General features: G+C 43.1%; 3 protein-coding genes and 1 long non-coding RNA gene across 6 annotated transcripts in view; 1 reads left to right on the top strand and 3 right to left on the bottom strand.

Annotated features, from left to right (window-relative positions):
- Positions 1 to 6825, bottom strand: part of DDX20 (DEAD-box helicase 20) — an 8126-nt gene extending 1301 nt beyond the window's left edge. Inside the window, exons 1-10 of the mRNA XM_082227633.1 lie at positions 6608 to 6825; positions 4958 to 5052; positions 4288 to 4456; positions 3941 to 4055; positions 3688 to 3830; positions 3154 to 3292; positions 2598 to 2660; positions 2233 to 2311; positions 1265 to 1370; positions 1076 to 1177 (exon numbers count right to left, since the gene is read on the bottom strand). Of these exons, the coding sequence (XP_082083759.1) occupies positions 1076 to 1177; positions 1265 to 1370; positions 2233 to 2311; positions 2598 to 2660; positions 3154 to 3292; positions 3688 to 3830; positions 3941 to 4055; positions 4288 to 4456; positions 4958 to 5052; positions 6608 to 6797 (1201 nt within the window). The 5' untranslated portion in view covers positions 6798 to 6825. The remainder of the gene's footprint in view (positions 1 to 1075; positions 1178 to 1264; positions 1371 to 2232; positions 2312 to 2597; positions 2661 to 3153; positions 3293 to 3687; positions 3831 to 3940; positions 4056 to 4287; positions 4457 to 4957; positions 5053 to 6607) is intronic.
- A 35350-nt stretch (positions 6826 to 42175) lies between these two features.
- INKA2 (inka box actin regulator 2) lies at positions 42176 to 71867 on the top strand. The gene is made up of 2 exons (XM_082227666.1): positions 42176 to 42819; positions 69910 to 71867. The coding sequence occupies exons 1-2, from the start codon at positions 42751 to 42753 to the stop codon at positions 70954 to 70956; spliced, it is 1116 nt and encodes a 371-aa protein (XP_082083792.1). The 5' UTR covers positions 42176 to 42750; the 3' UTR covers positions 70957 to 71867.
- Positions 71868 to 128794: 56927 nt separating this feature from the next.
- RAP1A (RAP1A, member of RAS oncogene family) lies at positions 128795 to 221842 on the bottom strand. Of its 2 annotated transcripts, none has more exons than XM_082227681.1 (9): positions 221650 to 221842; positions 166772 to 166832; positions 153570 to 153653; positions 145352 to 145420; positions 143323 to 143379; positions 142134 to 142274; positions 137787 to 137930; positions 131526 to 131641; positions 128795 to 129529 (listed from the first exon to the last, which is right to left on the bottom strand). In XM_082227681.1, exons 3-8 carry the CDS (start codon positions 153624 to 153626, stop codon positions 131555 to 131557), a joined length of 555 nt encoding a protein of 184 aa, XP_082083807.1. In that variant the 5' UTR covers positions 153627 to 153653; positions 166772 to 166832; positions 221650 to 221842; the 3' UTR covers positions 128795 to 129529; positions 131526 to 131554. The 2 variants fall into 2 exon arrangements, with proteins under 2 accessions (XP_082083807.1, XP_082083806.1); XM_082227680.1 differs by having other exon boundaries at positions 166772 to 166842; positions 221659 to 221842.
- A 2803-nt stretch (positions 221843 to 224645) lies between these two features.
- On the bottom strand, positions 224646 to 267698 carry LOC309535439. 2 transcript variants are annotated; one of them, XR_014221256.1, is made up of 4 exons: positions 267573 to 267698; positions 245187 to 245266; positions 226753 to 226905; positions 224646 to 225392 (listed from the first exon to the last, which is right to left on the bottom strand). It is a non-coding gene; the product is annotated as an uncharacterized lncRNA (long non-coding RNA). The 2 variants fall into 2 exon arrangements; XR_014221255.1 differs by having other exon boundaries at positions 224646 to 226905.
- Positions 267699 to 288358: the final 20660 nt, after the last annotated feature.

Below are 288358 nucleotides of genomic sequence, written 5' to 3'. Positions count from 1 at the left end.
TATCTCTTTTCAAAGAAATTCTCCTAATCATAAATATATCTAAGTGACACCATCATAAAACATGTTTTGAATGCAAGCATTTGATTACAAGCATGTGCCAGATGTTTTTACTAGACAGTCTGTAGTTTAAAAATAAAAGAAAGATCAATACATACAAAAGTATTACTATTAGCCAAATGAAGTTACATAATGCTATAAAACAGTCAGAGCTAAAGAATAATGATCCCATAAGCCAATGACTGGGTAAGTCCATCTAAAACAGTCAAATTTCTTCTTTTGACAGCTTCCAAAAGTTAAGGTTTCACAACCTCTCTTGCTGAACTGCTCTGCCAGAAAGGAACATCTTCCTAAATCTATGTTCATCTTGTTTGGAAATATTGTTTCCTGTCCTCTTTAGAGCTCCTGTTTTTACACTGTTGAAGGTCACAAGGTTGTCATACTAAGCAGCTCCCTTATTTGACCAAATGCATTATTTATTTAGTGTCATAATTACTGGGCTATTAATTATATTGTCAATGAATCTAGCTTTACTGGATAGCTCAGGTGGTAAAGCACGAGACTCTTAACCTCAGGGTCATGGGTTTGAGCTCCATGTTGGGCAAAAAGATGACCCTTGTGGTCCCTTCCAACTCTACAATTCCATGATTCTGTGACTTTAAATGATTTAACAACTAAAAACTCTGGCACATTACTTTTCTGAAATAATTCAGTATTTCCATTCAGGAAACAATTAACTAAATATTTAAGATTCAGAATGTGCCTATGGTACAAACCTATACATAGTATAAAAAGAAACCCCACTTAATTTAATGGGAGTTGCTCCCAGGTAAGCAAGTACAAGACTGCAGCTTGACCACCTGCATCAACTCTGAAACATTTACTATAGCACCATTCAGAAGGACAGGGACAGAGAACTTGTGGCTCACCCACTGTTGTTCAACAGCAAGCAGTGAATGACCAGGTGTGATGGGAACTGTACTTCTGGAGGGCCAGTTTTCCTGTCCCCACCTTCCCCGCATAAAGACATGCTCAAATTAATGCACCATGGTCCCACATACACCAGAATCACTTGTACCTGGTAAAGGAAGCAACCGAAGGTTACATTTCTGTGCAATTTTCATCATCATGTTTTCTTCTTCCCCACGGCAGCAATATGTCACTGCTAGCCCTAAGGTTCCTGTGACAAAGCAGAGAGATAAATCAGTTGGAAAGAGTTGTAGATCCAGCACCTGTCACTGCATAGCAAACTCAAAGCAGTATTTACCAAAGCGCCCAGCTCTGCCAATCCGATGCATGTATGTTTCCCAATCCAAAGGCACATCCAAGTTGATGACTAGATTCACCTTCTCAGCATCAATTCCACGGGAAGTCTGAGAGGAAGGATGGGTGAAGTTAAAGGTGGTAGTAAGCCAAACACAACATTTAGACTTCTTCAGTTGTTCCATGGTACCATGAATAAAATACCGCAGCCTCCCAATCAATTTACACACATTAAGACACAAAACAAGCCATTTGCTCTAGTTCCGAAGGACTACTTTTATTTATTTATTTATTTATTATTTATACCCCGCCCATCTAGCTGGACTTCCCCAGCCACTCTGGGCGGCTTCTAACAAAATATTAAAATACAGTAACCCATCAAACATTAAAAGCTTCCCTAAACAGGGCTGCCTTCAGTTATCTTCTAAATGCTGCTGGGTGTGTTGCTCAAAAACAATTGCTTCAGCATAGTTTCATTACAGTAAGTGGGCACAATCCACAGAAGATCAGGAGCGTTCAAGGCTCCCTAGGATGCATTAATGTAATTTTGCAATTTAAACCATTCTAATTTCAAAGCCATCTAAATGACACGTCTCTGGGTCTTCCTCAATGAGACTACTCTGAAAATACTATGCTTTCATTTTTGCTCACAACTGTCTATACAAACCTTAAAAGAAATATGCTGGAAGTAGACTAAACTTTGGAAAGACAAGAGCATGGGGAAAATATCTTCATCAAATAGTGGTTAGTATTTTCCTCTTCTCAAGATTGATTTACAACATATTTTAGTGCAAAGAATGTACGGTTTCAAATACTATTGCATTTGTATGTACTAGCACATTTCCCAGGGACATGAGTGCACTAGCTTGGTTGGAGTTTCTACTTCCTTAAAGTCAGATATATATGAAGTACATCTATAAACCTTTACACTTTTTAAAAATTCGACATCAGGGTGGAGTGGGGGAACCTCACCAAATCAGTTGAAATCAAGACTCTGCAATGAAACTGTTTGAGTTTGGCCATAGCATCAAGTCGTTGGTTCTGATTCATACTGCCTAGAGAAAGACGAACAAATGGAGAAATGAAGACCAGACAACAAAAGTACTAGCAGAATCATTAGGGTAGTGTCTCCTCCACAGACACTTTTTTCTAATCTATCTATTGTACATACATAGTAATTCCTAGCAAGCTCAAATGGGCCTTACTCCTAAATTAATATTTATACAATTGCAACTTAAAATAACATACTTACTTACACATGTGCATGAAAACAACAAATTCCACATACAACATTGCTGAAATTAATATAAGAAAAAATCGTCAATAGGCCTGCAAACTTGCCTGAAATGCACTCAGCAGGAAAACCTTTGGAAGTGAGTAAATCTGCTAGGTGTTGAGCTCTGAAACAGTGAAAAAGAAAATACAGTAAATGTATTTATAGCATAACACTTCATGACTGCCCCACTCGCCAGCTCCTCAAAACTGTCTGACAGGAGTGTATAGCAAATATTTTAACAAACAGCTAAACTTAGCAGCATATTGTTCCTGGCATAATAAGATGCAAGCACAATTGATTTAATCTGGAATCATTTCCCCTTGATTACTTCATCCGCTGTATATATGATGAACTCTTAGTCTTTAAGTCATAAAAATATGGTGTGTGTTTTAAAGGCATGAGATTTTTAGAAATAAATCCTACTGTTTTAATTCAATTCAATACTGCATGACACACTAAACAATAGATGACCAATCTTACAGCCCTAGAGACTCACTAGCTTTACCAACTTTAATGTGCATTGGCTTTCACTTACAGAAACAGGAGCATTGCTATAAAACACCAAATAATTCATTGTTATTTTAGCTAATCTAGATTTTTTAAAAAACATAAAATACCGGCTATGTAGATTCGAGAAGACCAGGGCCTGGTTGAAAGGAATCTTGCTGAACAGCTCCTGTAAATGCTCAGCCTTCTCCTCAAAAGTCTTATGAGGTAACGGGTGAGAATTCACAACTTTGAAGTACTGCTTCAACCCTAACCAAAACAGGATGGGCTTATATATCATTTGTACAAACAAAAACTCCTTTAAGGAAAGGATACAAATGTAACAATAATAAATGGTTGTCCCAATAATTCTGGTTAAGTTGTTATATAGAGGATTAACATGGCAGACAATAAATTCAAACCACATATTTATCAAGGTGACAAAGTCTATAACTGGGGTGGTGATTGTATGGCCTTCCAGAAACTGTTGGACTCTCAACTTCCATCAGCCCCAGACAGCATGGCCAATCATCAAGGATGATGGGAATTAAAGGCCAGCAACAACTGGAAGGTCATAGGTTCCCCACTACTACTTTAGAATCAAGCATACAACTCTAAGATATTTGGAGGGTTGTGCAGAAATGCAAAGAGCACATCATACATACCAATGAGACTTGGGTCCGTGGGATTCAATCTCACAAAGGTGGGATCTCTCATGTACCTAGTCAAAGAATTAGCCAAGGATTCAGGATAGGTGGCCGACACAGCCAACATTTGCTTATTGGCTGGTAGAGAAGAATAAATCCAACTACAGAGAGAGGAGGGGGGGGAGAAAAGCACCATTTAGAACAAACACTTCAAACCAAATATGTTTCAGAAACAAAAAGATTATAATGATTACTGGTAGGCTACTCTTACTTGATTTGATCCTGGAAACTACCTTCTTCCAGAAGCTTATCTGCCTCATCAAGAATGAAGAGACGAATGCTGGCTGTATTCAGATAGTTCAGTTCTATGAGTTGCTTTATGCGCCCTGCCAACAACAAAAATTGCATTAGGATCTTAAGCATACAACACATCTAACTGAAATAAATATACTTTTGCAAAAGAATAGTAAACATAGCACCTTGCTAAATATGACTGATTAACTCTCTATGTGCTGTTTTCAAATTCTGCTCTGTAAATATGTTTGCACAGACAGCATCCACTAGTTTTTGTAGCACAATACAAGATTTGATAAACACATATCATTTTATTTGTCTCACCAGGAGAGCCAACTGCTATGTGACACTTTTTCAGCCTCATTTTATCTTGGTTTAAAGGGGTTCCTCCAATGAAGACATGACATTCCAAGCCTTCCATCTTGATCCCAATAGTTGTAATAACTGCATGAATCTGAACAGCAATCTCTCTGGTAGGGGCCAAGATCAAAATCTGAAAAAAGGTCAAGCTGTGAATAGACTAGGAGAACAAACAAAAAATGAATACATCATATTTCCTAGATTATTAACCCCTCTGCTCCCGTAACAGCTGAGGGACCAATAAGTGACACTTCTTTGATGGCATTTTTAGTCAGGTAGAAGCCAGATATCCCCTCAATAAGTGCCAATCACACTTACAAAGCATCCTTAAATATCAGCATAAATCGATATGTAACAGTTATAATAAACTGAGCTTTTGTGTGCATGCACACGAAAGCTCATACCAATAACAAACTTAGTTGGTCTCTAAGGTGCTAGTGGAAGGAATGTTTTTATTTTGTTTCGACTACGGCAGACCAACACGGCTACCTACCTATATCTAGTTATAATAAAGCTTACCTATGAGGGAGCTAGAATGAAACTCTCACTGAATAGCACTGCCCTTGTAAATAATCTTGTTATTGATTACTGACATCACTTCTCTCAAAACTTTACACAAAACTATAATGCTCACCTGCGTAAAAAGGTTTTCCAAAATAAGGGAATCAAGTGCAATAGTAGAGAAGACACAGGTTTTACCAGTGCCAGATTTTGCTTGTACAATGAGATCTGAAAAGTAAACAAATAGAAAAATGTCAAGAAGCAGCCAAAAGATCACCACCAAAAATCCAGGACAAATGACAAGTAAATTAGGCCAGTCATCAGCAACCAATTCACTTTCAATGGAACACCGCTCCAAAGCTAAAACCATCCAACAGTCATCCATCTAACAGCGAATAAATATTTACAGTACACCAATCACATTAAAATATATTAAAATAGAGATTAGATGTTTCATCAGTATTATTAGCTTCATCTTGCAACTTTGTGTCTTCCAAGTGACATCTAAACAAACAAACACATAACACAAAGCTCCTATGCTGGTACAAGCACAAATGGGCACCAGGAGTGGGTCTTCTTGCAGTAGCAATTTTCTTGAAGGCAACTTGCCCTTCACTTCTGATCTTTCTCTACAATATGCAGGTGGAAGTAAAATGCTAGGTGTTTGCTTGATTTCTCATCTCACCGCATACCAGGACATGTACAGAGTATACACCAGTTCAATCAATAATAAGATTCTCAGAACATCAATTTTAATCCAAAAGTCCTGCACAGAGCCAACTTAAATGTTTTATTGTCTGTTTTTCATAGACCATCTCCCTCCATGCCCTCTCACCATACGCCTTTTAAAAAAATTCCACAAAGACAAAAGAAGGCAATGGTTGCATCCGTGGCACATGCCACTTTAGTTTGGCCTGCAAACCTACAGCCCAGTTTTGCATATTAGCCACTTAGCTAAGGAGCCTACTGCAATATGCAAAAGGCTCATTGCCTCAGAAAGGCCTCCTTAAACACGCAAGCACAAAGCTCTGGAATAACCCTCTGAAAGGTAAAATGCCTGCTACAGTGGTACCTTGGTTCTCAAATGCCTTGGTACTCCACCAACTTGGAACCCAAACACTGCAAACCCAGAAGTGTGAGAACTTTTTTTGGAAGCCGAACATGCTCCGTTTTGAGTGTTGCGCTTCCAATTTGAGTGCCACAGTTCCATTTTGAGTGTTACGCTGAGGTCTGCCTGTTTTTGCTATTTATTTTGTGTTTTTGTGGCACTCTTTTTTTGTTTTTTTGACTGTGTGGAACCCAGTTCAGCTACTGACTGACTGATTGATTGTGTGACTGAGGTACATTGTTTATTGCTTATAGGGGTTGTTTTTAAAAGCCTGGAACGGATGAATCCATTCTGCATGACTTTCTATGGGAAAACGAGCCTTGGAACAGACTTCCGGAATGGATCAGGTTTGAGGACCAAGGTACCACTGTACCTTCTACAGCCCACATTGCTCCACTGCCTCAGCAGCATTTCCCTTCCCAACGCAAGTTCTTGGCCTGACTTCTGACATTCTCCTATCCTTTGGCACAAAGACTCTACACCCAGGGCCGGCCCAAGACATTTTTGCACCCGAAGCCAAAACCCCAATGGCAGTCCATTCCCTGCCAGGGAAGGAGTGGAGATCTACACAAGGAACAAGGGCGAGGAGAGAGAAAGATCCATATCGGGATCTGCTGATCCTGCCGCAGAAGGCGACGGCCTCACCTGCCCTCCCAATCCCTCATCCCGCCTCACCTAGGCCGCAGCGCCCCAGCGGGATGGCTTTGAGCTGCACTGGGGAAGGCCTCAGGAACCCGGCAGCTTTCAGCCCCTCCAGGACCGGGGCCGACAGCAGCAGCGACCCGAAGTCTTCGGGCCCTTCGTGCAGAAGCACGTCCCGGGTACGGAGCCAGCTCTCAGCAGGAGCCACCTCGGGAGCCGCCATCTTGGGAAAGAGGGCGGGAACCCTGGGAAAGCGTCGGGAGAAACGAGGGGCGACGAGACCTTGCGGATGTGACGACAGAGGTGCGCGCGCCGAACACACACACACACACAAAAAGATACGGCGCGGTGGGCGGGGAGAGAATCGCTTCAGAGAAGAAGCGTATTGCGGGGGGGAGATAATTGGATGGCTGAAAGAGGACCGAACCATTGAGACAGGGGTGGGGGTGGAGTGAGCGCAGGTCCTTTAGGCTGCGGGCGGAACCAAGCAGCCATTCTTTGTGGGGGGGGCTGCACCTAAGCGGGAGAAATAAAGGGCTTATCTAAAGCAGCGTCAAGACTCCAGATGGGTGGAAAGGAGGAGGAGGCGGCGATCGCGGGCTACTTCCATCTATATACTGCCTGAAGCTCGTGTTTTCATGGCAGAAGCCCCCGTTGCTGCCTCCGTTTCACTTCCTTTTCAGGCTTGTTTCCAGTGTGTCTTTTTCTCGATTGGAAGCACCTGCGGGCAGAGACCTGCTCTCTTTCTTTCTTAAGCACCTTCTACCTGAATGGGATCTAGCTTATATATATAAGCTAGTACAGGAATGCAGGTTTTGGTGTCTTCGGGTGTCTTCCCGTGTAAGAGTCGGGGTGTCTGTGCGACGTTTCGACGAGGTCTCACTCGTCATCTTCAGGCTGGTGCTTTCGGCTTCTTGTTACTGTAACAAGAAGCCGAAAGCACCAGCCTGAAGATGACGAGTGAGACCTCGTCGAAACGTCGCACAGACACCCCGACTCTTACACGGGAAGACACCCGAAGACACCAAAACCTGCATATATATATATATATATATATATATATATATATATATATATATATATATATATATATAGTTTTTTTAATTTATATATATATATAGTTTTTTAATTTTTATTTTTCTGCTGTGGTTCTTGTATTGATGTTTTCTCTTGTTCCGTTTCCGAATTTTTTGTAAGCTGAATTGGAATTTGATAATAAAGAGCGGGATCAGTGTGTTAATAAAACGAACAGTTGGCCCTCGATTAATAACAATCATAAATAAAATGCAGTGATATATATATATATATCAGCTAGAGGCTTCTACATTTTAAGCACACATAGTTTGGGAATGCTGGGTAGAAGATCCATTGAGAAGTTGGGAATTACTTCTGTGTAAAGATGAATCGGATTGGGTACCGATCCTAAAATTACTTGGGAGTAAAACCTACAAGCAAATGGGACTCATGTGTAAAGTTGTATAGGATATGATTAACTTTTGCAAGGAGTGATATACATGGTGATGATTGATCACCATTTGCTAGTAGTCAATAAGGCTCAACAGAACTCTTTGTTGACAAAATCCACGTCATAATTTTGTTTGTTCAATAACAATTGCACATGCTGTTTCTTACCAGAAGAGGGTGCACCCTGCTCAGAAACACGTCTTTTCTAAAGCTGTGCACAACAAAACTTCCCGTTCTGTATCAGTTTATGAGCAAAGAAACTGCATTCTTACTTCAAAAATCATAGAAGACTTCTCATCATGGGTGCAGGCCTGGACCAAGCAGGGGGGAGAGAGCTGGCATGTGTCCCAAGCAGCAGGTTGGGCAGTGGGGCAGCAAAATTATCAGCTTGTCGTGCCCACTCCTGTGTGTGCACAGACTCTCAACTTTGCCAGGTGGGGTGGGGCAAAGGTTTGCAAGGATGAACGTGGGGCAGACTTCCAAGTCTCCCATAACCCTCCTTTAGGCTCCACAATCAGGGTTTGAAAGGGGTGGGTGTGGGAAGTCTTGGAAAACCTACCCTGAGCTGATGTCTGTGTTGAAGGGGATTGGTGCTGAGCAGGCTTTTTGAGCCAACCCACTTTGAAGCTCTACAGTGGTACCTCGGGTTACAGACGCTTCAGGTTACAGACTCCGCTAACCCAGAAATAGAGCTTCAGGTTAAAAACTTTGCTTCAGGATGAGAACAGAAATCTGGCTCTGGCGGTGCAACAGCAGCAGGAGGCCCCATTAGCTAAAGTGGTGCTTCAGGTTAAGAACAGTTTCAGGTTATGTACAGACCTCCCGAACGAATTAAGTACTTAACCCGAGGTACCACTGTACAGGATTTCAAAGCCTCCCCACTCCTTGAAAAGCCTTCCTGGTATGAAGCCAAACCCTGAAAACTATAGTTAATTTAAACAACAACAAAAAGATTGATGATCCTGAATTGTCAAACCATAGTTTTAAATTAGGCTGCAATCCTATACCCACATACGTAGGAGCACGTCCCATTAGCTTTAATTATACTTACTTTTGTGTGCACATTATAGGATGGTGCAGTTAGTCTTTTAAACGAACTCTAGTTGTGTCACACGATGGTATGTACTGTGCAGTTTGCCCCTTGTATATGGAGGTGGTTGTTAGCAGTGGACACTTCTTCCATATTTTATTTCTTTTTCGCATTTCTTTTGATTTGGATATATTTATACAAGTGAAATTTACATAGCATAGACTATGCATTGGGCAAGCATGTCATGAACAGGGAAGAGAAAGGGTTCTTTTTGTAAGGTATACATTTTTAAAACTTATTTAAAATTAAACTTACAATTTTGTTGTGCACATTGAATATGGATGTACAGTAGATTAAAAAAACAATTTTGCTTGGTTTTTTTAATAAATATGTGCAACCTGTTTTTCCAGAGAGTGAAACACAAGTGCACTCCTAGGAAAAATCTATATAGCCTCCTTTCCCCATAAACTATCCAATCTTGTTAACAGAAAAGTTTGAAACAGCTGTTTTGGGGTTTACGCAGTTTCTTTCTCCTGTTTCACTTAATGTAATGAGCAGCCGCTCTGTGATGTCAGCTCATATTTAAAGTTATGGGTGAGCTGAGAAGTGAAGAAAGAAAATTTTTGCCAGGCACAATTCTTGTGTCCCTATATCTTTTGGTGGTGGTGGTCCTGGTGTTGGCTGTGGAGGAAAAAACTTAACAGACCTAAGTTCTTAACAATGCAATCTATACCTGTCTGTTCAATAGTAAGTCCCATTCAGAACAGCGGGGCTTAATCCCAGATAAGTGTACATATGCCTTCATGTTTTCACCTCCATGGATGGAGCTGCACAGCCCATGGAGACTGTGCAATCAATGGCTACTAGTCATAATGGCTATGTGCTAACTCTAGGATCAAAGGCCACATACCTCTGAAATAATACCAGGTGTTTTTTTTTTTTTATTAAGTTCTTTTTAGAGACAAAAACATACAGGGTGGGGGAACAAAAACATATAAGCGAACAACACAGTAAAATAAAGAAAAAAGACTAAGCAACACATCAAACAAAGAAAACAAACGAGAAACAAACCAGCATCCATTCATAACGTAACAATGCTTGACTTCCCTCCATCTCAGCTTTGGGCTATGTGACTACAGTACCTTTCTGCGGTATCATTTTACAACCTTCATCTATACGTCACAGGCTTTATGTTACACCTACTGTGATTTTAATATTCCCTAAATGTGCTTCTATGTATGTTATGAATTTGTTCCAATCGTTAATAAATTTTACACTTTTTTGATGCCTGGTTTTTTGTGTCATCTTTGCTAATTCTATATACTCGCATAATTTTATTTGCCATTCTCTAACAGTTGGGATATTAGGGGTTTTCCAATTTTTCGCTAGCAATATCCTGGCAGCTACCGTTGCGTATTGTTTGGTCTTCTTTCTTGATTTCCTCTCCGACCATTCCCAGGAGGAAGGCTTCGGGTTTTTGGGGGAAAGTATATTTCAATTTTTTTTTAATTCATCATAAATAAGTCCCCAAAACCTTTTCACTTCATCACAGGTCCACCACATGTGGTGGAAATCACCCTCTTTTGTTTTGCATTTCCAGCATGCTTTGTCTCCGGTCTTATACATTTTTTCCAATTTCACAGGCGTGATGTACCAATCATTTTTTCCATATTTTCTCGGAGTCCAACACATGCTGTGAACTTCATATCCTTGTTCCAAAGTTTCACCCACCTATCGTAATCTAGGTTGTATCCAAGATCTATGGCCCATTTGACCATAACTTCCTTTATCTCTTCATTCTTAGTATCCCAATCTAGTAAATGATTATACATTTTGGATAGGAGTTTGGAATTGCCTTCCGGCAGGACTCTAGACTGGGCAGTCCTTTGGCCTGAGCTACCAGATCCTGAAGCTGAGGCTCCAATACTTTGGCCACCTCATGAGAAGAGAAGACTCCCTGGAAAAGACCCTGATGTTGGGAAAGATGGAGGGCACAAGGAGAAGGGGACGACAGAGGACGAGATGGTTGGACAGTGTTCTTGAAGCTACCAACATGAGTTTGACCAAACTGCGGGAGGCAGTGGAAGACAGGAGTGCCTGGCGTGCTCTGGTCCATGGGGTCACGAAGAGTCGTACATGACTCAACGACTAAACAACAACAACCAGGACTTCTCTTACATTCTTATGTTAGTCTGTGCTGCTTGCAGAATTGCCTTCGTATGTGGCGTGCATGAACTACAAATCTCTTGGGCTCTGCTCTAGCTTAGCGTCACAAGTCTGTCAAAGTGCTTTTGAAATTAATAGTTGGTTTCATTTCCAGGAATAACCAACCAACCAACAAAAAACATTTGCTGCTACCAGAACATCCGTTGTTCATTCATTCATTCCTGTCAAGTTCTCAGTTTGGCATAAGATCCGTTTTTTTATGTGGAACATGAGGCGAAAGTGTTCAGAAAACATACCCTTATATTCTGCTGCATCTGCCAAAAAAGGGCGAACACATATATCCCTTCAGTAAACTACAAGGAACATTTGATTTGCAAATTTTCCTGGTCAGGAGTAACTGCAGTCATGTATGACTGGGACATAAAAGCACTCCCCTGTAATTGAAATTCCACAAATCGAGCGGGGAGGGAGAAACCCTCTCTGAGCAGCTGAAATGATTAGTTATACCTTTTAGCAAAAGGGCGTGATCCCTCAGGGTAGCGGACCCGGTTTATAGTGTTCTTTATGAAAACAACCTCTGTTCATTCTGCTCCAAGGCAATGCGATAAATAACCTTGCCTATTTGGCATACAGTGTTACATACAGCCCGATACGTAATTTAACACTGATGCAAACAGTGTTATCTGTTAGCTAGGGAAATTGTGCTATGGCTTCAAAAGCAAGGAGGTGGGTTTTAATTGACATAGTGATTCTGAAATGCAACTGCCATTCATATCAGTGATTGCAGGGAGGGGGGAACGCTTTGCTCTTGGTTAGCAGACAAGAGAAACCTGCAATAAAATGCTGCAGCATGGAGTGCACCTCTTCAGGGTGCTAGCCAGCCCATTTCCAGGGCACTCCATTGCATTTCTCCTCCCACCTTCCTGCTCCACAATAGGCACTCAGCATTGTGTGACCACAAGAGCATATTCTGTCTTCATTAGGATGTTTTGGGGTCCCTCACAGGGGTTATCCTCCCTGTTTTGTTGTGTGTCTACAAATCTTGGAGTTCATCCAAGCTTGCTAATACCTTCATCTTGCGCATGAGTGGTGCCATTTTGGCTATATATGGAGTTTTATTCTGAATAGACCCGCTGAAATGAATGAACATGACAATGTTATGTCCATTGATTTCAGTAGGTCTACTCTTAAGGTCTACTAAGTAAACTTAGTAAAAGGTAAAGGGACCCCTGACCATTAGGTCCAGTCGTGGCTGACTCTGGGGTTGCAGCGCTCATCTCCCTTTATTGGCTGAGGGAGGCGGCGTGCAGCTTCCAGGTCATGTGGCCAGCATGACTAAGCCGCTTCTGCCGAACCGGAGCAGCGCACGGAAATGCCGTTTACCTTCCCGCCAGAGCGGTACCTATTTATCTACTTGCACTTTGATGTGATTTCGAACTGCTAGGTTGGCAGGAGCAGGCACCGAGCAATGGGAGCTCACCCCATTATGGGGATTCGAACCGCCGACCTTCTGATTGGCAAGTCCTAGGATCTGTGGTTTAACCCACAGTGCCACCCACATCCCTAGTAAAACTTAGTCAGCTACCATCCAGGGAGTTATATGAGGCCAAATGTATACCAGTTATACTGTTTGTGTTTTTAAAATATTTTGATTAAAAATTTGGTAGACTTTGGCTGCTATGCAGCATATACTTACTTAGAAGTAATCAATGCATGCAAGAAGTCCTATTTTCTGTCCCTGGCATCTCCAGTGGGATTGGAGGCAACCTAAGCCATCTTTACCCATTAGACTGTTGAAAGTAACTGTTTCATATCTTCAGGCCATTCTTTCATTTCATTGTGGCATTTTATAGAATTAGCCATTCAGGGTTTCTAACTGCAAAATTAAGTATGGATTACATTAGCTTGGGATATATATATATAGTGTGTTCTGTTAAGCAGCAATAAAGATAATTGGTTCCACTTTTGCAAGTTGTCATAATAATCTGGCACTTCAAAACCGCATAAAAAGCAAATTTTGGCTTTGACTTTTGGGCGAGACTTGTTTGAGGAAATAGTTTAAAAAAATCAAACCCAGATATTTCCGCCTATGGATTTGTGTCTGCATTGGAAATAGTGACACACCAATAGAAAAGTGGCAACCAGAGCAAGCATTGGGAAAGATAATCATTCTTCTCACAGACATGTGATATTACAGCTAATTTAGTAACTGATATTCTGTTGGAGGTGTCACGGATGTCAACTTGGCAACCCTGCAAGCTTCCTAGAGGGGGTTGTTCAAGTAATTGCTTCCTCCTTAAACAGGGTTTGCCAAACCCTAACCCCTCAAACGCAGTTGACACCATTTGCATAATATGCACTCCAAGTGCCCTAATCATGCATTATGTACAAAATTAATCTGTCTGATTTGCATAACTTATTCGGACTGATTCGTTCCACTTCCACCAAATACTACAAGCTGTGAGAAAAGCAGAAGTGAAATATGCTTTAACCTGTTTTGTTGTTTAATGCCTGTTTATGCTCACAGTTGGCCTGTCAGAAATAAAACAGGGTATATTCAGCTAGGGCACATATGCATATTTCTGACCTCATAAACTGCTCCAGCAACACCAGAAGCAGTCTTTCCAGATGCTACCTCTTGTCTACCTGGCATTACTAATATCACACATGAACTGAGAGGTGTAACACAGTATCCTCTGTTACCTACTCAGGCGAATTGCTTCTCTTGGCAGTTACAACAAAAGGGAAGCAAGACAATCAGATTCAGGCTTGATGCTATTGTACAATGACTGGCAGGCTAGCCTGGGATCCAGGAGGTCCTGGGCCAACTCAGCCCTGCACCTGCGCTCGCAGTTTCCCATTTTTGCTGTTTTCACTGTTCCCACTGGCAGAGGATGCTTTGAGTGGATTCTTGCCCACTCACACATTTGGCAGCTGGCAAGAGGCCAGCTGATTTGGGAGAGCTGGGTGGTCACCTCTGCCTAATGCAACCTTCAGATCCAGTCTGGGAGGGTTGCTCTGTCCCTGTTTTATTGTTTACTGATGGACAACTGTATGGTTTTATTGTGTTTTATTTGTATTGTATTGACATTGTTCCAATACAATTGTTCCATTTTATAATGGATAGTGGATAAATAACAAATAATGGATAGATAACACACACACACACACACACACACACACACACACACACACACGTATATATGCCTTCAGCACCAACAAATCCAAGACATTCCCGAATCGTAGCATGCATCCATGATTTAATAGGAGGATGAATATGCTCCAGTAGATTTTGCCTCCATTGCTAGTATCCATGTAGCACTCATACAGGTTGATATTTGCAAACCAGCTCTGGGGATTTAAAAGCACAGGTCCCTCAACTTATGCATTCAAATCCTCTAGTAGATGGCTTTGAAATCCTTAGCCACGGTGTTTCATGTTTGAGGACTCACCAGTCTAGTTTCATAACTAATAATAATAATAATAATAAATTTTATTTATATCCCGCCCTCCCCAGCCAAAGCCGGGCTCAGGGCGGCTAACAACAATCAAATAATCAGTCAAATAATCACACAATCTAAAATATTTCATTATAAAATTAATTAAATCAAATTGATGGCAACCAATTATGCAGAATTATGTGCAGGTTGCCAGAGGAGGGAGTCAGGCTGCGCCCTGACCAAAGGCCTGGCGGAACAACTCTGTCTTGCAGGCCCTGCGGAAAGATGTCAGGTCCCGCAGGGCCCTAGTCTCTTTTGACAGAGCATTCCACCAGTTTGGAGCTGCAGCCGAGAAGGCCCTGGCTCTAGTTGAGGCCAGCCTAACCTCTCTGAGGCCTGGGACCTTGAGGATGTTATTATTTGCAGACCGTAGGTTTCTCTGTGGGGCATACCAGGAGAGGCGGTCCCGTAGGTACGAGGGTCCTAGGCCGTATAGGGCTTTAAAGGTTAAAACCAGCACCTTAAACCTGATCCTGTACTCCACCGGGAGCCAGTGCAGCTGGTATAATACCGGATGAATGTGCTCTCGCAGCGAAGACCCCATAAGGAGTCTCGCCGCGGCATTCTGCACCCGCTGGAGTTTCTGGGTCAGTCTCAAGGGCAGCCCCACGTAGAGCGAGTTACAATAATCCAGTCTGGAGGTGACCGTCGCATGGATCACAGTGGCTAGGTCAGGGCGAGAGAGATAAGGGGCCAACTGCTTAGCTTGGCGGAGATGAAAAAATGCCGCCTTTGTTATAGCTGTAATCTGCGACTCCATAGAGAGGGAGGTATCGAAGATTACACCCAAACTCTTAACGGACGGTGCTGGCACTAATTGCACCCCCGCAAGAGATGGGAGTTGCCCCCCTGATCCCATATCTTCCCGCCCCAGCCAGAGGACCTCTGTCTTCGAAGGATTTAACTTCAACCGGCTCCCACGTAACCATCCAGCCACAGCTTCCAGACATCTGGTCAGTGTGTCTGGGGCCAAGTCAGGATGGCCATCCATCAACAGATAGAGTTGGGTGTCATCAGCATACTGATGGCAACCCAGCCCAAAACTCCGGACAAGCTGGGCGAGGGGGCGCATAAAGATGTTAAAAAGCATCGGGGAGAGAATTGCACCCTGAGGCACTCCACACACCAAGGAGTGGCGTGATGACAATTCCCCCCCAAGTGCCACCCTCTGTCCCCGACCAGAGAGAAACGAGCGCAGCCATTGAAGGACTGTGCCCTGGATCCCCACGTCGGCGAGGCGGTGTCATTTAAATATCCAAGAAATCGAGACTAATTCCGTGAGGCTGTGTATCTTTAAACCCTCTTTAAGGTTTTTTGTTATTATTTTTAAAAACCACAAGGTTGAAGTGTCTTTAAAATTCTGTTCATGTAGAACAGGTGTGGGGAACTTTAGGCCTACTGGATGTTGCTGAACTACAACTCCCATCATGCCTGGCCATGAGTCATGCTTGCTGGGGCCAGTGGGAGTTGTAGTTCAGCAACATTTGAGGAGACAAAGGTTCGCCACATCCAATGTAGAACAAATCCCTAGTCTACCAGGCATACAGTATTGTGGCCAAGCCTTCATGTGGCAGCCTGGAAGTGCTGTTGGCCTCTTTGAAGCAAAGCAGAGCATCCCAGTGGAACTATAGTTACATGTTTACAGGGCCTCCTGACAGTCACCTATGATACAGCATGCAGGGAGCATACTGGAGCCTTTAACAACTGTGTATCATGCAGAAATTCTACAATTTAAGACTGGAAATGCTATTATGGGGAAAGTTCTAGCTTTTCACATTTTTTTCTGTCAGATATTTTATTATGTGCGTGGACGCTTATTTGTTATGGAACCCTCCAGTACATCTGCAAAAGAAGATACAAATTGCATATGATACAAATCCTATGCAAATCTTGTGTCCTCATTTGTGAGTGACTGAAGGACCCAATCCACATATAGTAGGCCTAGAAAATCCTGTTGGCACCCCAGAACAGAAGTAGTGATACACATCCCACTGAACGGGAGGAGGCATGTATAGTAACACAACTGTTTATTAAATTAATACTAAATATGGGTGTCAAGATGGCATCCTTATTGGCCACAATGACAGATGCCTTTGTTACACCCCATTTGGATTACTGTAATGAGCTCTACATGGGGCTGCCTTTGAAAAATGCTCAGAAAGTTCAACTGGCTCAAAGAGCTCCAGCCAGATTGTTAACCAGGGCTGGTTATAGGGAGCAGATGACTCTTGCTACAAATGCTCCACTGACTATCAGTTTCCATGCACAGTTCAAATGCGGGTTATGACCTATAAAGCCCTACATGTCTTACATCCAAGCTACCTAAAAGACTGTATTTCCTCATACAAACCTGTCCATGTTTTGAAATATTCAGGGGATTCTCTTCTCTCGCTCCCACCACCTTCACAGGCACGCTTGGTAGAGATGCAAGAGAGGGGCTTTTTGGTGGTGGCTTCTCCCAGACAACTTTGGAACTCCCTCCCTAGAGAGGCTAAACTGCCTCCCTCCTTACTGTTATTCTGCTGGCAAGTGAAGACATTCTTGTTCCAACTCTATCATTTGATGAAAGGGCTGGTACCGTGCTGTGTTTGTTGTGATTGTATGTTTTTAATACTAGATAGATAAATAGATAGATAGACAGAGAAATAGATAGATAGTTTTAATACTAACAGTGTTTATTTGTTTTTAAACAATTGTTCTTTCTATGTTTTTAGTAGTTCTTGTTCTTCTCTGTAAGTGCCCTAGAGTTCCTGTCAGGTAAAAAGGCGGAATAGAAATAGTAGATCAATAAGATACCACAGTCTCATATTTGTTGCTTCAAAGGATTGAAAAATGTACTCCTCGTTTTGTAGACCCTGCCAGTCATAATTACGCCATTTATGATTAGGGTACTCTTGAGAGATTTCATTCTCTCGTACAGAATAAAACATCTCAAACCAACTAAGATCAATCTTTCAGATTGCATGAAATCCAGGACTGTAGGGCTCTCATGTCCAAACAGACCATTTGCATTGGAGAAGAAATTCATAAGTGCATAGCCATCATGCCAGACCATTATTCTCTCTCCTCGCTACCTCCCTATGGCTCTTTTTATTGTGGATTTCTTTTATTCTGTGTAACCTAAGAATCAATCCTGAGGGTTGATGAGCCTGTTTTTGTATCTGCTTTAGAGTCTTCACCTTTTGAAAATGTTACCCTGAGACATTTTAGCCTTTAGTAGCAATTTATAATGCAATTAAATTTCTGCTCCCATTTTTTGACTATGTGCCTTTTCTTGTATGCTGCATCTCGGAATTATCCCAATTATATTTCTGTTCACAAAACATTGCATATTCTATCTCACCAATGTACTTACTGGGTTGTTGTTGGGTTTTTTTAATAAAAGAAATCTGTACAACCTCTGTAAATGGTTGCGAAGGTTGCTATTTACAGTTTCAAACCCCATTGCCCCCACCCTTCACTCTATTCCCCATCGTGTTCAAGACAGTGTGTGCTCACTGTGTACTCCTGGACCCTCTTCGATCTCCCCTTCCCTATAAATGAGGGACCCAGGCACAGTCTTCACACACTCCCTTTTGTATTGCCAAATGTTTCTTAGCAGCATCACAACCACAGCACCAGAATAACCAGAAAAATGCTGGACTACAAGGCAGTACAAAGAATGAGCCAGCAGTAAATCACACCATTCAAAGTTGGAGTTAACTCTTGATTAGCAAAAACACGGTCTCCACAGACTTGGCCTAAAGAGCACAGCAGCTCATTCCTGGTGGGTCTTTCTCCATGAAATCAGTTGCTGAGACTGAAAGTCAGTCTACTCCTCCCCAGAGTCATCTAAGTCCCCTCCTCTCCAGGGCTTTCCCCAAACAATAGGAGACTGTGCCTGTGTGCAGCCAATTTGTCCTCTGTCCTTTTCATGCCTCTCTTGGTTCTGGGGCACAGGATGGGAGATGAGCTTGTCGCAGCACATGACTCTTCACCAGCCTGACTCATCTCTGCCCCGACCTCCTTCCTCCCAGTCACCTGCTTCAGCCTCTGCATCTGATTCTGGACTTGTCTCTGCCACTGACTCTCTCAGCTCACTGAACCCTGTTATCTCTTCCGCTTCTGACACCTTCTCTTCCCCGTCTTCTCCATCTGACCACTCATCGCTGTCCCACCACCAGTCCCCCGGGCTCTGAGCCTTTTCCCTTTAGTGGTTCCCCAGCTGGTTCCTCCCACCAATAATACTCTGGTGGCAATCTGGGATAACCATAATAATAATAGAAAGCTTAAAAAGAATGAATGGCATAAACTTTATTCCACAATGGAATACAGAGTTCATATTTCTACCAAAAACACCAAGTATTTATGAATGCTGCCAAAATACTCATATTTAATGGAAATGTGCCAACCATGAGACTGTTTTGCATGCTTTTAAAATAAAATTATCAGACATGTAAACAAAGCAGAGATTCTTCTCTCTGTTCCACAGTGAAAAGGCACAGCAATGGAGTTGTTGCTGCGTCCTTGCTGATTCCCCAAGCCCATCTGTCTGATCTATGCTTACACAAATCTACATGAGCAGAGAGCTCCATTAAAGTCAATTAGGCAACATATTGACACAGGAAGGCTGCAGAAAGCATGCAGGAGCTCAGATCAGGTTACTCAACTGGACTTGTGCACACGCTGGGATGAAGGTTAGCTTTCCTGCTGCTGTCTCTCTTGTGACCTTGATCAAGCTGCTGAGGCCACTACCTTTAAAGTATGGGGAAGGGTCGTAGCCCAGGGACAGAGCATCCACTTTGAAGGCAGAAGATATCAGGTTCAATCCCTCAGATCTTCTGAATCCTTACCAGGGCAGAGCTACTTACCTGGAGAGAGATAGTGCGTCTTCCGTTATCCACATTTAAACTTCCAGTTTAATGTGTAACATGTGGAGCTACCTTTGAAGAGTTTTAAATTGCATTTAATTCAGAATTCAGCAACAAGAGGAAGATCCACAGTAATTCAGAGTAGAATCATAGAATCATAGAATCATAGAGTTGGAAGAGACCACAAGGGCCATCGAGTCCAACCCCCTGCCAAGCAGGAAACACCATCAGAGCACTCCTGACATATGGTTGTCAAGCCTCTGCTTAAAGACCTCCAAAGAAGGAGACTCCACCACACTCCTTGGCAGCAAATTCCACTGTCGAACAGCTCTTACTGTATTCCAGTAAGTATTCCAGAGTTACAGTATTCCTGTCAAGATAGGCAGGCAGCCAGTATCTGTACTTTTCAGAAACAACTGAAAACATTTTTCTTTCAACAAGCTTTCCCAGGTGTTTGGCTAGGTCGCCATCATAGGGGTCTATTTTGTATTGTTTTAAAATTTACCCGTTGTTTTTTTCTGTGTTGTTTCAAAACCATTTTAGCTCTTTTATTGCATTTTGTACACCACCTTACCTGAGACGTGTGTGCGGAAGGCAATGATAAAAATAATGCATTCTCATATATAGAGAGAGAGAGAGCAAGAGAGAGAGAGTTTCTTTCATTACAAATACATGATATAATAGTCACAGAACAAACTTTACATGTATCACTCTTACAGTGGTCTCGAAGGAAAATTAAATCAATAACCCCTCTAAAAAACCCAGCCCCCAAGTATCAAATAACCTATACTGTACCATGTTTTATCTTTTATACTACTTAAACGATATAAGGTGACAATGTTTATTTTGCCTTTCTTTTCATAAGTTATATGTAGATGGTGGGTCTCCCAGGCCATCAGCACCTTTATATATTGAATAAAACAATACTAAGTGTTGACAAAGTTGTCTGAAACTGTTTGTTTCTTTGAGTCTTTTTAAACACTGAGTGATTTCCCCTCCATTAAGGCTATATACCAGACCTTTTGCACCCAATGTTCCAAAATGAAATAAATAGCAGTTTTCCAGTGTTGACCTATGGTTTGATGTGCTAGAAAGGTGATTAGATTCCGTTAATTGTTATTTCCCCAGGCTTTTAACCCTTGCTGGATACTCACACACACTGCCTACCATATATTTTTGAAAGTGGTTTGTCTAGGACTTCCGGCGAGGCAACATGGCGGCTGCAACAGCAGAGAAGAGCTCCTGAAGCCAGCCAGAGTAAAAGGCTCTGTCTGGCCACCCCAGGTCTGCTGCCGCCAGCACCGCCAGCGGAGAGAAATTGGGGGTGCCCAGGCATCTATCCAAGGAGCCAAAACACCCCCCACGACTTAGATTGAGCCGGAAAGGCACCCGACCACCCCCCCCCAACAGCGGAGAGGAGCTCCAGAACCGGGAGGACAGTGGAGCCAACGCGGAGAGGGAGAAAGAAAGGGGGAGAGAGGAAGAAAAAGAAAGAAAAAGGAGCCCCAAACTTGCCGCTGCCGCCCCCATCTCTGCCAGGGAGAAGGCAGAGGAGAGGTACGTGAGCACGGGAAGGCAGAAAAGGCTCCGAAAAAACAACACGTGGCCGAGCCCCACCGGGAAACACAGAGAAGCCGCATAACAAAGGAGAAACTACCTCTTTTTTTTTTCCTTCCCTTTTTTTTAAACCCCTTTCCTTTTTTTAACCCCTTCCTCCCCTCCCTCCCTCCTCAATATATATATATACCTTTTTTATCCCTCCCCCCATATACCTACTTTTATCTCTTTTCCTTTTAAAAGAGGGTCCACTGCTGCTGCAGCCACCCTTCATTTGAATCTTTACCACTGATATTACTGTACTATCTCTCCCCTATTTTTCAACTCTTTCTGTCTCTCCCTCTCCCTTCTCTTTTACTCCAATCTCCCCTCTTCCCCCGCCTCCCCCCTTCTTCTTTCTCTCTTCTTCTTCCCTTTCTTCTCCCTCCACCCTTTACATATAGCCTATTTGTCTGTTTCTGAGCGCACTCCCAACCCCAACTTCCACCTTAACTGGACCCCAATACCCCTTTGGGGCATATACAACCCCCTCCTAACACATATTTCCCCTGGCCCCACCCCTCCAATCTCTTGCATCTCTACCTGCTAACCCCCCTCCCTTTATGTGAACTGTCTGTCCATTAGTCTACCCACCTCTGCTTGCCTGCCCCCCCCCGCCTCGGCGGCACCGCTGGGGCATCTGCAGAAGCCCTAAAGAAGTTCTTAAAACACAGACTAGAAGTGACACAAATGACCACCTAATCAAAACGCTCTGTAGAAGCCACCAACCAACAAAGCCTGATCAGCTCAGCAACCCAACAATACCCAGGAATCACCACTGCCACAACTCCTAACCACCACACGCCCTACCCCAAGAGGACGCCAAGCCAACCTCAAACCAAAATCAGGGAGACCAAGACGACACCAACCAGGGAGATGGCAAACAATGCTAAGACGGTAACTCCCCTTCAAGACGATGACCACCCAATAACGAAACGAGATCTGAGGGAAATGGAAGCAAGACTAGAAGAAACACTGAAAGCCACAATGGCTCCCATGCAGGCACTAATCAACAATCTAACCTCCAAAGTGGAAGCTCTAGAGAACAAGAACCAAATGCAAGAAAGAATAATAGAGCAATACCGGGAAGAGAATGCACGTGTGAACAAGAAACTGGACGAACTGGTAAACCAAATGGAAGCAGAACACAGAGAGATGAAAATTAAGCAAGCCGACCTTGAAGACCGCAATAGACGTTGTAACATCCGCTTCCGCAACTTTCCTGAAAAAACAGAGGAGAAAAGCCCAGCAGACCTAATTATACGCTGGCTGAAAAACACAGTCCCAAGCCTGAAACTTGAGGCAGATGACTTGGAGAGGGCTCACAGAGCCCTAAAACCTATGCCAAAACCCAGCGCCCCCCCAAGAGACATCATTGTATGCTTCACACGCTACAAAAAGAAGGAAGAGGTGTGGCACCACCTCAAAAACTCAACCAACCTTCGATATGGAGAAACCCCTATTCTGGCCTTACAGGACCTATCTCAGGATACCCTAAACCGGAGGAAAAGCCTGCGCCCATGCACCCAGCGTCTCCAACAAGCAGGGATCAAATACCGATGGGGCTTCCCCTTCCGCCTCATTGTAACAACCAATACAACGCAACACATGGCTACCAACATACCTGAGGCCCTGCAACTACTAAAGAACCTTGAACTCGACCTCCCACCGGAATGGCAACCGACAAACCCACCAAGTGACAGCCCCAACCACGAGGAAACAACAGCAAACAACTGGACAACGGTACAGAAGACAAAGAAACAACAGAAGCGGCACAACAACGAAAACCAATACAGGCAAGCATCATGCTCAGAACCGTCCCGCCGGCCATACGACACAAGAAACCAGACCAAGATTAACCAAACCAATTCATCGCAGATGGACAACCCTACAACAACAACAACCCCAGCTGAATGAAGCAACCAGGAAAAACCACAAACTGAAGGACTGGTGATTCCCCCCCCCTTTCCCCCCTCTCCCCCCCAAAAAAACCCATAGATTTAGTTAACACCATCAACATCCCCCCCCAGCCCCGCACCCCCACAGGAATCCCCACCCCAACACCAGTCCAGACGACCTCAACCACATTCCCCATCACCCACACCTTCAACACCCCCATACTCCATACTAGGGAAAAACAACTCCTCCAACCTTAATAACACAACCCACAATCAGGCTAAAATCTGATACCCAACCAGCACTATGGTGGCACCAGAGCGTACCAACATCCACATCCCCACCCCAACACACCAACAATGTTGCTCATAACATTGGCAACATTGCTCATGAACCTTATACCTGACAGCGACGTTACAAAGTCACTTCACACTGTCTCACTGATCACCCCCTATCGCAAACAACAGGGGGGATGGCCTGTCCTTGAACACGGCCTTCCACACCAGCTGAGACCTAGGACCAACTGGCTAAATGCCAGATGGCCTAAAATACCCCAAACAAACACCTATATGACTACATATAGGAAACTCCCTACAACCTACCCCCTACTCTTTAACCCAAATCTTACTCTAATCCCATTAGCCCCCCACCCACCACACCCTAGGTCAGCGCAACCCCACTGGTCCTTTAAACAACACGAAGAGAGAGACACAAGACAACCCGAACGGGTTGGCAGGGAATCGCCCCACATAATAGATAAGCAAGATGGCTAACCTAAAAGCAATTACATTAAACGTGAGGGGGCTGGGAAACCCCATCAAAAGGAAACGCATCACCTCATACATAAACACCATGAAACCACACATCACCTTCCTACAAGAAATACACAACCCACCCAAAGGCAGCAAACTCCTGAGCGACCCCCGCTTCAGTCAACAGTGGGTCGCACGAGGCTCAGGGAAAGCTCGTGGGGTAGCCATAATACTCAGTAGAGACCTGAACTTCACTGCCACAACAGTCCTCAAGGACAAAAAAGGCAGATTCATTTTCGCTAAAGGGACACTAGATGGCAAAATCAAACTGACAATCGGCTCCATATACGCCCCAAACACGAAACAATTGGAATTCTTCCAGAAGACACTAAACAAATTCCTCTCCTTCTCTGAAGGGGAAGCAATCCTAGGAGGGGACCTCAATCTGAATATGAAAGGTATATCTCTGAAAGATATCCACCCCACAACCCCATGGGCAACCTTCCTCCGAAGGAAACCCCCAACAACCAGGAACTCTTACAAGTTACTAAAAATGCTAAAAAACAGGGGTCTCTACGACATTTGGGGTGAGCAAAACCCAGGAGACATCAGCCATACATTCCAATCGGGACGCCATGATACAGTATCCAGACTGGACAGCATTCTACTCACACAGGGTCTAATCCCCTCAGTGGAATCAACAAACATAGGTAACATTAAAATCACAGACCACGCCCCAGTAGAAGTCATTGTTAAAATAGGAGAAGGAACACAAACCACCCCATCATGGTCCTTCAGCCCCATCCTAACTACAAACAAACAAATTAGAGAGAGTCTCACAAAAACCCTCCAAAACTACTTCAAAGAAAACGATGTAAACAATATAACAACCCCCCTCCTATGGGACGCAATGAAAGCGGTCACCAGAGGAGCTTGCATAAAAGAGAAAACATTCCTTAAAAAACAAACCTCCTCAAAAATTAGCAAAACAGAACAAGACATCATAGCCCTCTCATCACGCTACAAACAAACAGGATCTAAAAAACTCCTCAAACTTATAGAACAAAAAAGGAGAGAACTAGACTCCCTAGAAATTAACAAAACAATGATCAACATTCTATACTCTAAACAACGTTTCTACGAATATGGAGGGAAAAACTCCAGATTACTAGCAAATAGATGTAGGAAAAAAGCACTCAAAACAAGAATACACTGCATCACCAAAAAAAACGGCAACATAACATTCTCCCCCGAAGAAATAACCTCAGAATTTGCAGAATTCTACTCCAACCTATACACCTCCCATAACCCACCAGAGAAGGAAATCAGAACATTTCTAGCAGGACTAAACATGCCTACCCTAACTGATGAGGAACAGGAATTCATGGACAGCCCTATCACCCCAGAGGAAATAGATGCGGTCCTCAAAAACCTGAAACCACACAAAGCCCCAGGCCCAGACGGCTTCACAGCAGAATTCTATAAGAAATTCAAAGAACCCTTGATGCCCTACATGACCCGCCTATTCAATGACATCATAAAAGGGGGCCCCATCCCCAAAACCTGGACCCACTCCAGAATAGTCTGCATCCCAAAACCACTAAAAGACAGCCTCAAAGTAGAATCATACCGCCCAATCTCATTAATAAACCAAGACTACAAGATCTTCACATCAATCTTGGCCAACCGCCTAAAAATCTTCCTACACAAGTTAATAGCCCCAGACCAGACTGGCTTTGTCCCTGGCCGCAATATAACAGACCCCATCAGGAAACTACTGAACCTGATCGAACACAGCAAGGCAACCAAACTCCCATTGACAATTATGTCCCTAGACATCCTCAAAGCCTTTGATTGCTTGGAGTGGAAATACATACTAGCAGTACTAACTAACATGAAATTTGGCCCCAACTTCCTACAAACCCTCAAACAAATATACTCCCAAGCCTCAGCACGATGCAGAACTAACAATATGGATTCTAATACTATAGCTATCCAAAGAGGCACAAAACAAGGATGCCCACTGTCTCCCTTCTTATTTATCCTGGCTCTGGAACCCCTAGCAATCCGCATCCGAGCAGCCACAGACATCAAGGGAGTGGAAATAAAAGGCAGAACCTATAAATTAGGGCTCTTTGCAGATGACCTAATGGTCACAACACCAGACCCCATAAGCACAGCACCCTCCCTAACCAGAGAACTCAACACATTTGCAATGGTGTCAGGCCTACAGGTAAATTTTACAAAGTCAGAAGCTATGTGCTTCAACACCCCTCCGCACACCCAAAAAGAACTCACGAAGGTCACCAAAATAAAACTTTGCCACACCAAGTTCAGATACCTAGGGGTACAAATAACCAGAAACCTCAATAAATTGTACCTCCACAACTACAAGCCCCTGTGGCGACAAATTAACAAAGACCTAAAGAGATGGAACAACATGAACTTCACTCTCTCAGACAAAATAGCCCTGATCAAAATGATCACACTCCCAAAACTAACCTACCTATTCCAAACCCTCCCAATCTGGATCCCTTCAACCCAACTTCGCAGTTGGCAGAGAAAACTACACTCTTTCATCTTCTCACATAAAAAACCAAGAATAAACCCCAAATATCTGCACCTCCCCACCTCAGAAGGAGGATGGGGAATCCCCAACATAGAAACATACTACAATGCCAACCAAATACGCCATATAATCCCATATATACTAGAAGATGAGACAAAACAATGGGTACACCTAGAGAGGGACACAATTGAAAACACCTGCACCACAGCATACCCACTCCTCCCAAACAAACTAAAGAAAATTCCCACAACACTTAACAGGTACACACAGACCATGCTCAAAGCATGGAAAACACAAATAGGCAAACTATCCCCAACCCCATCCCCACTAATCCCCCTGGCGTACCACCCATTATTCCACCATGCAGCACAAAACCTCAAGATAAAAACCTGGCGAACCAAAGGCTTATATCGCCTAATAGACTTTTATAAAAATAACAAACCCTTGTCAACACAAGAAATACAAGACAAACTAGAAGACACCCAAATGCCCTGGTTAACAAAACACCAACTACATGCCCTCTTAAACAACCCAACAGTAAAATCAGCAGCAACTAGGCCCCTGACAACCTTCGAAAACCTCCTCCTAACAACAAAGGGAAACGGTAAAGGGACGGTATCCGCAATATACAAAATACTACTCCAAAATCCCGCAAATCCCCTAGACGCAATCAAAAAACAATGGGAGAATGACATAGGCTATGAGATTAACCCCACTCAGTGGACCAGAATGTGGTCTAAACCCCCCTTTAAATCCATATCAACGAAAAGAAAAGAACTCACACTGAAACTCACCTACAGGTGGTACCTAACACCAAGGAAACTAGCGCTAATACACCCAGGAACCTCACCAAAATGCTGGAGAGGGTGCACCTCCACAGGCACGTACCTCCACATGTGGTGGGAGTGTCCCAAAATCCAAGTATTCTGGACAACAACCATACAAGAAATATGTAAAATAACCAAGCAAGTAATAGACATCACCCCAGAATTGGCCCTACTTAACATCTTCCAAGACAACAATGCCCATTTACACCACAAAGAACTCATAACCCACCTACTTTCAGCAGCCAGAAACACCATAACCAGACACTGGAGAGACCTGTCAGGAGTAAGCATGGACCAATGGTACCAAATAGTATGGGAAACAGCCCTACTAGAAAAATTAACTAACAAACTGAAACTGACACGGGGACAAACAGAAGAAGACGCCTTCACCCCGGTATGGCTCCCCTTTATCACATACACAGCCCAACAGGACAGTGACAATAATCCACCAACAGCATACAAATCAATATGGCTAACCTGATCCAAAACACCCACCCACCTCACCCACACACAAAAACAAAGATCACCACAGCCAATCGCAAGCAAACAATCACACCCTAGGCCAACCCCAACCTCTCTCACCACCAAAGGAACACAAGTGAACAACACAAGCAACGCTGACACCAAACTCTACATACATTAAACATAATAGAAACACCGCCACCCGACCCCACCCCTATCCATCCTCCCTCCCTCCATCCCCTCTCTTTTTTCTTTTTTCTTTTCTTCTCCCCCTAATGCCTCAACAAATGAAATGGATTTGTAAAAATGTTACATGGGAAAAAAAAAATACGAGGCACTACACTCCTGTAAAACAAGAAAATCCTGAATAAAAAAAAAATGAGTGACAAAAAAAAAAAAGAAAGTGGTTTGTCTATCAGTCTGCCTATTTTCTATGCATTCTATGCAGATCATCACCCAGTTTGACATGATGGTTCCTGTTTTTGGAGGAGCCCATTTTTATCCATGTTTGGATGGGGTGGGCGCCATTTTGAATCTAGATGGCGGACCGAAGTGTTCCAGAATACACTGATTTTGATGCCTCTGAAGATATTGTCACCCCATGTTGAGCCACCTGAAGCTCTCCTGGGCTGTTAGGTGGGGGGCACTGGGTGGGAAGGACAGATAGGCAACCTCTGCTTTTGAACAGCCCTGCACTGCACTTTTGATGTGCTTGTTCCCAGCAAAAGAACACACACGTGTGCATTCATACTGAGCTGAATTGAACCCTCCCTTCACCAGATGGTGAGTCGAAAGTGCAATCTTGCTAGAGGCATGGGGCTGCTCTGCCAGTGTGTTGCCTGAAGTGAACGTGCTGGGGAAGCAGACTCCAGCACACACACCCTTAAAAAAATCCTGGGAACTATAGTTTGCCCTTCACAGAACTACAATTCCCAGCAGCCTTAATCTACAGCTCCCATGTTGCTGGGGGGTGCTTTAAATAAATAGAAGACATCTGAAGGCAGCCCTGTTTAGGGAAGCTTTTAATATCTGGTGAATTATTGTATTTTAATGTTTTGATGGTAGCCGCCCAGAGTGGCTGGGGAAACCCGTCAGATGGGCGGGATATAAATATATTATTATTATTATTATTATTATTATTATTATTATTATTATTATTACTACTACTACTACTACTACTACTACTATTAGTGGTGCCCACAATTGTCTTCGCTTTGAAATACATTGCTTTTGGAACTGCAGAGCTGCTGAGGGCAAGGGCCCTGGATCTTTGCCATTCCTCATCCAATATCATCCCTTTCATATGTCTTTGGTTTAGGTTATTGATAGGCATTTTTCTTTTTTAAATGAGATAATCATCTCCTACTCCCCTGAATCTTAGCTTGAAACTATTGAGTCCTCTTTGGTGTCATCTAGGATTCATTTACAGGGCAGCAGTATATAAGTGTGTGTGTTTTAATATCTCCATGGTGACTATTTTCACTTCTCCAGAATCAAAGCACTAGAATGAAAAGAGGCCATTGAGTCTGACATGAACGTGTCCTCCATATTCATCATCAAAACGAATGTCTCAGAGCATCTCTGGCATCCATTTTCTTTATGAGAAAGGCACTGTAATTTGCCCATCAGTTGACAAGGTTTTAGGGCAGCACTTAACATCCCAGTTGCTCTGACAATTGGCAAAGTGTTTCATTTTTCCCAGCAGGACTAATATAAGAAGCTGTTACAGATGATGGTATAAAAAGGGTGTAGTGCCTCCATTTGCAATGTGCCTCTTCCATTGACAGCAGGGGAAAGGGAGGGGATGAAATCTCTAGAGTGCCCAAGAATAAAGAATTTATTGGCCCAACACGTTTCAAATTAAAATTCTTCAGGGGCACTACCAATAAGAACAATGAATATTATTTATAGTGTCAATTGTCATTAACAGCCATTATACAATCTCTAGGAAACTTCAATTATCATTAAAACATCAATAATAAAGGGAAAGTACAGAAAATATCTTGTGATAATTTTGTTTATATAAATAGCTAGGGGGCGGAAAAGGTTTCATAATCCTTAAGTTTTATACACACAAGAACACACAGATAAATGTAGATAAATTGATATGATAAATAATGCCGAAAATGTTGCACATAGTTTATAAATGTCTTTATCTGGTATTCGCATAAGCTGGTATATTTGTATGGGAGTAAAGGTGTCGCCCACCCCAAACAAAATCGAATGGGGATAAGAGGTTAAGAAAAGGAGAAATGCCTTTGACCTCCCCTCTTCTGCCATCACAAGCCCAGCAGAAATTTATATTTGGTGATTCCTGCACCTCAGATTCCTCCTCTCCTGCCTGCCTCAGATTGCCCTTGCCCATGAATCTACATCACTATAGAATAAAAAGATTGTCAATGTAACACAACCAAACGGGAAGTGATGACGTTCACAACAGTAAATGCTACATTTTATAAATTATTTTTATTCACTATCTAAATTTCTTGACCCCTTTTGTCACCTATAGTGGAGCGGTTTCCAGAATTAAACTATCAGTTGTTACAAAAATACATAAAAAGCAGCCAAAAAGTACTGAGAACAGACAGTGGCCTCACAGCTTGACCCCAGATGCCTGGCACATAAGAATGTTTTGACTTTGACTTGATCTATCAGGGTCTCTGACATCTGAACTTCTGGTTTTTACTTTCCTATACTTTATTAGCCACCTTTCCAGGGAGAAATGCTGCTCACAGAAAAGTCAATAATGTATTCTTGGTCAATCCAGCAAAGGAGATCCATGAGCAGAATCAGGTTTCTGTTCACAAGGTGTGGTCTTGCAATATTAGTCTTGGTGGTCCCATAGAATTTCTGGTGTAGAGGTGGATGTGCCTACTAATTCAGGGCCTACTAATTACCTGGGACGTGGGTGGCGCTGTGGGTTAAACCACAGAGCCTAGGACTTGCTGATCAGAAGGTCGGCTGTTCGAATCCCCACGACAGGGTGAGCTCCCGTTGTTCAGTCCCAGCTCCTGCCAACCTAGCAGTTCGAAAGCACGTCAAAGTGCAAGTAAATAGCTATCGCTCCGACAGGAAGGTAAACGATGTTTCCGTGCGCTGCTCTGGTTCACCAGAAGCAGCTTAGTCATGCTGACCACATGACCCGGAAGCTGTACGCCGGCTCCCTCAGCCAATAAAGCGAGATGAGCGCCACAACCCCAGAGTCGGTCACGACTGGACCTAATGGTCAGGGGTCCCTTTACCTTTAATGGTTACATGCATGCAACAGAGTTGGATTAAGGCCATGTGGTTCCCACCAGATTACATCCTGAACATTTCTCAAAACAATTAAAGCAGAATGAATTCCGTAGTGAAAAGAACATCTTTATTTCCAAGGCAAACATCAATGAACACAATTCTTCCAAAGCAGTAAACTTCTGATGATGCTCTTTTTAAAAAAAGACTTGGTAAAATTTTTCCAAAACATTAAAGAAGGTCAACTTGTTTGCATTAACATGGTCAGCAAATCTGAACTTCAGGGTTGTTGTTGTTGTTATTCCATAGGACCATGGGAAAATGGATTCATAATTACCGGTACTCAGTTAATTAAATCACTAGTCAGATTGTGGCAGCCAAAATAGATCAGGAGACATAACACTGAACTATAGAAATTATGGTTAGTATTTTGTCACCTCTTGGTAGCTTTTCTCAGCTGCACAGCCTTAACGGTTTGGAATCTATATAGCTTCGGACCTGGGTACCTTAAGGACTACCTCACTCCTACAAGAAGCTGTGGGATCATACTCAGAGGACTTGAGTATAAGGGGTCATATTTTTCTTTACATTTCTAGTACTATTTCACTAAAACTGGGAAACCTCTGGCTGAGAGGTCCAATGTGTTCTTTGGACTCTATTAGCAAGGCTATTCCTTGCTAATCTCCTACCAGACATTTAATTAATTAATTAAGGCAATTTATATACTGCTTCATTGCAATAGTCTCCAAGAGGTGTACAACAAACTCATGCTCATCAGCAATCACTGGGACATTCTAAAAAGACTTAAATAAAGTCACCAGAGCCACAAAATCCTGCATCACATTGCTTGTCTACACTAGACATGCTGATGCTGCAGTCTGCATCCTATTAAGCCCTCCTCATGACCATAACCACAAATGCCCGGGGAAAATGTAAGAAACACTTAAATGCAACAGGCTGGCAACAACCTCAAGTGGATGCTCCCTAAAGATTGAATGAAGGATTGCAGTTCCAAGGAAAGTGGACTAGCGTGGAAGCAATTATATAAGCAAAAGCACATTGAAAGTTTTAATTTGTGTACACACGATCTATCCTGGACACACACCCAGAGTGCTGGCAACTTAACTGCTGGCAACTTAACAAATGAGAGCCCTGGGAAGGCTGTGCAATGAATCAGAAGGCACAAAAATGCAAAACAACACTTCTAGCAGCTGAGAGATGCACTTTATTCTGATAGAAATAGCTGAGTCATGCTAGGTGAAAAGAACACTTTGAAAAATGTGGCATTGTCTCCCAGGAAGAGTCATTCTCACAAATTTTAAAACTGAGATGGATAGGTTTCTGAAGAGCATTGTATAATCAGTGTTCATCTGATGACTCAGGGTCTGCTGCAGCCGAGGACACTGGAGATGTGCTAAAGGATACCAGATGAAAGGAAGTGGTGCTAAAAAGTACTACGATAATTTGGGGTTGGGGGACAGCAGCTGTTATGAATTGACACAAAGATTGCTCTTTCCCCTCTGCAGTTCTAGCAGGCGTGATCTGGGTTGAATCAACACTAGCCCCAGCGTCTGCGTCCCAAACCAAATCAAACAAAAGCAAAGGAGGAAAATGTTTTTCCTGCTCATGGATCACACAGCTCACTGGGTCTGCAAATTATGCATGAGGGCCTCAGAACGATGCTCTTGCCAGTTGCCAGGTGAAGCCATTTCCTGTGGGCATTTGTGAACATGCTGGTCAGCTTAATATTTGCTCAACGCAGATTTTAACACTTGAAAGAACACATATACTTTTTGAAGCATCTGATTTTTATTTTTAAAAAGAAGGCTGGTGTGCTTTATAAACACATTCATTGGGGCAACATAGAAGACAAGGTGGTCTCCCTCTTGCTCACTGCTAGGGTACTTTTTCTGAGCTGTGAGTCATTTTGGAAATCATACTCTCGCACTTCCTACTTGTGGTCATGGCTGATGGACCCTCAGGATACACAGAAGTCAATGATCTCTTGATGTCTTTTCCTATCCATGGACATGTGAGGGTGGTTTTGTCAGATGGGTTGGGTTGGGTTGAAGTTGCTGGACCTTGGAGAGCTCCAAGCAGATAGCTTTTTCCATTCCAGTGTGGAACACAGGGCTTATCCACACCCCTATTTGCCCCACTGCTTCCTACCCCCCCCCCCCCCGGAGAAGACCACGGTTTAGCACTGAATCAGAGCAAATGGCAGTTGGATTTTCCATGGATTGCTGTTTGTTCCAATCTAGCACTAAAGAGTGGGTTTTCTCAGAGAAAGCAGCAGAGCAAAGGCAAACAGAAAACCACTCAGACCTGAGCTTTCTAGGGATGAGTCAAGTGGAAGTGTGTATGAGCCCTCAAATGAAGCTATTTATCCCTCTTTGGACAGACTCACCCCTCCTAGGCTCCACCCCCTTTCTGAACAGTGAAGACGTTTGAAAGGGTAATCCTTTGGCTTGGAGGCTAACATTCAGTTGCCTTCAACCTTCCATGTTGGCTGCTCTGTAAAGCCTGGAACACAAACTATTAAGGTGGCGGCACTTAACAGTATCACAAAAAAAATAGGACCAAAGAGGATGTAGATATACATGAAACGTGCAAAGGCTATACAAATTTAGAAAGAATTACCATTATTTAAATGGAAACACAATGCATCTCAGCATAGTGACAGAGTGACTTTAGCTCCTTTGCTGTCCAGGTTTATGGGTAACCATGTGGCCCCTGCTAGATAGTTCTCTAGTTCTTTATCTTTAAAATGGGCTTTGACCAAATAGTCCTTCAGATATAGGGATGCCTTCAAACTGAGGTCTGTAAAATAGAACACATAGCCATGTATGCATACAAAGTCATCCTCCAACACAAAATATTGGCAGAATGGTGGGTTCAGTCTTTTTAACACTATTGGTTTCAGTCTTGGAAACCTGTACCAGAAAACAGATTTTTCCATTCATCTACTTAATATAATGTCATGATGTGTGTGCATCTTCTGAAAGCAAGTGGCTTTTCAAAGCTGCCAGGTGACATTTGATAGCCTTACAAAGCCAGGAAAATATATATCCTAATCTGTACAGTCTATAGGGAGAGTCCAGCTGGCCAAGAAGAGCAGACAGATTTCACGATAAAAGTGTGCAGTGAGGCCGTGGCTTCTTGGCTTAGATTTTTAGACAACAGTTGAGACTGGCAAATCTCCCACTTGCAAGGTGGAAGGAACCCTAGGGAACTTCATTTGTTTTTGTTTTTTTAAAAAAGATCCTTTCAGTGATATATGAAGCTTACAGCTCAGAGTTATACAAAGTCTTGTGCAATCAAGAGATTTGGTTTCTTGCCTTCTTTTTAATCAATTAAATAATGGGAATTCTAAACGAGAGAGAGAGAGAGAGAGAGAGAGAGAGAGAGAGAGAGAGAGAGAACAGCAAGAAGACTAAAAAAATAAGATAAAGGGGTGATGTGAAAATATTAGTGATGAATTAAGCAGGAGCCAAGGGGAAGTCTCACTATAAGGCTTTGGAGTTTGGACTTCATTTTAAATAGTGTCATAATAAAGGTATCAGGCCAAGTACATGTAATTGCAAGTAGGTGTCACTGAGTTCATTGGGACAACTTCCATGTTTCAGGCTGCATCTGTTCACAGAGACTAGAAAACACTGGAGCACCACTTCTTAATTAAATAGCCACTTTCCTATAATAAAGGTTTATTGCTTGAATTTAAAAACTGGTGCTTATATGTTGCTTCTTGGGCAGTTCATGAATAGCACAGTGTTGAGATTTCCTTAAAGCTCTCACCAGATTTTTATACATCACTAGCACGGAAGGTATATTTTTGGAATTAATAAATGAGAAGAAATCTGGAAGGTTAAGACAGGGCTGTCTTCCATGTGGAATATGTAACTCTTTGCTCCAAGCAAAATATAACAGCCAGAGAGAGGGGCTTCCAAGGGTTACAGACAAGATTCTTTCCCAGGCCTTCCTGGAGAACTGAACCTGGGACATTCTGCATACACTCTGCCACTGAGCTATCGTTTTTGCCAATTTAAATGTTCCCCATTCCACCAATCTGTAAGCTAACGTAACACACCAGCTACAAATATACGAATGCATTAAGTCAACCCTTTTAATATTTATATATGTGTTGCTTCCTTACTTGCAGAGCTTGTAAGCTTACACAGTATTGAACATATTCTCATGTTCAAGTTAAGAGATAAAAAGGTACAGACTCACTTATGAAAAGCATTTATAGTAACTTGTTGTTGTTGTTTAGTCGTTTAGTGGTGTCTGACTCTTTGTGACCCCATAGACCAGAGCACGCCAGGCACTTCTGTCTGGTTAAACTCATGTTTGTAGCTTCGAGAACACTGTCCAACCATCCCGTCCTCTGCCATCCCCTTCTTCTTTTTTTATAATCATATTTATTAAAATTTCCAATAATAACAGAATAAGAAAAATAGAAAAGATAAAGAAAGAAAGAAAAAGAAAGACATATTTAAACCCTTATTTTCGTAACCTTCTTTCTGGGACTCCCTCCTTCCCCACCCGATTGTATTCCCCTTTCCCTAAGTTGGTTCCACAAGCTCTCATTCCCAATTTAAACCTAGTATATTTTACTCATAAACCAATTTAAGTTTACACAATCTTAACATCAATCCTCATCTTATTAAAGAACAAGCTTTTCCCCCCAAAATCAGCTCTCATTTCCTTCCACGGGTTCCCCCTTTCTTAGAAAAAGAAAATCAAAAACATATAAGATCAAAGTTGTAAAGAATATAAAATAGAAAATATAGAAAAGTTCAAAAAGTTGGTTACATAGCCTTTGGATTCTAAGATTCCCCCTCCCTTCCCCGGTTTAGATTCCCCATGTCCATCTGTCTGTATGTTATCGGCCTGGAGATCTTAAGTCCACAGCCAAATTTTTCTCAGTCCATCTTGCCAATTTCTTTAGATTTAGTTGTTTTGATAATATTTAACTTCAAAAATCCAGTCTGGTTAGAGGCCTTTAATTTCCCTTAATCGTTTGTTGCTCCTCCCGTTGTTCTTTCCATGTCGTAGTTAGTTCTTTGCTCTTTTATTTCTTACTTTCTCAGGTTTCCATCTTGTTCAGCTGCTCAACCATTCTTGTTCCAAAGTTTAGTGTCTCTACAGAGGTTTGTTATTCAGGGACAAAGACTTACGTCCAGTTCCTTCCTTGCTTCAATAGAAAATTCTATTGTATTATGGTCACCTCTGTAGACATAATAATATTTCAGTTTTACAGCTTTCCCAGGAGATAAGACCTGTACACATCCCAGAGTAGTTTTCCACATACGACACTTGTAATGTCCCGAAACCCCTCTAGGGGGATTGCAATAACTTTGTATCCTCTAATCCAAAAGTCAAATTGTTATTTCTTTTTCCCTCGACAGTTTATATCCATATTTATATCAAATTGTAACAAAATTGACCGGCAAAATACTTGTAACAAAGTCCTCTTTATATTCTCTAGCTTTGACAGCTCTTTTGACAGCTGTCAAATTCTCTGTTTCTCTTCACCAGGCTCTCCGAATCGCCCCGGTTCCCAGGGGGGGGGGGTTTCCCTTTCCTCTCACCCTCTTCTCCTCCAGCACAAATTCTTGTAGTTTCCATCGTGGAGTTGGTAGTTTTGTCATCAATAAATTTCTGGATCGATCTTGGTTTCCCAGTCCTTGTTTTAGCATGTTTACAATCAGGGGGGGACTGACTTCCTTTTTTGGATCCCCCCCGCTCGTGCCGAATCCGAAAAAAATTCCTTTTTTTTTCTCCTTTTGTACCCGGTTACCCAATTACTCACGGGTTGTCGCCAATTGTCCAAATTTCCAAAGGAAGAAGCCAGCGCTCTCCATCGAATGGCATGCGGCTGCGCTCGGCAGGGGAAGCAGAGGACTCACAGCAACACGCCGCTCCCCGGCACCCGATCCGTAGCCTTTAAAAAGGCTCCTTCACAAGTCGGGAGGGCGCTAACGGTGCCAGCCGAGTCACCATGTCCACGGGCTCCGTGCCCGTGGTTTTTAAGAGTCCCCGCGTCGCCGGTGCGGTAGGACCCAGCCCCTGCCGAGCCGACTCCCTCCGGAGCTCGGAGGGAGTCCGCCATTCGGCGATGGCGCTAACCCGGAAGTCCTCTGCCATCCCCTTCTCCTTGTGCCCTCAATCTTTCCCAGCATCAGGGTCTTTTCCAGGGAGTCTTCTCTTCTCATGAGGTGGTCAAAGTATTGGAGCCTCAGCTTCAGGATCTGTCCTTCCAGTGAGCACTCAGGGCTGATTTCCTTAAGAATGGATGTGTTTGTTCTTCTTGCAGTCCATGTGACTCTCAAGAGTCTCCTCCAGCACCATAATTCAAAAGCATCAATTCTTTGGCGATCAGCCTTCTTTATGGTCCAGCTCTCACTTCCATACATCACTACCGGGAAAACCATGGCTTTAACTATACGGACCTTTGTTGGCAAGGTGTATAGTAACTTAATATTTTTTAAAAAAACAACAATTCACATGTATGGAGGCTAGCACACTTTTCTGCAGACTGCCCTTTCTGCGAGATATGACTTCACCCAGCACAAATTTAAACATATATTACCCGGAGGCTTGGAAATGTTACTGGTTAAAACATTTTCAGAATCTTTCAGCTCACGTCCCTTGTGTAAACATGCTATTATGGAACTTGCACGTGTAAAAATCTCACTACTCCGAAAGGTGGAAAAGTTACCCTTTTATACCATCTCTTGGTGGTATCTGTGTCAGCATTCGCTCTTATCCCCTCTATAAACTACAGAGCTGTTTCAAAGAGCAGCTGCTTCTTTGAAACGCAGTAATATTAGCAGCAACATAATCCATATGTTGGCCAGATAAAGGCAATGAAAGAAACTGCATGCCCTTGAGAAATAAAACCACGTATGAAAATTCCCAGGTGCTGCTTCTCAAAGGTAGACCTTCTCAAGAGTCGCAAATGTCTCAGCTGACCCCATTCAGACAACAGGTAGCTCAAACATGAAGCCATACTGGGTGGTTTGCTGGACTTGCGCACTTAAAGAAGTGTCTGTCATTCTAGAATGACCGCTCCCTACATCAAATGGGGGATGCTTTTTGCGCAGTCGCGCACAGCCCCGCCATCCCATGCAGCTCCCGGCAGTACAGCCTGGATACGCCCCCCCCCCGGCTGGACACCTGGAGGTAGCTGCCTACCTCTGCCAGTTACCCATTCCCAGCTGGGGGGGGGCGTTGCCAGGAGAGAGTTGGCCAGGTAAGGGGATGGATCACCCAGCCCACACAATGGTGGGTGGAACTTACCTGGAAGTTCTCAGTTGGTTTCAGAGCTTCTCCCACCCTGCCCTCCCTTAGTTAAGCCTTCTTTTGCCAGTTAACCTCTCCTTTATAGGTACGCGAGCGCTGCTACGTCAAGGTCGCTGTTGAAGGGCCGGAAAGGAATTCTCTTGCATTGGCAGGTTTGCCTTTCCCGTAGCAAAACGTTACAACTTTGGCGGTTTCAGGCCTTGGGTGGAATCCTTTAGTCTATCTTCCCTAAATGGGGGGGGGGTGAAGTGGTGACCCATGCCCCCCCCCTGTGGCGGCGATCCCAGGGTTCACAGTTAAAGGGGCTGTTTAGAGGGGAGGATTTGTCCATACGCCTAGAGGTTGTCATTGCTCTCCCCTGCGACGGTGGCGAAATGCGGGGCGGGCTCTCTGCTTGAACAGATGTTCTCCAGAACGCCAGCCCAATCCCCACATATTCTGGATAACCCTGATGTTCCCCTTGTCCCCGGCTGGGGACTGAGAGGGATAAACGCCCAATGCCTAAGCCGAGGTCTCCCCACATCTGAAGTTTTAATAAAGTTGTGGCCAAATTTTAATCCTATAACACGTTGTCTTGAGTCATTATTCCACGCGGGTGTCGCCCAGGGTCGGGGGTCTCCACCTGTCCGCGCAATGAGCTAACTCCCAGAGCAGTGCCTATTAGCTTGCCTACTAGTACTGAGCTTTTCCTTTTGTACGTTAATCATCACTGGGTTTCTTCCCATCAAAAGGAACACTGGAGAGATTTATGGGCAAAGTTAAATATTAGATTATGGCTGCAATGATTCATTTGTGTTAATTTTCACATATGGAATCTTGCATCTGGCTTGTGATGTTTTAAAACTATTTCAACAAAAAATGAAAAAAGGTTGTTTTCCACTGGATCACACGCCTTGCGATTTATGAAATTGCAACTGTACTCTTGTTCTGCCCTATCCATCTTGCAATGAACTCCATATATCAGGGGGAGGGAAAGCTTTACAGAGTACCCGAAAACAAATATTACCTTCCACTGAAGCACCAATTGAATATTGTTCAACTGTGGCAACAGTCTCTGCAGAGTATATCATGCTGTAAATCAATGAGTTATTGTTGCTGTTAAGATTTAAGAGGAAAGGGCCAAAGAGACAGCTTGGATATCAAAATCTATTTTTCCATGACCCAGGGAGAGAAGGCTTTCACTCAGCATGCTCTTGTTTGGAAGCAGCTGGTAAAGAAAACACTTGCTGGAAGGGTGGTTGGGCGGGCGGGCGGGTGTGGGGTGTGTGTGTGTTTCTCTCCCTCCCTTTACAGATCATAAAAGGCAGGCTTCTCAAAAAATGTCTCCAGCCCTTGGGGTATGTAGAGTGCAAACTTGGATAAGAGTTGCAGTGAGGGGAATGGGAAATTCCCAGAGAAAATTCTATGTTTTTAAGTAAAAATGTCTTGGTAAAATAGTACTCTGGGCTGATGTGTGATCAGCTACTGTAGATTACACAGACCTTGCACCTAATCACTTCACATTGCCTCAAACAGTGGCCTGTTTTCCTTCCTTCTGCCAGATCAACAGTGGCCTGCTCATGCATTAAGCTACAGGTGAGCAAGGGTCAAGCAATTTCCAGAAGAGTGGCCTTGTTTGTCCTTTGCAGCTTAAAAAACAAAAATATTGTGGCACCTTAAAGACTGATAAATTTATTATGACGTAAGCTTTGATGGGCTCAAATGCACTTCATCAGATCCATGAAAGGCTGATCAGCTGAGTGATGAGGAATTAAATGGTGTCCGTGCATGTCCAAACCTATTTAAATATTTTTTAAAATCAATTCTTCTAACAGGAAAAACAAAGCTTGAGAACACAAGGATGATATGTGTTGAGAGATCTCAGCTACCTAAGCAGGGCTCCCACAGCCACAGGGCTGGCATTTGCCTGTCTCCCACTGCTGTTTTACCAAGACCCGTGCTCCTATTGCCCTTTGCTCTCCCAGTCCCACGATCAAAGTGTTTGAAAACCACTTGGAAGCAGAAGGGAGGAATTTTTTATTGTTTGGCTCAAAGTTTGGAGTGCGTGTGTGTTTGTGTGCAAAGTGCATACAGCCCTGCTAATAACAAATGGAAGATAGCCACTAATTAACTCAGTCTCCCAAACAAAACCAAAATATGTTCTATCCCCTTGGTTCTGCCCTCTGATACTTTTTTTATTTTTTCCACCAATGAAGGAACACAAACACCCAAGAGTGCTCCTATTTTCAGTTCAGCTTTAAGGTGCTAGAGATTCCCTAACATGGGTAGGCCTGTCCTGAAACCTGCTTCTCCTAACACGTGCACAAGTCGTCACTTGAAGCTGCAGTGCACACCAAGTGTTGGCCCTGCCTGTGTAAGGCACCCAACCTTGTTCCATGTGGTGGACCCTCATTCTGTGGTGGCTGGCGGAATAGAGAAGCAAGTGGGCTAATAACAAAATACTGGAAGGATGAATTCATGATGCAATAATGGTGCAACTATGCTTGGAATTATGCACTAGCCGAGAAGCCCACCAAGCAAGTTCGAGCACTGAGATGGCCAAACTATGGGGGTGATTTTGTGGGCCAATGGTGTGGATTTAGTTAATGGGTGGATAGATATATGAGGCTGTGATAGCTCCCTCCATACATATGTCTCACTGTGGCAATGACCTGTTGGGGTGAAGAAGAAAAAAGCTTTAAACAGTTGTACATTGGATCCCGAACGCCTTGCGAGTTGAATGCTTTGGCTCCCGAATGCCGCAAACCTGGAAGTGAGTGTTCCGGTTTGCGAATGTTCTTTGGAACCCAAACGTTTGACGCGGCTTCCAATTGGCTGCAGGAGCTTTCTGCAGCCAATCGGAAGCCGCATCTTGGTTTTCAAACGTTTTTGAAGTTAACGGACTTCCAGAATGGATTCCATTCAACTTCCGAGGTACCACTGTACAGACATTATTCTATGATCTCTGTCAAATCTGAAAACATAATGTACTGCATGATGTACTATTATTATTTTTTAAAAAATGGGTTCCCCTCCTTCATTGGTTTGTTAAATAAATATTTTAAGTTTAACTTCCTAACGTTAAATAGCTTTTTAACAGAAAGGAAGAGCACCACAGACACACAAATCTATGGTGCAACCACATTAGGAATACTGTGTATGGTTCTGGTCATCTCACCTCAAATAGAATACCATAGAGTTGGAAAAGGTTCATAAAAAGGCCACCAAAATGATCATGGAGAGAAGAAAGAAGCTGGAGGGACTGTCACCATCCACCTCCCATTGCAGCCTCTCCCTCTCTGCAACTGAGAGGAGAATCAGCACTAGTGGCTTTTTCTCTAAACAAACAAGTTGTCTTATCTGTTTTATTGTAACTTTTTGTGTGGTTTTTTTTAAAAAAAGTGGTGCTTACTGTTGCAATAATCTTATGTAAACTAAATTGTGAGGTCTGCCTGAAAAGTAGCACGTAAATACTGTGAATAATCAAATAAACAATAAATTTCCCCATGAAGAAAGGTTGTGGCGTTCGAGGCTTTTTAGTTTAGAGAAAAGGCGATAAAGAGGTGACATGATAGAAGTTTGTAAAATTATGCTCACCGTTAGATAAAGTGAATAGAGAAAAGTTTTTCTCCCTTTCTCATAAAACTAGAATTGTGATCATCCAAGAAAGAGGGGTGATGGAAGGTTCTCGCCAGACAACGCACAGAGGAACCAATTTGGGTGGCTTCAAAAGAGCTTTAGACAAATTAATGGAGGACAAGGCTAACATCTACTAGGTGAGAGAACAGGAGAACAGGATGCTGAACTAGATAGCCCATTGCTTGGCCTGATCCAGCAGGCTCGTCTTATGTTCTGACACGCAGAGCGGGAACGCACTGGAGCCAAGCAGGCAACCCAGAGGGTCTGTGGTTGCGCTGACTTGAGAAGGCAGGCCCACCCCCTGGGGCGGGACCTCCCTACCGGTGCGCAGACAGAAGACACCCTCGCAAACTTGGGAGCCGGCTCTCTCCTTAAGCCTCGCCTCTGCCTCCTGCTGCCGAAGCGGCTCCGAGCTGCCAATCACCAGCAACGCTCGACCCGCGCGCTCCGCGCGTCGAGATCTCTCTTGCCTCTCTCTGGCTCTCAGTTTGCTGCTGCTGCTCTGCTGCTCGCGCACCGAGCACATTCTCTTGCCAGCTTCTGCAAGAGGCAACTGCGCGCGGGGCGCACGCCTGTTTGCAGCCCGTGTTTGCAGGCTTTCCGCGCGCTGCAAGCCTGAGATTCAGCGCGCGCGGCGTGCATGTGCCATTTCAACTTTTTCTCTCTTTCCTAAGGGGAGATCGGGCTTCTGGTTTTCCTTGGTGAAGTGAATAAGAGAAGGCAAACTTCCAACCTTCTACTTTTGGAGAGAGCGATATTCTTATCCAGAGTGACCAATGGGTATTTAAAGGGGCCGCTGGATTAGTTGGCGCTGGCGAGGAAAGCACCTCTCAAGATTGCCTGGCCGAACTTGGATGGTGGAAGAGCCGGAATCCCTGCAGCAGCTGAATTACTCCAGAGCTACCCGATGGACTTGGATGTTAGGATGGAAAAGAAAAACATGGATCATTACCTACGCCGTCTGAAGCAGGAGTTGGTAAGAAATGCCCGGGAAAAGAAGGGACTGGGGGACTGGGCAGGAGGAAATAGAGTCTGCATTTGGGATCTGTCTCCTGCTCCGTTTGCAACTTCCCTGCTAGGGGTTGTCAGTCAATGAATGTTGCCTCACTCCCGCTCTCCTTCCTGCACAGCGCTTATTTCCCGGGCTTTGTTTAGAGATCTCGCCGTGTCCTTCCTTTGCAGCTGTGTGGCCTCCAATTTCCCCACGGGGGATTTTTTGTTTCCTTCCAAGCCCCTGGGATGAGATGGGATAAAGAGGAAGACTCCACAGTCCTCTCCCACCCCACCCCCCACGACTCCATCACGGAAAGTGGTTTCCAAATCTGTTTGCACAGTTTAGCTTTTGCCGCTGACACGGTGGCTAAATCCCATTGACAGTAATAGGTGTTTAACCCTTCTCTCAATGTGTGTTGGTGTCTTACGCACAGCACGAAAGAAGGAACCTCTTCTCTTTTCTGGCTGGGAGCGCTGGCACCGACAGCCACCCCCCTCACCCCGCACTCCTTTGCTCTTCCTGCAAAGGCATCGCCTTCTGTTTGTTTAACTGTGACAGGGAGCGGTGAACTTTGTAATCAGTTCAGACACCGAGCCCTTTATCATGAGCCCTGAAAGGGATTATAAACTGGCATCGCATCACAACCTGTTACTGTCTTCCTTCCCCACGTTCTTGCACTGTTAGTGTGAGCATCTAACTGGATAGAAAGCTGCACACACCCACATCAAAACTGCATTCTCCCAAGACCTAACTGCGTACCTCCATTCATTTTCTCCTTCCTAACCTGGACCTGTCAGGCAGGTTTACCCTTGGGCTCCTTCCCAACGTAGCTCATCAATTTCTCTCCTCTGGTAGCCCAGCTCTGAAACATTTTTTTTTCCAGAGCACAGATGTATCATCTCTCTAGGCATTCTGGTTGCCTGCCACTTCTTTTAATTATAGGGGTGCCTACAAATCTTCAGAGGCAGACGCATACCACAAGGCAATCATTTCCCATTGGCTTTCTCTCGTAAGCTTCCGTTTTTTGTTTGGTATTGTACAGTTTTGCTAATAGCCCTGCTGGAGCGTTTTAATTTTCATGCAAAGTAGCGACATTCAGTTCTGGAAGATGCCGAACGCCACTTGTTCAGTGTCCTAAAAGGAAATGCTGAGCCTCACATCCAATTTCCATCTATAGAATGTGCGCCTGGCATTCTGGAAATATCTGAGGTCCATTACCCATCACACAGCTACACCAGATAGCTGTTGCCATTATTGTTATTCCCATTTTACAGACGGAAAACTGAGGACCCACAGCAAAGTTCGTACAATTCGAACCTGAGTCTCCCCAACTGCGCAGCTAGACCGTGTTTCCATTATACAGCCGAATCCCTCCACTACTGACACTGAAAGATTTGCATTGACCCGTATTGAATCACTCTAGCTGTGCATTCAAATAAAAAAAAACTGGAATCCTGGTAAAATTCAATGTAAAGGTGATGATGGTCAAGTGATGAGATGCAAAGAGCTTTGTCATGTTTTTCTCCCTTCTACCTTGGCAGTGGAGATCCACCACTATACCTTGCAGCACATTCTGACTCCCACCCAATCAATTCCAGTTCCTTCCCTGTCTTGTCACTGCCTGTTCCATCCACAGACACTTAATCTAATTTATGGTGCTGGAGGCAGGCCAGTCAACTAGAATTTTTTTCTACCCAGACTTTTCCCCTTAAGGACATAGCCAAGCTGCTTTGCAGAATCCTGCACATTTTCTTTAGAAATGCAAGAAGAATGTTATTTCTGCAACTCTTCTAATCTGCGTATTGTTTTACAACCCCCTTTTCTTAGCCACTTTCGCAGCTACCCTGTAAGGTAGCGCATGCGCCCCCCCCCACCAGCATATTACCATCTACAGACTAAACAAATGTTGTCACCTAGTGATAAAGTGGGGTGGAGTTGTGGCTTAAGTTCCTATCTCCCAGATCCACATATAATACCTTAATTACTAGACTGCACTGCTTCCAAAAAAGAGAAGAGATCAGAGTTGTTACCTCTCTCTTAGATGTAAATGGCCCTTTGGGCAGAGATTGACGAGTGTGATACTGAGCACCTCGCACTGACATTCTGCCCTTCCTCCACCCCACGGCTCAGGCACAAGTGTTTCTTGCCGTGACATGTTTGGGCTTGCCCACCAGCAGATGCTTCTATCTGATGCCCTAGTTTTTTGTTCTAATGGATTAGTAATGAAGCATCGGGATGTCTTTAAATAAAGCGCTGGAATTGTTCAGCAGGGCTATGAAAAGAAGAAGAAGAAAGTTCATGTCACATGTGAATAAATAATAGCAACTGCAGTTCTGAGAGAGAAAGAGAGGGAAAGGTCATGGAAGAGTCAAAATGGTATGAAGAGCTTCGGGATACAAAAGCTTTCTTTACATCCGAAAGATGACTACCACCAACACTAGTGAATAAAATCCAAGTGGGGCCAGCCCAAACTGGAATTCATAATGCGCTCCAGTGTCTTAAGACCATGATCTGCCAGGGATTTAATTCTAACTGGAACCATAAAAGCAGACCTTTTTAAGTGCCAGAATATTGCTCAAGTGTCATGCGCATGGGATTGATGCTTTAGTGGAGGTGTACAAAAGTGCCAGAGTCCCATTTACAGCCCAGTCCTAGGCATATTTACCCAAATGGAAGCCCCAATATAGGAATATAGATTACAATCCTGTTCAGTCGTACCTTGGAAGTCGAACGGAATCCGTTCCAGAAGTCTGTTTGACTTCCAAAATGTTCAAAAACCAAAGCACGGCTTCCGATTCGCTGCAGAAAGCTCCTGCAGCCAATCGGAAGAAGCAGAAGCCCCATCAGTCATTCAGCTTCCAAAAATAGTTCACAAACCAGAACAGTCAACTTCCGGGTTTGTGAGGTTTGGGAGCCAAAATGTTTGGGAACTAAGCTGTTCGACTTCCAAGGTACAACTGTACTCGCACAAGCACTGAAGATGCACTGCCAGCAGAAGGCTGCTGCATCCAGTGTGTGCTCAGCTTGGTCAAGGAGGAGAAAACTGCAGGCAGAAAATACAAATATGGTGTAAAATGACAGACATGCCCACAGTGTTGCTGAGAACGCAGCCCACCAATCAGGGAATGTGCCAAGGATGGTGTCTGTGAGGCAGCCAATGAACTCGTGGCCATGCCTCAGAAATCATCACATGCACAACTTGCCCCCCTGTTCTATCTACCCCAGTGACACAGCCAACAATGGTCCTGCTTCCAGACCCTTGGGTGTCCTTCCATGCGTGGGTTTGAATCACCTTGCACACAATCCACCTAAAGGGGAGAAGGCCCACAACACAGCACTCACATATCTCCTTGGGGCAGGATACATACAAGCAGGTTGCACAGTCCTCTTCTTGGATGGGATCCAGAGCCACCCATGGGACAAGCAGTCCAGAAGATGGGCAGGAATATGCAACGAAAGTGGCCGCAGGATAGGAGCCTCTGTGGCCTCCAAGCAAAGGGCAAGGGGTTAGGAAGCAGGAGATTGGAGACCAAGGCTCACCAGGGGGAAGGGGAGAAATACAGCCTGACTCTCCCCTCGCATGCCTGGCAAGAAATATGTCAGGGTCAAAAGAGAAAGGGCTCCCAGGACTTGACGCTCTATAGAGCAGTTTCCTGACCACTTAGCCACAACATTGGACAGGAATCTGCCCCACTGCCTTAAGACCCGTTTATATGGGTTGCAGCAGGAAACTTAGCCAGATAGAACAATTCATTCTATATATGCAGGGGGACCCAGGTTTGAATCCACGGTACAATCCCACATTAGAATAGGTGGCAAATGGCACTCTACATGTAGGCACACCCTAGCCAATCAGAAGGAGGGCAGCATGGACCAATAGTATGGCCCCTGCATGGACCAAACAGTCCTTTTGATCTGGCTCCTCATCCTGAAAGCCCATGGTGTTCTGCCAGTGTGTTTTTGTGCTATATCTTGCCTTCCATCAGCATATTGGGCTTCTGCTAAACCCTACAGGCCCTCAGGCACCACTGCCCCAGACCTCCTGGGTCTTGAAACTCTTCACTTTAGGATTGTGCCTTTGTAAGCAGACTCTGAAATATAGATTCCCTCCACCACCACCAAAAGTATTAATTCCAAGCAGTTTCAGAACTGCTTATATTTTATTCACTTAGATTTTCAAAGTTCTATCTGTTATTTGGCACATGGTGCATAACAACCATCCAAAGTATAAATAATGCAAAACAAACACACACAAACAGTCAAGTGTATAAGAATCTTATAGATACACTTGATCTATAAGAATCTTATAGATACACTTGAACTTGAGTACTCTTGCAAGTACCTTGCAGGTACAGCTGTAGTTGGAGAGAGTTGTTCCAAACATCAGGATCGGGAAGGATGACATAGATGTTACTATTGTAAAGAACAATTGGCAGGGGAGTTAATTGGTACATCAGTGAGTTTCAGGTTGCTGCTCACTTTAGAGTAGGAATGGGGGAGAAATTTGATTGAGTTTGCATTTAAAGGTCAGCCTACCTAGTTGCGGGACGCGGGTGGCGCTGTGGGTAAAACCTCAGTGCCTAGCACTTGCTGATCGTAAGGTCGGCGGTTCGAATCCTGGCGGCGGGGGTGAGCTCCCGTCGTTCGGTCCCAGCTCCTGCCCACCTAGCAGTTTGAAAGCACCCCTAAGTGCAAGTAGATAAATAGGTACCACTTTATAGCGGGAAGGTAAACGGCGTTTCCGTGTGCTGCGCTGGTGCAGGCTCGCCAGATGCAGCTTTGTCACGCTGGCCACGTGACCCGGAAGTGTCTCTGGACAGCGCTGGCTCCCAGCCTCTTGAGCGAGATGTGCACGCAACCCTAGAGTCGGTTACGACTGGCCCGTACGAGCAGGGGTACCTTTACCTTTACCTTTACTACCTAGTTTGCAATTTCTGACACATTATGAGAACTGAAGCACAGCCTTCCTTCAGAATCCACCCTGCTCTGAATTTTGCAATGGAGTTCTCCAGCCAAGGGATGTGTACAAAAACACATACACTAGTGTAAAGCACCCATAAGAATACATATATAAGTGAAAATGATATACAAGAATGCATTATTTTATGGAAAATTGCTTTGCAAAAATGTTTATATTAGGCAAAAATTGCATACAAATAGTGTCTCATGGGAGAAATTCACACTCAAATGCTGGTGGATTTTCATGAGGTTGTTATTTATTAGTCATTCATTTAATTTTATTTTTTGTGAACTGTTGGGGAAATGTGGATAACTGAATTTGAGAATGGAAAACTGAGGGGATGAGAAAAAACTTAAGTGACAGATTCACCCCATCTGTGCTCTATAGCAGTTCAGTTGATTTTAGTAAATCTACCTTGGATAACCTGTGAATAGCTCCTCTGTTGAGTACAGTGTACTCCTTCATATGATTCCAGTAGTAGATAGGTAGCCGTGTTGGTCTGCCATAGTCAAAACCAAAAAATAAATAAATCCTTCCAGTAGCACCTTAAAGACCAACTAAGTTAGTTCTTGGTATGAGCTTTCGTGTGCATGCACACTTCTTCAGATACGGTATCTGAAGTAGTGTGCATGCACACGAAAGCTCATACCAAGAACTAACTTAGTTGGTCTTTAAGGTGCTACTGGAAGGAATTTTTTTTATTCCTTCATATGAGCAAGCCATGCAAGTAGACAACAGCCACTGCTGACTTCAAGGGAGTCAGATGGACAAAGGCTCTGTATTCCACATCATGGGAGAAGAGAAAGGTGGGAGGGGCTCAGCTGTACCCAATGAGACTCCCAGTTGCTTTGTATTGGCCAGGCTGAGATTACATCTCTAGAAAGAAGATGCATTTCTATATAACGTGTCTTTTGACTTGCTAGACGACATTATGCTGTTGTCCCCACTTCCAAAATTTCTTCTGTGGTCATGATGTCAGATCCCCTTTCTAAACAGAAAGCTGATATTCTCAGAGTTTTATTCATGATCTGTTAGTTTATATGATTTGAAGAGAAACCTGAGTGTTTTTTTCCAGAATGGCCTCCTGGAAGTACACAGCACAATACAGCCCAGAACAAAAGAAGCTGCCATTTACGGAGTCAGAGCATTGGTCCATCTAGTTCTGTATTGCCGACACTGAGTTTCAGCAGCTCAGCTGGGGCTCAGGCAAGGGGCAGTCCCAGTCCTCCAGGGATTGAACTCCAGAACTTTGGCATGTGCAGCCTGTGCTCTAGCCCACAGCCACAACACTTCCCTTGAACACATTTATATGGAACATGGGAAGATCCCTGATATCAGGTTGGATTATTGGTCCATTTGGCCTAGTATTGTCAACACTGACTGTCAGCAGCTCTTCAGGGTTTCAGGCAGGTCTTGCCCATCTCTACCTGGAATTGCTGGGGATAATAATATTTATATACAGTTGTACCTTGGTTGTCGAACGCCCTGGAACTTGGACGTATTGGCTCCCGAACGCCGCAAACCCCGAAGTGATTGTTCCAGTTTGCGAACGTTCTTTCGGAACCCGAATGTCCGACAGAGCTTCTGCGGCTTCTGATTCTGCAGGAGTTTCCTGCAGCCAATCAGAAGCCACAATTTGGTTTTCAAACATTTTGGACGTCGAACGGATTCTGTTCGACTTCCAAGGTATGACTGTAATGCCCTTTGTCCGCAGATCTCATGGTAGTTCACAAGATAAAAAAACAAGATAAAAGCACAAATAAATAGTTAGAACGAAACAATAACCCCCCTGCCTCACGCTGTATATTAATAAACATATAGAGCATGTTTTCAAAGTATAAATAGTTATCCAACAACTCAAGGAAAGTAAATAGCGTCTTTCTTTTTTTTGGAAAATGAAACAGACCCTTCTCTTCACAATTAATTCTGGCGTTTTCCCATGGATTTTATCAGGATTTAAATAAGATTCTGAAGCGGCTTGTGGATACTTGCTCAGGTTCTGTCTGTGCTTATGTTCAATTTCCCTGTGATTGACGGGAGAAAAATGTGTGCCCGTTTGAAAAGATAAAATCTTCTGCAATATAACTGTCTGGCAGCACCACACCCCACCCTGAGGCCTTGGCCCCAAAGTGCAAGAACATGAGCCGTGGGAGCCTGGCATGGTTCAGAGGGCGCAGGTTGGAGTCATATCCTCATGCGTCCATTAAGCACAGGCGCACAGAAGTACTCAAGTGTGGCAGATGTGGCCTGGAGAATGTGATTACCAATACAGTAGTGCCTCGCAAGACGAAATTAATCCGTTCTGCGAGCCTCTTCGTCTAGCGGTTTTTTCGTCTTGCGAAGCAACCCTATTAGCGGATTAGCGCTATTAGCGGTTTAGCGGCTATTAAAGTCTTAGTGGATTAGCGGCTAAAAGGCTATTAGCGGCTTAGCGCCTTAGAAAAAGGGGGGAGCGAAAAAAAATCGGAACACTTGCAAGACGTTTTCGTCTTGCAAAGCAAGCCCATAGGGAAAATCGTCTTGCGAAGCAGCTCAAAAACGGAAAACCCTTTCGTCTAGCGGGTTTTCCGTCTTGCATTCGTCTTGCAGGGCACCACTGTATTATAAGGCTAGACAGGTAGGGCTAGACAAGAAGCACGGAGATGCAGTGATTAAAAAAAAGCTTCCCTAACTGACTTTGTACCTGTTACGCAATGCAAAAATTGTACCCAGTACTGCCAGGAAAGAAAAGGAAAAAAATTGGCAGCCTTGCATAGAGTGCAAGCCAGAATCATTACATTCCGTGGGAGTTTTGCCATAGCTTTAATGGAAACTGAATGACACTCTTACCACAGAATCAAAAGCACATTGACTTGGAAGTAATTTTTTTGAGAACTGGATTGATTTTCAAAAGTGCAAGATCAATCCCTGAGCATCAGGGTTAATCAGCATATGATTTTGCAGGCTCCAGCTCCAAAACAGCCCCCCCCCTATAAAAAGTCATCTCCCCACTTACATGGGGGTTATGTTCCGGGCTACTGCGTGCATAAGTGAAATCACATACAGTGGGGAGCCTCTAAATGCCTATTTTTCCAGCTCTCTCTCCTGCTTTCTTCCCAATTCAGTCCAAAATATCTGCAGTTGAAGCTCTGGGGCCAGATGGAGGATGGAAGATGCATGGGAAAGTGGCAGCAGCCGAGCTACCCCACATGTTAGCTACTATGCGGGGAGGCTGAGCAGCCTAAACAAAGCCCCACTGTGCCTCTGGCCTCTTCAGGGCTTCCTCTGCCCTTGCTGACGTCTTCTTTGGGCTCTGGGGAGGGTCTTCTCACGAGTCACAAGGACTCTTCATCTCCTGCAGAGGTTGGATGGCCATCTGTCATGGATGCTTTCGCTGAGATCCCTATATTGCAGGGGGTTGGACTAGTTGACACTTGTGATCTCTTCCAACTCTGCAATTCAATTATTCTATTTCTTGATATGAATCTGTTTATTTCTTTATTTCCCAGTGCCTCATGAATAGGCAGTCACATGTAAGGAGAACACATGTAAGCTGGGAGGATGCTATTTAAATATACTTATGGCATAAACTTGACAAAGTCTTGCTCTCCGGTGTAGCCAGAGCTCTGGAAGTCTGACCCAGCCATGTGCTATACTTTGAGCATCCTGATGAAGGCTTGCGGATGTATTCTCCAGCCTTAGCACATGTGTAAATGGTTTTAGATTTGGTCTTTGATTTAGGTGCTGCATTGATTTGGGCTCACATCTTTATGATCTCATATACCATTTAGCTGAGCAATAAAGTAAATTTGCTGGGACAAGAGAACTACCCTAACAGAAGCCATCCTACATTCTCCTGATGTGAAATATTTCAAATCAATACTCTCTTGAATTAAAACAGATGAAATTTCATTTTTCCGAAAGGCAAGCAATTTAACAGATAGCTAGAACCATCTGGACGCATTGGGGCTGGGAAGTGAATCTGTTGACCCTGACTTTTTCCACCACTTAGTTCATTACCAGCCAGGTTATGACTTGAGTTATTAATGCAGCAGAACCAAAAGGAGCCTTTCTTATATCCCCAGATAAGGACAATAAACATGGTATTCTTCACAGTTTAAGTAGGAGTTCATTTTTACGCTCCCAGTTTGCATTGAGTAAAATGCTGATCTGCAGTATGCAGACACAACAAGCGCTTGTTTTCTGTGTCAAGAGCAGCAGAATAAATGTCAGACTGCAGCGAGGTCTTGTAAGGCTGGCCCACTTAAGGAAGCAAATCTTGTTAATGGTTGGTAATGTAAGGGAGGGGAAAGATAATGACAGCCAGCAGGATAGGAACTTAGCTTGGCTTTGTTTGATGACTGTTTCAACCTATTGCTTTATAGATGCTGGTAATCGTGACAACGTACATTGTTAGGGCTTAATGTGAGAAATTAATTCTGTCAAAAAGCTCACTTTAGTGCCAGCCTCAGCTTAAGGTTTTCTTCCTTCCTTTTTCTTGTTGGGTTCACCATAGTATGGGGAACTGTTTTGGGCTAGGATCAGGGAGATTGGAGTTTAGATCACCACTAAGCGATGTGAAGCACGCTGGATGGTTTGGGGACCATCGCTGTCTCACAGACTAATGTACCTTGACATGGTTGCTGTGAGGAAAAGTTTCAGAGGAGGAGATTCATGAACTTGAGCTCCTTGGAAGAAAGATGGGATATAGATGAAATAATACAGGGGTGGACTTGAGTAATCTGTTGTAATATGGCGGCATGTGTGAGGCCAAAATTTGGTGCCCCAAAATGGATCTTCTCAGTTCTGGATCTTCTCAATTTTGCACCCCCATGACTCAGTGCCTTTGCAGGGGAACTGCCCACACTGCCCTAAATCTGGTGCTGAATAATATATGAACAAATTTAAATATAAAAAGAAGAAACAAAAAAAGAAATAGGCTTTCCGCATCCAAACTAGAACTGGCACATGGTTCTTTTCCCCCAAAGTACTCTTTTTGAGGTGCAAACCAAACCCTGGACATATATATAAGCAGACACAGATCACAAATTGTTGCTCCATAACATGCTGGTGATGGTTTAGAACTTCTGATCTCTAAGCACCCTGTAGAACAGACTTCTTATTCCAGGTGCAAGCTTTTATATATGCAATTGTTTTACCTGTTTTTATATACTGTATGTAACTTTTATATATCTTGTTGTATTGTAAATCACTTTGGAGGGTGCCTCATAAGAAGTGATTCATTAGCAAAATGAAATAAATATAAACACCATCATAACAACAACAGCTCACACCCTGTGAGGAATTGCTGGTATGGAGCACAGAGTTATGTACAGGAAACAACTGATTAACGCATGTCTGAATGATATGTGATTGTGCTTGGTGCCGAACCCAGAAGTGACCTGAAAACATCACTAAACACATCAGTAAAAGGGGTGGAATGGGGGGAAGCGTACTTATATGTGCTCCACTGATGCACATGGAGGCTAGGAACAGCTATCCTATTGAGTGAGACATGCTAAGTGTAAAACAGGCCTTCCGTATCTCAAATGCTGGACTATGTTCTTACCACCAACTGTATAAACATGCTATGAAACTTACATGCATCTTGGTACCTGTTCGCTGCCCATGCAAGAATTCCCATGCATAAGAAAGCATGCAGAAACATAGCTCATGATCTAGCCGTAAGCACTTTCCACGAATGCGGTAACTCCAGAAGTGCTGCCACAACCATAGGAATTGTTCCTGAGCATCTATGCTACTGGTTCACACATTGTGTTTTGCCCACGTGATCACATACCTGTGGCTTTTGGGAAGCAGTGCTCTGGAGTAGCAAACTGCAGGTGTGAGTGTCCCTAAGCTTACTCCACATTTGCTGTAGCTGTTCTTGAGCAACATAATTACCTGAACAAAGCCTGGTACATTTCGGTCTGACATCCTTGCAATGCGTTCAGCATCTCTGAGTGTCCCCTGAGCAGTAATTGTCTATGCAGATCAGTGGCTGAGAGGCAGCATCTGTTGATACACAGTTTTGCCAACATGTGCTGAGCTGTGTGAAATATTGCTTGTATAAATACACTCTGAATATAAATATGCTGGAACTGGGCTTCCCATCAACTCACAGTCAAAGCCTGGCCAAACGTCTGCATGATCACAGCTACCCTAAAATAAATGTGAACTGAATGAATGGAATACCTTTTCGTGTCCGGGTAGGGGGTTTTCCCATGGAAGCTGATAACCGCTGGTGCACTCAGATTTCTTTCCAGATGGCTTTCATTCAGATAATTTGAATTATCCAAATACAAGCGCTTGAAACTTGTGATCCTCTCAGCTGGCACCTTCATTCATTAGAAAGGGCACAGCTAGATCGACAGCAGTCCAGTGGATGGACAACCAGTCCATTTTAGCCACTGCACCAGGTTCCCAAAAGTGACTTTCCATTGGCAATCCTGCAGTCTCCCAACTGGATCCTGTATTCTTCCTGGGGCAGGAGGAGGCGCAGACAGAATAACACTGCTGCAGATTAATAGCTGTGCTACTGTTTGCCGCATTCAAAAAAATCTGGCTCAGTGTTTGCTTGGAGATAGACTAATGAGGGAGTGTTGATTACATAAGTTTTTAAAAAATTAAAAAAATTATTTTCACAGGCGTATTCGCAAGTAATTCTGCACGCTGCTGTGAGTTCCTTCGGACAGATAGTCTTGCAAAAAAATAAAATAAGACCTATCATGTGGAGTTGGATGTGTATTTATCACCGATAGCAGGCAACATGGTGGGGTAGCAACACTCACCTGACACCTGACACCTGGGGTGCTGCTGCTTACTGGGAGGGGAGGGGTGATGCAAACACACTGGCAAAGTCAGTCTGGCACTCCTACTGGTGCATTTGCACTGCTCTGACCTCCCCACTATCTTGCCCCCCCTCCCTTGCTAGTAAGCAGCACTGACTGTTGTTGGGAGGTCAGGTGAGTGCCGTACGCTGCTGTCTTTATGACTATGAGATTTATGGGAGGTTTTGCCCTTGCCACCCATTTTATTATTGCTTGGAATTGTCTCTATCTGTTCTTCTGTAAGTCACCTCAAGTAAGCATTAATCATAAACACTTCCTATAAGTATTTTAAAATAATAATAACAAATAAAACCAAAATACTGAAAAGCAGAATAAAAGGGGGAAGGAGGAGTAAAAACAGCTACCCAAGCTACTTTCGTTAAGATAGCTTTAAGCAGGTTAAAAACCAGTTATAAGGTTGCAAGCCTATACAGTCGTACCTTGGAAGTCAAACGGAATCTGTTCCGGAAGTCCGTTCGACTTCCAAAATGTTTGAAAACCAAAGCGCGGCTTCTGATTCTGCAGGAAGCTCCTGCAGCCAATCGGAAAGCATGGAAGCCCCGTCAGACGTTCGGCTTCCAAAAGAATGTTCGAAAACCGGAACAGTCACTTCCGGGTTTCGATCATTCGGGAGCCAAAACATTCGAGAACTAGGCTGCTCAACTTCTAAGGTAAGACTGTACTTGCTTACTTGGGAGTCAGTCCCTTTGAACTCCGTGGGGCTTAGTTCTGAGTAGACATGTATAGGATGGCCCAAGGGAAAAATCCAGAATGCTTATAGCCCAAAGGCCTTTGGAACCAACTAGCAGGTTGTGGGGCAGAAGCGTTCTTTTGATCAGAAATGGTGTGATCTGGATCAGGGGCCATACCTCTAAATTGTATATTAAAAGCAGATAAACTGCAGAATAGATTATCTCCAGGTAAACATGTTGTTTATTAAGGACCTAGATTGGAGAGCTAAAAAAGTAATTTTTTCACACAGTGATATACTTTATTAATGGGCTCACAAAATGACAGGCAATCTGTTATGGGGAGATAACTGTGCTGTTCTTCAATATGGTTCCATTCTGCCTATTTTTTGCGAGAATTGAGCATATAAAGGGGTGGAAGCTGGGGAAAGAGGGCTCTGAAGCAAAGGGCAGGAAGGGGCAACGTGGGACACCTCCCTCCCAAGATGTTTGACCCCACTTCCCGCCATGCCTGATCATTGACTATGCTGGTCATTGGAGTTGGGAGTCCAACAACATCTACAATCACTTGGTTGCAATTCTGCTGGTTATATTTTTATATTGGTTTAAATTGCTTTATGTGCACCACTTAAGGATTATTTGATTAACTGGAGGATACAGTATTTTCTAAATAAAAATAATAAAAATGGACATAATAAACATCTGAAGAGCCACAGACCCTCCATCCCTGCCCTAACCCATTGCACTAGTGCCAAAATAACATGCACTCACTTAATATAAGAATCCCATTTGAAACTCACCCGACAGCAGCACCATGGCAGAGCTGTGTATAGTCAGACATAAAATCCTGCTCATCTAATTTCCGGCTCATAAATTTTGCCATGGATTTAAAATCTCTGAAGGGAATAAATCGCTCTTCAGCCTTAGAGATAAAGAAAACAAATGACCAGGAGGGAGCTGGAGACAGTATCTTTCCAATTTCCTGTTCATCAGTTCAACTGAAGTGGCAAAGACCTACATCAGCACAGGCCTGGGGAGACACAGGCACCCATGGATGCATAACCCAGAGCAGCTTTTGCAAATAGTAATATTTTGTGATTTTGACGCGGCATGAGAGCTGTTAGCCTGCCAGCATCCTCAGACACAGCTGGGCGTTGATATAAATCTACGGGCTCTGAAAAAGATGGTATCACTTACTTGCAAGGAGCCTGCATAAAAAATGATCTTTCAGAGACAAAAGGCTGTTCATGCAAGGGAAAGGTTTGGAATATGCCACACGCATAGTGCTATCTCCTGTGTATTCCTTTTACTGAAGGCACATCTCTTCCAGGTGAAGGAAAGGCATGGAAATGCAATGATTATCTTTCTGAACTAGGTCAAGCACTCAGACACAGGTAGCCTCTATCTTGTGCTTATTGCTATTCTTGGTCACAGGTGTAGGGATAGACAGATCACTCTGTTTCTAATCCAAGTCAGTTCCCCAGGTATTCATTCAAAGTGTTCTGCAGCCATTTCCACATCAATTGGATTCCACCCCACTTCAAACCACACCAAAATTAGAAGTATTTCCCCTTCACAAATAGGCACTGAGAAACCTAAAGTATTCCTGGTTATACGTTATCCTAAACTATGCATTTCTTGGACATGATTTTTATATATACTTTTGGTTATGACTTGTAGAAGTCGGTTAGCCTATAACCTGTTGGCCCACCATCTGTTGTTGATACAATACCGCAGAGCAGGAATAAGGTGCAATCTGGACATCAACAGCCTAGGAGTCCCTTCTGAAAATTGTAGCCAAAAACAAGGCCAATGTCTCTAGTTGTGGTGTTAATAAATGAGAAGGAGTGGTCTAGTGGAAGATTAGACGGGAGCAAGTGTGGGTGGTGGAAGTGGTAGGCAGAATCCCAGGATGGAAGTCAACATCACTCTTCTTCTGAACATTATATCTGTGCATGTATTGCAGCTTCAGAGATGGAATAATACCCCCCTGTGTTTTGTTCTGGTGATTCTCCACTCCCACTCATGCCAAGCGAATTTTGAGGGAGGAGAGGAAACTCCATGGTACAATTGGAAGTCCTTGCACAGCACAGGGCTGGTTCGGGCAATCCAGCCCATGGAGAAAGTAAGGCAAGGGAAGGGGACTTCAGGCCTAGGGACTCAATGTGACCCTCCAAATCACACTATCTGGCCCTCAAATCTCTCCCCAGGCCTCACACCCTTCCCGGTCACACCCTTCACTAACCCTGCTTTGAACACTCCTTGAAAGTTTTGGCCTGGCTGAAATGTATCCATGAACGTCAATAATGCATCTTGCTTCCCTAAATGAAGGATAGAGAGGTTTGTGTAGAAGCTAGCCTTGGTATGCAAAAGTGAAATTGCTTTGTTCACTATTATCTCTGGCACCACCCACGTGTCACATGTCACGTGGCCCCCAGAAGGTTGTCTAGAAGGGAATGTGGCCCTCAAGTCTGAAAACCTTTCCTCACCCTTGTCCTAAGCACAGCAAAGTATGCTGTTGCCTCTGCGATGGGCTGTAGATAGCCCAGAATCATTCATACCCAGAAGTGACTGTTCACTTGCCTTAGGTGAAGCCATTCAAGGTGCCAGCAGTGCCACATCAGAGCCCTTGTGCCAGATCAAATCTACAATTAGAGCGAGGTAATGAAAACATGCAGCAGGCTGTGTGCGTGTGTGCATGTTTAAAATCACCCCCTCTACAAAACATTGGAGAGTGAGGATTTGTCCTTCTCACCCAGAGTTGTATTTAGCTCAAATTTTGCATCCAAATAAACAGTGATGGAAGGTGTGAGACTGAAAATCCAAGGTTTTTTTAAGCGAGCAACTAATTAGCATTATTTTGCCATAGGTATTGGATATAAAGCACATGACAATAAGTTTGGATTGAGCTGTGTTCCTATCAGGGTGTCAAAGATTCATTGTGTGACCCTGGAGGGGTCTTTAGATCTGAGCTTCAGTTTCCCATCCTTAAAATGAGAGTAGAAGAAACCTGCTTCACAGTGATGTTGCAGGGTTAGGCAATTAAAAACAAAACGTTGAAGCAGTTTTCAAATTGAAATTTCTGATCTTCCTAGAGCAGAGTTTTTCAAGTGTTGTCTGCATAGGAAGAGCCTCAGTAGGAGAGCATGTTCTTTGTATGCATATAGTCCCAGGTTCATTCTTCATCCTCCTCTGTTTGAAAACCTGGAGAGATGCTGCCCCTGCCAGTCAGTACAGACCAGGGGTGCAGAGTGGGCTTTCCGTCTTCATCACCCCAGTATAATTGTCCTCTTTAACCATGAACTGTAGCCAAGAGCAAATGTCGGCCAAGATTCTACTAAGTTTCTATCTCTCCTCCCCGCCATGTGCCCCCTAAGTCTGCTCTAGAGGGTTGAAGAAAACCCCATACAGTGCAGGGTGGAGCAAAGGAAGGAAAGTCTTGAATGAATGAATCTGTTATTTCAGTCACAGACCAGTTCCAGCTCACATACAAAATCAGGGAAGTCATGAAACACAACTTGCATTTCGGTATAACAGGGACAGCACAGATAGAGCAGCAATTAAAATATATAAATTAGATCTTACTAAAATATAACCTGGAGTTGTGGAAGGAAAGTCTTGTTGCGCAAGGGGACCTCATCCCACTCGCTCATGCCCCGTTGAACGCTAATTGAATTCCATCCATTGGCTACAGCTCATGGTTAAGGGGGAAGAAGCTTAAGCACAACCCCAGGTTCTGGCAATAACCCCAAGCCAAACCTTGACCTAGCTGCTGTACTGCACTGAGGTGAAAGGACCAGGGATGAACAAAGGGGCTGTAATGTCATTATCTCCTCATATTCATGCATTGTGGGGCATTAGACTAGATGACTCTTGGGGTTCCTTCCAACTCTACAATTCTTTTATTCCTCTTTGGGATCCCACACGTTTACGTATTTATACTAAGCCACTGTTCAGGTGGCGTCTTTAGTTTAGAGCATGTGCCTTTTTTTCTTTTGCCAAAAAGTTGATCTGAGTGAGTGTGAATTCTTTTGCAAAGCATCTTTAGTGATTTAGCTCATGTGGTTCCAAAGGACACAAAGGGAATTGTAGAGTTGAAAGGAACGCCCCAAGAGTCATATAGTCCAATTCCCTGCAATGCACCAATGCAGGAATCTCAATTAAAGCATCTGAGACAGGAATGGGTTGGTGCTACACATGGTGATGGGAATTTGAGACCAGTTCCTTTCTGAAGTGGAGTGTGGTATACAGGGGAGGGGGAAAGCTTTGCTAAGCACCAGGCTATTATCCCTCACATTTTGGGGGAGAGGACAGGTTAACTTATCTCCAAGAACTGCCAAGAACATGAGTTTGGCAGTGTTCTGCCCACCCCTCCCTGTACATCACAGTACAACAGAACATTCCTTGTGATGGAGAAAGCGTAGCTCCTTTATTTATATGCCAGCTGCCTCCTCCTGGCTTCTGTGACACTCACTGGCTTCCATGTAGCAATTTGTACGTACACTTCACATGCTCGAAAAATACACTTCCTGAGGAGAGGCAGTCTGGGTGGCGTTCCAGTAAGATTTAGATGTTAACTCAATTAGCCACCAAGGCAATAGTGTGTAAATGCAGCTATAGTAATGTGCATTATCCTATTGACCTCCCATTACCGTCGCTGCCTCTGCTGGCAGAATTCACAGCTGAAGAGCAATTGGGTTCACAAGTTGACAGCCCAGAATGGGATCAGTGAGAGGCAATGGCTTCTTTCCTTGTGGATGCAGCCTCACATAACACGCACAAAGACCTTTGCTCTTGAAAACACTTGGATTTATGTCTCTCAGCAAGAAATGGTTTGCTACTGTTCATAAATGCGCCATTGCTTATTTTTATGCTTGGGTGGTGTTAGATTATGAAGCGGCACATCAGAAATGTTTGTTGGACCATCTCTAGAGACCCCCTAGGGATGTTTTGGCCATATAGAGATTTGCTCAGATCACGAGGGAGTGGGGATTATTCCGAGCACCCAAAACTGTGTCTGGTTTAATTTCAGCTTTTACATTTTTATATGGTTTGCCATTGTTTTATTTCTGTTTTCAATTGTATTGTGTGAATGTTGTGTATGTTATTGGGATTTGCATGGCCAAGGAAGGTTCAGTCCAAGCTCTCAGGCAGAATTCTCAGCCATTGCCCACAACCTGATTCTTTAAACTGTATGATCAGCATTCTTCTACCTTGGGGAGATGTTGGGGCTCCCAGCACCCCAGCTCTCTGTTCTAGGCCACCAACCTTGTAAAGTTGCCTCTTTCTCCCTCACAGTTGACTCTCCTTTATTGGCATCCTATATGTTGTTGTTGTTTAGTCATTTAGTTGTGTCCGAATCTTTGTGACCCCATGGACCAGAGCACGCCAGGCACTCCTGTCTTCCACTGCTTCCCACAGTTTAGTCAAACTCATGCTGGCAGCTTCGAGAACACTATCCAACCATCTCGTCCTCTGTCGTCCCCTTCTCCTTGTGCCCTCCATCTTTCACAACATCAGGGTCTTTTCCAGGGAGTCTTCTCGTCTCATGAGGTGGCCAAAGTATTGGAGCCTCAGCTTCAGAATCTGTCCTTCCAGTGAGCACTCAGGGCTGATTTCCTTAAGAATGGATACGTTTGGTCTTCTTGCAGTCCATGGGACTCTCAAGAGTCTCCTCCAGCACCATAATTCAAAAGCATAAATTCTTTGGCGATCAGCCTTCTTTATGGTCCAGCTCTCACTTCCATACATCACTACTAGGAAAACCATAGCTTTAACTATACGGACCTTTGTTGGCAAGGTGATGTCTCTGCTTTTTTAAGATGCTGGCATCCTGTATACTAACAGAGAATTCATTCGCCAAATGTGGCCAAATATGTAGCCAAAATGCCACCATCGGCTCACAAGAGAAACTGATCAGCAGACCCAGGTTTGTGGAAGTAGACCCACCACGACATACCCAAAATACCTTCAGGAACACCAGCGGGGAGGTTAGGAGAAGGTGTCAATGCAGCTTACGAACTAAGCATTCTCAGTTGTATGGAATGCGGACTGCTTTGGATGGAATGAAAAACTGATGGGGAGAGGAAATGGAATGAAGGATACTGGAAAGGGCATGGCTACCTGAAACTCTTAACAGGAGTACTCCACACTACTTTTTATTCATAAAATTCACATAGCCTTGTGCTGATACTCCTCCTCTTCTGAGGCAACCCTGGAAAGAGAGACAGGGAGGGGAATGCAGTATCATACTGGAAACCATGAACAGGAAACCTAGACAAGTTGATAATTGTTGCTTGTTAGTGTGTGCTTAGGGGCAATTGTATCAGACATTGTGAAGGGTTGATAGGGAGTAGCTTTGCATACTTAGTCAGATAAGGCCTGGATAAGGCCAGGAAGAAAGCTGAGTCAGCTACCCTGCCTTCGCCATTCCTCCTTAGGTCATGGAAATGCAGCTTGTAGTTTATCCATGTGGCGCCAACCTTAAACTACCTTTGACTCATATGACTAAAAGGTAAAAGCTCTGGTGGATTACCATGCAGGGAAATGGGATTAGCACCCTTTGGCTAAATTCCCTTTGGTCTGTTACAAAGCTACAGAGAATTACCCAAGGCACACTTAGTCTCAAACAGTTTGAAACTAGTTGTTAGCTCTGAGTCACTCGAGAGACGCACATTAAAGAAATAGCTTTTCTGTTGACACGCCGCAAATCATGCAAGATATAACTTCTCAGTAAATCCACGCCAGGGGAAATGTAAAACTGGGACTGCATAGAGCTGCATCACAATTTTTTAGCTTAATTGTAGGATTAATTTAGGTGAGAGGGGGGAAAGTTCTGACTTTCTAGCACTAGTGCAGCCCAGAAGCAACTCATCAGTTTAATCACACATAATGAGGAGGTACCCTTGCTGCAGAGTGAGAGCATCACTGACTTCAACACCTCCGGATAGCTGCAGATCTGAGTGTAAGTGTGCATGTTTGCCTTGTAAAAGGTTTAGAAATTAACTAAAATATATAGTTGCAGCACTTCATCAGTTAGTTCAATAAATCACTTTCAATTGATAAAAATGTGCATCAGGAATCATACTTTTTTATTTTTAAAATGTGTACAGTTTTCAATGCAGGTTATTCTAAAACCCTAATAGGGTGGTCATTCCTATTGTATAAAGACAGTCCTCAATTTTTAGGGCTGTCTGGTCCAATTCTGACCTGGAGCCAAATTAATCATAGATTAATCAAAGATTGCCTTATTTAAATGCAACTACAAGCTATAGCTATAACAATCCAGGAAGTGAGAGGGAATCCAAACACGTGTGGGGAAGGAGGATGTGAGTGGGTCCATAGCATAGTCACAATGGTCAAAGCATAGTTTGTCCATGACATCTAGAATGAACCCGTGTGGTGGACTAGGCTAATAGATGATGAGTGGGTCAGAGTTGAGAACACCCAGCTTCAAGTCTGATGTTTTTGTTGATCTTGCATTTGCACTTACAATGCACCAAACCAGTGCAGAGAGTGGGTAGGCTCATCATCAAGGTGGTCCTCAGACATGTTTCTCTTCGTTTTTTCGTTTCAAAGGGGCTGACACAGAAATACGTCTCAGTGGATTGTGCATTTTGTTTTCTTAATTTTTGTCTTCTAGTAACAAATTCCAATATACATACTTCTCCACTGGAAGATTTGCTTGAATGCAGCACCTGCATCAATTACTTTATCCATGCAGCAGCAGCACCCCGCCACTGCCAAGAAACATCACCCCCATGGAATTGATGTCATTTCTGTAAAATCCTTTTGTGCTGATTATAGCATCCTTTTCGAATAATCCAAATATTGTTCGTCGAGGGTTCTGTTTCCTCCCCCTCTTTATTAAAAGCTGCCATGGCAATCCCCCTTTTCCTGTTCCCAGGGTTTCACTTAACAATAACTTCCTCTCACAACACCTCTTTCATCCAGGGGCTGGACATCTGTCTTCCTTCCAATTATGAGAAGCTTCTTCTGGCTTCTAGTTCAGCTGGGCCGTGTTATCCCTCTTTTCCTCCATCTGTACCAAAATATTACCACGGTCCCGGGCAGCACAGATGTGGTGACAAGCTGGAAACAAAAACAAATTTGTCTCAAGGGGATCGACTGACACTGAATTCCAGGGAAGCATTGCAAACGCTGGCTCTCTTACAAAAACAAATAGATCGGCAGAGAGATAAGATACCAAGTGTTTCAAATGAGGTTCTCTTTTATGCTCATTTCCAAAGACTTGAATTGGTTGGTTAAGGTGGGGAAAGACAATTGAAATGGACCAAGATGTTAACCTTAGTTGTGTTTATGTCTTCAGAAAGGACATGTTTTGTTTTGTTTAAATAAATATTACATTGAGATTAATAGAAGCCCACCTGGTTCTGGAGGCATGGGATAGTATCTGCATATTCAAGTGCAGGCTTTGCCGGGGTACCCAACCTGGTGTCTTCCATATGTTGTTTGACTTCAACACCCATCAGCCCCAGCAAGTATGGCTGATCTTCATGGATGATGGGAGCTGTCCAACAACATTTGAAGGGCACTGTATTGGCTACCTCTGCCATCTAATTCCATTATGACATCCTCTTGAGCTCTTCCCTTTTTATTTCCTTTGCATTTCCTGCCTTTCCCATTTCTTGTGAAGTTAGGTTGCACAAAGCAGAATTCATTGCTACAGTCATGCAAAAGCACAATTGCTTTGGATACAGCCTATTTGATTTGTAAGTATACATAGCATAAAATTCATGGAATTAATTTGCAAAGCAGTTCAGATACAGCCATTTATCGTGAGAACCTCCAAACCAGAGCCTGAATTCATCTCAGCCTATAACTTGTTTATACAGTTGTAAGGTGAATCAAAAGCTGAAGCAGTAAACAGTTACAACACTGAGTGCTGCCAAGCAAACAAAAAAAACTTATGGTAAGCTATTAAAAAAAAAAAGCTTAGCATATTTGTGTGCCTTTTCTCTGGTTTTTAGCTGAAAGTAAACCAAAACCAATAAAGCTAACAACAGGTAAGGAAAGTGTTTTGGGTGTGTTTTTTTTTGTCAACTGAAAAACAACTTTTAAGTAGAAACTACTTTCTTCCTATATACACAAAAATCTAAGTCCATTGCCATTCTGCAGTTTGTGTAGCCTCAGGTCTCATCCTCAGAAAATTACCCAACTGGGAACAAAATGAGAACAAAATGGGCCAGGACTCGCCTAAAACTAGCATAGACCTTAGGAGTATAGAACTGAATATTCTTCTCCTTTGCTTTTATAACTCTGTTTTGTTGCTGCAAAAGATATTTAGCTAGCATATGGAATATGGGGTTCTTACATTTCCCATGTGTAAGATTTTCAGAGCAAGTAGCAGAGGAAAATTCCTTTAGTTAAGTAAATCCGTTAAATTTTTCAGGAGATGCCACTCTATATACCTGTCAGTTGGCTTGATGGGAAGTTTATCTTCAGGGCACTTTATGTAACTATTGTGTCTGATTATATAAAGCTCACCTAAATAAAAAATGCCAGCTCTTCAATTAATTATGACCTTTGCATTCAGGCCTGGGCTGCAGAAGTTAGTGGTGAGAACAACACAAGTATGGATTCTTCTCTTCTCTGCCTTAGATGACCACTAAGATGTTGTAGAAGAAACGGTCCCAGGGCTTTCAGTTTCTGTCTGCACCCCAATGTCTTTGGATCTCACTGTCAGGCTGTGCAATAGGGTCAGATCAGGGCAGCAAGGGGCAAATCAAGATAGGAAAAAGACCACGGACTGTTTCTAGCATCCAAATCCCAACTCTCAAACAAAAAACAACACTTGGACTCAATCTTCTCAAGGCTGCATTCACACTGTGCACAGGCTTCCCAAAGGTATTTGGTTGGTCTCTGTGAAAACAGGTTTCGTGTCAAGGACCCCCAAGACACCCCTGAATAAAAACACGGTTCACACATCATTTTTGTTTTGGGTTTTGGCATAATTTGGGCCACAACTTTATTGAATTACAGTATATGAGTGGTTGCTTAGGCATTGGATAGCAACTATCTGTTCCCACTTGGAGGTAGGAACAGAACTGACAACCACATCTGTGTGGAAGTCAGTAAGGGTAAACAATTTTGGGGAGAGAATAAAGCTGGGTGCCAGGCTCACACCTCTCCCCAAATGCTCCCTGGGGCTCTTGCGTGGTCCTAGCCCTTTGTCAGGGATACAGACAAAAGCATGGCAAGCCTCTGGAGTCCTTTAACGGAATACCCTTGCAGCAGCAGCATTGAAGGGGCAGGCACAGCCAACCTCATCCCCTCCACCAACCAAAAAATTAACCAATGCCTAACCGCAACTTATAAGTTGTGACGATTTGCTACGCAGTAGGCAAAACCCAAATGGCACCAGCCAATCAGCCAAATGGTAAAATTCCTACCAGGCCCCTGCTCCAAAGCAAACGACCCCATGACAGGCATAGCAAGGTCAGCGCAAACAAACCCTAATTAAAGGGAAGGTGGGCGGGTAATCCAATGTGTGCAGCGAAAAGAGGAAGCTCAACGCTGCGCACAGGGACCTATATAGCACCCCCATCAATCAAATAAAATTGCAACCATCAATTTTCCCCAGCAACATTGGGGGTGCCCAATCAAATTTGTGGCCATCCAAACTAACCCGCCCAGCAACAGGGCATGTCATGGTTGCTCCCACTGCAACACGTGCTCTCCATGAAGGAGAACCCGCTTTGATGGACTAGATGGGCCACTGGCCTGTTCCAGCCGGCTCTTCTGAACTTATTAGGGTTTTTGTTTCAAAAAATCCAGACACTGATGTTGGCATGTGGGGAACTGAACTCAAGATGGGGGAAAATGAGAAACGGAAAGAAGCTGAAGGGGACAGATTTGCAAATAAGCAGTGAGAAGAGCGAGGAAAAGGAGCAGTAACTTCCGCATTGCTTGGGCTTTATGAGATGGTGAGAAGCAGGGATGATTGTGGCAAAGAGATAAGCCTCCAAATCTTGGTCCTAAATGTCTCATCTTAACAGCTGGAAGCAATTACTCCTGGAGTCAGCTAGTTAAAAGTGCATAACAATGAATAAGACATGTTTAGGGACCCGTTGTTAATTAGCCATTATTTTGAGTTCCCTTGCAGCTTTAACTGAGATGCTTTAGCTCACTTCACAGCACACCCTGCCTCAAAATGGCACACAGAATCTCTAGTGCTTTAAGACATTCTGCTGCGGGATGCCTTATGTAACAAGCCTTGCATAACTTCTGCTAAAAGCACCTCCAGCAGCATCAGGCTCGCTCTCTGAGGTTTTATGCCAAAATGCAAGTGAAGTTTGAAGTTAGTTTTTTAAGAATAATAAAATATCATAACATCAGAGTGGAACTATAAAGCTGGCATCCGTCTGTCCCGGGAGACAATAAAGGATTGCGCCTTTGGGGGGTGAAGTCAAACTGTGGGAGGGTTATAGCACCTGCTGAGGCTGTAGAGACCGATACAGGAGAGGCATGTTTTGTTGCAGCTGGAGCCGATGTAGGCATCCAGTTGTCCTGCTGCAGGTGCACCACGGCGTGTCTTCTCTCTGAGCATCCTTAGCACAGTTACCCAAAAACTATGCACTTCGTTTGCAAGGGTGTGTGTGAAAATATTTGCAAAACTGAGTGCCCCCTTTTGGCACTGCTAGATCCAGTCTAGCGTGTGTGCGCGCGCACACACACACACACACACACACACACACTGTGCCCCCCCCCTAGAAAAATAGGTGCTGGTACTCACCATGAAGTTGTCATAGTAAGTACCACACTTTTTAACAATGAAAAACAGGTGCCGGTACTGCATACCCTTGAGAACCCCCTGGAAAAAAACACTGTGTGTGTGTATCCATCTCAGTGCCCATAAAAGAAAATCAAATAGTTCTTGGACAAGTTTGGATTTGATATCCCGTTCTTTCTACTGAGCCCAGTCAGTCGTCAGTCATGCTCAGAACCATTTGACGTGATTGACAATGGTTGCCCAAGACCTCCAATGAAAGGCCTTGTTCCCAGCCTGGTTATTTAAGATATTTTAGCTGAATGGGGTAGAAGTAAAATTTGGGTATATATTCTGCCACTGGAATTTGGAAAAAATTGAAAGGAGAGAAATGTTTCCTGGCTAGGAATTAAGCTCAGGCCATAGCAGGGAGAGTGCCAAATCTGGACCATTGGACTCAAACCCTTATGCTCCTTTGTTATCATCTCCCTCTCTTGAGACAGATGCTGGGAATGAGCGCGCCTGAAATATTAATAATTCCTAATAGGTCCTTGTCACATGAGGCGTGCTTTGTGACTATACCCCTCCTTCCTCCCCCCTCCAAAAAACGGGGGAGTTAATTGAATCAATGAAGTGAACAGCACAGCCATCCAGCATATGCCGGCTTCCCCTGTCAGCCCCAGTCATTACTGCAGGACCCATTGTCACTCCTCGTTGCTTGATTACACCACTTGGCCTGCGAGGGGATTTGATGGGAAGTGTCCAATGAGGGGCCAAGCTGTTTCCAAAGTCAGCTTTGCAAAGCCCCAGATAAAAGGGGGCTTCCCTTAATAAGGCAGGAAAAGGTTAGGACGAGAGGCATTACAGCAAATCTGGAAAGAGGTAAGGTGATAGTTTTCTCTGAGGCTTAGAGAACAGATGGGCTCCCAGGAGGTTCTGCATGTGGGTAACAGAAGAGCTGTTTCTTTTCTAGGAACACGCTTATCACTTGTGTAGAAAATCGGCAGAGCTTTTTGCAGCTTTGGCTACGAGCTAGCCAAGAAGGAGAGGGCTTTTAAAATTTAATCAGAAGTTAGGAGCAGCATCCTCTCTTTCAGCCTGGCAGCTCCTTGCTCTGATATTCTGGCAGGCAGCTGGGTTTCTTGCTTCTTCTTCAGCTGCCTCTCTAGGTCCAGTTTTGAGCCTTAGTTATTGGAGAGGCACTTGCATGCTTCTGGGTGCGTTTAGCGGTTTCAGCACGGTACGAGCCTCTCTGATCCTGACGAGATCTTGCATTCTCTGCTCCCAAGGAAACAGCCGAACTGACAGGCAGCAGAGCTAATGTAGTGAAATGATGGCAGATAATGCCTGGCAATGGAGCTGCCAGCCTTGCGCATGGGTGTTAAAGGGGCAGCTGCAGAGCAAGAGACGCTCCCCCCAAACCCTCACTTAAAGAGAATGCAGTGAGTTTTTGAACAACGCATGGTGATAACAGACATGTAGTTGCAGGCTCAGCTGTGAAACGGGTTGAAAAGCCCATCAAAGAGTTCCAGCTTCTCTCCTGCAGCTCTGTGCAAGAGAGAAAAAGAGGGTATAGTGGCAGGCAGCTGTTAGGAAGTATGGCCCGTTTGTTTTATGATGCCGCGTTGGGAATCAGATCTGGTTCCTCTGTAAGGGGAAGCGTGCAGTGAAAGGGCAGAGTGGAGAATTTAGAAGCTGCAGAAAATAGCCGGCGTGTTTAGCATGGCAGGAAGGTAGCAAGAAATCCGAGCTAATGATAGGTCTAGTCTGGAAGCAACCCAGGAGAGGGCGGGGGGGGGACCCCCTCCCCTCTTTTTTTGTTTAAGTTTATAAACTTGTGTGCATATTTAAAGCAATAATCCCCTTTACTGGTGATGATTATCATAATAATCACTGTCACTGATAATATATTTTTGTCATTTCTTAGAAGTATATGGATCTATGACTTGCATTTCTGCAAACAGCAGATAAGGTGGTAAGTCTGTATCTGGACTGCACCATTTCACATTTATGGTACAGGCTCAGATCACTGAATGTTCTCCCATACAAAAACATTCGCTTCAGATGCAGAACTTTGCACATCATGTCTTCCTCCTGACATACTAGGCTTCTTTGTGCATATATTTTTTTTTGCATGAAGTGTATAATCATGGGAGCCCCTGCCCATAGTTTGAAATGGTACTGCCCATAGCCAGGTTTGCCACTTCATCTGCTGTTTGTAAGAACTAGGCCACTTTCTCAGGGTAATAGGGTTAATTTTTTATAAGGAATCTTGATGCTTGATTGCATGCATGATATGAAAAAAAAGTTTTTTAAAAAACAACAACCCTGAATTTATATCCTGCACTTCTTCCGAAAGGAGCCTGGGGCAGCCTAGAAAACGAAAGATCACAGTTCTGCAAAAAAAATTATGGGTATACAATACCTCTGTGGAGGACTATGTGCTACTTACTCAATATCTGGGAATTGCCCAGGGAGCTGACTTGTAATACTGAAGTAGTTTGTCGTGCACACTGAAGAAGAATGAAACTGATGAAATTCAATCAAATGCTGGTTGGCTGAAACATAGGAGATGATAGATAGATAGATAGATAGATAGATAGATAGATAGATAGATAGATGATAGAATAAAAACTGTACCAATGACCACATCAGATTACAGTATACAGCTTTCAAATTCTTTGCAGTTCTGTATCCTGCTGAAAACATAGAAAGAATCCAGCCTAGTAATGCATGATATTTATAGATCTCTATATAAGGCCAGACAAGTGGAAGAGAACAGAGTTCACTTCTCTTTCTCTGTTGTCTCAGTGAGACCTGCTGTTGTCATTTGGCTTCTTCTGCACTAATCTGAAATCCTCTTTTTCTCCCCCCCTCTCCTAACAGCTTTCCATGAAGGAGGTTGGGGACGGGCTACATGAACAGATGAACTGCATGATGGGTGCTCTGCAGGAGCTGAAACTCCTCCAGGTCCAGACAGCTTTGGAACAGCTGGAGATCTCAAGCAATCCAAGCCAGGTTCCAGGAATTGGCCAGCACCAATATTGTCAAAACAATAAGGAGGCACCAAGAGCAAGGTGTGAAGCCAGCAGACAGGGCGAGAAGCTGCTGGGAAGAAGCTACTTGCAGGACTGCAGTTCCTCAGCCTTTTCGTGCTCTACTCAGGGGTCACAATCCGCCAGCCCGCTTCACCGCATTACTTTGCCAGACAGTAGCTATGGATACATGGCTTCTTCCCTTAACAGCATAAGCAGTGAGGACTACTATCATGCGAGCGGACATTCATCAACAGTGAGCACGGCAGAGTACCATTCTCCGAGGACGTTTGAGTCGTCCAATGAGCACATGACGAGAAGCTGGTTTTCCCAAGACACAAACAGCTGGTCTGAGAGTAGATCGGGGTGCAGGGAATGTCAGTTCTCTGATGAGACCAATGACTGGACTTCTTCGCTAATGTCTCAGAGCAGGAATCGACAGCCTCTCATCTTGGGCGACAACATCTTTGCTGATTTGGTTGGAAACTGGTTGGATTTGCCTGAGATAGACAAAAAGGTGGAGAAGAATGAGACAACCCTGTCAAGCAGCAGGTCCCAGGAGTTTTGCAGAAAGTTCTCTCTCACAGCCAATATCTTTAAGAAGTTCTTAAGGAGCGTCCGGCCAGATCGAGACAGGCTGCTGAAGGAGAAGCCTTGCTGGCTGCCGACAGAAGACAAAGAGGCCGAAATCTTAAAGAGGCCCAAAAAGGCAAGCAAACAGAAGGGAACCTTTTACTTCCCGGTCCATGGGAACCTAGCAAACTCACACGACAAAGCAGAAAGGTGCCAAAAGAAGGAAACAGGCAAGGCCAAGGCCAAACATTGCACCAAGAAGATCCACAACACAATAGAACACACTCAGTCAGGGTTTGATTTTAACACAGCTGTATGGGTCTGAACTCCCAGAACTTGTTATCTCCTTTGCCTCCACTGTTCTGCCCCAATCAGGAGATAAAACAGTGAGAAAGGTGGAAGAAAAAGAGATCTGGCATGCAAGGACTGGGATGAGGAAAGGGAGAAGGAGTTGATCTCCATACATTGACACAAATCACTTCCCAACTAACATCTATTGGATAAAGGGAGTCAGTTTGTATGCAGAAACTCCCCACACTAATGCTTAAGAGAATCTTTCACAGTTTGGAGAAGGAGGGGGCACAGCAGCGTCTTAATTAGCTGTTCCTCTAGACTCCCACTTTCATAGGCTTCAAGGCTGCCAAACATTTTCAGTTCATCTCTGATTCAGGTAGCAAGAGAATGTTACGTCTCAGTATGTGTGTGTGTGTGCAAGCTGGTGTGTGTGTGTGTTTACAATTTAACTCTGCTTTTTTCCTGTGTGCACTAAGTCCTGGATCACACTCCGGGCAAATGAATAAGCACTTGATAATTAAATTAAGAGTGAGGGTTGGATTTGTAAGAAGAAGAAGAAGAGAGGCTGTGGGAAATGATTTGAGTGAAGTTTGTACAACCACATTGCGTTTTGACTGTTCTTTCTCTAAAGCGTTTTTTTCTGGCTCACCCCTCATGATCTGTACTGTACTAGAATGTGTCTAAGGAGTGCTATGTAGTGAGTAGCCAACCCATCGCTGCAACTTTAGGGTTACCAAACACGCTTCACCTCTTCATTTTGCCCTCAAAGCCTTAAACTCTGATGCCACACTGAGGTCCCAAGTTGCAATAGACCTTTCCTTGACTTTATTGTTTCATTTTGCATTTCTTACCCTGTACGAGTTTAGTCTTGTGAGAAATTAGTTCTCCGGCGGTCAGCTCTCCCAAGAGTTTGTTATTAATAAAGCGATGTTCCTCTCTCCACGTATGGCTTGGTGGGGCTGTTTGTGCATCGTGAGAAACTTGTGGAACAATTCTCATTATGCCTTGGTTCTGTAGGCAGAGAAGAAGCCGCATGTCACATGTTTCTGATGGCAGGAAGTTGAGGGTTCAGAAAGAAAACTGGAAAAGTGACAATAGGTGGTAAGTCTGTGGTGATGGTTTCACTGGATGTTGGGACTGGCCCTGAATTCCCAAACTCCACTGCTTAACACTTGGCCGATTCTCTTGGGCCCTGCATTCTCTATCTGTAAAATGAAGAGCAGATGACTTAAACAGAACACAGGTTTGTGACACTTTAGGAAAAAAAGAATGAAGGCATAACACCCTGGCAAACTGAATGGGTGTACCAAAGTTTCTTTTCATTCTAAGATTATAATAGGGGTCAGTTTGACTCATACAACCTGGAAGTTTGTGCCAGAACTTACACCTACATTTTGAGTTGTTCCAATCTAGATTTTATTTTAACCAAACAGTACTATGCAGTTAATGTACTCCTTTAAACTTTGCTAAGCAATGGGAGGGCCAGAAACGTGTTTTGTTTCTTTAAAAAAATGTCAGTGCTGTCTAATAAAATTATGTTCCTGTTTCAGTTCCCCTAAGACAAACAGTCAAGTTGGAGGAGCCACCAGGATACTATAACTGAGAGCCCTCCTCCTCCCCCCGCTTACAAATGAATTAAACATAGGCACAAGGCAAAAGCACTATTTCTTTGCCCTTACAAGGAATCAAAAGCTGGTGAAGGATCTACTATGGGCACACAGGCATGATACACTTTCCATTTTTCCAACAACTGCAACCCTTTCCCATTCTTTGCTTTCCTGAATTAATGGACATCATTCTATGCCCCAAATAGTTAATAACCATATGCTGATAATAACTGGCTACCTACTGTCTTCTTACTACGTACAAGTACTTCATAAGAAAATGCCCAGCTGCATTAAGGTTAATATAAGTGGATGTCTGCTAGCTCAGGCACAACATGCATTTCTCGCAGAAGTCCCATGATTCTTTTTTCCACTCTGTCCTCAGCCCAAAGCAGGCTGAACTGGCTGCAGGTCTGAATAGGAGAAGGGAAGACAAGAAGTTTGCTGAACTTTGTCTCCTCTGGTCATTTTCCCATTCAAACTCATCAACCTGTGTTTTCATCCATGGGGAGAAGACACAGGGAGTCCTGTGAGGTGGAGGGAGCAGCCCAGTCTTTTTGTTTTTGTTTTTGAACCCTAAACTATGGCAGAAAGAATCACAGAAATCTGCATGGTGCCTAATTTGAGTGTTACGGCTTTAAGTAAAGATTATATAAGGTCAGGGTGTATATAATCGGGAGCGTATGAGCTGTTAGGGGAGGGGGTAGTACCTCTGGTGGGGGACATATTGTGCTCCTTCTGGGGTAGTTTGTCCACCTTTGGTCCCCACCTTGTCCTCAGCTCTCTCCTGTGTCTCCTAGAAACTGTCCATGCGACACCAGCCACACTCCAGAAACAGCTTTGACTAGCTAATGGATTTCAAACCCTTGGTGAGTTAGGAAGTTCCCCTGCATGCAAAGACAGACTCCGGTGGATTGAGAGGATGAGACCAATAGTGGGTCCAGTGGTCAAGAAGGTGGTTTCTGCATGTGCTGTAGAGGGAAGTGAGGGGCAGATGGGGCTCATCAACCTGGGAAGGTAGCCCATGTAGGGGAAGGAAAACTCTGATCCTAAATCTCCACTACCTTGTGGGATATCTTCAGGAGAAGAAAAGGCTCAGGAGTAAACCCTACACAAATCTGAAGTAGGAGTCCCAAAGACAACTGGATACCACCTTGTACGCCTCCTTGCAGCAACTTGCAGTCAAGCTGGTGCTAAATGTATTGCTTTGCTTTCCCTTGGACCACATCCGCAAGGCCGGGTGGAGGGGAGGTGGTCCTGTCATCTGGGCAGGCAGGGCCTCCATACACACTGCCCAGAATTGCACCCCGGGGAGGCTATTACTGTGCTTTCACAGTGGTTTGTCTCTTGAGACAGGTGGATGCCAGCAACGACAATATAAATCAATGGAGCACTGGTGAACTCTGTGTCCCATGCCATCTTAAAATCATTTTAAAATTGGATGAGAAGAGACACAATAATTCAGAAGTAGATCTATTGAAACATGGAGTATATAAATGTCCTCAGCTGCTTTTTAAAGGCTAGGAAGGAAGGACAAAAGTAGACGTGTCAAGGGTGCAAATCCTGACTGCCAAGCCTGTCCCAGTAAAAAACCAATATGCAGGCATAATGGTGAAATAAATTAAAAAATGGTGGCCTTTGTGAAATTCCAGGAGATTCAAGTAGTTGGACCCTGCAAGCTGTTTAGAGAGCAGAGACAGGGAACCTATGGCTCTGTAGATGTTCCTGGACTCCCAACTCAAAGCAGTCTCAGCCGACATAACTAAAAGTCAGTGATGGGAGTTGTAATCCAACAGCCTCGAGGGGGGGGGGGCTATTGGTTCCCCATCCCTGATATAAAGTGAGCAGGAAAGATACTTAACAGTTGGAGGCTGTTGGACTTTGAGAGACATACTGAAGCAACCTTCCCCAGGCTGGTGCCCTTCGGATGATGTTGAAATACAGCTTCCATCATAGGCAGTCGTGGGTGGAACTGATGGGTGCTGGAGTCCATCAGCTGACCAGAGGACACCATGTTAGGGAAATCTGCTGTAAGCAACGTTTATGGACAAAGGGTCCTTGTATATAAGAGGATGAAACCTCCAGAGCATTACACGGAACAGGAAGAAAATGGGGAACCACTCCCATGGTATGTAAAACAGCTTTCCGTCATTGTCTCTCATGGTTTTAAACTCCACTGCCTGGCCTGCTTGCTCACACACAGCCAACAGAACTCCACGCAGGCCCTGCGACTCCAGGGTTTATAAATAAGGTAATGTGAGCCGATTTTGCCGTGCCACGTGGTTCCTCGCAAATGGCAAAAGCCCCCATAACAACAGCTGTCAGCAAGCACTGTTTCCCTCCTGTCTGACAAGGAAGCCAACTGGAACTCCTCCTGAGAAAGAGACCTTTGGCCTCTCCTGCCTTTCCCTGACAGCTGCACGGAAAGCATCAGAACACTCTCCCTTTTATGTGATATTGGTGGGGCCACGGGAGGGGGGAAATATAAGAGAGAGAAAAGATTGCCAATGGAAACTCTACCCTGCGCCAGGTTGCAGTTGAGAGACCCTCAGACAGCCATATTGATTACATTTCCCCTGGTTATGGGAAGATATTAAAAGCTTGTGAGGGAAGAAGTTCACAAGCGTCCCGCAGGTCGGCTCCAACGCTGCACAGAACGTCTGTTCCCTTGATACTGTACAGTTCCTGCAGCTGTTGACTGGGTAACTCCTATTAACCAGGACTGTCTGAAGTTTGTTGGTGGTCTGCTTTAATCTGATGGGACTCGAGGCTCACTGTGGTCTAGACTAGAGTCATAATTTTCTGAGGTGTGCGCTCGCCTGTGTATTGTGCCCATTCTAGTATTCTACCCAAGACCTTGCGCCATGAACATCATACACAACACAATCCTTGAGTGAAGCATTTCCCCCCTACTAGTTCTCAAGGGACAGCTGGCGACAGCGCCTGCCCTAACATTAGGTAAAATGAGGCAGCTGCCTCAGGCAGCAGGTGTGGGGGAAAATGAGGGCAGTGGCAGCAGTCCCCCTGGCCATTCCTCCAGAGCTCCCTGGCTGCTTCTTTCTGTCAGAAGCTAGAATTTAGTACACCATGTGTCCTGCCATGCACGACCTGTGGCCATCGGGTACAGTGGAGAATGTTGTCTGTTCACCAGTACTGAGGTAAGATCCAGCTGCCAGCCAAGTTGTGTTCTGTACTTGGAATGGGGAGAGGCATGATCTTGTACTTCTCTTCAGGAAGCAACGTATCTTGGGCTGGTCTTGGATAGTGACACAATGAAGGGAAGGTGGAAGGGTATTGCACAGAATTTAGGACAGTAGTAAGTAGCCAATTCCAGAAGTCACTTTTACCTGAGCACAGCACTCCTCTTAACTGGCCAACTTACAGCCAATTCTCATGAACCCCAAAGCAAAGTGCGACTTCACAGCACATCATAGATGGTCGTGAACCGAAGCAGCCATCTGTCTGCTACACTACAGGACCAAGAAAAGTCTGTTATAAGGATTTAAATAATTTCCCCCTCTGGCCTCATCCCACATAGAAAATTGAACTGGCTGGAATCGGAGATGGGCTGCTGTAACACTCTTTAAATTTGCCACATGCTCAAGTCCAATTTTGGGGTCACAAAAATCAAGCCTGAAATTGATGGGATCCACAATTTGAGATGGAATCTAATAACTCAAGCTAAAAGAAGGGCTAAACACTGCTGAAATAAATGGAGCTTATACTGGAGGAATTATTTGTGAGTCACAGCTATAGTTTTTGGCAGAGTCTGGGTCAGACAGTTGGCAGAAGCCTTGCAAGAGGGGAGTCAGTACTGACAATGTTGTGCAGACTGAGAGACAAACGAGGAAGGGAACAATGTGTAAGCACAGGCTTGGCTGCAAATTCCATCTAATCTCAACTCACAGACCGTCTTGATCGATTTCGGCTGGGGGCCCCCTATTTAATATTTTGAAGGCATCATTAATTGCTGTCTCACTGCCTTCGTGACTTTCCCTGAAATAATAATAAAGGGCTTTTCCCTTGCCTGATGCTATTTCCATAAAATGATTTTGCATTGTTGGGGAAGGGACGTGCCTAATTAGCCTGACAGAAGTATTTAATGAGGCACCATCAGATTCCTGCATCTTGGTTAGGATTTGTAAATGCAAAGCACACGACACAATAGCACCATTACCTCTCACCCCACCCCGTTAATTACAGCACATTCCCCCACCCCTGGCTTATTTCACGCAGTTTATGTGAGGAATAATAAATGAACCTCAGGCCTCCGGGTGTATTAGAATCCCCCCCATTTTTGCTGCCACAGGAACAAATGATAAAAAGAGCTTGAACATCCCTTTAGTATTGATGGTGCCCACCCAAATAAAATTCTAGGATCGCAGGATTACACGGGCCCAGAGAAACATTATGAACCTCTCCCAAAACTGGCACCCCCTGCCACACAATACAGTAGTGCCCCGCAAGACGAATGCCTCACAAGACGGAAAACTCGCTAGACGAAAGAGTTTTCCGTTTTGGAGGTGCTTCGCAAAACGAATTTCATATGGGCTTGCTTCGCAAGACGAAAATGTCTTGTGAGTTCATGCGGTTTTTTTCTCCTTCCCCCCCTTTTTCTAAGCCACTAAGCCGCTTATCAGCTGATCCAATAAGCCGCTAAAAGCCGCTAATAGCGCTAATCCGCTAATCCGTCAATGGGCTTGCTTCGCAAGACGAAAAAACCGCTAGACGAAGAGACTCTCAGAACGGATTCTTTTCGTCTTGCGAGGCACCACTGTAGCTGCCTTCAAATGAACACATATAATCCCAAGCACAGTGTGCCACAATCAGACTGCAAGAGTAAACAAGGCACGCTTCGCAGAGGTGCCTGCAGACCAAATGATGCTTAAGCAGATAGATCTAGGAATTTCTAAACATTTTCTCCACATGTGATCTGGTTGTGTAAATGGGTTCAGAATACTCTGGTCAGGAAGCAATCATTCAGAGGACTTCTTGCCCCTTTTCTATCACACCAGGGTCATTTCATCTTTTATAGTGCCATAGTATAAAGACCAGAGTTCAAATCCCCACTCACTTGGGGGCCTTGGGCCAGTTATTGCCTCTCATCCTAGCCCACTTCACAGTGTTATTGTGAACATAAACTGAAAGGGGGGAGAACCATGAATGACATCTTAACCTCCTTGGGTCAAGGTGGGATAGATATTTAGAAAAGGATGGGTATACATTTATATAAATGCCAGGAGTAATCCATCCACATGGCCTGGAATTGTCCTAGCATAGTGACTGTGACATCACCAGCTTTCTGTCCTATCAACTCTGCAGTCAGAGGAACACAATATTAATCAATCGGCCCGGGCTATCTATTTTATCCTGAGGCAGGCAGCGGAGGGTGGGGGGAGCATTGGATTTGAATTCAGTCTCTGGGAGCTTCTAATGAAATACAGTACTATCTCTTTTCATCAAAATTCACCCCTTTCGTTCTAGACTGTCATTTCTTGTCATCGTATTCCATCCATCAGAAATCCAGAGCCAGCTGCTGTGGTTTTGACTCGTCAATTGACTTTTAGGATGGACCAGTCATTGGTAGGCACATATCTTTCCAGTTCTTATCTTATTTCTCCTCACAACAACTCTGCAAGATAACTTAGACTTAAGAGACAGTGATTTACCCAACCTTGGATGCACCAGTGGAGATTTGTACCTGGGTTTATTTGAACCTAACATTGTAAGCTAAAGTGCATGGCAGAAGTAAGTATTTCTTCTCCTTTCTTCAGCTGTATCAGCCATGGAGAAACATCAGTGCTGGGAGTTGCCTTGGAAGCAGTCCTAATATAGTAACTCTATGGGCAGCTTCCTTAGGCCTTCCCTATGGATTATGCCTCAAGGAACAGCAGCTCTGCTGTGACTCAGTCTCAAGATAGCAAGAAGGAGGCTTCGCAGCTGGCGACTAGAACGTCAATAGTCAGGTTCCCCAGATATATAAAGCCCTAGGAATTTTTTTTTGCAGGGGGTAGAGAGAAGAGTGCTGCCATTTTACTTGTGCAAAAGTGAGACTCTATGTGACAATGATAAATATAGTGCTTCGCAGATATTGCTAAATAGAGGCAACGTATGGCCCATGAGCACCTCTCATTAATTTAATTTATATCTCCTTGTAGGATTGCCAGCTGGCCATAGTTTTACAAGCCCATCATTTTACTCTCATAGCCTCTCGCCAGAATTAGAAGATGCAAATCAGAATAAATGCCATCAAAGCCATTTCTGCTGTTCATGACGAAATGATGCATCTGCTGTCCTAGAACACATGTGAGCATTAAGGTGCCAGACAGGAGTGGTGGCTGCATTTGCAGTGAATTTTGCACACAGGAGTAATGCAGTGCAACTACAGCTGTAATGCTATTCAATTTGGTTTCAAATGGAAACAAAAGGTCCAGCAAATATATGCTGAACAATGCTCTGCTCCAGGAACAGACAACATGCTGAATTATAGACAAAGTGATGTGAGGGTGATGGAGAAATCAGTCATATAAAACTTTATATCTTTCATTATAGTGAAAACTGTGGTGCTCTTTTACACACACTTTAATGTGATGCAATAGCTGCTGTTGCATGAGTCTGCTAAGCCCATGTAATCTTCATCATCATCATTTATAATAATAATGTTATCCATAATAATGGATATCCATAATAATGTTAACCACTCTTCCAACAGAATATTAAAATACAATAGTCTATTAATCATTAAAAGCTTCCCTTAACAGGGCTGCCCACTGGGGGCCAGAGCATAATGTGGGTGATAATGGGGCTGATAATATAGATTGAACTCACAGAAATGCCTCTTCAGTATAGGACTGATTTTAAGGGAAGAAAGAGCAAACAAGAAATATCTACTTCTCTCCATTCAAATACATGATACTAATATGGATTTATAATTTTTCATTTGTCTAATGTATTACCCTAATATGGATTATGAAGGAAAGTGATTCCCATTGCTCCCTCTGCTCACCCCAAAAAGCTCATCAGCTTGCAATTTTGTAGGCTTAATCCACTCTGAAAGGTCTCCCATGCCTGCAAATTTCAGCTACTTCTAGCAAAAGCTATAACTGTTTTTATTCCCCATAAGCGTGAGTGTAGGGTGTGGGGTGGGAACAAGACTTCATTTTATACAGAGTGGCTCAGAACCCAAATCACAGATTAAAGCGGACAGAGCCCAGAGGGTCTCAGAATCAGATCAGATTCCACCCCCCAAAAAAAAAAAAATACCGGCTACAAGGCAAATCTTGGAACCTGTCCATATCACTAGCTCTTACACAGCTGGAGGTATTTCAAATTGAGGATTGGGGAAGAAATGTAATATGCTTATTACCACATGGCATTTCTTCCCAGCTTAGCTACTTAACTGCACAGCGCTGGCCACTGAATTGAACGGCACAATGTGCCTGGGAGACTTGTGAATGCAAATGGCTTCTCTTGGCAATTGCAATGTGGGCATGATAGAGCTAATCAGAAAAAGAGAGAGCAGGTCTGCCTTTCTGCCTCACTCAAGTATAGGGGGAAAGGAGGAGGCAGGTGGGTTCAGCTGGCATATCCCATGTTCCACACACAAGGTCTGAAAGAATGTGTTTCTTACAGGGCATGTTGGATCAATTGGACACATAAAAGTCTCTTTATTTTCATACCAATCCCAATGAAGCTAAAGACTCCTCCAACATCCAGAATCTGATGTTAAGACAGATGGTCTCCTAAAGACTTGGAATTATAACATTTTTTTAAAAAAAAAGAATAGTAATCTGCAAATCAATTTCACATAAAATTCTTTTTCTTGCACTGTAATGGAACTCCTCAAGCAAACTCTGGCTGAAGGAAAGGGAAAGTTGTGCTTTCTCTTGCTTGCTCAATTTTTATGGGTGACATTGTGAGACAACGGAAGCCTCATTCAATCAGACCTTTTTATCCTTTTTTCAAGTCAATAAAATGCAGTAATTACCAGCCTGGCATAGCTTCCTGCTTTTCCTTCACAGGTCACACAAGGCCAGCACTTTGCTTTTACGCAATGCTGCATTGACTTTAATGGTTAGTCGGAGGCACTTAAGCAAACTGAGAGATCTTCTCAGGTGACAGTGCCCTCTCGGGGATTTCCCCTTGAGCCAAAGGCTAGCAAAATGTGAACTTAAAAGGCTCAGCAGTTCTGTCCTGATTTGCCTTTTTGCCTTATTAACTCTGACACCTTCCCATTTACTCTTGAGGCAAATTATCAGCCTCTGGATCGGAAGGAGCTACATTCTGTTACAGAGGCAATGGCAGAACTGGTCATCAGCAACAGCGAACAAAGAAGGAGAAAAACTCACCCAATTCAACAGGCACACGTGGGTTTAATGGTAAAATGTCCTTTCTGGCAAGACAAAATGATAGGGTTGCTGAGGGCTGGCTGAATGCAGCTGCCACAGTACTGTCTAGTACTTCCATACCCCTCAACCGGGACATCCTGTTTCTTCATGCAAGAGCATGGTAGTTATTTTGGGTGCCGCAATCCCACACTGAAAAAGCACTTTGCGGGGGGGGCAATCTTGTGTGGTGTCCCAAAGTGCGCATTTTGGGGCACCCTGCTCTCACATTAGAGCACTGCTCACCCCCGCCCCCCAAAAGTGCTTCCTTTGGGTGGAAGATAGAGAGGGGTGTGCAACTATGTGTGTACGAACGACAGTGTCTGCATTAGCAGGCAATATTACTTTATTATTTATTTAATTAGCTGATAGATGACTTAAAATTAAAACATGAAGCTGCTTGTGAAGTAATAATAATAATAATAATAATAATAATAATAATAATAATAATAATAATAATAATAATAATATATTATTTATACTCAGCCCATCTAGCTGAGTTTCCCCAGCCACTCTGGGCGGCTCCCAATCGAGTGTTAAAAACAATACAGCATTAAATATTAAAAGCTTCCCTAAACAGGGCTGCCTTCAGATGTCTTTTAAAGATAAGATAGCTGCTTATTTCCTTCACATCTGAAGGGAGGGCATTCCACAGGGCGGGCACCACTACTGAGAAGGCCCTCTGCCTGGTTCCCTGTAACCTCACTTCTCGCAATGAGGGAACCGCCAGAAGGCCCTCGGCGCTGGATCTCAGTGTCCAGGCAGAATGATGGGGGTGGAGACGCTCCTTCAGGACCGAGGCCATTTAGGGTTTTAAAGGTCAGCACCAACACTCTGAATTGTGCTCGGAAACGTACTGGGAGCCAATGCAGATCTCTCAGAACCAGTGTTATGTGGTCCTGGCGGCCATTCACAGTCACCAGTCTTGTTGCCGCATTCTGGATTAATTGCAGTTTCCAGGTCACCTTCAAAGGTAGCCCCACGTAGAGCGCGTTGCAGTAGTCCAAGCGGGAGATAACTAGAGCATGCACCACTCTGGCGAGGCAGTCCGCAGGCAGATAGGGTCTCAGCCTGCGTACCAGGTGGAGCTGGTAGACAGCCGCCCTGGACACAGAATTAACCTGCATATACCTGCAATTATAAAAAGCAAATAAACAAAATACACACTGCCGATATCACAGTAAAAATCCAGAAACCAAAATTCTGAGCAGTGCAATTGAAACATTAAGATATTTGAATGAAGAAACAAGTGGTCTTTTTTAAAAAGCATCTAAAACATGTCACAGTTGATGCCTCTTGGACTGCACAGGATAGGGTGTTCGAGAGAGTCGGTGCCACTGTGGAAAAGGCCCGCTTCTGAGTTATTTTTAGATAGTAATCTGCCAGACACAGTACAACCACATGGGCCTTCTCCAATGGTCATAAAGATTGACTGGTTCTGTACAAAGAAAAGCAGCCTAACATCTATCCTGATCCTAACTTGTTCTAGGCTATATATTTTGGTAACAGAACCTTGAACACTATTCAGTAGCTAGTAGGCAGCCAGGTGGTTCTGTACATTAACCACACCTGGCACAGGACAAGATGCTTAAGTACCAAACCAATACTACTGCCATACTCCTGTTCTTTGGTCAAAATCCAGGATTGCCTGCATTACATTAAACTCATTTTTAAGAAGCCAGCAAATTGCAAGATGGAGATTTTTAACGCTTCTGTGGCTTTTTACTTCTTTGGGCTCCATTATCTCCATCGGCATCTGCACAAACACAGGAACACTAAAAGGTTTGGTTTTGTTTCTTTTATTTATTTATTCTTCTTCTTTTAGTTCTTGCTCTGGAGCAAGCTCATGCTCATGAGTTCTCAAATGTCTTTTTAGGATCAGTAAAGCACAGCCCATCCCCTCTGGCACGCCATGTACTATGCTCTACTTTTTATTTTTTACTTTATGCATTAGCGGAGAATGGATTCATGCACTACACCAGACTGAGCAATTCCATTAATTTGCTTTGCATGCTCTCTGGCATATAAAGAAGTAGGACTTCATCAGAGTTTAACTCTTGCCATAGCGAGTTCCTTGCTTCTTTTCACTGCTCTCCATCCTGCATTCCAGTTGACTTCTGCTTACATGGTGGGAATGCCAGCAGTCTCATTCAGCATCAATGCTTGTGGCAATACTTTAAAAAACTCCATTCTGGGTCATGACATATTATTATTATTAGCATTAGCATTACCATTTCAACCCAGAAGGAGACCAGGGCATCAAAAAACAAAAAAAAATGCAACTAAAAATTAGAAATTTTAAATATATTTGTATTTTACTTAAAAACCTAAAATATTAAACACATCATAAAAAAAATAGACACATAACCTCATGGCTAATAATTTCAAGGTTGCCAGGAACATTGTCATTCAGCCACCAAATGCGTGGGTGAACAGCAATGCTTAATTCCCCCCCAAATGTTTGTAATGAAACAGACATATCTCATCAGGGAGCATTCCATAACCAGGGAACCACCACCAAGTAGGCCCTGTTATGGGTCACCACCAACCAGGCAGCACCCAGTTGTGGTACCACCGATAGATGCTCAACTAGAGCCAGGGCTTCTTCGGCTGTGGCTCCGATCTGGTGGAACACTCTGTCACAAGAGACTAGGGCCCTGCGGGACTTGACATCTTTCCGCAGGGCCTGAAAGACAGAGCTGTTCCACCAGGCCTTTGGCCAGAGCACAGCCTGACTCCCTCCCTCAGCAATCTTCGCGGAGCTCTGGCCCAATGGTTGCCAGTGGCTTCATTTGAATTAATTTTATAATGAATGATTTTAGAGTGTTGTTTGTGCTGTACTTTTGTACTGTTTTATTGTTGTTAGCCGCCCTGAGCCCGGCTTCGGCTGGGGAGGGCGGGATATAAATAAAATTTATTATTATTATTACCCCTGCTGATCGTGGAACCCAAAATTGTTGATATTGAGGGATTTGCACCTTAAGGTGCTTGGATTGAAAGTCATTTATGTCTTTATATGCTACTACTAATGTCTTGAACTGAGCCTCACTGAGAGAGGTCCCCATAACCTAGTTGTCAGGGCAAAGGTGAAGGGGCAAAAAAGAGGTACAGGAGGAAAGAAAGGATTCACACTAAGGAAGAAACTTCTTAGGGCCTTAATGCTTAGGATCTCCGAAGTCTGCACTTTGAGCAAAGCAGAGTGGAAACAGCTGAGGTAAAGGAGATTATGAAAGTAGAGAAACCCATTGCCACTAGATGTGGCAATGCTAGCTTGCATGACTTTAAAAGAGGAATTAGATAGCTTAATGTTAAAACACAGTTTTGTCTTTGTGGGGAGGGAGGCTGCTTTGATACTCTGCTTGTATATTTCCCAAAGCATCTGTCTGTCCACTGTTGGAAATATAATGCTGGTCTAAACGTATCCTTGGTGTGGCCCAGCAAAGCTCCTTTTACATTACTAGAAGTAGCTGTTCCCGAAGGCAGTGTTATGACTTATAAAACCTGAAAGCATTGGGCAGGAGGACAGGCAGCCTGGTAGTCATCATGCGAGGTTTGTGTACGGCTGAGTTTTCCTCTAGTAGCATGTAGGGCAAGGACTGCTTCTCCTTGCTTCCAACCCAATAATTCTTTACGCCGCTTTGAGCTGCAGACGACAGCTTGTGCCAGCTAACATGTTTGCTCCCAAGGAACAAGATTGTAATGGGCTGTACATTCTGCCAGCGTAACATTTCATGTAAAGCTGCACATCACTGTGCTTTGATCACTAAAGCAGAAAAACCACCGAGTCTCGGCAGAAAAGGGAGTTCAAAATAGTTTATGTATAAATACGCAGGTAACGTTGAACTGACCATTTGGCAAAGCTGGCTACGAAAGAAGGATTTCAAGCAAATGCAGGAGAATTGGAGCTTATCCTCACGTAGCCTTCTGAGGGTCTACATGTAATGCTGAGTGTTTCACTGGCAATCACGTTTTGTCTGTTTAATAATAAGAGGACACATTTCATTGGTTTTCGTTTCACTGCAGTACACAAGGAAGGAAAGTTTAACCCAGAGCTGTCCTGACTTGGGCTGATGGAGCCTGGAAAGCAACATGTTGGGTACTTCCCTCGTCCCCCCAATACAGTGGTACCTCAGGTTACAGATGCTTCAGGTTACAGATGCTTCAGGTTACAGATTCCGCTAACCCAGAAATAGTACTTCGGGTTAAGAGCTTCAGGATGAGAACAGAAATCGCATGGCGGCAGCACGGCGGCAGCAGGAGGCCCCATTAGCTAAAGTGGTACCTCAGGTTAAGAACAGTTTCAGGTTAAGAATGGACCTCTGGAACGAATTAAGTACTTAACCCGAGGTACCACTGTAGTAGAATGGGTGGTTTATTTGGAAACAGTTCATGGACGATCTGATTTGTAGCAAGTTATATTTTTACATAGAAAAAACATGTTTTTGTTTTATGTTTTGAGTTTTTTCTTTTTCCAACTATCTTCCTGGCTCTCTGAGGTCATTCCCACCTGCTCCCTTAAGAGCCCCTAGAGCACTGACACTCCTTCCCCTTCCACATCCTCAATATATGTATCTCTTCCACCTCCTCTGTCGCTTATTTTCCCACACACAGCTGAACGTTATTCACGCAGTGAAGTCAAGCAAGAAAGCATACTTTGTCTCGACGGGAGCAGCCGCACGGCAGCACCCACGAGAATATTTTAGAATCCCACATGAGTCAGTGGGAGAAAAGTTCCTGTGAAGTGGAAGAATAAACAAATACCATGGCTATGAGCAAACATTTGACTTGCAGAAAGTCCTGAAGCTGGTATTTCAGGAGCATCTGTATGCCATCAACATTTTACAGATGAAAATTGGGACACAAAAATGACACCCATAAAACTTTTCTCATCAGTCCAAAGAGCATAAACCACCGAGCCTCTTGGGCTTGCCGATCAGTAGGTCGGCGGTTCGAATCCCCGTGACGGGGTGAGCTCCCATTGCTTGGTCCCAACTCCTGCCAACCTAGTAGTTTGAAAGCACACCAAAAAGTGCAAGTAGATAAATAGATACCACTCCAGCAGGAAGATAAATGGCGTTTCCGTGCGCTGCTCTGGTTTCGTCAGAAGCGGCTTAGTCATGCTGGCCACATGATCCAGAAAAACTGTCTGCGGATAAACGTTGGCTCCCTCGGCCTGTAAAGCAAGATGAGCACCACAACCCCAGAGTCGTTTGCGACTGGACTTAACTTTACCTTTTACCACCATACCACCTGCAACACTGACCTACAATGCTGAGCAATCTCTACTTACCGGATGCTGCAGTTAATTTGCAATAGCCTTGGTTACAAATTCTGGTAGTTACTACTTTTAAAGCCCTAAACCATCAATGACCCTACAGATATTGTTGGGCTTCAAGCTCCCATCAGTTCCAAATAGTTCTCTTCTGCCTCATGTAGATGTTTCTGTTTTGGCAGACATTTGACCTGCCAAACTGTAGAAGTTCTAAATTTTCCTGGTTTTTTAAATAGTTTTTATATGCTGCCACTTGTCGCCATTATGACTGTTGTCTTGGGCTGCATACAAAGCATACATTTAAGGCACATAGCTTCCCAAAATGAATCCTGGGAGCTGTCGTTTACACCTCACAGAACTGCAGTTCTCGGCACCTTAACAAACCACAGTTTCCTGGATACTCTGGGGGAAGCCAGGCACTTTAAATGTGCCACAAATGTATGGCAGCCCTGTTTAGGGAAGTTTTTAATGTTTGATGTTGATGTTTTATCGCATTATTATTATTATTATTATTATTATTATTATTATTATTATTATATTGGGAGCCACCCAGAGGCTGGGGAAACCCAGCCAGATGGGTGGGGTATAAATTATTATTATTATTAGTAGTAGTAGTAGTAGTAGTAGTACATGGAGTCTTATTTTGTGCCAGAACCACCTGGGGCATTTTAATGGAAATGTCTTCTTCTTCTTTGGTGATCACTCATAGCCAAGTAAGATTGTCTTCCATTTAACAACGAGTCTGTAAGTGACTGTGGAGGCCAATTCTAGATCCACACGTCCTTCCACCAAGGGACATTGGTTTCTGGACGGGAATTGATCATGGTGTGGATTTGCCAAGTGTGCCTTCCTCTTAGCATGTTTCTCCCTTGCGTCCTGAGTTCAAGTGTCTTCAAAGCCTATGGCACCTTTGGTAAAGGCTGTTCTCCAACTGGAGCGCTCGCAGGCTAGTGTTTCCCAGTTGTCTGTGTTTAGAGTACATTTGTTTAGATTTGCCTTGAGACAGTCTTTAAACCTCTTTTGTTGACCACCACCATTACGCTTTCCATTTTTAAGTTCAGAATAGAGTAGTTGCTTAGGAAATGTAGAGTGTGTGTAAAAGATATAAGCAAAGGTTTGGATCATAAGTTGTCACAAGTGCAACTCCACCGAACCACCGTAGGTTGCTCTTGCAAGAGTGTTGTTGAGCATTCCATAGTTGCTTGTCTTGGATCCTCCCTGTTCTCACCCAGCAAAAGTCTCAGGTGGGTTTTGCTCCCACAATGAGTCTTGTCAGGGCAGTCTGCACATTTTCTGTACAGCTTTATTCCCGAGGCAATTATCTGGAGCTGCTTCTGTACCACCTGTTTTCCCTTTCCTTGTGCAATCAAAATGGTAATTATGAGCAATCTGCATGTGTGAGTGATAGAAGGGAACTCAACCTCCTGTGAGCAAGGGTGCCTAGAGGCTCACAGTTGTTAGATTCTTTCTGCTTGCACCACAGGGGCTCACATAGCAGAGGGCACTGCAGTGCCTCTGGCAGACTGCTTCTGTCCTGTGTGAGGCAGGCTTGTGCCCAGTGGCCCTTGCCTTCATGGATGTATTGGCTCCATCCATACCTGGCTGAGGTGGGAATGTTATTGAGATGTAGTTCCATAAAAGGTGGTAACAGTGGTGTTGCAATGGGGTGGTTGCCTGGAGTGTGGTTTCTTGCCATTGTTTTCAAAGTTTTCCTTTTCTTTGGAACTTTTGTGCGAGGGGTACATAGGATCCCATTGCTACGTTGGGATGACAAAAGCTGGTTGCTGGCTTGCTTGGACCATAGGATTGCCCGGCCAGTTGTTTTTGCTGCTATATTGCATTGTTATATCACTTCTATAAGTTTTGTTAGCCACCTCAGGTATTTTTTTTTTAAAAAAGAAAATATTTTAATTGAAATATATTATTATTTCTTATTTCCACTTTTTATATTTCACCTCTCTTCCTGGTGGGAGCATCTCATTCTCCAGTGTGTTAACTTTATTTTCCCCCTCCTGGTCTGAGTTCCACAAAACAGGATCAAATGTGGGTATTTTGATTCACTTGTCATTGTTTTGAAGATGCTGATTCATTGCCAAGCTGAGTCACATCCAATTAGCCTTGTGACATCAAGTCACAGTTTAAAATAAATCCGTAGTAGCAACAGCCTTGCTGGGAACATAACCCCCACCAAGGGTGATAGAGAATTTCCCTATATCTGCTGGAGTGTTCAGAAAGGAAGACATAAGATCTGTTTGTACAAGAACTGGTGTGTGTGTGTGTGTGTCGTAGGGAGCAAATGACATATTACTGGCCTTAGGCATTTTGGTGCCATTGGTAAAATGTTGAAATTGAACCATCTCAAGTTCTCCTTTGTTTCCTCTTTCTTGCTCAAAGAAACTACCTTGTCCCTATGTTCCACTTTCAGGTCAACTTTCAGGCCATTTGTGTCTCAAGTTTGTGTGTCAAGTGCCTCTAGGTATAATGCCTGTGGCTTCCCCATAACTATGGGATATTCTTCTCCCAGAAAGGCTCCAAAACCTGCATTGATTGAGATGTACAGCAGTAACTCATGGGGATTCTGGTTGCTTCCACTTAGGGGCCTGCACTGCTGTCCGGAAATTGGTTCTCCACAATTGGCTGAGAGTGGTGGTTCTAAACAGCAGCTAGTAAGTGCTTTATTATCCAGCAAAAAAACACTCCCATTGTTAATGTCCTTCTATTTTGTTTACTTAGAAGTAATTCCAGCTTAGTAAAGGTCCCCTGTAGTGCTTTTTAGTAATAATAAATAATAAAATTTTATTTATATCCTGGCCTCCCCAGCCGAAGGTGGGCTCAGAGCTGCTAAGAACAATAAAAGTAACACAGTTTACATAAAATCACAATCAATTAATTGAAATACATTCTAAAATCAATTCATTCTAAAATCAATTCAGAATCAAATTAATGGCAACCATTGGGCTAGAGTTCTGTGAGGATTACCAAAGGAGGGGGTCAGACTGTGCCTTGGCCAAAGGCCTGGTGGAACTGCTCTGTCTTGCAGGCCCTGAGGAAAGATGTCAAATCCCACAGGGCCCTAGTCTCTTGTGACAGAGCATTCCACCAGATTGGGGCCACAGCCGAAAAAGCCCTGGCTCTGGTTGAGACCAGCCTAACCTCCCTGTGGCCTGGGACCTCCAAGATGTTTTGTTTCTCTCTTGCAGGTTCTGCTGGTTTATTACTTCCTGCTCAGAGCAATAACAGCCCCATCAGAAATTCCCTCTATGTGTTCCCAGACAGATGGAGTATACTGGGGGGAGGGGTACACATGCTGAACCCCCATTCCCAATGCTGGCATCCCCATTGATTCTGTACTCTTGGCTTCCCCACATTTATGAGAAAGTTTGAAATAAGAACTATGCATGTTCGGCTGTAAGAGGCTTGGATTTTGTCTTAATGCCCATTACACGTGGAAGGAAGAAGCTCTGATTCCTTCTCTTCTCTTCTCTTCTCTTCTCTTCTCTTCTCTTCCTTTTCTTTGCCTTTGCCTTTGCCTTTGCCTATTCCTTTTCTTTTAAGATAATGCTATTTCACTATTGATTGGGATGAAATCAGTACAGTGGTGTCCTGCAAGACGAATGCCTCGCAAGACGAAAAAATCGCTAGACAAAAGGGTTTTGTGTTTTTTGAGCTGCTTCGCAAGATGAATTTCCCTATGGGCTTGCTTCGCAAGACGAAAACGTCTTGCAAGTTTGTTTCCTTTTTCTTAACACCGTTAATACAGTTGTGACTTAACTTCGAGGAGCAACTCATAGAATACGGTGTGGTAGCCTTTTTTGAGGTTTTTGAAGACTTTGGTGATTTTTGAAGCTTTTCCAAAACTTTCCCGACACCGTGCTTCGCAAGACAAAAAATTCGCTAGACGAAAAAACTCGCGGAACGAATTAATTTCGTCTTGCAAGGCACCACTGTAATTAAAGCACTTCCTTCTCCAGTGGAGAAGGAGAGAACAAAAACTGAGTAATTAATGTACACACGGAAGGCTATCCACCAGTACTACTGCAGTTGTGCTGAACAGGAAGCAATAACAGTGCAAAAACTGACACTGGACAAGCTGGCATTATAAACTGGATTATAAACCATTGTTGAAAAAAGACGGGGAGGGCACAGAGAAGATACTGATATGAAACAGGTTGGCAACAACTTCTGTAAAAAGTGAGTGAACAAATTATGGCAATGCAAATGAAACAAGTAATGTGGAAGCAAACCTTGGCTTTTGCTCCTTAAGAAATTATTATGAGTAGCTGTGAAAATATTTTTTCATGAAAATCATGATACAGAAACTCCTTATTGTCTGCAAAGTATCTGACAGCCTCCTTGATTATATACAATACTGAACTCGGAAAAGTAGTTCAAGAAGGGTGTAAACAATGAGATAGAACTGCAAAAACGACATCAGTCTTTCAGAATTCGCATACAGTATACCTGTATACCTGACGCACATGCTATGAGAAGCTATGAGAAAGCAGCACAACTGAAGAGGGTCAATTTAAAAAAACAGCTACTCTCGGAGATGCAAGGGAAGTAGCAAAATGCATTACATAAATCTCTAGTGGACAGTAGCCTTGCCTAATGGAGTGGACAGGCTGATAATAGGATTTGCATGCTCAGCTTCATTGCTCTCTCTGCTTCAGGGGATGGTTTTTCTGTGACTAAAATGGTCAAAAGATAGTAAATCCAAGGTAGGTTAGGACAACAAATGGTGATCAGCACACAATCACCATTTGCGGATTCCTCCCTTGAAAGCTTATTCTGTGGAAGACCACAGTATGTTTCATAAGTCTGAAGACCAAGTATCCAGTCAATAGTAATTAATTCTTAGTGGAGAGACCGTATGGTAATGGAAAGAGCAGAAATACATATCATGAACATGCTTTTAATGAAAGGGCTGGTGTCAGGCTGTTTTTATTGTAATTATCGGTATACTGTAATCTATTTTTTATAAATGTTTATTTTTTTCTGTGTTTTTATCAGTTTATTTTTATCTGTAAGTTGCCCTAAGTCCCATCAGAGAAAAAAGTGGGGTTTGTATAAACAAACAAATAAACTGAACAGCAACATTACAAAGCTCACCTCTAAAGCAAGTAAGACAATAGTGCTAAATCAGTTCATAGGTTAAAGGTTTGGACTTTTGGGGCTTGAAGTTGCAAAAAATAATAATACAAAGAAGTAGGGTGTTTTTTGGGGGGGAAAACACAGCATAATAACTGAGGGAAACAATAATGCAATATTTAGTGTGGTGGTGGGGCACTGTGTGTGTGTGTGTGTGTGTGTGTGTGTGTGTGTGAGAGAGAGAGAGAGAGAGAGAGAGAGAGAGAGAGAGAGAGAGAGATGTTGTGGAGCCTCAGGAATAAAATAGTGAGCAAATGGTGTCAATACCAGGGGAAAGTTGGTGTGAGGGCACACTATGAGTCAATAAATGTTGAGAATGAAACAAGATTGGAGAAGATATTTGGAGAACATATTTGTGGCAAAAATGGAAATTATTCCATATTCATTTTTTTATGCAAGCCTATTCCCCTTTCATGGCTACTTGTCCTATTTTATGCCATTTGCTTTTATAAAAATAAATGACAAGGCTGCTCTTCTTTTAAGCCTGGGCTAGCGAGGATTTTAGATTGATCACCGACAAATGATACAACACGCTGCATTTCTGTTAGGAAATACTCTGGAGCAAACAAAACAAAAGCCTAATTAAGCAAGACAGATTGTCATGTTAGTTACCCTTTGGTTCCAGATGTTGCATTAGTGATGTTGATCTGATGTCACATGTGCATCAAAGCCTTATGGCAATGTCCAACAGGACCTGCTTGCTCATGTAGATAATGTGACTTGCATAGAGCACTCTCACCTTCGTTTCTCCAGCAGTGGGGTGATTGTAGGACCTACCTACAATCAGGTGATGCTACATGCGTCACTGACGATCACATCCATGTTTATTGTTTATTTAGCAGCAAGGGAGGAGAGGATGGATTTTCATCAAGACCATAATGTGCAGATAGGGGAGGTTTATCCCTTCCCTCACCAGTCACACTGCCATGGAAAATGGCAATGAGCAATTGGGAAAGCTCCCACTGTTGTCAATTGCAGTACAGTGGTACCTCGGGTTAAGAACTTAATTCGTTCTGGAGGTCCATTCTTAAATCCCATGAGAGGGTGTCCTCCACCCTGCTTCTACAATATAGTTAACTGAGCAAGGAGAGAGAAATAATTGCAGTGCCTTTTTGTTGTTGCCATTGCCTGAAGTTCATTGCAACTCTTTGTGTTTATCCAAGCTCTATGAAAAGCTACAGAAAATTCAAGATGTGGGCTTCGCTTGATTCCTTTCCCGCCGCCCCCCTTGAATTAGTCACACACAAAAAACCCATTACAGTGGTACCTCGGGTTACATACACTTCAGGTTACAGACTCCACTAACCCAGAAATAGTACCTCGGGTTAAGAACTTTGCTTCAGGTTGAGAACAGAAATCGTGCTCTGGCGGCACAGCAGCAGGAGGAGGCCCCATTTGAGATGCACTTTTCAGTAGATCCCTATGATACCAATGATCAACGAGGTTTGAGAAACATGAGGAGTGTTTTGATTGGCCCTGAGTGACTCAAACTGTCCAATAGACTATTGTGACTAATTTCCATTTCCTGCTTTGGGGAGAATTTCCTTCTATTCATCAAGGTTCAAAACTAAAGATGGCTTTTCACTTTATTCACCAAACCTGAAATGATTTGCTTGTATTTTAAGCATATCATTAGTGTACTGAACATGTCTGTCAGGGGTTCAGAGACAGAGGCACAGGTGAGGGAGGAGACGGAGAGCGACGAGGAAGAATCCCAGGACAGTGAGGAAGAGGATGACAATGACTCGAGATCTTCCATGAGTCTCTCAAGTGAATCGGAGGATTCTCAGGAGGGGGCGCCCCTAGTCAGGACAAGGGGGGTCACAGGGGGGACCTGCCAGGAGCAGGGAAGCAGCAGGGAAACCCCGAGCGGGAGTGGGAGATCGGGGCCGGCTTCCCAGCAGGAACGAAGGGAAGAGAGGGGGGTTCCCAGTGTGACACACGGAGCAGAGCAGGAAAGAGACAGGGGAAGGAGATCTGGGGAGAACGTCCTGCCGGAAGAGGCGGAGAGTAGTACAGGGAGTAGTGTAAGTGTCAAAAGGAAGGTCAGGGGTAGCGAGCGCGCGCCAAGTTCAAATGTGGAGGCGCGCGGAAATGGAGAAAGCCCGGAGGAGGAGCCCAGCCCCAAAGCACGAAGGAGGGGGGAACAGGCATCTCAGGAATCCGCTTCAGGAGAGAGCAGGAGGGAAGGAACCCAGGGGGGCAGAAAGACCCTGCGGAAAAGGAAAGACAGGAAGCGGTGGTCTAGCACAAGCCTCTTAAGTTGGTGCAGGGGCGGGACTGATTCAGAGGGGACTTCAAATGTCTGACGTTACAGACTAGAGGCTGCGCGCCTCGGTTGTGGAACCAATAATGAACTGCAATAAACATCCTTGTATATAAGAAGAGCTCGGCGTTGGTCTTTTGTGAGCTGAGACCTGAGGCAGCCTCTGACAATGTCCTTTGTTCTTTTCTTTGTTGTTTACAGGGGTGTTGTTTTTTACAGTGATTGTCTTAAATTTGATGAATGTTGAGCATCGTGGATAAATTGCATAAAGGTGAGGAAATTCAGAAATGCAGGGATGACTATCACACTGAGATTATTGACATTCACTTGCATATGTCTGAAAAGGAGGCAAATGTGTATCTCTTTGCAGGAATTCACAAAGGTTTTCCGAAATGCACAGCATTCCCATATAAATATCAGCATTAGCCAGATTTTGGACATTCACTCTAATATAACATGGTGGGGAACACCATCCTTCAACTTCATGGACTTCTGGGGCAGAAACTATGCAAGGAAAGCTACCAGGGCATAACTCTTCTTTCATGGGAAGAAACTCTGTAGGAGAAAGTTCAGCCCATAGGTGAAGAACCAATGGAGACAATGGTTTATTTATTTATTTGCTAGTTTTCCTATCACCCTTCAACAATGTCTCTAGGGCAGTTTACAAAGAGTACAAATAAATCAATGAAAACATGAAATCTGATCTTCAAACAGCATTACAACACCAATTGAAAACAACATTAAATTAGTTAAAATGGTTTTAAAAGCTTGGGAGAATAGAAAGGGTGCAAATGTCTGGTACAAATAATCATATATATATTTTTAATGTTATTGGTGCCAGCCATGCCTCTTTTGGGAGATATCTCCACAGATGGATTCTGTCTCCCCAATTGCCACCCCCACCTCACCTAACGTGGCGAGAGGCACCCAGATTTCACCCGGTCTGCCTGAAAACTGCAACCCTCTATATAGGAAACTCTTCCCTCAATTCTCTGTAGCCCTGTTGATGCCGAGTCCCGCACATGAATAGAATCAGATGGGACCATCATGCCTGAGGATCACTTGTTTGCACAGCTGATTCAAAGAGAGAAAATGCACTTGGCATATGCTCAGAGGCACTAGACTTTCCTAGTGGCTTAGACCTTGTGGTGTGGAGCCCTGCAGATCCTTTGTTCATATTAAGCCTTGGAGGCAAGTTAAATTACACTGTGGGATTTAAATCCAGTGGGGAACTGGAAGCTATTTCCCACACTGAAATTTAACATACTATTCCTCTGGACTGCACACACACTAAGGTTAGGCAGCCACATTGGAGGAACTGGAGACAATGTTTATAGCGCCTGCCTAACCTCCTGACACAGGGAGGCATGAATATCTCATCCCTAATGTAGCACCATAAGGCGAGATGAGACTTCCTCACTAACCTACTATTACGGGATGGGCTCACCTCCCAGCTGCTATCGTTCTGATTGTCATTCCTAGTATGAATATATATACTCATCTGTCTCTTTTCACATCCCTTTGTCTTCTCCTCCTCCCTCCCTCCTTCCACAGCAGCTGCCAGCTAATTGGCCCTTTGATACCATCCGTGGGTTTTTGCCAAAGATATCAAACTGAAAGGTGGGGGGAGAAAAGCAGGCAACCATTTGGACCCTCAAATTAAGACTCCCTATTTCTCTCTCTTGTTCCCCCTCCTTCACCCAAAACCACATTCCTCAAAGCCCAGGCAGTATCTCCAGTGGATGAAGGTTGAGCGTGTGCACACTCAAACAACTTTGATTTCTTTTCTCAAGCTATCACAAGCTGACTTTGCAAATGTGGAATTCTCCTTCTCCCTCCCCCCCAATACTCGCTTTGTTTCCTTCTGAAGCTTTCGCGAGCTCCCGATTTAATTAGGATGCAAACAATCCCCAAGGAATGTTTAATTAATATTAAACGGGAAAATGGGATGATTAAGCTGCAAAAGCAGGGCGGACGGGGGATAGATGCTATTATTTATACAATGGAGCTGGCAGCCATTTGTTGAGGCAAGAAAAGTTACACCAGGGTGAAATCCTTCTTAGTGGGAAGTTATTCCCCCCCCACCCTAATTTTCTGCTTGGGCCTTCTCTTAAATTTCTTTGGGGTTTTTTGGATCCGATCAAGCAAAGGTTTTAAGTTCACTGTCACTTGTGTCCTCTTCATTATAAGCATTTGAGGCCACAAGGCCTAAAAATAACCAAGAAGATGTCAATTGAGAAGTTGGCTGCGTAGGAAACAACCTTCGAGAGAACACCACCACCAACAGGAGAATCCAAGGAACATTTGCTATACTAAAGGGCATAATTGGGCTGACCTAATAAATTTTGCTGCCTGAAATAAAGTACAAGATGGCATCCCTTGCACTCCCCAATCCATATACAGAAGTTGACTAGATTGGCAACTGTTTCTTACGAACCAGCAACATACAACACAACCAAGAGCAGTAGATCTTAGGCAGTAAAGGGTAGACCACATGCTGCATACCAATACATGGCCGCCATTTCTGCCTCCCACGGCCCAGCATTGGCTGCCTGAGGCAGTTATCTTGCTCTGCCTAATGGTAGGACCGGTCCTGAAATTACTTTTCTGAATGATGCCCTTCAGTCTCAGCTGGGTTTGGGGTGGGGTTGAAGGTTTGAATGTGCCCCCACATAATAATTACACAGATAACTAGTGTGTCAAGTATGGAGGAATTATGTTATTTTCTCTAACAAATGGATTCTGTGTATTATGTTGCTTTATTTCCCCCCTCCCCAACAATGGATAGCACATTTAAAATGTGCCTTCACATCTGCAGCCTGAAATGATGTCATCCAACACAAGCTTTATCATTTAATTCTGTTGGATGTAAAGCAGAAACTGGCCCTTGCATGCGACCCCCCCCCCCAGACACATACAGCCAGAAGCAATATTGCTTGATCTGACATGTGGCACTGCTGTCTAACACTTCCTTATTAACTCCTCTGTCTTACTTCTGTGTCCCGAATGGTCCCTTGTGGAATCTCATTCACCGGCACACCAGGAAAAGTCTTCCCTGCCCCCCTTCTTCACTTTCTCTTTTTCTTTAAGCAAGAAGTGGTGAAAAATGGAAGCTCTTTGAAGGCTGCTTTGATGCACAGATCACAGAATTGTATCAGCAAAAGAGAGCAAAACCTCATTTACTCAAATACCGAGCTGTAGGAAGAGCAGAGACAACATTTCAGAGTGTTCCTCAAAATGTTGGGATTTGAATGCAGGACTCTGAAGTACAAGCATGTCAGATTCCCCTTTTGAAGAAATCCAGTTTTTTTTTAAAAAAATACATTTTTGAAGGAATAAAGACATCCTGTTGATGGAGCATCAATAAGGTAATAATGACAAACACAGCACAGCACTATCACACCTTGTTTCCAGATTCCCTTAAATTATCAACAGATGTAACTGGAGAAATTGGAGAAACATTTCATTCTAGAATCAAAGAATAATAGAACTGTAGAGTTGGTCATCTAGTCTAGCCCCCTGCAATGCAGGAACCTTTGGCCCAACATGGGCTCAAACCCATTACCCTGAGATTAAGTGTCTTGGACTCTACCAGCTGAGCTATCATATGGAGATCTATTGCATCCCCCCCCCTCTGAAAATAGCTTCTTGAGAAGCTGGTTCAATTCCAAAAGTAAGAGTTCATGTAGATTGGAGGTTTTTAAGCAGAGATTGGGTGGCCATCTGGCATGGATGCTTTAACTGGGATTTCTGCATAGCAGGGAGTGGGACTAGATGCCCTCGGGGTCCAACTCTACAATTCTCTTCTATTATTTTACTATTGATCCTGCATTACCATGAAATGTGTCCATCTGAAAGCAGATGTAGTCAGTCCCGGCAATGGGGGTGTTTCACAGAGGTGTGTGCCAAATGGCATTGTGGCCGGGCATATATGAAGATTGCAATCCCCACTTCCTTCTTCATTCATCTTGGGCAGGAGCAGGGAGAGAAATGCACAGATAACTGAAGGTTTTCAGTGTCCTCGGGGTTGCTGTCATGGCGTCTTTGCCAGGAGCAATTCTTGCCAGCCGAGAAAGCCCCAGTGTTTCAGAAGTGCTGTGCTGTACACCTGTGATGCCAGCTGACCTTCAGAGGAGCTTAGTTGCTTGCATTGGCCCTGTGAAAAATGCTGCCCAAGAAGGATGAAGAAAGAGAGTGTGTAGGAGCCCCCTCACCCTTTTAGTTCTCTAGCAGTAAGAACAACAGCCAGTAAACTGGCAGCTCAGCTTCCAGGGTTGTCAGTGCCTGTTTGGAAAAATCACAGAGATGAGCAGCTTGGAGAGACAACAGCTGTTTAATGCTAGCATGGTTCTGGGCAATGGGCTGCACAGCCACAGCAAGAAGCCTAAACTACAAATTAAGTCTTTGTGCCATCCTCAAGGCCAGCCCTGCAGTTTACTTTTCTTTCTCCAAATGCCCATAATGTCACAGTGAGGAATCTTTATGATTTCAGAACCTGATATCTATCTATCTATCTATCTATCTATCTATCTATCTATCTATCTATCATCTATCTATCTATCCATTCATCCATCCAGGGGTGAGCCCTGTGAGTTACTATGGGCTATAGTTGAAATGCCAACTTTGAAATGCTTCAAAAAACCAACAACAAAACCTGTCAGGGAACTGACATCGGAGCCAGAGGCGGAGGGAAGGCTCTCAAGTGATGCTGGAGAAGGACCCAGCAGGGAGAGAGGTAGCTCATCAGCGGGGGAAGGAAATCAGCACAACACCAGGGATAAAGGGGGGCCGATGGGGGAATCGGCGAGAGGGCTCCAGGACTCTTTGCTGGACACCAGCGGGGAGAGCACGGGTCCTCCGCTACCCACACCCTCCCTGCGCAGAAGACTTCCGCGCAGGGAGAGTAGGAGGAGACTTGGCATCAAACAGCTTTTATGCTGGAAAAGGTTTAAGAAACGCCCACTGACGGATTCTGCTAGCGACTGAGGCAGCCACGAAGTGAAGGGCTGACCAGACAGAAAAGGTTTAACAAGGCAACATAGCCAGGAGTGGCGGCAACTTACGCACGAGCAACCCCTATATTCATTACAAAACCTATTACCACTGATGTTATCTTAATAGTGTGTCGATAAAGAGGAACAAAATATATTCCAGATCTGCTTCCAGATGTGGATGATTAAGCTGTACCCAGTTGCTTCTGGCCTGCATAAAGCTGGGAGCAGATTAGCAATTCATGACACAAACTTCTAACACTCCTTAGTGTGGTTGGCAGTCCCCCTTTTCCCAAACCCCCAAGTGTTGGGAGATGTGTCCATCGTGTAGCGGAAACAGTTAAATACACACATGATTGCAGTCTCCATGCATCAATATGGCAGGGGAAAAAGAAAGATGCTTCATGGAAACACAAGATGAAAGTGCCAGAGGTCCCATACACCCCAAACATTTAAAGTGCACTTATACTACTGTAAAGCTCCTGGCTTTTTCAAAATAATCCTGGGAACCATACTTTGCTAAAGGTGCTTGGAGTTCTTGGAAGACCCATCCCAGAGCAATAATTACCACATATAACAAACTAATGTTCCATGGATTCTTTGGGCAGAGGGAGCCATGACTGTAAAAGTGTAATAAGAGTGCTTTAAATGTATGGTGTGGATGGGATTCCTAGAGAGGAGAGATTTACTTACACAGAAGAACATGGCTAGAGAAATCTCAGACATGTTCTCTACAGCACATTGGAAAGAGTTTAATCCAGGATGAGCAAACAGGCTCATAGTGCATCTTCTGTGGGAGTGGGAGAAGAGGCCGCTGCTATGATCTGAGGTATTCACATACCTCTCAAAGATTTTGCAAAGACAATGGTGACTTCACCATGCGGCAGCTATCAAAATTAAGCAGAAATAGGAAGCTTTGAGAATTCCTTGTCATATATGGCTCAGACTCCCTGGTAAACAAATCCACAGGCTCACTCTATGAATGTTTCAGAGCCTTCAAGCCAGTGTGTTCTGCTACCAAGTCCATTTGAATCGAACAGTCCTGACGCTGACAGGCACAATCTCTGTAATAAACGGAGAGAATGACTTTTGCAGCATGCAGCTTGTGTGCTTGAGCTCTCTGTGAAGGAAGGGACATTCATAGGCCTGTAATACCCATTATTAGGACCAACTAAAATGTTACAAATGTATATTCAATGGGATTTATTCCTGAGAAAGGACTACGACCGTCCTTCCTCTCATGAGTGTAGTTAATAGGTTTATGGTGCGATACATCCCTATTGAAACTTACTAAAGTTTTGCAGTTGATTTCAATTATTTCAACTGCACTCTTTGTCTTGTGTCTTCCCTTCCCTTTTATACATTTTGCAAGGAATAAAACTGATGAACACTGGAAAAAAAGAAGGGAGATTTGTCATAGAATAGACAAAAAGGACACTTTATTAACAGATAACAGCTTTAAAACGAATTTACAAAATAATACATTATGCCCCAAATAAATCACTTGAAATGAAAATTCTCTAAAATGCCGTAGCCTCAAGAGACCCTCTTCAGAGTCGCATCTGCTCCCTTGCAATTTGAAGATATCTATAGTCTAGTTGAAGGGACGGGGGTGGCGCTGTGGTCTAAACCACTGAGCCTCTTGGGCTTGCCAATCAGAAGGTCGGTGGTTCGAACCCCCGCGATGGGGTGAGCTTCCGTTGCTCAGTCCCAGCTCCTGCCAACTTAGCAGTTCGAAAGCACGCCCAAAAAGTGCAAGTAGATAAATAGGCACCGCTCCGGCGGGAAGGTAAACGGCATTTCCGTGCACTGCTCTGGTTTCGTCAGAAGCGGCTTAGTCATGCTGGCCACATGACCCAGGGAAACTGTCTTGGCCTATAAAGCGAGATGAGCTCCGCAACCCCAGAGTCATCTACGACTGGACTTAACTGTCAAGAGTCCTTTACTTTTTATAGTCCAGTTGGGAAAAGAGTGATGCAAAACAAACTTTAGAAGAATGAATGGTTGTTGTTGTTGTTTTGAGGTGGCAAATTCTCCTTTGCTTCATCATCAAAAATGGACCCCCAAGTTCCTTCATGCCATTCCTGCATGAATAATGTCTAATCGTTTAATTCCATTTGTAGGGTATGCCTAATCTGAACAATGTCCATTGCATCTGGGAACTCTTGCTGTCTGCATTTATTACTAATCCTTTAAGAACAGTTGCAGGTCTTTGCCAATTAAAAGTAACAGAAGGAGCAGAAAGAGAATGAATGTGGGGTTTTTTTGTTTTTGTGGTTTTTTAAAGAAAACTTCCCATTCCCTGTCTAGCCTATCACAATATTCAATGCATCTATATTCACAATAGCTCTGGAAGCAGGAAGGAGGATTTTATTATGTGCCATTTATGCACACATCCTACAAAAGCACGAGCAGTTGGATCTTCAAGGTGCTCATATTAGCAGGATGAGCCTCGTGGCATAAAATGAAGTGCAGAGGTCCATGGTCTATATTGCATGACCCCAAAAGCCTGTAGCACAGGCCTTAAACTGCAAACAGTCAATGGAAGTGATGATATTCCAGCTGAACTACTTAAAATTTTAAAAGATTATGCTGTTAAGGTGCTACACTCAATATGCCGGCAAGTTTGGAAAACTCAGCAGTGGCCAGAGGATTGGAGAAGATCAGTCTATATCCCAATCCCAAAGAAGGGCAGTGCCAAAGAATGCTCCAACTACCGCACAATTGCACTCATTTCACACGCTAGCAAGGTTATGCTTAAAATTCTACAAGGAAGGCTCAAGCAGTATATGGACCGAGAACTCCCAGAAGTGCAAGCTGGATTTAGAAGAGGCAGAGGAACCAGAGACCAAATTGCAAACATGCGCTGGATTATGGAGAAAGCTAGAGAGTTCCAGAATGACATCTACTTTTGCTTCATTGACTATGCAAAAGCCTTTGACTGTGTCGACCACAGCAAACTATGGCAATTTCTTAAAGAAATGGGAGTGCCTGATCACCTCATCTGTCTCCTGAGAAATCTCTATGTGGGACAAGAAGCTACAGTTAGAACTGGATATGGAACAACTGATTGGTTCAAAATTGGGAAAGGAGTATAGCAAGGCTGTATATTGTCTCCCTGCTTATTTAACTTATATGCAGAATTCATCATGCGAAAGGCTGGGCTGGAAGAATCCCAAAACGGAATTAAGATTGCCGGAAGAAATATCAACAACCTCAGATATGCAGATGACACAACCTTGATGGCAGAAAGTGAGGAGGAATTAAAGAACCTTTTAATGGTGGTGAAAGAGGAGAGCGCAAAATATAGTCTGAAGCTCAACATCAAAAAAACGAAGATCATGGCCACTGGGCCCATCACCTCCTGGCAAATAGAAGGGGAAGAAATGGAGGCAGTGAGAGATTTTACTTTCTTGGGCTCCATGATCACTGCAGATGGTGACAGCAGTCACGAAATTAAAAGACGCCTGCTCCTTGGGAGAAAGGCGATGGCAAACCTAGACAGCATCTTAAAAAGCAGAGACATCACCTTGCCAACAAAGGTCCGTATAGTTAAAGCCATGGTTTTCCTAGTAGTGATGTATGGAAGTGAGAGCTGGACCATAAAGAAGGCTGATTGCGGACTTCCGGGGTGGCGCCTCCAGTGATGGCGGACTCCCTCTGAACTGGAGGGACAAGCTCTGCAAGAAACGGGTCTTTTCCGCTGCGGCGTAGCGGGGACCCTTCTGAAAATCACAGGCGGAAGAAGCCTGTGACCGTGGGACTCGGTGGGCACCTTTAGCGCCCCCCCAACCCACTAAGGAACCCAGAAACGGGCTCTTTTTCCTGCGACAATTTGGCATTGAAAATAACTAACCGTGAGTACTGGAATGCTAAATACCTGGATTTTAAACAAGAATTGGCGAAATAAAAGGAACTTGGACTCTAAAATTTACCCTAATTTGGTACTGAAACGGAAAGGGCTAAAAGGAAATATGTTTCTAAACAACACATGGAGCATAGTCTGGACTGTGAGAAAGGGGCTGATTTGCTGAAAAGGGTCAAAAACACTATTAAGCTGGAGTTCCCGCGAGTGAACTCCACCTTCCGTTCTTTTGTAGTTATAACAAAGCAAAGACAACGTAAACTAGAGCCTTAAAAATCACTTTTAAAGGATTGTCTCTCATCATTCAAAATTGTGGAACCCCCCTTCGGAAGCAGCAGAAGAAGGGGGACGTTTACTGAGTTGTTTAAACCTGCGGAAACAAAGTTAAAGTAAAGTAATTTTCCACTGTCCTGACCCTGGAGCGGGGTGTCAGATTTGATGACTGAAGCTCATTGACCAGAAAGAAACGTTTTGACAGATAGTTAAAAGGAGGGAAACACTGTGACTCCATTGTTTCCTTTCGTTTATCGACAAAATATCTTAAAGAAGAAGAAACTTTGTCGCTATTGTTTTCAAGGAAAAGGATAATCTGAAGTTTTTCCCCCTAGAGGGGAACTATGGAACTGTAACTAAGTCCTGGGAACTTGCAGCTGTTACTGATAACAACTGTGGGAAAGAACTCTGTGACCTTGTAGGACAATGCCTTCAGAAGCACTGTTGGGTGCTTTCTGTAAAATAAGTGCCCTATTGGATCAGTTAAGTCAGAAGATGGACTTTCTGACTAATGCGGTCAGAACCTTTGAACAGGTAGTGGTAAATTATATGGAGCCCACCGAGGAACCAAAACAGGAGCATGCCATGACAGAACAACTGAAAGAAGAGGATCTTGCTGAATCTGGGACGCCTGGGATGGAGGGACTTTTGGCCCAGCAGGAAAATGAGCCTTTGGATCTTATAATTGAACTTGGAAAAAACCAGATTTGGAAAGATAAAGTTTGGATTGAACTGGAAATGGGAGTTGGACTGGCCCCCCTTTGCAGGGATGGTTGGACTTTCCGTGTCTGGTAATGGGCCATCAGAGGTTTGGAGTTGTTGGGACTTTTAATCTTGGAGGGAATTTGAAATATGTTTCTAAACAACACATGGAGCATAGTCTGGACTGTGAGAAAGGGGCTGATTTGCTGAAAAGGGTCAAAAACACTATTAAGCTGGAGTTCCCACGAGTGAAAGGAAAATATGAAGAAGAGCTGCGAAAGGGGCATGGAAGAGATTTAAAGGCCTCGGATATAAGAGCACCAGGTTAATGTGCCACATTAATGGACAAGAAAAGACTGACAATCCTGGGACCGGGGGGAGGGGACGCTGGAAGAAGATTGGATTGCTTTTATTTTATTGTATCTTTTCTATATTATTATTACTAGAAATGTTTTATGAATTTGGAGAAAATGTTGAGATGAAATTACTTGGCTCTTGTAAAAATGTTTAAAGAATCTGGCAAAAAGGTAATGGTTAAGAGAAGTTGGCAAAAAAAAAGATTTAAGTTTTAAGCTCTAAGGTCGTTTTTATAAGATAAGATGACAATAGAGCAAGGTAACGTAAGGATAAAATATCATGTATTATGGAAAGGATTTGCTGTGACAATTATTAACTAAGATACAAGAGATGGGAGGAGGAGGAGGTCATGGAAAGAAGGTAATGGAAATTGGAGAATTTGAAAGTGATGGTTTTATTTTCTCTTTTTCTTTTTGTGTTTTTGTGTTTTTCTCTTTTTTTGTAATGTTGTTTCTTTTTCTGTGTAATTTTAATTTTTTTTGTGTTTCAATAAATATTACTTATAAAAAAAAACATAAAGAAGGCTGATTGCTGAAGAATTGATGCTTTTGAATTATGGTGGTGGAGGAGACTCTTGAGAGTCCCATGGACTGCAAGAAGATCAAATGCATCCATTCTTAAGGAAATTAGCCCTGAGTGCTCACTGGAAGGACAGATCCTGAAGCTGAGGCTCCAATACTTTGGCCACCTCATGAGAAGAGAAGACTCCCTGGAAAAGACCCTGATGCTGGGAAAGATTGAAGGCACAAGAAGAAGGGGACGACAGAGGACGAGATGGTTGGACAGTGTTCTCGAAGCTAGAAATATGAGTCTGACCAAACTGCGGGAGGCAGTGGAAGACAGGCGTGCCTGGCGTGCTCTGGTCAATGGGGTCACGAAGAGTCGGACACGACTGAACGACTAAACAACAACAACAAGTTTGTCTGTTGGCTTAGCCAATTCTCCATAGTTCATCAACTTTTCTTGCCATTGTTCCTTTGATGGTATTTCTTCCGTCTTCCAATATTGCGCAATCAAGATTCTTGCCACTGTTGTAGCATACATAAATGATGTCCATTTTTCTTTTGGTAGCTCTTCTTTTGGAAGTTTTTAATGTTAGATGTTTTATTTTATTTTTAATATTCTGTTGGGAGCTGCCCAGAGTGCCTGGGGAAACACAACCAGATGGGTGGGGTATAAATAATAAATGATGATGATGATGCAGAGTCCACAAACCACAAAATACTGAGTCCACATTATTAGAAACCTTCAGCTTTAACTTTGCTACTGAATAATTGTTCAGAATAATTTTAATACAGCAGAGAATATTGGGTAAGGGAGATGGGAGGTGAGTATGGGAAGGGGCATGGGCTATTGTAATTGTCTTCCAAACAATAGAAGTGCTGCCTCTTTGGAAAAGCAGATTTTCGACTTTCGTGGGTTATTTTTGAGCGTACTAATGAACAAAGACAGACAAGAAGTGGCAGGTCCTTCTAGGCTAATTCATTGACCTCCTTCACACTGGATACTCTAAGCCAGCCTGCTCTCCATTTCATTTTAAATTATCTTCAGCCATTACACTTCTAATCAGAGCAGCAAACATTTTCCAGCTCATCTTTGACCTTGGGGTATCAGGGTTAGGTGGCTAGAAGACCAAACCAGCCTGTGGCTCCACCTTGACTTATTATTCAAGATGCCTTGTGGAAAGCCAATGGACTCCATAAAGCCACGTGCCTAGGAATCTCCGTTTGTTGGGTTGTGCCACATATATACATGGCTCTCCATAAGGTCAAGATCAAGGCAACTCAGCAGTCAGCATGGGAGGTATCACAGCAAGGGGCTGTAGTTGCTTTCTAGATAAAGATAACTGTTGACATTCCAGGCTCTCTAAAAGGTCAGCAGCATCTCCTTATTGCAAAGGAATCAGCTTTCAAACCAAGACATCAAATGAGCTGGATGACTGGGCTTTTCCAGAGACATAAAACAAACAATAGTTATGGTGGCCTTGCACTAGCAGAATGTTTTGTATGTTGTGGGGGTGGGCAATTATTAACTTAAGACTCCAGCTAGTTTAGCAAAGATGTGACCAGAGCAGAAAGCAAAGCAGGGTCACAGTAGAACAAACAGCAAAATGGAGTGGGATAAGGGTTAAAGAACCTCATTGCAACTAGATCCCTAATCTGTTCCAGACACTAATGCAGGTGTGTGGAACATGAGGCCCTACAGAAGTTGTTGAACTACACCTCCCATCACTCTTTGCTCATGTATGCTAGAACTGGTGAGAGTTGCAATTTAGCATCATCTGGAGGACCAAAACTTTCCTACTTCTGCTCTAATGTCTTCTGGAGTTACTCCATAGTTTAAGGAATTTAATTCCATAACAACTGGCTCAACTCAAGCAGTTCAGCTTAAATGGTTTGTGGAGTGCAACCTTGCTTTGCCTCTATACTTCCATATCCCAAAGATCATAAAAATGACAGATACGTCTTCTATTTACAGATAAATCTATGAGAACTATTTTTCTGCTTGTAGCAGCTCTGTCTGAATGGGGATAGTATTGCTGTCTTGTTAGATGATCATGAATACGGGGTTCTGGGTTACGTATGATGTTTACTATGTGATTTTTTGCTACTAGAACTCACAGCACTTATCTATACTAATAGCAAATTCATTCTTCGAGTGCTTATTTTTATGCATCCAAAAGAGAACTGACAAAGGAGGAGGTGGTTTCAGCATGCTTGGGGTTCAAAGAAGCACAAAAACGATTTAAGAATCACCCTAAAACAACTCAGTAGGATTCAGCATGCTCAGTGAGCACAGGATGAGGCCTCTCAGTTTCTCTTGGGGGAATAAGATGGAAAAGTAAAAGGGGGTTATGAAATGGAATATCCAGAAAAGGACATGGCTGGTTGGATGGAATTATGAACAGGAGCATTCCACCCTGCAACATTTTGTTACAGCTACCATTTCTCAGCTATAGCATTTCCAGATTCACCGTGAATGCTTAATAAATAATTTTCCCCACTTGCAGTAGTGAAAGTTTGCCCTGGCAGCAGGGGTGCTCTATTAATTGAAGCCTGTTTCTGTTCAGTGACTGCTTTCTCGTGCCATTTGCTGTTTGGCAGTTCCTAATGGCTTACAGCCCTGGGCAAAATGTTTACTTGCTTGGATTGCTGTTGTTTTAAAAAAGTATTAATAAGGAATTAGTTCTAAAAATAAGCATCACATTTTCCTTTCCACTGAATATTTAAAACAAAAAAACCAAAGGAACTGGAAAATGGGGAAGCAATGAACTGAAGGTATCACCATTGCTTACTGAATCCCATTATAAGTCAGCACAATGCAACTGAACACAAATGAATGATTTCAAGCGGGATAAAACAGTTTATAGAGGTGGGATGTAATCATGTCATGTAGATTTCAGCCTACAAAGTCTTGTATGCATCTGGCCAGCTTCCTCTTGTTAAATGTGGATTTTTGTCTTTACTCTATGACTGCATGCATACTAAGCTGTTTGTAGCACAAAAATGTCATTTTTCTCAATGCAGAATCATTCAGTCTCATCCTTATCATGTTGCTTTCAATTTGGATTAGTTCCAGATCCTACTTTCCAGAAAGATGTGTGTAGTTACTTTAGGTGCATTTGAATCCCTTGATTTCTCCCAGCAAGTGAATGATGAAGGAAGTGGTGACTTCAATCTTGCTATACTATACCATTTCATCTTAACTACCGGTAACTGAACAATTCTGTCACAGATAACTCGATTCTGCCCCCCCACACATAAAGCCTGCCCCCCCCAATAAATCCTGGCTATGCCCATACCCACATTGCCTGGACCACCTAAACCATTTTCAAATGGACACACTGTAAGCTTGTCATGCAGAATCAATCTGCAATGAGCTTTCATTTTCAAAATGAAACCAGTCTCTCAAGAAGCATTTTTCCGAATCAGAATGAACAGAAAACTCAGCAACTATTTTCTTTGGCAGATCATGCCTACAACTGCTTAAGAGTCTGTTTATGCAGATACAGGTCTCATTCCTGTGTCTTTATACAAAACAGAAGCATTATGCAGTATTCAGAAGCATTCCCACCACAGAGGCAGAGTACAGTCACCACAGTAAAAATTCCCATAAGAATTATATTGGAAATAATAAAATATGGATCATATTTTTTTTCCTTAGATCCACAAAGACATTGACATTCTAGACAAGGGGTCACTGCCTGTTAGCAGAACAGGCATTAGGGCATTGAATGTCCAATGTATAGTAAGTTTGAGGAGCACTTCATTGCCCTGAATGAATCGGTTTGCAACTGCTGCATTTCCTTCCAGTATCATCACACCTGTACGCTTGAGCTGCAAAGGCACAGTAGTCCTTGTTGGTCAATGTAAAAATGCAGGGTCTTTTTTTAGATAACCAGAGATTTCTATTTATTTATTTATTATTTTTAAAAATGCATTTTTCTCTCTCCATAAGGTCCATAAGATAGATGTCAGCCTCCCCGCTGTTCCTCCTGAGACATGGCGACTCAAGAAGCTTAGCAGGGATTATTCCATAGGAATCTGCAACTACTGAGGAAAGTAACAGCAGAAAGAGTCACTATAAATCAGAGCTGAAGTAGCCACTGTGTATGGCTGCACTCTGACACACTTATTTCTTCTCGCAGTACATCAGGGTCCCTAATGGATTTTGTGTCAGAGCAGAATCAATGGGTGCAGGTTGAGAACTAGTGCTGAGGCTAGCCGGAGTATTCATTATACCATGGTCCATTAGAACCTGTCATGTTCAGGATGGATGTGTGCATAAGTATGTCCCGCTCTTAATCACAGAGGAAGCCAGGGACTTCTTTGTTCTAGCCACACCCTGGAACAATGCTGCTCATATATGGCAGGAGACAAGGAGAGATCTACACTCAGAAACTAGGGCTGGCTTTGCAGTTCAGTAGCACTTACTTGCAGTTCTGAGCTCAATGGTGTCAGAGTAGTTAAAAGTGTTGGGCTAGGACCTTGGAGGCACAGAGACTCCAAGAAAAACTGCAGGACCCTTTGGAAGCTCAACAAATCTTATGCACCCACAGCCATACCTCAACTGTGCTGGAGCTCTCACTTACTTGAGACTCCCATTTTACTTCTCAGATTCCTGCCGCTGCTGGAGAAACCACTACAAACAAAAATGGCAGAGGTCTCTTGAGGCCCAAAAAGTATTAGAAGGCCACATCCAGCCAATAATGTTGAGCAAACAGATATGGTGGGGTTGTGGGGGGGGGGTGCCATTGTGCTCAGCTTCTGCTTATGGGCTTCCTATAAGCATTTGGTTGGCCACTATAAGAACAGGAAGATGGACTAGATGGGCCATTGATCTGATCCAGCAAGCCCCTACTATGTTCTTTCCATGTTTTTATGTGAAGAGCACGACCAAACTGGGAGGAACCCAACAATGGCAATGACAAAACGCTAAGCGACCATGACCAAAGCCCAAGTACAGTGGTATCTTGGTTGTCAAACTCAATCCTTTCTGGGAGTCTGTTCAACTCCCAGAACCATTTGAAAACCAAGACACAGCTTCCAATTGGCTGCAGGAGCTTCCTGCACTCAATCAGAAGCCACAGAAGCCGCGTTGAACGTTTGGCTTCCAAAAAACGTTCACAAACTGGAACACTAGCTTCCAGGTTTGTGGCATTTGGGAGCTGATTTGTTCGGGAGCCAAGCTGTTCAACAACCAAGGTACCACTGTACTAATATTGACACTTTCCCATCAGGTTTACATAAAATCTTCTCAATTATTTGTAAAGATTCCTTGAAACAACCCCAGCATGAGCAAGAAGGATGTTCACTATTCCTTTGCCTGGGAACTACATGAATGAGCACACAGGAAGTTTTTCCAATTACAATTGTTTCACTACCATCTGGGGTCTGAAGCTCCTTGAATAAGGTAAACATGAGACTCCCCAACATCAAGTTAGCAATGGTACTTTTTAAAATTATCACTTGTGTGATCATACAAACCTATAAAGAACCACAAAGTTCAACAGCAAAATGACATTGCATCTTTCTGTGCTTTGTTACAAAGACAAAAGGAGAAGAACCTTTTCCAAGAACTGCAAATGATAATGCTGATATTACAAGTATCCATTTATACATCAACCCCAATCTTGGGGAAGGACTACAGCTCAGTGATATATCAGAATGCAGACGGTCCAAGGTTCAGTCTCTGACATCTCTAGGTAGGGCTGGGAGAGATCCTAGTCTTGAAAGCCTGGAGAGCTACTACCTGTCAGTGTAGGCCACGCTTCCTCAAACTTGGCCCTCCAGATGTTTTGAGACTACGGTTCCCATCATCCCTGACCACTGGTCCTGCTAGCTAGGGATCATGGGAGTTGTAGGCCAAAAACATCTGGAGGGCCGAGTTTGAGGAAGCCGGATGTAGGCACTACTGAGCTAGAGGACCAATGGTCAAACTTAGTATACATTCCTAATCTTCGTCATACCTACTTATGGCCTTGCCTGCTATTCATTTTTCCAAACTGAAACATATTTTTAGGAAATCATCTTGTATTAGCTTTCATAGCATAAGGAAGATAGCCATTCCAGGCAGCAAGGTATGTTTCTGGTTTCACTAGCCCTTTGATCGCATGTATCTGATGGCCAGCTCGGCTTCTCTGCTACTGCTGTCTTCCAAGGCTTACTGTACCAAAAATCTATGGGCAACTCTATTGAAACATTCCAATTTTGTACAATAACAAGCATAGCCACAACCAACATAAAGCATACAAGCTCTTTTTTCTTATGGTGGCCCACAATATCTCCTGCCTATCTCTTTGCTTGTCTGCAAGCACACAGTTTTGCACTATGTGGAAAACAGCACCCTACCAAACATTGTTAGGTCACCCAGGCATTAAAAAATCCCATGGCTTGCCATAATGCGAGATGTTCCTGCACCTTGTATGTTTGTAATCTCGTAGTACATCTCACGCTTCAGTTATACTCAGCGATTAGGTGACTCCCTGCTTTGGCACAGCCTGGCCTTCGCCCTCTGCCCTAGATATGCCCGATCTTGTAATTTCTTTTGCAGATTAATAGTTGGTAGTGACACAGACAGTTATAAAGGGATAGCCCTCATATCAAATATTCATTCAGAGGAGAGATTATCCTGCAGGGGATCCCTGTGCTGTCATTTTCAATAGGCCATTCAGGATAAAAACCCCAGCGAGTTTGCCTCAGAGCTTAGTTAGCCACACTGACATAGCAGCTTGACGTTTCTTGCTTGAAAGGCTAAGCAAATCAAAGCAGAATGTTGTGTTTCTCTTACTCCCGAAGGACCCCCGAGCACTTTCCTCTCTGTTAATCATTATTTGTTGTACAACAGGGCTTAAGGGTTTCAGCTGAGATCAGGGTCACGCTGCTGATGTGCGCTGGATGAATTTGGTTCCTACCTCCAAGTAAGCCGAGAGACCTTACGAGGGTTTAGGAGAGAGAGAGAGAGAGAGAGAGAGAGAGAGAAAAGGCTTGCCCAATTTTAGAAAGCATGTTGGTCCATAAGTGGTAGATCTCACCAGTCTGTTCACATATGCATATTCAGTTTCATTCTTTGATGGCTGTAAGAGTGAGGGATGATTTGCAATTGAACAACAGTTCTGACAGTATTTTCATAGTGTCTTATATCACCACAAGCACCATTTGTTTATTCATTTTTCTTACAATTATACCTCACTTTTCTTCCTTCACTGAACCCAAGGTGGCCTCTGGCTTCCAGGTGGTCACCCATCCAGTCACTGCTTGGATCAAGACCTGCTTAGTTTCAGCCTGGTGTACCTTCAGACCATACCTTGAAAGAACGGTGTCTGCTTATGATCTTGGGGTGGCCCACATAATCATCAGCTGATACCTTGCAAGCCTGGCTCCAGATTTCAGGGGACTCTTGGCAAGATGACTTCTGGTGGGCTTCTCCTCCCCCATGCCAACAAGGCATGCCTGCCATCTCAATTTCCCACAGAGCTGCCATTTTATTTACCCACAACGCCCAGGAGTGACACTACACTGGAGGCACTGGGTAATTAAAATGACAGCTCCCCAAACCCAACCATTCATCAGTGACCAGAAAGCCTAGGCCAGTTGTCAGTGTGTGAGAGAGAACAAAACAAGCTATACAGTTTTCTCAGGAATGTGATCTTTGGTACCTATTTTTAGGATGCAATAGCCTTATTTTTTTCAGGTAAAAAAAAATAAACCTAGCCTCCTCCTTCAGAAATCAATTCTCCTTAATGAATTTTTAAAAAGAAATAGAAGCTTAAATTGTGCCCCCTCTTTTCCATCTCTAAATCTGTTCATTTTACAGCAGGAGGTACAAAAGCAAAGGAGAAGGTGCACATTCAGGGCAACAAGGAAGCAGTACCTCTGACAATGCAATTCTGTGGAGTTCATGAGCAATGCTCCTAGTCCCAGAGCAACAGAAGTGCTCTCACACACAACAGAAAATGCTGCAGGCCATTTAGAATGTCTGTCCTTAGACTATTCAAAGTGCAGTGAGTAATGTTGTTCTGATCTGGTCTTCCTACTAAGGGCCAAGCTAGAACAGATGCTAGGTGTGTGTGGTTGGATTTCCCAGGCTTGGTTGATTTCTAGGTCAAAGCAGATATGGCAACCCATAGTAGCAGTGGGAGAAAAGAGGTTTAACCCTTTTCTCCTAGGCCATCTTCCCAATCTAAATTTTCCCCAAGCTTCTATTTGCCAAGGAACAGTTTTCACCTGCAGGTCAAATAACAACTGGGGAGTGAGGGCATTATTTATATTGGAAAACCAGTTCAGGAGTTGTTGGACTCCATCAGGCATAGGCAAATTTGGCCCTCCAGATGTTTTGGGAGTACAATTCCCATGATCCCTAGCTAACAGGACGAGTGGTCAGGGATGATAGGAACTGAAGTCCCAAAACATCAGGAGGGCCGAGTTTGCCTGTGTCTGGACTCCATCATCCCTGACCATTAGCCATGCTTGCTGAAGACCAATCACATCTGGAGGGCCCTACCTTAGGGCTTCACACCTTTCTTCACCTCCATCATGCAGCCTGTGTAAACAGCTGGGAGCAAATAGAATTGTTGGGGAAACACATTTCGGGTTCCGGAGGATACTCTTCCTACATATGTGAGCAAAAGGGACACAGATATTTGCTTGCATAGGCACACCAACTTTATATTTCTAACACCAACTTTGTCCTTTGGCGGAGTAGGCAAAGGTTTATGGACTCCTGTGAGTTTGCTTCAAGGAGAAGTCAGTGGCGCAGAACAGTTGCACAAAAGGAGATTGTGCATTGAGCTTTAGCGCATTTTCCTCCCCCTGAAATGCAATCCTTCGCTTTTAATGAAAAAGGCAAAGCATCTTGTAAAGAACTGCTACCATTTAAACAGTTTGCATGAAGTAGGAACCCATCAAAGAAAAGGAAGGATATATCTAGTGCTTACTGGATTATTTTCCTCATTCTTTGCTTCCGCTGTGCTAATCCATCCAAACAAACTCAAAAGCCTCATTAACACCTCACTCGCAGGAGCACCTAACTCATCCAGTAGATGACAGCACTGGTCCTGCTCTGAAAAACGGTCTCAGTGTTGCTCTCCAAGGCATTGCTGCTCTATTCTCCCACTGCTGGATGAAAGGCTTGGGAATGAATATGGGCATATGGAAGCGAATAACTACCAACACTTGCCCACATGTAGGTATAAGCCCACCCTTTTAGCCATGCACATTTTCCAGCATGACATTTCACTGGCTTGAAGTACTTTGAATCTACAGTACATTTTACTTGCATTGCAAGCTCTTTAAGAGGTACACATTTGAATTAGAATGAAGTAGCTATTTTGGTGGCTTGGTCCTGTCATATCAAAATGCAAACCAGTCCAAAGACTGATTTCATAAATATTGAATACTGTGCTTAAGTTCAGTCCAAAGCTTTCTGGAAGGTGCAGAAGCCCTGCCTCTCAACTTGATTGTGTGGGAGTCTCTTGTCATTCCCCAGTGGTGAGTTACATGCTCAGAGATACTATTTTATATAACAGTCATTCACATGTCTCAGGCCTGAGAGAGCTTGAGCAACAAATATAGATTCTTGGGCTGAACTCTGACTCACACTGAACCCTAATGCCACAGTTATCCTAAATATTTAATATGTTTTTACTATCCAACATATTATCTAGAGTAGCCCGAGGATCATTGTCAGCAAGGCTGCATGACATAGTCCACACAAATGAATTCTCAAATTGGATTTACTAATTTGACAGCTTCTCATAATTTCTGCCTTAATTCATTTCTCTTGTTCTGCGCTTCTTTCCAATGGGCTAAGATTAGCTTTGACATCTTGTCGGTTTGGAGCAGCTAATTACCAAACTCTAGTTGATTTTGTTCCCATCATGCCAAAAAGTACACATGGCAAAGTCATTGCCTAGAGAAGGTGATGATTTTTGGCACTGAAACAATGCAACAGAATTTACAGCCAGATGTTTTGAGCTCCCCTTCCCTTGATAGATGGATTTCTACGTCAGCAGACTGCAAAGAAATTTCCCTGATTTTCCTATCAATCATACACTAAAGGCTCCTTTCCACTCAGCCTTGAATGTCAGGCTGAATACTTTATGGTGTAAAAGACTGACTTTCTATTCATCTGTTATTATGCATTGAACAAGTAGATGTCATTTGCAGATTTAAAGCATTAACCACTATTACTGGAGTTCACAGTGCTTCCGCATTTTGACAGTAAAGGACTGAATATTTTAAACCATTAAAAATGGTTTAATGGCAAAATGAATGAATTGTTTTAGAATTATAAAATATTTTCCAAATGGAAAAAAAGATTGTTTGCAAGATTTTTCTTGCTGCTGCCCATGTCTTTAATTTTCAAACCAAGTGAACATTAAAAGACTGGGGGTTTTAAAGGGTTATATATGGCGCACAGTCTTGCTGGGTTAAAAACCCCCACATAGGGATAAGAAATGCAACTCACCTAGGCCTATTGTCTTGATACACACCAGTGCTTGATTCTTCTATAAATAACAGAACTCTTATTTGGCATACCTTGCCAATTGGCACCAATTTTCACAGAGCCCACAGGTACTTTGCTTTCCTCCCTCAACAGACTAAAACTAGACCTTATGACCCCTCTTTTAAATGCTGGTGAGTTCCTATCACACAGAAAGCACTGAATGAGGCCTGCTTGTAAGAGCAAAAGGGTGAGAAGCACTGAACCCTCTTCTCCTGCTGCAGCTTATCTCCTCACCCATTTTCTCCCAGCTGAACACACTCCTTCTATCTGATCCTAAGAGTAAAGTGGTTGGGGAGACCTAGAAACACAGGAATCTGTCAGACCATTAGTCCAACAAGAGATGGGTCAATTTGTTTCAGTCCAGTCTTTATCAATTCTTGACAGGTTTGCTTCAGGGTTTGTAAAGTCAGTCAAACTCCCAGCTTCAACAGCATTAACTAGTTCAGAACATCATTGTTGGAACTCAGAAGGAAACAGGTGCCATGGCAAAACTAGCTTTGGGACTTCATGAAGACAGCAGGCGGGAATTTGCTGTTGAACTTATCAGTTATGTAACAGGGGGATGGAATAACACTCCACACTACTTTCTAGGGCAGACAAAGTACCAGTAAATCTCTCTGGCTCAGTAGGCCAGATCTTTATCTTCCCCACCCTGGTGCACCAATATGGCAGGTGATTGACACCTGAGTCTTTAGACACAATCCTGGGCTAGACAGACCATGGTACATCTGGGATATTTTATATTGCTAAGGAGGAAAGTAGTTGAAAGGATGGGAGACTGGTGATCATTTCAACATTACAAAACAACAAGCGCAGCTAAACAAGACAGTCTTCTTTTTTAAAAAAAGAAGAATAGCAACTGAGCAGTATGGTAAATATCCCATTTCCTAAAACTCTTAAGACAACAAGAAGACATTTTTTTGCTAAGACTTTGAAGTACTGTAGAGGAATTTAAATATAAAATAAAAAGTGCCAACAGAATGCAGGTGGCTTTCTATTCATCCAGCCTCCATGATGCTTGTGATCAACAAAACTGGCTCCTTTGTAATTTAGGGCTAGTTCACACAACCAAAGAGTAGAAATATGAAACATGTGGTCACCCACCCAACACAGGCCCATCTGTACACCGTTACTGTCAAAATCTCAATTGAAGAGGAGAGTCATCCTGCCTCTTCAGATGTCAAGTCCATTTCTGTTTTATGAAATTTTCAAGAAAAGCTTGAAAATGGCCAGCACAATATCCCTCCTTTGGAGAAGAAATGGTTTTTGGTGCAAATGCTAGAGTGTAGGAGGTGCCATCTGGCTCCTGGACCCACAATACAGGCTGTGTGCTCAGGTTACAAGCACCCCACTGTCCGCCCATGAAGTTATCCTTTGTGGTTGCAGCTTCAGCTGCTGCAGTGGAAAGGACCGGTTTGGTGCTGCATAACTGAGTGCATTGCTTATAGGGCACACAATGGCTGGAGCTCAGCCAAGGCTCGGATGGTTTGAGGGCTGGCTGCCACCCGACTTTGCTTCCTGATTGCTTTTAAACATAGCAGTGTTGTTAGAAGCGTGGGGTTCAGTGACTGGGGGCTCCACCTTCCGATCAAGATTCCACACGTGGAACTGTTCTGCAAAGAGTTGCCATTAGAACACCAGCCTTCTGTTGAGAATTTAAGCTCTAAAGAGAAGCACCAAAGAGAAGCAGCGACTCACATTTCATGGAAGGACGGAGGGTGATTTTGTGCTAGCAAATTAGCTGCCAACAGCAGAACCCTATTCAAGTCCACTCAGATGTAAGATCCACTGAGTTTAGTGAGGCTTATTCCTTATCATCATCATCATCATCATCATCATCATCATTATTATTATTCCTTTTCCCCAGAACCACGACTCAAGGTGGCTTAAACTTTTTTTAAAAAGTTTTTTCAGTTGTACAAAATAAAGTGAAAAAAGAAGGCGAAAGTGCAATATATGCTATATATATGATTCTTATATATGCCAATACACCTGTGCCAGCCAGAAATGGATGTAGTCCCTTCCTGAGCTCTGAGATAGTTAGCAGAGCCAAAAGCAAAGTGGAAAGTTTAGGATTGCAGTGGGGGATGATGTGGGCTGGGGGCAGGGGAGGGGAATAGTTGCAGCAATCTGGAGAGAGGCTGAGCCTTGGCTGGAGTCTTTTTGAATCCAAGGCTGATGTGACTATAGGAGAAGCAAGACCCCTTTTGGGGTATCAGTGCTATGAGCCCCTCCATTGTAGGTTCAGGTTGTATATATGTGTAAATAAACCATATTTCATAAAGGCACCACGGTCTCTGCTGTGCCTCATTTCCAAAGGAAACACGAACTCTGAGTAAGTAGCTGGACCTGTGCAATCTTGCACCGCTTAGAGATTGGGGTGGTGTGCAATAGTGTACTCTACCATGGAGCTATGGCCTATGGTTTGCCAAGCAAGACCCTCAAACCTAATGAGTTTCTTCTATAGGAACTGCCTGATGGTGAAAATGCTGGAATATGAGGAGGCTTCTCCGTTTCTTAAAGCCCATCTGCCATTTCCGAGTTTTGTTTTTTGTTTTGTTTTGTTTGGGTGAGGATAATGAGTGTGCTCTTCCCCTCAGCAAGGACAGATGGAGGAATCCTTAGAGCTTTGTGCCCTCAATCAGAAATGTTCTGCATTGCATCCTTGCCTCAGCGCAGCTCATAATAAAGAGCTGGGCAGAAAAACAATCACTATTTTAAGCATTCCCTAAGGGGGAGAAATGTAAATACATGGGGCCTAATTGGGGGGGGGGAGCCATTCTACAGAATGTCCACTGTGGGTTTTACTATGTTGAAAGTCATGAAAAAGCACATGGGAACTGATATTATGAAATATTTCATGTAGAAAGGACCCAGCACTCAACTAATCAGTATGAAAAATTGCATCTTCATTGGCATACTCTAGTGGGACGTCTAAGCCAGGCATCCCCAAACTCGGCCCTCCAGATGTTTTGGAACTACAATTCCCATCATCTCTGACCACTGGTCCTGTTAGCTAGGGATGATGGGAGTTGTAGTCCCAAAACATCTGGAGGGCCGAGTTTGGGGGTGCCTGAGCCTTGTACCCAAACATCTTAGGCCTAGGAATGCATCTGCTCTTTCAACTGAGTCACCCTGACCCCACCTCCATCTGCTACTGTATACAAAAGCGGGCAGCAGCAGAACCAACACAGGGCCTGCATTTTGTTTGGCTGCACATATGAATCCTCTCAGGGAACTTCTCCTAATCTACTAGCGTAAATAAAGCACTAAAGCAGGAGCAAGATAACTTCTGGTTCAGATGCACACGCAGTATTTCCTCCCTTAGGGTGCAGTATTATAACTCCCAGGAGCGCCTTTTCTCTACATCAAAGAGGGACAGCCAATATTCCAGCTTCCAACACTGCCAGTATCTCCATAGCCCTGACTTGGCTTGATGTTGCAGTTCCAAAATGAAGAAGGCTTAATTTAATTAGTTGTTTTCAGGCAACCAGGAAACTGCCCTTTCCAGGGGAAGGAGGGACAGCTGGGAAATCTGGAAGGCATGCAATCTGGTAGAGAAATGAGACAAAGAGACGATGACAACGAGAAGTTTAAAAAAGTGTGGGAATTGTTTATGTTTATGTGCAAAAATACTGTCAACAAGTTGGCTATGTTGGCAGGATTTTAAATAAATGCTTGCAACTAGCAGAAAACGAGATAAAATTAAGGGAAATAATAATTGGAAAGGTATAATTATGGAAATGCAGAAGAACTTGGTTAATATAAGGAATCAGGAGATGGTATGGAGGGAAGTCCAGAGATTTAAATAATCTCAAAGAGAAAGTTTGTGTAAAGGTACTTGTATAAATTTAGATTTGGTAGAAATGTGAGTTAATTACTGTTTTTGTCTGTGAAAATGTAACTGTGAAAAAATAATAAAAAATTATTTACAAAAAAAGATTCTACAAAGATTCTCTGACATTCAGCATCTGCATGGATATTTCACAGGTATTCTCCCCAGCTGTGTTGTTTAGCAGCTCCCCTTTCTTAAATGATCCTCCACGCACAGCAGATGAAATATTGCTACAGCTAAAAATCCCAAAGGCTCCATTGCTTCCACTCAGTGCCTTGCAAACTTAACTGGAGATTAAATGTTGGATTTTGCTGTTATGGGATGAGATGAAGGGAAAGCAAAATGCTTGTTATTTATTTCATTGTTGATTTACTTCAAATAAGGGATCCCAAATCAATTTGCAATGCAATGAAAACTTATATAAGGAACAACTGCATATATATATATATATAAAAGTTAAAAATAAATATGCATATAAAACAAACAATAGCAGACACACACATATATAAAATAGTTTGAAATCCAGTAAAGATACCAACTGGGGTATGTCTATTTTTCTGTTTTCATACCCAGATTTCCTCTCCTCCCTCCCTTACTTGTGTCCTCATATAAAAGCAACATTTGGGGACAAATTTAATAATTTGTTATTACTACTGCTATAATTTATCACCCATGCTTCACCTCAAGGTCACAGTCTGTTTATCTTACAGTGTCTTGGTTCTAACTTTCCTTCCATGAATGCAACTGACGCTTACATGAATAGAGGAGCAATTTGCGATTCAAGCTAATCCCAAGTGAGTGAATATGGGACATCCGGTCTCAACTCTGATTGTTCTGTGCATTTAATGATAGAAACTGGTTTTATTTTATTTTATTTTGAAGAAGCAGCAGCAGCAGCTGGATAGACCAAAACGAAAATTTTAGCGACATCCTTGCGCAGGTACCATAAATTTTCCAGAATACAGTGAGTCACCCTGCTTACATCACAATTTGAGCAAGATCCAGGGCTGGAGACTGCGACTGTGCTCCCCCCCCCCCCCATGGCTTATAATCAGATATTCTGCCCTCCAGTGAGATACTTGTGGACCACTCTTCCACATGACAGTTTTAAACCTGGAATATTATTTAGCTCCCAAACCAAACAAGCCTTCAGTTCTGTCTCTTCTAGCAATCCAGTGGGTGATTCTGCCCTACTAGACTAAACCAAGCCATTAGTGAGGGTTACTATTAGTCTCCATAGATATATGTCATCTATGTGAAAGCTAAAGGTTCCTGTTGTGTCCAGCTATTCTGGCTTTCACCTATGAATAATGAAATCTGAGCATTGCTCCTCGGAAGCACAGCAGGGGCTAAACAGACAGTAGAAAGGCAGAGTCATTAAAACAGCAAATTCCCATTCCAGCAAGAAAAAAACCCCTGACCCCTCTAGTTCTAGCATAAGAGAAGGCATTCTGGGAGGTAATTTAAAATGATGAATTTTCAGATCTTAATAACCTTTAACACAGACTCCTTAAGGGTTTTCCACTACATAAGCAGAATACTTGGGGACAGTGCTGTGGACAGTATATTCATTTCCCCCTTGCTCACACCAGATTCTCCAAACTCTTTCATCTCATTAAACTCTCCAGTCCACACACAACTCAGGAAGCCAGCGGCCTTGAAAATAAATAGTGGGCAGAGATGCTGTCAATGGGCCTCAGTCAAAGATGTGAGATGGAACACGTTGTCTATCCATAAACTCTTCCCATAGGTTAGAAGTATGAAGGGCCTAGCTGAAATAGCTCTCAGCCTCAATGTAAAAGCCTCAGAGACCAGACCATAGGCTTAGCCAAAGATGCATTGGGTTCAATCCAAAGAATGCATTAGGCTGCCAGCCTGAAAGACAGAGCTGCTGTTTTCCCAAGACTCATGAGCATGCTTACAATAACTAGCACATATAGGTAAATAAGACCAGTATTCCTTGTTGATGGTACTTTAACAGGTATAAAGAACAGGCCTGACACCAATGTGTTTTGGGGGTCTAGGACAGGCAAAGACAAACTCGGTAACTCCAGATGTTTTGGGACTCCCTAGCTAACAGAACCAGTGATCAGGATGATGGGAGTTGTAGTCCCAAAACTTCTGGAGGGCCAAGTTTGCCTGTGTCTGGTCTAGGACATGAAAATCAGAGACTTTCTCATTCCAACCTTCCTTTTGGGTAGTAGCTGGTCATCAGAAAAGAGTCACCAAACATACAAGACGGAACTGTAAGTGAACTTAGAACTGGGGCAAGGCTTTTAAGGTCCCTGGAATCTGGGGGCATCTTATCCACGCAGAGAGGGCTTTTCCGCAGCCCTCTGCAGTAAATGTTTCCAGTCCTCCTCACTTCCTGTCTTGGTGTTTCTTATCGGTGGAAGTTGCACGGCGTGCTCATTAGTGCTTGAGAAGCCAGATGGGCCATATCTCATTTTATCATGTTAAAAACAAAAATAAAATAAGAACAATTCCTTTCAGAGAGTGAGAGAGAAAACCATTATGCAAACTCTCTTTATCCAGAAAAAATATTTCATTTGCTAAAAAGCAGTTTTATTGTATTATTTGTGATTTCTTTTTTTTTTTTAAATAGCCACCTTGGTTTTGTCTGGAAGCAAAGGCAGGACACAAATCTCTTCATAATACATGACTGTCCACAGCGGGGGTGTTTTTTTTTGGGGGGGGGGCAAGGTTTGGAAGTAAGTACAGATGATGTAACCCATAAGTGCTGGAACAAATTGGAGGAAGTCACATCAGACTTGTCTCTTGTAGATCAGTCTCCTCTCTGTCATCAGCTGCTCACTGAGACAGAATACTAACAGCCTGTGTAACTTACTTGTCTGAGATAAGTGTGGCTGCACACAGTTATCTTATTCAGTACTACCAATTCAGTCTGCTGCACCAGCTGTAGAAGCCATGAAAAGAGGTGAGGCCAGCCATTATTGCTGCTTCTGTCGGTAAACTGACCCATTTTCAGCCACCCTTGGGAAGACCAACTCTCAGATCATGTTGGCATGAACCTGAGGCTGGGGCTCTCTGGGGCTTGGTTCTCAAGTTTGCAAAGCGGATGTCTATACTTTTTTTAAAGCTACCACAGCTGCAAGGTCAAACTTTTACAACACACCAAAAGCCATTGATGACACAGCACACTTTGCAGCCTTTTATTTTTCTCCATGCATGCCTTGCATACAAGCAGAACCTTAAAAAGATAACTTCCTGCAGCTGCTTCAATTTTGCTACCTTCTTTTGGGTGCAATGAATTGTTCTGGCTCAGACACTTTTACCGTTGCCAGGGGCTTATTTCAGACTCTGTCTGAAATCCTGGAGGCCAGAGGGATCCAGCGAACGGACGGAAGTTGCTGCGGCTGCTGCTCTTTTGAACGGCTTGGAATCCTTCCAAGCTGAAGCCCCACATTGCCTTACATGTAGAGACAGAGATCTGGCTTACGATATCAGCTTTATGTCCATGCAAACATTCCCTGCCTTCCTTGGAAATGCACATGCAGGAACAGGTGCAAGATGTCAGTCAGGTGAGCAGAGTTATGCCCAGTTGCAGTTCCTGAAAAATTAATTTCCTGCTGACACCTATCGCCTGTAGCTTAAGGCACACCCAAATCCCCGGACTTCCCTCCACCCCCTCTTCTGGTTCTTTAAATAAACCAAATCATCTGACATTCCAGATCCCTTTACCCAATTTTCCAGCTACTAAACAATTAAACTTGTGGTATACAGCACAGATATTTTAAACATTCAGACCACTTTATACATTACACATCTATGCTTTCATACTATTTCTCCTTCTAAAATTATCATTACTGTTGCTTTTTGCAGGCATTTAATCCATATCTGCTGATGTCCCAATTTATTTACAACTGCTGGCCCCTAAATAAAAACCATTTTCCAGACTGTTACCCATTCTTTTTTCTTACTTTGGCATATTTAAAGCTCCTCCGAAAGAGGCTTCCCATTAGGATAATTCCCCATTTCAGCCCCCCCTTCCTTCCAAATTTCTCTCTGTCTCCACTGTTGTGTTTCACCCAAATTTATCTATTTTCTGTCTGTACTCATATCTGAAGCTCCTCAAGAAGCTGCTACCAATTAAGGCCATTTCCAGTTTCAGCTCCTCTTGTCTTAACATTGGTGATTTTACCAATGCTTCCTCAAATATTTTCTGTGTATGCTGCCTTTCAGATTCCCCTGCTCTTTCCTTTTGGATTTTCTTCATGACAGTTAGCCATTCCCCCCTTACAAACTTTCCCTCCTGTCTCTGCCCGGGAGTCTCCCCTGCGTCTATTCTTCTTGTTTCCGGTTCTTCTGCTGTGTTGTTATATTGATCTAATCTAGTACTGATGGTCTCTATTATCTTAGCCATATCTTTTCCTGGTCTGTTCCAGAAAACTGGGGGAAAGGCAGCTACCTTCTGGTTGAAGGTAGTGGGACTGCATATTTGAATATGCCCTGATAGTTGTCCCCTGTGTTACGGAGATCCAGCTGGCCTCAGCTTGAAGTCAGGCATTTGGTGTCACCAGTCTCATGCCGTGGAAGACTCTTCCAGCAAAGATTCCTCGCTTTTGATTTCCAGGTGTTTCTTGAAGACCTTTTTATGCTGAGAGTCCCATGCATTGATTTAGCCAGTCACTTTAATGATTATTTGTATTGTTTTAAATGGTCTTTTATGTTTTAGTGTTGTACACCACCCTTATATTTTATGATACAGCTGTATAAATACTTTTGAAGATTTATTTATAAATAAAAAAATGTTTCAGTTTAGGCCAGGCTTCCTGAACCTCGGCCCTCCAGATGTTTTGATACTACAATTCCCATCATCCCTGGCCACTGGTCCTGCTACCTAGGGATCATGGGAGTTGTAGGCCAAAAACATCTGGAGGGCCAAGGTTGAGGAAGCCTGGTTTGGGCTTTTCCTACTATTCCATGTGCAAGGATTTTTTCATAATGCAAAATTCCAACTCATCCACCCACTACAGAGCATATTCCACAAACAGCTTTACGGCTTGGCTCTGATGAATTCATAAACCAGCCCTAAACTGGCGTAACATCATCATCAACAACAAAAGGCGTATGCCCAGGTTGGAATTTAGTTAACTTTGTCAATGGAGATATTTAATGTGATAAATCCTGCACTTGACTGCTTCCTGCTAAGTCTTTACAGTGGTACCTCAGGTTACAAACACTTTGGGTTACAAACTCCACTAACCTGGAAGTAGTATGTTGGGTTGAGAACTTTGCCCCAGGATGAGAATGGGAATCGGGCACCAGCAGCAGCAGCAGGCCCCATTAGCGAAAGAGCGCCTCAGGTTAAGAATGGTTTTAAGAACGGACCTCTGGAACGAATTAAGTTCGTAACCCGAGGTACCACCATATTTGCCAAATTACCAGCAGACACAGAGATCCATTTGAAAGTCAGACCCACACTACCTAAGAATGATAGGCTTGCTGGATTCCTGCTCCTGTACATAGACTCATCTCCTTATTCAAATTAGCTTTTCAGGATTTCAGCCCCAGAGAATGCTCAATCACAGCCCAAGTCCTCACTTAAAACCATTTAGCTGTGACTGGAAATTAGCATAATAATGCTTCAACTTGAGCGGGTGGGCATTGGTGGGAAGCAGTGGAAAATACCCGCCCTTTCCTGTCCCTGTATTAGGGAGCATAAATTATGGATCTAGCAGACATTAGCAGGGGGTATGCATATGGGGATTCAAGTTCAGCCATGCATCTGACAGTGTGGGCTCCAGTCCACGAATGTTTCCGCCGTAATAAATCCATTAGTATTTAAGGTGCCACAGGACTCTGCTGCTGCTTTGGCTGCAAGAGACTAACACAGCTCTGCTTTGGGGTGTGGGAGAAAGTTCAGCCATGGTGATTTAATAATGAAGCCTTTATAAGGTACCTTTCATGAATTAACAATTATGAGCTAAGAGTCACAGCTGCTGGAAAGCAGAGTGATAAGACCATTTAAGGTTTTGTTGCTTAGACGTGTCATGCAGATGGTGTTCACAATAGCAACGGGTTGTATTTTGCAGGACTTTGCGGTCCTTGCATTCAGTACCTTAGGTTATTGCAGCCTGCTTGGAAGCTTCAACTAGCTCACAGTCCATCTCTGAAAACGAGTTATAAACTGTAAAAAATGTTGCCCAATTCCCCAATCCAAATACAATTACAATAACTCAGGTTTAAATCTGGGTTGTGCTTTTTAAAATTGACACCTATCAGTTGACACCAGCTCTTTGGTGTCCTCTTCCAGCAAACTTCCCCTGATACAACTCTGTGTATATATGCCTCTCACACGGCATATCCATGATAGTGATTTATTTAGCCCATTTAAGGTCAGCCATCACAAGATAACGGCAGTGGACCTCATTGCTAACTATCTTCCTTGGGGGTGGGGGAGGAGAGAAAAGAAAGACCTATCTGATAGTTCTTCTTCATTGTCAGAAGTATTATCAAAGTGCCATCTACTGGCATATTAGATATTAAATTTCAGCTGCTGAGCACTCATTCTGTTGTGCGCTTTGAAATAATTGCAGCAAGTCTTGCTGGGAGTGATGAGTCTTGATGTGACATTGCTCTCAGGGGAAATTTTTATGCATTTTGCATGCAATCCCCAAGTGCAAAATGCATGTAAAATAAAGCGTACACAAAATTTCCACTGAGAGCAATGGCATGACGTCAAGACTCATCGCTCCCAGAGGACTTGCTACATCCATTTCTATAAGAGCTAGACAACCACCCTTATGCAACTGAAATTACTTTTCAAAGGCGGCAGGCACCCCTTGGTCCACATTGTATGCAAATCTGTAGGAGTTTGAATCTGGCAATGGCTGGACTCCAGAGCCGCACTCCGCTTCATAATATCAGCTCACCAGATTCCTCCCCCATCCTTAGTGGCAAACAAAAAGCAATATTTTTGTCTCACTTTCATGTGTCTGTTACCAACCGAGTCAACAGGATTGGTTTTTTAAATGATTGCCAATTTGCCTCTGTAACATTTTTGCAAGAACATGCCTGTCTCCTAAAGTAATCCTCCAGACCTATATCCCAGGGTATAGATAGATATTCCGAAACACTGGTTCCCAAATTGAGCAGTGGGGTTAATAGGAGTGGGGTAGGGGGTTGCACTAAGAGGCAGATGGGCAAGAGGAGGAGAAGGAGGGGTAAATGACAATCACTGGATTAAGTTCATCAGTTTTGTTGAATTAATTAAACTAAATAGTTTCCATTGGATTTTGAATATGTGCTATTAATTGTTCCTGTTTTGAATTTTATTTTATCTTCCTTAGTGCTATTCTGAATAATGCTTTACATGGGGTAAGTTAGGGGCATGAACTTATTGAACAAGGAGGCAGTGGCCTGAGAAGGTTTGGGAGCCACTGTATTAAAGCATCACGTTCTGAAGCATATAAAACAGTTGTCTTTCATTGCCCTTGCAGGTGTATACCAAATAATAGTTCCCTATGAAGCTCCCTACATATCTTGGAATCAGTACAGAGCATTGCCTCTTCATCTCTTTTCTGGGCCTATTTATGTTCTAATGCTGCCATCACACTGTTTTTCCTTCTGGCAGGAACATGTAACATTTAATTTAACTCCTATAGTAGCCCCGCATGCTGATTAGAACTGAAAATATAGAAAAACAAATCTGTTGGCTTGTTCAGAAAAATCTGCTGTGCATTCATGTTTAGTCAATATTTCTAAAAAAAACCACCCTGCATTTTAAGAATACTGAACAATATTGTAGTTTGCTCCAGTCAAGCAGTCTTCACATGCCACCTGGTGGACACAAAGAATTATGCCATAAAGCGCATCACAATTTTTCCCCTGCTGCGAAACACTTTGCAAGGCAAATAATATTAGGACTTTATGCACACAAAATTGGCCTGTTCTGTCATTTGCCCAATGCAATGCTATTCCACAGCCCTAATAAATCTAAAATTGGGCACGGTATGCAACTAATTTGTCCCACCTGTGCATCCCCTAAATCTGTACTGCAGATTCGTTCAACGCTCGGAGCAGATTTGAGAAGACTCTGGGGGTTTGTGTAGGGAGAGGAGAAAATCTATTGCACAAGAAGTTGGTTGGCTACCACCCACAGTCCCAAACTTATTTAGTCTGTGATCAACTGTCAAACTTCCAGTTTAAACAGGTGGTTTAAACATATTTAATTCTGTGCAACTGCTTTGCTGTTTAACTAATACATTTTCTGCTCTGCAATACACAACTGCATCAAACTAAGGTTGCCAACTCCTCATGCTCAGGTTAGGAGAACCAGTGTGGTGTAGTGGTTAGAGTGACAGACTTTGGCCCAGGAGATCAGAGTTCAAATCCCCACTCAGCCATGAAGCCCCCCTGGGGTGATCCTGAGACAGCTGGCATATCAGCCTAACCCACCACTCTGAGAATAATGTATGGTATGATGGCACACAAACGTTAAAACAACTTAATTGGGAGTAGTGCCTCCCAATTACATGACTGCACCGCTTTCTGTCGGTGGAATAATACTAGTTTTTAACAAGCAGGCAACTGTCCAGATTGCAAGAGCTGCAACTAAAAAATGCCATATTGGAACCAAAGCACATAAAAATAACAACTGCAATCTCTGTTGAGGTCAGGGAAAGTGGCAACCTCACAACACAGGCAATGATAGCAAAATGGTTTTTTAAAGCCCCAATGTGTTTTTAATGTGTTGACAGAGCACAGAGCATTTCTTACTGAGAAGGCTGTTGTATTTTCCATCCACTAGATGGCATGTGAAAACTGGCTACTGGAACCATCTTAAGCATGGCTCCAACAACCCTATGATCACACCCAGACCTAAAATGTTCATGAAAATAACTCTCTCCACCACCACCACCACCGCAACCCACTGCATTTATAGCCACCTGCCAAGACTTCACCCTGCCAGAGATTCTTTTTTAAGGCTCAGTTGGACTAAAGTATTGCAAAACAAATTGGGGGGAGGGAATCAGTTCGTAATTACAATCCACTGTTGTGTCATATCTATTAGAGATACATTATTTGCTACTTCATAATTGAGCCGGATCCAGTCTGGCTTTTCCGTTCACAGAAGGGCTACTTCCTTTTGCAGAAGGAACCGAGATCTAGTGGACGATCTTGGTGGAAGAAAGCAAGGGAGGCCATTTTCACTGGTTAGCTGCTACATCCCACACTTCCAGAGGTTCCCCTGCAACCGTCCAGAGAAGGCTTGGGGGAGGTACAAAGGAAAATCAGTGGGGGGAAAGGTCTTTGTTCTCTTCCTCCAGAAATGCCACCTAATGAGGCAGCAGACACTCTTCAGTTGGCTAAGCCGGCTTGCCTGTGCATCAACTCAGATCTTGGTTTGTTATCATTTCTACTGAATGAGCTCTATGAAGCCTCAAAGTGTACAAAGCCCAGCCAATCAAAACCAATGCAATGAAGTTATAACTTGACCATTCTGGCCACAATGCATGCTTTTCCCTACTCAAGCATGTCCGCCAGCCAGTATGGTGTAGTGCAGGGGTCTGCAACCCGCGGCTCCGGAGCCGCATGTGGCTCTTTTACACCTTTGCCGCGGCTCCGGAGCGGATACTAGCGAGGGGAGGAGGCGCATTGTTCGTCCTGACACTCCCCACTGTGGCGGGCGCTGTACTGGCTGTGACGTCGCATGGGGGCGGTGCGTGTGTTAATCCCGACGTCACCTTCCCGCCCACTGTCAGATCGCGGCTCTGGAGATACATTTGTTTTAAATGTCGCAATGGTTTTATGGCTCCCAGGTTTTTTTTCCTTCGGAAACGGGTCCAAGTGGCTCTTTTTGTCTTAAAGGTTGCAGACCCCTGGTGTAGTGGTTAGTGTGTCAGACTAGGACCTTGTAGTCCAGGGTTCAAATCTCCAATTGACCGTGAAGCTCACTGGGTGACTTTGGGTCAGTCAACTGCCTCTTAGCCTAACTTGCCTCACAGGGTTGTTTGCAAGGATAAAATCATGAGGAGAACCACGTATGCCTCCTTGAAGAAAAGGTGGGAAAGAAAGTAATGATCAACAAGTAAGTGGGAGTTGTGAAAGGCATTTCAACAGCATTCACTGCTACAGGTTTCATCACCCTTTCAGCGAAAACCTCAGACCTGAAATCCAGAACAGAAACACTCAAACAAAATGAAAATGTACTAAAATTTAATCATTCATAAAAGCTGTAATTTAATCTGTGACAGTAAAACACAAGAAGCAATATTAGAGTTGGTTTAGTATATTATATATTTTAGCTTTCAAAGCCATAGAAATCAGTTATCCCAGTTTTTTTTCCTATAAAAGACCCATTTTTTCCAAAGCATTATGCACAATTTTAATTAGAATATAATGGCAGAATGAAAATAATGATATTCCATAACTTTTTAAATATAAAATGAAGTCAATGACTTGGAAAGTTATTTGCTGCCATGAGTTCAAAGGGTAAAATTTGTATAATCGTATCTATCATGATAGATATAAAGTATTACTGGCTGACCATTTTTAGTGCTGGATGGGAGAAGAATTATGGTAAGAGGTCAATATGAAATTATAGTAGCAATATCTAACATCTGAAATGCATCCATGCTCTTTTGTATAATCATACAACTAGAGTCAATTATATTTATTATCACATCTGTTAACTGCTATTGCAAAGGAGAAGTACTATTGTCTTTAATTCCCAAGAGATATACACAAAGCAATTTTATTTTATTTCCTCCCCCCCAAGGGACCTTTGTGCAAACCATTATAAGATCTAAATTCTTCACATAATATATAAAAACAGAAGCCTCTTCGGATATGTTATTAATTTGTGGTGTAGTTATCTGAAGTCTGGAATGGTGGCACTTTCCAAATTAGGCAACAGTTCTTCATTCCTGTAATCCTGAGCAGAAGAAGAGACAGACAATGAAGAGTCAGCATCCAACTTAGAAACAGCCTCTGCAAACAAGAGAGTACTTTAAAAAAAAAAATACACACAGGATTGAAGGTACCTTCTTTAAAAATTCTTAAAAACAAATACGCAGCACATGTTCAGAAAGGAGGACTTGTTTAAGACCCAAGGAACAAAGGTCAGAGCACTCGTCTATCTGGCTCAGTATTGTTTACACCAGGGATGGGGAACCTGTGGCCCTCCAGATGCTGGTAGACTCCCACCAGCCTCATCCCAATGGTCAGGGATGATGGTACCTGTAGCCTGGACACTGAGGTCCAGTCTGAGGGCTTTCTGGAGGTTCCCTCACTGCATGACGTGAAGTTACAGAGAAACAGGCAGATGTTCTCCTTGGTAGTGGCACCTTCCCTGTGGAAAGGCCTCCACTCAGATGTCAAAGAGATAAACCACCATATGACTTTTAGAAGGCAACTGAAGGCAGCCCTGTTTCAGGAAGCTTTTAATGTTTGGTGTTTTGTGGTGTTTTTATATTTTGCTGGAAGCCACCCTGAGTGGCTGGGGCAACACAATAAGATGGGCAGCATATAAATAATAAAATAATTGTTGTTGTTGTTGTTAGTCCAGCAATATCTGGAGGCCCACAAGTTCTCCATCCTTGGTCTACACCAGGGATCAGCAAGGTTTATCTTGCCTGGGCTGGATCGGTTCCACAGAGATCCCTCAGTGGGCTGGATCTCTCAGGTGAATGAGCGTGCGTGCGATTTTTGGCATCTACATCTGTGCAGATGTGATTTTCGGCATCTGCGCATGTGCAGATGCTATTTCCAGCACTGCAAAAGCGAGTCCCCGCGCTGCGCCGGTTTAGTGCAGCGCGTGAGCAGGCAGCTTGATTTGGGGGTGGCTTGGGGGCTGCTCAAATTACCTCCGGGGGCCACTTCCGGCCCATGGGGCTTAGGTTGCTGACCCCTGGTCTACACTGATTGGCAGCAGTTCCCCAGGGTCTCAGGGATTTAGAATTTAGTTGCCTACAACCCTCTGAATCATTTTTAAATTCCTTTCTCTCTCTCTCTAAGAGATGACTGAAAACTGGATTGCTGGGACAGTATGGGAGTTCGCTATGCTGACATGTGTATGTATGCGAAAAAGGAAGAGAATGTTGCAGCACCTCTTGCATAGCAAACCAGTGTTTATGGGTGTGCTCTCTCTTTCTCTTTCTCTCACACAGACACATGCAGTAAGGATCGGAAACAAGAGAGTTAAAACTAGATGTCAAAAGCAAATGAGTCAGCAGGTGGCACTTCAACCCAAAAAGAAATAGCGTGTGCAGGCCCTAGTATGCATACTGATGACATAGCCGCTGTTCTGCTCCAAGTCCACTTCTGTATTATAGGAAAGGGGGGGCATGGCTCACCAAACCACTCAAAGGCTGATCCCCCTCCCCAGGTAAACAATGTGCCTCTTCGCAGAATGCATTTTTAAATGCTATAAAAACTCCAGAATCACATATAATTGAACCTCCCATTAAAAGCCAAAGAAAACATATATTTTAAAATTTCCCATAAAATCTGAACCGATAGAGCCAGCGGTGTAATTTTTGAAAAGGAAGCACAGGGTAGTGCCTGTCTGCCTAGCTGATCTTAAAAGTATTTTAAGCATCCTTTATAAAAGGAATGGGGAGCCTGTGACCCTGCAGACTTTGCTGAACTGAAACTCCCATGGTCCCCCAACCACTGGCTGCACTGGCCAGGGTGGATGGGAGTTGGAAAGTAACAACACCTGGAGGGCCACAGGTTCTCTACCTCTGCTATATAGCACATACCCCAAATGTTAGTATTTGGCAGATTATCATTCCTTTGCCAAAGGAATGCAGGTGGCCTTCAGCCCAGCCTGCAACCATTCCAGCATCATGTAGTAGCTGCTGCAGCAAAGAGAGTCAGTGCCACGAACATGTTCCAGGAAGGTCATTAAGATTTCACCATTTGCTCACCTGGCTCAGAGCTGCTGCATGCTGTGGGTCTAGAGCAGCAGACATGATTTCTTTTTAGGCTTCTTCTTTTCCACTGGTGTTTTTCTATTTATCTGTCTGACGAGATCATAAAAGATCTGTGAGAGAGAGAGGAAGAGAGCAAAATAAGGTGAGAAATCAAGAGATACAGGTGCCGCAGAATGGCAAACTCATGTTACAATCCTGGCCTTAAAAGCTTTCGGCTAAATCAAGTGAGAAGGTGAGAAATAAATGGGGTGGGAGGCAGTGCAAAGAGAGCTGAACTTCTTGATTTTAGCATGAGAGAAACAGGGCAATTTATCTAAGCTCCCGAAGGTTTTTGCTTGCTCTTGGGGCTCCCCTAATTGTGGTCTAGCCACTTCCACTTTCCTCCGGCCACATCACAAAGCAAGAAGAGAAGGGGGGGGGGACCTCTACACTGTTCCAATTGAAAATCACATCACAATCAGGACAACCTCACACAGACCAGAAGTACAGGTACAAAGACGATGATAACCCAACAGAAAAAATCTAGCATTTGAAGAAGCAGCTACCAGTTTAGCAATTATTAGCAACTCTCCATATACGAATGTGCATATACTGTAGCAACAAGGTGCCAGCATATTAAATAAAGGAGTTTGCTGTTTGTATTTCTCTATCTTCCCATTTGTCTTGTGGTAGAGTTACCATTTCTGAACTCGTATAATACATATATAGAATACTTGCTAAGAAAAGTTGAAAGAGGCCTGGCTATCAAGCATGCAAGCCATTAAGGTGTAAGAGTTTCTTTTGCAAAATGCAAATTCCTAATCTCCATTTTATTTATATGTAAGGCTGCCATACAAACAAAGAAGATGTCTTATAGTCAGTGGTGTAGATATGGCTTGGGGTGTGTGTGTGTGTGTGTGTGTGTGTGTGTGTGTGTGTGTAAATGCCATGGACTCATCCACTCTGTCTCTTATGTACTGTAGCATCAAACCTGCAGATGAAAGCTGCATACGTCTTTGTCTTTGGTAAAGTCAACTGCGTAGCAATGCAGCTACAGTATTCAGCCTCCTGGAAAAGCTCACTTAACTCACTTCCTCCCCACAACCCTGTGTGATTTCTAACAAGCTTAAAGTCTACAGTACTTTGCTTGTGAACTGCAAAACCTAGAAATTGGATACTGCCTTGATATTATCTATTTTTTAAACACACACACACAAGCACAGCCAAGCACTTTCTGAAAGCATGATAAAGCCACCATCTCTTTCACTCTGTACGATAATACTCTATAACAGCATTTAGGTTTCTCACACTCCCTCCCCACCGGGTTTACAGTTACATGGTTTGATGCTGTCAGCCTAAGGCAAAACACATCAGTTTGTACTCTAGTAAGGTCAACCTGGCTTCTTCCTCAATGCTCAACAGAGCTTGGAAGTCGAAGATTGCATTGGAAAGAAGTGAGAAAAGGTTTAGGGAGGGTCCCGGAGGAGAAGAGCACAGGAAGGAGGAATCTACCATATCTCCTGATGAAAGATTATTCAAACCCTCGCACCTTATTGCCAGTCATTTCTTATCACTTACAGATCTCCTAAGTGCCTTTGTGTCAATCCAGCATAGCAGCATAAAGCAGGGAACTATGAGAGGCCTGGTCTACACTGCCCTTACTTAAGGAAAACAGACGAACTGTGTTAGTCTATTAAGTATATTAACAGGGTCATTTGGCTTTCCTCCTCCACCCTCCTTTCCCAGGGATCCAGAACACTGAAAGGGTATCTGGGGAAGGATTGTAGCATAGTGTTAAGAGTAGCTACTTTGCAGGCAGATGCCCAATCTCTGGCACAGCCAGGAAGGACTGGGAGAGAGCCCCAAACCTTGCAGAGGCACTACGAGTCAGTGTGGATCTGGGTTTCCCAAACTTGGGTCTCCATCTGTTTTTGGACTACAATACCAACCTTCCCTGACCGCTGGGTCCTGCTACTTAGGGATGATGGGAGTTGTAGTCCAAAAACAGCTGGAGACCCAAATTTGGGGAACCCTGGTGTGGGCTGAGTTGCATGGACCAATGATCTGACTTGGTACAAGGCACCTTCCTATGTTCCTATGGCCAGCAGGGGCAGTGCAGTCCCCACATGCATGCTTGTCATGAGAACACATACCTTATACCACCTCTAAAACAGTAACTGTCTCTTTGAAGGGCACGATCCATATTTTTGTACACAATGTGATTCTCCCCTTGGTAAGGGAAACAGGGAGGATTACAGTCCACATTGAAAGTGCCCAAGTGGCAGCTGCTGTCATTTTAAAATGGAGGTATTTTAAAATGGAGGTATTTTCTCTTGGCAAGTGTTTGGCCAAGGGGATTTGTGGGGAAGAGGCAGCACCATTCCCTCAGAGAACATTTTGGACCCCCCCCCCACAGGTCCTCTTTCACTACAAAAGGGGGGAAAAATACCCCCACCCCAAATATCAATGCCTCCCTATTAAAACCATGCTAAGTAAGAGCAATTGTAGATAACTTTTCTTCTAACCATCTCAAGTCAATAATTAGAGGTGGGCTCAAATCTTCATTGAAAGTGTGACAAGGAATGGGTGTATATGTTTCATTCAAATGGAATAGCTGCCACGTTAAATGCAACAAGAAAGAGAGGCTAAAATGTTAAATCAGTATAGCACAGGCCTAGTTCAATGGTGTTTACTCCCAGTTATAGGACTGCCACCGTCTCAGACAGAATAAGGCATGCTAAGCTTTCAGATTTCTGTCTCATTAAAGGCTACTGTAAGGCACAAAGGCCTGCATACGTAGTGTGTTCCTCCTCTCCTTTGATTCCCCTCAGTTTCCAAAGATTGGCAAACCATTGCTTTCTGTATTGGCTCTTGTTCAAAAAAATCAAAACAAGCGTGACAGCAAATTCTTTTGGATGAGAACGGTTTTTGGATTTTAAAAAATGGAAATTACAAGTGGAAGTCATCTGTTGCTTCCAAAACACAAAGTAACGAGGCAACTCTTCATAACTGAGGAATTACGAACTTGGCAAAGTCACAAGAATATCAGCGAATAAGCCAGAAACTCAGTTCCCCAAAACTAAAATCAAAAGAATAAACTAACAAAACTGACATACAGACCCTCTTCAAAACTTTTGAAATAAAGATGTGTCCAGCCTTGAAAACACAAGTCACCAGCTGAGCATGATGATGTAATTTGTGGGTGGCTGTACCAGATACAGCTGCCCATAAACAAATGAAGGTATCCCATCTTCCTCTCCTGGCAGAGTTTACCAACACTGATCAGATGTTTTGGAAAACCTAACTTTAAATTTCTTGAGTGGTCAGGACTTCCTTCACAAAATGAACACAGCCTAGTTAGCTCAGTTATCTGAAAGAGGTAATGGTGGTTAGAGAAAACCAGGCTCTGTGTGTTTTGGGATAAGCAGGCAGGGAATGATGGGAACTGTAGTTCTGCAACTTCCAGGAATCCAAAGTGGAAGAGCATTGGCCTATAGCAGCCTTCCCCAACCTGGGGGTCTGCAGATGTTTTGGACTACAACTCCCATCTTCTCCAACAATCCATCAGGGATTACTGCAGTTGTAGGGACCAGGTTAAGGAAGCCTGGCCTATAGTGATAATGTTTTATTATTATTTCACACATTTCTTTAATGGCATTCACCCTAGCTGGGGCAGAAGAGGGTCTAGCCCCCCCCCCGCCCCACAACTACTATTTCATCTGGTAACAGCTAACTAAGCTGTGTTCCCTTCTTAAAGTGCCTTCGTGAAGCAGCTCTGCTGCCCAGGGCAGTTCTCAGTCATTTTGACTATGCTACCACTCAGTGGATTTGTAACTGGCTGGCTGACCGAACCCAAAGGGTGCTCATCAATGGTTCCTCTTCATCCTGGAGAAGAGTGACTAGTGGGGTGCCACAGGGTTCTGTCTTGGGCCCGGTCTTATTCAACATCTTTATCAACGACTTGGATGATGGACTCAAGGGCATCCTGATCAAATTTGCAGATGACACCAAACTGGGAGGGGTGGCTAACACCCCAGAGGACAGGATCACACTTCAAAACGACCTTGACAGATTAGAGAACTGGGCAAAAATAAACAAGATGAATTTTAACAGGGAGAAATGTAAAGTATTGCACTTGGGCAAAAAAAAATGAGAGGCACAAATACAAGATGGGTGACACCTGGCTTGAGAGCAGTACATGTGAAAAGGATCTAGGAGTCTTGGTTGACCACAAACTTGACATGAGCCAATGCAATTCTGGGCTGCATCAATAGGAGTATAGCATCTAGATCAAGGGAAGTAATAGTGCCACTGTATTCTGCTCTGGTCAGACCACACCTGGAGTACTGTGTCCAGTTCTGGGCACCACAATTCAAGAAGGACACTGACAAACTGGAACGTGTCCAGAGGAGGGCAACCAAAATGGTCAAAGGCCTGGAAACGTTGCCTTATGAGGAACGGCTAAGGGAGCTGGGCATGTTTAGCCTGGAGAAGAGGAGGTTAAGGGGTGATATGATAGCCATGTTCAAATATATAAAAGGATGTCACATGGAGGAGGGAGAAAGGTTGTTTTCTGCTGCTCCGGAGAAGCGGACACGGAGCAATGGATCCAAACTACAAGAAAGAAGATTCCACCTAAACATTAGGAAGAACTTCCTGACAGTGAGAGCTGTTCGACAGTGGAATTTGCTGCCAAGGAGTGTGGTGGAGTCTCCTACTTTGGAGGTCTTTAAGCAGAGGCTTGACAACCATATGTCAGGAGTGCTCTGATGGTGTTTCCTGCTTGGCAGGGGGTTGGACTCGATGGCCCTTGTGGTCTCTTCCAACTCTATGATTCTATGATTCTATGATTCTATGATTCTATGATTTGGAAGCAGATGATACGTACTGTCAAATGAAGCACCCAGTCAGCCATCAACTTCAGTGCTGTTGCCCTTCTCATATAAACTATATAAAACAAAGTGTCTCTTGTGGCACCTTGAAGACTTGTTCAACAGTTCCTCTGGAAATTGTTTTATATATGATACGTACTTGAACGTATCACAAGAGCTCATGTGATTCACAGCTTGTTCCGAAGGTTTCATCACCGGGGAGGGGGAGAATCACTCCAGTGGATGCTTGTAGGGCTGCATTAAATGATCTCCCACTTGTACTTTGGGGCTAAAAATATCAAGAGCAGGAAAGCAGGGCAAAGAAAATATCCCCACTCCACACCAAACGCACAATGGCCAGCTTTTTATACCTGTTCACTGCTGTTTCCTCACTGTCACCCTGTTTGGGCAACATGGAAGGGGGAGGCAGGAGGAGAAGAGTGTCTCTCCACCCAACATGAGCCCATACAATCAGAGACCATGTAGTGAATGCGATGGGGACACGACTCAGCTGATCGAGACATGAGTGTGGGGCAATGCTAATGCAGGCAAACAGAACCAATCCAAAACATGATGCTTTCTTCATTGGTCATGGGCGCAATCCCTGCCAATCGATTCACTAACTGCCCTTGCTCCGAAGACACAAGACATTCAGATCACCTGCTCTAAAAGAGACTTGAAATGGGGAACAATTTTCACTGCTACCAAACATATTAGCGCTACAAGCATTCCTCATTCCAATCAGTGCCGCTATGGCTTTTTTGCTCTTTTATGCCTTGCTTTTTGCAGAGATTCATCTGCCCTACAGTGCTTACCTAACAGAAACCACGCGGTCTGCCTTTCATTTAGGCGCATTGAGCTTGCATAAAGCACTTTTCTAAGCGACACGGCTCTAGTTTGAACTCTGGGTCTTGCGAGATTAAAATGTAGTGCGTGGCACACCTATTTGCACAGGTGCTCAGCATGCAAACATGACCACTCACGCACCACATTTAGTTCCACAGTAAAGCAGCGTTCGGAATAATTGAGGAAGAGCTCTCAGCTAAGGGATTAGTTTTCTCTAAGGTAACACAATAGCAGAGTGAATCACTTATTGACAGATCAGAAAAGCGAACACCGACACCCTGCAGATTTTGGCTCAGGTTTTGCACTAGGCATCTCGCTCTGCACAAATGCACTTCAGTCACCAAAACAGCACAACAGCGGGGATGCAAAAACAGTATCTTTTATGTGAGCCTTCAGAAAGGATCCACCGAAACGTAGGCTTTCGATTTGCGCAAATGTTCAGTCCAAGAGGACTATAGGAATATTTACACGAGGGGATGGTGTACATACATATATACACAAACCCAAGCCTATAAAAAGGGGTTGTGTGCTGCCTTGTGAAAGATTAACCAAGAGTTACCTCGTTAACATTGATTTTCGACTTTGCAGATGACTCTAGAAAGGCACAGTTACACCACTGTCTTGCTAAGTTCTGTCCCTGTTCTTTGCCAACTACACGTTCATCTTCCAGGTCACATTTATTGCCAACCAGAATCATGGGAACCTGCGCAGAAAGAATAAGAGAGTTATTAATAGATGGCATTCAAAGCTGTGTGCTTAGTCTGAGCAGACCTGCAAAAATACTCGCTGACCAACGTTAGCAGTCTCTAGAACGAAGGAGGAGTCCTGTCCCGTCCCCCCCAGTTACATCTGGAGCAATTTTCTACTCTTAGTTTTTCATGCTTTTGCTTAACAGATTGAATACACATTATCGCTTGCTACTGATAACATGTTTCAAGAAACAAAAATGTGAGAAATTTATGAATACATTTAAAAAGGAGTTTCATCATATTGAAAAGTAAGGCAGAATCTGAACTTTTCAAAAACTGTCTAACACCAGCAACAGGGAACCTTCCATGGTTGTTCTCCAAAAGCCATGTCCATCTGCCTCACACCTGACACCCTATGAGTCATCAAGGGTGGGACAGATACTATTGCTGTGACAAAGAAACAATTGGGAACTTAAAGTGAGGTCTCAATTGTTCTTTTGTAAATTGAGCTCCCTTGTCAGCCATGAACAGCTGATCGGCGCCAAGAGGAAGCTCCACTCAAATTGACACACCGAGGTGGGTCATTGTCTCAGTTTGAAGCAGTCTGCTTTCAAATGACTTCCTAAAATGAAGCTTTCTTCCTCTGCAAAGGGTGGAAAAGGTTTGATTTGAGGAATCAGAACTAGCCCCTCTGAAGGCGCATTCCCAGTTGCAATCAGTGTACCTTTAAAGGAGGGTTTAGATCAGTGGTTACAGTGATCCCCTTTGAACTTCAACAGAAGTCAATCTCCTGACATCATTATGATAATAGGAGATTGACAGGCGGCTGAACCTACCCACTTGTCAGAGTTGGCCTGTGAAGGGTGGGGAAATTGGGGATCAGGCTAGTGCCCCACCACTGAATACAATATATATATATTAGAACTGTGCCATAAATCTGTATTATTTGGACACAAAACCCCTATATTCCTTGCAAATGTATCCTTGAGGATAAATGACTGAATTATGCATTAGGTACCTGCAAGAAAGTAAGCAAACAAACTATTTTGTACCTGTCTTTACCATGGCTACATCACACTGATAATTAAACCGTCTCATGGCAACTATCAAAGAAATGGAGATACCACAGTCTGGAAGGTTCATTGACACACAATCTATTTCCACAAGCACTTACCTTAATGTCAGTTTCTACAACAACACAGAGTTGACATTTCAAACCCTCAGATAGGCAGTAGCTACTTTTCAATTCAACATAATTTATACAACAGGATGTACATCACTTCCCAAGAAATACTCTGTATGTATTGGCCCCAGTGATTTGTCCTGCTTAGGCAATAAATGCCTTCTCAACTCCAGAAATGGGGCCTCAGAGTCATGAAATGCAAAGACAGCTATGCAATCCTTATGTTCTTATTTTGAACTGTTTGGCAGCATGCTGGACATTAAAACTTTAATTGCAAACACTGAACACACACGCACAGAGACACATCCTGTTTCGCCTGAGCTATCAAAAAGCGCTACACACAAAAAACTGCTGATAATGGGTGTGCACACCATTCTGTTTCCTTAAGTATTTAAAACACACACCCGCACAGCAAAGTTTGCACTTTCCAGAAGGAAAGTACCTCATATACTTCTCGTTTATAAATAATTAGCAACAGTTCTAATATTTGCTAAATTTCTGAGCACACTCTCTTATTCATGGATGATCAGTTCCAGGTAAAAAGAAACACATTTCTTGTGATTTTCCCCCCAACAGGTGTAGTTAAATCCGCTACTATACAAGCTACTATCCTGATAAAAGAAATGAAATCCATACTTCATTTAAAAAAGGAAAGAAAAACATTTAGCATATTAAAATCTGGAAGCTATCACTTAACACAAAAAGTTTTTTTTAAAATAGTAACTACAGTGTAGTTAGAATGAGGGGTATAATTTATCTGACCTCAAACAGGGTACATGTGTAACCTCAAACAGTGTAAGTTGCTGCATATCACAGTGTTTTGACTTAAATGCTAAGAAAGGAATCAGCTTCTAAGATGAACATAATCCCTCATCTAAAAGATCGTTCGTTTTAATTTTTTTAAAAAACCGTAACCAAGATTTGTGTATCAAAGAGGGTTTCAAAAATATTATGGGAAAAGAGAAAAATAAAGCCAGAGATAATGATCAGCAAAGATGTGAAAACTGAAGAATAAAAATATGTGGCTAAACTACTTTTAAACACAGTTAAGATCTTCCTATCCACATGCATTGGATAGTAGCTACCTATTCATCTATGGAGAGATCTTTCATGAATAACTATCTGAATACAATGGGTTGGACAGACATACCAATTCTGTCCACTGATTTTCTGGACTAACAAAGAGCCCAAATCAAAAGAGTAAGCTAGAGCTGATGCTAAAGTAACACTTCCTGGTTAGGACAATAATATGCTAGGTCACAGGTTTTACAGTGCGAATGGATGTTATGAACTTCTGTGACAGCATTTGCTGCTACTGATTCAGACAAAATAGTCTCCCTACCCACCCCCACCCCCCAAAATAATGGTCTTCCATTTCCAAGGGCAACCTCAGAGGTTAAATCATGAGTTTTCTTACTGTCTATTGTTTTCTGTTTTTTAATGTACAACTATCCCATTAGAGAAATATAGAATTTTTTTTAAATAAATAGATGGCATTTAAAAACTCAAGTCATTTAAAAACTCAAATATCGCAGGACACATAATGGGAGGAGTACAGTATTGCACTAATACAAGTGTTCCCTCGGTCCAAGATTTCTGCTTACCTGATGAAACAGTCTCCCCTCTACTCCCCTCATGTGCTGTTCTGGGGGTTCTCCTAACCCTCTTAGAGCCAACTGGGGTGTGTGGGCAAAAGACCCATTGCACTAATGGGGGCCTTGCGCTGGCTCCTGCTAGCAGAACTACTTAGCTGAATCCAACCCATTGTGCAGTTCCACCCTGCACATTCACTCATTGCATTATATGGGCTGAGACTTACTTCCTAGAAAGTCTATTAGGAATTGCAGCCTTAAGAAACAGAAAGCTGGACTAGGTGGACATTTGGTAGGATCCTGATTAAACAGGGCTGCTCTTAACATATGTGGTGGTGATGGTGGTATCTGTAAACAATGGAAACATCCATGCGCAACATCAGCATGATGCCTACAGCATGATGCCATGGAACTGGAAGCATAATGCAAAGCCCATCAGCTTGAATTGCATAGCCACTTAACAGCTGTGCAATAGTAATTGACAGCAAAGTCATCCAGGTATAGATCTCCTGCATGACTACTGATGGAAGCCCTGCTTAAAAGGTGATAAACCATATAGGAAGTCAGCTGCCTGAGTTGGCGCTCAGTCCAGCCAACTGAAAGTCTTTCACATATTACAGTAAAAGATGAACCTAGGCCAAGGTGGCTAACCTGTGCCCTGTTCCCTTGTGTTCCCAAACAAACTTGCATCACCCCTGACTATTGACCATCCTGGCTGGTGCTGATGAGAGATGCAGACCAACAACAGCAGGAGGGTCACAGGTTAGTCACTTTAAAATATGCACAAGTTAAAATACTAAAACATTTACATTACCTCCACTTTCTAGGCATCTAAGCACGTTTAAGCTATCATGCGGCAAAGGAAGTTTTGTAGTACTAAGATTTTTAGTCTACTAATTAAGTTTGTAATATTTTCTTTAGGGAAAAAACAGTGTGGACTTTTGAGCACAGCTATTTTGATTAGCCAGATTATCACACAACTAGAAAACTGTGTTCCTCCACCTGATGGCAGACAGAAACAAAATCTCTACCAAAGAGCCACAAAACCCATTTTAAACAGCAAGTCATAATGGGAGTTACTGAGCCTTCTAAAAACCTGGCACCATATGTAGCCATTTCAGTGACAAAAGGTTGAGCGGGAGGAATTGGGCTTGTACACTGGCATATTCTACTAAAAAGCCGCTTCTTATGGGACTTGAACTTTTCCAGAGTTCAATCCCAGTTTGGGATACAGAGCATTTCTGACTAACCGTCCAGTAATGTCCATATGAATAGTCTCCAAAATATCTAAATAGAGAAATTTATGATATCATACAAAACATTCTAGAACAGTGTTCTTCAGTCATCTTATTAACTGTGCAAAAAACAGATGCTGGCTTGTTTAGTTTGGGGGGGGGGAGAGAGATTCCAATGGTTCAAAAAGCAATAACCCATTTACTTACGTCTTCCGTGTCCTTGACCCGTAAGATCTGCTCCCTCAGGTCCTGCAAGTCATTGAACGTGGACTGTGCTGTAATAGAATATACTAGTGCAAACCCCTGACCGTTCTTCATATAGAGATCCCTCATTGCTGTAAATTGCTCCTGTAATCAAATTTTTTTTTAAAAAAAATATGAATTAGCTGTTTAGTTTAATTAGCTGTTTAACATACACACATTAAGAAGTTCAGGTTTAAACAGGGATAAAAAGGTCATAGGCAACTGGAAATTTCCAGTCTTTGCTCTTGCAGAAATCCAGTGAAAAAAATAAACTTAATTTTAAAAGGAACCGGCTTTCTCAAATATCCTTCTTTCAATTTTAGAAATTTAAAACAAGGGCTTCGAAGTGTTTAGGGCGGCTTCACACCTTACAACCAAATATCTGCTTCTATTGCGAAAGGCAGCTATGTATTTTAACACATACCCCTCCCCTCTCACCTTCCCCGCCATCTCTCTCTCTCTCTCATACACCCAGAGCTCACTTGAAACATGCATCAGCAGCCTGGGCCAACACAGTGTACTCAGGATGAAAAAACTATATAGCCAGCCCAGATCGCATATTTCAGCCTGCGGAGGATAATACTAAATGCACAGTGATAAATAAAACACACTTCTATTGTAAGATGTGAAGCAGTCTTTAGATTCAGAAGGATTTCAGGAAATCTTTTCAGAACATCAAGAACCACTATAAGCTTTAAAGGACGGACGCCCAAGAAAGCCAGGCAGATAGGCAGTCTCTCTTAAAGGCAGCAATTGTAGCGGTACATGTGTTTTACAAGTTGTTTAGCAGCGTGCACACTTTATCTGTCAGCTTTAACTGCCATAATGTTTTAATTTGTTGTTGTTTTCAACAATAGAGAAGTTCAACAAGAGGGTTTTTCGTTACAACTTCAAAGTGCTGAAAATCTGAAAATGTTTTTAAATTTTATGAAGTTCTAATGAAAAACTTTCAAGACTATGTTTCAGTTTGTTCCCAATATACTGTGCAAGGAGCTACTTGGAATAATAGAAAAGGCAAGAAATGCTGGTTTATTTATAGCCACATAACATAAGCAAGAAAGAGATGGACATCCACCCCCCTTAAAAGCCATGTCTTGCATCACTCTTAGTGTTCCCTTCAAATATTAAGCATTTCAGGATAGATCTCACTTACTGTCCCTGCTGTATCGAGGATTTCAAGCATACATTGTTGACAGTCTACTTCCACTTGCTGAAAGACAAATAAAGGACAGATACCATTATAGCCTTAAGGGACAGGAGGAAGAGACTCAATTAATGCTTGCTCATAACCTCCTGGCAATAGGGGCATTTAAGCATTACAAACAACTAGTGCACCACCTGTGTACACAAACAGTTAAGCTGCAGAGTTATGCACAAGTTACAGTCCATGAATTTATGAAAGTGTTGTGTACACAACTGTTGAGCCGTACAAATCAGCAGGATTTAGAAAAACCAACAAGAGTGTACACACAAACACTTGTACATGTGTGCAGACAGCTTGTACTTGTGTACAGTGTACATGTGAACAAGCCTTACTGTGAGCTTTTCCACTGCTTTCTGAGTGTACACATGGGGTTGCATTCAAAAGGATGGAACGTGGCAGGCAGGAGATAAAATACCCAAAGAGCAAGAAGACCTTTCACTAGCAGTCTCCAAGTGCTGCCTGCCTGTATCCATTGTATGCCATTAGGAACGCAGGAAGCTACTGAGTTAGAGCACTGGTCCACTTAACTCAGTATTGCATATGACTGTCAGAGGCTCTTCCAAGATTTCAGGCAGAAATATCTCCTAACCCTATCTATCGGGAGATGCCCGAGAGTGAAACTGTGACCTTCTATATGTGCTCTGCCGCTGAACTATAATACCTAAATGGATGTCAAGCAAGTATTTAATTTTTAATAGAACAACGCTGACATGTAATATGATCAAGGAAATATTTGTGTAGGTGTGCTTGTAATCTAGGAACACAGGAAGCTGCCTTATACTGAACCAGATCTTTGCTTCACCTAGCTCACTTTATCTATTGTGACTGGCAGGGCCTTCCAAAAAAGCTTTAGACAAGAGTCTTTTCCATCTGTACAAGAGGTGATTGAACTTGGAATCTTTTGCATGCAAATATTATGGTTAAGTTAAAAGTATCCACAATGAAACTGCAGGGCAACAACAATAAAGTAATAATAAAAACACTACTTCATAGGGTTATCCAAAACGTTTGGCTTCTGATTTATATCCTGTTATGAAATCGGAGTGAAGAGTTGAGTTGAACGCTGTTGTTCTTGTTTTTTTAATGGAATTTAAGCAAAAAAACTTGGGGCTTTTCTCCAAAACTTATAAAATCCACAAATGCCAAGGAATTGCAAACGCTGACTTAAAATACTTAGTTATTATTTATTAAACTTAGTATGTTGCTTTTTTTAACAGCAAGTAGCTTAAAATCGACTTACATTTAGTTTGGCATTGTGAAATAAGGCTGCATGGCATTAGACCCGATTACCTAGAATGCTTTGGATGGTGTATCAGGCCCAGACTCAACTGGTGCTGGCCACGTTTCTCTGTCCTGGACTTAGTGATTGTGCTTTTTTAAAATAAACAAATAAAAAGGAAATGCAACCACAGGGAGGCCCTCTCTGAATTGGGAATGTAGCATTCAGGGAGCAGGGGAAGATTCATCTTTCCCATGCTGCTTTCCCAACCCACGACCACCATAGAAACCATTTGACCCTGAAGGTACCAATTTTGGGGGAAACCAGCAATTTCTGGAGTAATTCTTGGTAGGAAAAAGACATAGGGAAAGGGCTGTCCCCAATTTACCATGCCACAGTCCACATCCAGATTTGGCCCTCTCTATATCAAAGACAAAACAAGCCCAAGATAAACCAGGGGTAGAGAGTCTGTGGTCCTCCATATGCTGTTGGACTACAACTGTTGTTGGCCATGCTGGCGTGGCCTGATATAAATTGGAGTCCAACAACATCTGGAGGGCCCTGGGATAGACAATCATGTAATGATTCTCTTGGGAAGAATTAGCAACACACTATTAGGAATATGATCCTAATAATAGACTGATCGTATTGTGGGAGGAGGCCATGAATTCTACACCAAGAGGGGGAAAACTGGGCGAGGGGAGTTTTAAAGTTACTGATCTGAGAGTGGGTGGAGAAAATCACAGCTTCATACTTTACCTTTCTGTAGGAGTCTTCTATTGTGGGGTCATATTTTTCAACAAAAATTCCCTGAACAAACTGTACAGTCTGGAAAGAAAAACAAGAAAGGGAAAAGAACACACAGAGAGGGTCAGCCAGCTGCCTCCAACTGAAGTTATTCAACGGGCTAATCGCGTAAAGCGTTTGCAAAGAACAGACATTTTGCTTGGTTCTCCCAATCTTATTCTCAAGCTGATGCCTAGTTAGTGAAACAGGAAAATCAATGCAGGTAAAAGTACAGGTTTAAAAGGTACAGTATAAGTCTCCTTCAAGTGCTTAATCCATAACTGATACTCAAACCCCATTTCAACAAATTTATGCAGATTTCAGGGTGAAAATGTCTCTTCTCCAGCTACTTATGAGAATGGTTTAAAGAAAAAGCTTCATTAAGCTAACTCTCTATAGGTTGGGGCAATCTGCATTATTTACCACAGTTTACATGGTAGTGCTAAACTGTGAAGTACCACACATCCCTGACCTGTTGCCTGGGGGTTGTCATTTGTCTCACTCATGGATAACTGCTACAGTCCACCACTATTCCTCTCGCACTGAGCATATGCAGTAATATTAAACACCACAGAAACTTACAGGGGATGCTATTTTTTAAAGGCTTTGCATTAAAATCAGTATGTGCACATATTTAAATGAAACAGGGCTAGTGCAGCAAAAGGAAGCAGAAAGTGTAGATTTTGCTCCCCAAACCTACTGGAAGAGCACTGAAAGAGGCATGTAACAGGTCAATTTCACAAGGAAGCCACCAACTGAAGAAAAAGGCTCCCCTTGGCTGGCCTTGGTAGGTAGCCTAACCTAATTGCTTACAACTGTCCCTAACTTAGGTAAGGATCCCCAATGTTATGCCGGCGCTCCGGTGACACTAGGAAAGTCTTGGGAAGTCTCCAAAGGGCAGTAACATCCGGACGAACAAACCAGAAGAGAAAAGCAAACCAGAAGTTAAGGCCGAAGGGCAATGAGATACTGCAGGGGCATGACAGAATTTAGGAAGACCTTGTTGCTCAACTGGAATAGCTAGTTCTCTTATATTCCTGCCTGTCCTAGCCAGAAGGTTCTTCTCTGAGAAGTTGCCGCCTGCAGTTCAGTGGCCCACCAGCAACTCATTCCAAAAGGCTTACAAACCAGGACCTGATTCTTACATGTGAACCAGGCTATATAAAGTTGGTTCTAAACTAAAACCCAGCTACATGACTGAACATGGGTAACAATTTCTGTGCTTCAGATTCACAACCTGTTTAATTATATTTAAACATATGTAGCACTGTCGGGGGGGGGGGAGAGAGAGGGATGAGATTCTAAACCAACTAACACCTGCGAGGCATTTAGCAAGACCAATGATGTAAATTGCATCGGCCTTTTGCTAAAAGTGTTTTATTGTAACAATCCCTATTCCACACACCCACACACCCCCGGAAGTCCACTAGGAGGTGAGCCATATGCTTTGCAGATTTGCCCAAGACCAGCATGCACACACAGGGTCTCAAACAAAGGTTTCCCAAGACCATTTTTGACTCCTGAATGGGCTTTATTAATTCTCAAGAATATTCTGCCCTTCTGTGGAATTTGATCAATTTTTGCAGTGTGTACACGTGTACCTGCAGGTATCAAGTAGTTCCCTTTAAAAAATGTAACAGCCACCTTTTCTGCAGTGACTCGTGCAAATGTCTTTTCCAGCTACTGGCTCTAAGAAATCGCAAACAGCCTTTAAACAACAGCCTGTTTTGTTCAGGGTCAAAGCTGGGATTTTTCTCATGATGACAAGAAACACAAGCACTATAGCTCCTAATAAGTGGTTTCAGATTTTGAAAGGCCAGTTATCTGCAAAAGGCATCATTGTATTTGTGGGGTGGGGGAGTGCTGAATGCTCCAATGATTTCTTAACAAGGGAGAAAACAATTTTCTAGCTTTCATGTTCAATGGAGGAAGGGAGGCACCATTCAAAAGTCATTCTTTCAGCCTAGCACAACCTACACACTGCCTCCTAGAAAAAAGATCAAGGCATCTACTAATGCACAAAGCAATGAAAAGTCCATATATAAAGGTACCCCAGGATGATATTATTGATCCCAAACCTTTCGAACTGCAAAGGAGGTCAGGAGGGTGATGATTAGACCAAAATATGGTATGGAGACCTGATAGCTTTGCCTAAAGCCTATAATCTAAGGGCTTATCCAAATTTACCTTTATTCCACTCTTTCTAGACAAAGTATACTAGTTAAAGCTCCATGTATGAGCGCCCCCTTTTTTGCTCTGCAGCTTTCTCTGCGAAAACCCGCTCTTTAAAGCTCAATCAGAGCAAAAGTCAATCCGCAAAAATCCCAAAAGTCATTTATTGACAACACAACACAGATTTCATTATTCTTGTTTCTTATATTCATTTCTCATTTTTTAACAAAATGTTTCAAAAGAGACCAACAGATTTTAATCTCATTTGCAAATGGTTAAAAAGCCACAGAGATCTCACTTACGTTTTAAACACAGGAAGCTGCTAGGCTATATGTACAAAGACGGCCCTCCCTCAGTCTGCTAAATAAGAGTACATTATTTAACTACTCAGAACATTCTGTATTTCACATGCCCTTTAGGAGCAAACAAGTAATTTATCAATCACATCAGGTCTTTCAGATACTAAGGCAAAATAAAAATGCATATGAGAAAATACAAAGAGCCCCGAAGTACTTTAAACATTAGCTTATTGTAGCATAAGCATCTGGAAGCAGGAATTTGTTATTTATACAGCACCATCAGCATGAATGGTGATTTACAGAGTGGAAGAAACATTGGTCTCCCACCTCAAGGAGCTTGCAATTTTAAAAAATTGGCAGAGGGAAACAAAAAAGGGAACGGAAGGTGTGAACAAGGAGACAATATATGATTACTTCAGTTTTACATACGTAGGGTTGTAGTCAACTAATTTGTGGCAATAAAAACCAGCGCAAGGAATCCTGTTAATGCAATGGGACTTAATTCTGTCTCCTCCCACCACACCCTCCCCAAATCTGCTCCAGAAGGTCAGAAGAACCCCCAGAACTGTGTGCAGGGGGAGAAGAGGAAATATTGTTCTTCCAGGCATGCAGAAAACCTTGCCCAGAGAGAACAATCTCATTAGCGTTAGAATGAATGCAACCCATAGTTCAGTTGCATGCAGCTACTTCAAATGTATGTATAGGAACCAGGGATAACAGGAAGCTAATTGTCAGTCAAGATCTTCTCCAATCACCCCTGGCCCTCAGAGGTTACATAGGGGCAGACTGAAGACAGGGTCTTCAAGGTGGCAGTGCCCAAATTATGGGACTGCTTGCTCTTAAGTTTTCAACCAGTGCCTTCTTTGTTATAAGTTTATTCTTTTATATCAAGACTTACTTGTTTGTCCTAATGTAGAAAACAGGAAGGCATTGCTGGCAGATGATAGAAGCCTATTATCATCAAGAATATATGGGCATAAACACGACCTCAGAAATGCCAATACTCAGGAAATGGGCAGAGAATAATTTAACCTCTCAGGTCTCACTATTGTTCACCTGAACTTAGAGACATTATTGAACGAGGGTATACCTGCCTACTTCAGAATGAAAATGCTGAATTGCAAAATGTCAATAAGTTCATTTTTGTCATCTCTGGCATGGACAGGTGTTAAAAAAACAAGCATCCTGACATTGGGGATGTCATTATCAGCTACTGGTGTTGTGAATGGTTAGACTATTTAATATTTAATGGCACTGTGTTTTGCATTGCTCTGCATTTCCCACTCACCTGACCATTTACATTTTCTCTCTATGTCTATGTGCATATGTACCTGCCAACTGAGAATAGCACTTTAAGCAACTGACGAAGTAGTCCCTGGTCTATGGAAGCTTATGCTGTAATAAACGTTAGGCTTCTAAAGGATTCTTTGTGGGTTGGCGGCAACAGACCAACATGGCTACTGGAATGTGCACAGAATGTCTTCCTGAATTAAAATAAATGACAAGATATGTAAAGCTTGCCCAGCAAAACATTCTATTCCCCTGAAGATTAAGCAAAACCTACCACTAATAAAGGATGTCCTTATTCAGAATACTAATCAAAGCAACTATCAAGTCAGCTTCTCATTAAGAAGCTTGATATCACAGCGCAGGATTCCAACCTTGGCTGCAGAAAAACCAAGGACACTTGTCAGCCATGGTGAATGACACAACCAGAAGCAACAAAAACTTGCAGGTAAATAATCAAGTGTAGCTTTAAGGCAGAGCGTCTGTGATTAAGTAACTTTTTATGCAAAATACTCAACTTGAGTACACAGCGCTTTGCCACAGCAGTGGAAACAGTGAACACTGAACACCATAAGCATCTGCCTTATCCTGGCCAACACATCTGCACTGTACAGATACGTACAGATAGGGAAGAAATTCCGTTTGGACCACAGACAAAAACACAGCCTTAAAAAAAAATGTTAAAATGCACTTTTCCAAATTTTGTAGTGTAATTGTTCAGCAAAGTAATGTGTACAAAAATGCATGCAATGGGGGCAAAGTGTGCTTTAAAATGCATACATTAGTGAAAATTTACAAAAATGCATTATATAAGGGAAATCGCTTTGCAAAAATGTATATATTAGGCAAAACTGCATAGAAAATGGGCATATTCATAAAGACTTTCATTTTAATTGCAAACTGATGTGGAAATGTGGGGAACTGAACATTTGGAGATATGAGAGACTGAGAGAAACCAAAATCTTCTACGAATTGACAGCTACACAAACATAAGCTGTTGTCAATTACTGGTTTCCCAATACCTTCCTACCAGGTAAGCTGTTGTCATAGCAACCTTCACCTCATTTAACTGGTTCTTAGTCCTGACTGCCTTAACCTCCACTGCCCTCAGTTCAGTTGGAGACAGTCATAATGATTTCTTATTTTCTATATCCAATAATTACTCATCCCAACAGGAAGAAGATATTGTTGGCAGGCGAAGGCTTATAATCATATTGGAATATGCAATTGCGAATGAGCCCCTGATGTTATGGCTAGCATTATTAGGTCTTATTCCAACATTGCCAAAACAGATTTCAGCAAAATCCAACTACTGCAGGACAGGCAGAGCAAAGAAAGAGACAGAACATCACTTGTCAACTACAGTTTACAGAATTGTAGAGTTGGAAGGGACCAAGAAGAGCATATAGTCCAACCCCCTGCAGTACAGGAATATTTCACCCAACATAGGGCTTGAACCCATAACCCTGAGATTAAGAGTCTCACCAACTGAGCTATCCAGTTGCCAGATAAAGGCATTCCAACCTATCAATGGATGGCAGCCCATTTGGGCAAATCGAATCATATTATAGGACTTAGATGGTACAACTGTATTTCCTTACCAACAACCCCTACTCAATCTAAACTAGCCACTCACCAGCATCAACTGACCACCCAGGGGCAAACCCTGGGTTTCAGCTCTGTCATCACAAAGAGCTCCGTTACCCATCATTCTCATGTATCCACTTTAAAGCATCAACTACCAACTACAGTGGTACCTCGGGTTACATACGCTTCAGGTTACATACGCTTTAGGTTACAGACTACGCTAACTCAGAAATAGTGCTTCAGGTTAAGAACTTTGCTTCAGGATGAGAACAGAAATCGTGCTCTGGCGGTGCGGCAGCAGCAGGAGGCCCCATTAGCTAAAGTGGTGCTTCAGGTTAAGAACAGTTTCAGGTTAAGGACGGACCTCCGGAACGAATTAAGTACTTAACCCGAGATACTACTGTATACCCTTCTTCTGTTTAGAACAACCTTCTATCTCTCCAAATTAGTAAATAAATGATTACAATCAGGCATTGCCATTTTTAATGCTCATAAACCAGTTAGTGAAAGTCAGGATACACTGAAGCTGACCACAAAGAGACTATCTTTCAGAAAATATCTTAGAGGCAGGCTGGTGCACAGAAATGTGATAGACTTAATGCTACTCTTTGCACTGTTTTGTTTAGACTCCCCCTATACATTTAGTGTGTATGCCTATATAGGCACACACAGGTTCTGTAACTTGATGCTTCTATTGTGATGACCTTTTCATAGTAGGTGTTTTGTGTAAGATTATATTTGACAGGCACATATGTGACAACTGAGGAGAAGCACTTCAGACATCAGATGAAGAGGGTTTTAATTCAGAGGAGCTTATTATTTATTCAAAAGACACTTTCAAATTGAATCGTACTCATTTTATGTTTGGGAAAGTGCACAGACAGGAATGTGGGTTTCAAACTGCGGTTGACAACTCGGGAATGGACTTTTGGTTCACTACATTTGCTATCCCATATAGGAAGTGCAATAAATCAAACTCCTTTTCTAAGTCAGCAACCACAGTTCCACATTCCTGTCAGAACTTTCCAGGAGCACCTTGAATTTCTATTTGTTGCCTATGGATTCTGCATGAAATGCTTGACCAAGAGTAATGTGAAAACACAAACGAATCATCCTCCCACCAACTCAGTTAGCCAGGAGTGCTGCAACATTCCAAAGATTATCAAAGACCTTTATTCCTATTGCTTTACAGTTTGAATTTTGCTGTTAAGAGTACAGAGGGAAGTGTTGTACAATTTTAAGTATTTCTGTCCATCATCTCACTATTACCTGCCTCCACAAAAATAGCAAAGGAGAACATCTTGCTCCAGAGCCACCAAGCAAGTCCACAGCTAGTAAGTGGCCAAATTGGCTTTGCTCACTTGCTTTGTCACCACGGCATAAGCCCTTTTGGGGAAAGATGTATGTGCTCATTAGGTGTAAGTTGTTCTCTCATTCTGGTTTTATTATTTTAAAGCATATTGTGGGCATCCACTGAAAATGGTATCCCCATCCTGGCATGGCAGTTTTTAGTCTGCATGTCTACTTCAATGTCACAGAGAATGGCAAACCATCAGCCACAGAATGCTACAAGAACCTACACCACATAGAATTCATTGCCTCTCTGAAGCCCCGCTCCCCACACGTCTCACTTTATTTAAGGCTGCTTAAAAACAGGAGAAGAGCAAACACGGAGGAACAGTAATTTGAAGGCGTCTAATTTAAAATAGCCAGCGATGTTTACCAGCATCTAAAAATGTGGTATTTTTAAACTTTCTACAATAGTTCAGCTCCAGCAATTCAGACACAGTTAGCCAGAGCACAAGTTGCAAAGTCTAGAAAGTTACAGGGCTGTGACTACACTACAAAGCTAAAAAAGAAAAGAAAAGTGTATTCCAAGTGAAACTCATAACCTCTCCAGAATCCTAGAGATCAGCACTTAATCAGAATCTGTTTTCCACTACGTTGTTTAATAAAAAGGAGCCTGAGCAGCATGCCCAGTTGTTCAACAAGCTCTCAGCAGAAGTCCTAATCCTTTCTTGTGCAACACAGTCAAGGCCCATCCCTATTCCAAAGATGACTGTTTTACAAAGCCCAACACTGTACGTTTTGTGGAATAACATATAGCGAAACGTGCACATTTTACCAAAAAAATGCATACATAGACAAACTGACCTAAACTAGGGTTAGCCAACTGGTTTCTTTTGGGCCAGTTGCAAGCCACAGCCCAATTTTATTTGGTCCTGATGCCCCTCCCTGATTTTAATCAAGGCCTGCTTAGAGGTTTGTATAAAATTTCACTTGTGAGGAAAAGAAGTAAAATCTCAACTTTCAAGGCATTGTAGATATCCCTTGGATGCTATATGCGTTATCTACATCTATATGCGTTTGTAATGCTATATCTGAACATATGTACATCATAATTTAGATGTCATTGCTGCTAGACAACACAAAATATTTATGGAGGCAATCTCATGAGGGTATCAGCTTGTACAGAACAACACACGTTTTAGTTCCCCAGAGCACTTTAGAGAATAAAGTAGCCCCCTAGTAAACAGAAGTTGGAAATCCCTCACCTAAATAGTCTAATCACAGATTGCAGGCTTTTCTGGCTGCAGAATTCAAAGAAACCCTCCCAGTCACCGCCACCCTTCTCTAGAATTCCCCAACATCAAGCTCAGGCCAGCTTTTTCCTCCTACACTTACACCTATTAAAAGTCATTGATTTATTTGGTTTGTACGCCAAATGCAAATTATTAATTATGGCATTAACACCCAGGGTCGAGCATTTCAAGACTGCGTTTTCGATAATATTATTTGTATGATTATGGTCATGACGATTTAAAAAAAATCAAGACCCAACTCACCAAAGCAGACTTCCCAACGCCACCTGAGCCAAGGACCACTAGCTTGTACTCACGCATGATGTGGTCTATTCAAATACTGACAGTCTGGAAAGAAAAGAAAAGAAATAATGGAGTTAAGGTCATCATGTGAAATAATGCACAAGGGATAGTAATGAACCAAACTGCTTCTGAATCTTCACATTCAGGCCTATTAACAGAGGTATATAGTGGCCAATGATAGACAAGTGTGATGTGGCTATTCCTTCTGCCAAACTTGATAACTCCTAAGAGACTCAATGAGGTCCACAAGTCTAGACTGGACCTGGTAGCCAGTCTTTATTCTTTATGGGTGCCCCACTGCCATCTCTCACCTGTTTCCTAACTGACATAGAAGATTCAGTATGGGTGGAGGGCTACCTGTGTCTGAATCGCTGGGGTTGGGGAGTTGGCAAGGATAGTTTTTTACCTTCTGCAAGGCTCTGTAGATGTGAGAGGCCTAAAGAAAGGCTCTCCACCCAGGTACAAAGAGTGAGGTAGCCTTCTCTCCTCTGAGCTTTCTTGATTCGATGAGAACTAATAAATAGGAGGAGTGGCTTCTATCTCACAAACATTCACCAGAAGCAACTTATGACTACAGCTGTGAATCTGTAGATGTGTAGAGAGCTAGCAGTATGAACACTCACAGGTTTTAAACTCCAAGCTGTTGGTGTTGGGAGCCAAATGGGTCAAACCCTGGCTTCTCTAAGAACATCATAGATCTTTATCTTACCCCTCAAGAACAGACGGAGGCATTAACAAAACGAAACTCATTTTAAAAGCAAACACACAGCAGGATGACTGAAAAATGTGTTGCAGTTTCCAGGCACAGTAAATATTGTATGGCAATGAAAAAAAAAAACCCCCCAAAAAACACCACCACCATTCTCATGTAATACTGTTGTTTTAGTCGATACGTTCACTTTGAAAGATGTTATTTTATGAGCAAATATTACGATAGTAAATATTAAATAAACATAGTAAAAAGAGACTTCAGAAGCAGAGAATCTGATAAAGGATCGCCTGTATATTCTACAATTCTTTGTCTAATCACTTTGAAAAGCTAAGTTCACAAGCCTTTGGCAGTTGCATCAACTTGCTTAGTAGAATACTTAATTCCTTGTTCCAAGTATTTTATTACTTTTTGTGTAAGTAAAAACATGTAACAGGCTTATACAACACACATAAAATAACCCAGGTTTCCGCCCGTACAGCTGGTTTATGAACATACAGCTGGTTTATAACAATCAAACGAGACAAAGTCAAAGAAACGAAGGAGGAAAAAATGGAGTAAAAATCTAAGAAAAATATAATGCCTCCCACCTGTGGTCCACTGTGCCACATTTAATGAAAGGGTAGGGGAAGAAGGGGGGAGAGAGGGAGAGAGGGAGAGAGGGAGAGAGGGAGAGAGGGAGAGAGAGAGAGAGAGAGAGAGAGAGAGAGAGAGCATGTATGTATGTATGTATGTATGTACAGTGGATGCTTGGGTTGCAAATGTGATCCGTGCGGGAGGCACATTCACAACCCACAGCACAGCATCTGCGCATGCGTGGGTCATGATTTGGCCCTTCTGCACATGCGTGAGTGCCGAAACCCGGAAGTAATCCAGTCTGGTATTTCTAGGTTTGGCGTGGTGCGCAACCCGGAAAAGTGCAATCTGAAACATCTATAACCCAAGGTATGACTGTAATCTGGGGCACCCTGAAAGGAGCAGTTTGATATATATGGTAGAAAGTAAGTTTTACAATTTTTTAATATTATTATTACTATTTTATAAACTATAACTTAGTGGCAAAATTATTTCAAAACTTCATTGAATAAATGAAACAGACTGAACAACTAATGATAGGTGAAGCACACATTCTCCAGCTCAATTTAGAACTGAACTTGACAAAATTAAGCAATTTTCATATTCCATTCATATGAAAAATCTCATCTGTTTCTGAGATTAATTATGCATTCATTTGTGGTCCTACCAAGTGCGCAATGCCACGGTGAGTGTGATGGAACAATTCCCTCCAAGTCCAGCACCCTCATTTTATCTGGCTGCTGTGGCAAAGTTTTCTGCCAAGCAACACAATATGCAAGGGGGTCCCACCCCGGTTCCTAGTGTGTGGGGGTCAGTGCTGGAGGTAGACCTGCCTGCTGTCTCTGACAGGGAAGGGAAGGGAAAAGGAAAGGAAAGGCCAATCAAGTATAGGTGGATGAACAAGTTACAAATTGCTGGTATTTATATCAGGATTTGGCCAAAACCAATTTAATGAGACCAAATTTAAATATTTTTTTCTATTGATTAGAAGCTTTTAACTGTTCCCCTCCCCCAGAAGTTTTAATTGTATTGTTTTAGTGTTTATATTTTTTTCCCTGGTTCCTTTGGAAGAAGATTGTTACTATTTATTTATTAGATTTATATACCACACTTCATCACAAGATCACAGTGTGGTTCACAGAAGATGTGCGATATAAATATAATGAGACTGAAAGGAGATATGATAGCCATCTTCAAATATCTATAGGGCTGTCACACGGAAGACGGAGCAAGCTTGTTTCTCCTGCTGTGGAGGATAGGACATGATCCAATGGATTTAAGTTCAAGAAAGGAGATTCCAACACAAAACTGGAAATAACTTTCTGTCGGTAAGAGCTGTTCGACAGTGGAACAGACTCCCATGAGAGGTGGTGGCCATCTGTTGAGATGCTTTCGTTCAGATTCCTGCATTGCAGGGGGTTGGACTAGATAACCCTTGGTGTCCCTTCCAACTCTACAATTCTATGATTCTATAAGTAAATAAATAAATCTGAGCTTGGGAGAGAAATGGGCAGTACAAAGCACAGAGGCTGTGAAAGGAACTAAACTAAGAAAACTGCTCTGTCCTCTGATACTCCTGAGCTTCATTAAGCCACACAGAGCACTAATGCAAAAATTATCTTTTCCCTCTTAGATGATGTCAAATATTATCAAACTCAATTCTGGTGGGTGGGTTAAACTTTGTAACAGTGACAAATAAGGCTGCTAGATGCATATATGAACTCTGGCAAACAAGACCCTCCTTAAAATTCCACTAAACGCATTAATACTTGCTTATGCAATTTATCTTTTCACACTCAGCTGCACAGAAGTATGTACAATTAAGCAAGAAAATTATAGTGGCAAGTTGCAAGAGACTGAGATTGCTTTCCCATCCCCGATAGGGAATGATTTAGGTCAATATTTTCTCCCTGTAAAAGGTCAGGCCTCACTTGCCATTGCCAACTGAGAAACCTTTCTGCTCCTCAAAAGCAATGTCTGTGCCTTTTTATGGAAATCTCTCCAGTCACTAAGCTGCACCAGAAAACCTTTCATTCTCTTCAAGATTACTCGACAAATAAGGAAAATGACAAAACCAACGATAAACATTTTAACAGTGTTTACATTATAAACCAGCCTTCGCTGCCCCAACAACTGAGCCCAGCCAAGCCATGACATCACTTTCTCATTCTTTTTTTCCAGTCCTCCCCAAGATAGCCCTGCTCCCAAGTAAGGATTCAGAAAAGCAAAAGCTATGGGATCACAGCAGCCTAATTCTTTTGGAGAAATCACAATCCAACTTTGCCATTAGATTTATGAGTTTCCCCAACCATAACTCTTACTCTTGCTGTTATCCTCAGAAGTACAACACGGGAGGAAAATGATCTAGTTGACTATATAAGTAAGAAAATTGTATAGTTATGTGCACAAGACCATTTTTGACTGTTGTGATGCTAATCTGCTCTGTTTAAGTTCCATCAGAGGTAGCTGTGTGCTCATGTGAAACAGTAAAGGTAAAGGGACCCCTGACCATTAGGTCCAGTCGTGGACAACTCTGGGGTTGCGGCGCTCATCTCGCTTTATTGGCCGAGGGAGCCAGCGTACAGCTTCCGGGTCATGTGGCCAGCATGACTAAGCTGCTTCTGGCGAACCAGAGCAGCACACGGAAACACCGTTTACCTTCCCACCAGAGCAGTTCCTATTTATCTACTTGCACTTTGACGTGCTTTCGAACTGCTAGGTTGGCAGGAATGTGAAATAGTAGCCAATAGCAATGGTAGAAGACCAAGCAGTTATTACCACAGGCAGCAAAAAGCCAAGGTGTTTAGGCTTTTAGCAGGAGTAACGGGACATCCTTCCTTCCAGCACTGGTACCTAAGCATGGGTATTTCTGTTTGGGGAGGGGACAAATACGACACTGTGTGTTTCTATAGCCAACAAGAAAATAATCACTACTACAGCTTCCCTATATAAGGCTGCACATCTGAACCAGCTATTATCCCAAGATGCATTTGGTTGAAATTGAATGAAGGCAAGAGCTGGAATGTACTCAGTGCCCCTCAGTCACATGCCTATCTTCAATGAGGAAGGTCTTAAGTGGGGAGACTGTTCTACATATGTTGGCTCCCTGACTATGCAGGGTTCTAAATCCTCACACCTCGAAGATGCTACCTGCTTCAGGGCTCCCAAACCACCACCACCACCACCATTAGTAGAGGGTACTAGGGCTGGACACCATTTTGTGCAACACCATTTTGCCTGCTCATATGAGTGAATGCCTAAATACCACTAGTGTATTTGCACCAGTAGTGATCCAGGTCTGGAAATTTTATGCACTCAAGGAAAGGAGTATCTCTTCATTAATCCTTAGTGATTTCCACCATTAAGCTAAGTCTGGAATACTCCATACAACAGGTACACTTTCTGGATATGTTGGTACAATGGTGGGAGGGATGCTTCACTGGGCATTGCACAGCATACTTTTATGTTTCCAGCTTACCACCCGGAGCCTGCCACTGTCTGCAGCGAAGCCCTGCAATGCATTTGCCCAGTTTTGGACAGTGATCCTACTCTCAGCACAAGCCTTGGGCAGCAGGCTTAACTTTGCTTACTGCCTCCCAATGTGAAGCAGAGACTCACCAGCAACACCTAATGGGAAACGCAAAGCGCTCGGCTGGTAAGAATTTCAGAACAGGAGGGGTCAGAATCCATTTTTGCTAAGTAAATCTGGCAAGTCTCCCTCTAATCCAGGTGTCATATATACAAACCAGCAATTCCTTAGTTACAGCTCCACAGCCACTCTACCCATTTACCTGCCATCTTACCCTACATTTTCCCCCAAGGTATCTTGTGGGACCATGATCTCCATAGGCAAGGAAACAGGATGAAGAGCAGTCAGAGGACACCAACTTCCAGTCACCAGAGAAACCAAGTCACATCCGCTTTGCAAAGGGAATATGCTCCTCACTTGCTCAGAGGCACTCAGCTCTAGCTATCACAAATGTGCAAATTCACCCTCTATGACTGCACCATTAATTGTGGTAGAATAGACAGGTATTCTTTTGTCAAAAACACACAACCTTTCAAAACAACATTCACTATTATGTTAGATATATGTTTCACTCCACTACAATTAGTGCCTTTCTTGGGTGCAGGAAGATGAGTCTTGCAGAGAAAGTTAAGACAAATCATTAGGTTTTTTTAACGCTGTTTTTCCATGGAAAATCATGCCCAAAGCGGCTCACAAAATTGGGAAAGTTCACATGAGAAAAACAGCAATGTTTTAAGGTAATTCACTAATCAAAAGGGTACATCTTCAAATTTTGAGCAAAATAGTTATACAATTATGAGGCCAATCAAAACATCTTGTATTAATAAATATACATTGCAATTAAGCAACAAATCAAACCATTTTTAATAAGATCTAAGAGGAATGTAAAACCAAAATCCAGCTAGCAGCAAAGGTATAGATAGGACTGAGTATTATGGCGGCATAGTATCTAGCATGCACCAGGTGGTGTTCAAAGCAGCCCATAATAAGCATGTATGATGAAGGTGAATCTGGCCTCAAGTGAGAGCAGATGATCTAAGGTCTCTAGAAACATTTGTGGCAACGGGTGGCTTTCTCCTCCTGGTTTTCTTAATCTACACCCATGTGCTGCTATTGCAATAGTGGGGTTTCTTCAAAGAAAAAGCTTGATGCCTGAGCTAGGCAACCCAGCTACCAAATTCTAGGAGGTCAAATCCAATCTATTCCTGGTAACTGTTCGCTGTGGTTGTTCCTATAGATGTGTGCAGACTAATAATGGCCACAAATGAAATCACTCAAGTGTTTCACTGGTGTTCTAGTATGTGTGTCATTTAGTTAGTAGGTCAGGAGGAGGATAACAATTCTCTTCTTGTGCAGGCATTTGAGTCAACTGTTCTGCCAATTACTCTGCTGGCTGGCAGCTATGGAAAGAGTGCTGAAGTTCTGAACAATGACCACATTGGTTTTTCTTGAAAGAATGGGTTGCAAAGGAATCTTCTGAATAGCTGTCTGTCTAGTTTGACACTCTGGTGTACAAGATATAGTATTGGGGGACGGGAAATTGGGGAGGGCCCACTCCAGACCAGCAATATACTAAGGTGAAATTGTGTCACGCATCTATTAATTCAGTCTGATCCTTGGCTTTTTTGTTTTTTAAATGAGACAAATACCCAAGCAGATATTTATTGAAAAGAATTATGCTACTATTTATGGGTGACTTTTACTGCTATACTAGCCTAGCCATTTTTCTTTCCTTTTCAGCAAACTGCCACATTTGCTCACTAATAAAGAGTTTTGATGCAAGCTTTGCTGTAAAAATCTATGTGACACAACACATCTGCAGAAATCAGAGGAGCCAACAGCAATTTACTAAATAGGAATGAGAAGAGCTCCCAAACATTAGATTGCCAAAGGCTGACTAGAGGGCAAGGCGGAGGACAGGGCCCAAACAAGTCTGAAACTAGTTCTGTGTACCCAGAGGTTTTTGCCTTGAGTGTTTCTCAGTTAGAAGTCCCCCGCCTCTAGCACTCTAACATGTTGCACCACCCAAAAAAAACTGATCTTGAAAGCAGGGAGCATTTCAAAAGCCAATTATGATGCAGCATAGGAGCTCAAGGAAAGTTTTTTGAAAAAAATTGAACAGGCACTATTGGTTGTACAAGCTTTTCATTTCCGGAGGAATAGGAAAGAAACATGCTATGAAGATATGACCTTCACACAGCATTATGTAAACAGCTTCCTGCAGACGACATGGACACCATACTAAACCAACCAGCAACTTGGGAGTTGAGCACTTCTTACGCACTCGCAGCTCTCAGCTTCATTCTCCCCATGTGTAAAATGCCAGCACCTGGCCTCATTTCCTCATAGGGATGTTGGGAAGTTTAATTAGGTAATTGCCATAAAGCTTTTGGCAGGAATGACAAACATCATTACAAGAGCAGGTGCAGAATGCTCAAGCATATCCATAGTATTCAGGCAGAACTGCCAGAGGCCAGGCCTAGGCACTGCACAGCATCATCTCACTGGTTTTAGAAGGTTTTTCTGAGTCCCACAAGGCCGGCTGCCCCTTCTCTTGTTTACTCTCAGGAGAGCCTCCGGCACCCAACTGCAAATGTTTCCCAGGTGTAGCTGGACCACATTAGCATAGGGTTTATATATGGGACAAAGCTCAATATTTAAGGCCTCATCATTCAGGCCCTTGCATGTGGGACTTTTCAGGGAGGGTAGCAAAGCATAGCTTTCTCTTTATCCAATGTCCCTCCTTTCTCAATAGCAGCAGAATACTTGAATGTACACTTTTGGGAAAAGCTGTAATACAGGATCTGCACCTCATTATATCTCAGAGTGCTCAGAGTAGTTCCCATAAATCTGTATAACTACATAACACTATCCAAACAGGAAATATTAGAGTTATGTGGACAAAGGGTCAAAGGGCTTGGCAATTTGAAGGGAGGGAAAAAATTGCTAAGGAAGGACACCAAAACAGCAAAGTGCTTTTTCAGTTCCGAAGCCCTAAAGAACTTGAAAGTTACAAGTGTTTTCAGAGTAGAAAGCTATGGCAAACCATGGCACGAAAATGTCCTGAGGGCTAGTCAAGGTAGTTTGTAGGAGAAGTCTTGTGGTATCTTAAAGACTAGCAAAAATACTGATCAATTTGTTTGCAACATGTTAAGAGATTCCACTTCCGTTGTAAATGAACCAAGACTCTACAGCAAGGGTGGGGAACCTGTAACCCTACATTTGTTGTTGAACTCTAGCCGCCATCATCACTAATCATTGTCCATGCTGGCAAGAGTAGAAGTCCAACAATATCAAGAGGGTCACAGGTTTATCATTTGTACTTTAGGATGACAATGCATTCAATACCCTGGCCATGTTTGCACAGTCAGATCCTGACTTAATAATCTTGGATATGCAAGGACTGCATGCACCTGTATACAGCCCCACTGCTGCTGCTTGCATTCTTCCGCATGCACAAGCAGTGAAACAAACCAGAAAGCCAGAGTTAGCCATAGTTTCCTGTCATGTGCAAACTGGAAACTATTGCTAATGGCTTCCAAGCATTGGCATGGAACATTTGGCAAGCCAAATTTAACCCAGGATTGAAAGCTTTCTTTCAAACCCTGGCCAGTTTGGAAGCTGCTAATCAAAGTTTCCAGGAAGCTATGGTTGACTGCAACTTTCTGGTTTGCTTGACCCACTTCCACAGAGGGAGGTGTGATGTGGTAGCACAGGAGTTGTGTGTAGCTGCACACAGTTTGTACGTATCTAGTTTCTCAAGCCAGGATTTGATTGGGTGGCTGCGGGAAGTGTGTTAAAATTCGCTACACACACCAGAGTCCAGTGTAAACACATTAAGTGCAGAAGATAAAAGTTATGGGAAATGGTAGACCAATCTGCAATGATCAATAAAAGCTTAAGGCAGAACAACTAGGCTCTCTCACTTATGGGGCGGGGGCAGAATACAATTCTAGGCAACATGCTGAGCTTCTCAAAAATGCCTCCCACTTTATATAGTAAAAATTTCTAGGTTTCATGCTGGTATCACATGACAGGCAGTAAATCTGAGACAGGCAGTAAATCTGAGACTGCCATCCTATTGTCATAGACTGGTTGGATGCAGAGGAATGGTGGCTGGAATCCGCTGGGGAACCACCAATGGAAGAAGTCTCAGAGGTCAGGGTGCGGCGGTGGAACAACAATCAGTAGTCACAGGGGAAAAGAGGGAGAAGACTGAGAAGGAGAAGCTGAAGGGGTAACAGGGCTTAGTAAGCTGGGAGAGTCTGTGGCAGACAGAAATCCAGAATCAGAGGCAAAAGCTGAAGCATGGAAGGAGGGAGTCAAGAGGCAGAGATGAGTCAGACTGGTGAAGAGTGGAGAATCACTGGTGTCTCTTGCTGCGACATCCCTGGTGACCATTAGTTTAGAAGCAAGAGATGCCTATAACTTTACAACAATGAAAACTCTCACAGTTAGTATTCAGTGCCTTTTCCTGTACAGCTGCCCTGGATGTACACAAATAAGCAACCGTATTTGCACACTAAAGGTGGCAAAGCACTTCAGTCATCATTATCTGCATCTTGTCTTCTACTTCAAAATTTCCCTAAGCAGCAAATTTCACTTTCTTCATTTTACAAGACTGCTGTTTTGTACTGAGAAGAGGGGAAGTTGTAATTTTGGAAAGTACCGAAATCGGTAACACCAGAAAAGAAGCTTTATGTTCAAGCTTTAAGAGAAGCTAAAAATTTAAAGAAAAATAGAAAATAAGGTTCAATTTATTCATACACTTTTCTACAGGCAACTTTTTTAAAAAAACAATGCAATCAAATAATGAAATCTATATTAAGCTGGGACCCTAACCCTTATCTTAGAGACATAGATATATGCACATGGCTGCCTTAATTTTTGCACATCCGTCTGGGGCCTTCTTTCACCCAGAACAGTATATTACTCTGATTTAGGATTAACTGTATATGAGGTACATAAAGAAGTACCCATTTATTCAGAATATGGACTTTGAAATATAGGATGTGGACAGACACCCACACCCTAAAGCAGCAGTCAGCAAACTTTTTTGGGAGGGGGCCAGTTCACTGTCCCACAGACCTTGTGGTGGGCCGGACTGCATGCATGCACGTGGCGGAGGGGACTTCTCTCTCTCCCCCTCTCTCCCTTCCCCCTGCCTATCTATGGTGCTGCCCGCGCAAGTGCGGGCTGGCTCCAGAGAGGCGCTGTGCTCTGCCAACCATGGCTCCTGTGCCTGCCCTTGCTTTCAGGCTGCTCATCCCTCTGCCGCTTGCAAGGGCAGGCACAGGAGCCGTGGTTGGCAGAGCACAGTGAAGCGTCTTTCCAGACCCAACCAGCCCTTTTGGCAAGGCGTTGCACTGAACTCTGCCAACTGCGGCTCCTGTGCCTGCTCTTGCGAGTGGCAGAGGCTGGCGGCGGCAGCAATGGTGAGAAGAGCTGCCCCAAAGGGCTGGCTGGCTCTGGAGAGGCGCTGCCCAAAGTGGTACTCAGCCAGCTCAGCCCAGCCCCATTCCTCCTCTACAAAGGGCAGGGAGAAGCCAGGAGGAGGGAGGGAGGAGGCACTGCAGTGTGTGAGAGGGAGGGGGGGAAATGGCATCCCCCAAAAATGGTGCAGGAAAAAAATTAACGAACAGAATCCACACAATCCATGGACCATCCACGGACCAGATCCTGAGGGCTGGATCTGGCCCATGGACCATAGCTTGCCGCCCCCTGCCCTAAAGACTACTGCCATAGGCTCAAGACTACTGCCAGAGGCTTCATGGTTAAGAATACTTAGCCATAGTTTGATGGTGTGATGCTTAAAACCGACAAACTATAGTATAAAATGAACCAGCGAGCTAGAATTAGGAACCATATTTTGTGCTAACCATGGTAGAACATGATATCTAAATTGACAAACTACAGTTATGATTGTTCCTCCTCCTTAATGAATTACTGCACCTAGAGACTGAAGTGCTGAGCTGATGGAAAAAGAAAGCAGAGAAGCACTGTTTGCACTTGCATATTTTGGAAGCTCAAGCCATGCTTGGCACAAACCATGGCTTGGTATGTTATCTAAATGGATCCTTGCAGACTGTATCCAGATTCTCATGTCTCAGCTTAATAAGCTAAGATGTGTGTAAGCCTCTCAACCTATGTCACCCCTTCGCTTATTTGGGGGCTGCAATAAGCTGGGAAGTCTTCAGTTAAGCATAGCAATTAATTAACCACAGCTTCCCATTATGTCTGCACCAGGGAACTATGGTTAACAGGTTCACAAATAGATAGGACATTAAACAGTTTGAAGTTGATTAAGATCCTAGCTTGTTCCAAACCTTGTAACCCTAGTTTTGTGACTGTGGTGGGAAACCATGGTTAACTGAAAATGTCTGGAGCACAATGGGAAGGGAAGGGTGCATGCACACAGACACCAGCTTAAGAAGCCAATATATGTTCATCCACGCCTAGCCATGGTGCTCTTCCCAGACTATCATTTGAAATGTTATATTTCAACCAGGAGCCAGGGATAAACATATCAACCTAGGAGTAGTCACAGGTCAGGCAGTAAAATTTGCTCATTCATATTGTAGAAAATACAGGAGCTAGGTCTCTCATTTGATATAAGACTTTTATCTCTTGCTGGTTACATCATGCCTCTTATTGGTTAGTCAGCAGATACCTGGGCCAGACTCTATGCCAGTTTTAAACAACCTCATTTTAGATGGATTGCACACTTTCTGTAAATACAAAGACCCGCCACAAATATTTAAGCTGGAAAAACCTGGCCAAACCAAAATGCATTGTATTATGGACCCTGTACATTATAATTATGTAGTAGTTGAATAACTCCAAACATCCTCAGAGCACTCAGTCAATTGCCAGCCTTGGGATATAGGTCAGTGATACTTTTTGATATTAAATAAATATATGCAGAAAAAGATGGGTGGATGTGCTGAAAGAGCTAGCACTCAAACTTCAGTAATGGACTAGTTAGCAAGAGCCACGATGGTCCAGAAAAAATATTGTTTAACTGATCAGGGAGACCTGGGTTCAAATTCTGCCTGACCCATGTAGAAGTGCCTTCTACAGTCCACTTTCAACTCTCAGTTCAACAGGCACAAAATGGGGCAGTGATTTTCTGCAGTGTTTGCAGAGAAGTCTTTAAAGTGATATAATAAATGGTGCATCCAAGAAAGGCTAAAGGAGTAAGACAGGGATGCACTGGTAGAGCTTTAGGTGGTCCGCAGTAGATCCTGCCAGGGTTTTGAACTTCCAGCTGCTTAACAATAACTATCACAAAGTAAACTTTTTCCACTTAAATTAGGAGGTTGAAATTTAATTTTATTTAATTTTTAGAAGCAAACCAGAAGTGGACTATTTTTTTGAAAGGATAGTGAACTCAGTTCAGTTCTGGTACAAAAAAATGAAATTCCTAGGCTCAGAAAGCACTCAGAATTTCCCTGCTCATTATTTTTTTAACGTGTGTCTTTTGTACCTGGCTAGTAAATCTTGGGGTTCTAATAAAAAAAAAACACACACACACACACACACACACACAATTCAACAAGCCTGAAGACTACTCACCCTTGTTGTAAGTGTCATGACTCCTGTGGATACATCTTGGTGGGACTGGTCAGAGGGGAATGGGACAAGGGCAGGGAACTGGAGGAATCCGTGGGATTGGCCCAGAGGGTTGGGGAATGCCAGTCTGGACCCAGTGGAGTGGCCTGGCAGACTGTCAAAAGAAAATCCCACCTCCGTGCCACTGGACACCCCAAGGGACACCCTGAAATTCTTTCCCCTGTCATCCTCATACTTGGGTACATGCATAATGTAGTATGAACTGCGTAAAGGCAATTTGATTTGCCTGTGCCCATATTCTTGACCTTTCACTCACTGTTAATTTAGGAATAAGCTGTGTTAGATGCAAAAGTGCACCCAAATATGCAGAGGATGCAAGCTGATGTGCTAAAACATCAGGAAATATCCATTCCGCCCACCCACATTTAAACAGGAGGATGTCAAAATATTGAGGCATAGCAACAATCTAAGCAAAGAACGGGATGTAGTAATGCTTTTGTGGAAGGATAGTTTGTGTTAACTTTTGATAATGGCAGAAAGCACATTGTTTAAAAACATACTGCAGGGGGTGGAGAGAACAGAAATTTTGAAATGCATGGGGCTCTCTCTTGCTTCCTCAATGCATGCAATGTCATCATTTAAGAGGTTTCATAGTTCAAAGACAGAGACCATGCCCTGCATGCAGAAGTCACAGGTTCAATTCAAGACACCTCCGGTCAGAGCAGATGTAGATATTATTATTATTATTATTTAAAAACAAAACAAAACACTCCATACCTTGGCATATAAGATCTCTCATCAGTATTGACAGCACCTGCTAGAGGTCTTCCCAATCTCCCTCCAAGGGACTAAAAAAGAAAAGAACACTGCAGTTAATTACTTTTAACCAATTTAAAAACAGAATAAGCAAGATCAAATTCTTATTTTACAGGGTTTGTCTGCCAAGCCTTACTCAACAGACTTTAAAGACACTTCTCTCTTCTCCCCATTCAATGAAGTAATGCTTCCCAGTGCACATGATTTCAGAGAGATGAATTCATCTATTAACAAGTCAGGCTATCTGGAACATTTCAAGTGAATGTAAATTTTGGAATCTCGCATTTGTGTGACCTTATAAAACCCAGCAAACAAAAGTTTACAAAAGTCTGAAGTAATACAAACTGAATCGACAAGATTCAAAAGGGCAATACCACTATATAATTTCGTGACAAAATGCCTCTGTGTGCCCTGAACATGAACTACGATCATCTGAATATTTGCAGGCTCAACATTCTCCAGCCTATAAAATTGTGGTACCCAAAGCCCAAGTCTAGTTTTCTCCTCACAAACACACCACACTTCCTAAGTTCATGAAGCAAAATAATGGCATAGTTAGCTTAAACAATTTAATGCTAACCATAGGAGCCTCCCACTGTACATTCTTACATTATATTATGCTAACTGCTGAACAACCCAGCATTGTCTAAAAACTGCCGTGCTAAACTGAATGGCTAGTACTAGAAGAGAGAACTTTTGCATGAGCAGTTTGATGAATTTTCTATGAATTCCCTAAACATTTTTGAAGCATTTGTACTTTTACTTTATCTACTATTGCTTTGTGGGGACCCACAAGGGCTATAGAAAATATTATGACACTCAATCACTAGTTTGCTCCCCCCTCCCCTAGAAAAACTAGCTATTAACACATACAACCTAAAGAAAAAACAAATAGAGGACTCATAAAAAAGCAAAACTTCCTGAGGCTCTACAACAGCTCAATGCAACTTCTCATTAAAGCAAAGCTACAGTACAAGCTTGCAGTCACATGCCTTTACATGGAATACCCTGCTTACACAAAGGATATACTACGTAGTTATTTCTGTTGAGGGGACATAAGGTACCAAGCAGTACCTTTTATACAAATTCCCTTGTGATGCTTGGAATTACAGCAGTGTGGTTCATGCAGTACCGTCCCACAGTTTCACTAATACTTAAATAGCTTCACTAATGTTTAAAAGTCTTTTTGGAGTAAAAGAGGACACAGCTGTGTCATTTATTGCCACGTTCTTTTTTCTTGGCCTAGCCTTTGCTTCCATCTTTCTTCTACAGTTATCTCAGTTGCAAAATATATCTTTATTGTAGCCTGTTGATGATAAGTGAAGTCTTGCGAGAAAGATTTCTCTCCAGACAATTGGCTAATTATTTGCTTGCTTCTAAAACTATCTCCCATTTTAAAAGCAACGGATCGTATTCTCCTGCGCAGAGACAAAGAGGTAACTAGTGTTTTAGCATTCTTTCTTAGTCCACGAGATCACTGAAGCGCTTATGAGCTAAAATTAGTAGGTTTTACACACAGCCTGAAAGCCAGCACAGAATGTCTCCATTGAGAGATGACAGCCCATTAGAGGAACAGTGAAGGGCCTGGCTTCAGGCCCAAGGGAGTCTTTCAGGGACAAGGTTGGGAAGAGAGAGATCATCCCAAGTGGGCTTTTGTCTCAGGCAGCCACAGGCCAGCTGGCTTTGTCTTGGGCAAAACAGGAAGGACTACAGACCACTCACCAGAACGTGTTCTATTGAAAATACAACAATTCATTCTCTGGGCAATTTCTGGAGTTGAATGTGGCACTTCCAAAAGCAGGCCAGGCCCTAAAGGTTACCTGAATATATAAGCACAAAGACCATGTCCCTGTTCTATAGGGATCTGCTCAGTGTTAGCTGTGAAACACTTAACAGTGTGTGGGGTGCCATACAAATATGGCATGGCCACAGAACAAGAGAAGGTGACAAGAGATGAAACAGACGGTGTTTGGATAATCAGTCATATGGAGTATTACAGTAAGCATGGGGGCAGGTTTGATTATCACTCCCTGTCTTGTTTTCCATGTCTCCCTCTCTGCTATTACTTGTGAGAAGAAGGAAGGGCTTTGTCACCTTTGGTAAAGCATAACAGCCTTGCCTCAAAATTTGCTGACTTCACCTTGCTAGCAATTCCAGTGTGCAGGTCAGCCTGGTGCCATTCATTCTGCTCAGATAAGCAGCAAATGTTTGTCACTAGCAAAAATGTAAGGCACAGAATAATTGCATTTCACAGTGCCAATGGGCTCCTTGGTTACCTAAGGATACAGTCTAGAAGAGCTTCTTTGGGGAAGGGGGAAGAAGCAGCAGCAGCTATGCTTTGTATTGCATTTTGCAACAAATTCCATCAAGCTTGTTTGACTCTAAGGGAGTCCATCCTTCACACACACACACACACACACACACACACACACCCTACCATCAGAAACCAAGTTACTCTTGTGCAGAGACTACTATGTACGCAGAAGAAAGGGGAATCGGTACTTAGCAATAAGACACACTATCTCACCACATCCAACAAATCAATGTACTTAAAAAGGATCCTTCTTTGGTATGTTTTCTATTTTTGAAATAGAATTAAATTCCAAGTATACAAGGCATGGCCAAGAGCTACACATAAGCATCATTCCATGTACTCAGGCTGTAAGCCAATGGCCTAAAATATGCACGTCCCACTGAAAGAAACAGCTTGGGAACAACGGTGCCTTGACTGTAAAAATCCTGGGTAGACCAAGGTTTGCCACTACATTAAACATAAGCTAAAATTATTATGTACTATTACAACTATAATGTACACCAAGGTCATTAGTGCAGAAACCCTCATTTGAAGGTCTAATAATGTCAACTAGACAGCCAGTGTGGTTCAAGTGTCAGACTAAGACCTGGAAGACCAAGATTCAAATCCTCATTCATCCACAAAGCTCAATGGGTGATTTTGGGCCAGGCTCCATCCCTCAGCCCAACCTATTTCAGAGGGCTGTAGTTAGGAGAAAATACTGAAGAAAGTGGGGGAATTTGTATGCCATGAATTCTTTGGAGGACAGGTGATATACAAAATGTAGTAGAAAAACAGACTACAGTGGTATCTTGGTTTACAAACTTAATCCGTTCCAAAAGTCCATTCTTAAACCAAAGTGTTCTTAAACCAAGGCGTGCTTTCCCATAGCAGCAGGGGACTCAATTTACAAATGGAACACACTCAACAGGAAGCAGAACATGTTCTTATTCCAAGGCAAAGTTCACAAACCAAAACACCTACTTCCCGGTTTGCAGTGTTCTTAATCCAAGTTGTTCATAAACTAAGCTGTTCTTAAACCAAGGTACCACTGTAATGGTATTGAAAAGTCTCTTTTTCTTTCAGGAATCTTGACATATTTATTTCAAGGCTTTCCTTGGGTTTGCTATTTTGGTTGTTTATGAAGTGTGAGAGAAAGGCAGCTCAGATTCCTGCAAAAATTGAAAAGGGTGATTCAGGTGCTCGAAGCCATAGTAAGTCAGGTAGAAGAGACGATATATGAAAACATTTTGCCTACATTTTACCTGCTCTATGTAGCTCTCAAAATTTGGTAGGAAATATTTTGAACCTCTTTACAAAGTGTGGGAGCTGATGGATAAACAGCTCTACAAAACTTTTGAAGGCTGCAAGGCCTAGTGCCCCCTCTCTCTTACAGTACTGGATGCAATAAAAAGTACATTTATATTAAAATAAAGTGTTTGTGGGTTTAGCAAAGTGATTTTAGGCAGCAAAACAATAGGGCAACTAAGCTTGCAAAAAAGATAACAAAAAGGGGGGGGGGGAATCAGTTTCTACCAGTGTTTTCCTCAGCAGTTCATAGCACAGTCCTGTCGAATTAACAATTGAAACTCTTTTACACAGCACAGCCTTACTGTGCACCAAAGTCTCATGTGACAATCCAAACTGTCTAATGCAGGGATGGGGGGGGGGCTGTGGGGCTCCAGTTATTATTGGACTCCTGCTACCTCCTGCCAGGATGGTCAACAACACTTGGAAATTCACAAGTTCTCCATACCTGGTTTAACAGATGGCAGGCCTAGTGCTTTGAAGGCCAAACTAGAAGCTACGGCACCAGTTCAATGTGTCTAAAACATGGAACCATCCCAGCAATATAGAAAAAGTGGGCCTGGCGGTCCAATTTTAACAGCAAAAGGTGTGAGACTAGCTGATGAGTGTAGAATCCTCCTTGCTAGCAACCAACCTCACCAACGTCACCCCAGCACCCCAAACACTGAAAAGCAATGTTTCCTTAGCTGAACTCATGTACTGAAGCTACCTTAGCTAGGTGAAAACATTTGGGAAGTTGTGGGGAGGTAAGGAGGAGTGCAGGAAGGACTGGGGAATAAAACCAGAAGTTCCGTATTTGTCTATGCAGTTCACATTTGAAAACACTGGCCTGCTGCCATTATGTCCAGTTTTGCCTTATGTCAAAGTAGCTTGGCATTTGCCATAGTAGTAGTAGTAGTAGTAGTAGTAATAATAATAATAATAATAATAATAATAATAATAATAATAATAATTATTATTATTATTATTTATTTCTACCCCACCCATCTGGCTGGGTTCCCCCAGCCATTAACAAGACTCAAGTGACTATTTTATTGTTGGGCTGTTTAAAGAGATCATTTTACTGCATATTTTAATCATGGACGTCTATATTTTAATGTTTCAATGGGATTGTTTTGTTGTGCATTGTAATAATTGGTTTTTTATGTTTTATTCTTCACTCAGATGCCATCTTGGCATTAAGCAGTATTTTTCATTTAATTTCATTTTCAGGCATTCCTATCAAGGTAGAAATATCCGGATTTCACTCTACCAAGGCACCAATTCACAGATCATCCTTCAAGCGGGATTCTAAACGTTTCACTGCCAGTGTGAAGTTATTCAATCCATTTGCTTAAAAGATCTGCAGGTGTTATTTTCCTTTCACTATCATTTTCTGGCCATTTTACCAAGCTCAGAGTAACAGAAATAAATTTAGATTATGGGGTAAGTGTTAGTACTGTCTTACAGGGCAACATCTCCCTGTGAATTCCATTCCAAAATAAAAGTATAGTGCATCAGCTTTCTCCTTTAAGACACATGCGAGTGACAAAGGGAAGAAGAATCAGGCCCCCACATGTATTTTAAAGAGGGAAACAGCAACTATTCTCTCTTCCCACGCATCATTGCAAGATTAAAGCCTAAATGGATTGCCGGCTCCTCCTCTGCTATTCAGTTATTCTGGGCCCAAAGAGGAGGATGCATCCGTTCTCTGCCTCTTTTAATATGTACGTTTACCCCAGCAGTCAGACAGCTCTCTTTCTTTACAATCATCTGCCCTTCTAGAGTAGAATCATCATGTTTTCCCTTCTATCAGATGCTGCACTTCTTTAAGCCTCCCCTGGTTGTGCTTGCTCCTTTAATATGCCGTGGTTCTGCTTTAGCATGATTCAAAGACCAAGTTCGCAATGATGGAGATAGAGAGATATCACAAGGTTAGTTTGCAAACCGTTTACATAAAGGACTATACATATACACTTTACTGGGCAAGTGTAACTATGCTTTACATTTACCACATTTTTTGCTCTATAAGACTCACCTTTTCCCTCCTAAAAAGTAAGGGGAAATGTGTGTGCGTCTTATGGAGCGAATGCAGGCTGCGCAGCTATCCCAGAAGCCAGAACAGCAAGAGGGATTGCTGCTTTCACTGTGCAGCGATCCCTCTTGCTGTTCTGGCTTCTGAGATTCAGAATTTATTTTTTTCTTGTTTTCCTCCTCCAAAAACTAGGTACGTCTCGTGGTCTGGTGCGTCTTATAGAGCGAAAAATACAGTACATTTTAACTCTGTTTGCTTCTTTTCCTAGTGAAGGTAGAAAATCCCAAGCAGCGGAGCAAAAAACACATTTAAAGCCCACCATAGTGGAGAGCAAAGTGCTGAAGTCCACCCTACCACACCACTACAGGAATATCCATCATGAACCACAGGTGTCGTGCAACAATGGGAAATAATAAGAATGAACAGAGACAGGTCACTGCCCATTCCGGCAGAAAGTTGCTCCCACCTTAGGGAGAGGAGAGAATGCAGAGATAGACATGACAGCCCAATTAACACTGCCTGCAATGCATGCAATGGTGCACAGATGAGGATAAAAGGTAATTCTCACCTTATTACTTCTGAGGAGCAAAGTGCTTCTTTAAGAAGATAGAATACAATAGAATTTGTTTTGTATTTTATCTCTTGACAAGGGGTGGGGTTAGACATTACAAAAGACACGTGACTGTTATGAAACAGAGCAAAATCATCTAGCCCCAGCCTCTATTGACGTTGCAAATTGATAAGATACAGTTTTATGTTGTGTGCTTTGGAGTTGCTCTGAAGTTCAAACTTGCTGGGCTCACATTTCACAAACAGCAATTGATTTGAGAGTACTTAGACATTTATGCATTTGAACATTTGTGGCTGAGACGGGTTCGAAGCAATTTGTTTAGCACTCTGTCCACAAATTCCCACAGCCTCTCTCTCTCTCTCTCTCTCTCTCCATATATGACTGCACTCTGAACGTCCCTTTCCTTGGTCCATTTCAAGGGGTGCCATTTATAGAGGCAGGGGGGAAAGCGCAGAGGTGTCACTTCATCATTTTGCTTAAAAGACATTACAGGGGCCACATATGGAGGGCAAGTGTATTTTGTGTATCTCTAATTTCACCCTAGATGTGCATACTGAGTAAATGCATTTGCTGTGCAAGATACTGTCAGTTCACAAAATTAACACTTAACAGAGGGATTAGCAATATGCCGCAATAATATAGCCATACAAGTAAAGGCCAAAAGCCACTTCTTGGTAAAGTTTACTGTTATTACTACTATTATTTCACTCAGAATTTGCCAGGAACAGGACCTAGCTAAAAGGCTATTCTGACTTCACCCAGTGATAGCTGCTAGAGAAAGGTATTCACCAATGACAGATTTCTTACCTGCAACTAGTGATCTTCATGGAGTCACCAGCACACAGTTCTGAGTGTGCAAAAGCCCAGATCCCATTGGCGTCACTGTACAGAGACTATGGAGGAGGATTTTCCAATTCTCCAACTTTGTTTAAAACCTGTATGCATTTGGCTGCATAAAAGTTCCATCTTTCTAGTTTGTCTTGCAGATGTACAATCAGTATCTTACTCAGATGAGAAACAACGCAGTTCTCATGAATTCTACTCAAAGCTAGTCCTACTGAATTCAATGCAAGTGATTCCCAGGCAAAAATGAATTAAGTGTATTTAAAAAAAAACAGATAAATAAGCAGCTAGAACATGTACAGAAAGGCTGTTTCTGATCAGATGGGTCTGCAAGGAATGCAACGTCTGACAAACAGCTCTGCCAGTGATAATGGTAAATGCCAGGATTTTCATTTGTTAATTAATTCTTGCAGCTCATGCTGAGCTGTGGCTGGCAGAGTTACTGTTTGGGGAAACATGCACAATTAAAAAGAAGAGGTTGGTAGATTTTCATAAACTCTTTGTTGGCAATGAAATCAATTTTGCACCATTTATTTCATTTTGTGTTTCAAGTGTTTAGATCAAGTAGGTTCAGGGATCAAAAAGCCATGCATGGCAGATTCAAGTGCTTCATTGGGTGTCTGTTGTTTCCAGCTTCCTGGGGGACAGAATGAAGCATAATGAATCTGCTTCTTTCTACTCAAATAGCAAAAAAAGTGCGGGGGGGGGGTTAGTGACAGAATAGCTGCATTCACACTTTATGGTAAGCCACAGTTAATGGTTTACTATAAATGTGCAGATGGCTCCCAATGCACTCCTCCCCAGCTTGAACATGAGCAACAAACCATGATCCCTGGCTTAGCATCATGTCTGAACTGAATATTGTTGTTTGTACTGAAGTGATCTTTTTCTTAACTATTAACTATGCCAAAAATGAAGTAATTTATTAAAGAAAAACTTATGGGAAAAGCTAATTTTTGGCTTTTGATCCTGCAGTAGTAGCTCCACTCTCTTCTGTTGTAGGCCTCATCCTTTCCCTAAAAATGTGCTTTAGAACCAAAGGAAACTATGTGCTAAAAATTAAGTAAAAAACCATCTATATGAAAATCACACACAAACACACACACACATATCACATGGGACCTCAGTAGCAACTATCCCTAGAGTGAAACTTGTCCAGTGTCACTTAGATTTCAGCAAGAATATAACTCAGGACTTGCTATTTATAAAACATACACACACACACACACACGGCAGAAAATGTGAGGAATCAACACTCTTAATGGCCATGAGACTACACCATGTTCCATTCATAGGGAAAGCTAACAGAAGAGAAAAGGCAACTACTGAAACTCTTCGTTCCAAAGGCATCTGCTACTCATTCCCCAACAAACAGCAAATTGCATGGCTGTTGAAACTATAATGAAATTACCAATGAATCACCCCCATTTCAAAGCGACTTGTGATTTTTAGCAAAAACAATGCAAACGTGGCAAAGCTAAGAGACCACAGCATTATCTGGACTTCCAACATTCCAGGTGGCCTTGGTGGTTAGAAGTGTCTATTTTCAACCAGGGCTGGTTTGCCAGCTACAGCCCCTTTTGGAAAGAGATGACTTAGCCATGGTACTCCATGCTCAGGTAACTTCCGGATCAGATTATTGCAATGTGCTCTACATGGGGCTGCCCTTGAAGACAACTCAGAAACTTCAACTGGTACAAAATTCAGCAGCCACATTACTGGCTGAGGTTTCCTATGGAACTCATATAAACCATATACAAAACAGCTGCATTGGCTGCCAGCTCGTTTCCAAGCAAGTGTGTGAAGCCCTAAATGGCTTAGCCCCAAATATCTGAAAGGCTGCCCTAGACCCTCTCAGAAGTTAAGATGAGTAGAGGGCTTTCTTGGTAGTTCCACCTTCCTCAGAGGTTTGGGTGGTGGTGGTATGGGACAAGGCATTCTTATTTTTATTTTTTAATTTTATTTATAAGCTTTTACAATATATAAAATAAAAATAAATTTAAATCACAGATAATCATTCTCTTATTTTGACTCCCCTCACTCTCTTTCTGCGGCTCCTTGTTTATATTTTAATTTACTGCATATCCAAATTATACCAATTTGTTATTTACCCTCTATGTTACTTATATGTTGTTGTTGTTTTTCTTACTGCACGTTGTTTGCTTTAACCCTGCTAATGTCTTAATTTGTTTACAATAACTTTGTAAATATACTATAAATGAGTTCCATTCGTTCTTAAAAACTTGATCATCTTGATTTCTTATTCTTCCAGTGAGTTTTGTCCTTTTCTGAATAGTCCATTAATTTCTTGAACCAGTCTTCTTTTGTTGGGACATTTTCTTCTTTTGATCTTTGGGCATATACCGTAATATTCTAGTGGCAGCAGTCACAATACATAAATGCATTCTCTTAGGGGCATTCTCTGTGGCAGCCCCTAAGTTGTGGAATTCCCTCCCCACAGAGGTGTTTCCAGCTTCTTTACTACACAACTTTTTGAGAATGCTGGCCTTTGGCAGGGTCCACCCTATTCCTGAGACTGTAACCTGTTTCATCTGTTTTTATTTCTGAATTTTAAACTATTTTAACTCACCTTGGGATCTGCTAGTGAAGGGTGGTAATAAATTTAATTATCATGATGATTCATTGAGCTGCCTTCTGAGCCAAGGAAGAACAAAGTTTACCCTGTCCAAGTGTAACTATTGGTTTGCCTGCATTGTGTATCAATATTAGCTACAAAGTAGCAGATTTCACCAACAGGTGAGCTGCTGCCATGCTCATTTTATCCTGTTACTTTGCTTCATGAAATTCTGGATGTTACTACACAGTTTCTCTATGAAGTTCTCTGCAAGATAACCGAACAAGGACAACTAATGAAGGTTGCTGACTTGCAAGGTGATGAACAACAGAAAGAAATGCAACCCAGGAAAAACCTTTTGTGGTATCTAGGGCATAGATCAAAGGTCAGCAACCTTTTTCAGCCGTGGGACGGTCCATCATCCCTCAGACCATGTGGTGGGACGGACTATATTTTTTTTTGGGGGGGGGGATGAACGAATTCCTATGCCCCACAAATAACCCAGAGATAAATTTTAAATAAAAGGGCACATTCTACTCATGTAAAAACACACTGATTCCCAGACTGTCCATGGGCTGGGTTTAGAAGGCGATTGGGCCGCATCCGGCCCATGGGACTTAGGTTGCCTACCCCTGGCATAGATCATCAGAAACGAGGCGGTACAAACCCCACAGATCTATTCCACAGAAGTGTGGAAAGTTCACAAACATATTGGTCACTCGGTGGTGACCAAGGAAAGTGAAGAGATTAATTGCCTGGAGGGTCCTCAGAAAACTTTATATTTCAGAGATACAGATTAACTGCACAAGATCAAGAAAGTAGTGGCAGCAGAGCCAGTTAACTTGTGTGTGCATGAGGTCATGCTGAACTCACTTCAAGGCAAAGAATGAGAACACCCCTTCCTAACTCAATCAAGAGAAAACAAAGCTGAGCTGAGATCAGTCTATTTTATCAAGCTATTCTGATCTTTTAACTGGAAAGCCAAATACCATTCAAAAATGTCATCAGGTTTTCCAAGCTAACACCCTTGCTTCCCCAATTCTGCTTTTATTCCATTTATTGATTCCCACCCACCCACCGCTATTTCAGCCAAGGCAACTTAAGTGGTCAACAAAATAATTCAACAAAACTCATATCACATCATAAAACAATCCATCAAACACAACACAGAGCAAGAGCATTTACTTGCATCATCCTTGAGGTTCTCTGGAGCCTTTTTCAGCCCAGTAGAGAGATATCAAGGATGGAACCTGGGACTTTTGGCCTGAAAAGTATATGCTCTGCTCCTGGGATTCAAAGGGGAAACATGGGACATTTTGCAAGCTAAAGAATCTCGTTTCATATGCAAAAATCACAATGTGGGGAAAATCATGAAGATAGCCAATGCCTCTACATAGCTCTGTTCTTATTTCAGACATGATATTTTAGCTGATGATATATCAGAATGTTAAAAACCAGATATCGCCCAGCCCTAACACAGAGATTTCAGCGTGGATTAATTTCTCATAGACTGTTTACACTGAAAGCTTGACATGTAGCAAGAGTTGGGGAGGGGCACCCACTACACATAGGGCTGAAGTGCCCACCTGATCTCTGAACGATGAAGATTAGCAATAAATGGATACTGTATTGACAACTAAATGTGTAGCTTAAGCTGTTATGGACTGATCAATCTACAGACATTGTTTGATTCTCCCTTCAAGGTTATGCATAATAGGTTAACAAATTAACCGGAATAGCTCAAGGTTGAATAGAAAGTCACTTCCACATTTAGCTTTAAAATGTACCTATGATAAGGCAAAACAAGTACTATCACAAAAGTCAACACCCAGTACACAGTAATTATTAGGATGAGTCACCAAAGAGAACCATGGTAATATTTTATCACCTCACTGCAAACGAGTCAAATGCATTTAAAGACTCCCTGTATAAAACATCTGCCTTCAGTAAAAACAGCTATTTACTTTGAAATTGTATGCTTCCCCATTCAAAAAGCTAGAAAAGGAACAGTTTTAAAGTTAGAAATGATGCAAAATAGCCAGTAAACAAGTAAATTAAAATCATTTATGGCTTAAACCCTGGCTATTAAATGTAAACCTAAAGAGAGTTTTGATGAACTGCCAAAAAAAAAATCAGGACCAGAGAACAGGTAGAGAGCCGCCCTGGCATCTTTCTTGATGAAAAGACTTTACAGGTTGCCCACTGCAATCATAGAAAATGAGCCAGTATTTAAGCTTGTAGGTGCTAGTGATGCAATATGTCAAGGTACACAAGGACTCTCCAACATAGTTAAACTTATGAAGTAGCTAGCACAATTATACAGAATCTGCAAAGTGGGTTCTAAACCTCTGGTATTAGCAACAAACCTTCTATCTTCAGTTCAGATTATAATTAGGTACTGGACACCTTCTATGTTAAGATGGTAACTCATCCTGATCTTGGCAACAAGATCAGCTACATCATCTATATAAATCTCATCTAACAATATTATAGATAATGAATGGCAGTCCTTTAACTATGGGCTCAAACCAGACAGCCTTTTTGTGTTTGAGCAATTTTTTGCGTTTTTTGTCCCGGTGGGAAAACCCACGTTTACTACTGAATTGGCATAAGCAGCAACTGAGTTTCTGGCAAATTACTGTTTGCTCCAGTTCAGTGGACCTGGATCTGTAAAGCGTGGAGCAAAAGGAAGCCTGGATGTGCCCCTACAGTAAACAGCAACAGTGAATATATCAGGAGCACTGTTTGCCTCAGTCTTCAGAAATAAAGCTCTCTCGCCGTGTGCTCGCATACTGCCTTGCTCGAAGCAAGCTTCTGATCACGTAGCTATAAAAACCGAGGGCTAAAAGGTGTTTGAAGGTCACCAAGCTTGGTTTCAACAATTCAGCACTCTCCATTCTCAGACACCCTTATCAGATTATCCCATATCAATTAAGCCATTGTGCTATATGCAGAGAGCAACGTGAGCCAGGTACATTATGTCGGAATTGCCCATAGTTGCACACCATAAGTGCATAGCACGCCTATGTGGCTTAAGTAACCTATTCTACACATTATGAAAATCAAGGTTCCCTTGATCCTAAAATATTAATACCAGGTTATGTGAAACTGCTAGCTTTAGGCATGGATTCGGAAACGGTCAACTTCTTGACAGCTGCAAGAACCTACAAAACAGGACTCAAGCCATAGCTGATTAGTTTGACAAGATATGGACCATCATAACAATGATTAAACTGACATACTACAGAAGACAATGGGCAGTCAAGTACATTTATGGAAAGATGGTCCCTTTTGTGATGTATTGGAACATACTGACAATAAAATGCCCAAGTCATAGAAGACCTTCACTTTATTGCAAAGATATAGCTAATGATTCATGCTTGTACAAAGTCCATGTGAATACTGAACTCGGTATCATAATTTAAAAACCAAGGTTATCTGTCAATCTAACTAGAAAGGTGATGTCATCTCAATTCTCTAAATGGTTAATGTCTTACTTGTTGTTGTTTTTTAAAAGCAGTTTTGTCAAATCAATCCCAAAGCAAAAGAAAAGCAAAAGCAAAAGCCTTATCTGTTTGACTCTTGAACTTCCTTTCTCATACAGCAAACAGCAGCAGCTGGGCAACCCACTCAAAATCCTTTGATTAATGTGGTCAAGAATAGTATCTCAAGGGATGATGGCCCAGAATTCTTTCAACTGATACGTGTATATGCATTTGGGGGCGAAAAGGCAGAGAGAAGATGTCATTGACCACAAAAACAAACAATCTCTTATTTCTCTCTTATTTCTTATTGCATAGTCTCTATCTCATCTCAGACCAACACCTTCTCTAGACTTGCCATGGGAGGTGTTGTAAGCTCAGCCAAAAGTAAACAGGGAGCTGGAAGATATTATGCTGAAGATAAGCAGCTATATAATTGTGAAGAGCTGTTGTCATCCAGGAACTCAAAATAGCTTCCCTCTTATGAAACATTTGGGGACAATGCTTGAGAAGGCCAGTGATATAAACCTACCTGAGATATAGCACAGCGATGGAAGCTGTGATTGAAAAAATGTTTCTAATTCAAATATTTAGCAGGATAAGTTGTTGCACCACCTGAGATATGAATGTGGGTAGGATTGCATGTCTGAATGTTCTCCCCCTGCCTCACACCTCTCTGCCTATGCAAACTAGCACATTCTTTCTGAAGTTACATGCACACCATACATTTAAATCATCTGGCTTCCCCCAAAGTATCCTGGGAACTGTAGTCTATTAAGGGTGCTGGGAAATATAGCTCTGTTGGGGCGAAACTACAGTTCCCATGATTCTTTGGGGAAAGCCATGTGCTTTAAGAGTATGGTGTGGGTGGAACCAGAGTCTTTGCTCTGATCTGCTAACTTTGCATAATTAGAGAAATATCAGGAGGTGGGGATTCAGAAGAGTTATTGTATGAGAAATTTCAGCAGCCCAGTAATATGCAAGCCACCAACAGAAGCAAGTTGTTCCTATATTGCACAACCTGGCAATGTCCTACAAAGGATTTTCCAGATAATTATTCTGAAAATAAAATAAGAAAGAGGGAGGGAGGGAGGAACTGTTCTGCAACAACCTCCAATTAGGGTTCTATCAGATGTCACATCCACACAGTACATTTAAAGCACTCTTATACCACTTTAGCAAACACGCCCCCCCCCAAGGAGTCCTGGGAACTGTGGCTTGTTAAGTGTGCTGGGAATTGTAGCACTATGAGGGCTCTCCTAGTAACTCTCAGCACCCTTAAACTAGAGTTTCCCAAGATTCTTTGGGAAAAGCAATAACTGCTAAAGTGGTATAAGGCGGCTTTAAATTTATGGGGTGGATGTGACCAGAGTTTTCAAATGCAGAGGATGAGTGTCTATTCCAGCTGAAAGTATGGAACAGGAGAGAGGAAATATCCATAATAGGCACTCAATACATGCTTTCCATGAGCCACTAATATTTCCCCTCCCCTTCGTCTTATTTGTAAGCCTGTTTGAAACCCACACTGGTCTAGAGATAAGTTAAAAGTAACCTCATAGAGAACATTTTGAAAAAGTCCACTAATGGGAAGCTCTGCAGCTTTTCACTTAGCTAATGCATTTTTCGGCAAGTTTTTAGTCAGCGATACTGAGTCATATGCAAAGAGTCCAAAAGTGGGGGGTGGGGGGTGGAGTGGGGCTGGAAGAAACTCCTCATACCAAAACTCCTACTTACTGAATGAATCTTTTCAATTTGCTTTAGTATTAACTTGATAAGATAGCCCAAGCAAAAATGCTGGCCAGGGCACTGAATAATGCTTCCTCGAACAGACAGCAATCTCATATAAATCAAGTTAGAAAACTGAGCTGCTTCTGTCGATAAGAATTTTTCAAGCAAATACGCAGGCTCCCAGAAAATATTTGTTACAAATTGGTCCTTGTGCAAACAGAACCAGACATACATATAATTTTCGCTCCCCTTTTCCAAGGCTTAAATGACAAACACCACAAAGCTCTTGATCCTCCCTTAAGGTTCAGCCTTTGGATTTTTTAAATGTATTGTGAATTAAGCTTCAAGTGTTATCTAAAGAAACCATAAATATAAGTTTTGGGTTACTCAAAAATTGAAGGGAAAGCAATTTATTTTTTTCTAGACTCTTTTTAAACAGGAATATGATCAAGTATTACTCTCAAAAACATTTGAACATGTGTTGTATTTAGAAACCATGTTGAAGTAATCATGACATCCATGAAATGAAATATACAGTATAGTTTAACCTGTTAACGTTTTAAAAACTAATAACCTAGCCAAAGCAGAGTTAAGAGACTGAAGTCGGGAGTCAGAGTCAGGAAATGTCAAGAATTCAAAGTGTGCACAATGCTGGCTTGTGCACAAAGAGATCAAGACAGTAGGCAGGAAGGGAAGTGGAGCTTGTGATGGCCCAGACAGGAAAATGAAGCAGAATATTAATATTGAGAAGCATACCCACCAAGGAAGAACTGACTGGATAGCTTCCTGTAGATACCCTGGCAAAAAGGAGGAAACCGTATGCACCTCAATACACAACAAATGTTTGCCGAGAAATCATCAGTGGCATGATACAGAAGTCACTGGTAAAACAGATCTGGACTCCACAATGCTGGCGGCTTTTAATTCATATAAAGACTCTTGAAGATAGCAGAAAGTCTTCAGGCTCATCCTCAAGTTACTCCAAGAGAAGGGATGGTGTTGCAACATGACAGACTTCATTTTTGTTAAACTGCTAACAAACTGCAACTAACTGCTGCAGAAGATTTTCCAGTTTGGGAATGCCCTCCCTAGTGAGATGCGCCCGCCTCCATCATTATTAACTTTCAGGAGGAATCTGAGAACATTCTTGTTTATCCAGGCATTCGGTGACTGAAGAATACTGTTCCTGGCAACCCTGGGATCACTGGATGGAAGAGTGGTTTTAACCTCAACTGCTTTTAGAATGTTCTAATAGTCTTTCAACTCTTTTAAATGGATTTGCTATCTTTGCTTTGTGTTTGTTTATGCTTTGTGTTTGTTTCTAAATTGTGGATTTGTTTGCCACCCTGGGCTCCTTTGGAAGGGTGGGATATAAATTCAATCAATAATAATAATTTGACAGTAACTGCAGAGGCCATTTCCACAGCTCATGTTGCTGTGCAAAGAGGTCAAATAAGGCCACAGTCACCATCCCTGCTGGCCTCAAAAACTATGATCACAAGGGACGTCAGACACTGGCCTCGAGATATCATTAACTTTTGTTTTCAGTTGCTGCAGCTTGTAGGTTTCTAAGAAAAGCTATAATTAGGTGGCTTATTAATGAAACAGCTTTAATATTGGTAACTCGGGGACAATTATTTAGAGTGGACAATGCAGAACATGCTGTGCATTATTTTCAACTATTTAATTGCATGCAGAAAAATATTGCTGAGCAATTCCACGGTTCACAAAAATGCAACAGTGGAGAATGGTGAAGCTTTGTCCATTGTTTTTTTTTTTTTTTTTTTTTAAGGATAATAGTCAACACACTTGAAAATTGTTGTACCTTTACATGTTAACCACCAAAACATGCTGTAGCAACATGCTGATACATATGTATCGTAAGACAGAAACCAGTATAAGCACAGACGGTCTGGGATCTTGCAAATAATCCAGTGGAAATAGAACACTGCTGTTACTGTTCTTGGAATGTCCTATGGTGGGGGTTTTTATTGTTAATGTTCTGTTTGAACTCCTGGCAAAATGAAACTTCATGAAATGCAAAAGCTCGCTCTGTTTTTCCCTTATTGCAGCAGTGGTGAATCTCTTGCCCACTGGCCAAATAAGGCCTGGCACAAATCCCAGTCCTGCCTGTTCCACACCCACCTGAATGACCTCACGTCTCACAGAGAATTGTGAAAGTCATTATCTTCTAGTTCATGTGACCTCCAGAGCATCTGAAGTTAAATTATCCTCTGTGTCAAAGAAACAAAGCAAATGAATTGTCCTTCCTCAGGTTTGAAACATGTGAACAGGCATTAGTTTGAGGAACCTCACTAAAATTCAGAACACACATATACTCCACAGGTCACCATTTTTACCCTGATTCTCTACTTTGTGGTTTATCTTTCCTGAAAATGGAAGTTGAATATAACAAAAAAGAAATCCATCAGAGATTCTGAAAATGTGCCGTTTAAATCTTTACAGGAGATAAGAATTTGACAGCACATGTTGGCTCCTTGCTGCCAATTGTACTGTCAAGAATTCCTAGACAGAAACTAAGATGCGTGATTAATACTTGGCATACTGTGGTTCCGTTTCTGCAACAGATTTTATCCACACTGCTGTTTCCAATACGACAAAACAATAATCTGCCTAGGCTAGCATGCAAAATTATTAACATTAGTCAGCTGCCAAGGTGCTGTCAATAGATTTCAAATAAAACCTCAGTTATTGATAACTGAAAAGTTCCTGATCTAACTTTACTAAACAGGGCACCAACAAACACCAGCATCTGAATTTAAAGACTGCTTTGTACACGTCTCCATGCTCTCACAGGACAGCAGCTTAAGAAGATCAGCAGTAGCATAAAAGCTTCCCTGCATCACAGCTCATCCTCCAAGACTTCTCTTCCCTTTCAATGTGCCACTACAGGAGGGCACTGTTGCAGGTTGAACTCTCAGTTCATGGGGGGGGGGGGTTAGTGATGAGGCAAGTGCCCTACATGAACTTAGCACCTGTCTCAGAACCTTCTGCAACCTGCTGATCTTCAGCAAGGGACTCAATGGGGTCCCTGAATGCAGAACATTTGGAACACCACCACGATAAAATGTATAAAAGGTGACAGTCTCATATATACTGGATTCAATCCACTGAGCTTCTAATAAGGTGAGCTTCCTGCTATGAATAGAAAATATATAGGAAAAACTATTCCAAAATGATGAGGGTAACATGCAGGGATGGAGCAGAATTTCTTTTTAAGCAAACGGATGTAATTCCACACCTCTTAAACCAATATATGGCTCAGAACACTTCTGACTTTTGCAACGAATTTCAAGCTAAAAGAGTACCAGAATGCATACATTATTTGGGACTTCAGATTGGGCTTCTGTAATACTTGTGTTTGGAATTTCTGGTTTTACTGGACTGAGTGCTGCTTTAGTGCTCAATCTGGCTACACTACAGCTATTTATTACTTTGATTGTTATCACCTGGGTTTTTTGGTTTTCTTTTAAATTAAGATTTTTAAAAAATATACAGTATTGTTTAGGGAAGCTTTTAATGTTTAATAGACTATTGTATTTTAATATTCTGTTGGAAGCCACCCAGAGTGGTTGGGGAAACCCAGCCAGATGGACGGGGTATAAATAATAAATTATTATTATTAAATTTGCTTGTAATAAATATATCATTATCTGTTGCCTTGTAAAATCCTCCCCCTCCAAGGGTAGGATATAAATCAATTCAATACTATTAAATAAAGTAGTTAACTTTAATCAGTTACATTATTTTGGGGAAAGAGCTCAAGCTCCGACCTAGCTCCTGCCCGCCCTGTTCCTTTAACTTCCCTTCCTTCTGTCAGAGGGGGTGGAGATATCCCACACAGGACTTCAAAATGCATATACGCTCAAAACTCCTTCCTGTTATCTACTTCCTGTGCCTCAGAACCAAAGCCAGCCTTCTCTTCTTCTAAATGTTCCTTAATAGCCTGCTGTCATGGCTCATCTTATGCTGGTTCTTAAAGGCTGCGTAATCCACATCTATTTACTGCATCTTTATTTATCAGAGAGACAAGTACCCTGCCCTAAGGAAACTGCACTCTGCTTTTGTGAAGCTCTCTGTACATTCTGGGTTAAAATATACAAAGCCTTTGGAAGCGTACCAAATATCCAAACCCTCACTTGAAGTCAAGTGTGTGGCAGCATGAGCTATTTCTAATTCTTGATTCTATCTGCACAGTCAGCCTTTTCCCTCTTCATGATACACTACTGCTTTTCTCTTCGATATTTACAGAAACAAGTGCCTTAGAAATTCTCTTTATGGCTGTAAAGGCCTTTGAGCTGAAATTATGCCACTATCTAGAGTGCAGTTATAGTTTAGTAAAAGATTCCTTTGCAAACCAGACTCTCCATCTATGCATTTATAATTGAAGGACTGAAACCCCTTGGCTGATTGCTGCATAGTGTATGTTTGTCACTCTTAATTGCACACAAATAGGCGATAGAAACTGCAAAGGAAAGAAGAATTCAGTCACCTTGGCTGTTGAGTCCCGGAAGACCTGCTCCCTGCCTTGCAGGCCTATTTGTGCCAGGCCTGGGAGGGGCACTGACTGACTGCAATGGCTGAGGCTGGTAACAGTCTTGGGCTGGGTGGGTGTGATTTGGGGGGAGGGGGCTGTTGCTGTATTTTTGTTTTTTACCATCTTTATTTTAGATCTTGTGATAAATGTGGAAATTTCCCATTTGGTTGTGTATTTTTTAATGTCTTATTGTTTATGGCTACTCTTGTTATTATGTAGTTATGCATTTGTTCCATGTTGTAAGCCACCTTGAGCATGGTTTGAACTGTAGAAAGGTGGCATACAAATAAAATTATGTATACATAATAGCAGGGATGGGTGGGTGGATAAAATATACTACTACTTTAAAAACAAAACAAAAAACCCCTCTTTTTGCACCTTCTTAGGCCTACATGTTTTCATAACAAGTTTCCCAGAAATCCAGGTAACTATTGTGGAAACTTCAAACCACCACTTGCTGTTACTCTTGTATCAAAGCAGTGAATTCCTGCATTGTTAGGGGCACCAGGCTTGCTTCTGACATTACTTTCAAAGACATGCTCTTGCATAAATGTAACATTAAAAGTGTATTACACTTGAATGATCATCGTAGTACCTAGGAAAAGTTTCTGACGATTTACCTAAATTCCATACTGCCTAGGGAAGGGAAGAATCTGCATGCAGTATTCCATCCATCTCTAAGAATTATACTGAATGCATCTCCCAGCATTCTGAATTTCAAAGCTCTTAATTTCAGTACTTTGTTTCAAAGAATGTATGTGACAGACGAGTGACAGGTTCAATTATCAATGCTGCAGCACCAACAATTTTATTTGTAACCTATGATCAATCCGAAGAAACCAACACTACGGAGTTATCCCATGAAATCCAAACCAGAAAAACATCGTTCAAGAGCTACCTGCAAACTAGGATTTCTGCAGTGCAGATCAAACTGTGGCTTGTGGGGCATGCTTGAACCACAGTTACCCAGTTTGGACATTATAGGAAACAAAATTAGCAAACCAGGACGTCTCTTCTCTAGTCAGCCTTGTTTTAAGAAGGAAGGGGAAGGCATGAGGACTACTGATACCCTGTGCCCAACAGCCCCCAGAAATTTGAAACTAGCCCTGGGCATATGCTTACCAGATCTAACATCAAAAATGTTAACACACACATGCTGTTTGCAACACACACACATTACATTATGTCAAAGTATTAAGGAATTACATTGCTAGGCTTTTAGGACTTGACAAGAGATGTACATTTTAAAGTGACTGTTTGCACATTAAGCAACACTTCCATTAAATTGCCAGGGCTACGAAAAACACCCCACAACAAATAGACATTTTCTCAGTTTCCCTCAGAGACAAAGGCAGATTCTTGAAGCATTACAACACACCTCATTCTGTATATTTTTAACTTTGGAGTTCATCACAAGAATAACCAAACTAAGTTAAACAAATCTTTAATCCTCAGCAAGTAAATGCCCTGCATTCCAGATCCAGAAGTTACCATGACCCATTTCCTGAAATACGAATTCTCCTATTACACAACAATACTAATCCACTTACTACGAACAGACTGTCATTTTCAAGGCAAACATTCACTTTGAGCCATTGTTACAAAAAGCTTCTCCCACAACTCCACAGTATTTATTTACTGATAAATCAGGGTCTTGTGGAAGAACTCCTTGACACAATAAAATGGCAGGCAGCAAATCAGTCTAATGATATCCCATCACCACCCTTTTGAACTGCAAGTGTCCATTTAATCACCAATAAGGAGAATGCAACAGCACTGATTGGGATCAAAGTGCTCATGTGTCTTTGAAAGTTGCATGGCAGGGATAGATTCTAAGCCCAGAATACTGGGGAAATGAGCAGCTGCATCTGTCAAAGCAGCTGCTAAAAGTCTAGAAGCTCCGTCCGCACCACAAACTAGCAATCCTATTAAGGGCTACCCTTTAAATACAGGTAGTTATAAACAACCTCATCCTATGCAGCCAAGCTGGTGCCAAATGTATTGCTCTGCTTTCTTTGGACTACATCAGTGAGGCCAAGAGGGGGGTCTTGTTGTCTAGGAAGCCCAGGACCTCCATACACCCCAAAGGTGTTGCCCAGGCTTGCACCCCAAAGAGGTCACTTCAGTGGTGTTAATGCAGCAAAAGCAACAGAGGAGGCAGCAGGTACGAGTTACCAGTGTCTGCAGCCACAGCAGGTGCTGTGATTCTCCACTGCTTTGACCTCACCCCCAAAGGCACGCACTATTATCTCTGAAGACAGATGGATGCCTACCTCATCCTATGCCTCATGTTAGCTGCTGCAGGACAAGCTGCAGAGGTGAGTGAGGCAGAAGTAAGCAATCTGAACCCCTCTTAAAAATATATATATTGCCAGCAGCAATATTTGCTTTTGCTGGTGTGCTTCTGCAATGATCCTGTTGAGTTTGGCCTCTCCGACTGCTTTATGATGTTGCAAACAGAGCTGCTGGGTGGCTCCTAAATGTTACTTCTTTCCCTAACAGTAGCCGCAGTGTAAGAGAAAGAACTTTTTTGTGGGTACAGCACAAGTCTGCAACACACTGAGACACGATCAAACAGGCATAGGGAAATCGGGGAGTTGATTTGTACACCGTCACAGTAAGCAGCAAGACTAATTATAAAACTGCTATGAGTTAACAGCTCTTTTCATAACAGCCTCGTAAAGCCACGTGCTATTCATATAGCCACATTACAACCACATTAACGTTTTACTTTCAGGGTTGACTTTCTTCTATAAACCTGCTAGCGGGAAGTGTTCAGCCCTGTCCGGGAATTCGAAGGACAAGAAAAAAGAGTTTTTTATATTTGTTGAGTTGTAGGACACATGCAACAACCCAAGCCTCCACGTAGGGAACCTTGTGCCAAGTTTGTTACAGTACATCAAGAGGCATCCAAATTGGTGCAGGCTGGAACTGTCACACCAAATTTGGCAAAGAGTCACCAAAAGCGGTGGTATCTTCAGAAGTGTCCAAATTGGCATAGCTTGGACCTGTCAAAAAATAGGCAAAGTCACATCAAAGTGACATTTCGGTATTCATAAAGACTACCACCTCTGCACCGAGAACCCTCATGCAAAGTTTGGCAACAGTATCTTGAGAGGTGACCAAACCCATAGAGAACAGGCAGATAAACAAACTACTTTCCAAAATACATAGTAGATACACTGTGCCTATATATTATAACCACTAAACCATTTAGTTGCAGAGAGACTTTAAAGTGCTATACTTCAAATTCTTCAGGTCAGAGTTTACAAAAGCTTTCAAAACCACGAATTCAAAACAGCTCCTTGACATTCCTAAGTTTTTATTGTGAAAGATATCCTTGAAAACAGAAGGGCACACCTTTATGGGAACTGCTCCCAGTTGGGCATTTAAACACCAAACCAGGAATTTGTGAATTGAGCACCATTTGATTGTTATACAAAGTCACATAGAAATGTTCTAATCAATGGTAATGGAATAAAACCTGATATTGCTGCAGTGCTTAAAATAATTCAATAATGAAGCTGTAAAGCAAGACAGTCCATTCATTTACTCTTAAGAGAGCTTTTCCTTCTTTCTAAGAAACCTTTCATTGCAAATTTATTAGATACATGTATAAATAAATGTATGAGTGTATTATGAACATTCTAAGCTACTGAATCAGTACATGTTCCGTTTATTACCTAATTCATACAACCAACATAACAGCCAAACAGACAGTCAAAATGATTTTCATATTAATTACCACAATGGGTGAATATAAATTACCATTCCACCTGCCAGACATCTACACCCAAATCTCTGATGAAATCCTTATCATCACCTGGCAGAAGGATACAGAACATCAACCCTAGGATGAGTGATAAAATGCAACTACTAAATTATAACTACTACTAATATCTAAGGACCAATTTGAAGGCTTAAGGCTTGTGATTATGCCCTGCCACATGCTAAGCTGCAGGTCAAATTCCAAGGACCTGGAAGCATCAAGCGACTCATGCACAATATGCTAGCTAGCCAGTTTCTATGCTACTTCCATCTGCCAATAGGCAGGGAAGGGAGAAGAAACTCACACACATCTCATGCTTCCTATGTTCAGTGGCATACATGAATGTTCCAAGTATGAGCCTTGCCGCATACAAGATACATGACCTCTGAACATTTAATTCACCCCTGAAGTTATCCCACATTGAAATATAACCAAATTGTTTCCTCAACATGGGATTATTTAATCCTCAACCATAATCCTTCTGTGATAACAAACAAATCCTAAAATAGGCATAACACCAGACAGCAAGTTTCCAAATTCTGGCTTTAGGCACTCCCAACATAAAATGTTTGCCTTTTCTTTTAAGCAGCAGGCTCTGCGTGTCATATTACCTTTTGAAATTGTGCTCATTCCCAAAATTTCCTTTCAAATAAGGTATGCCCTTCGAAAGCACTCCTTTGAGCAAGAACAGACAAAAACACTGGAAACTGACTTATAGAGTATCATATTGTTGGTCTATCTAGATCAGTAATGCTTCTCTGTGCTGACTGGCAAGAGCTCTCTAGGGATCCAGACATGCCATTTCCCAGCGTTCTTGGAGGTGCCAGGGACTGAGCCTGGCACATTCTGCATGCAAAACAGGTGCCCTGCCAGAGTTATGGCTCCTCTTTGGATCCAGCCCAGTGCCTCTTTAATACTACAGTAATCAACCACCAGCTCTCAGAAGCAGCAATGCTGTTTCAAGCCTGGTGACAAAACGTCATAGAGCTTCTATGCCAACACAAATATTCCCACAAAACAATCACTTCAACAGGAGAATCCTACTCTCTGAACCATTGCCAACGGAGTTGTTTTTGCCAACATGCTTTTGACCCCAACCAAGCAGCACTCTGCCACAGGATGATGCTACATATAGTTGGAAGATTCACAAACAAGACTCTTGTGCCACATCCTATGCTAGAATCAAGAATTTGTGCATACCCTGCCTCCTATACACACACACACACACACACACACACACACACCCCTGCGTAAGGAGACACCCCTTTTTTCCCCTCCAACTATTCATCTGTGGGGGAAAGAAAGAGAAGGAGTGAGGTAGCCAACTTGATGGCTCTCCAACAAGATCTGGAGGATGCTGCATTGGAGAAAGGGATGGGGTGCCAAAGAAACCTACATCACATTACTAGCGCCAACCCCATTCAGCAGCAGCAGCAGCAGCAGCAGCAGCAGCAGCAGCAGCAGAATATCCTCTTCCCTCTCTCACCTTGCAAAAGGACGAAAATAAGGTAGCTCCAGCTGCATGACAGCCACTTTAAAAAAGCTATTTCCTTACATTGAAAAACGTAAATTACAATAACATACAGCTTTGTTTTATTTTTAATGACACATCTTAATTAAATTATTACACATTTTAAAAATAGTATTTGTGCACATCCAGGAAAGACTTCTAGATTGAAAGAAAGGCGGAGGCAAGAAAAAAGGAAACCAGATGAATTTTCAGGGCACTCATAACCTTCCCCATGTTGTTGGCTGAGGGGTGGGGGCACACAGGTGTCTCCCCAAGCAGTAAAGAGCAGCAGTGCTGTGGCAAGTGTGTGTCTTTCACCACTGTGGGGGTTCAAGCTTCACCCTGGTGGGTAGGAAGCTGTTTCTGGCCATAGCCGGGGGAGAGCCCCCAAATGGGTGGGGTATAAATAAATTGTTGTTGTTGTTGTTGTTGTTGTTGTTGTTGTTGTTATTTGAGTCCAGAGGAGCTGGTGAAGGATAAAGGCACAGGAAAGCTTCCTCACCTTCTGGCTTGCCTGGCACCAGTGGCAGAGCTTTGGATGTTGCAGTCGATTGTCCCCCCACACACACACACACAACTTTTGGTCAGGAGCTTGCATTTTTTTAAACACACACACGCACACGTATTAAGGCAATGGGCTGAAAATGCCAATGCCATCCATTTTAGGGCATGGGCATGCAAATGGCTCCACACTCCTTCCCAGATTTCAACTGCCATCGTTTTGTGATTTACATCAAGCAACACTTTTTCCAGGGTCTCATGAGCGCAGACATAGGGATGGGGGTCACTTAACCCAACTGCAGTGCCAATTCAGCTTACCAGAAGGGCGAGTTTGTCTTCCATGTGATTACAGTAAGCCTGACCTCTTACCTATTAGAACAGGCCAAGATTGTTTTGGCACCCAAACCTCCAAGTTGTTGGGCTTTACATGACCATCCCTCCCACTTCAGGCATTCAGTGGGAGAGAAGGAATGGCTGACATTCACCATAAGCACACCTCAGTGGGCACGCATGATCCTCACATTATTATAGCCCATCTAACGCTCTAAATTGCAAGAAACACGCAATGTGGTCAGTGACAAAACACTGCTGTTGGAAGGCTGGCAACTACATACTGTAGTTAGTACCTGAGCATTTACTCCCCACCCCCGCTGCTGCTGCTGCTGCTACCACCACTACAAAGTCACTTGCCTGGGAAGGCCCATGTTTTGAATCCTATTTATTACTTCAAGGACTACATAGCATTGGGCTCCTCTTGCAAAACATTTCAGGAAGTAGCCCCAGGTCTTTTGCCTGCATGCAGTTACCAGGCAGAGGACTTCTAGTGTTCGGCCACATAGGATTTCATTTTTATCCTGCTAGTCTACATTTACAGGAACTTTAAGGCTCATGTGCCAAAACAGACAGAAGAGAAGCCAGAGGCAGGGCTAGGAAACAGCACGTTATACCCGTTGCTCAGTAGAACAAAGCGCAAGTTCATTGGTGGCAGTGTCTCCTCTAAATGGACTGAGGTTATTGGTGCTGACTTCAACATGGCTGTGGGACAGGAAGGATAGCTGCCTACCTAAGTCATGCTTCCTTTCTTTTTCTTGGAAAGGAAACTGGTGGTAGAGAGGGGTAGTGGTGGAGGAGAGACAACATTCTTTTGCTGTGCTGATTAAGGAAAAAACGCACAATAGAGCTACCTTGACATAAAGGAAGGACTGCTTACGAACACTGTGGAAACAGGAGGTCACAAGAAATCACACCGGTCAGAGAGAACAACCGCACATGACTAAATGTCACCCTCAGCTGCCAAAATATATAGTTTAACACACAGCTTCTCATAGTACAGACCTGCAAAGTTTTCAACACAGGATGCATTACAAGGTGGAAAAATTCCCAGTAGCCTTTTCCTCTTCCACTCCTTTGGGGCGAAGAAGGGCCAGATCTTTCATTTTTCCTTCCTACAGTGCAAACACAAGCTGCAAGAGCGTAAACACTAGATCCTATATGAAGTCCATAGTCCTAATTACAGAGTGGCAGGCATGGAGCCTTCTGGTGAAATATCATGCTACGATGCTTCATAGATGCTACAATGGAGAGAATAAGGACAAAATAAATAAATAAATAAATCTGTTTGTTTTATTATAGTATCAATCTGTATCCAATGTAGCACTGTCCCATCTTCCCAATGAGACTCGCTCTCCAAATCTGTTCTGGGGGATTTGGGGGGGGGGAGGGCAAAACAGATTTAGGGAGCACATAGAGGAAGGGGGGGAGAGAGTCCCATTGCACAAGCAGAAATCCTTGTTCTGACAGCAAGATAGATACTTAGTGCTACACTGAATGCAAGCCTTTGTTTTCAGTCAGTAATGAATTGTAATTGTTGTTAAACTGTGTTGATGGCTAGTTTAGTATTGCAAGCTGCTTTGTGGAGGCTTTTTGCTGCTTTGAAAAGCAAAGTACACATTCCTCAATAAATATATTAAATATATTCCACTATGAATCTCCTTTTCCATCCACTGTAATGCCAGGTCTGCATATATCCTGCCACAGACCATATGGAGAAGTACTAAATTTGTCACCTTTCAAAAATGATTATTTTTAGTCAAGAAGGGAACAAACAAAAATTAATGCATTTTTATCTCTTAACTGTGTTGGCAGAGGATGAAGAGAGTTATAGTCCAAAACATCTGGAGCACAAACATCAGGTTGACACAGGCTGACTTAAGATTTTCCACTACTTAGTTACTGCTCACAGGCTGTTTGTCATTTTGCTGATTACAATTTGTGATTTATGTTATTGGAATCGTTTTTATTTATTATGGCTTGAATCTTAACTGGGCTTCTGCAAACATAAGTGCTCCTTCCTCCCATTCATGGATGGAGCTGAGGTCACATCTACACCTCACGTTTAAAGCATTCTTATACCAAGAGTTGTTATGAGACCCCCTCACAATAATTCCCAGTACCCTTAATGCAGTGGAGTCAACTGCTGTAGAGATATGATGCTAACACACTATAAACACATAAAATGTGGACATGTTCTGGTATTTGAAAACTCACATTTCAGCAACTGGGAACTCTGATTGGAACAGTATAATGCTAGACATTAGTGAAGCATCATTACGCTGGTCCATTCAGTACCCAATACATTTTGAAAGATGAGCAGGCACCAAATTTCAAGGTGGCTTTCTCCTTCTTCAGCTTGTGTGTAAGATCAAGACAGCAAAGAAAGGCCATGCTACAGCCCCCTCCGTCTTCGCTTCAAATTTTCGGCACCACTCACCCACACCCGCCACAGTCACTTACAACGGGAGATATTACCTAGCAGCCTCCACTTACAGATATGAACACATATCAACTGCCGAGATAGGGATGTTTCTGATCTTGGTGGCCCAATTGATGGAGTTGTCACTAAAATTCTTAGTCCACCACAGCTGACAGAAAGCTACTTTAAAATCAAGTGGAAATGCTATTCAGAGGATGACAAGGGTGCATTTGACAATGGGGGGGGGCTGGAGGGATCTGAAGAGTCCTTGACAGGCTGCTGCCTCTAACTGAAGCGAGTGGGTTGCGAAAGAGTGAGAGTGAGAGCCTAATATTAGGTATATAGATTTGTTAAGCTGAGCATCAGACAGCTGCAAAAAGCGATTCCGTTGAGTGTGTGCAATACTCCACTCCTAAGAAACAATTGTCAAGAGCTGATGAGTCAAGTTTCCTTGCTTTGAGCCTCACATGAACCCAATGAGCTTACAGCAGCCTTCCTCAACCTGGTGCCCTCCAGATGTTTTGGCTACAACCAGTGGCGTAGCGTGGGGGGTGCAGGGGGGGCCGGCCGCACCGGGCGCAACATCTGGGGTTAGGGTTAGGGGGCGCAAATCCACGGGTTAGGGGGCGCAAATCCACAGGTTAGGGGGCGCAAATTACTTGCCTTGCCCCGGGTGCTGACAACCCACGCTACGCCACTGGCTACAACTCCCATTATCCCCAATTATTGGCTGTGCTAGCTCTAGCTGATAGCAGTTGTAATCCAAACCATCTTGAAGGCTGGTTCACAGTTTAGGCTTTCATGTGATCTGCTTTTGTCTGACCTATTACTTTCAACAAACTACATTACAAGCATTGCATGTTTAAAACTAATACAGATCTGTCTTGATCAAGTAAGAGTTATCCAAATACAGAAAACAGGCTACTCAAGTAGCTCAAAATCCCCAAGCACTGAAGCCAAGCCTATGCCCATATAGAGGCAAAAGCAAGGCTCTTAACTACTGCATATCATTAACTATCTGCCTAGAGCATTTCCCTGTGTGTGTTTTATATATTTCTACTTCACATCGGCAGGTAACTTTTGTCCTCGTCTCCAATTACGAGTTCTCCAGAACTCGAAAGCTTGCACACAATTTTGTGCCATTTTGGGTGGCATAGGAAAGGTACGATTTTTCTTCTTATGATTCAACACAGCTTTCTTTGCTTTTTGTAATCTTTGCTTTGGAAAACTTTGGGGCTGAGATGTCTTGAATGTGGCCCTTAAGGTCTTGAATGTGCAGGCTGAGATGTCTTGAATGTGGGGCTGAGATGTCTTGAATGTGGCCCTTAAGGTCTTGAATGTGCAGACCTTAAGTACCTAAGTAACTATACTTAATGACACACAGTCCTTGGCATGGGAGGGGGAGAGCATTGCTGGATGACTAAGAGGAAATGGAGAGCTCCTTCCTGGTTGCTGATTTAAACTCCTGGAGCTACTGACAGAAGAATCACTATGCTAAAAAGTGAATTTTGTCAGGGGAAACTGAGGCTAATTTCAGGGCAGCAAACAGGACAAGAGGAAAGGTCTGCCATGCACTTGACAATCATGGAGTCTTCAGCAAGACATGTCTAACATGCAACTATAATAATAATAATATTTATTTATTTATACCCCAGCCACTCTGGGTGGCCTCCAACAAAATATTAAAATACAATAGTCTGTTAAACGTTAAAAGCTTCCCTAAACAGGGAAAGCCTGGGTCCCATTTTCTCCACCCCAATCTATATATATATATTGATACGTAGGGACTCTGTTAAACCCTTAAGAAAGTGAGGACAACTTATTGCCTTCTGTGTTCTTAACTGACCTGTTAAACCACAAAATGAAGCACTGGTTTCAATTTAAGAAGCATGCTGTTGCTCTGGTCATCCCACAGTGCTTGCCTCCAGCCCTTCATCTTGGGCTTAAAGAAAGGGACAAAATCAATTGACAGAACTTTTGCATGTTTAAAAGGGCAATGTGGGTCTTCAGGGAAGACATAGCAAGTTGACCATCAGATTGTCAGAAGAAGCTGAGCAAACAGCCTGCAGAGAAGGCAGGCAACTGAAGTGGAGCTGTGTCTTTGCTACAAGAAGAAATCCTGAAATCATGAGCCCACAGCAGTTTCAAAAGCTCCAGATTATAATCCTGGACTGTGCTCTCAAGCATGTTCCAGATGGCTGACCCCACTACTTGGAGGGTAAGAACACCCAGGCTGATGAATTACCACCTGAATTGCTGCAGCTACTCAGTTGCAAAGCATATAGCAGACTCTGGGACACACAGGGGTGGGGCAGAATGGTTTTGCACTATTCCAGTGTGGTTTCAAACAATTTTACTTACTGTGCTGAAGTAAATATATTATTCAGGCTCATTCCAGCTCTTGAATATAGCACTAAGCCTGGAAGCTATGGCCCTCCAGAGGCTATTGGACTCTAAATTCCATCATTCCTGATCATTGGCTATGCAGGCTGGGGCTGACCGGAGTTTGAGTCCAGCAACATCTAGAGCACCACACCCCATTCCTGAGCTATATCATTTTGTTAAGGCAAATCTGGTTCCCACTCCTCCCCACAAAAAAGCTGCCCACTACTCTCAGCAAAAGAAGGTCTGTTTTCCCCAGAGGGGAAAGTCCTATAATCGTATCCTGCTCCACAGACCCCAATATTCATGATACATAACAAAGCAGTGCAACCTCTTGAATAAAGAACCTCTTTCACAACCTTATTCTATACATCCTTGACATTGGGGAAGGGCTGTAGCTCAGTGCTAGAGCATCTGCTTTGCATGCAGAATATCCCAGGTTCAATTCTTGACATCTCCAGGTAGGGCTGGGAGAAAACCCGGCCTGATCCAGCATCCTCTGCTCCTGTTTCATGAAAACACAAGTCATGGAAAAGCAACTGAATGCCCAAGACCATATGGTCCAAAAATTCCTCCACATTACAGAGTCAATTTTATACTTGGATCAATAGGAGGGCCCCAACAAAGCTTTGAAAAAGGCAGTTATCCTTATCCTGTCCTAAGTACACATTAAGAGGCCTATTGAATCAAACCAGAAGTGTATCTAGTCAAGTATTGTGTTCTCACTGTAGCTAACCAGCCAAGACTGGCTCAAGACATTGGGCTGCCCGAGTCCAAGAACAAGATGCCCTTCCCCATTCCACATACAGAAGGTGGCCTGACTAGTACAGTGGTACCTCAGGTTACATACGCTTCAGGTTACATATGCTTCAGGTTACAGACTCCGCTAACCCAGAAATAGTGCTTCAGGATGAGAACAGAAATCGTGCTCCAGTGGCGTGGCGGCGGCAGGAGGCCCCATTAGCTAAAATGGTGCTTCAGGTTAAGAACAGTTTCAGGTTAAGAACAGACCTCCAGAACGAATTAAGTACTTAACCCGAGGTACCACTGTCGTTGAATCATATTTCAACAGTGGCGATGGGAGAGTGTTCTCCACAACAACAACTTGGGGCAGCAAGCATGCTTAAGGGAGTGCTGGGCAGGCGACATGGAATATACAGCTCTGACCTCCAGAATATTGCTCCCATTTCCTGCTCCCCAACATCTGCTGTCTAAGGCAGCTGCCTCAAAACGGTAGGGATAGTCCTGCAACCGGATGCTTAGGGGAAACCCACAAGGAGGGCATGAGCACACTTCAGCTTTTGATGCCTCTAACTGGCATTCAGAGCCATACTGCCTCTGACACTGGAAGTAAGATAGCCATCATGATTATTAGCCACCGACAGACGTACTCATGTAGGATGAGGATAATTCCCCTTTTAAATCTGTTAAATTGGCAGCCAACGTGGTACCATTTGCTCTGCTACCCTAGAAATGCCACAGGAAAAGTTGTAGCTGATGCTAGATTCTGGTGCCACCATTTTCACTCGGTTTTGTCTAAGCACTCTTAGGTGCACCCAACCAGGTGGTAGATTCACCTACCAATACAGAAACCTGGCAATCACATGGAGTTCACCACCACCCCTTCTAATATATATGTACCTCACATATAACCTTGGATTCCTGTGCTTTTTACAGCACTGGCATTCAGAGCTGCACTGCCTGATGATTTCCAAGGAACTTTCTTCAAAAGGAGGAACATGACTAAACTCCCAGCTATCTGACATAAAAAAAGAACCTACAAAAACACACACAAAAAGAACTATTTGCTGGCACAGTCTGTAAGGCATTCTATTTTGAACATCCTTTAAACAAAGGAAATAAATGCTAAGAAACAGGGGACTGAACTCCTGGCTTTCATTTCACCTTTCTTGGCAGCGTTATCCACCCATCAACTTACACATATCACACTGACTTACTTTTTGTTTTACGTTATTTTTAATAAGTCATACTTTGTCTAGGTAGCCACCAAGGTGCTGTTGACAACTGCTTTCAAAACCTCCCACCCATCTGTACAGGCTGAGCCATTTCCTATGGCTAGTGGCTGATGCAAATAAAGATTCTTCTGATCTGCTGAACCATTCCTCCTTGTTCCGTGCTCTTTCATTTAAATATCTCTCTAAAGTTCAACACTATCCAATAAAAGAAAGATGAAACAGTCTAGGGAGAGATAAACAGAAAGCAGAAGGTACGAAATTTCAGTAACTGGCCTTTGCATTCAGAAAGGTCATTATACATGCTTCCAGAGAGATTTTATTCAGTAATCCTAAAATGTAACATCAAAAGGCTTCAACCAAATCTCTCTTAAATATCAATATTTAAAGTTTTAAGAATGACAGAGACAAGAGAGAAGGAAAACTCAGTGTTATCATCTTCAAGTAGATGGCTCTGAACCACAATGGTAGACAAACACCCCAGAATTTTGTAAGAAAAACTAAGAATGTCAGGTTATCATGCAACACCAGAAGCTTATAAGTAAGATAGTATGATATGATAAATTCATAAACCTGGTGATATTGCAACTTACATAGTTCAGTGAAACACCTGCCACAGCAATGACAGGGATGTGAAAATGCAACAGAGGGCTGTTCTATGATTTATGGTCCAGCCTAGGAGCAGAACTTTTCCTATGCATTTGAGGCTCAGATACTACAAATCAAGTGTCATTACAGCTCACCCTTGTACTCCGTCTCAACTGAGTTCCTTACCAATTTAGTAGCTTCTTGGCTGAACATCAACTCCCAAAGTCACTCTCAATGACCACATGTCAGTGGCGGGTGAGGCCAGAGGCAAACAAGGATAGAACAAGTTTACATCCATACCTCTATCCTCCATCCCGACAAACCTGAGTTCAAAGATACATTCAAGTGAAGCAAAACATTCAAGGAGGGTGTGTAACAAGGCTGGAGAGCACCCCAAGGGACAGAGAAAGAAGGTCTGAGACTGGCCACCAAGTCTGAGGTTCTCCACCCATGACTTAAGACTGCCAACATCAGGAATGGGAACCTACGGCCCTCCAGATATCGTAGGACTACAACTCCCATCGTTCCTGGCCATGAACCATGCTGGCTGGAGCTGATGGTACTTGGATTCCACCAACATCTGGAGAGCCACAAGTTCCCCATCCCTGATCTACACATACTGAAGAGGCGAAAGTCATATTCATGTAGTACTGTGCCTAAGTGCTCATACTGCTCCAGTATTCTGATCACATGGGGCTGACAAGATTGCATAGGCTACTGCCCCTTCCCTTCTGAGCTGCTGACACTGCCAAACATAATCTCTGTAATCCTGGCAACATTGTGACATCCAAAGACTACAGTAGCAGGATGGTAGCCAGTCACAGCAAGCAGCAACTACACCTCTTTGGTAATACAGGAATCCAACCTAAACAGATCTGTCAGGGGAATTATCAAGCCATTGCTAATAGACTAGGGTTGGGTGGGGAATAACTTCAATTGAAAATAAGCAGGACTGAAAATAAGCAGCTTTCATTTTCCCATTCAAAAACCTTGAGAAAAAGTCACATTTCTATTTTTATTGGTTGGGTCATTTGTGCCAAGCTCTTTAAGTCTATATTTAAAGAAAATATTTCAGAGTGAGTAATAAAATAAAAGACTAAAATCTGGCCAGGACTTTTTTCCTATTTGAAGTTTTTGTCTTTTATCAACTTTGACACTATAGCAACAACAACCCTATCCGAAGAAGACAGAATTGCTCAAGTTATCTGTGCTTTGCTAGCCTGCTGTTTGGATTACGGCAACGCATTATATGTGTGGCTGGCTGCCTTTGAAAGTGGTCAATGTCCATATTATGCCAGTGAATGTCATCTGCACTGGCTTCCAGTTCCTTTCTAGGCCTGATTCAAAATGTTGGTGTTAACCTTTGAAGTCCTAAATGACTTGGCACTATCTCACCTGAAGGATAGCCTCCTCGCATATATACCTTCCGAGACCTTAACATCCTCTTCAGAGGCCCTTGCCATGCGGCCTCATCAAGTTAGATGAGGCAACTGGCTACAAAAGAGGACCTTTCCAGTAGTGGAACCCTAGTTCATGAATTCCCTCCCCAGAGAATACCTTGCCAACCATTTCTAATCTTAATATCTTTTTGTGCTTTTTGAATACCCTACTGTAATCTTTTAGTTATTATTTTGGTTCTAAACTGCTGTTTTTATTATGTTTTAGACTTCCTTTTTGCATTTCATTTGTCTTTTTGTTTTAGATGGTTACTGTAAATTATCTGAAAAACCTTGGTTATTGGGTGGTGTGATATTTTATAAACACATACCTAAATAAAAATACTCATTGTATATGCACAAACTTTTTACTGGCCTAGTCTGCGAACAGAAAAGATATATTGTGATATCCTAATTTAGTCTCTTGTGGACAAACTCTAGTAATGTTTCTGTCTTAGAACAGGCTGTCAAAGGTCTGGCAATAACTGCGCAAGTATACTTGAAACCAGAAGGCTCAAATTCATTTTTGCTTGCAATCTAAACTTTACATCCATCTTCAAACAGCAATAAGAACTTGGGAAGTTCCAATCAGAGTCTCGCTCTTTACACAATACAGTACAAGCCAACAACCTTCCAGGTAGGCAATTTTTACTTTACACTCCTCAGCTAGACTGGAATCAGAGACACATGAAATGTAATGGGAATAGATGTGCTAAATTGTTTATACCAAACAACCCTCTCCCTGTCCCCCCACCACATAGACATACACACACCCCAACATGCCCAAGAGTTACAGGCAACACCCTTCAGCAAAGTAGTTGCTGCTTCAAAGCAAAAGGCATACTTTAGTCCTTAAGTTAAAATACAGTGTTCTGCATAAACAGACCAGATGGGCTGCATGCTTAATGATGGTGGAAAGGCAGATAGTTTACTGCAGCTTTCATAGAATCATAGAATCATAGAATCATAGAATCACAGAGTTGGAAGAGACCACAAGGGCCATCGAGTCCAACCCCCTGCCAAGCAGGAAACACCATCAGAGCACTCCTGACATATGGTTGTCAAGCCTCTGCTTAAAGACCTCCAAAGTAGGAGACTCCACCACACTCCTTGGCAGCAAATTCCACTGTCGAACAGCTCTTACTGTCAGGAAGTTCTTCCTAATGTTTAGGTGGAATCTTCTTTCTTGTAGTTTGGATCCATTGCTCCGTGTCCGCTTCTCTGGAGCAGCAGAAAACAACCTTTCTCCCTCCTCTATGTGACATCCTTTTATATATTTGAACATGGCTATCATATCACCCCTTAACCTCCTCTTCTGCAGGCTAAACATGCCCAGCTCCCTTAGCCGTTCCTCATAAGGCATCGTTTCCAGGCCTTTGACCATTTTGGTTGCCCTCCTCTGGACACGTTCCAGTTTGTCAGTGTCCCTCTTGAATTGTGGTGCCCAGAACTGGACACAGTACTCCAGGTGTGGTCTGACCAGAGCAGAATACAGTGGCACTATTACTTCCCTTGATCTAGATGCTATACTCCTATTGATGCAGCCCAGAATTGCATTGGCTTTTTTAGCTGCTGCGTCACACTGTTGGCTCATGTCAAGTTTGTGGTCAACCAAGACTCCTAGATCCTTTTCACATGTACTGCTCTCAAGCCAGGTGTCACCCATCTTGTATTTGTGCCTCTCATTTTTTTTGCCCAAGTGCAATACTTTACATTTCTCCCTGTTAAAATTCATCTTGTTTATTTTTGCCCAGTTCTCTAATCTGTCAAGGTCATTTTGAAGTGTGATCCTGTCCTCTGGGGTGTTAGCCACCCCTCCCAGTTTGGTGTCATCTGCAAATTTGATCAGGATGCCCTTGAGTCCATCATCCAAGTCGTTGATAAAGATGTTGAATAAGACCGGGCCCAAGACAGAACCCTGTGGCACCCCACTAGTCACTCTTCTCCAGGATGAAGAGGAACCATTGATGAGCACCCTTTGGGTTCGGTCAGTCAGCCAGTTACAAATCCACTGAGTGGTAGCATAGTCAAGACCGCATTTTACCAGCTTCTTTACAAGAATATCATGGGGCACCTTGTCAAATGCCTTGCTGAAATCAAGGTAGGCTACATCCACTGCGTTCCCTTCATCTACCAGGCTTGTAATTCTGTCAAAAAACGAGATCAGGTTAGTCTGACATGACTTATTTTTCAGAAATCCATGCTGACTATTGGTGATCACAGCATTCCTTTCTAGGTGCTCACAGACTGTTTGCTTAATGATCTGCTCCAGAATCTTCCCTGGTATTGATGTCAGACTGACTGGGCGGTAATTATTTGGGTCCTCTCTTTTCCCCTTTTTGAAAATAGGGACAACATTTGCCCTCCTCCAGTCTGCCGGGACTTCGCCTGTTCTCCAGGAATTCTCAAAGATGACTGCCAGTGGTTCTGAGATCACATCTGCCAGTTCTTTTAATACTCTTGGATGCAGTTCATCTGGCCCTGGAGACTTGAATACATCTAAACTAGCCAAATATTCTTGTACTATCTCCTTAGTTATTCTGGGCTGTGTTTCCTTTGCTGAATCATTTGCTCCAAATTCTTCAGGTCGGGCATTGATTTCTTTATCGGAGAAGACTGAGGCAAAGAAGGCATTGAGTAGTTCAGCCCTTTCTGTGTCCCCTGTTTGCATTTCACCATCTTCTCCTCTGAGTGACCCCACAGTTTCTTTGTTCTTCCTTTTGCTACGAACATACCCATAAAAGCCTTTTTTGTTGCTTTTAACCTCTCTAGCAAGCCTGAGTTCATTCTGTGCTTTAGCTTTTCTGACTTTGTGTCTACACGTGCTGGCTATTTGTTTGAATTCCTCTTTGGTGGTTTCCCCCCTTTTCCATTTTTTGTACACATCCTTTTTTAATCTTAATTCAGTTAAAAGTTCTTTAGATAGCCACCCTGGCTTCTTTAGGCACCTTCCATGTTTCCGTCTCATTGGTATTGCCTGACGTTGTGCTTTTACTATCTCCCTCTTAACAAACTCCCAGCCATCATGAACTCCCTTTCCTTTAAGTATTGCTGTCCATGGGATCTCACCCAGCACGTCCCTAAGTTTTATGAAGTCGGCTTTCTTAAAGTCAAGAAATTGAGTCCTAGTATGCTTGGCTGCTCCTTTCCGCTGTATAGTAAACTTCAGAAGAGCATGATCACTCGCGCCTAATGATCCTTCCACTTCTACCCCACTAACCAGGTCATCAACATTGGTTAGGACCAGATCTAAAATGGCTGTTCCTCTTGTTGCTTCTCCCACTTTCTGGACAATGAAGTTGTCTGCAAGGCCAGTGAGGAATCTGTTTGACCTTATGCTCTTGGCTGAGTTTGACGTCCAACAAATATCCGGGTAATTGAAGTCCCCCATTACTACTATCTCCCTTCCTTTTGCATGCTTGGCCATCTGTTCCAGGAAGGCATCATCTATGTCCTCCGTTTGGCTTGGGGATCTATAGTAAACTCCCACAATGAGGTCTCTGTTATTCTTCTCTCCCTTAATTTTGACCCAAATGCTCTCACTTTGGCTTTGAGGTTCTAAATCTTGGATCTCTTCACAGGTATACACATCCCTGACATATAACGCCACTCCTCCTCCTTTCTTGTCTGGTCTGTTTCTCTGAAATAGATTGTATCCCCCCATTATTACATTCCAATCGTGGGACTTATCCCACCAGGTTTCAGTGATGCCTATTATGTCATATTTAGTTTGCTGTACCAAGAGCTCAAGCTCATCTTGTTTATTTCCCATGCTTTGCGCATTAGTGTACAGACATTGAAGTCCATTAATCATTCCCCCGTGGCTCTTATTTAAGGATTTTTTCCTCCCACCACTAGGTCCGCGTGCTGTTTGCTCCATTTGGTCTATGACATTTGGATGATCATCTTCATTAATTGATAGACTCCTACCTTCAGGAGCATTGTCTCCCTCCCCCACATTAGTCAGTTTAAAGCCCTCCTGATGAGGTTTCTGAGATTTTTGGCAAAAACATTTCTCCCAACTGTTGTGAGGTGCAGCCCATCGCTTGCCAGAAGTCCATCTTCAAGAAACTGCAGTCCGTGATCTAAGTTTGTAGTTTGTTCATATATGCGCTGCAAAAAATGTATGAACAAATGGCGTGCTGTGACAAGTCTACCAGGCACTTTGAGAGGGGAAAATCACTTGCCTTCATGTGGATCTTGATGCCACGGTTAACAGAGTCTCTGGGGAGGTGTCCAGAGTTTGTGTCCACAGTGATTCATGTGCTGGTAACTTCACGTTTAGACAACTATAATATGCTCTTTGTGGAGCTTCCCTTAAGGCTGGCTCAGAGGCTGCAGCTGGTGCAGAATGCTACAGTTCAGGTACCAAGTGGCGCTCCTTCCCAGTCAAATATCATGGCAGCGCTGCAAGATCTGAACTGGCTGCCTATTAGTGACTGAGCCAGTTTTGAAGCTTTGTTACCTGAATCTACAGTGGTGCCCCGCAAGACGAATGCCTCGCAAGACGAAAAACCCGCTAGACGAAAGGGTTTTCCGTTTTTGCGTTGCTTCGCTAGACGAATTTCCCTATGGGCTTGCTTCGCAAGACGAAAACGTCTTGCGCTCTTTTTTTAAAGCCGCTTAAAGAGGCGCAGTTGCGACGGACCGTGCTTCGCAAGACGAAAAACATCGCAAGACGAAAAGACTCGCGGAATGAATTCTTTTCGTCTTGCGAGGCACCACTGTAAAGCCCTAATCAACTCTGGGCAAGGTTACCTGAAATACCAACTTCATCTCTGCAGCCTTGTAATGGCATTAAGAAGGCTGGCAATTAGCCTTGCCATAGCCTGATGATTATCAGCTCATAGTAATTCAGAGGTGAGCTTTTTCAATCATTGCACCAATGTTATGGAATGCCCTTCCAATTTAAATGCAAGAGGCCCCATCTGTAGTGGCGTTCCAATGACTTTTGAAGATGCACCTATTTACACAGGAATACCCATGAATTCTTGCTTTGGATCTGCCTCTTTGAAATTGCTGGATTGTTTTAATGGGTGGGTTTTATTGTGCATTTTAACTGTGGATATTTGTATCTTAATGGTTCTGCTCAGTCTGTTTTTTATATTCTTTAAACTGTTTAGATATTTACTCTAATGAAGCTTTGCATTGGTAGATGACACTATAAGCCATGCAAGAAGAAGCTCCTTTCCTCCCTCATTCCCTAGCACACACTCCCTGCGAGACAGAAGCAAAGGTACTCAGTATTATTTTTTGCATCAGTCCGTAGCGCTTTATTATCAGCAAGACCTTCACAGTAGCAAACTAGGAACCAGGAGGCAGGAGTTCATGTCTTGTACCAAACAAAAAAATGGTTTACATGCTACCCAAGGAGTATTTGAAAACAAAAGTCTGCAATGTTTTCTGAACATTGCAACATGGCACTTTCCCACACTCTCTTAAAATTGCAAATCTTAAATTACTTGCTTAAATTACAAGTGGCTCTCTTTGCAGCTTGACAGGTTGGTCCCCTGTCTTTGCTCAGCAAGCTCCTGCAATCCTCACCCACACATGGCTTTTGGAGGATTGAAAGGAGGAATCAGATGTCATTTAAAGTTTGCACAGACTGAGGCTGGGCCTACACCTCCAGCACAATTAGGTGATAAAATGGCATGGACTGTATGTACTTCAGATGAAAGATACCAGTTTTGAATATTCCCTGCTCTTCCAAACACCCCCTCCCAGCTAGATACAGTGGTACCTCAGGTTACAGACGTTTCAGGTTATAGACACTTCAGGTTACAGACTCTGCTAACCCAGAAATAGTACCTCGGGTTAAGAACTTTGCTTCAGGATGAGAACAGAAATCACGTGGCGGCGGCATGGCGGCAGCGGGAGGCCCCATTAGCTAAAGTGGTACCTCAGGTTACGAACAGTTTCAGATTAAGAACGGACCTCCAGAATGAATTACCGGTAAGTTCTTAACCTGAGGTACCACTGTATTGGGGAGGGGGGGTTAAAGGGCAAACGAAACTCAAACAAGCACAAGTCTGTGAAACTAGCACATGCAGAGAAAAGGTTCTCTCCCAGCCCTCTGTCTGCAGTGCTGATGTTTTATTTGCAGCCAGTTTCCCCACATCTGTGGTCTGAAGTGGTGAAGCTCATCTGCATCTGCAGTATCTGTAACTGAGGGTTGGAAGTACAGCAAGGTAAGAACAGGCTCTTTGCTCCTATGTCCCACTAACCTAGTAGCTGAAATATTTTCTTCGACTTTTGAGAATGGCAGTTCACTGCACAGAAGCTTCCAAAACATACCTCAGGGGCCCATCACCATGAGTTTATGTAACTTTTGCCAAACTTGCTGAAAGAGCTGGGTTGAAGCTGCCTGGGATAAATGGACAGGGTGACTTTGGCAGCCCACCCTTAAACCTGTTAGGGAAATTAATCTGGCACCTCATCTTCAAACGAAAAAGAGAAGAGTGTGCATTATAATAAGGCCTCTTACAGCACAGAATAGTAAAACACAAAGAGTTCTTCTAAAGGATGCAGACACAGGAATGCTTTACTCAGCTCCATGGCAATCCAAAATATGAGCCTTAAATACTGCTTGCTGAATGGGAATTTTAGCAATTCAACACTACATTCGCCACTTGATGGTGGCAGCATCCATTTATGACTTCCATTATCTGAAACAGATCAAACATAATAAAAAGTATTTATATTATTATCATCACCCACCACCTGGTAGCTGCAATACAATACTGCCCAATAAAGGTGCTTCACACATTCTCTTGAGAGTCAGAGCAACAAGACTTAAGAGTATTGCCTTGTAGTGAACTATATGCATGTGTGAATCAGATCTTAGATACACTGGAATAGAGGTGAACAGAATATTTCAACTCCCACTGGAACATGCATCATGCTAAAATTACTGGATAAACTTGAAAAGGAAATAGGAAAAAATTATTACTATCTATCGCAACACAAGGCCTCCTGTTACTGATTCTTGAGTGGAAACAGATAACTATTCATGCCATGGTGACTGCTATAAAGCATACCCTGGCAACAGAAAGCCAATTTCCCCCTCTTACAAGTTAACAGCCCATCATTTGGGAATCCCCATTTTTCAAACCTGACAATTTATGAAATTTCTTATTTGTACATCCAAGAGATCAAAATGTTGGAGGAAGGAAAATTAAGAGCCACCCAGTTCCACTCCTTCTGCAAGCCAGTTTAATAATTATAGGCTAGCTACCTCTTCCTCATCACATTCCAATTTTGTTCCATATTACGTTTTACATAAATTATAAGTGGTGACACTACCCAAGCCAGATAATTCTGTCCATCTGACAAAGATCAGAACAGTGGTTTATGACGGATGCTATGGTAGCGATCTCTAATGACTCAATATCACACATTCCAGTCTCTTGTGCATTTTAAAACTGCTGATGTCTTAAGAACCAGAGTTTTAAAAAAGCTCTTCATCATATACTTCTGTTAATTCTTCTCCTGAAATTTTGTCATGTGTCAAGTCAGCGGTCTTCCTCTTTTGAGCTATATTTCTCCCTTCAATTTCATTTTTTTAAGTACATTTTTCTGAGCTACGGGGTTAGCAAAAACAATGCAAAACAAGGAAGTACCACCAAACAGCTGCTATTATGAGCAGTGAAAAAGATGGTGGAAAATCTTTCCACTTTGCCAGAGTTGCATAGGAACAAAGACATGCTTTTTTCCAAAGACCTGTCTGACAGAAAGTTAACAAAACATTTAGAAAGTATCATATCAAAGTCAAAACGATTCTTGCCCGTATCGTACCATTTTATATCTTACTGTCTTTGTAGTTGACTATCTACGCAAATGAAAGAAGTGTGCATGCACACGAAAGCTTATACCCAGAACAAACTTAGTTGGTCTCTAGGGTGCTACTGGACAATTATTTTCTTTCTCGACTGCATCAGACCAACACAGCTACCTACCTGAATCTAGTATCTACACAAATATCATACTAATGAATTCGTATGGATTAGTTGGATTTGTTTCAAAGTCTAAGTAGATATAACAGCATAAGCCATTGAAAAAACACAAAAGGCTTGAACAACAAATTAGTAAATTACCATATATGTTATTCAAGGGCCTATGGGCACCACCCTCTCTTCCTACCCCCTAGAGCACTGCCCTCATATGCAAGAAATAGAGGAAGTACATGCATATTTCACTTTTCCAAGAGTACCAAGTAAAAGTCAGGCACGGTAGACTGTGCCTTGGAAAGCACAGAAAGCTGACAAAGGAAGTGGGAAAGAGTGTGTCTTTCTTAACTTTATCTTTCTGCACTATGTACTTTCCAAAGGAGAAAGGCGTCACCAGTCCTCAAGACCATGGTGGGAGTAAGGGGGAATCTCAGAGGCTTAATTAGTGCCAGGGGAAGACCTCATAATTTAACATGTGAACACTTCAAAGAACCCATTTTCCGTCGATGGTTAAAATATATCATGAGAAGGGACAGACCTTCAACACAGATCTATTAGTTATATTCCCCTGTAATGTTTGCATTGAGGAATCAGTCCTCCAATTCCCACATAGAAAAATAAGCTAAACATACCTGCTTCAGTCATTCTACACAAAATTCTACCCTTCCCCCACAAAAAACCCAACATGACATTTTGTTAGTATGGCACTCTGGTAACAAGACCACTTTAGTTAAACGGGAAGATGCCTGCAATATTGACAGAGTGAGATCATAATTCTCATAGCCTGAACAAGACACTTAGGTAAATATTTCACCCTGTCACATGTCTCAAGAAAGGTACTTGAAAACCAACAAATTACTGGTATCCAACATAACTAGATTACGATAACATAAAATGCTTGGAACAGAGCAAATATGTCTGAAGAAGGTGAATTTAAATCCTGCTTGTTAGCAAAGACCAATGCCAAAGGAACAGTGCACATTCAGGAACCATATCTATGAACACAGTTTAAGTATCATCACAAAACTATCAGGGTAATTTAATTTAGACCACAACTTATCTCAAGTCTTCAAGTCAATCGAGAATTAAGCGAGGCAAAAGCCAGTCTCCAACACCTCTGTTCTTTAACGGTGACATATTATCAAAGCCGCACCAGCAAAATAAATGATTATTGCTTCAAGCAGCAGCAAGCAGCATTAAGCGCAGAGAAGGAATAAGCTAGCGTCAAGGCATTGTAGTGGTACACCTGTGCTCCTGGGTGCCACTTTAAAACGAAGATCCTCAAAGCAATTTACAAAACGCTGCTTTGAACTGCACTTGTGAGAAAAGTGCATTAAAATTACATGGCAGTTAATAAGGTGCCACTGAAGGGCTGCTTTATTATGCTGAATAGTTTCCACATTTAGCTAACTAAAATAATTTTAGTGAAGGTTTAATTTAACACATAGGAGGTGACAAACTAAATGTACCTAGCTAATAAAGCAGCAAACAAAACAAATGCTGCTAAAGCACCCTGAACTACACTGTACCCAACGTAAGGCCACTTTCTTTAGTTATCAGGTTAATACATAATGCAAATTTTCACACCAAGAAATTGCACACAAGAAACGGGAGCCAAATCACCGGATTTCAGATTAGAATTGAAACTAACATGTAAGTGGGAGTAACTTCACTGAAGCCACAAAACGTGAAAGCAGAATTACTACTAAAGAACCACTTGTTAAAAGGCAATGGTGGAGGGGCAGAAAGAATAATGATTATGATTAAATATGAAAGGGTTGCATTCACCAACATTTTATTCAGAGCAGCCCCACTGAAATTATTCAGTAGGTCTACTAGGAGTCTCACGCACGCTGGATACAACCCATAGTATTCTGACTTCTCACCTGCAAAAATCTCAAACCACTGGTATCTTTTTAAATGGGCATTCTTATAACCAAACCAGAATTTTCTATAAACAGACTGCAATTCTGCCAGTTATGAATATACAGCTGAAGTGATCTGCTAACTCATAACTCATGCACAATGCACAATCTGCTAGGCCAACAAGCTCGTATTGCACACAGATTATGGATTCTGAAACCATCAACCAAAGTGAAGCTGCAAGAAAACCAGGCCCAATCCATTTCAAATTGTTAAGACTGAAAAGTCTTGCAAATATATGCTTACAAAAGTTACTGGCTCACAAAACATTTTACGAGTTGGCTTGTTAGTCATTTGTGGTAGCACATCAGTGGCCTAAGGAGCCAACTCTCTTGTCATTTACAGGGAAATAAGTCCTACCCGTTATTCTTACCAGCTGCAGGTATCTTGGGGAGTGGATGCTTAAAGCCCGACTTAGAAAAAAAAACACACCACGTTCACTGAATGAGGTGAAAGCAGCATAGAATACATACATGCTTGTCAGCTTTATTTTAACTGCTTAGCATTTATTGATTAATTTATATCCTGCTCTGCCACTGCAAGTAGTCAGAGAAGCATACAACCCAGGCAGAAAAGGGAAGCATGAGATTCCTGTTGTATATAACTAGCACCACAAGCCCCATCTAATAAGGTTCCCACTGATAACTGAGCATTCAACAGACACTGCCTGTTCCCTTATTACATTTCGCTATGTCATCAAAAGGATAAAAAGGATAACAAGTTACTTTCATTTCTTAAATAAAGTTCTCAAGAAGCAAAAGTACAGTGGGTACAATTCTACATGATATGCAAACATTTCATTTAGCCAGGGAAGGTTCACAATGCTCCGTGGCATCACAAACTGCTCCTGTTCAGTGTACAATCCCATTTCCGCACCGGCATGATTTTTCATTCCCTATCAAACATAGTCAATTCAGAGTTATGTGGCCACCCAATCCGCCAACCCAATGCCGTGGGGGGGAGTGTTCCACTTTCATCTCTGAACTTCGAAATAGAGGCAATTATTTGGGGGAGATATTTTGCACACCTAGAGTTTCCAAACGTTTGCAAAATTGGCTTCAACCATTCAGATTGTATTTTTAATCAGTATTCCTGCAGCCCGGGGGGCTGGACTAGATCAGGGGTCAGCAACCTAAGACCCATGGGCCACAAGCAGCCCACAGGGTTTGTTTAACCAGCCCATGAGCCACCCCCGAACCAAGCTGCCTGCTCGGCGAATCCCCGCACGCTGTGCTAAACCGGCTCAGCGCAGCGACTCACTTCCCCAGCGCCAGAAATCACAGAGGGCTCTCCGCTGGAGTGAACTGGCCCAGACAAGGTAAACCTTCCGACCCCTGGACTAGATAGTCCGTTGGGTCCCTACCAATTCTGTGGTTCTATGGTTTTCCCCTCCTTTAATTTTTTTTTTTTTTACTGTATTATTATTATTGCATCTGTATCCTGCCCCTGCACAGTGGATCACACCAATGAAAAGAGAAATGTTCAAAATGAAGCTTCACAGGTAGAAGGGATTATAACAAGCCATGCTTGGATTTGAAATGTTGTTTCCCATCTATGCTCAAGTCAATGCTTGGAGAAAATAAGTTACTAGCTATGCTCCTTGAAAACAACACATTTCATTTGACCTTTGAGGATTCTCTGTTGTGGGCTGCTTAGACATTTATTAGGAAAAGCAAGATCAAATCAATTCAGAACATATTCAACTGGGGTCTGAGAGCTTAGATTAAAACCCTTTAATCTCATAGCAGAGAATTCTCTATGAAGTGGAATTGAGACAACATGATTTATACCATAACCAGGTTTTATCCTTGGAGCCTTATATTGTAAGAACAAATAATACTTTCTGAACTAGTAAAAATGACAGCTTCAACATGGCAGTCATAGAACAGCACATTTTGCAGCTGGTTGCAATGTTCACAAGAGTGCACAATGTTTCATAGAATGCATAAGCATCCAGAACCAAGCCCATAACTAAAAAAAATTAAAGGACATCCGGGCGGGGGGGGGAGGCGGAGAGAGAGAGGACAGAATAGTGTTTTCCTATATAATACTTTATTTTTGAAACATTAATCATGCTGCAGGTTGCAAGGTCACTTATAGAGGAAGAGGGACATTGGGGGCAAAACAGAGTAGGGGACATAGGACTACAAAAGATTGAAAGGATCAGGGCAGGGCATGCTTTGCCCCACTCATCTGTCATGGCCACAGAGGTCCCCCACCCCTGGTCTGAGTTAGGGGGGATGTGAAGTGTTTGGCAATGTCTGGGAGTTTGGGTGAGTTATGGGTGACAGATGCAGCTGGTAAGCAGGGGAATAGCTCCCAGTAACTATTTTAAAATATTTGTATTCGTAGGGTTCCAATAAGTAATACAGAAATCAGGCTTAGATTAATTCCATTCTCTCCAGCTAATTGAACTTAATATAAATGGGAACAAACTCTTGTCTTGTTGCTTACGCAGAAGATTTGTGTATATGGGTTCTCTAGACAAGAACAGAAAACTAAAAGATACAAGTTTCCAGATGAGCCCTTTACCCAGCATTAGTGATGTGAAGACTGTCCACGGAAGTCTTCCCTATCTTGGTGCCCTCCAGATGATGTCGGGGCTCCCATATGCCCCAGCCAGCCTGATCAACAAGCAAGGATGATGGGAGCTGTAATTCGACAACATCTTGAGGTTGCAACTGACAAAGGAGGCTATCATAGGGCATGACAACTGGTCCTGATGTAATGCAAAGGTGGTCACCTATAGGAATGTACATGCTTACAGAGCATTTCATGAGTCCCCCCCCCCTTTAAATTACCAAAATATGTAACATTAAAGTTGAAGCCAAACAACAGGCCATCTTTAGAGCAACTTGCATTTGCGCTAAATGTTTTGGGATGGAAAGTGAACACAGTACGAATGTGCAAACTTGACAGTCTTCAACTCAAATGCATATACCATGCCAGCAGATCTAACAGCTGAATAATAAGGTTTCCTTCAGCCCTAAAAAAAGATACTTGGTAGTTTCCTGTGTCTGACGGACGCAATAATCTTTCCCTCTCAGCTGGATTTTGGAGTTTATTTAATGTGCTGCCACTGTGCCAGGCACATGAAGAAAACAGAGACACATGCCAGCAGAGGCACAACGTCCTTTGATGACATCCTGACTAGGCCACAAAACGGATCGCAACCTCGCCCACACTTTAGGTTCTACCTAAAACAAAAAACAAAACATCAGGCAGGTTTTAAGTTAAGGGTTTGAGAAAGAGATCAAAGTTGTGTCAAACATGGAAGGATGTATTGACTGAAATGGAGAGAGTCACATACATTTGTTTCTCTGGTGCAATCACTGAATGTGCTATCTTGCTTCTTCCTCTTTGCCTAAAGCCCTTTATTTCCCTTAATCTTTGCCTATTCTTCATTTGGCTTCTTGGCTATGTCTCGATCCTGATTGATTTCGCTCTCCTCATCCCACCCCATGGTTGGCCTCCAAAGCTATGCTAAGCCAGGGCTTACGAGGAGGCATGTGATGCAAGCCCCAGTAGTGCCATTCTCAAAATCCAGAGTGCAAACACTCCCACTTACTGCACGCGCACTGTGATTCCAGTGCTGGATTTTTAATCTGTGTCCACACCAAGTGATCTCTACGGCATATGTATCCTGCACTTTGTTATAAGACACTAGTTTGGTGTGCTGTTTCTCAAACCAGCTTCACACAAACTGGCATCCTTAAGTTGCTCCTAACTAGTTTCCACTCAAGGTGTGTGTGAACACCTCTGCATGGTGGCAAATGAATCACAGAAACAAACTGAAGCCATGCTAATGTGAACACTGTGTGAGGGGGGAAGAGACCTGTAAACACACACACACACACACACACACACACACAACCCCACTTCACTGCACAATAAGACAGTAAAGGGAACACACCCTAAGACGGAACCAAGAATAATCACTTGCTGCTAAGTTTTCTGTCCTCACAGAGGGAGAGGGGAGAAAGAAGGGCTACTTTGAGGAAGTCAAGCATTCTTAAAATGATATATATCATGTTTGTCTATCAGCCATTCTAGTCAGAAGTCATGGACATTTTGGCCCTAATTTATTCATAACATAACTGATTGTGTAACCAATGTGCACTTTAGAACTTTATGCTCCATTGCACACTTTTTCACTAAATGGAACATAAGATAGATTGTATTTGCAATCCTACCCAATTACTGTAAAAAGCTGATTAAACTGTGTTTTTCTCATGAGAATGTTATGCAAGAAGACTTTTTTTCCCCCTGCTGAAAGAAGGAAAGGAACATACAGGAAAGGAACTCACCTCAGTTATTAATGCTAGGATTAAGACTGCATTGCCACAGTTCTGATACTTCAGCAGTAAACACAAATAGTGCTCAGCTGCTAAGGTATAGCCAGAAAAAAGGAGTATTCCTGTATGCAATTTCGTATTATGTTCCATTTCCAAACAAGGAAGCTGGGCAGATTCAGTCCTGGTTTATTTTGCAATCCATGGGGATTTCTAAAATCCAGGAGCTTTGGCCGCATATTTACATCTGGTAATTTTAGAAGTAGTCAACTACTGGAAACTACAAGGCTCACCAGAACTGTGCTTTATTTCCTTCCTATCACTTATTTAATGGAAAGGAAACATTTTACTTTATTCACTCCCAAGCTGGGCATCAAAACCTTAGCCGGTACCCTACGAACCCTCAACTGTTACGTGGGTATGTGAATGAACAGATTGAAAACCATTATACATTTCCCCAAATTCCCAATGGTTACTTATTCTATGAGGATTTAGGTATTTGGCCTTTCAGAGGAATCCTAAGACCTCTGAATTCAGAGCAAAGTCAATAGTCACAAGAGATAACCTGGTATTGAAAGAAGATTAAAGAGCAACTTCTCTCTCTTCTTCCGTGACTGAATCAAGTTGGCTATCACAATCACACTCTAAAAAGATAACCAGTTCTAATCCTTAGGAAGGGCAGATATGATTGCTGCAGATTCACTGGCATTAGGCTACACTGCTGTTTCCTGAAGCAGTGTACAAGCCCTGTGTATGTAAATGGCAGCAGACACATGTTGGGGAGCCCTAAGGCCAATCAGATATCAGCTTCCCCAGGAACACGTGCATACATGTATAAAGACACAGACTATATATATATATATATATATATATATATATATATATATATACACACACACACTTTTAAATAACTGTGTCAAACACCAGGGTACACACAGCAATCACATGGAGCAATCACCCAGAGTACTGCTGAGTAGCAAATTCACAAGAGCAAAAAATCAAAGAATACTGTGATATTATATATCCATGGTCTTCTGAGAAGGGTTGCTAATGGTTCTTTACTTTAAGAGAGTGTATGCCATGACAAAACACTGCAGTTTCATAAGCAAGCCCCCTATTTCAGAGCATCACAGCTCTACGACAGTCTAAATAATTTACACCAGAATTCTAAAATATTCCTCATTTTTTACATTCTGATCTGGAAATCTGCTACATGCTTAAGCATCTCTCCCGCTGAAATGAAAGGGACTAGTGTACCATGATCTTTTTAAGTTTTACATGAAACGAAATGTTATGTTATACAAGGTAGGTACTCCACCATTTTGCTGCAAGTCTTCACAGTGTTTCCTTACATCATCACTCTCACACACATGAAGCTCACACTTCACTGTGGGTATTCTGCTGCAAGTAAACATTTATAAGGCTGGTAAAGAAAGCCACAAGTTGAGGCCCAATTGCAACTCAACCACAGCTTCTACAGTGCAAAACCAATCAAGTCGTTTAGAAATAAGCAATTCTGTACCAGCACACATTTATAAAGGCTCAGTTAAACAAAGATTTGGTTGTTGTTGTTGTTTGTGCACTATAGCTGCCAAGCTCAATTCTACTTTATGCCAACAATGCCCTCCTGAGTGTGGGAGGGGGCATGAAATCTATAGCATTTGGCACATCAGAGCACACACTCGCTCTGTGTGTGGCTTCAACTGTGAACTGTTCTGATAGTCTTTATGCAACTGCTTCAAAGAAAAGTATTAGCACACAAAACTGTAAATGTTCTGCACTAAAACTCAGCTCCAACAGTTACTGCTGAAACTGAGGTTGTAAAGGACGCTTACAATGGAATAAGTTCAACTGAACCATGTGGAACTTACTTCTGAGTCAGTATGCATAGGAGAATGATGTTACTGTAATCTTGCGCATATTTACTTGGGAATAAGGGGGAGTTCCAAGAATCACTAGCACTGCATGGTGTTTCCAGCAGCAGACCCAGGAAGTTGTATTAACATGGATACACAGGTAATGCACAGAGCTGCCCTTAGTCTAATGTCAACAGGGCTTAGTTCCATGTTAGGCATGCATAGATTTGACAAGTTAAAGGTCCAATCAAACCTACTGAAACTCTAGCCAAAACGTACAATTATTTTGCCCCTAATGTGAGCCCTGCATTTAATTGCCCTTCAAGGACCTAATATTATTTCCTTGATGGTATCGATCAAGGTTAAAGAGACCGGGGGAGAGGTGAGGAGAGCCAAACATTCATAAAATACAATATAGATATTAAAAGAGAAGAACTCATAATCTATCCTGAATATTTAAGTCTTGTGGCCTTTTGAAACAATAGCAGTTTCTCTGAAGTGTTGTTTTGATGAAAATACTGTGCTTGAAAATATATTTATAGAAACAGAAGAACACAGGACTTCCTGTTTTTAGCTCAGCTCCACCTTAAAAGCTATACTTTTTTTCTCCTGCCGATTTATACTGCAGTTAAATGCACTTCTTTGCAATTGCCAAATAAAAACAGTTGCATTTTATTCATTTGCTGTTGTGAATATATATATAGCAAGGGGAAACACTCAACTTTTCCACTGTAATAGGATGCAAAGAATGGCCTTGTCAAAATCACTATAACAGGATCATAACAATGTCAGAAAAATCATAATATGATAGTCTCCAAAATCCACTCCTGCAAAGATTAAAAACTTATTTAACAAAGATTAAAAACAATCCACTCAGCACCTTTCTTGCACAAATCCCATTAAAATAAGTATAACTACACAAGAAATCTGTGTTTTCATACTACCATCATTCATTTCAATGGCATCTGCACTGGAGAGGCTCCCAGAGGCATATAACTTAGATATTTCATGTCCTTAAAAAATAGATTGTAACAGTTGAGATCAAACACATTTCTGAGAATTATATTTAAAATCCTTCTATGCTTGCATAGAGGAGTTACAATCTATATCTATAAGAAGTATTAGTCAGGCCAGTTCCCCCCCATTCTGTGAAGTGTCCCTTTAGAGGGGGGCCACAGGAGGAATGATGTGGCCAAAATCAATGTCATATAAGTTGTATTAAACCCTTTTAAAAATAATTAAACCAGAGACACTGTGTATTCAGTTACAAATCCCGACATACAGATATAGCTAATTGCTGCTATAGTTATACCAAATGGCAAATGGAATATGATAGTAAATTTCATGTCAGCTTCAATTTCCCCATCCAGTTGGCAACATCAGTGTTAAAAATATCTCAGATCTGAGGTACAGGAGTGTTTTTATTTCAGTTTTAAACAATGCCACAGTAATTCTATCAAGATGAGCTACTGCTTATATAGGTTTTTTGAAAACACATACAGAAGACTCCACTTATTTCATGCCAGTTTCTCATTGATACCACAGCTCTGATTATAGACATCTCAACTGCATCTGGAAATTTTCCACACTCTTTCTAGCAAGCAAGCTAACATCTAATGGTGCATGAATAATACCTCAGGGATTACTAATGTAGTAAGCCAACTGTTTTGAAAGTTTTGCAGTCACACATAATATAACGCAGACATTGCAAAATGTATGTAGGATGGTTAGATATTCAGAAATTGAAACACAATACGCCAAGTAATCTACATGCCAAAATTATCTATAATAACTTAAAGTCCTTTTAAAATTCACACAAGTGAATTCACACAACCACCACCAAGGACTCTTTAAATGCACGCAGGCTTGGATGGCATGAGCCTACCATTCAGGAAGGAAGTGATGTATATAGAACAAAATTGCTCACTCCACACTACATTGAAATAGAAGACTGGCACCAAAAGGAGACAACATGACCACTCTCACTTCCTCACACCCCACCCGTGACATTTTGCAAATAGTAACAATATATCCCAAAAGGAAACACAATATACTCTTTCAAAATAGGAAGTACTACAGACAGACAACTGCATTAATGACAGAAGAGGCTCATCCGCCCCCCAAAAGAAACCTTGCTCACTGATGTCACCCTAGGGGGAGAAAACAGCACAAGACCAGTCTGTTGCAACACTGCCAAGTTTGATAATTCAGTAGTACTGCCAACTACAGAAGCCACCGGCAACTCAAAACTTTAATACGTGGGTCAGAGCAGCCTGCAAAGTTGCCTCAAGTTCCCCACTAATCTTTCACCCTTCAAATGTAAGTGCTATGGAGGGAGAAAAAGAGATTTAGTCAGCTTTTGAAAACAACAAAATACACACTGTCCTCACAATGATTCTACTCCACACCAGGATGCTAAGGTGAGATGGCGTTCCAGTCACTGCATCTACAATACTAAGACTGTGGTGCCATGACTAAACTGGGCAGACAAAGTCACCTTAGGAAGCATTGTGGAAAGAAACACTATTAACCAGCAGCCCAAGTTCCTGGAAAACAGAAATTCCTACTCCAAATGATTTCTAATGACCCCACTTATTACTCTCACTATGCAGAAGGAGGCCAGGCATGCTCTGATGATACCTTTTGGATGGTGCCAGTGGCAACAACACAAGGCATCGCAAGTCCCTCCCTGCGCCATTTTGAATTACCCGTCCACCAAAAAGACTTTCCTGCCAGTGCTTGGCCACTTTTTAATTTCCAAGGCTATGCTTTGCAACTTGCAGTGTTCCCAGCACAAACTTGAAACCAAGTTTCATTTTAAAAATCAAAAATCGCTGGGACAGAGGGGTGGGGGAGAGAGAGAGAGAGAATGGCTACTGCTAGCAAAAAAGAGGGGTGACACTTTTTTAAAAAATAACATTAATCTGGAAGCAGCCAAAAGCATTGTCATAAAATCAAAGGATGTATTTTGACCCAAACTGGGACCCTCAGCAAAAACACAATTACACAGCAGAAGACAAGACCTACCTCCTCAGGAGCTCAGCAGCAGAGTGGCAGCAACAGGATGAACCCTGCAAGCAGTACAGAGAAGCCAAGCTGCCGGGGATCTTCCCGCTAACCACAACAACCCAAAACAGAGAAGTACAGTGTCTCTGGCACCGTTTCTTTTCCTGATATCCTGTTGCATGGGAAACTGTGGGGAAATCCTGTATTTTACTTCCCTATTACTGGCACAAGCAAGAAACTTAAGTCCAAGTGGAGTGTGGTGGGGAGGGGGAGCAACACCAGCCACAAGTTAACAATGTGCCATTCTAGGCGTTGCCTGCCAATGATTTGCCTTTCCCCAATGCAGAGTGCACCAAAGCAACCTTGTGGGAGGGTCACCAAGATGTTAGTTTTGGAGACACAGGTTAAGAAGCATGTTCCGCTTATTATACTGGGGGTGGAAGTGAAGAGCAGGTCCCAGAGTTCAGATCCTATTGGTTAAACTCCCTTATATCGCCTCTCTCCTCCCCCAGAAAATGTTGTTATACACCACAAGAGGTTCTGTGAACAGAAGGAGTGACCACCATGTCCAGCCAAAGACATCAAAATAGTAACCAGAAGGCGTAAGGAACATTTGCCTGCCTGGCAGCCACTCCCAACAGAGATGCCTTAGAAGAAAGGAAGGATTCCAGTTTATGTACGCCCTACAAAGAAAAACCCCACCATTCAACTAGCCCTGGTAGAGGAAGGAAGCCCCCCCCCCACTCTCATCACATACATGCATCCACATCAACCATAATAGGAGCTCCTAGCACAACACACCCCTTTCTCGATGGAGCGGTCTGGGTTCTCCTGCTTCCAGGATGCAGTTGGGACACCCTCCCCCGCCTAAATAGCAGCTATCCTTCATTAACCGACGGGCAGAGCAACCCAATCATACAAAGGGGGGGGGGAATTCCTCCAGAGGCAAGTCTTAAAAAACTGCGCAGGGGAGAGGGTGTCAAAGAAGAAACGTGTCTCTGTACTGTCAAAATCGCACAAAACCACCCCCCTCCCACCCTCAACATACAATCTGGGGTCCTGACTCCTGTCCCGCTTTGACACCCTGCGGGGGTCAGGAACCCCCCCCCCACTCTGCAATCTCTCCCCCCCCCCGCCTCGCCCAGCACACACACGTCCCCTGCCTGCACTCCGGCCAGGCACTTCTCTGGCCGGGCTCCAGCCTGGCTGTCAAGGCTCCTCTCCTTTTCCTGGCCGGGTGCAAGACCCCGCCACCCGCTTCCCCGTCCCCTCCAACCTTCCTGGGGGGGGGGTGAAGCGGGGAGACGCTTCGGCTGCTTTCCTTACCCCGGAGGGAGCACACCCTGACCCCTCCCTGCCGGGCCCTGAGCCAAGGGGAAGCAGCAGGGCCCCTCGGCCTGGCGGCGGGAGGGAGGGAGGCGAGCCGGCCCCGCACTGGGCCGGGAGGGAGGGAGGGACCGGGAGACCGAGCGAGCCGCCGCCTCTGCGGCCGCAGCAGCAGCAGCGGCGCCCCGGCTGCCCCTTCCTGCGCACCTTACTCACCCCGTCGCCGCTGCCTGCCGGGGCGAGCCAAGCCGGCCGCCCGCTCGCTCGCTTCCGTCCTTCTTTCCTTCCTTCCTCCGGCTCTCCACTCGCTGCTTGCTTGCCTGCCTTCCTTGCTGGGCTTGAGGCGCGGCAGCTCCAGTGCGCGGCGGCGGCGGCAGCGGCGGCAGCTCATCCGCTCCGCCCCCCTTCCCTCCCTTCGCTTCCCTCCTCGGGCTCGGGAGGAGCCGCCGCGCCGGCGGAGGAGGAGCGAAAGCGGCGGAGGGGCGGAGCAGCGCGCTCGGCCCGGGCAGGAGGGGTCAAAGCGCCCGCGCGAACGTTGCGCCACTTTCGTTTTGGAGGGGAGGCGAGGGGCGCGAGTGATGAAGTCTCCAAGACTAGAGGAGATTCAGTGCCGGATTTACTATAAGCTAAACAAGCTATAGCTTAGGGTGGGCCCCCAACAAATTTAAAGGGGGAAAAAAACCTGGATGTACATTTCCAAAATAAAAGATAAAAAACAAATAAAACCTACATACAGCAGCAGTGTTGTGTGTTGTGTAGGCCCCCAATCATTTTAAGTTGGAGCTTGATAATTATTTCACTATTAATATACTTATTAATTGTATTTCACTATTAATATACTTCCTTTTAATTGTATTTCAGCTCAACAATTACTTTGCTAAAATACATATTTTGTTCCGTGCAAATGGCTTTAGATACCTATTAGGTCCATAAATTACCATATAGCATATATTCAACACAAAAAAGAGCGACAGTTTGTTGTTGACAAAGGACAGCTGGACGTATAAAGGGCTCCATTACCTTCAGTAGCTTAGGGCCTCATCAAACCAAAATCTGGCCCTGATAGAGATATAGATATTTATATAGATATAATACATGCACATGCCCTTATGAAAGAGGGGAGGGGGCTGCTAGTTTTAAATGCTTCATACCAGTAAGTAATAAATAGTTGAAGATAGAAAATTAGCATAGCAGGAAGAGGGCTAGGTTAGGGGGGTGGGGAAATATTCCTGTATGCTTAAAGAGTTAAAAAAAGAAGACAGCATTCAAGAAAGGGGTGATGTGGTCACCATGTAGATGTTGCTTCTGTACTATTTATTTATTTCTGACTACATTTTATTAGGATTTATAAAGATATAAAGCTTATCTATCATATGTCTTTTTTGTCCAAAACTATAAAAAAAGATCAAAATACAATAAAAATGGGAAAAGAGAGAAAAAGAAAAGCAGGAAAAATAGAGGGAAAAGATTAAGAAGAAGAAATTGGCAAGAGATTTTAAGAGAGTGAGAGAAAGTATTCTGTACTATTTACACAATCATTTAGGGTTTGCCCAACCTGTAACAAGCTAAGCATTCGCTGTCTATGTTACAGGGGAGCAGAAGTCACAACACACAATACCAAGGCTTGGGTTCACCCCGATGCAAAGCCAAAATAGGCCTCTCACACACCATGTGCAGGACTGAGCATAGATCAACTGCTTGTGAGCATCACAGCTGACTGGGAACCAGAGCTGAAACGCTTGTGTGAAACTCAATGAGCCTACCTTTCCCCAAGCCAGAGTGAGCGATTCCTGGCCTCTTCTCCACTGTAAATTTGTGAGTCATCCTAAGACTGTACATGCTATACCTTTTAAAGCACATCTGAAGCACATTCTTTCCCTCAAAGAATTCTGAGCACTGTAGTTTACCCCTTGCAGAGTTACATTTTCCAGCACCCCTTAGCAAACTACAATGCCCAGAATTCTTTGAGGGAAAGAATGTGCTTTAAAGGTACAGTGTGTCCACAAGCCTTGGTGTGATGTTTGTCACATGGTTTGTCCTTGCAGGATTTGTTTTCCTGCGGGGGGGGGGGGAGCGCCAGATTGGGGCTGACAGAGTAGGGTGGGAACATTAACACTTTCCCCAGCCTTAGAAGAAAGTATTATATTGATGCCAATGGGATCTCTTCTCTAATTGCAAACAGACTCTGTGCTGGAAGGTGTGAGATTATTCTGATTGTGACCATTGACCCCCCTCCCCCCCCCACGGTCTGGCTCACCCCACCCATGTGTGCCAGCAATTTGTTTAAAAAAGATTTATGTCTACTTTGGTCCTCTAGAACAGGCAAGCTTCAGTGAAATGTTGAGCTTTGTTTTAAACTGAGGGCTGTTTGATTATTATTTTTTGTCAGTTAAACATAATTTCTTCCACGACTTGCAATATTATTAAATGTGTTCTTATTGCTTAGGATTCCAGCTACCAAAACTGTCAAAGTCAGTTCCACAATACATAACAGGCAGCCTTCCAAACTGCATCCTGAATTTGAACTGCAGGCTTACATAATAATTGCAACGGACAGATAAATGTGATCAGGCCAATGTACATGGAGAAATATAACCTGTAACCATGAGACTTGTGTTTCTCATTGGAAATGTCTGACACATGCATTATACAGACAATTTTTTTGATGCAGACAGTATCTGTCAATGTACACTTATTTATTTTTAATAAATAATTTTAATTGCCCCAATAAGTACTTTTAGTATGCACACGTTAAAAAGTCATGTGAAGTATACATTTAGTATAAAGTTTCATATAAAATAACCTAATCATTACACAGCCAGAGTCCATCTTGGCTGAGAGTCCTGGAAGACCTGCTCCCTGCTTTGCAGACCTTTTTCTACCTGGCTTGGGAGGGTGGGGCCCTGACTGACTCCAGCTACAAAATCTGAGGCTACTGAACAGAATCTTGGGCTGGAATCCTTGTTTAGGGAGTTTTGCTGCAAGGGACTATTGTTGATGTAATTTTTTGTATATTTTGTATCTTATGATTTATGTGGGAAACATTCAGTTTGGTTGTGCACTTTTTGATGTTTTGTTTATTTTTTATAACTACATTCTTTATGTTTGTGGTTATGCAATTTTTTCATGTTGTAAGCTGATAGCATGGTTTTAACTTTGGTAAGGCAGCATAGAAATAAAACAACCGATTAATCATCACTTGTGCAGAGCAGTTTTCATACATGTTTAATTGCAGCCAGATAGGGGTGAATTTCAACAGAAAACTGGTTCTGTAGAGTGCTGAACCAGAAGAGAAGCATGTTCTAGACTTGGGGCCCATAGCCACTTCCTCTCCAAAACGAAAGCCAGGTTAAGCACACTCATTTAAGCATGTGACACAGGTCACTTATTGTTCAGTCCTTTATGACGTTCAATGAAAGTTACTCCATGTGTGCTTAGAATGGTAGCCTTAGTGCTAACAATGTTTTAGCCCTCAATAAACAAAAGGAAGGCTGTTGTATTTGTTTTTCACACATTTGCGCACAACTTCCAAAACTCTTCTGGTTAAAAATCACTCTAAAATAAAATTAAAAAGTGAGTCCTGTGTCTTTGAAGGGAAATCAGGGTTGACGTTTTGCTGGCTGTGGTTTACATACTTCTCATCCCACTGCATTCCACATACAGTGGTACCTCAGGTTACATACGCTTCAGGTTACAGACTCCGCTAACCCAGAAATAGTGCTTCAGGTTAAGAACTTTGCTTCAGAATGAGAACAGAAATCATGCTCCGGAGGCACGGCGACGGCAGGAGGCCCCATTATGTAAAGTGGTGCTTCAGGTTAAGAACAGTTTCAGGTTAAGTACGGACCTCTGGAACAAATTAAGTACTTAACCTAAGGTACCACTGTATAGAAGCTGACTGGACTGGCAAATGAATCCTGCTTCAGTGATGACACCAATATAGTGCCCATCTATACACTGAAACAAAGAGAAGGACATGAAAAGTATTAGGATGATGCACAGTAGATGTGTGCACAATAGAGAGAGCCAGTGTGGTGTAGTGGTTAAGAGCGGTAGATTCGTAATCTGGGGAACTGGGTTCGCATCTCCGCTCCTCCACATGCAGCTGCTGGGTGACCTTGGGCCAGTCACACTTCTCTCAAGTCTCTCAGCCCCACTCACCTCACAGAGTGTTTGTTGTGGGGGAGGAAGGGAAAGGAGAATGTTAGCCACTTTGAGACTCCTTCGGGTAGTGATAAAGCGGGATATCAAATCCAAACTCTTCTTCTTCATCATCTTCTCTAAAGAATTCACATCAGGCATAGCAAAATGTAGTGCTTTACATGAAATCAGCAATAAGACATGGGTCACCTATATGCCAGCAACCTAGGATACCGTTGTAAGTCCTGTTGTTAAGCCCTTGGTGGAATTTATGCCGGCAGTAGGTAGGATTCCAAAGAGGATATTCATCCTAACCAAGTATTCAAACACTTCCTTAGAATTCCTCCAACTGTCTTTGTGAATATGGATCTTTAGAAAGAGCAACATATGCTTCTCTTAGCCCTTGCCACTTCCAGACCTCACACCAAGAATTTTGTTTAGGACCACATTATACAAATGTAAACAGCACTGTGGATTAAAGTTTTTTGGAGTAAGGATCATTTGCGATGGCTTGGATAACAGAGGAACAAACCATGCCAAAGCAGAGAGCAAGCAATTAAGTAGATAACTTTTTTCTCCTTATCAGAATAGAAAAATGTGTGGTTAACTGTTAACAGCACAATGAAGAGCACGACTGGTGCAATGTACAAGGAAACCAAATTATATGGATGTCGCTTGCTTTGTTTCTAGTGCAAGGCTAGCTCATTTTGAATTATTTCCGGATTAAACAGTTAGCCTGTCTCCTACTATATAAAATGCAGCTTTAGTTTCTTCACGGTCTTTTTGGCCCTTGAACATCTACAGTTGACCATGAAATCCCTGTTGGTGGACTGCGTCTTCACTTTAGAACATGCTCTTTAACATCTCTCGTTGCCGTAAGTATTCATTGTGTTGTCATGAAAAGCTTTTATTGCAAAACTCATAAAACTAGTTAAAGACATGTCCTGTGGTAGATGACAAATGGCCATAAAGTTATTCAAATGTTGCTGCAGGACTGTAAAACTTCCTTGATCATGGAAAAAGACACTGCAGTTGTTGGAAACCCTTGAATTAAAAATAAATAAATAGCTGAGGGAACAGATGAGAAACTATGCATCTTGCTCAATGTTTCACAGAATATAAAATAAGAGTAATCTGCGTGAATATCAAGAGAATTAAATATGCTCTGACCCTTGATGGTTTTACCTTCCGTTTTCCCTCCTTCAGTGTTGGCTTTGGATTTGAAGGTCAATCTTGCAAAGTTCGTCCTGGTAGGCTCTCTCCAACATTAGTGCCCCCTCAGGCAGTTTATCAGCTGGTGATGGCAGCAAGCAACAAGTAGCCCTGTAATCAGTGCAAGGCAGCTGTGAGCAACCCACCATTTTCATTACTATTGCTCTTGTTATTTATTCGATATATTACCCGCCCTTCACCTTCAGCTCCCAGGACAGGTTACAACAATTGAAAGGTCAATTTTAAAAAAAATCAAATTACCCACAGTGCTTCTCACATAGCTCCAGTGGGGCTACCATTTTAATGTTCAACATTGGCCTGGAATGGCATTATATCAGAAGCATTATGGGTAATTTAAATGGCAGGTGACCCAGGGGCACATATCCCAGCAGCTGCTCAAGCATACTGGCACCCACCCCTCCCCTTCTTTCACATATGCCACATTTTGCTTCCTGGAAAGAGTAATAAATAATATAAGTAGAAACAGAGTTGAAGTACCGGTAGTTCAGCAAAATGACTCTTCACTTCATTGTGTGTCTCCAGGAGATAAAGATTTTTCCCATTTTCAATGGTGATGAAAGAGGATTCCATTTAAAATTAATTTATACATGGAATCTGCCAGTTCTGACCCAATCAAGCTTTACCTGCGCTATTCCAGCAAGTTGCTCATACATTATTGGTTGTTTTGTTTTTAAGTCCAACTATATATATATATATATATATATATATATATATATATGCAGGTTTTGGTGTCTTCGGGTGTCTTCCCGTGTAAGAGTCGGGGTGTCTGTGCGACGTTTCGACGAGGTCTCACTCGTCATCTTCAGGCTGGTGCTTTCGGCTTCTTGTTACTGGAACAGAGCAGAATCTGGTGTTTGAGTTCCTATAAATACTGTTGAGGGGTGTGGTGTATAGCCTCCAACGTTCTGGGCAGAGAGGAAGTTCCTAGATTAGTGTGCCTTTTCTTCTTTTGTTCCTTAATTACTTGGGGGATATCTTGAGTGATTTCATGAGTGATATTCTGAATATCACTGGGTGGGTCATTAAGTGTAGATTAGTTGCTAAAGCTTTTGTGTCTTGACCTCTTGAGCTTGTGAAGAGTTTTTCTGAGAAGATGGCTGTGCTGCATTTAGTTGTGCTCTGGCTTGGCTTCGTGTATAGGGGCGAGCTGTGGTTTTGTGCCTTGTGCCAGCCAGATCTGTGTAGGGATTGCAGGGGGGTGCAGCATCCGGAGGTGCCACTATAGTTTGGCTACTGGATGGAGTCTGTAATATGTCTGTGGAGAGGGTCTGGGTTTGGGTCTGGTGTGGTTGATTGGTGACGGCGTTCTGTGTGCCTCTGGTTCTGGTGTCGGTTTTTGTGGGGAGGGCTAATTTCCAGATGTCTGGCAGGCGGGACGTGTCGTCACGCTTGTTCATGTTGTGAGGGTGTTTCTCTATCTCGATGGCTTCCATGATTATTCTCTTGTGGTGATGTTCCATGTTAAAGAGCAATTTGGAATCTGCAAAATTAATTTCGTGTCCTGTTTCTTTCATGTGTTGGAAAAGAGAGGAAGTTTTTTCTTCTTTTTTGACGGCATTCTTGTGTTCTGCGATACGTGCATTTATTCGTCTGTTTGTTTGTCCAATGTACGTGGCTGGGCAGACTTTGCAGGGTATTTCATAGACCCCTTGGTTTTCCAGCTGGATTTTGTCTTTTGGGTTTCTGAGGATATTGGCTATTTTTTGGTTGGTGCAGAAGGCTGTTTTGATATTGTGTTTATGGAGGATTTTGCTGATTTTGTCTGTAGTGCCCTTGATATAAGGAAGGAGGGCCATGCCATTGTTTTCTTCTGTGTCTTGGTTTTTGGGGGGTGTTTCTTTTTGGATTAGCTTCGTAACCCTGTTTTTCTGGTATCCATTGGCGATTAACACATTTGAGAGATTCTGTAACTCAGTTGTCAAGTGGTCTTTGTCAGCCAGGCGTTTGGTTCTGGAGATGAGAGTCTTGGCTACGGAGTTTATTTGTGCAGGGTGGTGGTGTGATTGTGCATGTAAGTAGCGGTTGGTGTGTGTTTTTTTCCGGTAGATAGTGTGTCCTAGGGAGCCATCAGGTTTTTTGTAGATTAGGACGTCAAGAAAGGGCAGTTGGTTGTTGTCTTCTATTTCCATAGTGAATTGTATTTTGGGGTGTAGGCTGTTGAGATGTGTGAGGAAGCTATCTAGTTTTTCTTTCCCGTGTGGCCAAATTACAAAGGTGTCGTCAACATATCTGAGCCAAAGTTTGGGTTTGTGTTCTGACTTGTCTAAAGCATTGGTTTCAAAGTGTTCCATGTACAAATTTGCGATGACCGGTGAGAGGGGTGATCCCATAGGTGCTCCTTCTATCTGTTTGTATCTTTGTCCATTGTGGATGAAGTACGTGTTGGTTAGGCAGTGGTTGGTCAGGTCCAGGATGTATTTGGGGGGGTTGTATTTGTTTTGAATGGCTGTCAAGGCTTCATTAATGGGCACTTGAGTGAAGAGAGATACAACATCGAAGCTCACAAGTAGGTCATCGGGATGTAGGTATTGCTTCTTTATTGTTTCAATGAACTGGAAGGAGTTAGTAACTCCTTCTTGACGTCCTAATCTACAAAAAACCTGATGGCTCCCTAGGACACACTATCTACCGGAAAAAAACACACACCAACCGCTACTTACATGCACAATCACACCACCACCCTGCACAAATAAACTCCGTAGCCAAGACTCTCATCTCCAGAACCAAACGCCTGGCTGACAAAGACCACTTGACAACTGAGTTACAGAATCTCTCAAATGTGTTAATCGCCAATGGATACCAGAAAAACAGGGTTACGAAGCTAATCCAAAAAGAAACACCCCCCAAAAACCAAGACACAGAAGAAAACAATGGCATGGCCCTCCTTCCTTATATCAAGGGCACTACAGACAAAATCAGCAAAATCCTCCATAAACACAATATCAAAACAGCCTTCTGCACCAACCAAAAAATAGCCAATATCCTCAGAAACCCAAAAGACAAAATCCAGCTGGAAAACCAAGGGGTCTATGAAATACCCTGCAAAGTCTGCCCAGCCACGTACATTGGACAAACAAACAGACGAATAAATGCACGTATCGCAGAACACAAGAATGCCGTCAAAAAAGAAGAAAAAACTTCCTCTCTTTTCCAACACATGAAAGAAACAGGACACGAAATTAATTTTGCAGATTCCAAATTGCTCTTTAACATGGAACATCACCACAAGAGAATAATCATGGAAGCCATCGAGATAGAGAAACACCCTCACAACATGAACAAGCGTGACGACACGTCCCGCCTGCCAGACATCTGGAAATTAGCCCTCCCCACAAAAACCGACACCAGAACCAGAGGCACACAGAACGCCGTCACCAATCAACCACACCAGACCCAAACCCAGACCCTCTCCACAGACATATTACAGACTCCATCCAGTAGCCAAACTATAGTGGCACCTCCGGATGCTGCACCCCCCTGCAATCCCTACACAGATCTGGCTGGCACAAGGCACAAAACCACAGCTCGCCCCTATACACGAAGCCAAGCCAGAGCACAACTAAATGCAGCACAGCCATCTTCTCAGAAAAACTCTTCACAAGCTCAAGAGGTCAAGACACAAAAGCTTTAGCAACTAATCTACACTTAATGACCCACCCAGTGATATTCAGAATATCACTCATGAAATCACTCAAGATATCCCCCAAGTAATTAAGGAACAAAAGAAGAAAAGGCACACTAATCTAGGAACTTCCTCTCTGCCCAGAACGTTGGAGGCTATACACCACACCCCTCAACAGTATTTATAGGAACTCAAACACCAGATTCTGCTCTGTTCCAGTAACAAGAAGCCGAAAGCACCAGCCTGAAGATGACGAGTGAGACCTCGTCGAAACGTCGCACAGACACCCCGACTCTTACACGGGAAGACACCCGAAGACACCAAAACCTGCATTCCTGTACCCGTGAAAATCTACGAAAGCAAATATCTCACCTCTACGGGGAGGAAACCTTCCAGCTGACAAGAACCTACGAGAAACTAGAAATCCGAAGAGCCACCATCTTATGTGATCTCCTGTTCCTACGCAACTGCCGAGACAACAACTTAACTCCCACATGCTTCCAACTTAAATTCCACTCTAAAACCCCAGCTACCGAAAGGATCCTGAAACGAACTGAACTATCCCTAATCAGAAACGAAATACATAAGAAAAGATACCTACTAAACCAAACCAACAAAGAGCTGCTCACTCTTCACCTCAAACTATGTAACAAAATCCACCCTGCACTCTGGGACAAATGCAAACAACTAGCCGTCTGGAGAGCTGAAACTGAGACCTCACATAAGACAGACAGACACACCAACAAACTCTACAAACTAGAGAAACGCCAGAAACCCAGCCACCCTCCACAACAACCCATGAAACAAACAGTACATAACATATCAGACAGGATCCTCACCCCAACTGAAACCAAAGTACTCTCCAAAGGTTTCAACTTTGCAGTCGCCCCGAGACGCATCCCCACGGAAAACATCATATGCGGAGTCGAAGCTAGCCTGACCAAAATCGACCCAGATGAAGCCAATAAAATCAGACTTGAAGTCACCAACATCCTCTGCTCCAGCAAACCACCCAGAAGCAATTTACACAAAGAAGAACAGAAAGCACTCACCAACCTGAGGAAAGACAACAACATAATCATTCTCCCAGCAGACAAAGGCAACGCCACTGTTGTGATGAACACATCGGACTACCAAGCAAAACTATCAAATCTACTCCAAGACCCTACCTACCAACCTATAAAAACAGATCCCACCACCTATCTGGAAAAAAAACACCAAATCCAATATAAAAGCCTCTCCTATCAGTGAAGAAATCCAGCTAAGAATCATCCCCAGAGAAAAATCTTCCAGATGCCCCAAACTCTACGGTCTCCCCAAGATACACAAAGAAGGAACACCACTCAGACCAATAGTCAGCTCCATAGGCTCACCTCTACAAAATCTCGCAAAATTTCTCGCTAAGCAACTTCAGCCCTATGCAGAATCCATCGCTTCACACGTTACTAACTCCTTCCAGTTCATTGAAACAATAAAGAAGCAATACCTACATCCCGATGACCTACTTGTGAGCTTCGATGTTGTATCTCTCTTCACTCAAGTGCCCATTAATGAAGCCTTGACAGCCATTCAAAACAAATACAACCCCCCCAAATACATCCTGGACCTGACCAACCACTGCCTAACCAACACGTACTTCATCCACAATGGACAAAGATACAAACAGATAGAAGGAGCACCTATGGGATCACCCCTCTCACCGGTCATCGCAAATTTGTACATGGAACACTTTGAAACCAATGCTTTAGACAAGTCAGAACACAAACCCAAACTTTGGCTCAGATATGTTGACGACACCTTTGTAATTTGGCCACACGGGAAAGAAAAACTAGATAGCTTCCTCACACATCTCAACAGCCTACACCCCAAAATACAATTCACTATGGAAATAGAAGACAACAACCAACTGCCCTTTCTTGACGTCCTAATCTACAAAAAACCTGATGGCTCCCTAGGACACACTATCTACCGGAAAAAAACACACACCAACCGCTACTTACATGCACAATCACACCACCACCCTGCACAAATAAACTCCGTAGCCAAGACTCTCATCTCCAGAACCAAACGCCTGGCTGACAAAGACCACTTGACAACTGAGTTACAGAATCTCTCAAATGTGTTAATCGCCAATGGATACCAGAAAAACAGGGTTACGAAGCTAATCCAAAAAGAAACACCCCCCAAAAACCAAGACACAGAAGAAAACAATGGCATGGCCCTCCTTCCTTATATCAAGGGCACTACAGACAAAATCAGCAAAATCCTCCATAAACACAATATCAAAACAGCCTTCTGCACCAACCAAAAAATAGCCAATATCCTCAGAAACCCAAAAGACAAAATCCAGCTGGAAAACCAAGGGGTCTATGAAATACCCTGCAAAGTCTGCCCAGCCACGTACATTGGACAAACAAACAGACGAATAAATGCACGTATCGCAGAACACAAGAATGCCGTCAAAAAAGAAGAAAAAACTTCCTCTCTTTTCCAACACATGAAAGAAACAGGACACGAAATTAATTTTGCAGATTCCAAATTGCTCTTTAACATGGAACATCACCACAAGAGAATAATCATGGAAGCCATCGAGATAGAGAAACACCCTCACAACATGAACAAGCGTGACGACACGTCCCGCCTGCCAGACATCTGGAAATTAGCCCTCCCCACAAAAACCGACACCAGAACCAGAGGCACACAGAACGCCGTCACCAATCAACCACACCAGACCCAAACCCAGACCCTCTCCACAGACATATTACAGACTCCATCCAGTAGCCAAACTATAGTGGCACCTCCGGATGCTGCACCCCCCTGCAATCCCTACACAGATCTGGCTGGCACAAGGCACAAAACCACAGCTCGCCCCTATACACGAAGCCAAGCCAGAGCACAACTAAATGCAGCACAGCCATCTTCTCAGAAAAACTCTTCACAAGCTCAAGAGGTCAAGACACAAAAGCTTTAGCAACTAATCTACACTTAATGACCCACCCAGTGATATTCAGAATATCACTCATGAAATCACTCAAGATATCCCCCAAGTAATTAAGGAACAAAAGAAGAAAAGGCACACTAATCTAGGAACTTCCTCTCTGCCCAGAACGTTGGAGGCTATACACCACACCCCTCAACAGTATTTATAGGAACTCAAACACCAGATTCTACTCTGTTCCAGTAACAAGAAGCCGAAAGCACCAGCCTGAAGATGACGAGTGAGACCTCGTCGAAACGTCGCACAGACACCCCGACTCTTACACGGGAAGACACCCGAAGACACCAAAACCTGCATTCCTGTACCCGTGAAAATCTACGAAAGCAAATATATATATATATATATATATATGGACGCAGGTGGCGCTGTGGGTTAAAGCCTCAGCGCCTAGGGCTTGCCGATCGAAAGGTCGGCGGTTCGAATCCCTGCGGCGGGGTGCGCTCCCGTCGTTCGGTCCCAGCGCCTGCCAACCTAGCAGTTCGAAAGCACCCCCGGGTGCAAGTAGATAAATAGGGACCGCTTACAAGCGGGAAGGTAAACGGCGTTTCCGTGTGCAGCTCTGGTTCGCCAGAGCAGCGATGTCACGCTGGCCACGTGACCCGGAAGTGTCTTCGGACAGCGCTGGCCCCCGGCCTCTTGAGTGAGATGGGCGCACAACCCTAGAGTCTGGCAAGACTGGCCCGTTACGGGCAGGGGTACCTTTACCTTTACCTATATATATATATATATATATATATATATATATATATATACACACACACACACACACACACCGGTATATATATCTCACAACAAAAGAGACAAGGCCCATGTGGTACTATATTTCTACAACCTTTTTTATAAGCATTTTACACATTTATATGCACTTTTGTTTATCTCTTTTTGTGCTGGAGTGTATATGCATATAATACTATATGTGCATATAATATTTTAAATGGAGACCTTAAAAAACTCACTTCTCATTGAGATCAAGAATAAGGAAAAACAAACATGCAAATGAGTTCAATGTCAAAATTATCAGAAAATTTCATCCCTAATTGTAGATATTATGGAGCAATGCAGTAGATAGCTTGTTGCATACTCAAGAAGATCACTGAATGTCACCTAATGAAATGTCCCTTCTAGTCAAATCAGCAGCACCAATTGAGGCATGAATACTTTCCAGCTATGGTCTGCAGCAGGAATTTTAGTAATCATACTGATCACCCATTGTTCATCATGCATTGACAAGGGTGCAGAGCAAGTTCAAAGAGCAAGTTGTATTCATATAAGCAGGCCACTCTATTTCACCAATTTTTGAGTTATTGACATACGAGATTGCGAGGAAGACCACCTGAAGGCCAGGCACCAAATCTGCCTATATGTGATGGTTTGTGCAGTGCTTGGTTTTCCTCAAACACTATAGAAGATATTGCTGCTGGAAATCAGTACAAATTTACTAAGAAGCCCATAAAAAGTTTTTATTGCCAGATAAAACCATTTCTGTGTGCATAGTGAATAGATGCTTTTAATTCTCAAATGGCACAGTGAGAGACTCCAAAGATTATGCCCTTACTTAGGTCCTGCGACAAATCAGCATTTTCCAAGAATCCATTAAGAACGATGGGATTACTAGAACTGTAACACTGACCCAAGACTGTCCATAATTTACCGTATGACTTATTTATTCCATTACCATTTTCCCAAGTAGCTCAAGTTAGCATATATGTGTTTAAAATGGGGTTTTAGAATTTTTAGGGGTTTTTTAATGTTTTATTTAGTTTTGTGGTAGTTTTATGTAGTTTTATGTAGTTTTTCAATTTCATTGTTCCGCAAGGGACAATGACAATAAAGATATCTTATCGTATCGTATCACAAACACACACACACCAGCTTTACAACCACAACAACCCCATGGTTGTGCATTTCAGTCGTTGGGAGCTATTAACCAAACAATTTCTCTTCTGCCTTTCTACATCTGAAAGCTTCATATGGCAATCAGAAAGAATCTTTCTCTGAGAACAAGATTTACACACACACAAACGTGTTTACGGGCCTGAAACATCAAATGCATTTAAATGTTAATGGAATGATGTCCACTTTGATGCATTAAGTTATCCTTTTTATTTATTTAGATTACTTACCCACCCTTTAACATAAGATCCTAGTAATGATTACCAAAAATAAAAATATAAAAAACCAGTTATAAAATAAAGAAAACTGTTACAGCCATAAAAAAGGAAAATGTAAAAGCACTTAGAAACAGTTTCATCTGTAAAACAATTCTACATATGAAAACAATACGAACACTTTAAAACAATTCTGCATATAAAAACAGTTAAGGTTTTTAAAAATCCAAAACAGATGCAGACTGAGACCTTACAACTTTGTCTTCCTCACCTACATTTCCCATGATTCCTCAGAACATTTCCATGTCTACTCCGCTGAGAACAACACATGTCTACGTGGAAGGTATGCGAGTTTCCCTTGGTTCTCTTGTTTCCTTTCCTCAACTTCTTGTCTGCTTCCATTGAGGTCCTTGCCTCTCACCCCTGGGCATTCTTAATTCTCTTCAGCTCATTCCACTTCATTCAGTTACCCTGCCTGCTAGTCCTGCCATCATTGGTCTCCCAGTTCCTGGTTTCTCTTCTTACCCAGCTTCCAAAACTTCATGAAACTCTTTTCTGCCTCTGGGGTCAAAGAATATGCACTATTTACACTGGTTACTGGGCCTTTGGCCACGCTAGAGAGGTCTATGGACATTCTGTGACATCACAGCAGCTCAGTCTATGGCAAGGAGGTATTGCACACAAGTATTTGGTGGGTTTTCACCTTATTAAAATATGTTGCATGATAAAAGCCCATTGTTCCTTACAACTTAAAAATAAAATAAAAATACCTTTCAGCCAAAGTCCTTTAATTTCCCTCTAGGGGGAAAAAGGGGGAGGGGGGACATTAAAAATGTCTCAAACTAGTGTAAATAGCTGAAATGTTTTATGCCTCACATGAGTTTTACTTTAAAGCCAAAAGAGAGAGAGGACATTTATCTGCAGGCACAGCAACATAATCAGTTACCAAGGGGACATAACAAGGACTATTCAGCTGCCTCCATTTCTAGAGATAGTCAAGGTTAGACTAGACTAGACAAAGGACTCTTGGGATACTCCAAGAGATGAATTTATGCTTCCCTGCAGCAGACCTTGCAAGAGGACAAAACTGAATCACACATGGTTTGTGCCTTGCAGATCCTAAATGCTGATGAATTGAAATCAATGAGAGTTTGCCAGAACATAGAAAAAGAGCAATACTTTGCCAGTCACTGTCCTTCATGACACTGTAGTATATTAGTGAACATAACTGATTTCAATGGGGAAATTAGGATACATTGACATTCCAACCAGGTTTACTATAATTAACTGCCATTAATTTCAATAGGACTTGTTTTGCATGCTTAGGACTGTGGCCTGAAGCAGACAGTGGTTACCTTTCATTGGGAGTGGGAAACCTTTAGCCCTCCAGATGTAGGTGGCTGGGTTACCATTTTCATCATCCCTCATCATTGGCCGTGCTAGCTCGGGGCTGATGGGAATTGCTTTACATGCAACTGAGATGCAGGAGGACACAGTTCAGGCTGCTAGAGTCAAGGTCTCTCTCTCTCTCTCTCTCTCTCTCTCTCTCTCTCTCTCTCTCTCAGCTCTTAACCAAAGTATCAGGAACCTCATGCAGAGGATTGTCTTGCTTTGGGAAGGATAGGAATAAATGGACACCGAATGAAGGTAGACTCCGTGGTAAGGGAGCTCCTTGGGACTTTTTACAGCAGCTCTCTGGTCCAGTACTGTGATGTGTGTAGCTATTTCTTGACTAATTTCCTCTCTAGAAGATCATATTGGTTTGTGTAGCATTAATGACTAGGTCACATATCATCACTGCCCACCTGTCAGAGATATGGACCAGATCCTAGGCTGGTGTAGATTAAAATAGCTCCTTTGATTTCAGAGCTCAGCAAAAACTAGCTCAGCACATCACTTGCAAATGGTGCTCAATTAAGTAATTGTAATTACAATAACAACAAAAATGGTGCTCTCCCCGGCACAGTGCAATTGAAACAGAAGCTACAACTCATTGCCTTTCAGCTCCCTGTTTTATGGATTGTATATTAGCTCATTTTGAGATATTCCCTTTTGCTTCTGAGATAGTCCAAGGGGCTATGATTGGCTGGGCAGATTAAAATTTAAAAGAGACTTTGACTCTCCTATTCCAAGTAAAGGAGTCCCAAAGACTTTCTTGTTTTGTACAAGGCTAAGGTCATTTATTAATTCTTATTGCTTATTATATAAATGCACACCCTGTCTTTCCACACTAGGCTCTCAAAGCTGCTTTCCCCATGGTTTTTGCATGGGTCAGCTGATCATCCTGGATTAAGACAGGAACTTGCCTGCTTGAATTTGCAATTCTGTGTCAGTTTAACTTCACTAATTTAGAGAATTAGCATAATCAACCTGCACTGGGACTAAGAGTGACTTGTTCCATCTTCTAGGCCCAATTCAAAGTGCTGGTCCCTTTGAGTTAGCCTCTGAAGCTTCAATATGTGGGATGGGGAACAGACCTGTAGCCTTCTGGAAGCTGTTAGACGCCCAACTCCTGTCAGTCCCAGCCAGCATAGCTAGTGCCACATCTTAGAAGCCCACATTGTGCTAGGGGCCAGCGGGGCTGCAACATTTAGCCACTCTACTGGTTGGATTTATCAGCTGAAAACCCTACTGGATTATTAAAAAGGAGCACCTGATTAATTAGACAGCAGCACTTTTTAAAAAGAGATAAATGGTTTTTATAAAGAAGTACTTGGAAAAAGTGAGTGTGGCAGGTGCTATTTCGGAAGAAGCCTCTTTCCTTCTCTTCCAACATGGGACAATCCCTCTAAGATGGTGGCAGGTGTAGCAAAAATTATGCATCATCTAAAAACCAACAAAACACTTTTTCTGTCAAGACTCTGTTTTTCATTCATATGCAAATATATGCAGATGATGTATTAAATGGTTAGAAGCTATACAATGAATTGACTGAAGATTATCTTCTGTTGGAAGACAGCACTAATGCCAAGTAATGCCTTTCAGCAACACCATCTGTTGAGACACTTGTAGGCCTTTCTTCTTCTGCCTGCTCAAGTTCTTAGAAGAGTCATCCCGCTCTCTGAAACACTGAGGAAAGGACACTTTCAAGATGGCCACCATTCAGCAGCTCAGGCTAAGAGTAGCAGAGTGCACCACTACATTTGTTTATGCTCACTGCCACCAGAGGCACTGGTGTAAATAGCAGGGTGGTTTATGGACCTAGTACCACACATTCCTCCTCCTCTGTTGTCATCAAATATGCTTATGCTGGATCAGCCCTGCAGGTAAAGGAACAAGACATATCCAACCACCTCCACAGACCTGTGAGTCTGCCAGCCGCTTGCAAAAGAGGGGTCTAAGCTGCTCACTCAGATGTATGAACTACTCACTCAGAAGTCTGAGCTAGACAGACATGTAGTTCATCCTGATCAACCCTACCCAGACTTCTGTAGGTCTCACGGGCTTCTGCTTTGTTTACTGTATTTATACTCCACATTTCTGTCGATAACAACCAAAGCAACTTACCAAACAATAAAAGAACAACTTGCGGCTGAGGTCAGACACCCACATTTTCTCAGCAACGTTCTGGAACAACTGGATGAGTTTTATAGGAGGACTGGGCAGTCATTAGCCTACCCCCATCCTCTGAGTGTTGCTACCTAGCCAGTTGAAGGGTCAGTGCCTTCTGCAGCCATTGGCTCCTTCTGGGCAATATTTCCACTTCTGGAGATCTCTCTTGATACCCCAAGGTGTCTGTGGACTGGCCATCAGAGCCAGGTAGCAAAGGTGTCTCCTCAAGGCTCAGGGAAAGTGGGCTATGGTGCCCATGGATATCTGAAAGACAGCTTTTATCCCCTTAGCAATCTTACTTGGCAAAGTACAGTGGCAGGAGATTGCTGGGCATGTTCCAGCACACAATCTCAGTCTGTTTGGGGTAGGTGGGCATGATAAAGAAGTTCAACAGGACCTTCTGGTGCCCAATGCAAGCAGAGAGGGCATCCCAGATTGGGCCCCACCAGAGACCAAGGCACACAGGAGTTTTCTGGCAGACAAATTATTGGGTAAAGTATTCCCTTGAGGGAGGAGGTCTGAAAAAATATCTAAGGCACAAGAACAGCTATCTAATTTTTAGATGTTTTAAAAATTCTAACTCTGTTTTGTGAATTAAAGTGCAATCCACACACACACACACACACACACACACACATAGTGTTCAAGACAAAGGGGATGGGTAGGATTCAGCATAGGCTCCTCTTTGCCATGGGATTCCACCATTGAGGCTCCATTTTCACCTAAGTGGGCAATAAGCTACCACCAATGGTTGTCCCACCAACAGCTGCAGACAGTAGTCACCAAAAAAAGAGAATGGTGGGTGGCAGCAGAATGGTTGACAGTTTTGGATCTGCTGAATGCAAAGCCCATGGGATCCCCCTTCAGAATGGGGATGGGGGCATCTTAGACCTGAGGGCTAGATGCAGCTATCCAGGACTCTGTGTTGCCCTTGGGACTCCTCCCATGCCACACAACCTCCCATGCCACACCTCTCACCAGCCCTGCTCTGCTCTCCTCCCAAGAGCTTTGCTAGGCATGATTGCATCTGATAATGCCTTTTGCTTGCATTGATGGAGGTGAGGAGTATGTGAAGAGGCTAGCCTACTACTGCACAAACATAAAATTCACATTTATCGCTCTCTGCTCACTTTTGCTTCTGGCCTTGCCTGTGGCTTACATTTGACCCCTGAAAGTTTCCTGGAGCAGAATGTGGCCCTCAGACTGAAAAATGTTCCTCACCCCTGCTTTACGGGGCCCAGTCTTCAGGCCTGTCAACTTCAGTGGCCTGGAACAGTTGTAGCAAAAACCACCATGGCCGGGGCAAGCCAGCAGCAGGGGATCCACCACCACTGTCCTTCTGGGCCCCTTGTTAGGCTTGTTCTTCCAGCACAATTTTTATTCTGGGTTTTATTGTTGGTCATTGTTTATAGAAAGGCAGAGTGTAAATATAAATAAACCCTACTGGTGGTGTGTATCGAATAAACAGCCTCACTTCTGCATAAATATAGCTTCAGTTTCTAAAAAGTATACTTGATACTCTACCACTGAAGCATCACAGATAATTTCTCCTGCTTTAGAAAGGGTCATGTGCAAGGCCAGTGTGCCTTCCAAATCCCTCTAAAGGGCTTAATACTGGTGTAGCACAGAGTTTATGCTCTCTCCCAGGGCAGACATGAGTGTGAGCCTGCATTTAAAACTAAAATAAAGCTTTCCCCTACTATCTATCATCTGCATCTTTCCCCACTCAGCACTCTGCTCTTTTATTGTGACCAATGACTCATGGCACTCTTATCTCTTCAATACCTAACAGTCGTGGAGATCACATTGTCCATTTCTAAATAGGGGCCCAGCACAGTGACCCCCATTCTCTTCTGTTCTGCTTGAGCGACAGGTTTTTGCAGCAAGGTGCAAAAGTCGGTCCAATTTATTGCAGAGTCAAAGTTTGTGACTACCTGTAACCAGATCAAATGTACGATAAACTTTTGCTGTTAGAGGGAATATTCCCTTTAATTTGCATGTTAGTGATATGAAATTGCAAATTGTGAAATGAGTTTGTTCGTTTTTATAAAAACAATAACAACAGATGAACAATAAAGGCAAGGGAATATTTAAAAGTGGGGTAGGGGAGAAGAAAGTTTTACTAGTGAAATGGAACATCTCAGGTGCAGTATTCAATTCCTCATCTAGCATAATCCTTAAGCAGGAAAGTAGTGAATGTGTGTCAGATAGTCAGTTGTCCGCAGCTGTAGTCCAGGGTGTTGAATGCCCCCTCCCTTAGGAATGCATGTATTTATATTAATCAAAGATGAGGTGCCAGTAAAAAAACAACAACACACAGGTAAAGGACCCCTGGACAGTTAAGTTCAGTCAGAGGTGACTATGGGGTGTGGCGCTCATCTCACTACAAGCCAAGGGAGCTGCCATTTGTCCACAGACAGCTTTCCGGCTCATGTGGCCAGCATGACTAAACTGCTTCTGGCACAACAGGACACTGTGACGAGTGCCAGAGCACACAGAAATGCTATTTATCTTCCTGCCGCAGTGGTCCCTATTTATGTGCTTGCACTGGTGTGTTTTCGAACTGCTAGGTTGACAGAAGCTGGGACAGAGCAATGGGAGCTCACCACCATCGTGGGGATTCGAACCGCTGACCTTCCGATCGGCAAGTATACTTAGGCTTCTACATAAAGGTTGACAAGGTGGGCCAACAGACCTGGCAGTCTTAGTTAGGCTCACGCTCTAGAGTCCCAGTTTAAAACAACTCTCAGCTTGTCTAATATGAGGCCAATGCCACAATCCCTCCCCCCTCCTCAGTGTTAAGAGGATGAATGCGTTCAGGATCATGAAGTGTTCTATCCCTATGTTCCATTTAAAAGAACAACAAAATTCAACACACTCTAGATTTCCTAAACTAACAGAGCTGCTGTACATCGTCTGTGGTTCCCTACTATAGGGAGATGAAAATGACTCATAATCCTCATGAGATCGTTTTCAGATTCAAAACTGCAACTGCCCAATTGGATAAATTATCACAGCTCAAGCTGACGCAAATGCCTTGCTAATACCCATTTGTCAACTTAATGAAATTCAGAAACAAGTTGCATGCTCATAATGAGCACAGATGCCTTCATGATGGGATCACAACCTAGAACAAGAGGAAAGCCAAGCTCGGAACAACAGATCAGTGCTCATTTAAATGAAAATGCATTCATGACTCTTACATATAGGCCATGGGTATCATGAAGCACAGAAGGCACTGATATTATTTGGATCATGTTCAAAAGGTGGCCTACTTTTTAAATTGCAGGTGAGCAGGATTTCTTCCTTTCTCCTGCCTGAAAAATCTCATAGTTTTCAAAAATAAAGCCAGGGAACAAACACTGGTAAAAGGCTTGCTGTAATAAAGTAGCCACAAGAACCTCTGAAATATAAACATAAAGATCATTCTGCGAAATACTTACTCTGTTCTTTCACTAGACTCAATTAGCATTAATAAGGCATAACAATAGCTGTAACACTTTGATTGCATTAGAGGAGCTTGTTGTGCAAGGTATGTGAGTGCAAGAATCACTCATTTCTTGAAGACTCGTCACAGAGCTATGCAGCAATTTGATGCAATGCACCAAATAATCAAAACAGGAAAAAACCCTCATCTCACTCTACATCCAGAATTAAGACCGTATACTTTTTTTTCCTACATGCACAGGTATTTCTTCACGGAACTTGTAGACAGTTGAAATGCACCACGGCAGTGACAGTGATGGGGTCAGATGGGCTCCTTCACTCTGAACATCTTTATGTCCCTCAAGAGGAGTCTGCCTGGTGTTCTCTACTGTGCTGTCAGTCTAAGCAACTCAAAGAAGCAAATTGTTATTCCCCACACTTGGAAAGACAGAAGGTCCTGAGTGTCTGGATCTAGGATGATTTCCTGGCCAAAGGTTTGTGAATAACGTAACCCATAAGAATCATATTTATTCAGTGAACTCATATATAACCAAAACAGCACCATTCCTGCACAAGAAGAAGCTATCATCAGGATTTGGGGGGGACCCCAACATTGTAGGGGAGAATTAGGGGAGAAACCCTCCCCGTTCCCAAAAGAAAAAACTCAAAGAGGACTGAACATAGTAACTGTGGAATGCTGGTTTATGATTGGATAGAGAAGGGGATGGTAAATTGAAGAGTGTAGAGGGGAATGGAATATCCTGGCTGGAATCAGCTTGTAAATCTTCTCATTGGTTGAGTGGTGTTTTCAGGTTTCAGTATGCTTCACGTGTATTATCAAGCTGTAAGCTTTTCAACACTGCTGTAAAGCAGGGCCGGGGTATGTTTTTCAGCTGCATTGACTTATGATCAATTCTAGGGACCACATGCAAGTGCTGGATGGGGCCAGAGGCAAAAGTAGGTGGAGCAACAGGTGTGACTTTTCCCTTTGCAGAAGAGGCTACATTCCAGCTGTGCAAAAATATCTCTCTATCCCAGCAAACAAAAGGCATTTTCTCAGTTTAAGGACACTTCCCACTAGGCAAAAGCACTCAAGGAGGGCATGGAGCAGGAACACTGAGAGGTGTGGCCTGGGAAGAGACCTGAGGGCTAGACAGAGAATCCCAGATGGCCACATTTGGTCCCTGGGCCTAAGGTTTCCGACCCCTGCTATAAAAGTTTAATCAGTAGTATTATTCCCCGCACTGCAGATGACAGGACTGAGTCACAGAATGTGTAGCTTGCTTAAGGTCACCTTGTGAATCAAGGTAGAAGCAAGATTCAGACCTGAGACTTTCCGATTTAAAGTTCAGATCCCATAGCCATTCTACTCAACCAAATCTAGCAACTATTTTTTTTGCAAAACTCTTAGCAAAGTAAAACTGCATTTTGCTTCATGTCGTATCTATCCTATGAGGTAGATCATGTCCGCATGAAAGCTGAGAGAAAGCACACATGGACTGCACATCAAGATGAGAGAATTATGCTCATTCTTAGAAATTAGAACAAAAAGTAAGTTCTATATCATGGGTGTATACACACACACACACACACACACACACACAACTTTAGGGAAGAGTATTACTTTCTATACCCAGCTCCCAACTGAATTAAGTTTTTTTTTGCATCAAGAGACCCATTCTGTGCTCAGAATGCACTGCTTGCATATTATTTCCATCATGTATTGTAGTAGCAGAATCTGGAATAATATTGAATTCCAGGTGACCACGTTGTAACTTACCACAGCTTGAATATAACCACAGTGAATGTGGGTGAGCCAGTTGCTTTTATCATCCTGCCAAGTGGTGAGGAGAGTTTTATTGCATATTGTGTGTGGAATGTATGTTGAAAAGTAATCTCTATATATTCTTTCAAACAGTGGGTAGCTAAAGTTACAGTAAAAACAGGGAAACAATAGATGGATTCAGACTAGGCATTTCCACTGCTTCAGGAGGCTAAAAACGCTTAATTGCTTGAAAACATGATGGTCACAAAACCATCAGAACCTTTCAAATGACCCTGTAGGGTGATCTCACAAGTATGTAAATTGCTGCAGGAATATGCAGTATACACTTGCTTGAAATAATAATACAGTGGTACCTTGGGTTACAGATGCTTCAGGTTACAGACGCTTCAGGTTACAGACTCCGCTAACCCAGAAATAGTACCTCGGGTTAAGAACTTTGCTTCAGAATGAGAACAGAAATTGCGCGGTGGCAGCATGGCGGCAGCGGGAGGCCCCATTAGCTAAAGTGGTACTTCAGGTTAAAAACAGTTTCAGGTTAAGAACAGACCTCCAGAACAAATTAAGTTCTTAACCCGAGGTACCACTGTAAGCATGACTTGGGAGAGTACAGCAATTTACACATGTTCACAGCTGTGTGATTATACGCGTATATAGCATTTGCAGAAGTAGTTTCACTGAAAAGAAAAACCGAAGCAGCCATACAATCATAGAATTGTAGCTTGGAAGATACCACAAGGGTTATCTAGTCGAGCCCCCTGCAATGCCTAAAGTGTACCTGGCAGAGGGCTATCCATCCATCCAGCAGTCCTTTGTTACAAATCTTGGAGCCACATGTAGTAAACAATAATGGGTGGAGACATTGTGTGAATGGATGCTCACCAAAGGAAGGAATGACTCAAGTATCCAATAGGTTCAAGTTAATTTATCCATTGCTGTCTCTGTCCAATGGCTCTGTCTCCCTAGAGCAGGAAACAAAAACAATACGATACGATAATCTTTATTGTCATTGTCCCACACAGAACAACGAAATTGAAAAAATCTACATCAGACATTCAAAAACCAACAAGCTTGCTATCCGAGCTATCCTAGCCTGGTTAACCCCCTAAAAACTTGAGCAGTGCTTCAAGAGAATCATATTGTGATCACAACCTTATACTGTATGCATCTTTGTTTATTAGAATTCTATCCTTCCATTCCTTCCAAAGGAAGTATGAACACAGTGGTATTTATGGGGTTTACACCTTGACAAACTGCAGCCTGAGTTTCCTGTTCCAATTTAGCTTCTTGACGAATGTGAAAAGTTGGTCCTCAGGTCTCTGCTTGGCATCCTTTCTTGGAGTCTTTGTATGGGCAGCTGATGCATTGAGCCCTCCCCCCCATTTTAAGTCAGTGACTGCATCCTCTAAACTAATTTCCCACCAGCCAGCAAAGCTGGTTGGCAAGAGCTGCCTAGAGGAGGCCTCCTGCTGCTTGGGCCTGGCAAAAGCCTGCTCATTAGCACAGATGGGGGTTCTCATCTTTTAGGCTAATAGGAGCTTAATGGACTGGTTTTATTATCTGCCTGCTCCGGGCAAAAGCTTCACTGCCCACAGTGCTCTGAAGTTGTTGGGGATTTATTTTATTTTAATTTTTGACTGCCAGAATGTGTTACTGGCTGAAGGGTGACCCCGGACCAGCACTGAGATAAACAAAGGAGGACTCTTAACTCTTGTGTCACTTCTCTGCTGTTTAATCATGACCCTGGTTCTTATTTCATTTCTATATTTGCAGTCGTTTTTCCTGGCAGCCTTAACTGGTCACCCCTCCTGCACTCATTTATTCAGAGAGAGAATTCCTTCCAGAGTGTTTATTTATGGACAGTGCAAGGAGTTTTGCACTTTGCAGGGGAGCTACCCTAGAGGGAGCGAATCTTCACTGGCTGGCATATTATGCATTCATAGTTACCTGAGCAATATAAATGCAGAGTGAATGAGAAGCCATAATTGGGTGGCATTGTGTTCCTGGCCCTCTGGTGACATCATGCTGATTCAAAAAAAAGAAAAAAAAGGAGAAAAAAAGAAAGAAAAGAAAAGAAAAGAAAAGAAAAAACAAACCTCTAGCATGTGGAAGAGGTCACATCGTATGCATCACCATCACCTGCATTTTTGGCAATAAAAGGCACAGTTGCATTATTGGGGTGCTTTCACCTCACCGTGTCACCATTCCTAAATAGAAATGTTGAATATGAACTAAAGCAGAAGACAAAATTACAATCAACACAAGGTTAGAATGATGCTGGGGCTCCAGGAGCCCTAAAATCTATTTCATTCCGAATATTTAAAAATAAGAGTGAGGATTCACTTAAGGGATAGAGCTTCCCTGCTTTCCTCCTACAGTATGCCCTCTGAAATTGGCTTGGGGAGGAGTCAGGAGATCCCTCCAGCACATGGGGGAGGAGAGGGGAGGTTGTTCCTTCTGGCAAGCTGGAATGCTTGTGCAGATGGAGAAGTTGGAAGAGCACAATTGTTTTCTGCTGGCCTCTGTTTGGCCATTGTGTGAACAGAATCCTGAACTAGATGGGCCACTGGCCTGATACAGAAGGCTGTTCTTATGTTCCTATGTCCTTATCATGTTGAATTTAATCAAAGAGCTCTTTTGCTGCACTCTTTAGACCTTCCTCTAATTTCCTTTAATTGATTGCAACTTTCTTCCCCGTGCCCTCTCTCTTACATATAACAAACTCGGACATTCTCACAAGATGCAGCAAATGATGCTTACACTGGCTCCCCATGACATTATAAGGACCCTTTGGAGTTTTTTACTATTAACAGCAGCTTTGCAATCAGCTAAAAGCAGGTCTATCACTGTGGTTCCACACAGCACTTAATGTGGTGTTAAATTCTTCATTACACTCTGTCAGGGAACTGACATCGGAGGAAAGGGAAGTGGTAGGGCTCCCAGAGACTGGGAGAGAGTCAACAGCCAAAGCAGGGACCAGCAGGGGGAGCGCGGGGTCTCTGGAGGAGGATCTCAGTAATGCTGAGAGAGACGCAGCAGCCCAGGCAGGAAGCAGCAGGGGAGAGAAAGGGGTGAGAGACACTTCGAGCGAAAATAGCGGGGAGGTGTCAGAAGCAACTGCAGGGAGACCTATGCTTCGCCGGAAGCTGTCACGTCGTGAGTCCAGGAGACGCGTTTCCGTTAAGGAACTTCTTTGCTGGAAGCGCTTCCGCAGACAGCCACTGTCGGACTCTACAAGTGACTAGAGCAGACATGTCTGAGGAGCTCTGTCACACACAGAGGTTTGTGGGGTCGCACAAACTCTGAAGGGGCACTATTTTAAGCACAAGCAGCTAATCATCCCCTGATAGCAGTCCGACAGTCTCTGTACGCTGCCTGTGCAGGAGAAAGCATCATGAGCGACCCAGCAGGAGCCGGAGCCGCAGGGGGTGGAGCTGGTCCAAGCTTGGAAGACAGATACCGAGCATTGGAGGTCCAACTTGCGCTGCAGACGGCGAGGCTCGAGGAGAGGAGGGCTCAAGATGCAGACAAGAAGGGGAGAACCACTCAGTTCCCCAGAAAGGTACCAGGATTAGTGCAGAAGTTTGGGGGGGACCCCAAGGATTACCATGCCTTTAGGACTGAAATGCAATATGCCCTGAATGTGCAGTTTGATGAGTTCCCTGATGAGGAATCCCGAGTTGCTTTCGTAATTGGGCATCTTGAGAAGGGGGCGCGAGATTGGGTTCGACCCCTGATGGCAACGCACAACGATATCCTGAAGGACACTATGAAATTCTTTCGTGCAATGGATATCATGTTTTCCAGCGATATTGAGGAAGGGGTGGTGCGCAGACAGCTAATGGCTTGCAAGCAGGGAAGCAGATCTGTCCGTGAGTACTGGACTGAATTTACCATGCTGATTCACAGATTGGGGTGGGATTTATCGGCAGCACCCATTCAGATGCTATTTGAAGAAGGTCTTTCTTCAGCTGTGAAAGACGAGCTGGCCAGGAGCCCCAGGGCGGTGTCTATGGATCAGCTGACCAAATCTGCGCTGACCATTGGAGCGCGCCAGGAGGCAAGAGCCTTGGAGAGGCGGGAAGGGAGAGGGGAACGTTGGAAGGAGTTACGCATTCCAGACATTCCTGAGCCAGCTTTCCCGCCGGCAGAGCCGATGGAAATCGGAACAGCCCGCGCGCGCGCAGTTTCAAAGCCCAGTGAGGGGGCGAAGAAGGAGGGAAAGGGAGCCCGGAAATGCTATCTCTGCCAACAGCCAGGCCACTTTGCCAGAGTCTGCCCCCAGAGGAAGGAATGGCAAGGGATGGTGGGAACTGTTGAGGGGGAAGAGCAGGGAGAAACGGAGCAGGTAAAAGCCAACGCCTGGTTGCCAGCAGGGCACTGCAGCCAGGCCAAAGAGCAGTGAAAGTGCCCCTTCCCCAAGTGCCAGTGCCAGAAGCTCCTCGACCTGCTCTAGTGATTGAAGTGTCGCTAGAGTTGCAAAATGGACACCCCCTAAAAATAAAGGCGCTGTTGGACTCAGGCAGCTCCTGCAATTTCATGAGCAAGGAGTTTGCTGCTGAACACCAGATACAGACTATCCCCTTAAGCAACCCCCTGCAGGTGACCACGATCGATGGCAGGGAACTGTTGGGAGGAGGCGTCAGCTTGCAGACCATCCCAATGATAATGAGGGTGGCAAGGCACACAGAACTGATAGCGTTTAATGTGGCCACCTTGGGAGGCGCTCCCATTATTTTGGGAATGAGCTGGCTAGCCCTACATGATCCGCTGGTGGGCTGGCATCAAAGAGTGGTTTCCTTCGGTTCCGCACATTGCTTAGAACACTGCAGGGGGGAAAAGGGGTCAGCAGGGGCCCAAGCCACCTTAGCAGGGACGGAAGTGATGGAGAAGGGGAAGGTGCCATCACAGTATGCTGATCTCAGCGACGTGTTCAGCGAGAAGGAAGCTGACCAACTACCCCCGCATAGGCCCTTTGATTGCCAGATCAATTTACTCCCTGGAGCACAGCTTCCTGTAGGCAGGTTGTATGCCATGTCAGACAGGGAGATGCAGGAGTTGCGAGCGTTCATTGACAAGAACCTGAAGAGAGGCTTCATCAGAGAGTCCAAGGCAGCGGGGGGTAGCCCAGTGTTTTTTGTGGATAAAAAAAACACGGACAAGCCGAGGCTGGTATGTGACTTTCGGGCCCTAAATGCAGTGACAGAGCCGGTGGCTTTTCCTATGCCCAGGATTGATGATATTTTGACCAGGGTGCGAAAAGGAAAGATTTTTACAAAGCTGGACCTAAGGGGGGCGTACAACCTGATACGTATAAGGAAAGGGGATGAATGGAAGACCACCATGTTCACCCCTTTGGGGGCATTTGAATATCTCGTTATGCCTTTTGGATTACAAGCAGGCTCCGCGTGTTTTCAAGCCTTTATGAACCATGTACTGGGGCCTTTGCTCTACAAGAATTGCGTGGCCTTCTTAGATGACGTGTTGGTGTATTCGGAGAATGAGGAGCAACATGTGAGAGACGTCAGAGAAGTGTTGAGCAGGCTGCAAGCCAACAGACTGTGGGTGAAACTGGAGAAGTGTCAGTTTCATACCAAGGAGGTGGAATTCCTGGGGTACCGCTTGTCAGACAAGGGGTTGGCCATGGACCCCGGCAAGGTTCAAGCGGTGCTGGAATGGAAAACACCCAAGACTAAGAAGGATGTGCAGAGGTTCCTAGGGTTTGGAAACTTTTATCGTAAGTTCATCCGAAACTTCGCTCACCTGACGGCGCCCATCACGGACTGTCTCAGCAGCAAAAAGAAGTTTGTTTGGACGGGGGAGGCGGAGCGAGCGTTTGAGGAACTGAAAAGGGCCTTCGCCTCTGACGAACAACTTCTACATGTGGATTTACAAAAAAAGCTGAGGGTCGAAACAGACGCTTCTGACAGAGCCATAGGGGCGGTGCTTCTTCTGCAGCCGGGGAAGGAGGGGTCCGAGTGGCGACCGTGTGCCTTCTTTTCGCGAAAGCTGAACAAATCTGAGAGAAACTACACGGTGTACGACCGGGAACTTCTTGCGATTTATGAGGCCTTCCGGAGATGGAGGCACCTACTAATTGGTGCACAACAGAAGGTGCAAGTGCGCACGGACCATAAGAATCTAGAGTATTGGAGAACTGCGCGAGTGCTCAACCAACGGCAGTTGAGATGGGCCCAGGAGTTCTCCAAATTTAACTTTGAGATTTGTTACGTACCAGGTCCGGAGAACGTTAGGGCGGACGCTCTCTCACGCAAACCTGAATATTTGGAGGGAGAGGGTGCACCCGAAGAGACCCATGTCATTCCCGAGGACCGCTGGGTGTGTGGGGCGGCATTGGTGGGGCTAAGGGAACTGATAGAGGGAACGGTGCAGGATGAATATGCCCAGGACAAACTCAGGGGTCTCAGGAGGGAGGGAGACAAACTCGGGGGTTTTGAGGAGAGAAACGGGGCGTTGTACTACAAGGGAGCGTTATACGTACCTGAAGGGGAATTGAGGGAAAAGGTACTCAAGCAACTGCACGATAGCCCCACAGCAGGGCATTTTGGGCAACACAAAACTATGTGGCTGGTTACCAGGGAATTCTGGTGGCCCAAGGTCAGGGAAGATGTGCGGGAGTATGTGAGAGGGTGTGACCGATGTCAACGAGCCAAGGGGGAGAGGCGGGCACCGGCAGGTTTATTAGAACCACTACCCACGCCGGAAAGACCATGGGAGGCAGTGGCAATAGATTTTATGACTGATCTGCCCAGGTCCAAAGGGAAGACAGCCATTATGGTTGTGGTAGACCTGTTAACCAAGATGGCCCACTTTATAGCCTGCTCACATGCGGTCACAGCAGAAGAAACCGCTAAATTGTTTGTGGAAAATGTGTTTAGATTGCATGGTGCCCCCTTGAGGGTGGTTTCGGACCGAGGGAAACAATTTACTTCCAGGTTCTGGAGGAAGCTCATGAGCTTATTGCATGTAGAGGTGAATTTTTCCACTGCCCGCCATCCAGAAACCAACGGGCAGGCGGAAAGAGCTAATGGTGTCCTCCAGCAATATTTGAGGTGTTATGTGAATGACAGAGAGAATGATTGGGTGGAGAAGCTGGCGTTGGCAGAATTTGCCTATAACAATGCAGAGAACGTGTCCACGGGAATGAGCCCTTTTTTGGCCAATCACGGGTGTCATCCCCGAGCCTTCCCAGGGGGGGAGGGGGAGAACTGGAGCGTTCCAGCCGCAGAACAGTTCGTTGAAGAAATGGAAGCGATCCATCGCCAGCTCCAACTTAATTTAAACAGGGCGAAGGAGGAATATAAGAGGCAGGCAGACAAAACCAGAAGGGAAGGAGAAAGCATTAGGGTGGGGGACCAGGTGTGGTTGTCCACCCAAGGGTTACCATTTAAAGGAGGTTGTAAGAAGTTAAGGCCCAAAAGGCTGGGCCCATTTGAAGTCACGCAACAGGTCAACCCAGTGGCTTTCAGACTCCGGTTACCGAACCACATGAAGTTGCACCCAGTGTTCCACAGATCATTGCTGTCACCGTATATAGGGGACAGAGAGGGGAGGGTCAATAGGGGACCAGCTATGGAGGAAAAAGAACACAGCTACCATGTAGCGGAGATTCTCGATTCCAGGTGGAGGGGAGAGCAAGTAGAGTATTTGGTAATGTGGGAAGGGGAGCCGGAGTCGGAAAACACCTGGGTCAGGGCAGAGGATGTAGATGACGAGGTTTTGATTGAAACTTTTCATCAGAGATTCCCTCGGAAACCCCAGCCAGTGGCGAGGTTCCGGAGGGAATACTTCGCCACCACCGACGAAGAAGAAGAGTTGGAGGGGTTCGCTGATTCCGAGGTGGAGGAGGATTCAGCGAGTCGGAACGAAGACCGATGGAGGGAAATGTTCGAGACGTCTGAAGATGAAGAGGATTCTTTTAGGGGTTTCAGCTCCTCACCGCCCAGAGGAGAGAGTAGGGGCGGGGGAGAGGGGGGCCCTGGAGGGGAGGTGGATGTCAGGGAACTGACATCGGAGGAAAGGGAAGTGGTAGGGCTCCCAGAGACTGGGAGAGAGTCAACAGCCAAAGCAGGGACCAGCAGGGGGAGCGCGGGGTCTCTGGAGGAGGATCTCAGTAATGCTGAGAGAGACGCAGCAGCCCAGGCAGGAAGCAGCAGGGGAGAGAAAGGGGTGAGAGACACTTCGAGCGAAAATAGCGGGGAGGTGTCAGAAGCAACTGCAGGGAGACCTATGCTTCGCCGGAAGCTGTCACGTCGTGAGTCCAGGAGACGCGTTTCCGTTAAGGAACTTCTTTGCTGGAAGCGCTTCCGCAGACAGCCACTGTCGGACTCTACAAGTGACTAGAGCAGACATGTCTGAGGAGCTCTGTCACACACAGAGGTTTGTGGGGTCGCACAAACTCTGAAGGGGCACTATTTTAAGCACAAGCAGCTAATCATCCCCTGATACACTCCTGCAATGCCCATCCTCATATCAAGGGCAAAAAATCAACAGCATGTTAGAGTGCCAGCCACAACAGTACCAAACCCCCTAAACTGTCAACATTATTTTTAAATGTTTTGTTCATTAATATACTATTGGGTCAATACTCCAAAAACATACCGAAAATTTAAAAAGGCAAATGCATTCTCTTGCTATGTAATGACAGTGATGTGAACAGTTCATACACTTTATAGGTACACTTGCAAAAATGTAGTGCAAATGCCCTTTTTAAAAAAAAACACGCTGACTTATTTAGCACTAAACATTTCCTACAGATTCCTTCCTATTTAATCCCACAAATCCACATTTCTTGTTCTGCCATTGAGGATGGAGAAGAATCAGTGGACAGAAGATGAGATTCCTCCTCCTCAAGCTCAGAAATATTGCCTGCAAAATACCCAAGGAATTTACATGGGTAGATAATGACCAAAATCCAGCCCACAGCTAAGCAGGCTTAAGCATATTAACTCCTTTTTTGGTTAGAGGCCAATGTCTTTCACGTGTGCTCCTCCAGACATATTTTTCCATTGGGGGGTGGGGGTGGAGGAATGCCAATGTGGAATGGACATTTTCCATCCTCTCTCGGCCCCGAAGCAAGAAACCAAGTATTTCTGATGGTGGGAGTTTGAGTCCCATCAAAATATCATAGGATAAATTATTTTACATGTGCAAAACTTAACACAGGATCTGTTCAGAACTGAGTCTAACCAAGCAAATGTTGTTTCCTTTTGGTTGCATGAGCAAACTGTGCTTGCTGATTCAGTGATTAGAAGCCACCTGCAGCCTCACACATAAGTTTCTTCCCTTTACCCACTTCCTGTTACATATTACCCCAGCTCCTAACTTTCATTAGATCAGCACTAATTTGAGATCTTTGGCCCAGCAGTTGTTTTCTTTTTTCTTCCCTTGAAATAGAAACTAGTGTTGAGCCAATTCCTCAACGTGAATTGATGAATTCTTTCTCCCTGTCTAAACAGCACAGATATTTCCTTTTTATATATACCGTATTTTTTGCTCTATAAGATTCACATTTTCACTCCTAAAAAGTAGGGGGGAATGTGTGTGCATCTTATGGAGCGAATGCAGGCTGCGCAGCTATCCCAGAAGCCAGAACAGCAAGAGGGATTGCTGCTTTCACTGCGCAGCGATCCTTCTTGCTTTTCTGGCTTCTGAAATTCAGAATATTTTTTTTTCTTGTTTTCCTCCTCCAAAAACTAGGTGCGTCTTGTGGTCTGGTGTGTCTTATAGAGCGAAAAATACGGTAACTGCTAGGGGCTGCTAAAACCAGGGTGTAAGAGGAGTATGGCTGTAGGATGAAGGGAAACCCCAGTACACTAACAGATCATTTTATTTGAAGTACTACCACAACTTAAGTTTCATGGTTCGCAGCAGTAGAAATAACAGCACCAATTTGTCTTGCCCACGCTTCTCACAGGATTGTTTTGGCAAATACAAGTTTCACTGCCCCTCCACCAAGGCAACCTCTCTTTTAGGTAGCATGTGTTGATCACAAGTCTGCAATGTTCCCTGTTCTGACTAATTGCCCTACTTCTCACAAATGCTTTTCAATGAAACTGCAAAAGTAAAAAGCAACATGAGTGTGTTGTCTCCTTGAAATTACGGCCAAGATCTGCTTCTCCCAAGGGTCGTTTTCTGGTTGTTTACACAGCAAATTAAAATGACAATAATTACGTAGACATATTGGGTGAGTATGTCTCATCACGAGTGATGGTCACTTGATTGGACAATGCCAGTGACATGACGATCCCTCAGTCAAGTTCTGAAAGCAGCCTCAATACCAACAGGAGTGAGGTCCGGACCATTTACTTCCTGTGAATTTGGGTTTCTAAGCAATGGTGGCACAATTTGGAGAAGTGTGACTAAATAGATACAGGGATCCGTTGATTTCTCAGAATAATCTTCTTTAGCAATCACTTGTAGCTGAGTAAGATTGTCTTCCATGAACACGGCCTTAACAGTGTGTCCATAGGTGACTGTGGAGGCCAATTCTGGATCCACACACCCTTTCACAGTGGGGACATAGGTTTCCAGGCGGGAGTTGATCATGGTGAGTGTTTGCCAAACGTGCCTTCCTCTTAGCAAGTTTCTCCCTTTTGTCCTAAGTTTGAGCATCTTCAAAGTCCATGACACCTTTGGTAAAGGCTGTTCTCCAATTGGAGCGCTCACAGGTCAGTGTTTCCCAGTTGTCAGTATTTACATTTTTTTAGATTTGCCTTGAGAGAGTCTTTAAACTTTTTGTTGACCACCAGCTTTATGCTTTCCATTTTTAAATTTGGAATGGAGTAGTTGCTTTGGAAGTACTTGGATAATCAGGTATCCAAACAACATGAACAGTCCAACAAAGTTGATGTTGACAAATCATTGCTTTGATACTGATGATTTTTGCTTCTTCCAGTACACTGACATTAGTTTGCCTATATTTCCAAGTGATATGTACAATTTTTTGGAGACACCAAGGTGTTGTAGATGGCGTTTATAAGTATTCCATGTTTCAGAAGCCTACAGTAAGGTTGGTAGTACAATAGCTTTGTAAACAAGCATTTTGGTTTCCCTGTGAATGTACCGGTCCTCAAACACTCTACGCTTCAATCAAGATAAAGCTGCACTCGTAGAGCTCAGGCAATGCTAGATTTCAGCATCAGTGTCAGCCCTTGTGGAAAGAGAACTGCCCAGGTAGAAGTGATCAACATTTTCCAACACCATTGAGTTGGATTTGTGGTGCTGCAGAGGGGTTGTTTTGTGCATGTTGGTGCAGCACTTTTGGTTTTTGTGATGTTGAGCGATAGGCCAAGCTTTTTGTAAGCTTCTGCAAATATATTTAGGGTAGCTTAGAGGTAATCCTCTGAGTGCACGCACACTACGTTGTCATAAGCATACTGAAGCTCTGTGATGGAAGTTATGGTAACTTACTCTTTGCTTTCTGCCTACTCAAATTAAAGAGCTTTCCATCTGTTCGATATATGATTTCTACATCAGTGGGGAGTTTCCCGTCAACAATGTGTAGGATCATGGCAATGAAGATAATAAATAGAGTTGGGGTGATAACATAACCCTGTTTAACACCTGATCCCACTGTGAATGGTTTACTTTAGAGCCATTGTTATCTGTGATTGTTGCTGTCATATCACGGAGGAGCCAAACGATGCTCACAAATTTATCTGGGCAGCCAATTTTCAGAAGGACAGTCCACAGGGCATTGCAATTTACAGTGTCGAAGGCCTTAGTCAGGTCAATAAACGCCGTATACAGAGGTTGGTTTTGAGCTCTGCATTTTTCTTGAAGCTGTTGAGCAGTGAAAATCATGTCCACTGTTCCCCTAGAAGGTCAAAAACTGTTTTGGGATTCAGGAAGGGTAGCCTCGGATATAGTTAGGAGACAGTTTGCTAAGATCCTTGCAAGAATTTTGCTAGCTGCAGCTAATAAAGAGATGCCTTGATAGTTTCCGTAATCCGTTCCATCTCCTTCTTTTAAAAAGGTTAATGATTTTGGCATTCCTATAGTCGGCAGGGATCTTTTTTCTCTCCCAAAATTTTTCGATGAGCTTGTGAAGTTGTTGTGTAAGTTCAGTTCTGCCCACTTTGAAGACTTCAGCAGGTATCCCATCAGGTCCACTGACTTTGTTGTTTTTCATTTGGTTACTAGTTGTACACAACTCTCCCAGATTTGGAGATACTGCAAGCTCGTCTCTAATTTGTCTTTGCGCTATTTATGAAAGGACCTCAGCAGCTATGGGGGAGTTGCAGTTAAAGAAATGCTGGTAATGTTATTTCCAGTGCAATGCAATAGCTTCTTTATCTTTTAGAAGCGTGGTACCATCTGTTGAGCATAGGGATCATATGCCATGATTTATTGGCCCATAGATGGTCTTTGTGGCTTTAAAGAAACTCTGTGCATCATGAGTGTTGGCTAAGTGCTGGATCTCTTGATTTTTTTTTTCCACCAGGTGTTCTTTACTTCTCTGGTTCTTCTTTAAACCTCAGCCTTAGTGTTGGCATAGTGTTTTTTCCCCTAGTGGTGCAGTTTCTATCTCTTTGCCAGGTCTGAAAGGCCTTCCTTTTCTTGTCAATAATGCGTTCAATCTCACTATCATTCTCATCAAACTAGTCCTGGTGATTCTTGGTCTGGTATCCAATAGTTCACAGGCTACAATAATGGATGTTTTTAGCTTGGTCTAGTGTTCCTCAATGTTATCAGGGAACTCCAAAAGCAGATGGTCCTTAAGAGTCATTTGGAAGCAATCCCGCTCAATAGGATCTTGAAGGGCTTGAGGGTTCATTTTGCACCTTGGTTTCCTTCCTTGAAGCCTTTGTTGAGTTATAATCTTGATAGCCATCATGGAATGTATTAATCAGTGATCTGTCCAGCATTGGCACTTGCCATATCTCTGGTAAGGAGCACTTTGCAGCAATATTCAGCTCGCAAAATTACATAGTCTAAGAGGTGCCAGTGGTTCGACTAAGAGTGCCTCCATGATGTTTTTAATTTATTTTGTTGAAAGAGTGTGTTGGTAATATCAAGGTTGTGCACTGCACATATAGTCAAAAGTAAGATTCCGTTCTGGTTGCTGTTGCCAATTCCTTCTTTCCCAATAGTCCCAGGCCACAGATTGAAATCCTGCCCAGTTCTTGCATTAAAATTACCCACTCATCACAACAAGGTGATGTTCCAGTGAGTGAGGGAAAATAATAGCTGTACACTGACAAGATGGTATAAGCAGTGGGGTGGATGTATAGTTGTGTCACTGATCACTAGTGAGATCACAGGCACTGTCCAGTAAGTACTGTTGATGATGCACTGCGATGTTCTACATGCATCTCAATGGCAACAATTACACATTTGCCCAGGAACAAAGTATTCTCTTTTGAGGACAGAAACATAGGATGCTATTCAACCAAGCTTTATCCAGAGTAGCCCTATTTAAATTAAAAGACCTAACTTAGTCATGTTAATTCATTCATTTCTTTTTTTTTTTGCAAGTAAATTTTTATTCAGAATTTGTAAAAGAAAAAAGAAAAAAGGACAAACAAATACAAAAATAAACATTTTGACATAAATTATTCATCCTATTTTCATGCTATACAAAAAGTAAGCGTACAATCATACAAAAAAATAATATAAACATTAGGCTCTACTTAGCCTTTGACTTCCCTTCACCCTTCTGGTAAGTATCAAATAAATCCCGGGTTGCGTAATTAGTTTGTTAAAGTTTATAATTATTAGCTGATAAGGTTTTTCTAATACCGCCAGTTCCTCCTATATATCCGTTCCAATATATTTCCAAAATTTACTCCAATTTTTTTGAAATTTCTGGTCGTCTTGGTCTCATATTCTGCCTGTTCATCTATCTAGCTCGGCATAGTTAATCATTTTGACCTGCCAGTCACTTACGTTAGGTATAGTTTCTGTTTTCCAGTTTTGTGCCAGCATAATTCTTGCGGCTGTGGTGGCATAGAGAAATATTTTTTTATCTTCATTTTTTATTTCCTTACCCATAATTCCCAGCAAAAAGGCCTCAGGTCTTTTGGGAAAAGTATATTTAAAAACTTTTTTAAGTTCATTATAAATTGCTTCCCAAAAAACCTTCACCTTGTTGCATTGCCACCACATATGGTAGAGGTCTCCCTCCACTTCACCACATTTCCAGCATGTCTTATTTTCTGATCTATAGATTTTAGCCAATTTTGCCATTCATTTCTATGGATCTACCATCGCTCCATGCATCAGCACTGGTGATCACATGCTTGAGGTGGTAGACAATTTTGTCTACCTGTGTTCTACCATGTCCAGTCACCTCTCCACTGATGCTGAACATAATTTAGTAATTATGACTAAATTTGCATCTATGCACATAATTCCCATATACATATTTTATGCAAATCTGCCCCCACTTTGTTTTGCCATGTGTACATTGTCATCCATTTACTAGAAATTTTAGAATTTTAGAATTTCTAGAATTTTACTAGAAAAAGACATGCCAGAACTCACCATGAACACCTCCCTTGTTCTCTTAGAATGGCAATGGAGAGGTGCCAGAACCTACCTGCGGTTCTGGAACTTAGTTCTGGAAAGTTCCAGCTGGAAAAAAGCCCTGATCTAGCCCAATATTGTGTTATTCTGACAGGCAACAGATCTAATGGATCTCAGGCAGTGAGCTTTCCCATCATCTGCCACCACCTTTAAACACACACACACACACACACACACACACACACACAACCTGGAGATAACAGGAATTGAACCTGGGCTATTTTCACCATGCAAATCATGTGCTTTACCACTGAGATATGGTCCCTTCCATATACACAGAAGCACCAGCCTGATGGAAGACATTTGAACCCCAGACAACAAAATCCCAGGCACACCTGTATGGGGAAAAAAAGAATGTGGAAGGGTACACAATGCTCAAGCAAAGTGAAAATAGAGCATGCAGCTTTGATTGAGGAAGCACATAATACTGAGTGAAAAGGTCAGGTTCTGGTGTTTCTATGAAGGAGTCTTCATCTCTCTTGATTCATAATTGGTACATTCCAGTGCAAACAGACAGCTTTCAAGAGGAAAGAGGGCCTGAGCATTACTTCTTCCTTTTAAACATTGAAGAAACAAGAGAACTTGGATAAGTTAAGAAAGGAGCAGGGGTCATCTTGGGACAAGAGCAGCAGCCAACTACCTGGCTAAATGGGCTTGTCAGAAAGGATGGTGGAGTGACTATGCATGAGGAGAGAACTCTCTCACTCAATTGATGTGGTGCTTTCCAACCAAATTATTCAGCCCATGACCTTGATGGCCACCTGGCAAGCGGCTGCGGTGTCTACCTTCTTTCACTATTGCAGGTGCAGTTAGCAACAGTGGGATCTCCTGCTTGGGTGAGTTTACTTCTCAGCTTTATAACAAAATTAAATCACACAAGGAACATTTATAACACTATGTACTCTCCAAGTGGCTTGCAGACAGCAAGCACATAGTAAGGGCTCTTCCACTTCCTTCTGCTCAGCCACTAGGTTTGCATAGTATTTTTTTCCCCTTGGAACAAAAATTCTTACAAATTGTGAAGTCAGCTGTGTGGACTGCCCAGGGCAAGCACTTGAACTCAGTGGACCAGTGGGAGTCATTATAAGTTAGAACACCCACAAGACTAAGTGGAAATCCTTGCACTGATGGGATACATTACTCAACGTTCCTTTGGATGCAATCCAAGGAAACCAACAATTAAAGCTTCCTTCTCTCCACCCCTTGTGAGAAAGGAATCCATCTGACACTGGGGCAATAAACAGAAGCTGTTCAAAGGGTAGAAATTATCATGGCTTTTGGCCAACACAATTCATTACAGCTCCAGCTCCACCCTCCTCTACCTTTCAGACCAACCACCACGTAACTAATTGGTGCCATTCTGCTGCTATTTGTTAGAGTGCAGAAAGGGGAAATATCACAAACAAAAAAGCATGCCAAATCTCACAGCTTGCGTTGTCTTTATTACATTACCTTACATTCAGAGCTTATGCTGATTAGAATAAAGCAAGCCACTGATGATGACCCATGATGATTCAAGACCTGCACCCCACTGACCTGGCTGCTTCCCTGGCTTCATCTGTTTAAAGCCACGTAAGCTGTTCTTCTATCTTCTTGTTGCTAAGGCTTATCCCAGCGGGATCCTGCTCCTCGTAAATCTTTCTCTGTAAAGTCACTCAAACTCTGGCATTCCAAGAGACCAAGAAACAGAACTGCAAGGAAAAACCTAACTGTATTCACAGGAGGGCACAAAGTGCTAGAAGTAAAACCTAAACAGAAGCCAGGCCGAACCTTCATTTCTCCTGGTCTACAAAAGGCAAAAAATAAATAAATGGGGGGGGGTATCTTCTGTGAAACCCAAATCAGATCACAACAAAAAATATTTTTCTCATATCGGTTCATGGTGAGGGTGTGAACAACAACAACAACAAAATGATACAGTAGTACCATCTGTCACCATCCCTAACAGAGTGAATCACAAGTGCATAACACAAGAGCTTCAGTGCTTAGCTGTTTAACTGATGTCTTGTTTGGTCCAACAGAATGACAAATTGGGAGATAATCATTTTTCTCCATAACGCTCAGGGGTCTAATTAAGGCTAAAGACCCAATAAACAAAAGTATCCCAACAATGAAGGACGGAGGCAGGTGATGCAATGATTTTAATGATTTCAACTGATGCATTTTAGCTTCTGGATGATTTGATACTTTTAAGCCCTTACCACGCGGAGGAATATTTATGTTCAGCAGCCAGTGGACATATTACTTCTTGCCCTTTCTCCTGTCCTCTTCCCCCAAGGTATTTCACACTGCAGTATTTCTTGGGAAATGGGATGGGGACAAATGGACAGCCACAGCAGGTCACAGCACAGTTGTATAGAAGGGAGACTTCAGGAGACTTAGGAGGGCCATATGATCAGAGTGTCTTTGAGACATTCCTCTGCTGGGCGCATGCACACCCCACATACACAGCATGCGCCAGGGACACAACTACCTCTCCAAAAGGCTGCCCTTCATTTCCATGCTTCGTATGTGGATACCTTGCCTATGCAAAAACAAGTGCACATTTTAAAAGGGAAAACAATCTACTTGGCATATTGGCCGCTTAACGCTGCAGGAAGCAGCAGTTGCAGCCTGCCGCAGACCACAGCTGCAGGCGCCCGTCTGGTATCTGGGCAGCCAAAGGATGGCATCATTTCCTCTTCCACCAGCCGCTCAGGATTCTAGGGTGTGCCTGTGATTTTGACTAATCATGGTCAAAGCCTGGAGGTGTGACCTGGGGACGCAGAGAAGATGGATGACTTCTGTCTAGTCTGCTCCTTGGACATAAAAAAAAGCCATGCTGGGGTTCCTCTTGCAGTTGGAACTCAGGCTCCCCACTCGCCACCTGTAGCTCTATGTGTGGGTCTGCCTGTCTTAGACCTTGCTATGAAAGTATTCAGTCACTGTATTTGGAGCCAGGGAAGAATTTGCCTTCAGAGAAACTGGGCCTGTATGGGGGTTTTGCCTACCTCACAGCAATCATTACAACTTGATGGTGGATAAGGCACTGGGGTTTATCCTTAGTCTGGTTGGACAGCAGGTCAGAACCTCCACCACCAGCAGCTGGTCCAGGGAAACAGGGTATCCCCTTAAAGGATTGTGGAGATGCTTCTGCCCAAATGCCCAGATGGAGGTGAGCAAGCCATAGATCCACCCAGGTGATCTCGGGCAGGGTCACCCTGATTTGGTTAAACCTGCCAATATAATCAACCAGGATACACTCCCAATGCCTGGACCAAAACCTGTTGACACAGCTTCAACTTTCTTGAAGTTGTAGTCTATTTAAATCCCAAATGGTAGCCCTGTGTTTACTGCAATTCTGCCAGCTATAGAGCCCACAACTTCTGGCTTCACTGTGGCTGAGGCCCATCATAGCTTTTACCACATTGCTCAGGCTTTGCGTGGAGGTATCTGTTTGTTTAAATGAGACTGGGTGGGTTTTAAAATAGCCTGGTGTTTAGCAATAGAAGGAAGTTATGATAAAAACAGCAGAGTATGATACGAGAAGTGTAACAGATGGCCTTCCTCTATGTAGCTAGCTTCCCCCAGTTTTCTGTTTCAGGGCATTGAAATTGCAGACTTGCAAACAGTCACAGATCAGAAGAGATCAAGCCAAACACAGGCCTTGCAGGGTCACTGTTGGGAACAGGATGCTGCACTGGATAGACTCTAATAGACTGCAATCTTTTGCACACTTTTCTGGGAAGAAGGCCTACTGAACAGCATGGGACTTACTTCGAAGTAAACATGCATAGGATTGTGCTGCTAGTCTATTTTGGCAGGCTGTGCTAGATGATAGACAAGCAGACCAACGAAATTAAAACTACAAGGTTGAAAACCAAAAATAATGAATACTTCAGAACTGTGATGTCTCAAAAAAAGAGAAAGAGCAATATTTTTCAAACCTAGATAAAACTGACGCACAAATCCCTTCTAAACTTGAGCTTCAATAGCATAGCCACACAGAGCCTATGGCTCCTGCTCGACTTTTTCTGCCTGTGACCAAACCCCCCACACAAACTTCATGGCCACTTTGCCTTCCTGACTTTTGCACATGCACAATATTATGCCAGTTATACATATTTATAGTGACTTCAATACAGTCATGATCTTTGCTTTGTAACTAAACCTGCATTGGCTGTATATAGACCTAAAAAAGGTAAAGGTAAAGGACACCTGACAGTTAAGTCCAGTCGCAGACGACTTGGGTTGCGGCGCTCATCTCGCTTTGCAGGCCAAGGGAGCCAACGTACAGCTTCTGGGTCATGTGGCCAGCATGACTAAGCCGCTTCTGGTGAAACCAGAGCAGCGCATGGAAACACCGTTTACCTTCCCGCTGGAGCGGTACCTATTTATCTACTTGTACTGGCATGCTTTCGAACTGCTAGGTTGGCAGGAGCTCGGACCAAGCGACAGGAGCTCACCCTATCGCGGAGATTCGAACCGCCAGCCTTCTGATCGGCAAGCCCAAGAGGCTCAGTGGTTTAGACCACAGCGCCAACAAATGCAAAAAATGATTCCCCCTCCCACTGCAACGCTTGGAGAAATACTAAATGAGGGGCAACGAACTGTAAACAAGGGGTCTCACTGTTCTAGGATGAGCTTCCAGTACAGAAGAGAAAGTGTGTCAAAAAGCATGTTCACAAGGAGAGGTGGGGGTGAGACAGGGTCCTTTGGCAACTGGCTTCCAAGATTCTGAACTAATCAGCTTTAGCTGCGGCTTGGAAAGAAAAATGCTGCAGAAATCAACAGTTTCACTGAATGAGCACATCATAAAATCAGCATTAAGGAGGGGGGGGGACCAGAATTCTGATAGCGAAGGGTAAGGAATGAAGCACCAACTATGTGGGACTGTCATTCATTGGAAAGCTTGTCTGTCTTAAAAGGAGGTGATTCAGAACACAAGTGGGGCACAAAAGAGGAGCAAGAAGTCAGCAGGCTGCTCTTCTCGCCCCTCATGGGTTTTAAGTAGCAAAATTCATGGGGGAAAACAGCCAGTCTGGTCATGTTCTAAGAGGGCCGTGTTCCACACTTCTTGGTGATACAGCACATGCCTCGCCTGCAGAAGGCTCCAGGTTCAGACTCTGGCACCTCCAACTAAAAGGATCTCAGGTAGTAAGTGATGGGGAAGGCTTCCATCAGAGACCCTGGAGAGCTACTGCCAGCCAGCAGAGACCATGAGGAGCTAGATGGACCAAAAGGGATGGGGAGAACGTTGGTTCAGTTCACATTTTAATGCGAACCTGCCTAAATGGGCACTTTCTGAACCAACACACAAACCAAAACACAGCTATCCTTCAAAATGCACACTCCTCTGACTTGTGTGACACAGTCCTTCAAACAAAAAACTTATATTATGAGCCATTGGGAGAAATGTGCACTAAGACACTTGTGAATTTTCATGAGGAGCATTTTTAAAAAATCACAAACTGGGAATGTGGTAAACTCAACTTAAGACTGGGAAAATGAGAGAACTCGGTATCAACAGATTTGTCTATCCCTAGTCTGGCCTGATATAAGGCAATAAGAAAATAAGAGTTTAATGACTTTCCTAGGAAAGTGAAGTCTTGATCAGGGATATCATACTACCTAAGACTAGCTAGCCCTCCCATCCAAGATGGAATGGCAACTTCTCTCAGTTCTCTAGAAAAGAACTAATGCAGCCTTACCTGTTTCTCTTGTGTGCTAGTGGCCCCTTCATAATTCAATTACCAGTGATTTATTCTGTCTCTACAACTGTGAACGCATACTTTATTTCCCCTCTGGCTTTGCAGGAGAAGAGGACAGCATGCCAAAACCTCGTGCAGCAGATATACTCAATTCCTGCTTTGGGAAATGCTCGGGTTTTCATCCACCAGAGCTGCAGTTGTTGAAAAAGGAAAGCCGAGTGCATTTTTTCCATTTCACAGGAGTAACAAAGTATTCATCATAAACACTGGTCTAGGTTGCAGGCTATAAAACATGGAGTTCAGCTGACAGAATGCCTCATAAACTTCCCAGTGCTGAGATATAGAAGACATTTGATTTACTCCGTGTATCTGAACTGAGACAAGCTGCAGCACACGGCACATTTCGCCCTCTCTGCCTCTGGATTCTTTCAATGACGCCGAGACAACCCTCTTCCCCACCCCCTTGGCAGAGCAATTTTTTAATTATTAATTCCTACGGTGGTGCTGAGCCGTTTCCTTTGTCCGGCAATAACCGTGCCCTGGTCTCAGAGTCTCTCTGTGGTGAATGAGTTTTGATGTGGAATGTGATTTGCAGAGAAAGGTAAATTTCCTACCATGTGACTCTCCATGTGGAAACTGACACGGAACAACTGGTTGGGAAGACTGCATCAATGCAGTGGTTGAGTATTTGAATGAGTCCCCCTGCCTACCTGACATTTGAGGCTGGGAAATGTGACCTGCCTTCCTGACTCTTTTCTGCCAGGTAAACCTCTAAGTAGGGACACGGGTGGCGCTGTGGGTTAAACCACAGAGCCTAGGACTTGCTGATCAGAAGGTTGGCGGTTCAAATCCCCGTGATGGGGTGAGCTCCCGTTGCTCCTGCTCCTGCCCACCTAGCAGTTCGAAAGCACGTCAAAGTGCAAATAGAGAAATAGGTAGCGCTCCGGCGGAAAGGTATACGGCGTTTCCATGCGCTGCTCTGGTTCACCAGAAGCGGCTTAGGCATGCTGGCCACATGACCCGGAAGCCAATAAAGCGAGATGAGCGCCGCAACCCCAGAATCGGCCATGAGTGGACCTAATGGTCAGGGGTCCCTTTACCTTTTTATACCTCTCAGTTATGGAAGACTTAATCCCACATCACTGTATTTCTAATGCATTACATTGCTATCTCATCCTCCTTCCACGGAGTCCTAATTTTGTACCCAGTGAGCACAAATTTCAAAAATGTGTGGCCTGCTCTCTATTGCAGCAGGGTAAGTTCCATCCCTGCCTGGCATCTTCAACTGAAAAAGACATGGTGGCATATGATAGGAAAACTGTCTCTTCCTGGGACACTGGAGAACTGTTGCCAGTCAGAGTAGAAAACACCTGGTATAAGGCTGCCTCCTGTGTTACTATGAGAGAGCTGTTCTGTCTTCCATGATCTGCATTTATGCAATGATACCAGGTTGCTGCAGACTTGCAATAGAAGGGAGCAACACTCTAGGAAGGAAAATGAGGGGAGGAAACACTAGGAACAACATTTTTTATAAAATTGGACCATTTCCATAAAACATTCAGGCTTGTGAAAATGTCCTCTTTCGATTTAAATAATAGTATCAGTCCTCCCTTGCCACATGAATAAGCACTCTCAGTGCACGTGTAGCACAGCTAAATTTTGAGTTATACCTGCTGCTGTTCACCCAAATTGCCAGTCATGTGCAATTTGAGGCTTTACCAGCAACGGATAGTTTGAGATGAAGGGTTGGAGTAAGATAGCTCCATCCAAACCACCAACATGTTCAAGCGCAACTTGTGATCTGTTGCAGCTTGATGTGCTGTCATATTTCATCACCGGAACAACATTTCTAAAACTTAGTAATCTTGTTAGTGAGATGTTCAGTTTGTTTGTGATCTGTGCTGATTCATCTCCAGACCAGGCAGTCCTTCCTTCCTGCTATCTGGCACGCATCGTTCTCAGCCTGAGGAACGCATCTGCATGGCTCCTGAGAACCACTGGCAGGTCCCCTCTCACCACTAAGAAATGTGCCTCAATCCCCTTGCACTGAGCTATTGTGGTACGTATTGTTGTACTAATCCTCTCATTCTGACTTCTCAGCGCATTAATCCACTGTGGCATGTGTCCACAGACACCTTATGTAATGAGCCAAAAATAACTATCTTCTGTCAAGCTAAATTTCCCAGGCCTGGTGCATCCCACAAGCTAGGATCCTCATTCTAGGCTCTCCTCCTCCTAACCACTAGACCTCCAAACCACAAACAGTGTCATGTGCCGTATAAGGCTGCCTGTAGGCTTTTCTGTCTTGAGAGTCTTTGCAGAACTTAAAAATGAAATCTCTCATGATGGTGAAGATGCATTAGAAAAAAGTGTAACCGGAATGCAAATAAAAAGAAGGCAAATGTGGTTTTTCAAATTTCATTATTTTTATGCCCATTACATTGTTTTGCATGAAGGCTAATTCCAGCATTGGAACGTGAACCTGTGCTCAGACCTAAAATAGGTGATGTAATGACAAAAATAAAAAGGCTATCTGAAATTGCAAATTGCCCAGCCCCGTGGGGCTTCAAGAACTTCATGAAATTTTTAAGCAGTTTTTTCATATAACATGACTGTTCAAAGCAACAATAATCCACCTGGGAGGCAGGGGCAGCTTGCAAACCCTTGGGGTTATCTGAGTTTCAAAGGTGATTTCCAGACATGCTTGAATCCAGCCCCCTCCTTTTTTTGGAACCTAAGAGCACAGGTGTGAGTAATAATTCCCTACTTCTTTCTATTTCACGCACGCCTCCATTCATCAGATTAGCACCAGACCCCAACCAGTCACCATCGTCATGTAAATTCTGTGGACTGCCTGCTTATAAACCATGTAAAGCCACAATTGCTCTTGACTCATGGAGCATTTCCAGTGTGTGAGGTCTGACTTCAAATGGCTTTCTCAACCCGACAGTCAATCCCAGTTTCCTCCCTGAGTCAGAAGCTGAAGAAACACTGTCTGGAGGTTCCTCGTTAGCCCATCTCTACTCACTCCAGTCCTGTTAGGCATGGTTTCAGTCTGCTCCTCCAGCCTTACTCATGAACCAAGTTCCTGGCTTGTGCATTCAGGAAATGTACTAGGCAGGAAATAGACTGGAAGCCATTTCCTTTACTGTGGGGGAGGGAGGTGATGATGAGCCTACAGAGAAGGTGGAGCCGCACATTAACACAGCTGGAATATAGAGAGCTGCATGGTGCAAGGATGTTATTCTTGGGTCGTGGGAGGAGAACGATTGCCAGCAAGGAGGCTCCAGTGCCTTGGGCAACAGCACAGCCAGCCACTCCCTTGGAAGAGAGTCATTGTTTCCTATTTTTGCATAGCAATGAAGCAGCCACTTTCAAAGATCAGCCCAACAAGAAGACAGGATTTGATCTGAGAGCTCTCCAATCCAGAGACCTCAGTTTCTGAATAGCGATGAACATGAGTGGGTGGGAATGTAGCGGTGACCTACATTTCCAGGCTACTTGGTTATGAAGAGACACAGTGGGGAAAAGGATGGAGGTGATTTGTGTGTGTGCCTGTTCCCTGGGCTCTCCCGTGTCTCCTTTGGCTGGCAATGACACGGGGCTCAAGCTCCTGGAATTTTATTGCAGATCTTATCAGTCTAACAACTCACTGATTCCAGTGAGCTGAAGGACAACAAGAGCATGCAGTCCTTTCTTTTTTAAAAAAAAACAAAACAAAACACAACTCCGATTAAATTGTAAACAAGTGATGGTTATTAACACTAAACCAGTTTAATTCCACTCAGCAAATGACAGCCAAATCAAGAAAGCAGAGATGGCCGATGTTTTATGTGTCTTTTTTAAAAGAGCATTCTATTGATCTTTTAGTAAAATAGCATTGATCAAGTCCAACAAAACCTCTAGAGTGTTACATGCTTATATCAGTCCAATATAAGAAGGAGAAAAATGAGCGAGGGCACTGTCAAATTACTGGCTCATTGAATATATTGCCAAGGCTTTAACTATCTGTGACACAGCCTCTCCATAAGTAAGCAAGAGTGGCTGGAGGTCTTACATCAGCGTCACTTCTGCTTACATAATTGATACGTGGGGGATCAGGCCAGTGGCCCATCTAGTCCACTGTGGACAACTGGGTGCCTGTGGGAAACCCCCAAGCAGGATTTGAGCAGAAGAGCACACACACACCCCTTTCCCCTGGTTGCCTGCCACTTCTATTCAAAAGCACTGCTGCCTCCGACTGTGGAGGCAAAACATAGCCATCTTGGCTACTCGCCATTGATAGCCCTCCTGTCTAACCCCATTTTAAAGTATTTTTGCATTCCTGCACTGCCCCATTGTGGACTTATAACATTTAAAAATTTTAAATTTTAATTGCCTCACTTGATCTGCATGGTTTTTTGCATTAAAAAAGAAGGTTCACTATACACACTAAACAACAACCTGTCATTGCAATAATGGCTGCAATCCTAAGCACATTTACCCCAAAGCATACTGAATTCAATGTGGCTTTCTTTAGAGTATATATGTTCTGTGTTCTTCACTGTTGGATAGAAGAAGGTGCTCCTTGCCAAGCAGGGGTAAGAATCTTCTGAAATTTCCCCTGCTAACCTGTCCTTCCCCTTTCTTTTTGGCCTCTGGCTTCCCTAGAGGGCAAAGGTGGGAAACCTGTGGTCCTCTGGGAGTTGCATGACCTCCCATGAGGCACCCACAACAAAGTCAGTGGTCAGAGATCATGAGTGTTGCAGTCACAAGTTCCCTTCCCTGTCTTAGTGATAGTGAGTTGCCCAAGGGTAGATTTCTGAATGCTCATTCATTACCCTATGACTACAGTACGCAAGTGAGGACTTGCATGCAGAGAAGAGACGTCACAGGTTTGACAGAGCTAGCATACCCTTAAATATAGGACTTCATTTATTTTAATCATTTGCATGCTCACCTGGTAGTCGAGTGATAACAAGAGGCATACCATCATGTATGGATCAGCCATAAGACCATGCAAAAAATATCCATAGCTGAGATAAGCGTGCAAAAACCAGTTCTAACAACAACTACAACAAGGCGCATTTTGTTTCAGGACCTACTAGCATCAATGGCTGGGGCAACCCATTCACATGGACAAAATGCAAATAAAATTAACAACAACTAGATATGACATCACAGATCAGATCTCTCAGTGTCTTTTTCTTTAATTAAATTATTTTTCACCGCCCTTCATCGTAAGATCTCAGGATGGTTAACAGAATAAAATACAGGATAAACAAGTATATACCGTATTTTTCGCTCTATAACACACACCCAACCATAACACGCATGTAGTTTTTAGAGGAGGAAAATCTGTAGGCATGCCACCCATAGGCATTTCCTCCATAACACGCACAGACATTTCCCCTTACTTTCTAGGAGGAAAAAAGTGAGTGTTATGGTGCAAAAAAATACGGTAATTTATTATTAAAAGCAAGTGGGGGAAATCTGATTTTGAACATGGTGCTTTTGCCCCTGCATTTTCACAGCAGAGGAACCAGCAGAGGAGGAGGAGGAGGAGGAATCTTGCACATGCTGGTGTATTTGCATAGACACAAATAATTACTATACTATAAATAGGAATACAATACATCTAACCACTGCAGGAAAGACTTTGACCCAGGTGCATACTTAGCTTGCTATTCAGGTGGCAAGTGTTGATGGGCAGATTCAGGGCCCCTGCTCTCCCCTCGTATGATTATTTGCCTTTAAGTTAGACTTGGGTCAGATGGCCCTTCCAGTAGAGGACACCTTCTAACAGAGAACTCTTCCTCCAACATCCCTTCGAATATAGGACTAGCCTCTATAAAGTCAGACATATGGCCTCCCTACCCTGTACTGTTTTCCAGCCCCAACCAACGGCAGGGCAATGATATTAGCCACCAAGGGGACAAAGGCAAGTACCCATATTTCAGCTGGGGATGGGAAAATCTGTCGATCTCAGTTTCTCTCGGTTTCTCATTGTTCCAATCTTAGTTCAGTTATTCATATTTATCCTTCAGTTTGTGAATTTTTACAGAAAGTCCAAATGCAAATTTCAGCAAATTTCTCTCCATGTGGATATTTATACAAATACATATTGCCTACATATTACACATTTTTGCAAAGCAATTTGCCCTAATATAAAGCATGTTATTTTCACTAAGATATGCACTTCTATATTATCCCAGTATATATGTGTATTCTTTCACACATTATCTAGCTGGAGAACTGCACTGCAAAATTCAGAGAAGTGTGAATTTTGAAGGATTGCTGTGTTTCAGTGTATTGTTTCAAAAAGTACAAATTAGATTGGTTTGTCATTCAATTAGAACTGAATTGAATTGCTCCCCCTCCCTAACTGAAGCTTGTTTTTGTGCCTCTGTAGCCAATACAGCATGGGGGGGGGCAATTTTCCAAGGAAAAATGGGATGAGAAGAATTAAACCTCCCTACCACCACCAGTGCTGTAGCCCCAATCCAAACTGCCTTATCAACAAAACAAAGGACATTGGACCTCCCACATCACATTAACCTCAGCCCTGAAGATGTGTGGAACTTGTGAATTGCATGACCTGGGTCATACAAACTCCCCGAACATGTTCAACACACCTTCGGGAGGATGATTGGCAAACTGGAGTCTGTGGAGTTCAAAAGACACAGATCAACTACCTTTGCTTTTCACCCACTTTATGATGTTCAGCTTAAGATACAGATCAGAAATACTGAAGTACAAGGTGCCACTATCCAGTGTCTTAAGCAAATGCTCTTGGGAATTGTATTTTTGCAAGATACTGCGGAAAAAAGTTGTATAAAAAAGTTGTATAAGAACCACATTAGGAAACCACGTTAGGAAACCATTAATCTTGTAATTTTGAAACTGGCACAACTTGTGATAAAATCCTGACTGTTTCTTGCTAAATAATAGCAGCTGTCACCATTTTTTTTTAAAAAAATGCATTTTTCAAATCACATTATCCCAAAAGCAGATATTACATGATTCACCACAACATATTTATTAGTGTTGGAAGGCAACCTTGCCTTCCAATAATTGATAAATTTCACAGGAATCTGCAATAACAATGAAAAAACGTTACGCCTTTGTTCAAGAAAACCACATCATTTATTCAAATCAGAGTACCACAGAAGTCTCTTTGGTACAGTGATTTAATAGACATTGTGCACATGAACAGCAAGTCCTGTTCATATGTCAACCTATCATTTCCCTACAGTTACTAATGTATTCTAAACAGAGGTGGCTCCATGTCTTGGGGGCGCACTTGGAGAAGATTCCTGCAGGGAGCCACCCTTCTTGAATAGCCTAAACTTCTACTCCCCCTGTGGCTGCTGCCCATTTGCTCAATTTGTCCTTCTGAACCCAATCTGTTATGCTGACCAGAGGGAGAGGCCAAGACCTGTAGAGGAAGCCAAGGCAGCTTCTCCTGTTGCTGCTCTGAAGTACCACTAGCAAGCAGGGTCACAGGACTCAGGGGGAGGGTGTGGCAGGAGGGATGTCAGAGAATTCCAAGGAAAACAGAAATCACTGGTGTTTGCTTATTTGTTCTATGTTCAGAATGGAAGTCAATCCAGTGAATATGATCTGTGTTCACTATTGTTGCTTTCAGTCTACAAAAAATGCGTACAGTGGTACCTCAGGTTAAGTACTTAATTCGTTCTGGAGGTCCGTACTTAACCTGAAACTGTTCTTAACCTGAAGCACCACTTTAGCTAATGGGGCCTCCTGCTGCTGCCACGCCGCCGGAGCACAATTTCTGTTCTCATCCTGAAGCAAAGTTCTTAACCTGAAGCACTATTTCTGGGCTAGCGGAGTCTGTAACCTGAAGTGTATATAACCTGAAGCATATGTAAGCCGAGGTACCACTGTAATTGATTATGTTTCTTGGCTGTGCACATTGTGTTCCCTCTGCATTAAAATGAACGGGGTGGAATACTGTAATGACAACATAACGTAACACACAATTTACATATTTATGTACTTTACACCTCAAAGTAAATTGTATAAATTCCATATTTTATTCATCCTGCTGCCCACTGGGGCTAATTATTTTTTGCAGAAGACTGCAAAAAGAAACTGCAGCAGAAAAGAAGCAGTGCTGCATATAATAAATACAGGATGAAACAACAGCAACAACAAAAAGCCTTATTACAATCCTAGTGGTCAGTTGTTCTCTGTTGGTGCCCTGATTATATGCCCTACCTATACATGGGCAGATAACTGATCAGTAGCGGCTAGGGTTTTCAAACTGGTTTTCAAACAGTGAAAATCCGGACAGAAACATTTTTTAGCCTTTTTAAAAGGAAAAACACCCAAAATGACACTGCCAGCATGGGTTGCTATACAGCCGGATTTTCCCAGATATTTTAGCAATTCTTGCATGGACACTGCCTCTGACGGCAGTATTCCAGATATGTCTGGGATATAATACACACACACACACACACACACACACACACACACACACACTTTACTACTGAAGGAGAGTAAACTACTTTGGTTCAAAAAGGGAACATCCAATCCTATGCATGCTTGCTTAGGAGTATGTCATACCAAATTCAATGTGACTTGCTCTTGCGTGTGTGAATAATATTGAAGCCTTTGTTGTTTTAAAATTATAGATAATTTACACTTTGCTCAACTATTAGGGCTTATCCACACTTACCTTTCCTCCATGCTTTCCAGGCACAGTCTGCACTTTTAAGCTCTTTGTCCAAGTGCTCTTTTCCCCCTCTAGACCTTTCCCTGCAAACACCCACTTTTTAAATTGTGAATAATCTGACTTGTCATTCGTTCAGCTTTAAAGAGTGAGATTTCACAGGGAAAGCTTGAAGGCAAAAAGGGGGGGGAGTGCTTGGACATAGAGCTTTAAAGCATGGACCTGGGCCTGGAAAGAGAGGGGTGAAAAGTAGGTGTGGATAAGCCCTTAGATATTGTCTTGGGGGATTGGTTCACTTTAAGAATTTATATTTATTCCACTTGACAAATGTCTAACAGGAGACATTTTGCATTCAAGGCATGCTCATGGCCAGCTCTGCAAAACAAAGGGCTTAAGCGGTCCCTCTTGTGGTAATCTGTGGTTCATTTTCTCTTTGCATGTGAGCAGTAAATTAAACAGGGAATATCTGCCACCACAACGAAGAAAATAATTTACTATGGCTAAACCAATATCTGAAGAAAGGCAATGGAAAATTAAGCATAAGGACAAGATGATGGAGGACAATTCTGGAAGGTGGAGTGGGAGCCAAAAAGCCCACAGTCAGATTATAGGAGCAGAGCATTTCCTCTAGGAATGGGATATGGTCCTCAACATTAAATTTCTTGTTTGCATTTCTTTCTTTTCTTAACAAGTCAACATAAGCACACAATTCCAGGAAAGAATGAAGAAACGCCACTTCTCTGCTGCTATATTAGACTCCTCTCCTTGGTTCCAGATGCATATCACATCTTTTACATAAGAACATAGGAGTCTGCTGGATCAGGCCAATGACCCATCTAGTCCAGTATCCTGTTCTCACAAAGGCCAGCCATATGCAGTGGCGTAGCGTGGGGGGGTGGGGGGGTGGCCGCACTGGGCGCAACATCTGGGGGTTAGGGTTAGGGGGTGCAAATCCACGGGTTAGGGGGCGCAAATCCACGGGTTAGGGGGCGCAAATTACTTGCCTTGCCCCGGGTGCTGACAACCCACGCTATGCCACTGGCCATATGCCTGTGGGAAACTCCCAAGAAGGACCCAAGCACCAGAGCATTCTCTCCTCCTGTGGTTTTCAGAACTGGTATTCAGCAGCATTATTGCTTCCAGCTATGGAGGGGGGCAGAGCCTTCATGGGTAGTAGCCATTGATAGCCTTCATGAACTTGTCCAGCCCTCTCTTAAAGCCATCACTGCCTCCTGTGGGAACAAGTGTTGACATTATAGGGTTGGGCTTACCCTGGAGAAGGGAGCTTGGTTTCCTTTCTCCACGCGAGGGTAATAAAAAAAATGCAAATATTAAAAGTGTACAGAAAAAAGCAAACAAATTCACTGAACAGGTGATGTTGCTTATCCAGCTCCCCCCCCCAAAAAAAATATTTCTCTGTGCATTTATTTTATAGTGAGAAATAGCAAGGTATCGTGTTGCTTTAGGCTCCATTGAAATGAACAGGAGCTGTGCAAGAGCTTTGATGTGAACTTAGGAGAGAGAATATCCCGGAGGGTTGTGCCTAAAATGGCTGCTTACAATTACCAGATGGTACTGCTGAAGACCAGTTTCCACTGCCTACAAATTACCCATTTGATATAGTGATGCTGCTATTCTCGGAGCCATTTAAAACAAAGTTTGCTTTAGGTAACCTGGAAACCTGAAGTGCTGGGAATTATTCCCTTACGGTGCTGCCTCTCGTATCTAAACTTGCTTCCGTAATGATTGCCATATATCGCATGTGGTCATCCTGATGCCAGTCTGGCAGAGGAACTGGATTTCCTCCATGAATTGGACTTCCACGAGATAAGAAAGCCAAATATTTGCCAGCGTTTAGCAAACAGCTGCAGAGAGAAAGGCACAGAGATGCATTGCAGCAAATGACATTTAAGACATTTTCTTCCACATAGGTTGCATTTTAAGCAGAGTACAAAACACAAAAATTACCAGGCCGCTTAGCTGCTACTCTGGAGTGAATGTGGCAATGTAACACAGAAAAGAACCGTGTTCACACGATCAGGCTGCATCAAAGATCTATCTGATGTAAGAGATGGCCTACATTCAGTCTGTTTATCCTGCATACTGCTTTCCCACTTTTCATTCATTCTGTCTTTCTTTGCCCGAGTGGGCTGCAATGTTCTTGCATGAAGCTTCTTGCTATGTTTGCTATTTTTTCTGAAGATCTCTCCCTAGGGGCCCCTCCAGATGTCCTTTTTATTGTGCTTTAATTATGATTTGTGCTCACAATGCCATTGCGGCAGTCACACGCAATTCTGCTTTCAATACTGTTTATACCTCCAAAAATTGCGGCAGTCACGCTGCTTCCTTTCCAACCAGTTCATATCCTACAACTTCCTGCTGCAATCCCATAGGGTTTTCTGGATCACAAATGATCTGGTTTCTTCATCTTCCACTTTCACTGCCCAACAGCCTCTCCAGGCAGCAGAAATGTGGTAGCACTGGTGAAGCATCACAAAACAAACTGAAGCAAAATAACTCCACCAATAATACACCACCACAGTGTCCATAACATGTTGCAGAATGCATATGCAGTAAAACATCAGCTGGGAGATGGCCAACACCTTACAATCCAGCACTAAGATCACCTGAACTACAGCTGCACTTAAGTGACAGTTGATCTCTCTCTCTCTCTCTCTCTCTCTCTCTCTCTCTCTCACACACACACACACACACACACACACACACACACTTATTTATAAGACTCAGATAAGTTAAGGGACCACCCAAACAAGGTTCTGCTTTGTTGATACCTTTGAACGAACCATAGAATCATAGTTGGAAGTATCGCTGGCAACTTTCCCCTTTTCTTGCAAGGAATCCTATTCGGAATAAGGGAATTTCCCTTAAAAAAGGGAAAACGTTGACAGCTATGGTTGGAAGAGATTCCAAGGGTCATTTAGGCCAACCCCCTAAAATGCAGGTATTCTGCCCACAGCCGCCCCTGGTTAACAGCCAGATGCATTAACCTATTGCAACTTCAGTTCCTCTGGTAAACACTCAAAGTTGTATTCCTACCCCCCCCCATTTTCTCCTACCTAGGGTCTTTAAGCACCATCCTACAGACAAAAGTAAAGGAGTGGGTGCCTTATCTTACTGTGCTCTGATCCCCATTCTCAATATTTCATCTTGAGCAAAATCTTCCCAGCCGTTCCATCATCATCTCCTGCAAGATCTTCCATCATGCTGCATTCTTTTCTTTTTTTTAACTAGCCTCCAAAGAGCCATCAGGCTGCATGAAATAGCCACTCAATGGTTTGCCTACATTACTCAAAATCATGACATTATAACTTGGCAAACAATAAACTCTATTAATTTCTCCCCTGCTTTAGAATGAATGTTCTGTCCGGAGCCAGCCTCTCACTGAGCAAAGCAGATTGCAACGAAGCTCAGAGCACTCACCCAGCTGGGGCTCAAAGAAACTCCTGTTGCAGACTCCCCTGATGTTTCTGAGATCACAGCAGCAACACAAAGAATGACAGCACATTCGTCTTGGAAACAGTGATGCTATAAATCTAGCTGTAAGCCAAATCACCAGGAAATGTTGGCAATCCCAGCGGGGGCAGCCAGGGCAAACTGGGCAGGCTTGGTGACTGGATAACTTTTTAAGACCAGGACTTACAAGAGATGGGAAAACTGAGATGAGGAAGGTGAAACAGCTTGATCTCGCTGGGATTACAGATCACACCCACACTCAGGCTTTCTGCGAAGCTATAAAACTATATGCAATCACACTAAACACTTTGAGCAGGATGAGGCAGGTTTACTGTCCTCTACATGACTGTTCTATAGGATCTGCATAAGCACAGAACTAGAGCACACCATTCATCATCTTCAAGGTGTCCCCGTTCTTTTTTCCTTTTTATTAAAAATAATAATAATTCTAGTCCTCAGGTCTGTGCAGATAGACTAGGAAGGGCATGGTCAATCCCTAGTGAACCATTAGAACCTGGGATGGAAGAAGAGAATCTGAGCATGATCCCAGTGGGCAATGGTAGGATTACAGTGTCCTAGCTCTTTTGTTCCTTGCCATGACTACCAAAAGAGGAATGAATTGTACACGTATTGTCCTGATGTGCCGTAATTTTTGCAGGTTGCACAGTTTTGGTCATCTTGGTCCATTAGCTGAACTACCTAGGGGTATCTTTGTTTCCCTGCTATAATAGCTTCCTAAGTTAACAAGTTCCTATTACACACCATCCTGAGAAGACTGAAGTGTCTATCCTAGCTCGGGCCCCTCCATTGCTGATTTTGAACCTGGGTGCTAATGGAGAAATGTGGAAAACAAATCAGTATCAACAGAACTCCTCTTGTGTGGATCAAGCAGTCCATGTCGGCCCCATTATAATTTGCACTTGCCTGTGAAATGGCTTAAAAGAGACTGATGGAGGAACCATCACTGGAACTGATCAAGTATAGCATAGTGCCAAGAATATGCACTGAAAAATCCTTGGTTCAAACCTCACAGCAGCCAATTCCATACTTTGTAAACAGCTGTGTTCAGAAGAATTTTATTCCCAAGTAGGAATGGAAGAGAAATTTGCTTCACAATTTCATTTGATTCAGAATATCACATTCCCACTTTCCTGCACAATATGCAGTCTGAAACACAGCTATCCTTCAAAATTTGCCTGAACCTTTTGACACAGTTCTCGAACTGTTTACAAAAATGGACGTGCGTGCATAAAAATGAAGATTTTTATGAAATTTGAATACAAAATGCATTGTATTAGGAAAAATGAATACATTAATCAAAGCTGCATATAAAAATGTGTTTATTAGGAGAAATTTGTCCTAATGTGCAAATTTCAAGAAGATTAATAAAAAAACACAAATTGCTGCAAAATGTGGAAAACTGAATTCAAAACTGGAAAAAGGAGAACTTGAGAGAACTGAAATTGACTGATCCTTCCATCTGTACTCTCAAGTAAGTGTGCATTGGATTAAGCCCAAGTGGCCGAAAGCAAGCTGCTGCTCTTTCAGTCCCAGCCCCATATCTGCAAAATGGGGTTGATGATGACAATGCCAGGGCTATTTTAAGCATCAAAAAGTTAATGTATGTGATACCTATGAAAAATCTAGGCCATTGGGGCCACTAGAAGGAAGAATTAGGTTCAAAAAGGAGGAGGAAGCAAGCACCGCTGAACATGGTGGGACTTACTTTCAAGTAAACATGCACTGAATGTGCTTAGCTTTCATGTATTAAACAAGTTCAAATCAGTAACATTCCCCCATGGGTGTATGCTGTTGTTACACTTTTTTAAAAACAAGAAGGGGGGTTTGGCTATTTTGTATTTCTGATTATTCAGAAGAAAAACAGTTGCCACTGAACCATTTACAGATCAAAGGCACTCTCAAAACCTTCAACTTCTGTTGTGGAAAAAGATAGACTCCAAAACACACAAGTTGTATCTAAAATAAGACATGCTTCCTTTCCAAAGCTCTCTTCAAACTTATTATGCTGAAATATTCTAGTGAGAGAGGAACCATCATCCTGAAACCTTTCCTGAAAGGAAATGGACAGCTTGTCTCTGGGGATTCCTAAGGGCTGACCCTCACAATATTTTTCTCTTTTGTTGGGGAGCGAAGTCTCATCTAGAGACCTTGCAGTTGCCTGTGCTGCAAATGTAAGAGATGGATCGTGTAAAGAAGGGCTGGTGAATCTTATTTTTTGGCCCAAAGGCTCCATTCACCCTTGGCCAGCTCTCTGGGAGACTGCATTCCAGTGGTGGGTGGCTGCACTTTGCTGCACTATGTACCCACACAGAGGCATGCAACCATGCTCTTCAATGATCTGTACAGATCCGCTGAGGAGATCATTGTCCTCTCTTGGCTCATCAAATGATGGATCTCATGTCAGTGGTGGGGCCAACTGAACCCCTGCTGGGCACTGGACTCACCTACCAAAGTGTATTGTTGACTTAATTTCCTTTCACTGCCAAATAGATGAGGTCTTGGGGGCCCAGAAAAAATGGGTGGGAAAGACCAGGTCGGGCCCTGGAACTGGAGATTGCTCCACAGGCAACTTTTATAGGTGTAGCTAGACTACAACTGGAATGGAGCTCTAGGTTGGTTCTGGACATGGAGTTTCACCAGGAAGACCCAGTCCTATGAGGAAAAGTAGAAAGAACTGGAAGTGGCTAGCTTGGAGGAAGGAAGACAGAGACAACATGATAAGCTTCTTTAAATAACCAAAGGGCTGTCACCTAGAAGAGGGCAAAGTATTGTTCTCTGCTGCTGTACAGGACTTAATGAGCTTAAGTTTCAATTGAACATTAGGAAATACATCATAATGGTTGGCAATGGAAGCAGCTACCAGGTGGGAGGTGTCTCTTCCTCCCTGGAAGTTGTCAGGTAGGAGGGGAACAAATGCAGAGCATGTTGGAGATGCTCTAGCTCTGGATTGCCTGCATTAGGCCACTTGACCTGCAAGGGCCTCTCCACTCTAAGCTTTTGTGATGCTCCAACTCTATGATTCTAGTGCCTGCCTGTGCTGGTGGCAGCGGATTGATTCCCCATTACTGGTTAATCCACCGATTTTTTCACTGTTACACTCATTTAAAGCACATAGCTTCCTCCCGAAGAATCATGGGAACTATAATTTACTCACCACAGAGCTACAATTCCCAGCTCCCTTAAACAATTCCCAGCATCCTTTTCAAACCATATTTATCACTAAAAGGCCCCTGGGTGATAATGTCTGAGGAACTTGTTTTGCTCTACCGTGTGTGGAGCAAACTGGTAGAATGTTGCAGGAAGGAGGCTATTTTCAAATCTTTCACCCTTGTCTGAACTTCCTATGCGGGAAAAGAACATGGGGTGAGGGATTACTTTGGCTCCTATAGTACAGGAAACGCATGATCACTTCATGTTCATGGTGACTGGTTGTTTCCGCTGCTTCTTCCCACAGCATCCAGATTTGAATCAGCTACAATGCTGCAATTCACTACCCACAATCCTTCACTGCTACAGCTTTGACTCATGCTAAGAAAATCTTGGAAGCCCCACTATTGTCTCAGCACAGTAGAAGATGGTGTAACTCGGTATCTAATCACAGCACACTCTGGCCAGGACATAAAGCCTACACAGAGAGCATAACTCAGATGAAAAGGGTAGTGCAGCATAGGGTTTTATCTCTCTGGACACATGACATATGGACTTAGAGCTCACAAGGGGGGGCTGTGGCAAGGGAAGCAGTAGAGAAAGGAAGTTTAGGGAAGTTTTTAATGTTTGATGTTTTATCGTTTTTAATATTCTGTTGGGAGATGCCCAGATGGGCTGAGGCAACCCAATCAGATGGGTGGCATACAATTAATTTATTATTATTGTTGTTGTTACACTTAGTTTTCACAAAACAGCCTGACTTCATGACACTCTTTGAAACTTGAGCACATTTCTAGGTTGAAAGACATCCCCTATAGTTGCATTCACTATTATTAGTGCTAATTACGGTATTCAGGTGGGGGTCAATATATGCTATTCTACTTTCAGTATTGCTTGTGCCTGCAAATATTTTGTTGCCGTCATACTTCTTCATTACCAATCTGTGTGTCCTGCAGCTTCCCTGTAAGCCCTGGACCTTTCCATACCACAAATGTCCCAGGGGTTTTGTCAGTTTTTGTCCTGCTTTTGTTGCATTACACTGCAAGAGTGCCCCTCCAGGCAGCAATAAAGCAGGGAGGGGAAAACATTGCAGAACAGGTAATAAAGCAGAATGGTGTGTGGATGGTGCAGTATGAATCAACCACTACGGCACTGTTATTGTGTCAGTACCATGTTGCAGAATACACTCACAAAAGACACACATCCCTCAGGATTCAAACACCAAACTCTACTCTGAGAAACAGTGGTGCCAGGATAGAGCACCCCACGGAAGTAAAGAAGGGAAGTGGGCAAGCATGCTACAAAATGCAACCTCTGAAAATAAATCTTCCCCCGCAAATACTGTGTTTTGTCTGAACTGTATTGCTCCAATACTCTTCCCAACCCCAGCAGTGGTGCTTCCAGAGCTCACTGATTTTTTTACCTTCCACCAGCAGTGAAGCTGAATCAGGGAGAACCTATTGCAAACCTGGTCATCTTGCCCTGGAACCCTTTCCTGTCTCTGGAATTACCCATCACAGCCTACAGCTATGAACTGGGCCCCATAGCGGGTTATGGCTTCCTGCTCCTGTCATTTCCAGGCACATTCTGGGCTGCCTGGGACACTAATATTATCAGGAAGCACTTGCGGTGGAATGCTTGATCACATCTGTTCAGGCTGCCCTGGAGGGAGGGCATGGTTGTTCCCCAGGGGCCACTGGACCTTTGGCACTCTGGCACAACATCTGACCGCTGGGAGCCTCCTCCGCCCCCTCAACATTGAGGGAGCCTAGCCCTTTGGCCAGGGAGTTTGAGGGGGGCTCTTAAATGAGCCAATTCAAAATAGCAACACATCTTCAGCTTCCTAGACATTTTTCTTCTGCTCCAGCCTTCTTCATCTGTGGAGTAGTGTGCTTAATGAGTCTTCCCTTCTCATTGACACCTGTCAGGGCCCCCAAGGAGCATTTGTTTGCCGCCACCTGTCAGGTGCATAATAGCAGGTAAATGGAAAGAAATTGAGAAGTAATTTCCTGTAACATTATGTAGGAGACAAGCTCGCAGAGCGATTATCACTCCGATGCGTTTCGTGGCTCTGTCTAAGGAGGAAGCAGGAGAATCAGCCCCCTGGAACAAAGCGCTTTCTTAAAGGAGCTTGGGGAGAAAGAAAAACTATTTCTTAACTTCTGTTTGCTTCTTCAAAACAATGTTTATTTTATCACCAGGCCAGATGGATTTGGGTGGATATGCAATTCAGAGCAGGGAGCAAAGCTCATTGGATTTTATATACCAAAGTGAAAGCAGTAGGCAAAAGGCAAAAAAAGAACTGGAATCTCCTTTTGGGTCTCTTGATTGCTCTTGAAGAAGGAAACCTGTAGACTCCACAAACATTGTTGGATTCCAGCTCCCATCAGCTCCAGCCAACACTGTCTGTCATCCCTGCCGCACAGCAGAATTTAGCATTGAGACTTCAGAGTCCAAAAAGGAGGCTGAAGGCAAGAGGAGCCCTACTGCATCAGACCCAAGGCCCATCTAGGTCAGCTCAATGTCATGCTTCAGGGGCTAAGGTCCACGGCACAGGAGATATAAGCCATCACCAAAGTACTCACCAGTGAAGACAAGGTTGCAGATACAGCACAGCACAGCACAGTACAAACAAACCAAAGTCAAGCAGGAATAATCAGTCTAGGCCCAAACATGACCCAGGGACAAAGCCAGGCAACAGACCATGGTCAACATTGCAAGAGGCAATGATAACCTACACTGGAAGGGCTAAAGAAGGAGGGTTTATATACTCTGGCCTCCTCACTTTCTTCCTAACCATAGCTGCTGGTGGTGAATGGGTATCAAGGATTGCTTACTCACAAGTATACCCCTCTACTCATGAGTAGATGCATGCTTTGCCATAAGTCTTCAGTGTGGACCTGAGGCTTTTGCCTTCAGGGCACTCAAGGATATGGGGGGGCAGCTCCTCCTCCTCCTCTGACGGTTCTAGGGGTATCAACCCGGAGGGCCCCTAAAAGGGATTATCAGTATTGGGTTCAGGAGGCCTTGCTTGTTCCTCTTCAACCTGTGGCATATCTGGTTTGTACTTTGAGGACTTCTTGCCTGGTACCAGGTCAAGACTAGAGGGTGACACTCACACTGGCCAGTTAGATGGGAAGTTCACAAGCAGGACATGAAGACAATGTATCTCTCCCTCAGTTATTCCTTATCAGTTGGTATTTGGATGAAGGCAGCCTCTAATCCTGGAAATAGCATGCAGGTGTCATGGCTACTCAGCTACTCGGCATTGATAGCCTTCTCCTCCTTGAATTTGTCTAATCCCCTTTTAAAGCTGTTCAAGTTGGTGCCTATCACCGCATGCTGAGGTAGCAAATGCCATAGTTTAACTTAGGGTTATTGTTAGGGGGACTTAGGGATCCAAAGCTCCAAGTCACTTGTGCTGCTCCCCGCATCTCCTGCCTCTTCCTGCTCCTTGTCAAAAACATAAGGTGATACCTAACAAATTCTTTACAGAGTAGACCTATTGAAATCAATGGACCTCAGTCATGCCTATTGAATTCAGCAAGTCTACTCTCAATATGATGGACACTGAATACATCCCTGAATACATCCCAATATCTCAGAGAGAGATTGGTTTTACTTCTCTGTGGTAAAACGGCCATTACAAAACATTCTCTTCCTCGTTGTGTGATTTCAAGGTGGGGAAAGTACTGGAAAATCTGGATAAAACAATGGCATCCATGTTATTGGGTAATGGAGCCACATGTTAATATTGTGTCAGCTAAGTTGGCTTTCGGCAGCAAAAAGGGCCTCTGGGTCATATTTTTCAACAAATGACATCTAACCACGCAGCTAAAATTCTGCATTGCTAAAACCTCAAGATTTTCATTTAAACAGCAAAATCAAACATTATTTGTTATGAGGAAAGATCATATTTAATATTTCCTTTAATTCCCTATTATAGCACACAGGATAGCTTCGAAGGTGCAAAACAAGTGTGCCCTTAACTCACAGCTCCGCTAACAAAAGCTTCAAATAATTAATCTATTGATTAAAGCTTGCAACCCTAGTTAAAACAGAATCACAGCTGATTAAAGATGACAGTCAAATGACAACATTCTCACTGTCTAGGTATCACATCCTCCAGAAAACAGAATATAGCTCATTAGCGGCAGATAGTTCAGTTCACATATCTGCAAGAGAGAGAGAAAAATATCTGACTAATGGAAGTGTGCTTTTCTTTTAGACAGGGTGTCCCAAGCGTTCAAGCAGATTTGGCTTTTTGAACATCAGGTGTGTAGGACCCACGTTGACAAGCCCAATGTTCACATTAAAGGATATATTCTGAAGGCTGAAAATACCATGAGCATCCAAACAGCAAAGAAACAACAAATTAGAAGGAAGGTTTTAGAAAGGCCGAAGCCATGGAAGGGTTGGAAATGGTCAGGGTTCCTACTCTGCAGACAACAGCTCACTCCACCGGTGGTCAGGAGGAAAACAATGAATGGATAATCCTGAGGAGTTGAGCCAGAATCAGCCGCATTACAGGGCTGCATAGGGAGCCTGCTGGCTTCTTGCGACATTCAGCCTCAGTTGTCCTGGAAGCTGTAGGCTTTTTAATGGGTTTTTGTAGATTCAATTCCTAGTATCTCCAGGGATGGCTGGAGGAGAAGTGCATCTGAAATCCTGGAGAGCTGCAGGCATTAATGAGCTCAAGGAACTCATATGTTTCTAAACTGTTTGTAACACACCTTAAGGTAAAGGTAAAGGTACCCCTGCCCATACGGGCCAGTCTTGCCAGACTCTAGGGTTGTGCACTCATCTCACTCTATAGGCCGGGGGCCAGCGCTGTCCGCAGACACTTCCGGGTCACGTGGCCAGCGTGACAAGCTGCATCTGGCAAGCCAGCGCAGCACACGGAACACTGCTTACCTTCCCGCTGGTAAGCGGTCCCTATTTATCTACTTGCACCCAGGGGTGCTTTCGAACTGCTAGGTTGGCAGGCGCTGGGACCAAACGACGGGAGCGCACCCCGCCGCAGGGATTCGAACCGCCGACCATGCGATCGGCAAGTCCTAGGCACTGAGGTTTTACCCACAGCGCCAACCGCGTCCCTAAAACACCTTAGCTTTTCACATTTTATTTTAAATTGGGTAATGCTACAAAACATGATGGAAAGAAGCAGAAATTCCAGCAAAGGAAGAATGGATACCAAAACTTACGGAATACTGTATGCAGAAATGGCGAAACTTACTGGAAGAGTAAGAAATCGAGAGAACAAACTTTTTATAAAAGAATGGAAATGGTTTATTGAATATTTTCAGATAAATTGCAAACAGATTAAAAACATGAGCAGGATTATTGTAATAACCTGCAGTTTCATAAGAGTATATATTTAAAGTAGATAATTAAATGAATGTGGATATGCAGAAGATATTTAAAAAAAAAATTAAGGGACTGCAGAAAGAGGGGGAAGGAAGTCAAGCTTTGAAATCTTAAATTGATTGTAAAACTAATGAAATGTATAAACTTGAAAAGTATAAATAAAAACTTTTTAAAATGCTACAAAACATGAAAAGGTGTCTTGTCATAAAAAATAGTGAGATTAACGCAACAGAGGAAAGACCCTTTGTGGAGGGGTGTGTGTGAAGATATATGTAAGCATAAAACAACAGTACATTCTTCTAACAAGGATTTGTGTTTGTGTTTGCCTATATGCGTGTTTTTGCAGTGGAATTTCAGTCATTCCAGGCGCCAGCGACACCTGCTCTCCATCTGGTACGGAGCAAAGGCATTCAAGAGAAACTTAAGGAAGCATTGTGCTTTCCACTTGATTTCGTTGGTGTGACCTAATGCAATGAGACAAGGGCCAATTCATCTTTGTGCGATGTGTCGCAATGCGAAACATCAGCCTGCACTAATGGAAAAGGAAAAAATGTAGCCTGAGGAGTCAGAAAGGGTGTTAGCTACCTGCAGAGATGTAGGTCAATGGCATACAAAGCCATTTGGAAGTTCTTGGAAGCAAGTACAAGTGGCTGGGTGAGAAAACACAGCTTGGCATCACCTTTCCTTGTCTGGATGAGAGCCTTCCTAGTGCAGATGAAAGTGGACAAACAAGGAAGTGGGTAACTCAAGGAGTCGTAATGATTTCCAGGAATGGATAGACTTGTCTCTGCCCTTGTCTCAGATTGGCTCAAAAATAAACTGAGGAATTCCCCTCCCCCCAATTATGGAAATAGCTTGTCATATTTCCAAGTTACTGTAAAGTGGATTCAGATTAAGGCTGAATACACACCGTACTTTTGAAGCTCATTTAAAGCACCTCCCGCAAATAATCTTGAGAACTGTAGTTTACCACCAAGGAGCTTAAATTGGAAAGAAGTCAAGCTATTTTGCAATGGGACAGAGGGAATAATCTGGCTTGCTTCCGAGTCAATCTGAGACCAGGGCAGAGTGCAGGGGAGAGATCACCCATCCCTAGAAATAATATTAATGATATAATAGGAGACTGTGGGATGTATATATGTCTTGCACGGAATGGAAGTTAAGACAAACACTTATAACCTGTGATTTTTATGTTGTTGTTTGCATACAAGTGACTTTGCAATCACCTTAACTCTTCCCATAAAATGAAGGCTTTTTGACCCTAGAATGGTGTTTTGAATGCCTTCCTTCTTTTGCATCGCTTTAGTTTATAGCACAACTAAATAGTACTGACTCCCAGCTGCCACTGACAGCACACAAGAACTGAGTTTTTCATCTGTCTAAGAGAGAAGGAGGCTATCTGCACATAGTCTCTCTGAAAGAATTCTAACAGCCAGCCATTAGGAGTATGATTGTTCTTCTCCCCTCGAAAGAATACCATCGCCCTACATGGAAGCAGCAAATATCATGCAAGTCCTCTGTACTTACAAGGAGCTTAGCAAACTTTGCAGTGGAGACCTGGCAGTCCATCTCCCGGAGGCTCTCTGCCCAAAAACACTTGTAAAACTTCTGCCCACCCCCATTCCCTTTCTGCCCGCCCCGCAGGCCTGCTGTACATCCACACGCAAGAGGCTGGATCTGTGTTTTTGAAACCTGTCAAGTTGTCGTGCTATTAATCTCTCTCCCAAGCCAGGCCGCCGGCAAAATCCCCCGAGAGAGAGCAATGCAGGAGGCTCTGCCATTGTTTACAATGTCAAATCTTTCCGGGGAGGGACAATATTTGCCAAGTCTGCAAACTCTTGTATTTGCTAAAAGGGGAAGGGTATGCTCTAAAGTTTCACAGTGTCAAAGAACCTTATCTTGACATGTGGCTCCAACTGGAGGCTTGCCAGGAAGAATCCTTTATTACACACACACACACACACACACAGCCCACACCAAAAGGTTTCTTACAACTCTTTAACCCAGGAACTGGTTTTAACTCAGAGACATGCCCTTTTCCTGATGCTCAGACTTTGGGGCCAGTTTATTGTCCAGTTTTTCAGGTATTATTCAGAATCAGATGAAGAATGATGCCAACATCTTGCATCATGATCAAACCAACTTTCATCATTGCTCACTAGAATTCATTCGCAGAGCTGCCTGGGGTTGTGGGATGGATGGCTCAGGATGGACGGCTTCTGGCCCACATCAGTTTTGCATGTGTTCATTCATATGTCAGTTCTGTGCCATTTCCACATTAATCTGTGGTTTGGTGTATACACACACACACACACACAGTATTTATTATACACGGGGTGGGATTTACCTAACAAATCCCATCAGAGGAAGCCCACCCAAGAATTTCCACTTTCACAATAGGTCTTTCCCCACTCTCATCCCTCTGTGTTCCCTTGCACTCCCTGAGAACCCCCAGAGCAGTGTGTGGGATGAGGAGAAAAGGGATCATTCCACCTGACAAGCCAAAATGCTTGCGGTGATGGAGCACAGTGTTGAATTCCTCCCACAGTGTTGCATCCAACTTAAGACCCATTGAAATTAATGACACTGAGGAGGTTATACGTATTACTTTCAATGGGCCTCCTCTGAATAGGACTAGCATTGGATATAACCTTAACACAAATTATGGTATTTAAAACTATTTTCCCCCTTGATTTACACATTTCTAAGCATATTTTAACCTAAAATATTCCATTTTAAAATACATTGTGGTACCATTTCTCAGCCAGGAACTACACTGTAAGATCTGAAAAAATGTGAAATCAAAGAGATAATCAAATTTCAATCTATTAGATCAGGAGGTGAGAATAAGGTCTGTTTACACAAAAATGTGAGCTGAATGAAGGTCTCCTCCATCCCTACCATGTCAGCTGCATTGAGCCAATTTCACCATTCGACCAGTAACTGAATGAAAACTCTCCTGTATGGGGGGGGGGGAATACATCATCAAAGGCACAGTGGGATATATTTTAAAAATAAATACTGAAAGTGGTAACATAACAAGCATCCTTTGCAGAGAATGTAGCTAGCCTAACAGATCCAATGCACCCTCATATCATAATGACAGCTTGAATTTTGAAAAATGGGTT

Source organism: Podarcis vaucheri, assembly GCF_965113315.1.
Source record: "Podarcis vaucheri genome assembly, chromosome: 6".
In the NCBI taxonomy this organism is placed as follows: Eukaryota; Metazoa; Chordata; class Lepidosauria; order Squamata; family Lacertidae; genus Podarcis; species Podarcis vaucheri.
Note: the sequence above shows the minus strand (reverse complement) of the source record. Positions and strands in the feature narration are given on the sequence as shown.

Coding starts and splice junctions, on each gene's coding strand:
- INKA2 (XM_082227666.1), top strand. CDS start 42,751: ATGGACTTGGATGTTAGGATGGAAAAGAAAAACATGGATCATTACCTA. Junction 42,820..69,909: donor GCCGTCTGAAGCAGGAGTTG/GTAAGAAATGCC, acceptor CTCTCCTAACAG/CTTTCCATGAAGGAGGTTGG.
- RAP1A (XM_082227681.1), bottom strand. CDS start 153,626: ATGCGTGAGTACAAGCTAGTGGTCCTTGGCTCAGGTGGCGTTGGGAAG. Junction 145,421..153,569: donor GCGTTGGGAAGTCTGCTTTG/GTGAGTTGGGTC, acceptor TTTTCTTTCCAG/ACTGTACAGTTTGTTCAGGG. Junction 131,642..137,786: donor CGAAAATCAATGTTAACGAG/GTAACTCTTGGT, acceptor TCTCTCTCACAG/ATCTTTTATGATCTCGTCAG.